The 279114-nt window shown below is 38.3% G+C and overlaps 6 protein-coding genes across 11 annotated transcripts; 2 read left to right on the plus strand and 4 right to left on the minus strand.

Moving 5' to 3' along the window:
- Positions 1-20746: 20746 nt before the first annotated feature.
- On the minus strand, positions 20747-183406 carry apip (APAF1 interacting protein). Of its 2 annotated transcripts, XM_063882349.1 has the most exons (10): positions 183397-183406; positions 29706-29753; positions 26834-26902; positions 25005-25105; positions 23734-23782; positions 23542-23659; positions 22710-22845; positions 21398-21565; positions 21089-21230; positions 20747-21006 (listed from the first exon to the last, which is right to left on the minus strand). In XM_063882349.1, exons 3-9 carry the CDS (start codon positions 26897-26899, stop codon positions 21131-21133), a joined length of 738 nt encoding a protein of 245 aa, XP_063738419.1. In that variant the 5' UTR covers positions 26900-26902; positions 29706-29753; positions 183397-183406; the 3' UTR covers positions 20747-21006; positions 21089-21130. The 2 variants fall into 2 exon arrangements, with proteins under 2 accessions (XP_063738419.1, XP_063738418.1); XM_063882348.1 differs by lacking the exon at positions 183397-183406 and having other exon boundaries at positions 29706-29836.
- On the plus strand, positions 36515-40178 carry LOC134863130 (mucin-5AC-like). Of its 2 annotated transcripts, none has more exons than XM_063881431.1 (5): positions 36515-36685; positions 38320-39108; positions 39214-39264; positions 39357-39435; positions 39529-40178. In XM_063881431.1, the coding sequence occupies exons 1-5, from the start codon at positions 36622-36624 to the stop codon at positions 39698-39700; spliced, it is 1155 nt and encodes a 384-aa protein (XP_063737501.1). In that variant the 5' UTR covers positions 36515-36621; the 3' UTR covers positions 39701-40178. The 2 variants fall into 2 exon arrangements, with proteins under 2 accessions (XP_063737501.1, XP_063737502.1); XM_063881432.1 differs by having other exon boundaries at positions 38320-39012.
- On the minus strand, positions 40293-58897 carry LOC134863129 (excitatory amino acid transporter 2-like). Of its 2 annotated transcripts, none has more exons than XM_063881429.1 (11): positions 58682-58897; positions 50025-50164; positions 48178-48330; positions 47249-47499; positions 47045-47153; positions 46624-46750; positions 46213-46446; positions 45361-45555; positions 44905-45039; positions 43912-44119; positions 40293-42862 (listed from the first exon to the last, which is right to left on the minus strand). In XM_063881429.1, exons 2-11 carry the CDS (start codon positions 50152-50154, stop codon positions 42791-42793), a joined length of 1614 nt encoding a protein of 537 aa, XP_063737499.1. In that variant the 5' UTR covers positions 50155-50164; positions 58682-58897; the 3' UTR covers positions 40293-42790. The 2 variants fall into 2 exon arrangements, with proteins under 2 accessions (XP_063737499.1, XP_063737500.1); XM_063881430.1 differs by lacking the exon at positions 58682-58897 and adding an exon at positions 51949-52186.
- On the minus strand, positions 59292-68488 carry LOC134863481 (inactive serine protease PAMR1-like). The gene is given in 12 exon segments (XM_063882020.1): positions 59292-61132; positions 61786-62126; positions 62330-62586; positions 62848-62914; positions 63295-63489; positions 63606-63797; positions 64641-64858; positions 65542-65656; positions 67062-67136; positions 67139-67186; positions 67280-67441; positions 68151-68488. Coding segments are annotated over 12 exon segments (2340 nt in total). The 5' UTR covers positions 68257-68488; the 3' UTR covers positions 59292-60568.
- Positions 72437-76012, minus strand: slc35c1 (solute carrier family 35 member C1). 3 transcript variants are annotated; one of them, XM_063882157.1, is made up of 3 exons: positions 75926-76012; positions 74560-75071; positions 72437-73979 (listed from the first exon to the last, which is right to left on the minus strand). In XM_063882157.1, exons 2-3 carry the CDS (start codon positions 75038-75040, stop codon positions 73399-73401), a joined length of 1062 nt encoding a protein of 353 aa, XP_063738227.1. In that variant the 5' UTR covers positions 75041-75071; positions 75926-76012; the 3' UTR covers positions 72437-73398. The 3 variants fall into 3 exon arrangements, with proteins under 3 accessions (XP_063738227.1, XP_063738228.1, XP_063738226.1); XM_063882158.1 differs by lacking the exon at positions 75926-76012 and adding an exon at positions 75509-75525; XM_063882156.1 differs by lacking the exon at positions 75926-76012 and having other exon boundaries at positions 74560-75343.
- A 29339-nt stretch (positions 183407-212745) lies between the features above and the next one.
- Positions 212746-217128, plus strand: chst1 (carbohydrate (keratan sulfate Gal-6) sulfotransferase 1). The gene is made up of 2 exons (XM_063880644.1): positions 212746-213077; positions 214639-217128. The coding sequence occupies exon 2, from the start codon at positions 214685-214687 to the stop codon at positions 215957-215959; it is 1275 nt and encodes a 424-aa protein (XP_063736714.1). The 5' UTR covers positions 212746-213077; positions 214639-214684; the 3' UTR covers positions 215960-217128.
- The last annotated feature ends 61986 nt before the right edge of the window (positions 217129-279114 follow it).

Here is a 279114-nt window from a genome sequence, read left to right on the forward strand (position 1 = left end):
CAGGCACAAATTAAATGATTAAGACTAACAGTTAAACCTCAATATTGATGAGAAATTGGATTCATTGAGAATGGTGTTTATCATGTATATCCTGATTTTGTGTCTGCGTCTTTACATTTGCCACGTGATGCCACTTTGCTGAGGCAGCACCTCTATGGAAACAGCAACACTGAGTTAAATTCAGCTGAACATTGGAAAAACAAACATAATTGCAGGAAAGCTCAAAACGTCTCTTTTTCTCTTCTGCTGAAATGCCTTTGGTGGTAAACGGTGCAGTTTTAAAAAAATGATGAATGTATTTTTTGTTGAATCACAATTGTATTCATAGGACTCTGCAAGCATCAATTAACAACTACAAGCACCAGCAGAGAGTATCAAAAAATCATCATGTTCCCAGCCAACCATTTGTAGGACACCTCCGACAGTTATGTTTAACAAGAATTCAAAAGATGCAGTCGGGACACGCAGAAAGGAAAACGGAAACTGTGGGACAGCCACATGCCTATGGGATCTACATCTGACAGTTAAGCTGGGCTAACATATTGCTGTTATGTTGTGCTGTAGAATCGCAGTGAAGCTGTCATCTCGCTCAAACCTTAAAAGTATCAGCCCTGCATGCCTGGACATTCGGGTTATTTTAAAAGCTCTGACTAAAGAAGCAATCACAGACTGCTTTCCAATAACAGTGGGAGATGAGAGTTGTTTTAAATAAACCACACTGCAGCTCTTTTCTATGATTACATGCTCGGATAAACCATTTTTACATTTGACATTCAATACAACAACTAATGTTACAATGTAGGCATCCAATTATTTCACCAGATAAAACAACCTCCATTCCTTAAGTGTCAGATAAACATGGTTCTGCTTTGATAATAAAATATGTGTAAAACAATGCATCATCCTACATCTACTTGGCTAGGAGTTCATTTAATCCAGATGTGGCGGTAACTAGATTAGAAGCAAGTCTGCCAGATCTCCAGTGGATGTATCCAATCATGTTATGTATGAAATACACTGCAGGAATACAAATAACTGTGATAGCAGAGATGTGCGGCGGCAGCAGCTGCATAGGCACTCTGTCTTGTAGATGCCTCTTGCAGCAGGGATGTGTGCCAAGAAGAAACTAAGTCCCTTGCAAATCCATTCACTGGAAATGGTTGTCATCCCTTCAATCCATTCAAATTTGATTTGGCAAAAAGTAGTTTGCATGACAGAACCTTGAGTTTCAATTGGGGGAGGTGATGAGGGGGGCCAGAATGACGCACGTGCCCAGGAGGCTCAATGAGTCGGGAGTAGGATCCCCAGGGCTCCTGTATTACACTTGGTTAATACATCTCATTATATATTCATTTGGAACAAGAGGCTAGGACCTATTTGAATAGATTTACTCTAAAGTGTACAGTAGGACAATGGGGAATGCCGGGATAGGCTGCAGGTTTGAAACCCTCAGCTGTGCAGCTTGAATGTAAGCTTGAGTGGAAAACTTTTGGTTTCTAGTAGTCTATTGGCGTGTCCACCCTGCCTTTCCAGGGTGCAGGGACAGTGTGCTGGATAAATGATAAAAGGTTATTCATAAAACATCCATTTGTTTTTATTGCTGATTATTATATCTGATATTTTTGTATACATTGAAAAAAAGTTAGAATTCAACACGTTCAGGTGATACTTGGAATTGTTGGTTTTGTCCAACTAAAAGTTTTAAATCCAAAGACATATTTAATTAACAGTGATGAGAAAAACAGCTAATTCTATTATTAGACAGTCATTTTCTCGATACATATCTTACATTTCTTTATTATTATTTTAACCTTGGTGCTCTACAATGAAAACAGACTGTGGCATTGTAATCAAAGCTGCTTTATCAGCAAATGGCTTTGCTCAATGCACAACAGCAGATAACTGTAAGAGCAAGATGACAGCATCATTGATTACATACAAACTTTTTTTCTGTGATTATCAATATTTAACTCAGAAGACATTTACCTGCAAGATTCCTCCTCTATTTCCAACATGTATAATCTTACACATCGATTAATGTCATCGTGGTTTGCAACCCAAGTCAAGACAAACCTCTTGTTTTTGTTTTTCCTGGGAACCAACAATTGTATTTAGACCAGGAAGAAATGTAACCTCTTTTTTTTTAAATAATATTTTTATTGATTCACAGTTGCAGTAAACAGTACATCGAAAGAGTCATATTTTCATTTTTCTGCATAACCCAGCACCCATTCCACCCATCCCACCCATCCCAGAGACCCTTATTACATTACAGGTGTACCCAGATGAGCCGGATAACAGTGTGAGAAAAAAACAAAAATGAAACAAAACAAAAAACAAAACAAAAACAAAGACAAGACATAAACATGGTTACCTTCAGTTAAGTAAGTGAATGAAAAAAAAAAATCAAGGGTTGCAACATAACATTTTTGTTTGTTTGCTGCCTGCGTCTCTGCATATTCAGTAGATCAGCCCACTGTTCCTAGAGAGTCAAATCTAAGGGTGGGGGGGGGACGTGGACCGGGCAAGGTATGGGTACAGAATCAGGGGGACATTTCAGTAGCAGGGAGTTTATCAACATAGTCAAGTAGCGGTTTCCAGTGTGAGGAAAACTTCTCGGGACGGCCCCTAAGGCTGAATTTGATTTTCTCCAATTTCAGTAGAAATAATAAATCGTGTAGCCAAGATTTAAAGGAGGGTGGTTGGGAAGATTTCCATAGGAGGAGAATTTTTCTGCGCGCAATCAAGGACGCGAAAGCTATGACATTTTTCTGCAAAGATGTGGTTACGAGTCCATCGGGAGGCACTCCAAAAATAGCTATCTGTGGCGAAGGACTAACAGATATTCCTAGGATGTCAGAAATAGATTTAAAAAATGATTGCCAGTAGTTAGACAGTTTAGAGCATGTCCAGAACATGTGTGTTAGATTGCAGGGCGTCTGAGAGCATCTGTCACAAGCTTCAGTAGTACTGTCTGGATACAATTTGGAGAGTTTGTCTCTGCTATAGTGGAGTCTAAAGAGTACTTTAAATTGGATAACAGACAGTCTGGCGCAGCTAGAGGAGGAGTTAACAGCTTCCAATGCTTTTTTCCATAAAGCATCAGAAATGCTTATCTGGAGTTCGGATTCCCAGTCAGCCCTGCTCTTATTTACAGATGAATCATTTGTTGGTGTTAAGAGATCATAAAGAAATGAGACGTGGCCCTTAGGCAGAGACTTAGCCTGGAGTACTAAGTCTATACCACTGAGGGGTGGGGCTTGGGGGAACTGGGAAGAGTGGGTTCGTGCAAAGTCGCGAAGTTGGAAGAAGCGAAAAAAGTCTGTATTACCCAGTCCAAAGGTCAAGCGTAGTTGGTTGAAACTGGCGAACAGTCCATCAATGTATAAGTCACTCAAGCAACTCAGGCCTTTATTTTCCAGAGCTGCAAAGCGCGAGTCAATCCTGGCTGGTACAAATAAGTGATTATTACAAAGAGGTGTACTTTGAGGTAGGGAGAGCCATCCAAACCGTTTCCTGATTTGAATCCAAATTTTTAATGTATTAGTTACAATGGGGTTAGATGTAAAATCTGCGAGAGAAAGGGGGAGGGTGCCACATACTAGTGCCCGGAGGGATGTGGAGCATGAGTTTGCCCCCAACTGACACCAACTATGTTGAGGTGAGGTGAACCAGAGCAAAATCTTTTGTGCGTTAGCCGCCCAATAGTAGCCAAGGAGATTGGGTAATCCCAGGCCGCCCGATGATCTGCTCCTCTGGAGTAAGGATTTATTTGCACTGGCCCGTTAACCTGCCCAGATGAATGTGGATATGATGCTGTTGATAAGAATAAAAAACGAACAAGGGAGGTAGATTGGTAGGCACTGAAAGAGGTAAAGGTATCTTGGTAAGATATTCATTTTTACTGTTTGCACTCTACCCGCTAGAGACAGTGGTAAACGGTTCCATCTTTGAAGATCTTGTTTAACTGCTGCTGTCAGTACCGAGAAGCTCTGTTCTTTCAGTGTGCGCATAGATCGTGTGACCATTATTCCTACATACTTTATGCCTACCGCAGCTGTTTTGAATGGTATGAGGTGAGTTGGGATTTCTGTGGCCAATTGATTTATTGGGAAACACTCGCTTTTGGTGATGTTCAGTTTATACCCGGAAAATACGCTGAAAGAGTCCAGAATTGAGATAATAGGTGGAAGGCTTGACAGGGGATCGCTTACATATAGGAGTAGGTTATCGGCATACAGCGAAACCCGCTGTTCCTCTCCATGTCTCCTTATTCCTTTGAACCCTCCTTATGATTTCAATGCTATGGACAATGGCTCGATGGCAAGCGCGAACAACAGTGGAGAGAGAGGGCACCCTTGGCGTGTGCCGCGGAAGAGGGGGAAAGGATCAGAGCGCTGTGTATTCGTGCATACTGACGCCTGGGGAGAGGAGTACAATAATTTGATCCAGGAAATAAAGCAGGTGTTAAACCCAAATTGCTGCAAGGAAGAGAAGAGGTAGGGCCATTCCACCCTGTCGAAGGCCTTCTCAGCGTCAAGTGATATAACCACCTCTGGATCAGTAGGGGAGGATGGAGTATGAATGACGCCGAGGAGCCTTCTGACATTGGAAAAGGAGTGTCTCCCACCAATGAACCCCGTCTGGTCGTCCGAGATGATTATAGGCATAATAGGTCCCAAGCGACAAGCTAAAATTTTCGCAAGTATTTTCACATCTACTGGAAGGAGGGAAATTGGCCTATATGATGCACAGTTTAGAGGGTCCTTGTCTTTTTTATGGATGAGGGAAATGGAGGCTTGCGTTAAAGTGGCTGGTAGAGAGCCATGGCTGTATGAATAGTTGAACATCTCCAGAAGTAGAGGGGCCAGCTGGTTAGAAAATCGCTTATAAAACTCAACGGGGTACCCGTCAGGGCCCGGTGATTTGCCACTATTCATTGAGCTTATTGCTTCTTTTATCTCAGGAAGTGTTAACGGAGCGTCCAGCGTCTGATTGTCATCGGCTGAAACTCTTGGTAAGTGTAGTTTTTGAAAGAAAGTGTCCATTTGGGTTTCATCGTCTGGGGATTCAGATTTGTACAATTAACGATTAATAATAACCCTAAATGAATTAGGTATTAATTTTGATTGGGTCGGTCACTACTGTGCCTGATTCATCTCTAATTTGGATAATTTGGTTGGCTGCTTGTCTAGCTTTTAGCTGATGAGCAAGGAGGCGCCCAGCCTTGTCACCGAGTTCATATAGCGATCCATAGGAACGGAGAAGTAGTCGTTCAGCTTCTGCTGAAAGGAGTAAGTCGAGTTCTGTCTTAAGTCTGAGTCTCTCTTTATACAAGTCCGAGGTATTTGTTACTGCTAACGACCTGTCCAAGTCTGCGATTAATTTTCCTAGTTCTTCTTTACGCATTCTGCGTTGTTTATTAGCATAGGATGCGTATGAAATGATCTTGCCTCTGAGAAAAGCCTTCAGGGTATCCCCTAGAAATGACGGGGAGGTCTCTTTATTTTTGTTGGTGTCGCAAAAGACTGTGATTGAGTCAGAAATGTAATTACAAAATGTTCCTTCTTTAAGTAAAAGAGGATCGAGACGCCAAAACCTAAAATGTTTGGGTTTTAGGTCAAAACGAAGATCTAGTACTACAGCTGAGTGATCTGAAACTGTTATGGGTAAATATTGTACAGAAGTGAGGAGATAAGATGTTTATCCACTAGGAAGTAATCAATACGGGAAAAAGAGCGGTGGGCGTGTGAGAAAAAGGAATTTTGACGAGATGGGTACATGAATCTCCAGGGATCAATGTAGCCAAACTGGTCCATGAAGGTGGACAAAGTTTGAGACATCTTTGAGGGCGGAATAATTCGGGAGCTCGATCTGTCGAGAACTGGGTCAATGACACAATTCAAATCCCCACCAAGAATCAGAGTATGGGTGTCCGGATTGGGGATTAGGGACAATACTGAATTGAAGAAGCTGTGGTCATCCCAATTAGGGGCATAGATCGATGCTAAGACTACAGGCTTCTGGTATAATATACCGGAGACAATTGTATAACGTCCTTCTGGATCTGTGATAATTTTACTGGAGGCAAATTGAACGTTTTCTTTTATTAATATGGCTGTACCTCTTGTTTTACAATTAAATTGGGAGTGGAAGATTTGTCCTATCCATGGTCGGCTCAACTTCCCATGCTCAGACCTTAGAAGGTGTGTCTCCTGAAGAAATATCACGTCGGCGTTCAGAGTTTTGATATGAGTCATAATCTTTGTTCGTTTTAATGCGGCATTCAAGCCCCCCGTGTTTAAAGAGGTGAACCTTACCATTTGCCCACCGTTGGTCCCTCCATCTAATGAGCCAGTCATGTTACAGCGGATGGTAGAAGGTTTATCAGGTCGATTCTAAGACGCAGGCAGCAGAAGAAGAGTGAAATCATAACAAATGGTAACAAAAACTTAACAAACCACAAAAAGCAGACAAAAAAGGTCTCTTTACCAACCCATTCCCTAACCCCACCACCCCATCTGTGAGGAGACCTGGACTCCTGCCTCTGTCCCCTTTCATAACCCTCCCAGCCCCTAGAAATGTCATCTAAACTAACTTGCTCATACTTCCCTTTCTGAAGCATCTTACCTCAAGAAGTCATCTCAGAGCCCATAACTCAACAAGTGTCATAATATGTTTTACATAACCCTTTGAACCTTTAACAAAGTACGTCAATGTACCCTTCCAATATAAAGTGGAGTATATAACAATAAAATATTCTGTGTAATATGTGGAATATTACAAAGTTAACTAATAACCCAAGTAAGGTATTAAGCATTTGTTTACCATTACTGTATTGAGTGCAGTGCTCGAATTACGTGGGAGCCAGAGGGAGCCGAGCTCCCATAGAGTGATGACTGGCTCCCATGAAAGCAACAAAGTCAAATTTTTGAGGGGGTCTCTCATATCTGAAGGTGTCTGCCATATATTGCATTGTAATTTAATCGTAAACAACACTCATTATCCATCTCTTTGCGGTCTCCAACCATTAAAGACGTTACATTAAAATAGGCTAATACCGGACGTGCTTATACGCTCAAGAGCGCAGCATACTGCACTTCACCACCACACCACTAGGCTACGTGAGCAAACTGGATAAGATCGATTTGACAGCACTCGCAAGTCCGAAGAAGTCACATAAAAATGTGCTTTTGAGGTAAAGACCAACAACACATCTTAAATTTAAATGTAATTGCCAGTTATGCCGCCGAAAAAAAGGCCACCTGCACCGAATTCATATTCGGCCCTGACCAGTTTCGGTTTTACCACTAAAAAAACAAAAATAGTTGCAGATTTAGAATCAGAAAATGGCCTAGCAACAGCTAGTTCTAGCCAGGCGCCTAACTCTACTGAGCCAGAGGACGTTGTGGCTACAACCAGTCATCATGATGTTTTAGCTGGGACACTTACCAATGACGATGAGGACGTTGAGGAGGAATTGGACGGAGAAGAGGCTGCGGAGACGGGGTCGGGGTCCAGGACCGATATGGAACTGAAGCACCTGCGCCACCTGCCTCAGAACTGGGGGCTCACACAGTGGCGATCGTGGAAGGGGAGAAATCCATGGTTGTGTACAAGTGAGAGTGGCCTTGGGTGCGCTCCCTGCCAGGCAGCAAAAACTCTCTTGCTCCATGAAAAAAAGACTGGGGTGCACCTTTCGGATGCATGGGTTAATGGGACCGTCAGTAGCTCATTGCAAAAGCAATTACGTAAGAAGATTTACCTGCACCGGGACAGCCTTGCTCATAAAAGAGCAGTGGAGATAGCAGAATTAAAACAAAAAGATGTTCTGCCCACCAAAGTTGTAGAGCTGAGTTTGGCTGCCATCGACGTTACATCAAGCTCATTTAGGGCGGCGTACACTATAGCCAAAGAGAGATTGCCATACACCAAAATGACGCCGATCATGACAGTTAATGAGCTTAATGGTGCAACAGTGGGCCCTGCACACCGCTCCGATCACTCCTGTGCTGCTATTGTGAAACATATAGCAGATGAAATTAAAAGAAGACTTGTTTCCCATGTCTTGAAACTCGACTCACGTATCAGCATAACGTTGGATGAAAGCACTGTGCATGGACGCTCCTATATGATTATCTACATGAGGTGCGATGTAACAGGTAATGGAGACGTAGAGAACGTGTTTTTGGACATTGTTGAGTTGGAAAAAGGAGATGCAGGATCTCTTTACAATGCGTTAAAAGACAGTCTTCAAAATGTGGGGATAGAGGCAGAATTTCTTAAGAGGAACTTCATCAGCATAGCCACAGACGGAGCCGCTGTCCTTACCGGTAGGCATACAGGACTCATTGAAAGACTTAAACAAGACTTCCCTCGACTGCAGGATGTACATTGCCTGGCACACCGATTAGAACTAGCTGTTAATGATTCTTTGAAGGCTGTGGCTGGGTGCAACCATTTTGACATTTTTATTTCAAAGCTTCATAGTCTGTATCACCAATCCACCAAAAACGCACGGGAGCTTGAAAATGCTGCTAGGGAACTAAACATGCAGATTTTAAAAATAGGCAAAGTCTTCACAATCAGGTGGGTGGCAAGCAGTTTCCGGACAGTTAAAGCTGTGGTGAAAGATTTTCCTGTTTTGGCACAGCACTTTACAATGGCCAGCGAAGATGCCTCGCGCAACGGTGTGGAGAGGGCGAAGTATGGTGGCCTACTCAAGCATCTGACATCTACTGGCTTCCTCTCCGATTTGGCAGTGATGAAAGATGTGCTTCGTGAACTGCAGGGGCTCTCATTGAGACTACAGAGAAGGGACACGTCTCTGGTGGATGGCAGCAGACAAATCCATCAAACCATCGAGATACTGTCTGCTATGAAAGAAGATGCCGGTAAAACGGAATCCAAGATTCGCGCAGGCATAGCAAGTGGTCGGTTCAAAGGCGTTGTGCTTAGGGAAACGCAGCCTAAGATTAATAAACCCCAGTTTTATCAGTCCATCCTTGATAATCTCAGATCACGTCTTCCTGACAGTGAACTTATTGCCATGCTCAAGCCTCTAGATCAGCACTTTTGGCCTGCAGAGAGGTCAGACCTAATGCTATTTGGAGAGCGCGAAGTGGGGAGATTCGCAAAACTCCTCTGTGAATCTTCTACCGAGGCTATCGAGGAATTCCGAGATTGGAAGCTTCAAGGTTCTCAGGGGAATACTCTTAAGAAACTTATCGTCGCATGCCGCACTATACTCCCGACCTCAGCGGAGTGTGAGAGGGGTTTCTCGGCTTGCAATGACACAGACGATAAAACTAGGAACGGACTGCGTGCAGCGAGCCTCACTGCCCTGCTATTCATTGACTTGAATGGACCTCCTATTGAGAAATTCAACCCCGTGCCGTTTGTCCACTCATGGATTAAGAGTGGCCACCGGACATCAGCATCATGGATTCCTGGGCGCAGGCCCCAGCCAGCTGAGAGCAGGGCAGTTTGGTCTCTTTTGTCTCCGTAAAGCCCAACAAACATGATCAGAGCATCGAACTGAATTGTTACATGATGGGTGAGTTTTGTCTATATATGCGTTCATTGGGTTACATTATTTGACAAGTCCTGAGAATGTCATGTTTGCTGTTGAACTTGTGCTTTCTTCTATGTTGTTTGACAAAGCCATAGGCTACATAATGCATAACAGTTCACAGTCTAGCCTGTCCCTAAACTGAAATTCAAAAGAATATGTTTAATCTATTTCCGTAAAGCCCAACACGGTCAAACATGATCAGAGCATCGAACTGAATTGTTAGGCCTACATGATGCGAGTGTTTTGTCTATATATGCGTTCATTGGGTTACATGATTTGACAAGTGCTGGGAATGTCTGTTGAAGTTGCGCTTTCTTCTATGTTGTTTGACAAAGCCAATATAGGCTACATAATGCATAAGTTCACAGTCTAGCTAAACTGAAATTCAAAAGAATATGTTTAATCTATGTATTTGTATGTATTGCGATATTGGAATGAAATATGGACAATCAATAATATGTTTAAATTAAATGGAACCGATTTCTGTAAAACAAACCCCAAAAAATCTGTCTGTTGTGTTGTGCGTGTGTTACGTGTGTAAGTTGTGTCTACCGTGCGCAAAAGCGCCATTCGCACCTATTCGCGGCTATTTAATTGACATGTTAGGTTATGGGGGGGGGGGGCGGGGAGTCCAACTTGTTTTTATAAAATAGAGAGACCCCCTTGAAGACAAAAACATAATTCGAGCACTGATTGAGTGAAATTTTAGAACAGAACAAGGCAAACCAAGTCTACGCTTGGTTATGCTCGACGTTATCAGCAATGTAAAAAAAAATAAAAAAATAAATAAAAGTTGCAGCTTTAAGGAAATAAACAGAGGATAAAGCAAAATACCCTTGTACATTTAGTTGTTCCGTAAAACCGAAAAATTTAAATTTGCAAATACACTCAGTTTGCTGCAGAAAAGTGACTTTGCTGTAGTGTATGCCTAGCCTAGCTGCTCAAGCTAGTCAGGCCTCGAGCTCTGTTTGTAGCTTGAACCGAACGCCGCGGCCTCTTCTGGGGAGGAGAACCTCCTCTTTGTCCCGCCGTTGAGTGTTACCTGAATGCGAGCCGGGAAGAGTAGTGCGGGCCTGAGAGAGAGGTTGTACAGTTCTGCCATCACCGTCCGGTATTTTGCGCGTTCTTCGGCCACCTCCGGAGCGTAGTCTTCGAAGATCTGGACGAGGTCTCCCTGATATTGTAGCTTTCCTCTCCTTTTGCGGGCCTCTCGTATGATTAGGTCTTTAATCTGGTAACGATGCAGTCGGATAATCACCGGCCGCGGCCTCGCTCCCGGCTGTGGTTTGGCTGTTAGCGCCCTGTGCGCTCGGTCAAGCTCGGGAGGGGACTCTAAGATCTCCTCCCCGAGCAGTTTAACTAACAGTCTCGAGAAAAACATGGTGGGTGTGGGCCCCTCGATTGATTCTGGGAGGCCAATGATTCGGATATTATTTCTGCGGCTCCGGCTTTCCAGGTCCGACGTCTTCGCTAGTAGCTTGCTGTTGCTATCGGCCAACGTTTACCAACCTCGCCTCCAGAGCACGAATACGCTTGATCATCTGACTCGGCACTGGTTTCCAGTGAGATGATACGTTGTCCGTGGTCTGACACCGTGGTCTGCATCTTTTCCAGCCTTGACTTCAGTGCAGCGAGGGAGTTTTTAAGATCCGTCGCTATGCTAGCTCTATGTTTTTCCAGCAGGTCTTCGATGCTAGTTAAGCATATGTTAGCGCAGGCACTCGGGGCTTCATTCTCGCTCTTCTTTGACTGTTTCGTTGCTTTTGACATTGTTCCTGATGACTCGATGTTATACTGAGTTTGTAAAGTACTTGGGTCGTTGAGGGTATTAGAAAAATACGGGTTTTTGCAAAGTTGAGTTACGGGAGACGGAGACTACGTCGCTCTCACATGCTCACCAAACCGGAGGAGGACGCTTTTTCAGAAATGTAACCTCTTGGCCAAAAAATGTTGTATTTGGTCCACTTTGCCATCTGTGAGACAATTATGAACTCACTCTTTACTGACCAGCACCAAAGGGCATACAAACACAATTGGCGACCAGTTGGTGAACCTATAGAAGCTAAAGAGCTAGTAGGCCTACAAGAAAACAGAGTTAAGAACAGAGTCAATATTGCACTTCTATTCATCAAAGAGCAAGAAACATGACTGATTGTGTTACCCTGTGTCTGCTTGTTGTTTAAACTAGCAACAGTGATTTGTTTGGCTAATATTCATCCAAACAAGGACAACGGAAAATGTAAACATCATGATTGTGTTTCTTGCATCTCCCAGATACCCTGCGACTGCAACCCGCATAATTTGATTACACAGTAAGAACATACTGTACCTCACATCCGCACCCACATAACCGTCACACAACCTTAGATGTGCCGAAGCTATCTTGCATTATATTTCAGTCCTGATCATTTCTTACCTTCCAAACCAATGCCAACTAATGAACACCAAACAGCACATTTTCTTATAAGAAAAAAAGGTTGTAAAAGTAACTGACATGACCCTACGTTTGAAATAGAAAGCTTTGATAAGAGCCGACAAGAAGTGGTTGAAGGATGCATAATGGCGTCCTTTACTGTGCTATGCTATGTGTCTTTATCCAGCATGCTTATTAGCACATCAGTGAGACTTCCATTTCCGATGTGGTTTCAGATGTGATTGCAGACAAGAATACAAAGTGTCCTTTAGTTTGCTGTATGCAGTAAAAATATGATAAAAGAACTTGTGGTTTGCAATGGTTACATGGTATATACCACACTGCTACAGTTAATAAATAACACTCTAATAATAATATATCTAATTTATATTTGATTTATGTTACATGTATCATTTTAACTTGCATTTTTGATAAGAATTTCATTATGCTTGTGCTTTTCTTTTTTAATTTTCGTACCTAATTAGCATTGTTGATGAGAGCCGGAGATTTCCCGACTGAAGAGGAGTCCTATCTTCTCTTGTCTCTCATTTTGAAGACATAGTATGAGCTGTTTTATATTGAGCTTCATATGTTATTGTAGGGTCATTGCTGCGCTCAATCATGTTTGTTCTTGAATGGTTGGCCCTGTCTTTGATCTCTCTGATTTATTCTTCATAGTAAATTAATTTCCCTTGGTTGAGAGTATGAAGTGTATATAATATAACCAAAACATAAACTATAAGGCTGTATTTGCAGTTTAGTGTTAGTAATTCAGGTTTTTATACTTATCATATAACTCTTCCGCTGGACTAATAAAATACTCCACATTTTTATGTTTCATATTTTAAATAAATGATATTTAAAATATCATTAGGGCTACTTATAGACATAAAAGCAGACTGCAGACCTGACGACACTTGATTCCGACATCAAGGACGTGAAAGGATGCATTACATAAATTTATGATCATAATTATCCATTTAATCTTTGTCAGGTTAGACATGTTTCTGTGCCTCAACGCTTTCAAGGACAATTCAACATCATAACGTTGCCAATAGGGGCTCTTGATATAGTGATTTACAGTGGATTGACCTGTCATCCTAAAATTTAACACCAACTAATTTAACCCAGGCTTTAATGTAGCTGCATGTAATAACAGAACATAAGTCCCTGTAACGTGGCTGGTAATGATTGCTGTTAGTAAAACATTTTTCTTGTTGAACATTCAGTGAGAGTTATTTGTGTAATTATTTTACTTTTTTGTGTATTTTACTTTTTTTTATGTACAAAAGTGAGCTTGCCAATAGTTCACTTTGTTTAATCTAGAGAAAACGGCATGTGTCATTATACTCAAAAGAGGTTTTTTTGGGAGTCCTAAATGTTCTCAGCGATTTCATGGCAATCTGCCACGCAATCTACAATAATAGGTTTTGAGAAATCATGCATGCAGAGTGTAAAGCACACTGTGATATTTTAACTGGCAAGCCAACCAATTGTAAAATAGATAATGGAGACTTAAAACATTATGCTTTGGTTATATACAATGTATGGATTACTCTAGCATATTAAATATTGTAGAGCAACAGTCAGTGGTACATTATATCGGTTTAAAGGGGCCCTAATATGTTTTTGGGGTCTTCCCTTTCCTGTTATAGAGGTTTTTGTGCATGTCAATGGTCTGCAAAAGCTAAAATCCCAAAGTTCCCTCCAGAAGTGGTTACACAAAATATAACTGTAGGAAATTATTATCAGTTGTACTGTGCAACTGAATGTGAAATACCTGTCAATAACGTAGCATAACAGGGTTGCCTTTAAAAAGTTATACTATACAGATGGCTGGAAAAAAGCTCCATTAAATCTGTTATGTTGATCAATGAGAAACACCTACGTATTCATGAATTCTTTATTAACGTCGACTGCACTCATACAGTAGCATTTCATTTTTGACTTAAGCGGTCTTTGAGGAGATGCCCGCATGTTTGACTTCAAACACGTGGAGTTCATTATAACTTTGGCTTTGAGAACGCAGCTTTGACTCTAGCTTTGCTTTTCCCCCAAGCAGAGGCCTCCCCCCCAAGGGCTCTGAACAGATCCTCAAACGAATGGATTGGGCAAAAAAAGATCATCAATACACATTCTGAATTAATGTTACCTTTTATGTGCAAATGTATGTGTAGATATATCTGCCTTTTATTTTAATCACACGCATGATAGCTCTTCTATTCTATTTAAGATTAAACCTGGAGACAGTGAGCATACTGGAGCGGTAAGGAGAGGGAGGATTTGTGGCACAAATTATGAACCAGACTTATCATTGATTGATAATAATTTCTCTAAATCCTAATTTCCAAGTGAAAACCAGGCCCTGGACGACCTACAGTCATGAATTATGTTGAGACTGCAAAATTCAGAACAGGCAATACATTTCATTCAGGATCTAAGACTGCAAAGAAACCGCTCTAAATAATGATGAAGCAGACACTGCTTTGTAGAATCACATTATAGATGAATATGATCATTAATTGTTAATGTTAGGTTAATTCTCAAACATCATCTATCATTTAATGTACAACAACACATATCAACTAAAAATAAAACAAGTCCTAATGGGACCCTTGCGCTCAGAAGTTTAAGTTAATTATGACTTTGAGATCACAATTAGTCATTATAGTTTGACCCCCAGAGCAGATCTATCTGCAGGATTATGCACCATATTGCAATAAATGTACTGGATTATGCATGTATTGAACATATTATATTTATTTATTAGCCCTGCTTGAGATGTAGCTGTGGTCAGTACAACACTTGGGTCAAAAGAACATATCTTAACAAGTATAGTTCTGTCTAATCCAAAAATGTACGATCTGAATATTCACATGTAGGAATGAGCTTGATTCCAACAGAAATCGGGTAAGTTTGATTGACTGTTTACTTTATTCTGTGTTTACAGAAACACATATTTTCAAAGGTCAAAAACTATTTTTCTCCGTGACTGCTTCATTCTGATTATCAACAGCTATGACGTCAATTTATACCGGAGCTGGTTTAAGTAAATTATATAATAATGATAATAATAACAAAGAAATACAATATTCAAATATACAGCCGCGGAAAAAAACAAGAGACCACTTCAGAATTATCAATTTCTCTTATTTTGTTATACAGTATATAGGTATGTCTTTGAGTTAAATTATTATTATTATTTTTCATTGTATTCTATAAACTGCTGACAATTTTCTCTGAGTTGGAATTCAATTGACACGGGAATGACTGCCATACATGTAGAGATAAAAATTGAAGCATAATTTGGAGTGGTCTCTTAATTTTTCCCGGGGCTCTATATCCGGAGAATATAACTTTAATTGTCCCACAGAGGGGAAATTTACATTCTGCATTTGACCCATCCTGGTGTTAGGAGCAGTGGGCTGCCATAATTGTACGGCGCCCAAGGGAACGGTGCCCTGCTCAGGGACACCTCGGTAGCACCTGGTCCTTCCGGTATCCAGGCCAATTCCCTATGGACTTTGCCACCACCACCGGATCATATATCCTGTATATATAATATATCAGATTCTATACATCTTAACATATGGCTCCTACATATCTGGCCACTAATTGGCTAGGTGGGGAGCCGACCAAATACAAAACTAAGATTTGCATAGAGCCATATAATCTACACCGTCAATTGTTTTTTTAATGTTTTTATTTGCAGTGTTGATTCCTTTTATTGTCTTTGTGTTTGTATAATTTACGGTGTCCTTGAGTGCCGAGAAAGGCGCCTTCAAATAAAATGTATTATTATTATTACTATTATTAAACATGACTAAACACCTTAAGAACAAATACTCATCTTTTCTTTTTTTACTGGAAGTCAGTTTTTCATTTTCTAGGGGGGGAATATTTGGCACACTCACTACTGCAGAGTCCGATTTTCCTTATAAATAAAAACAGAAGGCTGTAGTAGTTCTTTGTTCTGAACACAAATTGTACATCAGAAAGCATGGATTTATGAAGACTTGACTCGACTTTAAGAATAAAATATGCCCTTTAAAGTGTTCTTCAGGAACTATTATGTGATATTCATGCAGTTTAAAAAAGACCAGCATAGGCACTCTGGGTTGTTTTTGACCGCTGACTTGAAACAGCATCGACAGTTTAGACAAAAATATTTGTTTACTGGTTGCAAACAGGGGGTTTCTAAAGAAGTGGATTGACGTTTTTCAACATCTCTATCAGCAAAGTCGGGGCAGGCAAGAAAACAAAGTGCGGCCGGGGTGAAAGGATTAAGGGAAGAAGGGGGCCCAGAGCTAAGTGCTGCTGCCAGTCTGATACGTTTGCTGAGAAGGCTGATACACATTGGAATTTGGAAAACATCTAACCATTACTGCATGCAGAGGGAATAAGCAAAAGTAGACCATTTGTTTTTGTTAAACTGTAACTAAAAATATGTAGCAGCAAACACTGTGTCTAGAACCCTTCTGTTTATAAAGCTACAACACACATCAGCTACAGACTCTTAGATTGAATCATATGGTTGCTGGTTGTGGCATGTTTCTCAATGTTTTAAACATGATAGAGATGACAAGTGTCAGTGACATGGTTATAGTTAAAATGATGGGTTTTGCATGGGTGTGGTGAAAAAGCGGCTTGGCGAATTTCAATTGATTCATCATTTGATTGGCCCGTTGTCACAAGACATTTGAATGGCGTATTGAACGAAGTAAGTGATTTTATTGGCACTTTGTAAGGAATTCTTTTGATTTGCCAATTGGATCGCGTCAAATGCTTGGCCAATCGTAACAGGCTTATTGATTGGCCGATTGTAACATTTAATTTCAACAGCGGATTAGATCAAGCCATTTCATTAGCCAATTGTAACAAGTGTTTTGATTGGCCCATTGATAATATACTACTCAATCCAATGGGCCAATCAAATCAGATTCAAATTGGGTGATGATAACAGATCATGAAGAAGTGACTCGGAAAAAAGTGTTTTTCTTTTCAAAAAGAAGTAAGGTTTCAGCTATTGATTTCACTATTCACCCTTACACTTAAAATAAAGTTAAAAACAATTATGAAGGCAGCTATTTGAAAAAGTGTGTAGGCTTGATTGGCGTGTGTTGGTCAATCCCACATACAGTATGTGGTTGTTCCCCCTCGCTCCCTCATAACAACAAGGCTCACAATTGAAAATACAAAGCTTTATTATTTTTCATACTCAAGGTCCTAATTGTGGAAAATGCAATATTGTTTACTTGGGGAAAAATATCAAAGAATACAGAGCCCAGTCGTAGTGGGGGAAGAAATTGGCAAGTGAAAAAATTGACTTCATAAATGTTGATATCTCAATGGGCTAAGGAACACACATTACTATGCAACTGCTTTGTTTTGCATTTCCAATGCACAGTTTTACCTTGTTGGCTCTTCTCTTTCCATATTTTGACACTGTCTTGTCAAACAAACAAATGGAGTTGAAATGCCAAAAAATAAGCATTTATGAAACTGGTGGTAAAATGCTAAAGTGATCTTTTAAAAGTTGACCCTGAGATACATTAGAGGCCTTTAAGTGTTTTTTTTTTTTTTTTTTGTGTGGATGTGAGACGGCTGCCTTAGTAGCTGACACACATAGGCTTAGAGTACTTGTGTCTGAGCGTCAATAATATTAATTTATCTCACCATTTAGCCTGTCACAAGGCTTTTACTGAAGCTAAAAATCATAAACACATTTACACTTTAATCAATATTATAAAAAATATGGTGCAGCAATGAGTGTTCCTTTTTCTCCTGAGACATGGGTGCCAAACACGTTAATACAACTTGAACATAATTTATGGGTTGAGAGGCGCCACTACAGCACTTGAGCAGTTATACATCCCTCAATTGATTGAAAAGGCCGGGGGAAAATAACATTTTCTGCAATGCTTATTATGAGATGCCCTGCGCAGCGACTGATAATGTGTTGCAGAAAAGACTGCTAATGGCTGTAGTGTTGCACGCGAAGAGGATCAAAAACAGTGATGTGACTTCTTCTCCATCCAGGCAACATACTGTTTAGCATTTCCATTTGTATGACAATGAGATAAGAGTATTTTGAAGAGGTTCAAACAGAAATGCAAACATATGAAGAAGAAAATTCAACAATCACTACAAACAGGAGTGGCTAATATCCGTGCCAGAAATAGAAGTTGATACCAATATGCTTTTCGAGGAAGATGATTATTTAGCTGGTGAATTTGCTAAGCTAATCAGCATATTGAAATTGAATTGTGTTTTGCTCGTTGAATTGTTGTGGACAAGGCCATGGTTACTTGTACTGTGGCAGTGCACATTTATTGTTATCCACCATCATGCATTCTTTGTATGCTTGCGGTCTGACAATCCATTTCTTTGCAATAACATTTGCGGTGCTTTTTTTATTTATTACAGTATAATACATCCACTCAAATACTGTACATTTATACAATTTCTGACCACGATCAAGAATGGGCTGACCTTCAACTAAAACACACAAAGCATGTAAAGAAGAACGGGCCAGCAGTGGCTTAATCTCCTACAGAGACTACAGTACCTTGACGTAGCCTCCATCCTCTGCAGCTTTTCCATGTGCACTAAATAGAGCCACCTTGCCAATTCTTTGTGGCTTGGTATGGGGGATGGGCTCTCAGAGACTAACAAGGCCAAGTTGTGGAGGGTGATCACCCTGGGGCATAGCTATGTGGGGAGCCGTGCTCAACCCTGCAGCATCTCTATGAGCAGAGGATGGTGGAAATCACAAGATAAATCACTGTGGACTCACCTCATAACCTCAGCACCTGCTTACAGACCCTGCCCTCTGGCGATATGATATGCTGCCCCTTTATCAAAACAAACAGCTTCAACCTCTCTGCCATTGGCTACTTAACAATGACACACTGTGCTAACATTCCCCATGCAGGCGCACACAGTATATTGACATAATTATAAGAAGACATGGAGCTAAATGTATTTCCCTTTAGAAACAATAAAGACCAATTATCCAACTACCTTTACCTTTATATCCGATCTTGCAGAGGATATTTGCAAACAATAATAAATGTGACCCACAGTATATTGTTGGGAATTGGCATAACGATCAAATATGTTAGGGACTTCATGTTGTTTAATTTCTGTATTTATTTTAGACCCCAATCATGTCATGTCAATTTTCCTGGAACAGTACCAAAATGCCAACATAACATTACGTTACATTACATTAGGCTGACACTTTTATCCAAAGCGACTTACAATAAGTGGAAATCACAAAGAGAATCAAACTCGGAACAACAAGGAAAGTGCAGATATATTCACTTCAAGCAAGTCCTACCATAGTGAGTGCTGGGGAATTTATTACAAGGACTAAGCTAACTCTTACAATTATTTTTAAGCAATAATTTAATTACCAAGATACAATCGAAACAGATGCGTTTTCAGTTTGCAACGGAAGATATGCAGAGTTTCTGCTGTGTCTATGTCAGTGGGTAGCTCGTTCCACCGTTTAGGAGTCAGGATAGCAATCCGGCGTGTTTTTGAGGGGTACCTGGGTCCCACTCGCAGAGATGCAGTAGCAAACCGATTGGCTGACACTGGATTGTATGGTATTGGAACATAACCCAATGGTTAAACTACACGACAATAGGTGTGATTTAGCCTCAATCTCAAATTGGGTATTTTCTGCAATACAAGTGTATTTTCCTCGCTAAATGCTGCTGATAAACAGTCTGTACTTTTGGTTAAGAAGGATTATTCTTTGTCTTGTTTGGTTTCCCTTTGCATATTAATATATTTATTGCTGAACCTTGCTGGCCGATGCGTAGTACATATTAATATAAATGCATTATGCCATGAATATTGGAATGCACACAGTTGATCAAGCTGTAGCAGGGCTGAGTAATTTAGGAGAAGTTTCAGTATCTCTTAAACACAATAATTTGTCAGCGGTGTTCAAATGATTCCTCAGACAAAAACAGCAATTAAAGAAAAACTAAAATATCACTTTTATATGTTCAAGAGGGAGTACAATGAAATGTGAGCTTTTCATGTTTGTTTTACAGGCTTTCATTAAAGGTTTTACTAGAATTCCTCATTAATCAGAAAGTGGTGAATCTGGGCAGAGTGAGCGCAGTACAGAAAGATATTTTTTTTGTTTTTGGTGTATTTCTTGTTTTGTTTTTTCAATTCAAATAAGCCTGCAGCATATTTCACAGCACCGTGTTTTGAGGGAGTGCAGTGGTGGGAGCAAGAGATGGTGTCAGCAGAGGGAGCTTGTTAACAAAACAACATCTCTGGCTTTCATGAGCAAACCGTATGCGGACTGGGGGCATGCTGGTTTCGGATCTACTGGCATTGTAAGGTCCCTGCAACAAATGCACTCGCTGATGTGCCCACCATGTCCATGTTACACAACACTGGGTTATTTTCGCTGAGGTGATTAACCAGATCACAACATTTTTATGTGTGTGTACATTTTTTATGACAAAATCAATTAAGATTGGAGTTGTTGCTTCAACAAAACAGTAGGTCTTTTTCCTGTTTGCATTGCATTTAAAATAAGAGCATGAGAAATACATAGTTTTTCAAAAATGGAACGTTGGTTAAACTTTTTATTTAATCAGATTGTTTAAAGCTGGAAATAAAATGTCCAGGAGAGCAGGTAGTCTGGACTGCCACTGCGATCCGTATCCAATATGCAGAAGATGGTAGGAAAAAATAATAAAAATAAAAATAATTTAGGCTCACAAATCTACATCCCATTAGTTTTTATTACTTCAAACAAAGGCATTTAATCACCATCATAGATCATTTGAGAGGCACAATACTGTGTATTCTGGCCTGACATGAACCAGGCCCATGATTCCAGTGCAGTCAAACTTGAAAAGGAAATCATTTGAACCTGAAGACCTTTATTTGCCCGCTGCTCATTCAAGAGTTGTCCCATAGTGCTTTTCAGCGTACCTCCGGGTGCTTCTGGATCACAGGCGTTCAATCTCCTTCACTCCTGGATCTGCCATTACAATCAAATTTGAAGCAGGCTGGCGTGAAAGGCAAATGATTACAATAAACTCTCCTGATTGAACGCTACTAACCTTTCTTCAAAAAATGTCTCCTTTAAAAAGTGCCAGTGAATCTCAAATTATTCCCTTTTCTTCTGTCGGGAGGGCACAAGGGTCCAGTCCACACTGCTTCATCTGGACGGCAATGTCGAACAGGTAGTCGTAGCACTCACACCTACGAAATGCAGCAGTATTTGGAGTGTTTGAAGAGAAAAATACAGTGTAAAGAAATTAAATCAGTTTTTCTGTTACACTTGACCTCAAAACAAATACTTTACTACTATATATTCTAAGTCATACACCAGACCAAAGAAGTTAATCGTGGTGGGAGGAAATGCTCACATGGTCTTAGCTTTTTCCCACGACTCGCCCCAGACATAGACGCCGTGTCGGCGGACGAGGACGGCACACGAGTCGGGGTATTCCTCCATTGCCCGGGCCATCCGGTCTTTTAGGTCTTTTTCCTCTGCTGTATTTTCAACAATAGGCACGACCAGGCTGTCATCATACCTGTGTATATGCAGGGTATAAAATGACAAATTACACCCAGGCTGATAACTTTCTGAGGCCATAACTTTTGTTATCAGAGTACTGTCAGTTAGAGCTGCCTGTTCTCATAGACTGACACCGCTGTTGGTCGTACAGCCACTCTTATTTGGGGGCAATCAAATCAAAGTGATACAATAAATCCCGCTCGGTAGTGAAACTGGTTTATCAATAAATCAATTTTATGAGTCACATTACTCGTTGAAGCTACAACTCCAATAAAAAGCAATCCTGTCAGCTCCTTTAATGTGTGTATCATATGCCACACCTCCTCCTTTTTCATGCCAGAGTCGTTTGCTCTGTTGGATCTGGACATAGAAAAAGAGTCACCGGCACGCCAGGATCTAGTCAAGTTTCTGACATCCAGCGGGAGATCATTGTAATTATACAAAAAGGCCATCTTCCTTGTTGCAGTGTACTCGGGCTACTGGTTACTCCACTTTATCAACGAGATTATATATTAAGTTGGCTTTTTCCTGAGAAGGAAGCTTGATTCTTTGGTAGTGGTGTCAGAGAGAGGGTGTCTCCACAAGCTCAGCTCTGTGTATTGAAATGTCCCTCTTTACAGTCTCACCGTGGATGAAATCTCATTAAAGTTTCTGACATCATGGTACTTAACGTGCAAGAGCATGGACCACAGTTATTGAACATTTTGAAATGCCATCCACATTTACCAGTTTTTAGATTTAGTATTGCATATACAGCTTCCACTGCACATTTTTATTAAATCTTTATCTCCACATGTATGGCAGCCATTCCAGAGAAATGTTGTCAGTAGTTTATAGAATATAATAAAAAGTGTTACTTGTTTTGTTGAATGTTACTCAAATAAATAGTAAAACCAGAGAAACTGATAATGATGCAGTGGTCTCCAGAGCTGAACATAGCTTTATGGATGCTTGCGTCAACCTTACAGACATTTGGACTTGCATCCTACCTGTATATCATGTATTTTTACACTCCTTACCGTTGACTGTTTTGACAAGTTTACAGCTATGACTTCCACAAGATACCGTCACAAGGAAGACTTAACAAACCCACTTGACTGAGAAACAGGGATGCTTCGAAACTCTTTGGACTTCAATAATCCTTCTGCTTGATTACATACCGATAGTTGGTGCCTGAGGTGCCCTTACGAATCCCCTTGATCATCTCCTGGTGTGTTATCCTGAACTCTTTGCCGGGATACAGCAGTGTTGCCATGACAGCAGCCTTGGAGTGGGTGTGTATTACTGCCTGTGCCCCTGTATTTTAGCAAAGGAAAAGCTGATTTTTGAATGTTGAGTATTGCATACGGGTATGGCCTTTCTAAAATAACATTTTTTTACAAAGAAAAAGACACATTTTTTCCTCACCCACAGAGGATGATCACAAAAACATGTGCACTATGCTTTGAAATTCCTTTTTTGGTTTTAATTGCGTTTGTAGTTTTAAATATCACACTTTGACCCGGTGTTCCAGTTGAGAGGGGGGGGGGGGGGGGTTTCATGAACATGTTGTCCTGTAACAATGCCTTTATTAAACAACTATGAGATAAAAAATAAGAGATTACTCAAAGATAAATATGTAACCCATGTTAATAAAGTCAAGTGTGTTTTTAGTTAAGAAGAAACAAGATCAGAAGGGAAATATCTGGAGTCTTATGGGTTTTACAATTTTTGTTTCGTGGCTATTTGTAATGACAAAACACTGTACTGGTGTAACTTGAACAGGATCACAACACTCAGAAACATGCATCCATTTGTTGCATATTTATTAAGCGGTCAAGAGGAAACATTGTGATGTGATGTGTCTATGTTTTGTACATGTGCTTTAATACATGATTGGCATGAGTAGATCATTAAATTAATAAAAAAACGAAAGGTGTTATTCAGGTTCTAATGAATTATATCACAGTCGGTTACAGAGGTAAGTATGGTATGAATGTATTATTGACTCACCTCTCATTATATAGGCATTCATAAAAAGCGGTGTACACTGGCTCTTCCTTAAATTCTTCCAGGCAGGTGGACAGCTGATGTCCCTCTCTCCCATGTCACACACAAACATGTCTTCGGGCTGACAGAAAAAATCACCACTCTTATTATTTATATTTGTACTTGGTAAGACATTATTTCCCGCAGTGGTTATACCTGTAGTCTCTCTTTCTGGACGCCTGATGGTGCGACGTAGATCTGCTCTCTGTGGGTTATACAACAATCATTATGTTATGTATAAATAGCAAGCTGAAGGCCAGGAGAATAAAGTAGATATTGAAACTGCTTTAGTTTGTCATAACATAATGGACTTTCATGGCCTTGTGCTGCACACAACTCACTGTAAACTGTGCGTTTAGGAAAATGTTACACAAGGGTCTGAAACTCTTCCGCTAAAACCACACGTTAGCTCCAATGTCAATATTGTTTCAGTAACTATCTGATGAGTCATCCTTTATTACACAATGAGTCATTGTCAGAGAATGTGTCGCTATACAGATTGGATCATAACACATGAGAAGATGTTTTTAAGTTTTTAATCATCTCGAAGTCTTTCATGATTCTATTTTTGCTAAAATATTGATATCCTATGTTTCCCCGTAGAAAGGAGAAGAAAAGCAGCTATGTACTTTTCTTTACCGAGCAACAAACAGTAGATAAAGGAGATGCGTATTGATTCTTTTTTTTGGAGAGGCCGCCTCAGGCTCTGAATCATCAACAGGAACACTAAAACACCTTTCAAAACTAAGAATTTAGACCGGCACTGAGAACATAAAAATGCTCATATTAGAATCTTTGTATGAAATTACACTTCTGTCCATTCAGATTAGTTATTAGAAAAAGTGTATGAGGCGCTCATTTATAAACTTTACAGAAGCGGCCTCATTACTATGCACAACTGACACATTGCAGTGGAGCTTAGAACTACTTTTACATTCTTGAAAAGGTTTAATAAGTAGTTAAATATGAAGGAAAATTCTCCCATGAATCATTTTAGTAACAATATTGAACTACCAGAGCAGATGAGCAGCAGTCAATAAATCTAATTTGTTTTCTTATGGAGTTTCCCTTGTTGTCTTAAATAAATGTCTGCCATTCCCCATGTCAAACAACTACGAGCTGACGAGTTGCGCTTTATGCATAGCTGCCATCCAAAACAACACAGTTCAAAGATGTTTGTAATAACCTGTCAAAGCCTTTAGTTTGAACTCTGTTTCATTATGGCAAAACCCTGGACTGAATTAGTACACAGTGTCAAAACAGATGTATCAGACCTCACATCAGCCACGTTGCACCTTTGTGAGCATGGAAATGTACAAAAGACATCTACTAAACGGGCATGGCAAAATAAGCAAACAGGTTAAATGAAGGTGTGTCATTGTCTGAGCCTTCACAATGTTCTGCAAGAAATTAAACCAGAAACGAACCCTCGTCTCAGGCTGATGCCTCCGCCTGTCCCCGTCACCCATCCCAGCTGGTAGAAGAGTCGGCATAACTCGGGGATGAGAAGACGAGGATGCTCCTTCTCCTGGAACAGACACAACACTGTCAAGTAAGTCTTCCCTGCTTGAGTTGAACAACTTTTAGATGAGTCAGAGTGAGTAAAAGTCAATACTTAAAATGCACATGGTTGAATGTAAAAGCGAAGTGCTTTTGATACATTACATGTTAGGCGTTTTTATCCAAAGGGACTTGCATACATTCAATACTGTGGGCAATCCTCACAGGGGCAATTTGGGGTGAAGTGTCTTGCCCAGGGACACAACGACATGCTGACTGCAGTGGGACTCAAACCTGCTCTCCCCTGACCCGAAGATCAGCGGACTATCGCACTATCAGCGGACTATCCCATAAAAAGATCAGACACACAATCCAGTCAATCGATCCAACTAGAAAGTATTGTCTTTATGGCCAGTGTCGGATAATTTGTCTGTGACACAGAGCTCTATTGGAGTCCCAAAAATATAAAAACATCAATAGCCCCACCGTTGTAGTCTGTGACATGTTCCTAATATAACACGAACACACACTGTATACTAACCCAACATGCTTAAAGACATTTTTGTCTGTTCAGAAGAACAGAACAGTTTACACAGCCCTAAACTGAAAGTGGCCAACATGATAAACAGTGTTTACAGAATGCTCTAACTCTCTCAAAACATTAAACTAAATGGTGAAGTGATGTGCCAAAAAAGGAGCAAGCAAGCACATCACAGCATGAAACTGATTCTTCTCTCTAAGATCACTTGAGGTAGATAACAAAAGCCGCTGCACTCTACACTCCCTGCTGAAATACTACTTTCATTGAGCGGTATTCATGTGTGCAGGTCTAGATTATACTAAATGGGACATTCATTATGGCACAGCTTAAATACTGAGTGCAAAAGCATGTTGAAGGACTGATTGCTGATTTATGAGTTGTGTCATTTCAAACAGGTAGACGCTCCATCAAACCTACATTATGCAAAACAATTGAATTTATTTTCCTTTTGTTCACAGATAATCCTACAGAGTTAGTTTTTACTAAGAGATGTGCAAATTGTTTTGAAAAATGGTGTGAAAAATGTGTGAAAAAGGGTAAACACATTAGCAAGAGAGGGCTTCAGCTGTGCTCAGAAGGTGATAATGAAGATGACTGGATCCCAGTCTCAATAATAAGCATGTTTTAGCAATCAAGAAAAACGGTAATCCACAGTTTAAAATATTCCCTAACTAACACCACTTACTAACAGGCTTCAAACTACAGTATGTGCCTGAAACAGGGAATTGAAGTCAGAAAAATTGAGAGACAGAATAACACATTGCTGATTTTTGTTGGGAAATAACAAACATATACAATAACAGCAGCCATAATTTAAATGTGTCAGTGCACTGTGTTTTGAGACTTTCTCCTCAGATTCTTTTGGATTTCTACAGCCGCACAAACCAAGAGTATCTTCAGTGGCTGCCTCACGGTAAAGTATTGCCCCTGATCTGTCTGGGAGGCGCTACAGGACCCTCCGATGCAGGATCAGCAGGCTCAGGAGCAGCTCCCCTCAGCTGCCACCTTGCTGAACTCTGCACCAATCAAGGTTTTAGCAGTTATTTGGATTTGTACATAAAGTTCATTCTAATCTTACCTTATCCCGTGTTGACGATACATACGTGATTACTGCTACTGGGAACTGAGTTAAAATGTCTAACTGTGTGACGTATGTCATGTAAGTTCATTTGTGTTTGCACAACATCTTTTGATGTGTTTATGTGTTGTGCGTACCTGTTTCTCAGCTAGCTGTTGACCTACATCTTGACAACTGTTGCTGGTGCCACACAAAGACGACATCTCCTGTGAGAAAATATTGACAGCATGATTAATTCCCGGTGGTAATCAAATACAGATGAGATAATACAGGAAGAATAAAAGAAAAGTGATTTACGGCTCTCACTTAATTCTTCTCATTCCTTTACCTCCCACAGCTTAGTTGAATAAGCAGTCATTAGTCTTTCATTTTGTGTATTTTTTTGTAAAAATATATATTGCCCTTTAGCAAGGACATGTAAGGTTGTTTTTCCTTTTATTTTTAAATTGACAGAGATCATGTATTTAAGGAACAGTTAGCCAATTTTCCTGCAATTCTTCTGCATTAAAGTATAAAGTTGGTGGTGTGTCAGTCGGGTATAGTTTGTTACTTAACACAATTTCCCTTTTTTGGTGAGGCAGATTTGATTAGATTTTTGGTGGTTTAATGAACCAGTTGTGCTGCAGACTGCGGTACAAACAAACAAACACCTTAAGGGATCCTCGTGGCTGAGTAACTGCTGACAGCTAATTAATGACAGTTAGATTCTGTTAGCCCAAAGAATCTAACAACACTAACTGGTTTGAAGGAGGAGAAGCCAATGTGATTGTTACTAGATGACTCAAAGCTAGTAATGATAATTATAATAATAATAATAATAATAATAATAATAATAATAATAATAATAATAATAATAATAATAATAATAAAATGTTAAGACCTTAAAATCAATCCTTAAGTAAATGTCAAACTAATGAATGAAGTGATTACACAGTGCATAATGTTACAACTGTTATCAACCCTCACTTTTCTATCTAAAACCACAGCAAAGTGTTAAATAAGAATAAAGCTGTTAGACGAGACCTAATATGTACAAGTATCTTTTTATACCTTCAAGTTATTTAATTATTTGGTATCTAAGGTAAGAACATAATACAAAATATTCTTCTAATTTTGTTTTGTGTTATGATTTGAATTTGATGTGAAATAGAAAATTGATGTCACAAAAGAAACAAGATAAAAACACAAATCATTTATGTTTTTCATTCAATTATTACACAGGAATTTCATCAGGGTTTCCCGCAGCACTTTACAGCTTATGCCGCCTAAGCAACGCACGCCTGCCACCTTAACTTAAGTCTTCAAAAGAAAAAAATAATATGAGCGATATTCGCAGTGTTACTCTGTCCTGTTTTCTCTCATTCCAAACTGTGACCAACGCCAACCTCCCATATTAAGCCTATTTTTTATTTCATTGCATTCATTTGTTTTCTTCAGGAATTTGAAATATTTCATCTGAACGATTTTGAATTGTCAGTTTTGGGTTTTGGGTTATTGAGACTGGCATTTTTTTTTTTACTATTTACTGACATCCTACAGACTGAACTACAAGTTGAGAAAATAATAAGCTGATTCCTTTAGTTAAAATAATAGTTATTCGGCAGCTTGCTCAATTATACAGCAACGTTTGCAATTATTACACAAAATAACATTGAGGGAGCACAGCTTTTACTTCTTGGTAATAACATTTTGAAGATTGTTGTATAATGAGGTCTTTTTTCTGCTTTAAATTCAACTATAGGTTATCTGAAAATATGTCCCCACACAAACTTAGATGAGCAATGCTGAGTCATATGAGCAGAGTATGCCGATTTTGATGCAATAAAAAGACCCTATGTTTTGCTTAGTGGCTCTCGTTTTCACTAGGTTATTTTGGTTAGTCAGAATAAAAAACGTACAACTTAAATCATTTTTATAGATCAAATTTAGAAAACTTGATACAATTTGTCGTTTGTTTATCTTTTCCTTTTACTGATAAATTACCAATTTCTCTTAAGAAAAATATTCAGGAATTCACAACTGAATCACAACTCCTACAGACTGAATTACGCAACTATGCATTGCAACAAACAAATACACAATGGGTAATTTCCTTTTAAACAGGCTTAATGGGCTTATTTTTCAAATTGTTGGTTTAATAAAAAACTTGCATCTTAGATCATATATTCCATTAAGTTCCACAAACAGGCACAATGAGAAAATTCCTTTGTATTATTAAAAATAATAGGGCACAAATGTAAGCGTTAACAACCAGTGAGCATGATGTATTGTAACGTAGGCGTTACCCTGGCAGTGTTTCGTAAAATAAACTAACGCAATTCACTGATAACGTATAGCTTGTGTATTTTACTGAAGGGAAACACAAGGCGAGTATGATGTTTAGGGAACATAGTTACGTTACTCTTGTCACCAAACGTTACTCACTAAGTTCGAAGTCTTTTGCCTCCTCAAAAAGTGTTACATATGGCTTAGCTAAACGCTGTATAGCGCTCATTAACGTTAATTATGTGTCGTTTGTGTAGCATGAAAAGGTTATGTTGTTAACGCATTTAAGATTACACAATACATGGTAAATTATGTGTGCGTTGTTGCATCCTTACAGCTGTGGCTAACCAGGCTGCAGCTTTAGCTAGACTAACTTTCAAGGTTTCAAGGTTTCAAGGTTTTATTTGTCATATGCACAGCAGATACAGCGTATATGTTGGCAATGAAAATCTTATGTCGCGTGCTCCTCCAACAACTCAACATACATGGTGCAAAAGATAAATAAAATAGTGAAAAAGAGAGAAGAATATTTACAATATCAACAATACAGATTTGAGGATGTGAAATATATACATATGTGGAATACATTGAGAGTATTTAAATACTTTACACTGTTGAATGAAAAAAATAACTTTAATACAGGTTCCTTTAGCTTGCAAACTCATTGTGTTGCGGCACAACTACCATAGTTTGACCTCTATTCGAAAGAGTAGTTAAATGTGCATACACAACATAACTTCTTACCTTTCTTATCTTGGAAAATCAGTCTGCGGATCAAATATATGATGCCAAACAGCTAACGTAGCTCCCAGCTAGCACTGCGTCATCAATGTGCGACATACACTGACTCGCCAAATCTTTCTGTTGTCTCAAACGTTTTAGGCTATTATTACTGGCAACAAAATAGAGGGAATTTTAATTATTAAAATCATCACGGAAGATTGTCCATTTTAGTTTTGCTATAGTTATTTTATTATTTGGTAAGCAGCGGGACTAATTAAATGTTGTGATTGAGTTCAGAGGTGAGAAGCAACCGTACATTTACTAGTACAATTTTGAGATAATTGTACTTTACTTAAGTGTTTCCATTTTATGTTACTTTTTTACTCCATTACAATTCAGATGTCAATCGTGTACTTTTACTCCACTACATGTATTTTACACCTTTAGTTACTTTGCAGATTTTGATTAATAATATTAAATAATCAACACTTTAATCAGACTTTAGTTCCACCTGGAGTAAATTCACAGTCTACCCTGCAGTACAAAGTCATTAAAACTAGCTGCACATTTACCAGCTTTGATAAACACATTAATGCATTAACAATTCTAACCACAACCTATAATATTATTCTGAAATGGACCAATCTGCATAATAAGTACTTTTACTTTTGGTACTTTTAGTATATATTGATCATAATACTTTTTAATTTCAACTTGAGTAAACTTTTGAATGCAGTACTTTTACTTGCAACATTATATTCTCTGGTACTTATACTTATAATTAAGTACCAGATCTGAGTCCTTCTCCCACCTATGGTTGAGTTGTACATTTTAATAAGAAATCTAATATTATTCCAGCTATAATTAACAGTTGTATGTAAACATTCAATCCGAAAAGTAACTACAAGGCCAACAACACCTTATAAATCATAAACCTTTTGTAATTACCATGTTTTTCACTTAAATTAGGTGGGTTAGGCTACCATATAGCCTATGTAGGATTACATGATAGATCATCAAGTAGATAGGCTACCTTGACTTTATCTAGTAGCCTAAATTGTAAACAGGTACTTTCCACCATTGCATCCCTTGCTAAATTGTTGACTAGCCTATCAGGCCTACTTTTAAGTGTGTGTATAGTAACGGTTTATTACAAGAGTACCTCACAGGTTTATTGTTTATTCTAGATTTTTTTTTATCATCATTAAATATGCAATTTGCCATTGTTTGTACCAACTTGTTGGATGCTAAACTGCATTTAATCAAAGTGGTTATTACTGTGTGCAGTGACAATAAATCATATCGAGGCCTTTATCTCTTCTCTTCATAAGAAATTACTCAGTACACATCAAAGGGTTTTCTTTGGATCCCCTCCATTGCATATTTATTGTTTAACACTCAACAAGATATGTCCCAGCCTGTGTTATGACTCAAACAACTCCACTGCTCTGTTTTATTGCTTGCTGTTTTAGGATTTTTTCAACTATTTTAAAAAATGACCCCTTGCCAAATGTTTACTGATAATTTAGTTTATTAATAATTATAAATAAGACAAAATCATATTGTTTTTTAAATCTGCCTCATCTCTGTTCACTGACATCATATCATATCTAACTGCAGTGGTGTAATAAGCAAGTCGATTTTTTACTTAATTAAAAGTAGCAATACTACATTTTAAAAGTACTTTGTTACAAGTAAAAGTTCTACATTTAAAATCTTGCTTCAGTAAAAGTACAACATATTAGCATCAAAATATACTTAAAGTACCAAAAGTAAAATGACTCCTTATGCTTAATGGCTATTTCAGAATCATGTATTGAGTTACTCGGTTACTATTATGCTCATTCATGTGTTTTTTTCACTACTTGTAAATGTAGAGCTATTTTGAGTTACTTTTTACTCAATATAGTATAACATAGCATAGACTGAAAATAATAAGGTTAAGTACAAGTACCTCAAAATTGTACTCAAGCATGTTACTTGAGTAAATGTACTTTGTTACTATCCACCACTGTCTAACTGACTTATTAAACCATCTTTCAAACCAACATCACACTGTATTTTGTTCCTTTCAAATCACAAGTTACATAAACATCAATAAAGCAAATAATGGTTGAGTATGGAATACAAGGATATTGATTCAAAGTTTGAGTAGCTCTTAATATATTTATATAAAGTTCAGCAGACATTTGGGGAAATAACATAGATTTACTGTACAGTCAAAAAACATACGTACAGGTTATTTTGTTAGGTGTACTAAATCCACCTTGATGTCGAGCCCATACAGAAATGAAATACATATTCAAGCTATGTGTTGGTGGTCATACAAATATGTACTTCCTCTGCAAAACAAAAACATTTGATAGTTTTCCAAGCAAATAATTTAGAGATGCCAATTTCACGAGCATTCCTGCATCTAGTCTGAACATGCTATCTGTTGGTAAGAAAGATCTCTATCTGGGATGATTTCTACTGCCACTCCTCCTAAAAGCTGGGCTTTGTTTTCAGTTGAAAAGAATCCAAGTCTTTTGCTTATGGGTAACAGTTACCGTGAGAACTCCGTGAAAGTTATAATTTCTGGCCAATCTTTAGGCTAGCAGATGTCAGTAAGGGGCTTTCCCTCATCACAGGACTCCTTAGAGTATGGTTCCAGGGACATTCAATTCTCCAACAGCAATGATGGCAAAAACACAAACAGGGTTGTAGAAAATAAGTTGAAACAAGCCCAAAATCTTTAATACTACTACTATCATTGTGAGGCCTTCGATGAATTGTTCTATATGTATATTTTTTTTCTTCCTTACATTTTTCTAGACAACTGTTGAATTTGGCACAGAAATGTATTAATTATCCGTGGTTATCACGCGACGCTGCCTGGTGTCATGTTTTGCCATGTCAAGTTTTATCAGTGATGTCATGAACTAGTGGGAAATCCAGCAAAGTCTGACAAGGCCAGGAGATAAATGTGTTTAGTTATCTTTCATCACAAAGCAGTCAACACCATGGAGACACAAACATAGAGTGTGTCTAAAACTGATTTAGTTTCTAAGGTAGGGCAAAAAGCTAGCCAAATTGAGATTATACATAAATCCAGGTCCCTAAATTCAAATGATCTACTTTTGTCAAAACTAATGAGTGGCTTAGGAAGCAATGTGCACTGCTGTTCCTTTAATCTAATGTTATACACACTTTAGATTAAAGGTGTACAGTACATATCAAAAACACTAATGTGATTGTTTTTGTTTGTTAATTTTTTCACATAGTTTTTAGCATTTAGTCATTATTTTCTGCATACTTGACATCGCCTTGAAGGTCTTTAATTGCCATGGTCCCAGAATTCATTTTGTTTCTTGAAAAAGGTATGGGGAGAGAATAAGCATCTCTTCCCTATTTGTGTAGTTGATGTGTAACAATGCACACTAATGTTGCAATTACATTTATTATGTTTTTATTGGGGAGTACTTTGTAATTTATAAGCCCTTTGGATCTCCACCTCCCCTGAATATATCAATTAAGCTCTACGATAGTATGTTTCCTACCCTGATGTTTTAATTGTGCCAACAAATAAAGACTAATCACTTCAGTGCCTTGAAATAAAATGATGTATTTAAAGGAGAACAGATTACATTATAATTCATTTAGTTGACGCCTTGATCCGAAGCATTTTAAAATAACCAATGTGATCTTCTTCCCTGAAGGAGGTAATTGAAATCCCTTCGTTTACACACACCATGCTGAATACTTTTGTTACACATCAGTCTATACCGTTACTTAAACCAAAATCAGTGAAATGCAAAATGAGACCTTAATCTAGAGGAAATAAAATTATACTTTTAATTGTCGTGACTGTTTGAACATGTTTTTGAGTCTTTTTTTAGAGTAGAACGGTCTTAGGATGCAAAGTAATTGCTTGCATACAAAATAAAGTAAGCATAATAGTTTATCTTACAGTTTTAATTCAGATCCTATGATGCATGGACATTTCAAACTTCCAATAAATGTAACATTTCCTTTTCAGTTGTAATTTCACATTATCTTATTCCCTATTTAATTGTAAAAATCATTTTCACATTTCACAGATACGGTCTTTGCAAAGACAATACTGTTGTAAAGCGCTGATGAAAGTTCATATTATGTGATTTTTTACGAATCTACTACAGAAATGTGCAAAAGCGGATATTTGTCCATGGTAGAATGGAGTGATAAAGGCTGACTAGTTTCTCTTGCTTATTCATGGTGGTAATAGATTTGAGCGCTGCAGAGAGAGTGAGCTGGGGTTTTGTAGAAAGGAACAATGGTGGCTGCCATGAAACATGAGATAACAGGTGGAGGGTGGGTGGGGGCTTTACAATGGCTGCTAATTGGTCTACACATGCCCAGTGGACTTGCCCTTAAAATACCCTCTGTTCTGCTGCTTTGTTCGCATTTGATTGTATAGGAATACAGAAAAAGATTTGAAAATGTAGATGTGCATGTTTATTTTTTTATCACATTTTCCTCATATATGTGCAGCATTTGGTCAAATGAGCTCATGTTCAGACAATATTTTTTTAAATGTATCTCCACTTTTTCATGAAGATTCAAAAGCACTTTCTGAAGATAAACCTTCCCTCAGAGTGGACAAGTTCACAGATTGAATCAAAGAAAATGCAAAAGGTTTGATCAAAGTGTAATGCTGCTCCGAGTCTACATATCTCCACATTTTAATGAACATTATTTAAAATTTGACTCTATTTTGATTCACTGTTATGTTAATTGAAAAGCCATTGAAGAATGGAACATTATAATAGAATACTCTTTAAAATGCACTTTTGTATTCAAAGGCTCAAGATTCTACAAGGGTTAAATACATCGGGTTTTTTTGGACGCATATTAATTTGCAAAAATAAAATGTTTGCATCAAAAGTTGCATTGAAACACATTTTCCAACCTCATTGGATTAAAAATACTTTCATTTCAAATAACATGCTATGACCTATAGAACCAACACACTCGCAAGAGAAACCACTGTGAGAATAATTGTAATACTCAATCATAATGAGTGTCTTGCCAGTGAAATCTGACTATTGCACGCTGTTAAATGCTAGACTGGTGTTTAAGCCTTGAGGTTATACCTGTTATGAATCATCACTAATATACTGTCCCCTTTCATTATAACAGTAACGGAAATTAACCTTTTGTGCGTATAGAGTGCAAGATTGGACAAGTGTACACCCACATGCTGAGTAATTCCCGACGACTGTTTCAGATTCATGATCGTTCATTACAGAGTGCCCGGGGTTAAAGCCCTGCTGGGACACACCCATTTTCTTTAAACTCCATGTACCTCAAGAGTCATTGTAAACATATGCACTGCCTATAGGGAGATAAAAGTGCTGAATTATATAATTGCGTGTGAGAATGTTGAATCCAGGCCAAAAATTAAGGCTCTTGTTTTGCTTACACTCATCTCTCGTAACCTGGGAATGGTGAAAGATAAATTGATAATTGAAAACTGATAAGAAAATTGTGTGTTGTTGTGTGTCTCCATAACCAAACACAATTTATCATGTCTTTATTCAAGGTCTTCTCCCAACTTTCACCCACTGTTTTCAATACTTCATCAAATGCTGTGGTGTATGTGGTTTCTAAGTTGCCCTTAATCAAACTGTTGGTTAAACTTCATGCACTCGCTCAGCAATGCCCTGATTTCTGATGGCTGCTGCATTTATAGATTTATTTTATATGTAAACCCTGTACAGTATATCCAACAAAGACTATGTTAAGCTTTCTTTAGTTTTTATCCTCAATACCTTTAATTGCACTTTAAGGCCATATTTTAACTACATTTAACTAGTAGAGTGAATATTGACCAAATCAATAAATTGACTAGTGAGAAACTTGTAAATAATTTAGTTTCAAGTGAGAATTCTGCAACTCTGTTTTCATTCCATTCCTTATACATAATGAGGTTTGCATTCTCCTTCAGGGTGTTTTGTTTATTTTCCATTGTTTATCCTTCTGTATGTCTGTTATGTGTCTTGTATGTATGCATTTATGTTTGTTGATATATTTATGTATTTGCATACCACTGACTGTCATATTAGATCTACTGTATCTGTTTATATATGCATAAATACACATAGATTTAACATGACCAATAGAAACATGTCATTGTCATACCGAAACAAAAGCCTTAATTATTTTAGATAGATACAGTATAACCAGTGACATTTCATTTGTATTACTATAAGCTTACATTCAACCTCCTTTTTTTTGTGTGCGTCTTTTTATTTCATTATAGTGTACAATAACCGATGCCATTTGATTTACATTCCAGTATCACAGTACACTCACTTCACTCCCCATCCCTCCCTCCCTCCTCCTGCAATGTAAACAGTTTTTTGCAGTTGGAGTCTGGTTACCTAAAACTGGTAAATTGGAGTCCGGTATCTTAGTAAACTATAAGAAAATCACAAGTAACGTGACTTTTCTGGTGCTGATATGTTTTTGTTTTATCTATAAGGTGCATTAGATTTAGCCTCATCAGTGCTGTTGCCTTTTATTTTGAACTAAAGCAGTAAGTGTGATCATTCAGCCACATTTCTTAAGTAATTGACAACCTTCCTGATATTTATCCTCTTCCAGTAAAAAGTATCTTAAAACAAAATAACTTCCCGAAAAACTGGATATATTTTTTTCCTCAGTGTTTGTTTGTTATGCCAAAGGAAGAGGATAAAAAAAAGCATGAGAATCAAGGTGTGTTCACAGGTGTGCCAGCCCTCCTGCGTGTTTCGTCAGTCATTGTTAAACTGACGTGACACCTACCTGCTGCTGTGTATAAAAAGGAAGCACATGATTCATCTGCTTCATAATCAGTTCAGTGTGCCAAATACCTTTTCGACTCACACAGATTACTCTGTCCATTGCATTTGTCACAGGTTACTTACATTTCAAGATGAATCTTCTTGTTGGGGTTACTCTTGGACTTCTTGCTGTTGTCCACTCAACACCTGTCAACAGTAAGTGAAAGTCTTTTTTATTTTTTATTTTTTATTTTTAAACAAACACTTCCTGTTCTAGTTTAGCATATGTTTGGTTTATTTGGTAATGAAATGTTGCTTTAAGAATTTAAGTTTTCAATGGTAAGATCCTAAACTAGGTACATTTCATTCTGCTTTAATCCTAATATAAGGTATTCAATGGTAGTCAGTACAATTATTTGGAAAAAAAAGACACTCTTCCACCTAAGGACTCATGAGGCTATATTCATGGGTTTTGCAGACACAGTAATTTCTCTATGCTGTACAGACCTCGAAAATTTCAATAATTCCCATTGTGTCCTTTTTATTACCCTGTGAGTCAGCACTCCCCTCCTTTCCCGAGATGCTCTTTATGTTTCAGGTCTTTCTGTAAGAATTCAGGAGTAGTATTTCATTATGGGTGCATAGGTTTCACTGGCACCTCCAGATTACACACAAGGATCTTTGTAAAATGTGCTGAGCCCCTCCAGGAGGTGCATTAAAGCGTGTGTCTGGAGTAAGGTGAAACCAAAGATCAGCAAAGAGCTGTTACACAAGTTTTGGGCATCCGGCAACCTCATAGGGAACACCGGAGCTGAACGTGACAGGGCAGAAATGGAGAATGGAGATGTTTGATTTCAGAATCAGAATCAGAAGTACTTTATTTATCCCAAACTGGGACATTTTCCATTCTCAGGCTTTAGTTGTAAAATATTTCAATTTACTTTTCTGTTTACTTTATTGAGATTTTTCCAATTTTCGTTCAAGTGTTTAAATAAGTGAAAGTGAAGGAATATCAATCTAATTCTTTTGAAGTATCAACAGTTAAACTATTTGCTCTAGAGAAAAATGTTACCTTTAACTATAATATTATATTATATTATATTATATTATATTGCAACTTTAGAATCAATGTATAAGTAGCATGTTAATTATTTAGTCCTTTGGGCCATGAAGAGTAATTGATTTAACACATCTGAGACTTTTTTCAAACAATCGTTTTTAAAACCCTGGTTTAATTGTATTGTATTTAAAACGTTTATTTTACATTTTCAAAAGCACAAAACGTATTATGTTAAGTAAGATGTGGCTCTCAGGGAGTAAAAAGCCAAATACTTCTTATGTAATGTATAAAAGTAGAAGAATAAACTAGCATAAAATGGAAATATTCAATCAAAGTTCAACCTGAAAACAGAACACGCTAAAAACTAACAGATTATGGTTTGAAATATATAAAAATATGCACTAGTAGCGAGCAAAAAACTTGCCTAATTTGTTTTCCTCAAGTTTGTCACAAAACTCGGCTAGGCTTCCTTCCAACACAAACTGGGTGTGTCAAAGTGTGTTTGGCTCTTGTGAAAACTGATGCTTTGATGAGGCTGCCTTTCTTTTGTAAACCTTCTGATAGATGATTAGTCACCCAGGTTAATCATTACTGTCTCTCAGCACACGTCAACAAAGGAAAACATAAAACAAGTTCAAACAAGAATTTAGGGCATATTACGTATAAGCCCTGTGTGAGAATTTTTTTTATGAATCAAAAAGGCTTGGTAACTTTCCTTTCCACTCATGTCAGGACTGGTAGACGAACACTAAAGGTGACCTCTGTATTTTTCTGTCTCTCTTTGTCCTAGCTTTGACCCAGATCCCTGGCATAGCTGAAAATGAAGTTATCAGAGAGGCTTTGACGGATGGATACCTTGTCGAACAGTCTTTACTTCCTACATTGACAACTGAATCGCCCAAAAGAAACACTACTGTTCAGCACATAATTGAAGATATTCAGGAAAGAGTTAAAGGGGAGTCTATTGACAGTTCCATAGACCCCGATCATTTCACCACAACTTCACATGCTGAAATATCTACAGATTCAGATTCAACCACCACCCCAAACCCTCAGCTTAGCTTGACCTCTTCAACAGAGCCAAATGAAGCCAATTCAGGCGTCACCGACAACCACATCCCAGTGTCACAAACTACTGACCCTACAACTGCCTTCAGCCATGCCTTCCTGAGCACCCAGAGTCCTGAATCAGGCTCTGGAGATGGAGAGATGTTTAGCAAGTACGCTACTTCAACCTCCAGTATGACCTCAGGCTCTGGAGATGGAGAGATGTTTACCCAGTACCACACTACAACCTCCAGTATGACCTCAGGCTCTGGAGATGGAGAGATGTTTACCCAGTACCACACTACAACCTCCAGTACGACCTCAGGCTCTGGAGATGGAGAAATGTTTACCCAGTACCTTACTACAATCAGTTCACCATCAACCTCCATGACTGCTCCTATCACACCAGGAATGTTTGCAGAAAGCGAAGCATCAGGTGAGGGATCAGGACCAGGCATTAAGAACATCACTACAGTGCCAAACAATGAGACAGTTGTGGGGCAAGCAAGATTCTATCAAAATAATGAATCTGGTAAATATCCAAAACCTGCCTCAATAGATCTGCCTACAATTATAAGCATTTGCTTTATTGATAGCCAACGGAAGATATAAAGCCTGTTTTTTGTTCTGTTCTTAGGTCAAAAATTGGACGCTCCTGACACATTTCCCAATGGACACCAAACACCAGGTAAGTCTGAACAAATATAACCAGATTTGTTCATGATCAAACTCTGGCATTATTCAGTCCCTGTCTTAATTTCTTCTCTCCCATATCTCCAGACTGGATCATCATCGTTGGTTTTATTGTTGGCCTTGCAGCATTGGTAATGCTATTTGCTGCCATCGCTACCAGACACAAGTAAGGCTTTAAAAATGGGAAAAAGCTATATTTTTTAAACTATAACTTTTTTAACCTTAGAAAATTAATTCTTATTGTTCCTTATTTGTGCAGGTGGAATGGACCAAGCCAGGCATCCCAGGTAGAGACCAAGACTAACTACTCCAACCAGCAGAGGGAAATAGAGATGGAGACGTTCATTCACAAAGACAATCCAAGGGAGAATGGAACAGCAGAGTACACAGTCATCCCCCTGGACGAGCTTCCAGATCATTCCTCACACTGAGGTTCAGACACAGTGTCTCTCGAGGGTTAGGACTCATCACAGAAACACAAGTCAGAGTTTGAAGCAGAATGATTTGATCAGAGCAACAAAAGGGATGGGAAAGGCTGTGGAGCAAAAAGGTTCCTGTGAATTTACCCTCTCTGATCCTTGTCTAAAGCAGAATCATGTGTGTTTATTCATGTCAACTTTCAAAAACTCTCATTATGTACATACTTTTAAACTACAGCAATATTAGCAATATTCATGTTGATGTTTTTATTGCTATTGTATTATCTGAGAAACATACTGTTAGATGTTTTATTGTATGTTTTTTGCAGACACTTTTAGTGGACACAAGACAATGTCTCTGTGAAAATGTTTGTTGTAATATTATTTAGAATCTCTTTGAAATAACACTATTGGTGTTGTGGATTGTAACTTATTTCAACCTGCTGTGTTGGTTCCCCCACCTTTATTAAAAAAAGCTCTGATTCCTGAACAGTGCCCGAACCATTTACTCTTATACCTACATAAAACTTCATCTGTTGTTAATGCATGTTGATATGATGAATTACACTGCATTTTATTTTACAAATAAACACAACCACAGCTCTTCATCAATAAACATTTATTTTTTTCCATTAATATTTACACACAGGTATTAAAACATGTACACACTTTCAGTCCATTTGCCTGACAAATATTGTTTGTGCTCTGTTATAGTTTATTTAGTACGAGTGCATTCAATCCTGCTCATTCCAATTTAAAATACATGTTGCATCCCAATGAATGTCAGACACAAGGGAAATGTTGGATATGTTCTTGGAAAAATGTATGCATCAAATCAAAAAGGAAGATAGAAAATACATGTTTTGTTTTCTAACGATTGAACCTTTTCACATAGAAAACCATGCTACACTAGGCCAGTCAACTAAGGACTTTTAGATCAAGGCCCAGAAACAAATGCAACAGAAGTGATAAATTAATACATAATGTGTTTTTGACATAAATCAGGCTATGATGATAATTTCTGAGGAAGAGCCTTCCATTTGTGAGAAAGGAAGTGCTTGAGCCAAACACAGGATGACCTGCAAAGGTGTCACAGCGGCATGGAGACATACTGTATAGCTGCCAACACAAAACTAAATGAATGTGCTGATGACCATTAAATACTTAAAAGCAATATTCTCTGATTGAAGAGGATAGCAATATTGGGCTTCCGTCCCTTAGAAATCAGTTATATATTTTGGAAACAGATAAATTGAATGCATTGTTTCTAAATAAATAACTCTAAGCTTATAACCTATAGTGACCACTAGTGGCTCGTAAAAGGAAAATTAACATTGTACTTACATTGTTTTAAATAATATTGTTAAAGTCTTTATAGAAATGTTTAGCATAGCAAAAACCATTCTGATGCATGACGTGAAATGTCAAATTCTACACATTTGATTTATACACTTTATCTAAAGATGATATATACACAAAGTGCAAGGAGGCACTTTAAACATGAATATATAAGCTGTCGCTTATCTGAAAAGAGAAATAAATGATCCTGTTTTAAATTTGAACCGAGTTGCTACACCGAGTCAAACTCAAAAACATTTTCAGCCGATACCAATGACCTTGTTGTTACGGCTTCAGATTTCTGCGAGTGCTGGAGGCAGAATTTAGTGTGCATTGCTAAACAGACATGACCACAGCTATTCAACTCTATGCATATTCGCAAGCGTGTTATCTATATATAAATCTGCACTTTTGATCAAAATGTGCAATAACGCACTGACACCTTATGAGGAAATCCAGTGTGTAAGGTGGAAAAACGTAACTTCTTCTACTGAAATGTGTGTCCCAATATTCTTAAGAAATTAATATTAATAAATGTTATCCAAAAATTGTTAGTCATCACACTGACTGCACTCTGCAGTTGACATCGTCAAGGCAAGGTTGTCATAAAGCAAAGAAATAAACAGTTTGAAATGAAACACAGAGCAATGCACTGGCTTGCTGAGAGTTTGAGAGACACCCCCCTACCCGCCCTTTATCCCTTGTTGACCCTCCGACTTCCTCTCCTTCAGAATCTTCCTCTTGCTCTCAGAAACACACACAAACAGAAATTCAAGTACACAGGCATACTTCTTGACTAAAAACAGAAACACAGTGCGTCACCCATAAAGAACATATATACAAAAAGTAATAAATAAATAACTGTGAGGGCACCCTTCACATACATTTCTATTTCTGCTTTACAGCTCTCTGCAACTCATCCTGTGCTGTTTGTTGCCACATTTAGAGGTCAAACCCTCTGCTCTTATGCTTTAAGTCCTAAGCTTTGCTTCTTAGGCTTGGCCATGTGTGTGACATCAAGGAGTAATCCCATAAGTTAAAGAGTCATAGGTAACGCTGTGTTGAACCATTACTTAACTCATAATGCCAGAAGCACTGTTTCATTCAGTTCATGTTCTATTTTCATCAACACAGTTCCCATTATTTTGAACCTTAAGTCCAGATTTGGACATTTCACGAGAAAACAAAATACACATAGAAGTTGATATTGAAAACCATTCAGTAACCAAGTCTCTCAGACTCTGATATGCCGCTCTGGTACATTTGTTCTGAGTCAATAACACCAACATTTGCATTTTACCTTAAGTGGTCCTTGTATTAAAGGTAACAAGGCCATCGTCCACGTTTCATAGCTCTGCCCTTAAAGCTATAAAGAAAATGCTTCAAAACAAATGAAAAATTAGATGTTGCACAAGGTTGAAGAATTCTTTTGTTGACAGAACTGGAGGATTGCAGCAGCACCAATTAATGTGTAGTCAATCGAATGATGTATTCTTCTTTACAAAGTGAATGAAATGCACCAGTTCCTTACAGTTTGTGTCTAATACAAGTTGCTGAGTCATCTGTAGTTTGCTCCAGTAGCTACCCTGATGGGTAACTGAAAGGAAAAGACTGGTCGACAGTAAGTTCTTGTGGTACAGTTGACTCTGCTAACCTTTCCCCCCTTCTTTTCTATGTGATTTTTTTTGTTGATTTTTAAAGTTGTGTCGGCTGAAAGTAAAAGCTGGAACTCAGGGTAAGGCGTGGCAGCATCTGGAATCTGCTTTACTCGCATTTCCATGGTCCCTCCTCAACAAGAGAGAACCCTCCAGTCTTGCCATTTTTGCCCATGCCGACCTGTAAGCAATTATTGAGAAAATCTAACTATTTGGCCAAGGCACTGTTATTTATACCATCAATGGTTGGGAGCAGAGAAGCCATGCGTCTTTACATTCAGGCCAATTTACGTTACATTAATTTACAGGCCATTGACCTTAGGGTGGAATAATTGTGTCGAATCCAACACATTGAAATACATGTGATCTCATACACTGATGCGATGAAGCAGTGATGCTGTTTACATGTCAATGTGGTAACAAGATGATATTAAAACAAGGATAGTTTTCTGAGTTGGCCATGTATTTTATGGATTCTCCGCCCAACCGAATTACAATAATCAAAGAGCAACTTCAGCAACTTAAGCATCAGCATGCAAAAGTTGCATTGCACAAACAATGAAACAGCAACAAAATTGAGTGAAATTCTCCTAAAAATATATTTGATAGGCAGTTCATGAATGTATGCATCACTTTGGATGAGACATGGTGAAACAGCAGTCTTTATGTATACCACTGGCTACAAAAACTCTTCCAAAAAAATTGCCAATGATTGAAAACTGTAATTTGGTCAGGGCTGCCACAAATACATGTCCAATTAGGTAGACCAAAATAAATGAATAACAACAGTTTCTTAATAAAATCAGAACATACCACAACAAAATGCAAGTGAAATTTAATTGTGTACAAGACAACACATTAGGAATGGTTGATGCTTACTGTCATTTGGGTTTCATGAGAATAAAACTGAGTTTTTGTATATTATAAAAAAACAAAAGTGTAGTATACAAAAGAACAAACGTTGCTTTTGTTGAACCTGGTACCACAAAAACTGCTTTTTCATATGAGTTACAGGTGAATAAATAAATATGGAAATATTTATTTAGCTCTTCACCCCATTCAAAAACATTTTCTTCAAAGAAAATGTAACATCTACTATTTACACCGTTACACGGATGTATAAAAAAAAAGAAACACACACACAGAAAGGAAAAGAAAGGGGAACACAGACACAGAGCAGGGAAGGTTTCTCTACATACAAGTCTCTATGTCCGTTAACGTGAAATGTACCTTGCAGTCGTCTATCAAGACTGAGTTGTGGTGTGTGTATACATTCTGGTTGGTGTTATTTTCAAAGAAGGATTGTGTCTTTGACATCTCAAATTCCTCCATCCGGGCCTGTTGGTCGTAAAGGTCGAGCTCGTGCTTGGAAAGGTGGTACACGATGCCCGCTCCATAGGAGTCCCCGACCACATTGACTGAGGTACGGAAACGATCCCTGCATGAAGAGAAAAGTTGTGTTTAAAATATAGGTGAATGATAAATGACAGATAAAGGGACATGGAGCGATAAAAAATGTCTTCTTTTTTCTATGTTTTAGTTATGTTGTTAGTTAGGCTTCTAAATCATCACAGAAATGTATAAAACTTATTAAAGCCAGAGTTTTTTTCATACCAAAATACACATGCAAAATATGCTCAAGGCTAACTCTCTAATGAGTCACCCTAGCAAAAACCTAAATAATTCATTTAAATCTGTGCATCTGTTTTGACTATGGTGCTAAAGCTCGATACTCCATAATTTGTGTGAGTGTGTACATGGAATGAACTTCCCTGAAGATATGCTGAAATCACACAACTGTCTAAAAAAGTGAAAGGATGTTAATAGCTTAAGAAAATTAGAACCCATTTAAATCCTTATGATTGCAAAGCATCCAAAAGCAAGATGCTACCAAAAAAACAGGCAAGCATGAGAAAAGTGAGAATTTATGCTAAGCGACAACTGGACTGTTTGGAAAATTGTATACAATCAGGTAGTTAAAGTTATGCTTTGAAGATGCCATGTGTAACCGTTGTTATTTAGCCCCGAGAGAATGATACCTTTCGAATGTTCTATGTAATCGTTTTGGGTGTAAAGAAAGAAATTGTACAAACATTAGATTACACTTGAATGAGTATAAAATATAAAGCACTTGGGTACTCTTTGTTTTTCAAGCCTGAATGTAAGTGTATGGTGTTTGAATGTTTTTTCTAATTATTGTGTTTGTGTTCATGTTGAACTCACAGCAGCCAGTCGACAGCGACCAGGAGGCTGATGTCCTGAGTGGGCAGCCCCACCGCCGTGAGGATCAGAAGCATGGTCACAAGTCCAGCACTCGGGATACTGGCTGCTCCAACACTGGCCAGGGTGGCTGTCATGCTAATTAGAAAACAAATCCAACTCTCAGCAGGTAGGACAAACCACAGGCTCTAGAGCATCAACATACCACTGCCACTTTAAACATGCAGTTTCTGTATTCCTAAAAAAATTCAAGATCAAGACAATTATCTTTATTACATTTAATGTAATGTTTCCAAAATTCATTTTCTTAAGTGAAAACATTTCGATGTCCACATGTTTCACAAGCATTGATAAAGAACTATCTTGCTAATCAGATTCAAGGAAGTGAAGAATGTGGATGATTTGTTGCCAAAATGTTGCCTTGGTAATGTGCTGTGGTATTTGCAGTCGCATTTTCACCTGACAGTAATAATCTGGCCCCAATCGAGGTTAATCCCGTTCATCTGAGCAATGAAGATGGCAGCCACAGCCTCATAAAGTGCTGTGCCATCCATGTTGATGGTGGCACCAACTGGGAGTACAAATCGAGTTACTCTCTTATCGATGCCTAGGTTCTCCTCTAAGCATCGGAACGTGACAGGCAAGGTCCCAGCACTGAGGAAAATCAAACAGAATGAAATGCTTTGTTGTAATTGTCATCAACATCATGTTATGTGGTTCAGTTAGAACATTTTACACCACAATTCCAATTTAATCTGCTAAAATTCAGTCACACCATTTATATAAACTGAAATAAATCAACTCTGCTTATTTACTCATTGATTAAAATAGACTATTATAGGTCCACCATTTCAATGAATCACACAAATAAATAAGTTATACTAGGTAGATTTAACTTCACATCACATAGAGAAAACTGCAGTTGGGACTCAGCAGTTGTTTTGTATGTTTTTGTCTGATAATTATTAAGTGTTTCCCACAGATGGAGGAGCAGCGAGCAGCATAGAACTTGAGAGAACTGCGCTCACCTCAGGAGGGAAGGGAGTGTGTCATAAATAAAACACAAGTTATCACACATAGAGGCAAAGTTAGAAGCCGTTGCTGGCAAGACTACTTATTGTCATTTGGAATAAAGGTTACTTTTGTTATTTATCATATGGCCCTGAAGGAAAAGAGCTCAATGTGAGTATTGACAGCACAGAAATCATGCAGCACACTAAAGAAGAAACCTGAATTACACACTCTGAGCTCACCAGGGTAAGAAAGTGTGAATCCTAGAGTATATAAATGAAGACAGGAATCCCCTCATACCTGGATGCTGTTCCAAGTGCCGTGACCCAAGCTTGGAATATTCCCATGAAAAATGTCCAGGGGTTTTCTCTTACTATCACAAAATATATCAGCGGGAGGAAGATGCCTCCATGGATGATGAGCCCCACTATCACAGTCACCATGTACATCCCCAACTGCCTCGCAACCACCTCCAAATCAGCAATGGAGATTATCTTTCCACAGATGAGGCAGGCAATACCAAAAGGGGAGTACCTGAAGACAGACACAGGATGTTTGGATTTAGGAATACTATTATATGATTATATTTCTTGAGGAATATTTTTAGTGTTGATATTGAAATGAAGGTTGTTCAATGATGGCACACACTATATTCTTACATTTTTTATGCAAGCAAATACTTTAAAAAAGTGAAATGGTTTGACAACTTACCACATAATGGCACCAACAAGCCTCATCACAATCTCATTCAGGACATTGAAAAAGTCCAACATCAACTTGGCCTTTTCTCCCATTTTTCCCATAATAACTCCAAACGCGACAAAGAATCCGATCAAACCTATAAAAATAGGACAATATTGAATAAGTCTTGAACCACTGTGTCTTGTAGATAATAAGTAGCCAAGAAAGAGGGCTAACCACTCTTCGAAAGTCGTATGGTAATGTAAATTGCTTTGTTTTCAATAATACAAAAAATATAATATAAGGGGAAAAAATGAATTGGAAATGAGTTGTTTTATCTGCCAAGGAGGTTTTGTTTTTAGCTCTGTTTTGGTGAAGGATGTTAACAAACTTTAAATACTGTTTTTATTTACAGTCCTGCAGTAGGTGGTTCTTTAGACTTTTAACCTACCCAAGACGTTCATCCCACTCTTGAACTGAAGCGTCCTTTTAACTGTGAACTGTGGAGGTGCTTTTGTTCTGTTAGTGGGCACTGGCACTTTGCTGATTACTGTTTGGATCTGGACAAGAAGCAAAGAAAGAATACACAGTTGGAGCAACTGACATATGAATCAGACAATATGTGTTGGGCAATTTATTCTTGCCAGACTCCTACCTGCTGAAAGCAGGCCTGCACCAAGTTTTCTGGGAAAAGGTTTCGGATGAGATCAAAGAAGGCGTCCACGCTGGACACCTCGTCGTTCTTCTTTCCCTGCCCGAGACCAGCCCTCATCTTGGGGTTACCTGGGTGGATGAGCAGCACCAGGATCACTCCCAAAACAGCAGCGATCACAGTTGTCGACATGTAGTACACCATGGCTCTAGTGCCTAGGCGACCGCTGGATTTAGCGTCCAAACCAGCAAGTCCTGTAGGCACAGGGAAACAATATAAGTGACTTATATTAAAATATATATATCATGTCTTAAACTGATTTTGTTGAAGTCAATATATTAAAATGATTTCTATACTGTATAATTGATCTGTTTATTTTTAATAAACTCTGATTTAAACATCACAGTTTTTATTGACTAGCTCCACGGACCGGTTGCAGCATTTAAACAGTGAAGCCTCAACCCATTATTCTAAACTAATTTAGAGGAGTGCTGTGATGCTCTGTCCATGAGGACATATTCTCAAAATATATTTGAAAAAAACAATTCTGACCCGACTCAGGATAAGCAGATGACAATGGAGGTGATAGGTGTTGCACATTATGTGAGTCCTATGTTCCAATTGATGATAATGGTATGCTTTAATCTGCATAGATGCGTATTTTAGAGGTTACACGTTTCCCCTAAATAGTATATGTAAGAGAATATGAATTATGTCTATAAAATGTAGATCAAAACAAGAGTCTTTGTTTAATTTTTGTTGCAATAAGTACAGGTATTGTTAATACATAAAATCCATCACATCACCTGCGGACTCTTGTGTTTCTCCTGTTGCAACTGAACTCTCAACAGGTTGTACCATGCAACCTCATTTCAGGACAGTTGTCAGCTAATTGAGCAGAAAATGTGCAGCAGCTACTGTACCTCACCCACCTGTGACCAGACTGGAAACAACAAGAGGCAAAATAAGCATCTTCAGCATTCTCATTAGGATCTCTCCAGGGAAGGCGATGATCATAATGACATCAGGCGGGAGAGGCGATATGTGCCGCAGCAGCATTCCAGAAATGGAGCCCAGAAACACACCTGAGCCGGCGAGAAAACACACATCAAACACAAAGAAAGCAGACTATGAGTCACAACATACTAACTATGAACGCAGAAGGATTTTATCTTTCTCATAAATACAACACCTTGTGCTCTTGAGAGTTTTAAAGTAACAATACAAGGTATGCTGTGACCTTTAATATTTGTGTTATAATACAACTTTTAACCTCATAAGGTCTGTAAAAAAGTGTAAAAATATAACTGATCTAAATGTTTTCCCTTTTACTTCAGTGAATCAAAAAAAGCGATTAAGATAACATCTTTTTCTCTGTACAATTAGCTGATATTCCGGCCACATAATTAGCCCCTGATATTAGTTTTAATAAATTAAATTCCGTACGGTGTAAATTAAATTCAATATAAACCAAACAGGTCCCATGAAACTGCTGTCAAAGTCCCATTTTATTCCAAACATTTAAGTATTTCCTTGTAAAAGACTGAGTTTGGGAAGGAATTGTCAGAGATATCGATTGCTATTTAAAGTAGAAAAATAACACTTATCATGTGTGGTGCTCCAAACAGAGAGACATACATGCAAGAACTAAGCCAAGCCAAGATCCAAAACCATCAACAGTGCTGGCAAAGTTGAGACGCTGATACATCACAATGGTATGCCGTAATAGCGTTTCAATGGAAGCAAGAATACGCCCCCGAGTTCTGAACTTGTCATTCCGGATTTTCTTTTTTTTCCCAGGAAACAAGAAACCAGATTATACTTTAAGCATACCTACGATAATCACTTTTTGTCATGTTGGGCGAGAGACTGGCACGTTTTCATACACACATATGTGATGAATAAAACCCTGCTATTCGCTGGACTTCTTTGAACTTAAAGAAAGACACTGTGATCCATTTATATTAAAAAGTATTTGGTAAAGTGTATGACCTCACGCAGGGGACCAACAGTGGCTCAGTGGTTAGTACTATTGCCTCTAAGCAAGGAAAAGACTGGTGCCTTCCTGAGATTTGTTTGTATGTTTTCCATGTGCGTCTCTGGGTGAATTGTCACTGAGGCTTAATGCCCACTGAATACAGAGTCTGTTTTAGTGTAGTGATGGTCTGATAACCCATCCAGAATGTACATCTGGTATAATACACCGCCCAGCCAAAAAAAAGGTCACAAGCCTGTGGGGGCAGTGCTATGATCTGGGGTTGCTGCAGTTGGTCTGGTCTAGGTTCAGCAACGTTATGTGCCCAAAGAATGAGGTCAGCTGACTACCTGAATATACTGAATGATCAGGTTATTCCATCAATGGATTTTTTCTTCTCTGAGGGCACGGGCATGTTCCAAGATGACAATGCCAGGATCCATCAGGCTCAAATTGTGAGAGTGGTTCAGGGAGACATCATTTTCACACATTGATTGGCCAACACAGAGTCCAGACCTGAACCCGATTGAGAATCTTTGAGATGTGCTGGAGAAGACTTTGCGCAGTGGTCCGAATCTCCTGTCATCAATACAATATTTTGGCGAAAAATTTATGCAAGACAGAAATAAATGTTGTGACATTGCAGAAGCTTGTGAAAACGATGCCACAGCGAATGCGTGCCGTAATCGTAGAGTAGAGTGTGTGACCTTTTTTTTGGCCAGACAGTGTATAATACATCTTGGGAAAGGCTCCATACATAGGATAGATTGTAGATGTAAATAGCTGGACAAGATATATACGTACCCAGGATTGTGAGAGTGAGAACCATGTTCTTCATGATTTTATCACATATAGAGCTACATATACTGTCAGGAGTCTCGACTATGGGCTCCAGGTGGCTTTCACCCATCCTGACCTCCACTTGCTTCTGCATTTTGTTGGCACTGAAAGAAAGAAAAGTGGGTATAAATAAGTACAATAATTACAGCAAACACACTGTGTTGGTGATTCCAATCTGAGGAGAAATGAAAAGATCTCTAATAAAAGGTGCAAAAGTGCACTCAAAATATTGCATGCAAGGTTATTATTTCAAAAGCCTGTTCAATTGTGTCATTAGGTAGTTAATGATGGCTCTTGAACCCGTTATTAAATTCCATTAAAATTTGGATCCTGTGCATGCAACGTTGTAAAAGTTTTGCAGATGGTCTCTCATAATTAGCAACTGGAATCCCAGAATCCAGAATCAATAAATAGCCTGTTTTCATCTGCATATGAAACTAATTATTACAGTTTTACTCAATTTGAATAAACAGAACACCAGCTGTTACTCATATCCTCCCCTTTGCTTCTGTTGCCTCTGCTGGTTGTCTGTGCATAGTCATTTTTGTTAATTTAGGTATTCTGAGTTTTTTTTTTTAAATCCATTTTTGATATGTGTATGTTTTTGTGTAATGTGTTCCTTGATTTGGCTTTATGCTTTCTGTGACTTCATTTCAGAAAAATAATCAAAACCACTCTTTAATCCAGCTCTTTATCTTACTGCTTTATCATCTCAATGAACCACCAAGTATCTCAGGTTTGTTGTGGTCTGCGGTAAAGCCTCTTTGACTTAAAGATCAGCTTTCCCCTGTGCAGCTTTTAAATCCCCTGTAAAGCACAGACTTGCACAGTTACATAACAGTGAATGCTCGTGTCATTTGGATTCTCTCGACCTTCATGACTTTAACACCTGGATTATTAATGCTGGAAGCAACCACAACAACAACAAAAAATACTTAACTTTCTGTGGGCAAAGGAGTTGTACGAAGTGACATGTGACAAGGACTCCCCTTCATGACAATAAACAGTAGAGGGCGGCAATAAAGCCTCAAATATAGGCGCTATGAAAACAAAATGTACTTCCAAGAGCCATATTCATTCAATAGCACATTAGATAGTTCAATAGTTGAATTTAAAAGGCATAATAGGAAATATGGAACATTCTGTCTAAATGTGAGGACAGAACAACTGCCAAGTCAATCACGCCTGTCTGATACACTGTGCTCTAGCATTAATGAGACTTAAGCCTTTTAAAGAGGATAAAAGTAGCACCTCCAGCACACAAGTGATTGAGTTATGCAACAGGAAAGGGGCTTCCCAGGAAAAGTCAAGGTGCCACCAACACCCATCTGACCAATGTTATGCAGGAGATTACATATTTAAATACCAAACTTCAGTTTCCAAGACCATTTTCTCTTTGTTTTTATCAGCTAATTAATTGCCCTAAATCCTTTGACAAGTCTTATAAAACTAAATTAATAAACAATGTTAGTCAGTCACACTTTACAAAAGACAAACATCATATAAGAATCTTATCTATTTTCCAATGCTCGCAATTCGATGCTATTACCATTAAAAGTCACGCAAAAAGAAACACTCAAGGTGAAGAGGCTAAAGCCAAAAGGTCAAAGGGCAGTAAATGACTGAGTATATGCACTGTTTTTGAATATCACTAAGTAAAAGATCATACTTCCTCTATTGAAATACTACCAGAGGAGTTATACAGACAGAAACTGATGGAAGTATACCATTATAGCAACTACTTCTGGACAGAAGGCCACGGATATTATTGCATCATCTTAACCTGAGCTGAAGAACATTATTTTGTTGGCACTTCTTCACTGCCAATGTTTATTGATTATTCACATAAACAACTACCACATCACGATGTGCTACTTATAATGCTTACCAGTTGTTTAGTATGTTGTTCTGGGTTGAAATTGTATTTGTGGAGAGCTACTACACAGCCATCCGCTTCGAGAAAGAAATTAACGAAGGCATGATTCATGCATCAGTAAATCCAGGCAGAACCTCCAAAAAGTATGTTATCCCTACATAAAGGGCTCTTCGCTACTTAAATGGAAATATATTTCCTCAGAGTTGAAAGTACATCCACAACCACAGATACCCGCTCATTTAGCCTCACGGAGGTGCGTAAAGGTAAACTGAATATCCTAGAGGTCTGACAGGAGTCTCGTAGACACGAAGGGTGGAGTCAACCAGCTAAGATTAGCAAGGAGGTGAAAATCCCTGCTGCTGACTTTTGCCTGGTTTATTTGTTTACTTTTCTTCCAGCTAAAGTCAATTACTTTGCTTTGGATATCCAAAGAGTCTCATTCGGTTCTGAATGAGTATAAAAAAGGTTGTTCGTTTGACTGTTCTTAATTCACTAACCAAATTGGTTCTGGGATATTCAAAAACTTTGTGAAATACATTTCAGAATACATTTCCTGTAGTTTTCCCACCCTGGCTTAACATATACTGTACTGTTTTTTCAATGATAACCTTTTTGTTTTCATGTGGCTTTCCTGATTTGGATCAATGTCAGGGAACATGTAACAGCTGATCACATGAGTGCTGTTTATCTGATAATTGAAAATGAATTGGGTGCAGTCCATAAATGCAATGGTCTTAAAAGGATGACTAATCTTCTTGCAAACTAAGCTATGTATTTGTTATGGTGTCATGATCCATTAGTATGTGAGACAGCAAAGATAAATATTGTAGGATTGATGTCAGGTTCTCAATTAATGTCAAGCATGAACTTCCCACCAAACAATGATTTCCAAATTAAGCAACACACGGCTTCAATGGGAAAAAATTTAGCAGAATAAAAGTTGATAATGAGAGCAAAACAGAAGAACTGATTGCAACATTTTCCTTAACACATTTTTTTGTATTTAATCAGAGATCAATTATGGCCTATGTTTGGATACAATTGTGTATTTGCTACCAATTTTAATGGAGTTGTTCAGCATGCATGAGGCTTTTCAGTCTGCTCCTCAGCTTATACGAACATCCAATTGCTTGGGATGACTTGTTTATTTTGGATAAAGGCAAATATAGGTAAACAATGATTATTTGAATACATTTTGTGTTGTAATCCAATAGTATAACTGTGTTTCCTTATACTGCCCGCTCTGCCAGCACACCATCTTGGTTTGATTTGAGGTATAGGTGCAGTGGTGCAGCTGTTAGCTGCTTAGTCATTGAGTGACAGACTCAGTATGATTAAACACTTCCTGAGACCATTTGTTCTTTTAGCTTCACAGTGTGACATTGTACATGATTGTGTTGCCATGGCAGCATTTATTCTTTAATGTGGGGAAGGGACTTCCTCTGGGGACTGATAATAAGGTGTGTGTGGAAATAAGATCCATTATGACTTCAATTCAGACAGCAACTTTTTGTTTAAAGGTCAATCATGATGATGGAAGGCCTCTTACATGGATATTCTTATCGCCGCTATAATTTAGATGTTGAAATGGGGCAACAGTAAAACAACTTATACCATCCACGTTATACTTTATCTCTTGAAGTGGGAATCAAAGAAATGCTTGTTCATAACCAAAAAATGATTGAATGCCAGCTGTCTGATTACAGAGTGATCAACCATTAAAAGCATAAACAGCTGCTGTCTGATATAGGCGCTTCACCTCTTTTTGCTCGGTGAAAGTGAGTTTGTAAGAGATTAAATCTGTGAAGTGTGTGTGAAGATTTCCATTGCTTAGCTATCAGGAAAAAATGATTCAATCTAAAAACATATGGCAAAAATGTTGTCCTTGCAATTCCATATCTTGGTCCTCCATTTCTTTCCTCAGCACCAAGCCGATCTCATGCTGCAACACCTGACAACGCACACGACGCTTAGACAGCAGGTGTCTATAATTAACTAATCTGTTCTGAGCCATCCTAATCCAGCACACATACACACTGAGATGGATCAGACACACTCGGAGAACATGTCCACAACCGTCCACAATGGTGACATATTTAGAGAAGTAACTATATAATGGTCTTATTTGTCTGGTTCTTTGTTTATGTGGTGATATAAGTAGTCGATGTAACCAGTTTTTTCACTTGACGTAAGACCTTTAACTACAGTTTAGGAGCCGGAGCATTTATACCCAAAAATAGATGATGAGAGCGTTCTAACTGATAATTCAAAGGTGTGACTGCAGGTCAAAATAAGCACTTTAGGGACAACCAAGCCTTTTACAAAATATAACACATTTTAGCAACCAAATAAATAAACTGCATTGTCCATTACATTTCAAATAAATAGTAGTTTTCTCCCAGCACGCACGCATCGCACACACACACACACACACACACACACACACACACACACACACACACACACACACACACACACACACACACACACACACACACAAGCATAGAGATCAACAATGCCCTGCAAAATCAAATAAGGTGAAGGTAAGTATTCTCCATTGAGTGCTTTTGAAGTTTTTTAGGGAAAAAATATTGATTTTTGGGGACAGGCTTTGGAAAATGTTGAGCAAAATATCATCCTTCAGATTAAATTAAAGATTTGTTTTTCACTAAGTCATTGTCTTTTTTTTTACTTTCCCCTTCCTCATAAAGTGTCATTGTGTGCCTCCAATAATAAGTTTAAAAAACAAATTTTTTTAAAGACCTAAAAAACAACTCTTGTGACAGTCATCACTAAAGAACCATATCTATAACTAACTCCATAATTATAATAGAAACAGCCTTCACAATGCAGAAATTTGTATTGATTTCTTTATTCATTTTCTACTCTGACTACAGTTGAATGAATGAATAAAACTACACTAATATGAAAGACTGATTTAAATTGTGTAGAATAAATGTCTGCGGTTGATCAGAGCATCGAAGTAACTGTTTCCTCATAAGTGTTCACACCTTCTACACACTGTAAGTAAATGTTGAAAATAATACAACCCTGGCTCTGCCGGATACCTTGGCGCTTAGAGCTGGTGGCCCATACGCAGTGTCCGGCTGCCAAATACATGGGTTCGACTCCCAAACCTGCGGAAAATATCCGGCAATGTCATCTCCTCTATCTCCCCCTTTCACCTCTGTTTCTCCACTAAAGGAACTCTCTGGCCCGAAAAAAACGTAGAAACAAGGAATACAACTCTCATCGTCCACCATCTGCTGTTCTTTAATATGTTTGAATGGTTGATGACAAATGGCTGTCAGTGTGAAAAGTCCATTAACTGCAGTGATTTAGTCTAAAGATACTACAACCCTGGGGTCAGTGAGACGGTAAAATAGTGATAATTCAATGGGCCAGAAACAATAAGGATTAATGGTCTTTTTCTGATGGTGCTAAGACGTCAAACTGTCTTCGCTTTTAGGGATTTCATGCTTTCAGATCAGTTAACTATGATTCACTGCAAGCTTAGGAATATCCATCAAATGTAGAGGGAGAACATCTTTTTATGGATATTATCTCGACCAAACCATAACTGAACTTCGATTACTTTGAAAGTTGCTATTAATAACTAATGAAAAACGTTATTAAGGCCAAATATATGCCTTAATGACATTTTTCATTGGTATTCTGTAATATAAATGTTTTATGGTCTGCGGTTTCCAAAATCAGAAGAATACTTCAGAAATTCAAAGTGGTTTATCTCTTTTAATGAACCACTTAGAAGTAATACACGACAAAAATATTTTTTTATAGAGAGAACAACCAACATGTGTATAGCAATTAAATGTAGTCACTGTGACATCACCAGCTTGTGGACTATGGTTTTGAGCCTGGGTTTGGGATTTGTGGGACCAGGAATGATGTAAGAAGGTTTAGCTAAGCAAAAATGAAAGCTGAACCGTTCTTAGGCCACCAACATGTGTTATTAGCTGAAAACATGCTTCGAAATACTTACAACACTTACAATACAGACAACACAGATAACTCTGTTGTACGACTAGTCAGTCATAACGTAGACATGTAGTAAAGCATAACCTGCTTTCTTTCCTATTCCTCATCCCAAATGGGTCCCTCATTTACAAAATTAACATTGTGCTGTACTAAAAAAAGACTTGAAACAAAGACTACGACACCAATGTTGTGCAATAACACTTGTGTGCAATATGCAAATTGGAGAACAAAATTAATTTTGTTATTATTTCAATATTGTTCTCATGCCCTAATCGTGTTGTTTTGTCTCTATCGTCACTTTTGCTGTAACAATGTAAATGTCCACTCTGTGGGAAGGTTAAAAGGTATTCTGATTCTGATTAACACCATAAACTAATAAGGAACATGTTTTTTAAAGGTAATAAAACAAGTGAGAGGTAGAATTTTTTTCTCATGGACCTCCGAACATTGGGCCTCCTTGTTCCAATCAGTGGAGCGGTACCTTGCTGGATATTATGGACAATGTTAAAATGAGGCACTTCTGCATTAAACACACTTCAGTCCTGTACGTTCCCTCTGGGGTATACTGTAAAAAGTTTTGGGTTTACATGAGCCAGGTTTTGGATCAGACTTTTAGGTCCAACTGTAAATTAAAATGTGAATTGAATAAAAATAATTCTAGCATTTTAGAGTCTCTTAAAAATGTTGTACAATGTATGCAAAAATGCAGAACCTACCTAAAAAAGACGGCATACAGCGAGTGTTGTCACTGGCCTAAGATGCATGATTCACGGCTGATGATCCTGCTACACTGATGATTTTAATTACATCTCTCTCGTAAGATGTGTCGATTGAATTGGAGACTGAGTTCTGCACCAGCTCATGATGATGAGAGTAAACTGCTCTTACTTGAAATGTACAATTAAAACATTTCAGATGGATAAGGAGCTCTTGACTTGCTCTGCCATCAGGCCCTCCACTTGAGAGTGAAGTTGGAAAGGAAATGTCGTTTTAACTCATTTCACAGAGTATCGGTGTCCCTTCTTACACAGAGGGAGGTAAATTCATGCAGCTAGGATAACCCACTCTCATGTGGGAGGATTGATGTATTTCTTTCTTTGTCTATTAGATAAGCTTGTTCCAGAAATTCTTTCGCCATATTTCGCAGGAAGCAGTGGGAACAAGGAACCATTGATCCAAAACATCCATATTTCAACATTTCCCATATTTCAACATTTCCCATATTTCAACATCTCCCACATTCCATCATCTACCAAATCTTGTTTACATGTTGTGTCTTGTTAGTTAGTAGGCTAGGCCCAACTGCATCCAGGTTTACCAAATGGGTTGTTGAGTGTTGATAACCATGTTGGGAAGCTGAGACAGGACCTCTGAGAGAATGAATGTTTTCACTGTAAGTGTGCGCAGTTCAATTGGATTATAGAAAGAAATAACAAAAATAATTGAAAACTAATTAAATAAAAACTGTCCTCTTTGTTTAGAATGTATACAATGTTTTGGGTGCATCTCCGTTAGCAATTTCCAGGTGTTTAAGTACTTTTCATCTGAGGCAATGAGACATAAGGATCCTTAACAAATATTGTATGTTGTAAGCAAGATTTAAATATCATATGATATTTTGAAATGGTTAAAATGGTTTTTCATTATTTATGGGAATCATTCCAGGGAAAATATATAATGAAATGAGTGACATTATTAAGTGAGTTCAGACAGGAAATATCTTCAGGTTACTTATTTTAAAGTCTCAAATTATATGTTATAATAATGCACTTACCTAAAACATTTAAAATATGTTTAATATCACTCGAGTACATTTCTCTTGAAATGTGTAAAAATAGAAAATGCCAAATTATTCCAAGGGAATAAAACAAAACATTAAAAGGGTCCACTGTACATCTTGGAAGGTGTGTTCCTTGAACACGGTTGAATTGTGAATTTTTATTTATTTTAGGTTGTTGTGGTTATGTATGTTGATGAATTCCCCAACAACAAAGCATGAAAAAAAAAAAGAAACTGTCTGTGGCGTGACCCATCTAGTTAATTCAACTTGATTTACAGCGTTACCCTTTGGGCTTTTCTTTTGAAGTTCATCTACTTGCAGTTGTCTCAAGTTCGGGAAGTGTGGTGGGAGTGAATCTCAAAGAGCGTCATATCTCTAATGATGCACACGGGGCCCAGGGCCAGTAGTTTGGCATTGCTTTAAGAGACTGTCGCTTACATAAAATGCAGTTGTTCCTGTTCAGAGATGTAGAGTCCTTCATCTTTAAATTCACTAACACTTTGTGTGCTTCTATCATTTTAGGCATATAGCTTATTTTCAAGACTTTGCACACTGATGATTTTCACTCAAGGCATCTCGCCAGTATCCTGAGTTGACCTACAAACAACCATTCAGTCAGGAGTAGGAGTAAGAATACAAACAAGAGCGGCACCAACCATGACAATCAGGTGTTCACAGAATTAGGTCACAGCACTAGAACAATTGTAACAAATCCTCACTAATACATTAGCTGAATGTTATACAGTTTGTCTAACCAAGCCACCATCTTAAGTACGAGGAGCATCAACATGCTGAATGACGGAGAGAGGATAAAGCATAGGTCACCCTGAGAAAAAATTGCAGGCTATGTTGTTTTCCTTTACATTTTCATTACTGTTAATAACCTGTTTTCTATTAAGTTGCATGTACTAATGTTATTGTAAGGAAGGATTGTCATTAGTGCATCTTTCAATAAAAACTGCTCACCTGTGGAAGTCTTGTCTTCGTCAAAAGTGTGGGCTCTCCGAATTGGAGTAAATGTCCCTCAAGTTTGGGTAAAATTAAAGAAGCATTAAGATTTGAAAAATTTTAGGAGAGAAATATTACAGGTGTTGCAGCAGGTTCGTCCTCTCACATTCTAAGATAAACAAATCCTGTCCACCTCCCCTCAGTGATGTGTTAACACCCTGCACATGCACAGTGTACACACTAATGTACAGCAAACGGTGGGGATTTGAGATGAGAGGTCAGTGCTTGCTCTCAGGTGTGGGTAGGGTGTCCTCTCAGCTAAAGGATAATAGATGAATTCACTTTCCCCCCATTTTTTGTATTTTGACATCAAACACAAAAAATGTAGACCACTGCTATTTAAAGGCCAGAGCCCATAATTCCAATTCAAATGCATAAACTATAAAAGGTTGATAATGTATTACTATTTACAATACATTTTTATAATTTGCATGTGTTCATTCATGTGGCTCTGCAGTATTAGATATTGTTCCGTGTCGAGTCTAATGCATTTTCCGGACTTGGCAACTTTTGTTCACTCATTTAATTCAGTTGAAATAAAATCATCAGTTGGAATCAGTTTGCAAGCATCGAGAAAGAGTACTGAGCTACTCATTGTTTAATTGGCTGGGATTAAAAGGTGTCCTGCACAAAGCCGCGGAGAGCACAGCAGGTGTGTACGTCTCAGGAGTAATGGCTAAGTTTAGCAAATCCTCTCAGTGTGTTTCTGATTGACAGCACATGTTTGACAGTATACAGAGAGACGAATGCATAGCTTCACATGCAAACGCCACAGACGCACAGGTACTGCATACAGTATGTTCTGTGATACAGGCTAGGACATGCTTTCCATATGTGTACTGATGCACACATGCACAACTCGGAAATGCATACAAATTAAGGAAATTATCAGTCATTACATTTGAACTGATTAGGATAGTTGCTTTGTAAATGCATGTTAACTATGTCAATGTCACTTTAATGTTTCAATTTCACATGCAGACTGGATAGAAAACGTCCCTATGTCTAATAACAATTCAGCAGAAGATAATTGCATGCAAGTCTGCACATTGTGTGCCCTACTTGGCAGATAATGACTTATCCTTCTTGGAAAATGATTATCTCCTGGGTACTCAGAGGTCAGGAACCTGGAGCTAGAAGTGATAAGGGATGGAGCATTTTGGGGATATTAAAATGGCTTGAATGTATCAAGTTTTTATTATAGTATATTATTTCATATAATATTGTGTTGTTTTATATTATATGAATAATATATGATAAAAATTGTAAGTGAATTTTAAAAGCAAAATAAGAAATATATCACAAGTAATCCATAGCAAATAAATGCTAAATAAAAAAACAATAAAACCTGACAGCTAATGGTTAACTCACCTTTGGATTAAAGCCTGGAGATAGCTAGACTCAGACAGGGCTTAAAAGATAATCAGGTATTTAAGAACATTTCTTAATTGACAGTGATAATGTAATTAATTTAACTCCATTTTATAATATTCTGGCATCTGCTGGTTTTCTTTAAATTTTTACACCAGTCTTATTACATTTTTATTCTGAAAAATACACAGCACCACATTACATTCACACATCATGAGCATGTGAGTGTTTGTCTTAAGCAACTCCTGATGAGTTGTTTGAAGTGGCCCAAATCCATAACAATCACATGCACACATATACGAGTACAGTTCCACTATTCATGATGTTGACACAGATAGCAGGTACACATGTTGCCAAATGTTGTGCTTTTACTGTCCGCTCCGCCATTTCCACTGTGAGCTTTACCTGGAAATAAATGACCATCTGAGAGGTAGCAGATAAATCAGCTCTACATGAGATATTGAGAGCGCAAACCTACTTCATATTTTTCTCTATCCAGTCTAGAAAACTAGCTATTCTTGTTTGAACCATGTAAGTCTGTTGGTGGCAGTTCTCTTCCTTGTAGCTATAACTCTCTAAACCAAGAAGCTGCCAGCCAGAGCTTGAAGCTCCCTGAGTCTCCTCGTGACCCGGCAAGTCACCACTTGTTGATGTCAACACAGCTGGCATGGTTGTGATGCCTGGAATAATGCTGGCACAGGGCCTTTGAGGACTGGACTTCCTCATGAAACACAGTCTATTGTCACTGAACATTGTGGTGTGGGATCCTCTTTGGGCAAATTGTCTTTCACATTGAGCAACATCAGCCAACTCAACAAGTCTCGTCTGGCTCGAGGGAGTGTTGCCGCTCAGGTGATCGTTTGGTAAAATCCACCTGGAAGTGTAAGCCTCCCTCGTTGTCACCTCTCCACCTTGCACTTTGGGAAGACACACTGGCAACACACTCTCACTGATCTTGGCCTTGTCTCTTAGCTTAAGCACAGCCACTTTGGATTCTGGGGCAGAGGAAAAATCTGGATGGACTAAAATATCTGAAACCTGTTGAAAGAGAGAGAAGAAGGGATTAAACTTGGAGCTAAAATACCTGAGAAAGCCTAAAGTCACTTAGAATTTGCCAACATTTGTTGTTTTTGGAATATTTGTTAAACGCTCCAGGATGCGCAGAGATTTCAAATCCAAATAAATTATAGTTGTATCCCGGTAAAGCTTTAAGTGTACATCTAAATCCCAAAGGATTTCTTCCTTTTCCGTTTATGGTACTGACAAAAACCTATCCAGAAGATTATATTTATTTAATGACCATTCCTTGTTTATTACTTTATCACTGCATCTGCTGTTTGGTAGATTTTGCAGTCATAGAAAACTTCTTTGCATATTATTGGAATAAAAACAACATTATAAGCATGATGTTTTTCATTTAAGAGTTAAGGCTTCTTGGTAAAAGGAAGGATGAATGTTGTTTGATATTTAGACATCAATACATCCAATTGTTTCACCATTTAAAGTGCCATGTCAACTGGCTCTTTACACTATGAAGTATGGCCATTTAAATGATCTTGAGAGAAAATAAATCTTTAAAACCTTTAAACTAATTTAGCCTAATTTTCTGAAACTTGTCCTATAGAAGCAAAATATAAAAGGGTCTAGAAGATTTTCACTCAAACTGCGTTTTCTAACTGACTGCATTTTACCCTGAGGTGGTGCAGGCTTTTCTGACGACCCTTGGATGTCTGGTACTGCAGGCCCATGACAACCTTTACATGTGCTGTGTGAAGGATCTGCTGCTTGTCCTTGTCTACCACACACCGAGCTGCCACCAGGACGCTACGCTGGGTGAGCAGAGCCCCGCTGCAGGCCAGGTGCCAGAATGTGGACTCCTCTGAGGCCCCCTGCTGGAGAGAAGTGGCTGCTCCACGGGGCCTGTGGGTGCTGCCAGTATGATCAGCAGGTGAGCGGATATAGACGGCTGCATGCCATGGCCATGACGTGTCTGTGAGGTTGTGTAGACTTGCAGAGTTGAATTGGCCACAAACTGTGGGAAGGTAACAGTAACAGAGGAGAATTATACATATGTTTTAATGTAATTCAATAGCAAATTGAATGGATGTGCACAATATTGGTTCAGACCTATCATTTGTACTTGAAGTTATGCAAGGTGAAAATCATTTATCTGCCTTTTTTCTCCATGAACAAACTTTTCAAACACCTAAAGGTAGATATTCCTGCTGCTCTCACCTGGTGAGCAGGAAATATGGCGCCCACTCCACCTGCCAGATCTCAGACAGGTGCGTCGGGTGCTACCTGTGGGGCGATATAGCTGGGAGGAACACTTGTACTCAATGCTCGTGTGCACTGGGTGAAAACCCCTAGGAAACTGCAGGAATGAGGTGTCGTCTTTGTGTGTATCCGATTTAAGTGGAATAAAGCCAGCTGACGAAAAATTACGCATGTTGTATCTTGATGAAAAAGGGATGCTTTGGTCTGGATTGTCACTGTGGAAAAGATCAAATCTGTTATCTGTCATTTTTCAAACAGTATGCATTTTTTAAGGTAACCTTTACTCAGCGTACAACATGACAATGATTTAGATTTTTGGTCAAACAAACATTTTTAAGGTTAATAATGACCTCCAAGCATTACTCAACTAAGTTTGTTTTAATCAACAATAAAATGAATCAGAGGACTTTTTTAAAAATTGTAATAATGCTGCTAGAAAGAGTTATGCTAATACAAACAAAACAGGATCTAAGTACCTTGATATCCGATGTGGATTCACAACACTTTGTCGCACAAGTTCTGACACTTTGGGCTCCCGACATACTTTGGGGGCAAATAAAGCAGGTGACTTATTTTGCTGTTATCCCTTTATGAATCTCCATTGCATAAACCATTTGACATGTATGTTGTATGAATACTTGTAAGCAGAGGTTATTTAGAGGATATTGAAACACTTATATGCATAAATGAAAAGGAACGAACATGATGCTGAAAAAATGTAAAACCATTACTTTTAATTCACCACAGTGCTTTCATTAATCCATTTAAATGTTTTCACTTGGGGATATGTCAGATAAACAAAAGACCTCCAGCACGTTGGGAAAATGTCATACAGTCCTCACATAGTAATGATGCGGAAAATAGGCTACTTTGTTTATGTAACATTTTATTCCCAGACCTAATGTGTTTTTGAAAACACCTACCTTTCAAACACTTGGGAGGTCTGCTACTCCATGATCCATTAGGGAGGCAGGTACTCTGGTAGTTTCCAATAAGGATGTAAGAGTTTTTACAGAAAAACCCAATGGCCTCTTCACCTCCAGCTGTGTCAGTAAAAGGTCTGTGGTAGCCATTGAGCAATTCAGGGGCAGGGGGACACCGGACTATGCTTGTTTGGCCTGCATGAGTATGTGTTTTGGACAGAACAAAGACAATGAATTAATTGTGTGGGTTTTATACTGGAAAAACATCAGAAATTAAAACCAACTGCCAGTTTGTGGAAAGTGGATTCTACCTTTTACACACATGGGAACTGTGCCACTCCATGTGCTATTAGGCAGACAGATCCTCTGCTGGGAGCCTATCAGTTTAAAAGGTAGATGGCACCGATAATCTACAGATACAAGCTCCTCCTTTGATCCATATAAAGGCAGCAAATATCCATTCACAGGTTTCTCTGGAAATATACACTCTGGATTCTTGATGGCTGAACCTGTGAAGAGATTCATTTGGTGATAAATGAATGAGAAACTTCCAATGCCATGAAAAACACAATAGAGAGACACCCAAAATATTTACAGTTCACTGAGTTCACAAAAGGTAAAAATCTGATTAATCCTCTTATTGAGATTTTCCCCCCAGAATTGATATGCTAAAATACTTTAACCTTTCTTTGGCTTGTTAAAATAATCTTTACTTTCATTTTGCTAAGAGGGGCACTGAAAGTGTTAACAATTGCAGCCGTAACACTATGATAACGTGCAGGTTATAGCTAGCAAAAGTGTCCCGGAGGGGAAAGACTGGATGGATGGGATGCAAGTTTGATGCATAATTGTATTCAATGGGGGCAAATGGGGAGGGATGAAAGTCATAAATCTGTGCCGCTGACTGTCCGTCTCACATCACTGCATTGTATAGGAGGCTGCGCACACACAGAATATATCTTTTTTTTAAAGGTCCTGGAGCAAATATGGTGCATGCAATCAAAGAGATGTGCTGCATGCATGAAGGGGAGGCAAAGCATTATCTGTATCATGTACTCATGAAGGAAGAATCACTGTAAATACCTGCAGTATATCCTGAATAAATTAAATCAGACTGATATATTCCTAATATTTTTTTTATTCCAGTGATTACAAGTACCTAGTGTGTAAAAAAATAACAGCAACACCACACATTATGATGCAATATATAATTCAACAACACCATCACTGCAAAATCAATGGGGCGATAATGTTCTTGCACTCGTATAAAATTGCATCATACTGATGTGTAATTATTTGAATGTGTCTAATGTGAAAGATGCATTACTAACAACAATTATACCTGCCTGAAATTTTCTGAAATGTGAGAACAAAGCCATCAAAGTTGTTGAAGCCATCTGAAGAGAACAGGATATGCACATTGTTCCCAGAGCTTTTAATTGGAGGAGGCAGCTGATCCCCACAAAATCTTCCAATCACAGGGGAGCTCAAATCGTTGCCATCACGCACCTCAACATAGTCATAACGACAGTTATGGTCTGACTCCAGGCCGAGCAGTGAAAACCTGCAGCATAATCAAACACATATAATGTACTTTTTTACAAAAAATGGAAAGGGCTTAAAGGAAAATGGAAAGGCAAGATGAAATGTGTATACCTGTGACTCACCCCATGTTGAATTCCTTACATTTGTGAAGTAAACTATGTTTTTCCTGCATGTCTCTATGGTGAATTCACCAGTGTTTTAAACAATAAGTGACGGTAAAAAGATGCTGTTTTGGGAAGTACAGAATATACAACTTTGGAGTTTGAAAACTGATCTTTTGATAAAGTTGTACTGTTGTTAAAGACATGCACAGTTCTCTACACAAATTCATGGTATCAAAAGTAATTCATATACAAATGATAATTTTGGGGGTGGAATATTCATTTAATATCAGTGATTTATGTCCAATTATGTAATACAGGGCTATGTCTACACTACCATTGCACCACAATTTTTTTGTGAAAAGCCCAGAATTAGGGGTGCAAACCCTAAACAAGAATTTGCTTCAATCACAGCCAACAGAGTGATACTGACTGGGCATACTGTATGGTTAATTGCAGATTAAGGAAACATAGTATTCAATGGTCAAAACATTTACAATAACTTCAACCGAATACAAAACGTTATACCGGGTTATCCTTATCAAATTGATTCCCATGTATATTCCATGCGCATGAAAAATGTGCTAAAACATTAACCCACCTCAGCTCGATGCTGCTGTCCCTCTCCACTTGCAATCTCCATTCACACCGGGTGTTTGTTGGGTAACTCTCCATTGCTATGTGACCCTGGGCCCGTTGAATGACGCCTCCACATGCTACCAACAAGAAAACTGTAATCACTTGCACTTGGTAAATTCATACTTTCATTCTCAACAAATGTGTTTATCACAGTAGCACTGAATATTTTTTACAGTTGAAAGCAGGATCAGTAATATGGCATGCTGTGTAAGAGGGCAGATCATTTCCAAAAAGATTATTGGGATGACGGGATACAACGAGCCACTTCATAAACCATGATTATAAACATCATGCTGGGAGTCATGCTGGTATGTGTGTTTTTCAGATGAATAAAAAAGCAAAACGAGATATTAAATATTCCACAAATTGAGTTTTCTCAGTCCTTGCTGCTAAAATGACTGGGGTGAGGATTGACATTTGGGTTTAATTTGACATTTACTGGTTAAAGGTTTTAAAATGTTTAAACATTTAACAATTCAAAAACATTTTGCACACACTGCTCCCTCAACAGATAATTACAATTATTTGTATTTTTGGCCACTTTACCTACACAGGCACTAAACTGCTTGCCTAAGACAGCTGAGGTTGATCCTACACTTTCCCTCATTTATTTAAAACTGCTAGTACTTGACAGAATGGCATGAAAGGGCCAACTATGGGCCTTGAAAAGTTGGTATTCTAAAATGTAATGAGCAGCAGGTAAACTTGTTTTCTTTCCAAAATGAATAGCAACATGTTACTAGTACACATCTGATTTGCCTTATCTTGTTAAGGGAGTTGCTGTAGCTCGATGTGTTTTCAATTGTTAACAATATTTAAATGTATCCATTATATCTCCTTTATTTTAAAATTAACATGTATTTATTTTTCACTGGGGCTTGTCAGAAACAAGATCAAAAAAACGTTGTCACCACCTAGTGTTCTAAAGGTGTATTACACATGTGGGTGCAGCTATCTGAAAACTGTGAACCACAGTTTATCATCATTATGTGATGGATCCTTAACTTACAAAAGGCTTATAATTAAAAACATTCCAAGGAATATTTACAAGTGCTGCATAAATAATAACATGTTAAAGACTTACATATAGCAGTTTTAAATGTATCAGATATTGTCTGTCTGCCCCATCATTGAGGAATGAGTACCTTGCATATGAGACTTAAGTAGTCATTTCATATCTTGACTTTATATTTGATACTGCATGTAATGTATTGCATTCTAATCTTAAAATAAAACCATGCATTCAGCCAACGAGTTGTGTAGATGTTATAAAAGAACACACTTAAAGAACGCTCCTGAATTTCCCCACTGGGATTAATGAAGGTCCATCTTACTTTCACTTTTTAACTGCATTTTTATTCAAAACTGCATCAATGTGTATTTCTAAAATATATTTATCGTGTGCACCATTTTTCTCATATCAGCAATTTTATTCGGAATACTTGTCCTAATGCTGCATTCAAGCGACCTACAGTAACTCACTTTTACAGTCCCCTCCGCTCCAGCCTTGGCGACACTCTGTACAATACTTTCCATTGACGAAGAAGTCATCATTGTCTTCCATGTTCCATTGTGGCAAGCTTTACAGTTCTCAAACAGACTGCAGCCTGGCAAGGACAAATGCATTGAGAAAATGTAGTATTTAATGTAGTAGATCATAACAAATAGAATAATATCTCGAAGGGTCAATGAGAGTGTACCTTGGTGAAAGATACAGGGGTCACACTCATCCAGAGCATTGCGGCAGCAGGGGACAGTGTAGCCAACCCTTGACCCTTTTGAGGGACAGCGACACTGGATCAGCTGGTACTCACAACACGGACGACACATGGCACTCCACTGAGAGCTTGGGCAGTTGTCCGCTATAAGACATTTTTGACAAAAGCAGAGAACGGAAGCATTAAACATAAAAAGCACTTAGGACACCTCTGACTTTTGATACTCATGCTTCCCAGTTCTAAGAAGGTGGATGAGAAAAACTACAGACATACACTTAAATATGTTCATCTTTAAAGTGCTTTCTTCTGGTGTGGTTATAGATATGCAGAGAATAGTGTTGAGGTTATAAACATGCCCTTAAGCTGCCATGAAATACTATGAACTATGATCTCCAATGATCCACCATGTTTTTACAGCTTGGGATATGTCCCAAAACCCAACTTCTGTTTGAATAAATATACAACAGAGCTGTGGAAAGTGGACTGAAGCTCACAAAGAGCTACAACTAATTGTCATTATCACAGGGTAATTTTTCCCCCTTAATAGTTATGGATTTCTGTGCTAAATAAAATATAAAAGCCTCCCTGATATCGAACCCTCACTAATGTGTTCAATGTTTTCATTAACTAGCAATATTAAAGGTTTAAATGAGCCTTACCAGGAGAATCTGGAGGAGGTTGTAGCATGAACTGAGACAAGTCTTAGCAGCAGAAGTGACTCATTGTCAAAAAATAGTTCCACAGTTAGTCAGCAATAAAGAGGCTCTGTTGTTTAAAGGTAGCAACATTTTCCCAAAGAAGAGACTCTGAAATACTATTTACAGTAAAGACATGATAAATCCCTTAAACTCACCCGATGGCCAAGCTGTTGCACAAAAACAGACATTTAGGAGTAGGTAGTAGAGTTTGTGGTCCAGAAAAGTTGATGTGGGCAATCTCCTTGTAAGGAAAGAGAGCATGCTGGCTGCCAAGCTTGCAGCAATAAAACTCCAAAAACGTCCCAAAAATAAAGCCCTAGCTCACTGTTACCAGATCTTCCTTTCCTCTCAAAATATGACGTAGCTTTGGATGATTAATTTTTCCCTTTCAGCTAAATGGACAGACATCCTTAACCCTTTCCTTCCATGATGCTTTCATTTGTTTTTGCTTTGAAATTGTTCAGTTCAAATCAGTGCTACGTCTCCAACAAGTTCCTGTTTCTCTCGTTGTGAGTCCAGAATGAGAGCTGCGTGATGAATGGTGACAGGGGGGAAAATACTTGTCGGCAGAGGAAGTGGAAAGTGCATTTGAGGGGACTAAAGACATGCTAATGAGGAAAACAGTGAAGAAGGAAGTCCTGGGAGAAAAAAAAGGATTTATTGTTCAGAGGTTTCAAAGAAAGAGGAAACATAATCTCTGTTTGGCTGCTATTTATATATTTAAAAATATTTGTATTCTTCAAAACCTATGCAGATAAAAAGACATATCAGGTGGATCAAACGGAAAGTCTTGCTGCTTCATTATACACCAGCTGTCATGCCGGACACGACAATTTCACAACATCTGAGTAAACGGATGACAGATGTCTTTTTTATGAAATGTTTATGATGTCAGGCTTCATAGATTTGCCTGAAGCAATGATGCTGACAGGATAGTCACAGCCTATTTCATGCCCAAGGTTGCTTATCCATTACCTAGGCGTTTACCCAGGAGTTTCCATGTTATCATATCGTCTCATCTTTCCCTCTACAGCAGCTTGTAAGCAGACTGATTGAAACTGATAGATACCACTGTTGTTTGCTGTTAATAAGGAGGTTGTCTTTTTAATTGTAAATATGTGATTTGTATGATTATTTGATACAAAAGATGAGCTGTTTTTTTTTTTTAATGTAGGCTACTTTTGTAATAGATAATTGTGACATTCTGGGCTTTTGGCTTCCTCATTACATTAAATATATCCACAGCAAATGTGTTCTGTTCTTTTTTCGGTTAAATCACTGCTGGCATACATAAGAATAATAATTATAATGTAAATGTTACGTCTACATCTGTAATAGGTGGAGATAACAATGAATCTCCAAAACTGGTGTTGTTCTTGAGCTTTAGAATCAAGCACTCCCTTTTTGTCTTAGTATAAAATTGTTTAGTACATCTTAAGAAAAAAATCATACATATTGGTTTGACTGTGAAATCACAAGGCTGAAGACGGGGGTGTTTGTACTTACTCAGGAGAAGTTCATACTTTGGACACCAATTATTACAGTAAAAGAGACGTAAATCTTCATATTTTGTGTTGATGAGCAATAGTCGTTAAAGCAATAACTAACAGTTTAACATTTTGCTTTTAAATCTTCATTTATATATCTTGACCACTAGAGGACATAAGATCTCCAGAGTACACACACATGATTTTGACATATTAGAATCTCATAGGTTGATAAAAGGCAAATAACTGTCTATTAACACATCTAGAATACAGAGAAATAAAAATAATCTGGTCTTTAACTTGCTAGTTTTTATAAACATGTCTGTATCTGTATGCTGGTTGTTGCAAGGCTGCTATGAAAGTCTCCCCAGCTGGACAGATCGTCAAACAGCAGGATAAAAGTAGAAATGATGTGGTAATTACAGATGCTTCAAACTAAAGGAAAGCTGTAATTAATGCCAAAGGTGCAAAGTACACACTTGCAGTATATATCTGGCACATAAATTCAAGCTTTTATGCTGACATTCAAGATACACTACACTTTTTAGCAAACATATAAATGCAAAAAACATCTCACAATTTCAAATCCACTTGAACACACACAACCGGTGCAGATAACAAACTATGATCAAATCACATTGCAGAGTTCAGGCAAAATAATACCCAAATGTGGTCATCATGGCAGTCAGACATAAATCCAAATGAATGCTAATAATACAGTATGTTTGCATGTTAGACATATGAAATTAGTAAGATTATATTAGATCAGGGCACTGTTCATTGCTTTTGCTGTCCTTAAGTAACTAAAAAAGTCAATGGATACATATTTAAGCTCCATTTAATCACAAGAATGTGAAACAATACATAACAGGGGTCTCAAAAAGAATTGCAACTCTCTTCACACATTAATCAAGAATGTGTTACAACACACAGGGAGAACATACGGCAGTTGTCCAATCAACAATTAATCAAATTAAAAAAAGGACAAGGACTTATGTTTGACCGCCACTTAAGAGCCGACACATATAAAGAAATACGAGTGACTTCTCACAATTCTGGCAGCCCTTGAACTGTCAATTTTTTTTAAAGATTTTGCCTCGTCCTTTCACTTTGAAATGACCCAAGAACGGGAGAAAGATGAGTAACGGGGGGGTTTTGTATTCCAAATTATGACACAGTTATACAAGTTGCATATCCCATTTACTGTTGAAATGAGTTCTTGACATCAGAGACCAGTGTTTTTCTGGTAGATGTAGTTGCCCATGCAGCTCTGTCAGCTATTTTTAGCCCCCCCCCCCTGTTGCTCAGACAAGTATTCCCAGACACTCTCATGCAGCAGTGCTCCACTAACCTTGCTCAGCTCCATAGTGTGACACTACCTGAGCTATCAACCGCAACAGTGACACAAATTAGGCACATCGGACTAAAACATACCTTATCATCTCAAATGAAGCCTCAGCATGTAGCAAGGATTATGAACATATATCCTTAGATCTTTTTGAAGAAGCTTCTTGCACTTAACTATGTATGTCTTTGCCGGCAAAAAATAATTAATTTGATCTTTTTGTCATGCTTTATCAAGCTGCTTTAAGACTAAGTAATCTCTTGTCTTACTCCTCTTTGGATGCAGTCTCACATCAAAAAGTGTAAAAATATATTCCATAGTTTTCTTTATTCAAACAGTAGTTTGGTGGTACTGTAGAAAGCCCAAAGTCATACCCATCCTACACAATGCACTAGCTTTGCTCCTCATCCTACTGGTGACTTAAAAAGGGATCATTTAGACACAGTAAATTATAAGTATGTCTATTCCTTTTGTATGCATTCATTTTGTATGTTTTCATTTTAGCCGGTCTGTGGATGAACACCTTTTTTGCATGATGGTGGTCATAAAACATTAACAATGGTTTCACTGAGGACTCATTCCTTTGTTCTTGTGCCTTCATATTAAACATTAACTCCAGTAGGAGGGAGGTGTTAAAATGTTCACTTATCAGAGACCTCTGCATGTGACTCCGTGTGCCAAGCATTAATCACCTTGATAACTGCCAACCAGTGGTCTGTGGTGATGCATACTGATTTTCTGAAGACAACACAGGTGCTTTTAACTTCAAAGGGCCCAAAACCACCACCTTTATCGACTTCTCACACATATCAGGGATGAGCACAGACCTGTGGAAGATGTGATTATTTACACTTTAGACAAATAACAGTATCAACATGTTCTGGTTTTGAATTATGATTAAATTATATGTACTGTGGTTGAGAAATTAGCTGAGAGGATGAGTATGTGTTTGAATACTATTTCATGCTTCTAGGGTATAGAAAGTCCTCTTAAGTGATGTCTTTTTATGAAGGGTGTGTGTTGTACATGAATAAGCAAGAGGTTCTTCTTTCAGTGTCAAGTGAACAACGCTTCCGGGCCGAAAAGGCATGTTTCTTTAGCGTTGTTCTTTTAACATCACACTGAAAATAAAAAGGTTGGTCTGTAGTGAACTACCATCACAGTAAATCTCTTTTGTCTTACCACTGAATATATGGCAGAGATCCCATAATGATCTATGTCTCATTGTGCTTTTCTGTACTGAACAACAAATACAAAAATGAAGGATATTTGGGGAAAAAAATATTTCCAACATATGTCATGCAACACTGAGGGGGAATCTACTGAACTGAGGTTTTTTATAATTCCATTCTATTTTATGGGGGACTGAGACCATTTCAGATTTAGGTAAAACATTGGGTATCTTTACTATATTGTATTCACTGCTGTCAAAAATAGCTATTATGTGAGAAAAAGCACACAATATCAATACAATAAGTTTTAAGACTTTTGAATGGCAGTGAATATAAATATGAGTCTCCTAATTCAAGATGGATAAAAACATGTTTTATATGTGGAAAAAATGATAAAACTGACAAACTTTGTTTAAAAAGAAAACACCTGAAAAGAGTTGAATTGTACATCATCTTTAATGTATTTCTTTCTTTGAATAGGCTCCCTCACTCTTGGAGTTTAGTTGAAATGTCACAGCAATCCAAAGTCATTTGAGAAAAGCTGGGCTTTAAAACAGACAGCTACATTTTCAGGTTGGAAAAAGAGGTGTCTGGTATGTCACATAGAAAGTGCAGAGTGAACAACATTTGAAAAGACTTCTAAAAAGGTGTGTACGTGGCTGCTACCTTTGAGTAATTATTTCGATACGTGTCTCTTTGTCCAGCTTGTTTTGAATTGCAAATATATTTTCATAGACCCAGTGCCATCACCTGCGTAAATAGTTTAAAATTTGAACAGCTCAGAAACATCATATGCGGTGGAAGCCATGACTGCAACAGTTTGAAATGCTGAAGGAGTGTTTTCTCTAGAAAAAGAAAGACCTATTGTTTCAGTCTCTCTCAAACAAGTTTCATGATAACTTAGGTAAGGTTACCGTTACCTTACCGCAGGAGATTATAAATCAATATGTCTTAGCTTCGTTATTATTTAAGAAAGCTGACATGTTCTTAGGCAGATGATACCTTAAAAGCCTTCAAAAAGAAGATAGTGACATATATACGATTATAAAATCAAAATTAAAACAATCAGAAACGTTTTTTGCAATGATGCACACTCAATATCAGTACATACCACCCCTACACATAAAAACATGATTTGTTCCCCCTTAACTTGAAGACTACATAATAAAAGATACATTATTGTATTCATAATAATGTAAAAAAGGCCCCAATTGCATGTGAGCAGCTTTAAATACAATATAAATAAAAAATCCTTCAGGCCTCAAGTCAAACTTTAAAAAAACTACAAACTATTAAACCCAACCACAATTTGAATCCATCAGTCAAGTTCTGAAGCTTACATTACTTCATATTCTCACGCCATATGTATAAAAGTAAAAGATTTCACAACTTAAAATGGTTACACCCCCAGGTTGCCTTTCTCCGCTGGCAGCAGTTTTTCCTTTGCTGAGTCCGGAGGGGGTCTGTTTGGGGTCCTCTTCATTTCTAAACTTTTGACCCAAGTGTAAGCTGAAGAGCCCCCAAGAACCATCATGTTACTGGTCCACCACAGCAGGCTTTTACTGGAGGAGTTGTACACCACTGCAATCACAGTCTGAGCACAGGCCTTTGCTGTACCTGAGACATTATGCGTGAGTGGACTGGTAAACTTGATCTGGAGGCCTGTGACGTAGCCAATGGCAAAACCAAACACTCCTCCGAGCGTCATCATGCCCCAAAACCTGAGGTCAGAGGAGTGGCTGAAGCTGGCCAGACTACCCAGCTCTCCGAACAACAGAATGAGAGGCAGGAAGAGGACGCAGGCGTTAATGTTGTTGTAGTAGGACAGTTTCCAGATGTTTCCATCTACTGCTGGCATCACCTTTTTGGTGTAGATGGCGTTCAGAGAGACACATGCGCTGGCCACCACCCCAAAAAAGACGCCTGACCAGGAGAGGGTCCCCGTCATACCTTCCTGGTCCACACCAAGCCAGAATCCACCTGAGAAGCATGGACACAAGCAGGACTGTGATAACACGATAGACAATAAAGTATTTTAACACTATCAAGCTGCTGAGTTTTATCAAAAATATGGCAATATCTTCTTGCTGGTATTTTAACTTTATTAAATAGTATATTTTTATAATTCATTCCACATTTTATTTAAGCTAGGTTTTGAATAGGTGTGTCGTGTTATTGTAAACAATGTAGTGAGTATGTCAAAAACTAACTAGTATACAAATCTATCCACTTGTTTTTCATTATTTGGGCCTCGTTTACGTTTAGGACAATACTGTGCTTCAAAGTTTGTTGCAAAAGTTAGAAGAAGGCCCTTTATTCTTTTATCAAAACAATGAGAGCACAAAGTCAGAGTTTGGTGTTGAAAACTTCACTGGCTTGAGGATAGTGCACGAAGATACATTGATTTCTGATACCTCTACTAAGAACCTGTTTTATTTAGAGTTATTCATCACATGTGCATAGTTTTGAAATGATTTACCTTACTATTAATCTAGCAAATAGAGATAAAAAGCTGCGACATCATCCACACACCCTACGGGAGGAAAGACCGTAAACGTACCTAGTATGACCCCACAGCACAGTATGGCTTGGAATGATGTGGTTTGCTTCAGGATGATGTACGACAACAGTACGTTGAAAACTGTGCTGAGTGAACGACCGACCGTGTAGAAAGCCACTCCGACATGTTTTAGGCACAGATTGTTGAAGGTGATCATGCTGATGAACACAATGGACAGCGGGAGGACCTCCCGGGACGTTTTCAAGTCAAATTTGACCGACGGGAAGTCGATGAGACCCGGGCACAATTTGGACAGCAGCTGCATGAGCCAGCACAGTCCGACAGTCACCAAACACTGGTAAAACGTGACAAACAACGGTGCGTCCAATTCTCGGTTGTCCAGCAGATAATTATTGAGGAACACCATTGTTATTGAAACAAACCAGTACAGTGCAACCACAGTTCCTATCCGGATAGCCCGGAGTACGAACGTCTCTCCATGGCCGTCCGGGTACATCGTTTCCGAGCCGGATAGAGCCATCCTCAGGATACTGGACCGCTTCAGCTGGGTCCTGTTCATGGTTACAAATAGAGACACCCTGTCTAAAAACTGCAGTATTTATATGAGCTAATATGTAGCTACAAGACCAACAGTGCTAACTACACGATACAAACATGACGACTGTGTTCCGCTAACACCAATAACAAAACAACTTCCGATTTAGATTTTCAGAATAAAAGCTACACGAATCCAAGCTTGAGCCAAACCAAGTTATTCATGAATAAATGACATGTAATTCCAGTTAAAAATCAAATTACAATGTGAGACCAGTTATACAGCTTTGGCAGAACAATTTAAATGAAACCCCTGTTGTGCCTTATCATACAAGCATGCATTCAAAATCAATCTCATTTGCATTTCGAGATGATATGTTTGGTGTTGTCACTGGGACAGTTTATTAGTGGCATGGCAAATATGTTTTCACATGGCCCAGCACAAAATGCGTACCTTGTATGTGGAGCCCATACCTTTGTCTAATCTTTAAATCTTAAACCGAACAGCAAAACAGTTTTTATCTTGAAGATAGACGCCAAGCCGGAACTCTTCTTAAGAACGACTTCCTCGTTTGAACTACCACTTACATTTAAAGAGATAGTCATGGAGAAAGTGTCTTTGAATAAAAATCATAGTAGTGGCGTAGTTTAGTGGCCACATCGTTCCCGATGTATTCAAACTATTTATGAGCTCTTGCTAATCAAAATAGTAATATTTAATATGTTTTACGCTGCACTACCTTGTGAGCTTTAGTCTAGTTGCATTTATCCTTTTATGTAGGAAACATGTTTTTAGTTTTAAATATAACATTACAAAATGTTTTGTCTTGATTATGTAGGCTGTGTTCAATGTTTAACAAGGGTTTCATACCTTCAGTTGATGGAGATGCTGTATATCAGTCCAGCAGCCTATAGTGTCTATCGGGAAGTGTCTTGCCCTTTTTAACGGGCTGTCCTTTGCCTCCAGCTCTAAGGCATCTATACAGGTTGCTTTTATATGACATGCATTTCCTGGTATAAACGACCTGACAGAGGACATGTAAATTAGACAAACAATAACGAATATAACAATAATACAATAGTATGCAATTCAATAAAATAAAGGTCTTGCCCGTTTATCTTTCAGTGTAAAAACATGTTATGTTAAAGGGCTCAGAGTGCACCTTATTTTTATAATAAAGTTAGCGACATGCTGCAACCCTTGCTGTGCCCTTAACTTGGCCCGAAAGTCCAAAAACTAATTTATAAATGTTAGGCAGCCAAAGAAAAGAAAAAGGAAACATGAGTAATGACATGTCTTACAATGAACAGCAGATGTTTGAACAGTAAATAACCAGAAAAGGATTGAACAGTAGGAGTGACAATAAGACTGATGATTTGAAACTTTACAAAGAAGTTTTGTTATGGGGTCAATGGTTGAAGGGAGTGTTGTAATCATGCCAGTTGTAGTTTCAGGTCTAGTAGCTAGTCTTTTTTTTTCACAATGAAAACTCACGTAGCCTTATTTATTACTAAGCTTTATTTGGATCCGTTATTTGGTTTAGGTTTTTAATATTGTCATAAAGGGTTATCGACAGTAACAAATGAACATATAGTCTTTGTATTTAGGTTTAGATTTCCGTTTTATTTATTTATTGATGTTGTAGTAGAATAATTCAAACCCCAACGAGGATGGAGCACAAACATGTACTGTATGTGAATGATTTAAATGTATTATTTTAAGTAGAGGTTTAAAGATACAAAAAATGCAATATTCATAATAAAAGCCATTTAATTTTAAACTCATGGATGTGAAACTTTCATGACATATTTGGTGAGGACCCAAATCTAAGTGTGAACTTAGAGGAAACAACACCACCATATTTCCGTGTTAATGTTTTGTTGTTATTCTTTTTTTCTTAGTATTAAAGTACATTTAATACAGGGTTCACAGGCAGGCAGAGGCATTCACAGGTCACTGTTAACTCTCCTGCACTAAACTCTAGAGACAGTAGGTGGCAGCAGACAATCAAAGTGGATAATGTGCTTTGCTGCAGGATTACTGTAGGGACTAGGGAACTCAAGCAAAGTCATACTATGATTATATAGTTACGATCAGCTTATTTTTTATTTACTTGTTGATTGAAACCATATATAGTGAAACATTTTTTTATTGTAAATAAAATAAAATCTCAAAACGCCTCAACCACAACAAAGATAAACAAAGATACATCTTTGTTTTTTATTGATTCATACACCAACCTTTTTTAATTTAGGTGACTTGATTGCCCTTCAGAAAAAGCAGACCTAACATAAAGCACAGTGAAAATGCTTTTAGTCAAATCCAACCCTTATTCTATAAAATCATTCCTGGTTAATATTTTCAAACTAATGATATGTGCCTTTGCATGGTTGTGTTTATTTGACAGTGACAACAGAGGTTGTTGTGATTGATGCTGTTTTAGACCAGAAATCCCAGAGAACACCCATGTTTAGGTAATATTTTTAGCCCTCACACTACAGAACTAATTTTACCCATCAAGCATCTGTTGACTACGTTATGCACAGGTTAAACAACAAAAAAATAATAATATTAGTTTGTAGTTTTCTTGCTTATTTTTGCTAACTGAATACCTGTGTTACTGCTCGGCATTTCATTTTCTGCTCTGCTATTTTTTTTTTTACACTTTTCATGTTCCTTCAATAACTGCCTACATTTATGATAACAGTGTTTAAAAAAGTGAGTAAACGTAGCCTAAAGAAAGTTAAACTTGGACCTTACTTTTCTGACAAGACCTTGTATCAAACCCTGTCTTGGTGTTTTTGCAGGTTCTGTAAAATTGCTCCGTTTTCTGTTTGTGATATATTTTCTGCTACAGTACACAGCAAGTCACTTCTTTGGTGTACCAGAGTTGGCTGCTGAGTGAGTAAGCAATGCTTGTGGTTTTATATATGCTCTCAGCAAGGATGTTATAAACTCAATCATCTTCCAAGAACACAAAAGCAGTATTTTTGCAGTATGACTCAGACTATGCAACACATCCATCAGGGGGTGTCTGACCCCTCATTGGGCTCCCTTTCGCTCAGACTTTGGAAGGGGAGAAATGTCCCACTGAAGCCAATTTACTATTCACAAGGAGGTCTGCCTCCCGACTCCTGTGAGCTATGTAGATTTACACACTTTATTAACAGGCACAAACATGGAGGGAGGATGCTGCTTGTTGTATCGTGGCTAATATAAGGCCCTTGAGCATCTGCACATAAGCATATACCACCATTTTAGTAAAAAGTTAATGTAGAACAAAAGAATGCCACACACTGTGCTCTTCACTTGCTGTCAGAGATATTTTTTTAACGTTGTCTGGTAATACACACCATCCACAACATATAGGAAACAAGCATTAAGTAGTCTCAAAACTGAAAATTAAGAGGAAAATAATACTAACATGAGTACCACACGGACTACGTTTCTGTGTTGTATAGAGAAATAATACAACTAGTATTTATAACAATACAAACTCGTGTCAAATTTGATCGGTAGGTTATCTATTAACAGCATTAAAATATGCTACCTTAGCTTTGTTAGGAAGACTTCTTGGCACATATCAATCAAAAGATAAAACTGCTTTCACGTGCCACACTTTGCACTAAAGTGATGGTTGTTCAAAATTATTTTTATAGAAGTGTCTCTCTTTGAATTTCTCAAGAGTCAACGAGAAATCCACCATGGTGTGGCACCAACAGCATACACAATCTTGTTGAATCCAACAATGCTTTTGTAAAAACAGCGCTTTATTAACCCGTGGGAGACATTTTGTTTATTGTAGGCATGTCAGCTTACAAAGTTATAACTTGTTGGAAGTGATTATCACAGCACTGTTGTTGTTCTTTGTTTGAATCTTTATCGTTTATTGCACTTGATGCAAGTCGTTCTGGATAAAAGTGTCAGCTGAATACAATGTAATGTAATGATGAGCAACAACTGGAGGCTCATGACCATGCAGAGAAAGGAGTAGTTTCTTAAAAAAAATAAACATGACAACAGAAAAAATGTCAAAACTAATCAACAAACCGCTGTAGTTGAGCTTGCGAACCAAACCAAGACACAGATTCACAGAAAGCTGCCACCGATTTCTCTTTCAACAGTCCTGTGGCATTTGGTCTATCTGACCAAATAGCATTTGGAAGGTTTTTATCTCACACACACAATAAAATAAACATTTATATACAGAGGAATAGATATAATTATAATATAATTATTTTTCTGACATATGAGCACACATGACATCAACTTCAATATCATCTGATGAGTCCACTCTACAGTTAAGTCATTATCGATGACTTAAATGACATGCATCAACATAACATACAGAATTCCAAGTAATTGTGACTTTCTTTACAGATACAGATATTTACAGATAGTTTTATGTTGTTCTACAGACAGGTGTCTGTAGAACAACATAAAACTACAAAAGCTGAAAAAAGCTTTTATGCTATTATTCGACCAGGTCCACTGATACATTATTAATTGGTACAGGGCCCAGTGAAGTCAAGGAAGCCACTTTTTCCCAGACAAAAGACAATGGAGCTCCTTTTTACTAGATCCATTGGTTTTTATTATTTATGACACCACTATCATCAAATTTCAGTCGCACTGCATGCCTAACCAGGGTTGTACTGGTTTATATGTAATGCTGGACATTACATATACAATTACAATGATTCTTCCAGCAAGTGGGGTGAATGGATATAAGGCCAGCGAGGGTACGCTGTATGGTACAATCCGCAGGGCAGCTTAATTTCAAACACATATAATCCTCCTTTGTGGACCAAAGCCATGGTTTCCAGGCTATTCCGCTTTTACTACTTTGATCAACCTCTGCGTTCTCGCTGTCTAAGGAAAAGCAGGAAGTTGTCTTCATGTATGACTTCTTTTTTTTTTTTACAGTTGGGGTGTTATAGTATAGGGCTTAAAGAAAATAAATATGATTGATGATTATACTCAAAGGGAAATTAATGCTTAATCCTATTTTATAATGTATAATTTACAAAAAAACAAAAATCTACAGCCTTGGGGTGGTGGGAACTTTTTGCTTTAACTTTTTGAGCTGTAAAATAAATGCGGGATAAACAGCATGTGTAACTAAACTACATATTTTAATAGTTTTATGGCACTGTTGCTTTCCATATACATCTCTTCAGTGTATCATATTTAGGAGTAATTTAATCAAATTACTAGGTTGACCTACATTAGCAGGATGAATAAAAATGCTAACCAATTTGTTCTATTACACTGGCAAAATACCAATGTTGCAATGTCTTCCCTCTCTCATAAAATCAATAACTTTTTGGAACAATTTCAGAAAAAAATCTCAATTCATGTTTGAGTTGTTTAAGTGTTTATGCTGCTGGAGTCGGCCAGGATTTCTTCTCCACAACTGTTACTTTTCAGTGCTTCTAAAGCCACTCCCGATGGTGAGAATTAAAGTGAAAGGCATTTGATCAAGGGGACACTTCTTTGGCCATCCTGGTACATAAAACATCCTGTCCCCGTAAGACTCTTAGCGCCAAGAAAGAAGGACATCTTCCTAAAGAACTAAGACCATTAAACATGAATAAGCTATGCTCTCAGAATTAAATAGCACCAAAGAGCTATTAAGAATCCCTTTAACTATTCAGTATAAGCTGGCCATCGTCCTCTTAGCTCTGCAACATGAAATACAGCTGCACTATACAGTATATGCTGATGTAATTCTTGTCACTGTTGGACTGACATGTTGGCTTTGTTCAGCTGACTCCAAACCCGTAATAAGAGAACCAGATGTGTGTGATTACTCAACCTTCAGTGACGAGAAGCAATAATATTGTTGAGCAGCGAGATGACAATGGTGCTGCCATTCTGTTCAGATTCTCCCCACATCCATCCAGTGGTGCACTCAGGCTGTGTTGGGGAAAAGGGAAAACAAAAATCATGCATGCTACATGCGATGGGGCATGAGCGTGCAGAGGGTTTTCAAGCAGCTTTTGTGGCATGGACTTTTTTTGTAGCTTTTTCCGATTTGAGAGACACATTTTCACCACTGGAAGGCAATCCACAATAACACACACTCAAAACTCCAAATAAATTCTATCCCAGCTCTGTGTCGGCTGTTGAAGTATGTCTTGTAGCGATGTTTGTGAAGATGATGAAGAAGTCTCCGGAGACACCAGCTTGTATATAATAAGGTTTATTACAAACAGCATAGTATCATACACCAACACGGGCAATACGAGGTTCCCAGAGCCAATTGTGGAAGTCCCCCGAACTCTCTTTTTGCATACAATTTATAGGAGAAATGTGTGTGCGTGTCCAATGTGTGTGTCCCCAAAGGAGGTGATCAATAACAATGTGTGCCCCACTAAAGTGACATGTATATGTTCATGGGGACCACCTGACATATTCCAGATGTTGTTATGCAACATCCTATGGCACCCCATTCTCCCTGAACAACATTTTCTCTGCAATCTCTATGACCTCAGAGAGTAACTAACTGTATATATGAACTGATTTAATACACCACACTGTTAATGTCAATAGTTAACTGAAAAGCTAACAAGTTCATCATATCTACTGAAAGGAGAATATAATATTTAACATTAAGGGGTATTTAGCAGTAGTAGTCAGTAAGTGTTGTGTTTGTAGCTGGATTGTGCTGCCTCCAAGAGGCCGAAAGTATAGATTATTCCATATTTTGTAAGTCACCATATCTTTTAATATTGCTGCAACACATTGAGATAATTTCAAATTGTATATAGCAGTAGAAATATTGACCTTGGGGAAAATATAAGTCCCTAATGTAGGGATAACGAGCAATCTATTTCAATTATGTTTCTTACTTTAAATGGTAATGAACTAAATAAAGCATACAGGTATTGTTAAAGTTGTTGTTCTGATCTTGTGAATCATTTCTAGTGAGTTAAGTTAATTCCTCCTGTAGAATTGAACATGGCATACATGCGCTCATGAGTGCACTACAAAGGTCACCAGCAGACTACCTCACTGAGTGACTCACTGGTTACAACAGTGCTAATGAAGCTAAAGTGGTTGTGTACTGCACGCTTGCGTTTCCACTTCCCTGCACTGCTGCCCAAGGGCTTGGTTAATTATCTCCTTTGTTTAAAATTGTTCTCACACCAGCTTTGAATGTGCTGTTAGCGGGGTGAGTGAGTAGTTTGTGCTTGATCAATAATAGGACTCCTGTGTAGCAGTAAGAAAATCCCACTTTCACTCACTGTTTTTTTCTTGCAGTTAATCTCTTCAGATCATTTCACCTTTAACACTTCCCTGCTTTCCTGTCTGTGATAGGTTGTTCTCCAAACCCATTACTGCAGAATAATTAACAATTACTTTTTGAAATTTGAGGTGATAGCAAGAAACACATTGTTAGTTTTACATACATTGACTATATATTTACATCAGTAGATTTACATTGTTCTAGTGTCTTCTTTTGGCATAGCGCTTTATTTAGCAATGGAAGGACTTTCCCTGTCTCTTCAGCTGTTTCTGGCTTTTGAGGTGAATTACCATATTGGGAGGTTTGTGGTTATTAGTGTTGACCTTTGTAACCACATCTAGGACTTTAGAAGAGAGAACAGGTGGTTGGTATAAAGCAAACCATTTATGTTTAAGGCCTGGTTGTGGTACCATACAAAAAGTATGATGATCCGTTATGGCTAAGATTTGAACATAACTCAGTGCTTCCACTTGAGATTCTTCTATCTGGTTCTGTAGCCAGTAAACAGACCAAATACGACAATAAGACATTTTCTTGATTGACAGGTTACTTGATACACCAAACCACAAAGATCTGAAAATATAACAACAATGTTTAAACATTTCTGATCCACAGCTAGCGAGTGGTTCTGGCTGATTTAAAAAGATTAATTAATCCACAATGAATCCCTCTAAACGAGACGCCACATCTTTGGACCAGAATTCTGATGAGAGCTTGAACAAAACCACAAAACTTTGAAATGTGGTGCTGGAAGGAGGCATTGGCTACTTTAGATTCGACGCGGACCACATTCCTAAAGCAGCCCTGGGATGGACTCCATCTGGAAAGAGAACACATGGAGGCCAAAAACAACATAAAAGAGAAATCCAACTTTGAAACTAAAGTCTAACTTGGTGCGAGGCACAACATGCTACAAGGTAGCACCAGTTGTAAAGAAATAGTCACATCCCTAATGTTGAACAGGCTATGTTTGAAAGGAACACAAAAACACGCTTTTTATTTATTTACCTCATGCAGGTGGTATGTTGAATGACTGAATAACATGAAGTTGTGTGAATGCATGTAAATAGATTGTATTCATACTCCGACACAATTACAAACAACAACAATATCAAAATGATAATTGAACAACTTACTGATCAAACAGAGTAGAAAAGAGAAGCAAGACAATGAATCAGTCAATATTTTGATTGATTACAAAACAACAAGAATTCAATCCTCGAAAAAACTATTATTTTGTAAGCCATGATAATTCAGATTCATAATGTGCGATAGAAATCTTAATGTTCTTCATTTTTGTCTGACACACAAAGGGTGTACATCTGATTTTTCGTGCTCCTCTCCTAAGTTGCATTTGGGATTTAAATACTTTTGATGTTTCATCTCCTGCGTCACCAAATCCCTCAAAATCAGTCCCCAGGGAAAACAACTCATCAGTATGAAAAGACAAATGATTGAATAAATGGGTCGGGCTTTTATGTGTGTGCACTCACATTAATAGTGTGTTTATGGGGGAATATAGTGTGATGTGGCGGTGGTGGCGAGCTGGTTAAAAATAAGCTTTATTTTTCATTATCTCGTGGCCAAGCCACCTTTTCTGCTGACATACTGAAATATTGATGTGGAATAAATTCCCGTCTAATTAGAGTGGCTGAATTAATCGGGAAGCGTTTAATTAGCAGAGTTTTCTTTTTCAGTCGAGGAGAGGTTTTGATCCGAGCCATATGGTTGCTCCCTCTGATGTGCCGTGGTTCACAGGCTTTTAAATATGAATCATTTTTGTGAGAAGTGTCAATTAAAATTAGCTATCTGGTGTCAGGAGGTAAATTGTGACAGACACGGGCACCCTAATGTCATTACCTAAGGTATTTTAAATACTTGAATATATCCTGTTATGTTAACTGGACGAATGCCAAAGGTTGATTTAAGGGACATTTGGATTAAGTTATAAGGGTAAACAGGTCATAGGGATAAGCAAAAAAAAAAGGGGGATCCTTGTCAGGCATACAGTGAGAAAGTCCCCTTCTGTCATGTTTTCTACTGTATGTTTATTTTATAGCTGGTCTTGTACTGTAGTACAGTAAGTAGTAAGTTATCCAAAATAAAAACATAAGAGTACAAAACCATAGGAGCTCAGTGAGATTATATATACACAGAGCATTGCCTGAATGAACAGCAAACATACTTTATTATGCTATCAATAAAAATGTGTTATCAACAAATAATTGCAGGCCAGGGTTGATTAAACTGTCATTAGGTTTACAGATATTAGGTTATTTACCTACTTATAGAACAAGTTCAAATATTAACCTTATGATAGCTCTAGATTGAAATAAGAGACCTAGAACATTCATACAATTCATTGTGAGTGGAACATGAATGTTTGTACCAGCATTTGTATAATCGTATTATTTCATAAGGATATTTACCCTGGGAACCATGAATTTTAAAATGTTTAAATATGCATCAATTATTAAATGAGAACTTTAATAAAAGTCTTAAGATTTCACTTTCTACAAACCATGAAGTCCTTTAACATATTTTATAGCATCCATCCAATAGTCCTCCCATTAAGCACACACTAAATAAAATATATAGTATATTGGTCCTTGACAACTTTGCTGCTGCTTCTTATATAGATGTGTGTCTTGCTCAATGAAATAGCTATACTTTTTAATAAAAGGTATTTCTTCAGCTTGCCAGGTTTTAAGGATACCTCTGACAGAGAACTCAAGACATCCAAAAACTAAGACAGACATAAGAGGCATACTCTCTGAAACTACTGTAGCTTATCAAAGTTTTTCTGCCGGTTTAAAGAAATACTGATGTGTCTGATAGGGCGAAAAAAGTATTTATTGTGCATGTGCAGAGACATAACAAAATAATTTTAAGTTGGAAAATGTCCGTGGCATAATCTTTGGCATTTACACAAAGGAAAAATCAATACTCAAACACAAATTAACAAAGAAGATATAAAAAACAGTTTAGACGAGTTTTGACGATAGGATAGCAAATAAATAATAACTTGGCATTTAAATAAAATCAACTGGTAGGCATGAAATTTAAAATTGCACAATTTGCGAAACACATTGATAAAGTTTCAAGCAATACTCTAAGATAATACAGTTATTGTGAAATATATTGCACATTAACGTTATCCAAGTGTGTGTTTGTCCATTAATGTGCAAACTCACCGTTCCACCAGGTATTTCATTGATGAGACAGTTAAACAACAATCTGCTTTACTGTCACCAGCCCATCAGTGAAAAGTGGGATGAAGAAAATAAAGATGGCAGGGCAGTCATTGGTGCAATTTATGACTTGTATCTTATTGTACTGTATTGCTGGAGTAGTAGATGCATACCGATGACTGTCACATAAACTGTATCAGCAAATGTTTGGACATAGTCTTACTACATGATTACAGAACAACAACTTATCTGGTTGCAAAGAAAAACATAATAATACTTATTCATAATGTATGATTTTTAAGCAGAGCATGTGAAGTTATTGGGATATGTTTCCGTCTTACTTTAACATTTCCATCCAACTCACAAAATAGTCCATATCTTCCACAGTTTATCCAAGTTTATATTACAGTTATCTTAAAGGTCCCCTATGAAACAAAATGCAGTTTTTGATGTCCTTTATACATAAATATGTGTCCCCGGTGTGTAAGGAGACTCACAAAGTGTCAGAAAATACAACCCTCTCTCTTTTCCTCCTTACCCACATCTCTAAAAACGGGGGTACAAACAAGCTGATCCAGATTTGCTGCCGATATGACGTCTATTCAAAATGTGGGCTGGCTTTACAATAAACTCCTGGCAACGTCCCACCCACGTGACACGTCCCAACCTATCGTCCGCAATATACAGTCGCGAGCTGAATCTCCTCCGCAGCACCGCTGTGTGTCTGTGCAGGTTGTATGCAGGAGGGAGTTAGAGTTGTTGTATAAAACATATAATGTTTCTGTTCTAGTGGTAAACACTGAGAAGTGTTTCAGAAATAATGCTTGACGTGGTTATGAGCATAATATGGGGTTTAATCACGGCAGCATTTATTTATTTATTTAGTTGGTAGGGACAGTGCTCGTTGATTAACAGACAAATTGCTGTAAATAAGCCAGAGTTAGCTGCTATGCTAATTTCCATCTGTTGTCCCTAGCCAGATCATAAAAGGCACCCTAAGATATAAAAATACATAAACTGATAACAAATAAAACAATAATTAAAAAGACATAAACACACCCTCAAAAAGACAGACAATACACGCCTCTCACTACACCCTCCACATAAAAATGACAGCATACAGTAGTTTACAGTATGAATAAAGAAAGTATCGTAGTATTTAGCATCGAGTATTGGGTAACTCCTTTAGAAACTATTCTCTTTACAGAGAGAGCTGCATGACCTCTAAAGGGGTGTGACCAGCTTCAGCTCAGCTCAAATTTAAAGCTACAGTCACAGAATCAGCACTTCAGGAATAGGGCTGAAATAGAGGGGATGAGGCATGCTACAATGGGTGATCTGTTTGGTATTTTGAGCAAAACACTCCACAGACATGTTTTGTATAGATATTGCCCTACAATATACTGTTCAAATATAGCATAATAGGAGACCTTTAACACAGTTAATGTTCCTCCAGTTAATTTAGTTTTAGTTTTATGTAATGTTGTTTGTTTACCTTTGTGTAGCCCAATGATGATGAATGTGTACAAGGTCAGCATGGTTAATGAAGATGATACCAGGTGTAATAATGTTTTGAGTAACACGTATTTACTGCCCTTATAGGTTTGCTGTTTGAACACATGCGGTTTATACTGCAAACCACGATCAACAGAGCCAGGGTATCTTTGATAAAGCTGGCTCGACGGCACTCAAATTAATTCCCCAACTTATATCTGTAATAGCTAACATTAGTATACAGGCTTCATAGACTTTTGCATCTGACTTTTGACTTCATTGGAGGGAAAATCAAAGACAAGAACATGTTCACTGCAGGGGGTAAATGTCTCTTAGACGGCTGATATCATATTAGCATCAAGCATACACTTTGGAGTTAAAACTGGTAATGTATGCATGTGCTGTTACCTGTTTAGATAACAAGCTGAGAGAGGAGAATTATCACAGCAGCTCAGCTTGCAGGACAAACATGGCAGTGTTTGTTTGTCATCGGGATCTGTCTGTTTGCAGTGCTAGGTCATTACTTTAGGAGTTTACAAATATGAACGAATGACCCTTTTACAAAGTCTCCACCACTGTGAGTTATTCAAGGCCAAAATCATTTTAGTTATTCATGTTGATTAAAAAAGGCTTTAGGCTCTAATGATCTTGTGCCATTGGCTATGGCAGCTAAAATATACCAAATGTTTATGTTTAATTCCTGTACTGTAGTGCGGTAGATTATTACATAGCCTGTTCTTATTGCTTTTTTAGTATTCAGAAAGCCACAGCTGAGTCAGTATTTATTTAAATCATTTACATTTGAAACGGTGAATAAATATTAGCTTGAATATAAAGGTTGTAAAGCTGGTCAGAGGTCTTCAATCATTATTTAGCTGAACACCGATTAACAGTTAAATTGAGGCTTTAAGTAAATGCTTTTATGAAAAGGGCTAACAATGCAAAGACAGATCACAGAGAAAACAGGGGGTCCTCCTCGTGCCACACGTGAGCTGGATAATGGCTATGTATTATTATAGTGATATATTTACCATAACACTGGCTTTTGCCTTAAAAATGTTGAGACCTTTGGTTTAAGCTGATTTGGATCCATCTTTAGGAACAATTCTGAAACTACCTCAAGGTACAACTGTTAAATAGACTCTGTTTTGCACATCCTTATATGAGAGTCACTGCAGCAGAAGTGTGGATACTGAGACTAGCTTTGATATGGAACATCAAAACACGGTTTGAGTATCCAAACAGTACAATTGTTCTATCCAGGGGCGAAGTGAACAGAGTCTCTGTCTTTCAGCGTCAACCCAAGCACAAAGACGTGCACTACAGATAAATCAAACATGCCACTCAGCCCCCTGTCTCAGACAAAATGGCCAGTTTACTCTGCTCTTTGTTATCATCCATGAGCACAGGGAGCCGAGGTGCTGGCTAAAGTGAACTGCCAGGAATGTCTTTTATAGCCTGGTGATATGTGACACTGATGACTGAGCAGGGAAAGCGATATCACAGTCTCTTCTTTTATCCTGTTTTCCACTACTTTACCATCCGGGAAGTGTCACAGAGACAAGATTAGTGGACGTATCTCCCATCTCGCCATCTTGTCACACTTAAGTGATTGGATTTCTCAGTTCTTTTTTCAGTAATGTGTGCAGATCGGAGGAACAGACCGAGAGAATATTGGTTTTAATCTAAGTGTGTGGAATGCATTTCAAACGTATAGATTCACATTTTGAATATAACATGAATGGTGGATTTATAGATTTGATAAATACTACTACACATAGATTAGTAGTATTAGTGCTACAAATAAATAAATAGATAATAACAAACCTATGTATAACAATGAGAAACACATTTTTAAATATATTTTTGTGACATCATTCGTCTTTATTTGCCCTGCTGTATTATTCTTAAGATATGAATGCCACCCTCTCATTTTGGTTCTTCACATCCGAGTCACATTTTCTGATACATTATTATCAACAAATAACTAAGTGTCAATCAAACCCAGGGGCAATTTCTAATGGTCTCACAGGGGAACATCATTGATCAATAACAGTATCAGCTCCCCACAGCTGCATGTGGTGATTCTGTGCTGTGGGGCAGTAAAACATTTTTTATTTGTTATTTTCCTGTTTAAGTGTTGGTAGAATAAGAACCTATCCATTTTTATGTGTTTTCTCAGGAAATTCTCCCACACTCAATGCTAATGATCGGAAGAGTGACCCAGAAATCAATCCAGGAGCAGATACTTTGTTAAGTAACTTGACTACGGAGGTTATTTCTTGGGCACACAAAAGAGAAATGGTGAGCAGCGATGTAATCAAACAAGGTCAGTGAAGGGCCATATATTTCTGGAACAGAATGGAGTCTGTCACTGGTTTACTAATGGGCTCTTGACTGAGCGCAGAGGGGGTGGGGACTCTGGACTGCAAGAGTAATTTAATTTTAACCAGCAGCCAGCAGCTCTTTGTACATCAGTACAAATCTGAAACCTGTTTTGTCATATAGATTGTATTACATTCTGTATGTTAGGACAACTTGTTCTGGTACCAGTCACAATGCTGTGCATGATACTATTATTAATTGAGTCTGATTGGAGTGTTGGATATGTTACTTAGTCCAGTGAAGTGTCCTTGGTGTAGCATTAAGAAAAGAGACACATTTTATTTGTGCAATCTTTGAGGGGTCTCAAGTGCATAGCTGGGGGACCTTGCATGGTATAATAATAAGTACCTGGTTAATTGTGTTGGGTTCAGCTTTAGATCACATATGTGTGAACACCTGACGTCTTGAAAAGCCATGTGTATATTTGTTTTAAAGACTTGCTGTAAAAAGCAATGACTTGCTTAAAAAGCTAGATGAAATGGTGCATATATGTTTGTCCTACTTACAACTACTACTACTATGTCCCATATTCTTGGTAGGAATTTTAAGGCTTTACACTGACAATTCAATTTGACTAAAGCCAATCTCCCGTCTTCTAAAAGATAAGAAAATGCTTTCAGAGACAGCAATCTTATTATATTTCTCAGAAAGCAGACAGTATGTTATTTATAGTAAATTAGCTAAATAATTTGTGTCATTAAGGGTTATTAATCCAGGTCCAGGTCTATAAGGAATGGAATGGGGATTTGAATGATTGAAATAAGTATAAGCACAGTTGCAGCCAGATGCAGCCAGCTCTACAGAGGGTTTTTCTTTACTATCTGATAGCTTTAATCCCTAAATACCCCAATTTCCCTTAGGTTGAAGGCTAATATACATGAATTAGTTCCTGTTTTACACACACATCATTTGGTTCAGGACTATCAAGGTCTATTGACATTCTTTACAGATATTTTTGTAAATTTTCATATAATGTTTTAAACGCTTCACATTGTGGCTTATTCTTTTTGCTGAATAAAATCATACAGCTATTCAGTGATTTCATTAGCATGATTGCTGAAAAACCAAACTGTGATAGCTGGCTGCAGTGTATGATTTATAATATGACCTGGATAGATCCAGTATAGTATGTTGTCAGTAAGCTATTGTGGGAAACAACGTGGGTTTATTAGCTGGTAAAATCCAACTTGATATCACCCTCGTGTCTTAGCAGTATATATAAAATGCAATATGCAAACAAGCAACACTCATACTTTGCAGATTGTTGTGACACATGCTTGGCAGGCGGAAGCACAGAGCACATCAAAATATGGCCCTGGCCCGATGCAGAGTTCCTGGAGAGATTCCAGCAAAGCCAGAATCTATCTATTGCCAGCTGCAGCTCATCCATGGCCTGGTACTAGGCTCATTCAATAGGATATAGATTGTTTCCTATATATGGACAGTAGAAATATGGGGAAGAAGATGCAGGTGATTCATTGGGTAGTGTACAGTGGACACTTTTTCACATTTGTATTTAGTTATTAGGGAAGTGACAATGCACATCAACTAACAGCCATAAAGGCTCATTTTCATCTGCAGTCCTGGCAGGTTTTATATCTGGAATGTATATAAGAATCTGGTATTATGTAGATGTGTATTTTTCTTTTCTTTTTACCATTCTAAAATGTGTATAGCACTTAAGTGTTTGCAGTTGTTAATAATTTCTGTTACTCAAGTCAAATTCAAATGTCTTTATTTAACTTACGGGGCTTAGTGTGTGCCAATGTTATTCACAAACACAAGGATAAAAACCCTTATCCCATGCCATTAGGTACTAATGTGCTTATATAAAGTAAGCCTTCACAATTAACTTCACCACTTCATTAACTTAGTGATAAACAAATAAAAAACCACCCTGTTGTTGGAAGCGAGCATCAGTATAGCTTCTGATTAGTGTTGAGACTTTTTCATTTGTAACAATAATGCAATTAATTCCTTTTGCTTTTATTATTCTGATGCAGGCATTCATTAGGAAGTATACATTAACAGGATATTTTCTCTTTTACTTTCAACTGACACTTAAAAAGTGAGTTTAGAGAAAAACCTTGCCTCTTCAGAGGGTCACAGAATGAAGTTCTGACCACTGAAGCCCAAAATTAAAGCACATGGTGGAACAGTGTGGGAGCAGCTTATTTCATGGGCTAGCAGCAGACAGTGTCAGGACTTCCTACCGACTAGAGAGCATACTGTATGTGTGTGAGTGTATGTGTGTGTGTGTGTGTGTGTGTGTGTGTGTGTGTGTGTGTGTGTGTGTGTGTGTGTGTGTGTGTGTGTGTGTGTGTGTGTGTGTGTGTGTGTGTGTGTGTGTGTGTGTGTGTGTGTGTGTGTGAGTGAGAAACAGAGAATGTGTGAGTGTGTGGCAGCAAGCTGTTCCAGCCCCTTTTCCCTACATTTCCATCTGTCACACTCTGCTTGTTTACTGAGAAAAAAACAACTAAGAAAAGTTAAATTGTTATCAGGATCACACCTGTCCAACAAAATCATCTTAGTGGAAACTGACCATGGAAATGCAGCAAAGAAAAGCAAAGAATTGCTCTTCAATGCTGTTATACATGTATTGTATGGTGAGCTCATACATTTTGCAATCCTTTTCTTTCAAGCAAAAGGGACAACACTTAATTGACTATGTAAGATTTGGTCCGCTGCATTTATTAGAGAGGTTTTCCACAGGTTGCATAAGCTAACACAACCCCCTCGACTGTATTCCCAGAACTCCTTAACTCACTGAAAGAGGTCTTAAGAATAGTCCGAGAGAAAGCTGATGGCGCGCTATTTCAAATCAATCAGCGATCACTTCACTCAAATTTGTTGACCTTGCAATGCACATGTAACACTCATTTTCTGCCTTTCACTTTCACTTTCCAATTTCCTGTCCAGTTTTCTAGAATTACTTTCCACAGCTTGCCTGTACTCGGGAAGAGAACAAGAGTGAATTTGGTCTTTGTTGTTGAAGGAACTCTTGCGAATGGGAGGTAGCTGCTGAAAACTAATGTGTTATCTGTATTGATGTCATACAGTATGCTTTCATATCTACGGTATGCATCACTCACTGTGTTCTAAAAAAGACAGAGATGGTCTTATCTCAGCAGAAATTAAATATAGACAAAGCAAGGGAAAGATGACTCATCTGCAGTTAAAGAAACAGGCAATAATGAGGATTAAACATTGCACAACAAAATTAAATTAAATGAATGAATGATATGTAAAAGCTTTTGACAAGAGAGACAACATTTCTTTCAGATACTCAGTGTCAATGATTTAAGGAGAACAAACACTGCTGTCGATATTTCAGGTTTCTCTTCTACAGATATGACAAGGCAATTCATCATTCCTGTTTTCACAATCTGGTGTTATTACTATAGCAAAAGGAGAAGAAAAACAGGTGGCAAGTAAGTAGGTTCACTTTTTCTTAGCAGGTAATCATTCTTGGGAGGAGGTTGTGAGGCACTGGGTCGATTGCTGGGCAAACTTCAACTTTCAAAAATCGGGTAAGAAATCCCAGAGAGTTTATCCTTTATAGCCCGGTGGGAAATCACACTGCAGTTTACCTTGCTTCTTCTTTAAACCCACAATTGTAACTTTCTCTGTGTCTATGTAACTGCAGGTTTATGCGGTGGTGAACATTTATGACTGTGAGATGAGAGAAGAGTTTGCTCTGTCCTGCAATTTGACATGTCAACAATGTACAGCAGCTTTAACATGATTTAGAAACAACCCCATTGTTAGAGCATTTAGACTTTTTGAAGATATGCTGTCTGGTTTGATCAGTGGGTGCATAATGCTGTTCATTTTACTTGTAATGTTCAGAAACATTGACCTTCTGTAAATGTCAAACGTGGACTAATCCTCCCTTCTATATCTGAAATATCTGTCTTTTGTTACCATGTCTAAAGCTGCAACATAACATCCACTGAAGGTCATGTTGCTTCCAAAACAATGAGTGTCCTCTCAAAGGGAGCAGTGACACAGTCATCATAGCTTGATTTATAATACAGGGACCATGATTCAATATGATCACAATATATCTGACACAACTATACCAGATATGATATGTTTGCTCCTCCTAAGGCAACATAATCTATGTATGTTGTATTTCTTTTAGATTTCAGTAAACAATGTCATAAACACACTCTTTCAAGGCCAGACTCTTTCTCTTCTTCCTTAACATGTTTTTTTTAATACTACTGAAAACTATAACTTGAACTTAACCTTTTCTCTTTTGTGTCTAAAGATTTGACTTAAATTATGCAAAGTAGCATCAGCATTGCCTCATTTGCATATACATAGTAAACATTGACTAGCAACAAACATAATGTAACAAACGTATCACTTCATGTAAATAACGGGGGAAATGTTATAGTGATTTAAAATATTGAACTGTGTCTTGCAAAATAGGCCTGTGGATATTGTAAAGACAGCTTAAAACATATGTCTCTATTTAATGTTTGGAATACAGAAATGTAGCAAATTAACGAACATCTCATTTGCACATTAACAACATTACCTTTAAGAAAAGGTGTAAGAGTGTCTCCCCTTCCATTAAATAAATCCTTAAACTTTTTCAAAATGGTTATAAACACTGTTAAGTATTCAGCATAAAGACCTTTGGACATTCTTCAAACAACATCCTCACTGTCCAAAGCCATCTGCCATTCAGTTAGAATTCATGCACAAAGTGATGTGTGGAGGAGGCACGAGCGCAAACAAAATCAACGGAAAGATGCCAAGCAGAAGATTTGTTGTAGGCACTGCAATTTGAGATGAAGAGATGTCTGCTTGAGTTGAGAGTGAACATTGAAAGTTGCATGACTTCATAAATGCAGAGAGAGAGACAGGAGCAGAGAAGAAAGGGACTGGAGGAGAACAACGCAAAGTGGAATTTTCCAGAAAGTTTGAAGAGCAATCCGTCTGAAGTGTCACTGAGTTGCTGCTTGTTGTCAGTCAGGCAAACTTCTCTATCGGGTGATAGTGGCCAAAAGACACAAAGTAACAAAAGGCTCCAGCAGCACTGAGCCAAAAATCCACTTCTTTTGTGCTTAAATGTAACTTTTTAGTTGTATTTCAGCACAGCAAACACAAATGATCCAGCTTTGAACTAACAGGCAGTTGATTCAATTCACAGTGAATTTTATCTTTATTTTTGTATATTGAAAAAAGTGTATTTACATATTTTCAGACTCTCTTTTGTTCTTTGACGATCACATCCTATTTACAATCCTGGCTGCTTCCCACCGATAAGCCCTGTCGGCCCGTCAAAAAGCCATCAGCAGGCATCTAATTAGAGTTGCCTCATTTAGACTAAAAATTCCATCTGTTCATCTTTTGGCAACAATATAGCAATGCTGATGTTGATAAAGTAGGACATAATACACACAAACAATCATCCGTAAAATAATTCTGAATAGTCTCGCCAGACTAACTAAAAATGAATCCCTCAGCCCGGAAATAAGTTTTAATTATTGACATGCAAAAATCTTTTCATGCGGTCTAAAAGCTTGGCCTTTCCCTTCTCTTTCAGCTAACAGTTTCCTCCTTTCCATTATGCTGTTATCTCCCCCCACCGAGGTGGCAGGGAAATTAAATTACTTATCTCCAACTTCATTAACTCTCTTATCTTTGCAGAGGCACATCTCAAATAGAATTTCTCTTAAACATCTTCCCCTATTCCCAGCCTTTTTTATGCATAAGATATTACAGCAATGCACAAGAGAACCGAGTGCATTGGATGAAGTCCAATAAGGGAAATACTTACATTTTATTTCATTTGCCTGACGTGTCGAACATGCCCTGCTTTCAAGCCTTCTGGTCTGGGACCAGCTGTGTCTGCACACTGTCTGGGTTTGCACGAAGGAAATGCATCGCAAGCAGCCAACAAATCATAATTCAAGATCAAACTGATATTTAATATAGAAAATCTTACTGTGACTTAAATGTGAATCTAGGAAAATGTTGTCATGGAAATTCAGAAATGCAGATATCTGTCTGTATCTCTACCTCTATGCATCCGTTGTGTGAGGCAGCAAAGAAAACTCACAAGCAGAAGCGGTTTTGCAAAATCCTACATTGCCACTTTTGACACAGAATGAATTCAACTTAATATGAACTTCTCTCTGCGTTACATAAAATGTCCTTAAGCAGTTTACTTTTTCAAGGACAAACCAAACTGGATTAGTCAACGGAGCATATACACATACCGTACAATACCATATTTGGAGGAAATTCCACAGTGGATTTATTGTCTGTATGGTTTTTCATTTATTTCTTATTTTGGTGGGGACGAAATAAGTATTGGGGGCTTACTTTATGTAATTTAGGAAATGTATCAACATTGGATTAGCCTGATAAGAATGTACTGATAGCTCACAGTGGCCAATTTCTGTCTTACAAAAAAGAAGCTGCAGAACCCTAAACTTGATACCTTTTAGTTATAGTGTGCTTAATAAGTATTAAAGAGAAGCAATAGCCATCCATCCCAATTTGAATAAGCACATCTTAGTCGACCAATTGAAAACATGAATGAAAGTCCCTTTGAATCCTTTTTCACATGATAGTGTTTTATGATGACATTGCTTACTGTGACTCTTGCATAGAGTGGAACATTTTTCATTTTAATAGTAACAACTGAGTTTTCCACCCCTATCACACATCCATCTTCAAAAGGCCTACTTAAAGTAAAATTGTTGAGTGTGTTGGTTGTGTATGTTCTGAAATACATATAAGAACTTGAAATATGATAAACTAATTTTAGATGACGGTGAAACAGGATTAGAGAACAACAACGTACCTAAGGTTAAGGTTTTTAGTTTTAATGTGCTTCTGTCTCTTTGTTAAGCTGCTTTTGAAAATCTAAAGTTTGTTTCTGATCAAGTCAATTCTCCTGATCATGTTAGTGTCCAATAACTGTATTAGAGTTACCAGTGACTCATCAATAACTAATAATGTATTCAGTTTGTTAACCTCAGCAGACTCTCTGCAAAACTCCAAGTCCATGACTGACTAGTGGCCTAATCAGACAGAATAAGTGGAAAACACCTGCTGTGAACAACCTTTCCAGAGGAGACACCCAGAGGAATATTTCCTTTCTCGAACAAACTGTATATTTTCATAGACAAAGTCATGTTCAGCCATTTCTGTGTGAGTATTTTCTTTCTAACTTCTTTCCTATGATACGTAGAGGAAGAACCACACACAAGAAACAGTTTTATGTTATCAAGTTTTTAAATTTAGTAGGACATTGTCCATAGAAAGCTAAGCCAGTGTTCAAATCGTATCAGTAACATCAAAAAATAAAATTACAAAAACAAGCCTGATTAAAAGTCCTATTATTAATTCAAAATCCCAATACTAACAAATGCACTGGAGTGAGGAAGAAAGCCAGTACTCTGTCTTCATACAAAGTAAATGATATGATATGCAATGTGTCATTTCAGTATTGCTGTTAGACTAAAAATGAGCTTTGCCAGTGTTTTTTCTTCAAATGAATTTGGCACTTCAAAAGAAAATGACACAAGTTAAAGTAACAGTGAAGGAAGAAGGTTCAGTACAACTGTCTCTATGGAAACTGTCCAACATGCATTATGGTAATGACGATGCTGTTCAAGGGGAAAAAAAACCTTCTCAGTACTCAATGCATATGGCAGATCATTTTAATTGAATAAAACATTCACATGTAACTGAAGGAAGAATATGTAACCAAGGAACCAATTTGTTCTACACAGGTTTTCATTTTTTATTCTGCTGCATTTCTGTTACTGTCCAAAGCGGGATCTGAACATCTCCAGTGTCACGACTTCACTCTCCATGGGGGGAATTGCTTTTTACTATACTACAACTGTTACTGTTAATGTTAGGGTTAGAGTTAGTGTTTGACTAAATGTCATATTTTTTTTGCTCATCTGTCTGCAAAACATTTCTTAAGAGTTGTAGAAAGTCTGCAGTAAAATATCGGCATCGAGGAAACATTTTATCCATAGTCAGAGCACGCACTGCCCCAGGAGTACCATTGCATGCTTCAGGCATACACTTGGGAAATTCTACTCCATCATAACATTATACTGACTTGCTGTATATCCGTTGTAGTCTGTAGTTCAAAATTAAATGTACTGTCATCATGGCAAAGAAGTCGCATTGATTCTAAACTGTGTGATCAGGCTGTCAGCTGTCTGTGCTCTCTAAGCGGCTCAGTGGATGTTTTATTTGCATTCTAATTTGTATGCTAGCCCAATATGGCAATAAAAAGTCCATACAGGCAGTACGAGAGGGGGCTGTTTAAGTCAAATTAACTGTACTTACATATTTGTTGTCTTCTGTTTCCATTTATAGGATGTTGGGTTTGTAGATCATAAACTACCATTACTCACACACATATACACATGAACACACACACTCACACACATACACAAAAAGCTGTACATACATGCGTAAATAAGCTATTTTGAAATAATGATTGTTTTGTCTTGATTTAAAGCCACAAAGCACATTAGGGGAAATTTGCTTTTTAAACCCTGAGCACATCCAACGTGACGATTGATACATTCTTTGTGTGAGCGTGTTTGGACTTGAAAATGTTTGTTTGAATAAAGATTACATATGCATGAATGCATGTATAAACAATGTAGCCATGACATGAGAGTGGGATTTGCAGGATCAGCTTTTTCTTGATAAATAGAGGAAAAATCAACAGGGCCAGTTGATTAATTATTCATGGATTATACATCAGCAATGAAAGAATTAACACATGGTTTGTTCAATATAAATTACAGAAGGAATTATGTAAATTAATATGACTTTATTTCAGACCACCCATCAGTAATTACACTATGTACAGAATATAGCAATAATGAACATTCTTACCATCAGTATAACATCCTCCTTCTTATTACATTTTGTGTGTGGCTTGATGATCCCTGGGTATCTAGCCCTCTGAATAATACGAAAAACAATGGCACAGGCATGACTTAAGAATAAAAAGACTGAAAGAAAGGAAGGACTAACTTTTTATGAAGGTAGTTTAGAAATAACTTTTGACTTAAATGAACCAAATGTAGATTGATCGTTAGAAAAACTAACTAACTCTTGTTGCTATCTGGCCCTTTTTATCTTGCTATGAACTTGAGAATGATTGTTTTCTACTTTAAATTTACAAATTGGCTCTCTGGGCTTTTCATTTTTAGCATTTATTTTTACATGTCCTCATCTTTTAGCCTCTTAACAACAACAATTATTAGCAGTGAGTTGAAGTTATCGTCCAGTATCTGCTAACTTCTTACACTATTTATTGTCCTTTTATCTGCCTTACCCAATCTTCTCTTTTAAAGTGTCACAAGTGTTTATCTTTCCAGCTCTACATTAACCATATATTTGCAGGTTTTCATTTTAACTTTTAGACTGAACTTAGGAATTCTGAGCTGTAGTTTTACCAATATATATATATATATATATATATATTATTTCAAACCCAAACACTCACTTGTGAAAAACCACAAATGTGACCTTTGCAGCAAAATATATCTATATGTTTTACAATTACAGGCATGAAACTAATTTCACCTGTACACCTTTTAACAAAAATACTTCAGTGACATTACGTTTTCAAAAGTAAGATCTATTAATGCTTATCTAATGAGAATTATTTGTATACATACATACCTTTATATAATACCGGAATTGTGATACTGTAAGAAGCACTTACAAAGCTATGGTTGATGAATGACACTAGGACACAAATCATGTCTTTTTTACCCGCAATATTCATGTTTGATAATTCATTATGTTATCCCCCTTTCTGACATTACATTCATATTGTGGAAGCAGCATGCATTTCTGGAACAGTGGAGGAAAGCTGGCCTAATAAAAACTACTGAAATGCAATGCAGATGCTAAGCTAAAACTCAGGTATTGCCAAGTGAACATTTCTGTTTCCAAGTGACCTTCAATTCATTTGATTGTCACTTCATATTTTCAGACAGCAGTGTTATTAAGTGCCTCCTTTCTGATGCGTTGGCTTATGCTAAAATGCTGCTTGAAACTTGATAGATGATTTAAGTCGCCTCCACCGCTCTTCATTTTCTCTGAGCTCAAATTCATTCCCCGATAATAAGATTTATTTAAATCAATTTCATGTTTATTTCTCTTGAGGTTTATTGTTTTGTTTGTCTAATAAATCCACCCCTACAACCTCTTACATGCACTAGCAAGAGAGGATTACTGTTTGAAAGTGGGACTTGTTGAGATTATGAAAGAGAGGGAGATGGTCATAAAATTAGAATAAAAATGTATCTCACTGTTTAAAAAATAAACTATTTCTGACCCACCTACCTATAATACATCACAAAAAGAGGAGCTACCTTGAACAAGATTAAATGATTGGATTCATAAAAGCATAGACAAACTAATGTGTCACATTTTATACCAGTGATTGACCAAAATCACCATATTTCATTACATAACATCTCATTGAGGAGCTGCTGTTATCCAAGGCACCTTAAATAGCACCTCTACTTCATTGGACAGGCCTACAGGACCAATTTGGAGTTCAGTATCTTGCCTAAGGAAAATACAATATGTTGATGGCAGGAGATAAAACCACTGACCCTACAATTGGTATACGACTATGTATCCCCTGAGCAACAGTAAACCATATTTTCCTATTAAAAGTCAAAGAGATTCACCACTGAAAGTAAAATATTTTGAAATAAAACATGTTGTGCACAGAATAGTAAAGACTTAATTGATATCCTGCAGAGAAATGTTGATACAAATCCAACACTAAATATAATATACGGTACATCAAGAGATCTTTGAACAGGAATTTGCAATAGTTTATTTTCCCTGTAAGGACATTTGATTTGGACTCTGACATGAAGTTCGACAAAACATTAACAAAAAAGTATCATACATTTTATATAGTACATGATAAAAGAAGGAACATGTCTAAGTACATATTTTAGAATGGCTTGTCTTTATAAAATATTGTGTTTAAAATCATTGAAATGTAGACAGATGTGTCCAGTTCTACCTTAAAGTCCCCCTACACTTAAAGATAATGTTTATGTCCTCTAAAATGTCTCCGTCTGTTGACTAACATTACTTGTATTTCCGAAGTTTGTGACACAAGTGTTTCAACTTCAGCTAAAAGCATATACAGCTGTCACTTCTATAAAGTCTGAGATTTATTGGTACGTTTGCCAAACTAGATTGCAAGGCTTGGCGACCAAGATTACGCATGCAAATGTGCAAATTGTTGTCTAATAGAAAAATGGTAACACACATCATCAGTGAAACAGTCTTTGACACAACACTGCCAAAGAAACTTAAAAGTCCAACACAGAGCGGATTTGACAAGCAAATCTTCAAACAAAATAACCTTAGGGAACCATGTAAAAATATTAGGACGTCGCTCCGACAAGAACTCAACTTACTGGAAGACAGGACAGGATTAAAACTACTGAACAGCACAGGGTATGTTAAAATGACCTTAGAGAAATAAATTAGTTCCAATTGAGGCTTCAGATGGAAATGTATTTCTCCTGGAGATAACCTTGCTCACTGGGTTCACAGTCATTTCTCCTGTATATTTGAAGAGTTAGGGTATATCTGGTTGGTTTGATCGCACACATACATTCAAAACACATTTCTCAGTAGTTCAAATGTGAAACTTTTGAAGGTTAATTAGTCGAATACTTCCAAGTTGCAGCAGTGTCATCCTTTTCTTTGATGCACTCTGATATGATGTGAACATGGCGTAAGCACACAGAAGATACACTACACTATTACCCACAGGCAGGGTTGTGACTAAGCAGCATGCATTTCCATACAGATTGCATTTGTTTCCGCTCAGCTGCCGCAGAGTAATGAGCACCTCCGGTATGAAGAAGATAACAGGATGGAGCTCATTTCCACGTACCTGAACACAGTCTTGAGCAATCTTACATCTTGTCTCTCTAATAAGAGGCTCATTTGACCACCTAAAAAAGCTATCTGCCGTGTGCTGATGAACAGCTGGCATCACATGTGAAAGTGTGATGTTTCATGAAGACCTGTGTTGAATTGTTCTGCCCAGGTAAGTGTGACAATATGACAATCTTACAATGACTAGTATTTTACTGACTGTGTAATTTACACACAATAGGATCATGCTAAATGTAACAAAACAAGTGTTTCTAGCATGTAAGCAGGTGTATGTTAGCTTAGTTCAAGTCCTGCGACACCAACTTGGCTGCTTTTGTTTCAGTGAATAACTTGACCCTTCTTTCGGACCTTCATTCAGGAAACATTTTTAATGTTAATCTTTTCATAACCTAACAAAGTGCTATTGGGCTTTTGTACCTTACCAAACCATTTCAAAAATGTTAACCACTTTAAATCTGCAATAGAGTTGATCTCCTGCCATTGGGCACTTGGGATGGGAAACATTCCTGTGGGATTTATTAGAGGATAGGAACAGAAGACCTTTGCTTCTGTATGTGTATGACTGGTTATTTACCCACTTAATGGGAACACTACTCATGCAATATTTTGAAGCATTTCATATTGAAAGCTTTGGATTGGATTTCTATTCATTTCAAAAATGTCCTACAACACTCTGAATTCAAATAGACATTTATTCTGTTCAGTCTTTTATATATTGCAAGTAAATAACTGCTTTGTTTGGGTTGTGCTGTCACGGTTCTGCTGTCATGGTAACAATAACACAAATTGTTAAGGTGTGTCATATTTAATAAGAATGTCCTTGAAATCCTTCTCTAACCTGAGGAAACTTAATCTGTCAAAAGGAAAAGCTAATGTGGTGTCTAACAATTCTGCAAACTTGGGACTGAGGAATGTTAAACAATTTGTGGATGACTATATACTACTCTGCCTTTCATGGATGACTCCTCATTGTTATGTCAATTTTTCCTTTTTTTTCATCTCCACTAATCTAGATTCTCCATGCAGCTACCGGTACTCACATTTAGTCAGACCCTGACGTGTTAAAGAAAACTGGATTCATAACAAACATTTATATTTGATTTAATGGTTAATTTCCTTCTCTTCTACACATTAATCCTAACTATGCCCAAGCAATATCCCCTTCTTTTCTATAAGAATATTGAGTGTCAGACTTTCTGTCTGAGTTGCCTACCCATGATTAAACAGGGACATGAGCCAAAATTCCCTACTGCCAGAGAGACAGCCGATATAACAAATGAGTCAAGCAGAGCCAAACATCTGCAAACACAGTGCCAAGTTAGAACTATTATCGACACATTAGTTCACTATTTCACAACATTAAGTGCTCTGGTGTTATCTCACAGTACTCAACATCAGTCTGCGTATGTATTCCTTTTATAATAAAAATAGATAAATGAACGTAAGGCAGCTTACTGTTTAATTTTCCTATATCTTATTGCAAATTTAAATGCAGCATACAGACTTTTTTTTAAACTGTGGATTTGGATCCAGCTAGTGTTATTTCCTGCTCTCGCACCTTGCCAAGCTTTGGTTAAGGGCATTTTGAAAATAGCTTTGACCTGGCCTCGGATGAAGGTTAAATGAGTTCAGACAGTTATTTAGGAAGTGAAGATATCTGGAAAATGTGTTAATTTGACAACATCTGTCCCAATTTAAGTGAAAATAAGCATTTTCTGCATCTGGAGCAAACAGACTTTCAGCTTGAACCCCTAGAGAGGATTTAAGAGCAGAGATTTGTCTTAATAGCTCTGTTTAGTTTTTTTATGAGCCATATGTTGTTTTGATAATTAGTATTACCACCTGATGGCATCCTTTTTGTAATGATACCACGTTTTATAATATTCAACCTGATTTTAGGTTATTTTATTAAAATTGTATAAAGAAAACTAAACAAACCACAAAAGAAGAAAAGGACTCCAAGAAACAAACTACTCAGTGTGAATGATACATCTCAAAGGTGAGGTGAAAAGGTCATTCTCCACAGCATTATGCATAACTCCATATTACCTTAATTATTCTTTTTATCATTCATTCTAGGTTTTTATTATGTATTATTAATATATGTACATTGCAACTACACTTTTGATAAAGTGATGAAAATAAAAACAAACTGAAGGATAATGTGTCAATCTTGTGAATGAAGCTGTCAATTAACACAGCTTTAAACATATATTCAAAGTGTGTGTGGTTCTGCCTTTCAAAAGGGGAGATATTTTGTAGATTTCATGCATACTAAAAGAAAGTCCAGAAAAATATCAATTCGGGACAGTCCTCCCAGACTATTTAACTCTTTTCTGCTTGAAAGTTAATTGAGAGGAGCTGATGTCAGAGGTCAGTATTGAAGCTCCCAGACTCCACCAACTGTTATAATAATGTATGCAGGCGGAGTCTGAAAGGTGTAGCTCACATTATTAAAACAATTAACCACACCATCCATTAACCCTCACGCACTTAGATTATAGATCTTCAGTAAAACATGTGTAGGCCTTTACCAACATAGACAACAAGCAGAAGAATGATTGGAACTCCTTCCTGTGGTATAAAGGGGATTATATGTTTAACTGCATGCCTGACCATATCACATTGTGGCAGCTAAGTAAATTGAGTTTTTCCAACAGGAGTGCTTGTTTTCTGTCCTTGCAAGTTGAACTCTGACCCTAAAAACCCGCAATGGGTGAAATTGAATTGTTACTCTCTGTTCTTCTCAGCACACAATCTCCTGCCTGCAAGTTGTAATTTGGAAAAGCTTTCACTCAACTTCCACTGGAATCAGAAAGTTATTTTCTTCTTAAAGGCATCTGTTTGCCAGATAGCTATTTTAGTGCTAACAAACAATTCCTGCCACCACTCCACATATGAATAGAGCATCTGTTTCACTCACCACTCCAAATTCTACCGTGGACCACAATTCTTCAGTAAATATCTGCAGTGCATTTCAGGGATATTTTCTGCATTTATTATTTGATCCTCCAAAGCCACACTAAATCAAGAGACTGTATTCAAATCATGCACACATTCACAACTCTAGCTCTTCATTGACATTTTCAGGCAATAATTAAAATCCCTGCCGGGTATGTATAATGTCCAAAAAGCTGTCTTTACCCTTTTAAAGAGGTTCAGGCATCAATACATCTACATCGGAATAAATGACACCTTTCTAGTGCACTAATTACAACTCTAAGAAGTGAAAAGCACTCTGGCAATTTAACTGACATTTTCATTTTAACCTCTTGTATTTCAGAGGTGTTGATGAAACCTTTCTGCTAACAGGATCACTCTTCCGGAATAATCTTTCCTGTTAAATTGGTAGATATGTAAACGGCTATACACACATATTTATAGTACAACCTGGAAATGACGCAGTATCCACGTTAAGTAAACATTCACATAAAAAACACAAATAAATGAAATAATATTCATTATAGAGGTTTCATTAGTGTACCAACACCTGAATCCCCCTGTCATTATGTTACTTTAAAATGAGCTCATTGGGATCAGGTCTTCTTTCAGGGAGTAGCACCCCAACATTTCACCATTATCTCAGAATGCATGAATCAAAAATTAGCTCGTGATAGGGTTTTCATGTTTCTGTATTCAGGAATGCCACTGAACATGTCATGGTCCTGAAATATAAAACATTAGTCATTAGCACAATTTTGCACTTGCAAAGGGAGGGTTAAGCAGATGAGTATTCAATAGCTTGCAATCTGCAATGCAAAGCAATATACCACCTCACTCACACACTGTTCTGTTGAAAAATATATTACATTTCATACATTTATTGCAATCATGCATCTTAAGTTTATGCTCTGATTGACTTGCTTCTGATAATGAAAATGCATCAGGAGGTTGCAAACCCACGTCGAAATGATACTCACACAGGCAACAGAAGAGAGAGGGCGGTCTAACACTTTATAGTCGAACTCACTAAGGGCTTGCAATTATTCTATTTAAACACTCAAAAACAAAGGTCCTCAAATGCAGTAATGCTGAACTCATGGTCTCATTTTGTCCAAAGTTTTGTGTAAAATGCGTGGTTGCCTTTGAAGTTTCCATCTAACTTCACTTGAAACTGACTAAAATTCATATTTAACAACATCATTGAAAGAGTGTCACCTATCAACAATATTTTCTATTCGTGAAATCAAAATAATGTTTCAACAGCCACTGTATAATTGATGCTGATGTGAATAACCACTGAAAAAGTAAAGATACGCCACCATCATCATAATTAACTTCCACCAGGATGTGAGGTTAGAATAAAAAGAGTCAACTACTTGTAATGCAGTGTCTAAAAACTTGTGATTATTTATTATGATTTACTAAGTCTTGTTAATATCACAACACAGTGAAAAATAAAACACGTTCCTCTTATCATGTTTCTATAAATTGGCTATTTAAAACTGGTACCCTTGGGAAGCTACTTTCTCCGGTTTCTAAAAGCCTCAACATTAATTCACGTCATGTTTAAGTGGTGCACCGGAATGAACAAACGCCTAGAAAACCACACTTAGAATAATCACCTCATTTAATGGAATACATTGTTTAAAAGTGGTGTTTATATATTCAGAAACGGATAAAAAAAGGTAACATTTAAGAGTGTTGTAAGAATGGTAAACATTTTATAATAATATTGTGCCCTCAAGCTTTCTTTGTAACTGCCGTTAGATTGTTAATTATATATTAAATAATTTGAAAAAAAGTTTGTGTCTCAATCAACTTGGGAGAAAATTAATATTTCCTTCCTGTAGAAAAACCAAGAAAGTAAAACCATGGTCATATGTGATAACCTCCATACCCTTTTAGAAATATACTAAATGCTTTTTCATTAGGAATGCAAGCTTAAGAGTAGTATGAGAAAAGTTTTCCTGTAAGTTTATGGGGAGTATTATGTTGTGCTGACATCCATTTTAACCAGTTGGTGTCAAATGTCTGTCATGGGGCACAACATCAACACCAACTTTTGTTAAAATCACACCGACAATTACATTTATTTTAAGAATAAATGAAATTCATTATGTCATATAACTTGTGGAAGGAGAGTTTGACACTTTTTGGGCATCAACATTTCATGAATGGAGTTTGATGTCATCCTGTTTACATAAATTCGACAGTCTATCCCAGACAGAAGCACACGCATCATGGTCCTATTCAACAGTTGTCAGAGAAAAAGATTGAGTATAGAAAAAAAAAAAAAAGAATTTACTTGAAGTACAGATGAAAAAGTAGAAAGCTCAGGAATAAAACAAAAATATTCAGTTACTGTGTCATTTGAGGGCATGTTTTTGAAAGTCACTACGTGTGAATGTCCAGCTTTGGTAGTACTCCGTGGCACATAGCAGCAGCCCTCCTGGAGACTCGACCTTTGAAGGAACTGCAGAGGCTGCTGATGAACTACGGTCTGCTAATGAGACTTCAGTGCCATAGGCAGTACAGGGCTGCCAAAAGTTAAATAAAATATTCATGTGCTTATTTCAAATATTATTTCCTACGATTCACTTAGTTTCTAAATCACTTTGTTGTTAAAGACTTCTGATGGCGACAAATGTATGAAGAAAGAAGAGCATTTGGCTTGAAAGATGAGCTTTCCACCTGGTGACGCAGGGCTTATTTAGCAGAATAGAAGGAAATCAATAGAGCTGTCAACACAATATATTAATCATGGCAGTAATGGACACCAAAGGATGCATCCACCTGATCAGAGTGAACTGTAAGGGGTTAACTGACACTGAGGCTCATTAGAGAGAGCAGCATAAAAATGCACGCATATTTGTTTTGTTGAGCCTCTTACTAAGTTGTATTATTCACAGAGGTTTAATCTTGCATATTTCTCAGAGTTTATTTACTAATTGATGTGAAGACTACAGTTTTAATCAAGACACCCTGAATCATCCAAGTGACTTGTGAAGTTGTGGATGTTCAAGCTACTTCACAAGTGTTTCTAAAGTATTTTATCTGTGAATTACTTCACTATACTTTTAACTGCTATAGTGTATTTCCAATGAGCCCGAGAGTCTATTAGCACTCAGTTTCAATTACCAGCCCTCTAATGGATGTTGACACTAAATCTACTCCAATTGCAAATCCAGGAAGCTCACTTCTTCAGATGAGCACCGACGTCTCGTCAGCAGCAGCAGATGCTTTGGAGATTCAGTGTGACAGCACCAAACTACATGGCCAGTATAGTCTGACCCACATCTCAGAGCGCACAAAGAAATGGTTGAAGACTTGAAGTTGTGACCGAACTTGCAAAGATACATTCAGATTCAAAGCAAGCATCACAGCAGGATCACCCACAAGACTGACTTTATTGCTTTTCCATTACCTGCCTGTTACTGGAAGTGCGATTGGACATTTAGTCCTTAATTGAGCAAGAGTATCTTCTTAACTTTTCCAATCTTGTAGGAAAAAAAAGCGAGTTCAGAAGGTAGGTAAATGCTTCCTGAATATGTTACAATGCATGTGTGAAAGTGAAGTGAAAATGTTTAAGAAAGCTAGAAAGCATAACGCAAAAAGAAGAACTGTCACATCCTTCATTTACTATTTGGTGTGACTTCAATATTGCGCTAATCATCACAATGTGGTTTGCATTAACAAAGAGCCTTTGGTCTCCAAACACTGCACACAAGAACACATTGAAGGATTTCAGAAGAAGTTGCAAACAACTTCAAATTTGATTAAAAATATGTATTTTAAGAAATTATTTTAACCTTATGTTTTCAAAGCTATGATAAAACTGTTTGCAAAAAGATTAAAAAGAAGCATACAATCATGTCACAGTAATGTTTGTTTTGTATTGTTTAATACCCATTTGATTCACATTATTGATATGCCCTGTACAGTGGGTAACTGCATTAATATTCAGTTTCACAATTTAGTTTATCATTGACAATTAAATAAACATAAAAGTATATCTCCAACTATTCATAGTTTAACACCAGTATGGAGGGTTAAAATAACTATATTTGAGACATCTTTTGTCTAAAATGTTTAATTTCATTACAGTACAGTATACTGTCAGAATGAGCCAAATGAAAAATCTGAAAATCTGATCTAGAGGAAAGGTAATCTCCACAATGCAAACAGGTCTCTGATTTAAATATAGACCTCAGATCTTCCTTGCACCTCATAAACACATATTCTCTGTGCTTTCTATTTTCGACAGACGCTAACACCGTGAGTGATACGGGCAGTAAATCTAACAAGCATTTTAGGGTCAATTCACATGAATCATAGACAGGATGATTTTTATTCACCCAGCAAAATTATTTGTTTAAATAACCACTTCCTGCCAGACCAAGATCTTTCAAAATGGTGTGCAAAAGCAAAATCAGGATAAATGTAATATACTCCATAGCACTAATATTTCTCCAGTATTACTGAAACCTGTCTACACAAATGTGATGTTGTTGGTATTTCCAACATGTCTCGTTATCGGTCACTTCAACAAGCTTAAATATACTCTGCATGTGCACTGCTGCTGAATGTTGAGACTTCAGTCTTGTTACATGTCAGGAGCTGCAGAGTGTTGCAACTCAATCTGAATTTATATCAGTGAGATGAAAACCACTCAGCGGCATCAACACCATGACAATGTAACATCCTCAATTTCACAAGGTCGGGCCTAAGACTTCTCACCCACACACTTATAGTTTGGAGATTAATACTTGAGGAGCGTTAACAAAATGCATTCCCTTACCATAGCCCTTACCTTTGAGTGGCTATATAACAATTTTACACACCAGAGTCAGTTTAGCTTTAATTTATTTAATATATTGTTTGGATCTTGATTATAAAAAGCCTACACCATAAACTAGGGGTGAGGAGTTTGAAAGATGAGGGCTCTAATGAAAGATTGCATCAAGTTGCATTATAGGAAGTGAAAAATTTGACTGTAACCCATATGAATAAAACTCCGCCTGTGCTTCTGCAATTTGTCGTCGTTATTTGTATTACTCAAATTGGTCCACACACACACACACACACACACACACACACACACACACACACACACACACACACACACACACACACACACACACATACACACACACACACACACACACACACACACACACACACACACAGACACACACACACACACCCTCCTTGTCATACACTTCATCACATCGTCACCAATTTTAGCTGTGAGGGAAAAAGGATCAATCAAAAATAAAATGTGGATTTTGGCTGTAATGCCAGGCTGACTGAGAGTGAAGAGATATACTTCACTCAGGCTTTGACATGGTCACACAATTACTAGGAAATAGTCAATTAAAGGACATTTATTGCAAATGAAACATATACTGTAACTTAGCTTTTTCCTGAATTGTATTTGGTTAGAATTGGTCATTTGGAAATGCTATTACATGGTGGATCAAAGAGTAACACACACTTTTAGCCAGGGACTGTAAAAATGTATTCACAGGACAATATTGACACATCAAATATTTGATGTTTAGATTTGCAATTAGCAAAATGAAAGAATTTAATATACCCTTTAGACACATTTCACCTGCACACAGCGCTTACTCATGCAGAAACTACCCAGGGAGGTTTCCTCTCTCTTCTGTTGACACGAGAGCAGGCTTATAGTTTTCATTAGAACGGTTTGGATTTCATAACTATCTTGTTTTAGCTGAATGAACTGCTACACTGACTGTAATCGTGTTGACTGTAGAAAATCTCTGACCCTGATTTGATATTTTTAACCGCACTCATCTTCTACAAATCAACCTTCAACTCCAGGTCAACTCAATCACTATGACTGACACAGTGTCCGCTTCTACAAAATAATCAATACCCCTACTAAATGAGGGATGGTGGGTTGGTGAATGTTAGGGGATCTCACGTACAGTTAGATCTCACAGAATGTCAGCAAAAGTCATGCATATCCGTTCCTCATTCCAATCATTCTGCAGTAGCCTCAGGGTGCTGATGCTTGTCTGGAAACCCGTTTGCATAGCTGTTGTGTTTCCTGTCAGTCAACCAATCACAACTGCATGTATAGACTCACAGTCATATTTTCTCTCATTGTTACTCATTCCTCTCTGGCATGATGGGCTGTGCAATGCAAATTCTGTACATCAGGCAGCTCATATTAACATACTAGCGCTCCTCTTGTAAATATTACAGTGCTGTTCATCATTACCTCATTTCCATATCTAATTTCTTGGCTGCATTTCTCTCACATTCAAATTCTTGATAGCATGCAACATGAGATCATTTCCAAGCAGTGAATCATCCTCTAAGACAGATATTGGTGGCAGGTTCCTCACAGGAAGTCATTGTGAAGGAAATAACACTATCGGATTAGTCATCACTAAAGCCATTCAACGGGCTGTTGAATGATATCTGTTGTTATTGCTGGCTGTTAAGGTCGTTAATTAACCATAGATTTTAAATTAAATAAATACCACATGGTTGGCTAATTGTTATGAGAATAATGAAAGGTGTTTCATGCAAACACATATTCAGTGATGGAAGAAGAAAGGGATACAAAATAATTAGGCAAAAATGGATTCAAAACGTTTGCATTATGAGACAGAAGTAGTTGCATTTCTCTAGGTATTTTAAATGTAAATCTCAATGCCCCATTGAAGCGATGAAAGCAATAACATGGTTCATACTGTAAGCCTTTAAGGGTTGGCTTGTGGAAAGGCATGAGTCTAGGGGGTTACATCATGTTTTATTAAAAAAAAGGATTTTCCTTAATGTATTAGCGGGTCAAAGTTGCTCCTCTTTGCTTTACGAGTTCAAGGCAGGGGAAATAATTGTGTATGGCAGCACAGATTGAGCTCATCTTACTTGAATGCTTTTAATGTTGGATTACAGTAAAGTGTGTTTCTAAATATACCAATAGTGTCATGATGCTGATGCTCTTCTCTCTTATGCTACTTTTTCAAGGTTCACTGGACTTACTGCTGATGCACAGAGATATTGAGTAAATCTTAAAAATGTATCAAGCTTGAGGAAAGTCAAAAATATAGCCTAGAAGAAGTTATTAATGTTTTATATACTCATACATGATGTATGATGGACAGTACATCTTCGACCTGCATTGTATCACATTGTTGATCTGACTGAGTGTTTGCCTCATGTAAAAAATTAATGTAAAAAGTACAAAACATGTCACTCATCCAATCACGCCCCTGCAAAGGACATACAGAGCCCTGAATGCATTTCAGTTCTATATTCCTGAATATGAAATATAGCCGTGACTTAAATTACAGTTCATATATTTTTGATTAAAAAAGTTATCTAAAAGAGCTTTCCCAATTGGAAGACAGAAGATCTGGATTACCTTTTATTACACAGCTTTAGTTTTGACATTTTACAGGATGTTAATAATCGCTGACACACCACTAAAGAGCATAACATGACCATTGCTAAGGAGGATCAAAGGACTAGTGTGCAGTCAAATCAATCAGCAAAAGAAGTCTAGTCATTTCACTATTCAATACTTTTTGTATATAGCATTTTTTTGAAAGTTGCTTTTTCTGATAGAGCATTCAAATTAACCATAGAGAGACAGGAGGCTAAAGAGCAAAAACAATCAGATTTGGCTTTTTTGGGAAGATATTAAAATCACTAGATAAGCTGGCATTATAATTTAAGGTTGGGTTGATTCAGAAAGAGAAAATTACACAAGAAGAAAAGAAAACAAACGCAGCCACTTCAATCAATGGAACGATCTCATTCAAAGGAGCAGACACTGAACATTCATGAATTCTTCACAAGGTGCACAATTCATTATTTTCAATGCAATGCCCAAAAGGAAAATGTGTCGAGAAAAATATGAGTCAGTCCCAATCATGTTTTACTCACTTTATTATAGTTTCAGCAATCTCTGAATTTAAAACCTATTATTCTGAACATTGAATCGAATAACCTTTTCTTAACCTTTAACCTTTATCAAATGCTATTTCTTTTTTAAGTACATGAGTCAGTCAGATTTCTTTACTTAAATACATACTTACATAATACATTCCACCCTTACAGTTTGCTGCAATTCTATAAGCAGCCATGGATGTAAATAACAATAACAACAACAACAAGTAACACCCACCTGTTAAGAGCAGTGGCATTATGCCTTCTATGTTGCTGCTTCCAATTAGTGGTTTGGCTGCAAACATCTGGCTGTGGCATGTTTTTTTTTTCTTCTCTAAATGAACTTTTAGCTTATATTCAGACTAGCAGCTGGAATCAGTGTGGTGTCAAATATTGCTTTTAATATCTCTTGACAAGAAAGACCCAAGGGGAAGATTTTCATCAAATAAGATCTAAGCCACACTCGGAGGTTCTTTCTAATCCAATTCAAATCAGATTTCAAGCACTCAGCCTGGTTGCTCAAATGGATTTTTAATCTTTCAACACCTGCAAAGCAACACGATGTTTAATCAATCAGAGCAGACCCGGCTCTGGTTTCAGACAGAGGGTGGAAATGAGCTGCTGCAACACAGGCAGTATGGGAAAAATAAAGATACTTATGAACATGGAAAGTAAAAAACATGTCTATGTCCTGCAGTTTACGAGTTCATAGAGTTTCTCAAAGGGCTTTTTAAACAAGCCTTCCTTTGCTCTCTGTGACCCACATCAGCTCCCATGGCTAAAATGTTCTGTTGGCTAGTTGTAGCTTTAACGTTCTTATGGGATGTCAATGCTCTTTCAAAGTTGCTGAGCAAGACTTTTGTGTGGTCGCTATAAAAGTTTGAAAGTCCATAAAAAAACTTCTTCCATCAGATTTTCAAAAGTCCTTTATTGTCCTTTGTTCACGCTTCATTTCGGAAAAAAAGAGGTAAACAACATCATCATCACACATTATAAGTTATCTTTACACCTTCTCAAGAAATCCACACAGCATTTTCCTCTCCCTCAGTGACAAAACTAAAAGTGACAAAGAAGATTTTATTTATTTTCAGCATTTGTCTCCAAAAATAGATACATTTAATTAACCCTTGTTGATGTCATGTTATCTATCTTGAGACATAGCAATTAACAACTTAGCAGCAGATAATTGGTTGGACTTTGACCGCAGACACAGCTCCAGAATTGCATGCCTGGCATATGAAAGACAGTACCATTGCATAAGAACATCTGGAAGTGCCGCTGTCAGCTTTGTTGAGTTGTCTGACAGGAGATGTTAGCATCATGCCTGCTGTACAGTACATGAAGGGAGACTGCTAACTGGCAGGAGCTGTCTCTCATAATACACAATCAACCTTTAATCAAGAGCAGCGTGCCCTGGTCCTCAATGGATAAAAGCAAAACTGCCTTTGTTCACATTTTTTTATGCGACAGCAATTCTGCACAATAAAAAGATACTGAATTTTGGATGACTTTTCTGATAATGGCTTTTTACCAGCCAAAAATAAAGATACAAGGTGAGACCCTACAAACATTGATTTTCATTTACTGGTTGATTTTAAGATATATATTTTTTTTTAGGGAGTCTAGATGTTTGATCTACAATAGTTAAATGTGTTACATGTTCTCTAAGCATAGCCAAAACACAGATAGACATTTAAAACAAGGCAATTTATTGTAAAAAATCCCTTAGAAATTATCTGTAGAACAGCTGATCTCTGCTTTAATCCCCCTGCTTGAAACCTAAAAACCTAAAGTGGCAAATAAAATAGTATTCACAGAACAGAAGATAACAACCTCTCAAGCCAGCTGGCTTTAGAGAGTTGCTGTGTGTTGCCAGTAAATCAAAAATAAATAAAGGATGCTCAAAGGTTTCATTATTCTCCCTGGCCAATGAGTGTTCTTGTATCTCGTAATTTGATCTTTTCTTAACGAATTACCTTCACACTACAATAGAAGTGGTAGTCATTATTCAGTTATCCAAAGAAACACAAAACACGTTTCATATATAGATGCTTTTGTACTTCAGACTCTATGTAATTGAGAGGTAAACCAAACTATGCACACATACAGAACACAAAGGTAAGCCATACTGATTACACTTTTAAGGGGACAAACATCTTGCTCACTCAAAGGTTTATTCTTGTCATTTGGATTTTCTAATGTTCAAATCTGTAAAACTGTATTCAATTTTATTAATTTACTCTTGAATGTGTTTCGGGGTATGTAGACTATGTGTTTTGTTGATAAATAGGACACATGCTTATCTTCAGGTACATACTGTGACTTGTTTATATGCTTTCATGTTTAAAAAGGTGTTTTTTCTTATACTGCCTGTGCTGCAGCACCTCTCTTCAGCCTCAGTCTGAAACCAGCGACAGTTCTGCTCTGATTGGTTAGCTGGCCGTCTCTGTCACTTAGAGATGTGTTGAAGATATAACGCCCCTTAACATATCATTGCAATGCTTCGGAGTGCTAACCAATAGAAGCGCAAGTGTCCAATGGAGGTGTTTTATGCTGGGGGGGGAGTGTGTAGGAGAGAAACTCCCTCTTGAAGGAACTTTGGGATGTTAGCCTTTGCAGACCATTTACATGCACAAACACCTATATAACACACTACAGGAAAGGGAAAACCCCCAAAGGCTTAATAAGGCCTCTTTATATTAATTTGTTTCACCTGTTACACCAGGCGAATAGGGTGCACACGTTTACTAATGGATAACATTAGAAAACTTGCCCAGTTGATTACTGGTATTTTCTCCAATTATGTTTGTATTATAAGTTTTTATTAAGGCATTATTTTCTTGAGTGCCAAAATAGCATTTCATTCTACTAGCCTTTTTGAAAGGGCTAACAGCATTTATTTCTGCTTGTTCTTATACCTGATCAGTCTTCACTTCACAATGAGCAACACCCTTCATCCTGCGTTGTTACCGCCCTGTAAACGATTAGGATTTTTTAAACAGTAGCAGTTTAGTTCCAGTTGTGCTCACTTCTAAGAAAATGATCGGCACGTTTGGCAAAAACAACCTTGCTTTAAAAAGACTTCAGGTGTGTTGATTTTCAACAAAAATCAAACAAAGTCCACAAAATGCATTTGATAAAATTGGATAACTTCACCTTATACACTCTAAATTGCAACGGTATTGTGATCTAAATAGTTATCACAAAGATAACTAGCACATTTTAATATTTGGCTTTACAACAATGAGACAAACAATACAATTGTTCAACGAAATGAAAAGCAATCAGAGGGTTTCTCAGCTGCCGTGATCAGTCAACAATGTTTTCCTATTGAATGTAATGTGCAAGAATCCATAGTCAGTAATTGGATTTCAGGGGAGGGGAAATTAATAAAGAACCAATCTAGATGTAAATCTGCGATGCATGTGTATAGTATGAACGTGTGTGTGTGTGTGTGTGTGTGTGTGTGTGTGTGTGTGTGTGTGTGTGTGTGTGTGTGTGTGTGTGTGTGTGTGTGTGTGTGTGTGTGTGTGTGTGTGTGTGTAAATAGACAGAGCACTATGCATGATGAATAATTTTAAAATTACCACTTCACTCTTTTGAAGTGTGATATCTTAAGTGGTGAAAATGAAAAGTCACAAGGAGGTAGTTATATAATAAGCCAATTGGATTTGGAAGTCATTTCGCTGTGTGTATAACTGCAGAATGATCTCATCGGCTGGGCGGTTGAAAATATGTTATTTTGCAGTATCAAATTTAGCAAATCTACTTTGCTCAACCTCACTAAGACTTTAAACCTTAATGAAGTTCTTGTATATACTCCTTCTTCAATCCGATCTTTCTGCAATGTGTTTTAATACAGTAAGCAAAATCTCTAAAGAGCCAGAAAAAAACCTTACTCCTTTTGAAGAAAGGATTAATATCTCTGCAAAACATATTTCTAAATTGGAGTTGTACCTGGTAAAGGTACAAAGCGCAGCGAGCCGGGACTGTCAACTAGCCACATACATCTAAAAACAACTTTTCATTTTTTGAAGATTTCATTCTAAAGCCAAAAACGGTAAGAAGCTGCAATAAAAGCTTCCATTTTTCTGAAAAGGCTTTAGGCAAGATTTTGGAATCTGGCTGCAGGGATTTTCACCCATTCAGCTACAAGAGCATTAGAGAGGTTGGCCACTGGGCGATAAGGCCTGGCTCAGAGTCAGTGTTCCAGTTCATTCCAAAGCTGTTGGATGGGGTCGAGGTCAAGGCTCTTTGCAAGCCAGTCAAGTTCTTCCAAACCACAGTGAGCAAACCATTTCATCAACTTGTCTTTCATTTTTAAAGCCAGAAATTGTTGGGCCTGAATCAATTATAAACAAACAAACACAGAATGGAAGTACAGTGCTTTTATAAATATATATTTAATATATATTTATATTTTGTATATACATTTTGTGGCGTAAGGCAGCACCCTTCTGTTTGCATTGTACTTATCACCAGCCTTACATTTATGTATACATATGTGACAAACAAACTTATCATGAGTAAATTACATGTCCAATAACACGTTGATATTTTGGGTAGTAATTGAAGTTTCAATAAGGACAGAAACATGTGTTTGAGATGGCTCTATTGCATCTTCTAGAATTGAGGATACAGTGCTTGACAGTCAAGTGTACCAAGTAAAATCTCAAAGAGTTCATTTTGTGCAAGCTCTGGTGTTACAGCTACAATTATTTACTCAAAAGAAAAAATACCATGTCTGCCTTACTGAAATTCTTAATTTCTGGAATAGAAAATCAATAATGTAAAAGCCCGAAAATCTGCCCATCTGTTTCTGTCCCAGCTTTTTAAAAACAGATGAAAGACCAGAAGTGATGGAATGACTGACATCATGTACTGATGATGAAGCACATGAAAAAACGTCTTGCAGGCCTGCATTCATTTTCACAGTTGGTCTGAGAAAACTTGATCCGAGGAATCAGGGAAATTTCAGTTCCCATTTCAGTATTTGAATTCAGGTTTATTTTGATCGAACCAGAAATGGTGTTTGTTTTCAACATTGGCAAGACCTATCATTGTACCACGATAACATTTGTTGTCAACGCCGGTACGGGTGAATAGTGTTATTAGTGTTATGCTAAAAACTGAGAATGTGATGTATTTATATTCCACGTATCTCTTTTTCAATAGCTAAATAGTTTTCATTTTTCTACGTTTTTATAGGAATTGTGTCAATGGTTTGAGAAACAAAAACAACAATTCCGTTCAATCGTTGAATTGGGTCGGTTGCAGTCTGTACATAAAACTGTAACTATCTCTCTTAGCTGTTAGAAATAAACCAATTTTTTGTTATTTAAGTCAAGTGAATTGACATCCATCCATTCAGGAACACAATTGGCTGTGGAAGTTTATTCAACGAGCTGAGAGTGATGTATGGCTGTCTACTAATAATAGCCATCACCTCACGGCACTTAACTCATTTTTATGGTTCCTTAACCAAAGCCACTGCCTTCTCCTTCTTATACTTCAGATTTTACTTTTGTGGCCTGAAGCAATTTATTACCCTCAATCTTTGAGGACATAGGTAGTTAATAGGGGCTGCAAATCTACTCCAGCAGATACTGGTTGTATTCTTGCTAGAGGGTGATGCTGTAGCTGCCTTGTAGTTTCTTTCTGATTTTCCCATGAAGCCTTTTGGTATGAAAACTAACAGACTCTTGAATAATGAAGATCAATCACAGGTCACATAAGGCTGGTAGGAGTTTAAATGGCTTTCCAAAAATTATTTCTCTAGCTGCCTTAAAGGTATACCATTATTCTTCTTCATATACACATAGTACATTGCATATTTGATGTATTGCGTCATTTATTTTGGTTTGTTTACTCCCATTTACCGATACAAGGGCCTTCAAATTGGTTTTACACTTAATGAATTAACCTTAGGAAATACCAAGTGTATGTCATGATGGAATATTTCTAGGCATCGCTGACATTGTTGTTTTCATTTTGCATCACACATTATTGGGGTGCTGGCAAGTTGTCATGCATAACTCTAAACGGTTTGATTTGTTTTCCCAGAGTGTAAGACGAACACATTCTCCCAGTTAATTCACTGACCTCTTTTAGCTAATCAGCACATGCCTTATTCCACCAAAAACATTGTTTCCTGCTTTAGCAATTTCCTCTTTCCTAATGAAGTATACATACACTCAAATTATACTTCTAAATTGCTGCTTTGGCAATTTATTCCACATCGCTGTGCACTAAGTGTCTTTACACAGTAGTGATTGTTTTTTCTTCCACTGGAAATATTGCACTGCTAAGATGTATACACCAGAGGCTAAAGGCAAGGTATCAGACTAAACTGTAGAAATTACAATTTACCTTTTATAGGCAAAATGCACCTTTTTATTTACATTCTGGATTGATTCTGTCTTTGTGTGCACATATTTCATCAAATTATCTTCAAAAACTATTGGCCAGTTTGTTCAGGACTTCCTCCATGTGATGGCTTACAACATACAACGTTGTTGATGTGCATGGTTTCATTTCAGTTTTGTGATACTCTAGTAATCCCAAAAGGAGAAAATCTGCTGCAGTACAGTGCCATTGGGATTCCTTTCTTTTTTTCGAGGACGGGTGAATGTTTGCTGACACAGGGATTATTTAGGATTAGACCTTTGCATTGAAGGACAATTGCTCTGCTCATTGCACCGTACTGCTCCACTACTTTTTCTCCTAATGCAATTTAGGTTTCTCACTTCACTGGGCAAGCAGTCTTTTGGGATATTGTCCTGCTATGGTCATAGATGCCTTGATGTAAAGGTAGAGTCTTTTATTCAGAGAACAGAAAACAATGGTTTCAGTAAGTAAATACCAATTTTGACACATTCCTGTCAGTGCTCCTTGCTGAGGGTAGCCTTTTTTCTTACTTAGTAGTTTTTCAACCTTCTACTTCCACACTATATATTTTTCCTCAAACCGAGAAACGGGGCGCAAAGTAACACAATTCTCAGGTCTATCTTTTTATGGAATGTTTATTCTCTCATGGTTTTCTCCAAAATGGACATTAATTGAGTCAATCATACAACATTTATAATGTTGCAGAAAGATCTTGAGATAGCTATCTAGTGCTCTTTTGTACACCCGACTGGGAAAGCTTTTGTGCTTATTTTTTGCAACACTTTCAGGGGAGGGAAAACTCAGGGGAACTCTATTTTCCTTTTTTTAAATGTCCTACAATCCATTATATATTGAGTCTACCATGTGTGCGCTGTCTATCTGTCCCTTCGTTTGTTCCCTCTGAGTGTCTTCTCTCTATCTTCCTCTAGGTCTTATTTTCAGATTAAGATTTGTCAACTAGGTATGATTTTGCTAATTCATTTCAAAAATGACATCGTTGATAACATTTTTGTTGTTGTTTTTTATATCATGGCCCTCCCCTTACCCTTTTTTATCTTTTGAAGACTTCAGTTTCCGCTTTTGAAGTAATCATGATGATGTTGTTTGTCTTTTCAGGCTTACCTTTTTTTCTTGACTGTCTTACCAAATTTTTTCTGCTTACCTTGTTCAAATGTAAACAGCTGCCACCTTAGTGACAGGGACATTTATTGTGCATGCAATGCTCAACCGGTCGTCATGTCTGAATTTGCATTTAAAAGCAGCCAATATCAGTTTGACCTTTTCACAGCACAAGTTTGACCTATCATAGCAGCACAAGGCACAGGCAGCTTTAATAACAGGAAGGACGGCTCCCTTCCACTCCCTTCATTCGCTGTATCAGGACACTAAGTGGATTGCACACATGAGTAATGTTATTAATTCCACCTGTGCCTCTCCTGCTATGACATGTCAAAATGTCTGCTATGAATAAGGTCTATTGTCAGGACTGTAATTGAAATGGCAGCTCGTGCTTCTATTTGCATAATGATGGCTCAGCTGACTGTGCTGTTTGACTTTTCAATTTATTCTCCAAACACAAAGGATCAGATAAGGACAAATTTGTTTGCATCTTCAGTGGAAAGGGTCATTTTTTGGTATCTATAGTAACATGTTCTGTCTTATACTATGAAAGAACATAAGAATAACACTTTGAAGACTGAACACACACAGTAAACATTGTTTGCTCTCTTTGTTGGTTTCTTAGAATCTCAATTATCACCCATCTTAGTATTTAATCCGTCATTTATATATAAAGTATTTTGAATGAACACTAGATGCTGTCTCTGTGCCAATTAATGTTTGTTTTGGGATGCTCCAATCATACAAAGACACATAAAGAAGAATACATGTTTTTATTTTACTTTAAAAGAGCAACAGATAATACTTTTAGAAAAGTATTTTAAAAAAAATGTAATCATACAAAACAGTTTCAATGATAAAAACCAGGTTGCACATCAATAGCTGAAGAACAGCTCACCAACATGATATATTTTGTACCTCTGATTATTCCACAATTAGTAAGTCAGAGCTTGCTTTTTGTGTCTAAAAAAGATCTTCCTTAACTAAATATAAACAATGACCTTGTTTTTTGTCAAATTGGTATAATAGGGCCATCAGACTGGTGTACCCTGATACAGTGCCAAGTCATTAATGATCTATGCCATGCTAAGTAAAAATCTAATTTGTTGCTGCTGTTTTGTGGGTTGGCCCGTATGGAAAGGTTATTGATGGGGCAGAGCAGGGGGGATCCCTGAGGACAACTGAACACAGTAACATTAGCGGTGCACTGCTATAAAAACACTTTTTATAACTTTGTAATTTATATCTTTTATAACTATTGAAGCAACTCTTTAAATGACTACTGTGATCTTTGTCATGGTTTTTCAGTGTTTTCTTCAGTAATGTAATGAGAGTTGGACAAAGTAAGAATGGCATCCATAACCCCGCAATGTCTTAAATTAAAACATCTCTAGGAGAGATTGGATGGTCTCAAAGGATAATTCTGGTTATTTTCACTGAAGGCATCATTTTTTCATCTTTTTCCCCATCACAAGAAATTACTGCTTCAGTAGTTGTCTCTCCAGTGTAGTGCTTTTTGTGCCTGCAGTGTGCCAGAAGCACTGATGCTCTCATATACAGCACACTACCCACCACCCTAAGATCTAAGGCAAGCTCCCACAGTGAAACCTTAAAAGCACTCAAGACAATAACACTCACTCTGCAGTTCTCCCGTGTCCTTAAATAGCTGTGGTTAAACAATTATCATGCCATGTCTGTTCAAGTTTTTTTTTCGATTGAAAGCAATCAATAACTTTGACTTAGCTGCAGAAGAGCTCACCCAACCATATACTGTCCTCCCACCATCACAGACACTTTTCTTTATCCGTTCATGTGGGTCATAGAGGAACTTGCTACCCATGTTTTGGTATGACAGCCAGGGAGTATGTAGGCAGAACTAATTACAGAACCAAAGGCAGGCAGCTATAGATAACAAAAATCAAGCTGTACTAAACATAAAGCTGATTACAGAATACAGGTGAACACAAAACTGAGGGAGCAGGCTAAGCTAATTCAAACACAAAGAAAAGCAGGACAAATTAACCTAGTCTTGGCACTAGGAACACAGGCAGAAAATCCAAAAAGAAACACAATGAGTTACGAAAGGAAAAACACTAAAAAATGACCACACAAGAAAACACTGAGGGGGAGCTGATATGGAAAACACAAATGTATATATACACATAACTTATCACATCAACAAGACACAGCTGGAGCAAGTAGGCTACAGTACAGGGCAGCAGAGTGATTGCACTACAGTGGACCAAATCAGGGCGAAGCAACACTCACACAAAAGTGGGAAAACAAAGACAGGAAGTGAAACCAGACATGATTGTGTCATGTGAGAGTATTTTCACAAAATAAACAGGAAATAGATAAAACATAATCGAAGATCATGACAAAGGGTTAAGGGATTTCGTAGAATTAAAAAGTCTTAAGTCAAGTTTTATTGTCATCTGCAACCATCAAAGCTTCAATACGCCATTACATGCTTGTTCATTCTAGATAGAAATAGGTATTGGTGTTTTACGGACAAGAGTATTTATTGCAGATTTTGTATTAACTGTACACTCTGAATTATATGTTTGAGAGAAAGGGTTGCAGTTGTGTTTCAAGATTCTTCAGTATGGTGAAAGAGTTAAATGAATGTTAAATACATGCATACACTGGCTTAACACCCACATCTTCAGCCAACTAAAGTTATTGGGACTAGGCTAGTGTGCTGCATGAAACAACTGGGCCTAAAATAAACCCTGAACCAACCCTGTGAGGAAATGAGTCTCCTCATGTGTCAATGTCACCGGCTTACACAGTAAAAGAGGCTGCCCTACATACTCAATCTCCATAAAGGACTGCTCACTTAGTGTGTGTATGTAGTTATTTTAGTCTGCATGTATGTGTATGAGTGTTTACTTGCATGCATGTCTGCACATTTAGAGTGACAATGTGGTAATGAGGGAGGACATCGGAGAAGAGGATGGCACTGATGGCTGTCACTGTGGATATCCTCTATTTCCGATTAGCATCCTCAGTCTCATGTCACTTCAGGTCAAGTGCCCAGACATACAAAGACAAAAGCACAACAACGTGTCACACAAACAAGGTTATTTACTTACCTGTGCTAAGGAGAAGTCAAACAAAGGTCAAAGATCTATCCTTCTTGGGGTGTCCTATACAGTAATTCAAATTCAGTTCAGCAGAAGAATCACAAATTACATGGAGCAACGTACAAAAGCCATCAAAGTAACATGGGGAGGAGGAGAGCTGAGTTAATATTTCCCTCCTCTTTTGCCTCTGTCCCTCCTTGTCCCTCTGTGTCAATTTACATTTGCACATTTTAATTGTCATTTTATGCAAACACTACAAGATTAGGGATTAGCTATTCTCAAAAATACATAATAGAGTGGATTTTTCATAAATAACACAATTATAAGCACATTAACTCTCCTCACGTGGTACTAGAGTTTGTTTCCTGTTTTTCATACCAACTTTGTACAGGTGAACTCAAATATTGGTCCACAAAGTTTTCAAAAATTGTTGATGTTGTCACATTTTGAGAAAAAAAGCCTTTGAGTGCGCTCGACTTTGTCATGCTTATGCATCTTCACCTGCCCTTACATTGGTCTCCAATGTTCCTGCTTAAAGACAAATGAGTGGCAATTCTAATTTCCCTGCAAAGGTCCCACTTATTTAAGATAGGATCCACAGTGAGTACTGTATTCATGAAAGCTGACCAATAAGGCAAAATATGAAAATACACTATACAAAAGGTAAACATGCAATTCTTATTAACAGAAAATTGAGGGAATGTCATTTAAGAAGCTTGCAAGCCACAGAAACATTTAATTGTGCAAGTATGGCCAAATAATGTCAATGTTATTGATTAAATCAATATGCAGAACATCTGTTGTAAAACCTCTGGCAAGAATCACATAAGTTCCTAGTTGACTGATGATGTGGGAAGCTATTAGCTTTATTTGAACTTGACTCAGAAAATGTGGGCTTAGGAAATCACACCTGATATCCTGAGCTAAATTCTGTCAGGCAGTCCAGGGAAAGAAATCTTAATTGAGACAAATTCATAGTTAGGCTGTTGACATCTGCTCTAAACAACAGGGACTGACTGTTTTAGCACAATTCTTTCCTTTGATTTGACTCTGCTGTGCCAGGCAGCTCAGGGGCTCTCTTACTGTCATTAAGCATACTTGTTATTGGGGGTTTGTGCCCTCTGGTCCATCTTTCATGTAATACTTTGGAGCCCTTTGATGGAGGATAGATAGAGTGCATCATCCAGCACTGCTACATCACCTTGCAATGAGATAAAACAATTTGTTCAGCTCGTCCGAGCAGTAGCAAAACAAAACAAAGTCAAATGAGTCAACAAACCAAATCTCCTGGGAACAATCAGACGGCAAGCGTGACGCCGGCCAGCTTCTATGGTACAGCTCCAGCCAACCTTTCTCTCTCTCAGTTGAAGGTCAACTCATTGCAATTTCACGTAATTCATTGACTATATCAACAAATATTCTATCCCGTTGCATCCCACGTTTTAACAACTTCATGGTACAGCTATATTTTTCTCTGACCTGCATGGTGTGTAGAAAGAGAAGATGTTCATTCAGCCTCAGAAACACCAAAATGTCCATCTTGAAGTCCTGTGGCTGTATTCTTTGTTGCGCAGAAGGTTTTCCTTATTTATTTGTTTTCTTTGCTGGCTTTTATTTTAAAAGCCATAGCACTCACTGGAGAAAACGTAGCAATTGAAATAGCTTCTCAGTCCAATTTGCTCATGTTGAAAACCCATCAAACAAGAACATTATTTTGCTTGGACAAAAAACAGGAGGTGTGGTGGTAGAAAATTACATTTAACAGAGAAAGACAACAAATCTTTTGCATTAAATTATAGTTTACACATACTGTGAAAAAAAGATTTAGACGGTGAGAAACGATTATGGAATGGCTTGAATTGATATGGTTTGCAGGAACCTCAAAATTGATAGCTTCATCTGTAACATTGGGAATTACTTTTCTCGTAAGTTTACCTATTTCACATAGATAAAAGATAGGCTATAAGCTAACTTGCTAGCTTACAAGCTAATGCTTCCACTGTTTATTTGTATGTTTTCTTCTACACATAGTCATGTCTGCTTTCTTTACACCATAGCATTATGATCCAAGTTTTAGTTACAAAAATAAAATCAATACTGAGGGACAGATAAGGAAATTGAATTTTGGGATAAATAGATACCGACTTTTTCCTGGTCTTATACTTTGGTAGGATGCCACAACTGAGTCTTAGCTGTCTGAAGTCACCTCAGTAAAAAAATGTTGGTAGCCAGTAAAAAAGCTATAAAAGAAAAATGCTTAGGTCAAGTACCACAGGGTATAGTACAGTGGTTTTATGAGGCAGGGGTTGAGTGACTCCAGCCCCTTGGTGGCGAAATGTTCAAGAACATTTGATCGAATAAAAAAACAAACAAAACGTGATGCTGTGCCACATGCTAAAGCTTTCTGCGGATTGGTGGCACAATGCATGATGCCCTTTTTGCTGCCTCTGACAAGCCTGAGTTCACCACTGATGTACTGCATGACACTTTTTTAAAGGAAAAATGTACTTTTGCTTTGTAATCCTGTGTTTCTCTTCTACACAAAGAACATTTTATTGTTGTCTGTATTTTTGTTGGATTTTTCAAAACAAAGGTGTACAATGTATGAGGCTTTGTACATGTTGACAATACCGTCAAATAAACAGAAAAATATCAAATTAGCGGCATGCATCATTACCACAATGGTCCATTAATGTCGTTCCATTTCTGGTTCAGCTCCTTTTATTGCTGCAGTCTTAGCTTGTTCAGAGTTAGATTGTTTTCTCATTATGTGGCAATAAATCCTCCCGCTACACAACCAGAAACCTTATCTTATTTTGCAGAAAAAGTCTTTCATTGAGAATATGTTCTTGATTATCCATTAAGAATTACAAATATTACAGAACATGGGGTATAATAGGGCATTGAGTGCATCTTTTTTAACAAGTTAAGAAATTGACTGGTACGGTTACTCCATGAGGATTGATAAGGTAAAGTATCATCATAGTAAAGTTTCTCATCAATTAAATTACAAAAACAATGACATTCATTCTCTGTTTTGATATCTGCACAGACATGAACACCTCAAAGTATAATCGCTAGGGAAAAGCTGCAGTCAGGGAAAGGAAACATAATACTCTGTGTGCTTCTGAAGCCGAACAAGAAAACAAATTGCTGTCTGAACTGTTTCCAGGCCCTCGGAGATGTACTAACTGCAATTTGAGAGTGGCAAAGGGAATTAATACTGTTAATGAGGCAGGTTAGAGGGAAAGTCCTTTATAGTTATCCTCCCCAGAGTTGAAGGTGACCTCTCTAATCTAACCCAACACTGCAGTACTCAGAGGATCGCTGGCTGCAGCCTCCAGAATTATATAGAAAAGCCACACTCAGAAGAGCCTTAGATCCACATATCAAACCAACCAAGGCACCTTCTGGCAACAAATGGACTCTGAGATCTGCAGGTAAAACAGATATGCTTAAGAAATGCATAACCTTGAAGTTTTAATGTTCATATTGTTCAAGGCTTGCAAATGCATTTAAAACAACACAGCCAATGTGTTGCTACTTTGATCTTGAAAAAAGTTTGTTAATGCTTACAGAAAAACTAATTTTCCAACTTTTCAATTTTAGAGGTTATCGCTCCTTCAAGGACCAATATTGGCTGTAGAGTTTGTGTAACCATTCTGTTGTGGGAGATGACAGATGGCAAGATATTTTCCAGTACCATGCCGTACAGCTTACAGCGTAACATTTGCATTTAACAAATAGAGTGTATAAAGATAGCATAGCAAGTCAGAGAAAGAGCAAGTTTTGAGTGAACGCTCAATAAAACTTACCTCCTGATGTCTGCTGCAATAAAAACAGACACCTTCAGAACATTTTGGATAAATGCATTGTTTATTGATTACTGACACTAAACTACTGACTGTGTGCTTGTACATAAGATGAAAAATGATTCCACACACTACTCATTTATCTATTAAATGGCATACTCTGTTCCCAGATAGAAAAGGGAGTTGCATTGCTGCTGCTGTTTTGTGTTTATTGATTTGTCTCTGGCACTTGATACGGTGGAATACTCTCTTTTTTGAGATTGCTGCAGATCAGATGCTTGTGAGGCAAATGCCTGTCATTGGATTCATGGCCATTGTATCTCACTAAGTGAAAGGTTTAATACTTCTACTGTAATATAACAAGCTTCAAATTCAAAACAGTGTCGATGGCATGTAATGTGTCTTGTAATATCATGATTATGAAAAAAAGGTATTAGTCATTTCGGGTTGTATTACTTTCAATATATTCTTGCCTTTACATGTTTTTATGTAATTCGACACAAAAATATAGTGAAATAAAAATGATATTATTTAAGCAGTTGGTTGCAAAATGTAAAATCCAGGCCCTGCCATGTTGTTTTGTGATCTGTATGATGTTATTGATTTATTATACAATACTTTATTGCCTCTGCAGGGAACCTTATTGTTTGTTTGCAGCACCATTGATCTTCTATGATTACAACACACAAGTCAGTCAATAGTGTAACCCATCAATTAGAAAAGAAGAACAGAATATTAGCAATATATATATAATACAAAATAAATGAACAAACAAGATTAAAGTCAGAAAGAATATTCTAAACATTCTCTTAAAATGATTAAATACAAAGGTCTGTGTATACCACTCATCCTCACAAGTGTGAACGCATCAATACTCAGATTAAACATCTTTCACTATTCCCAGGCATTACTGAGTTATCTCAGATCATAATTGACTTTACATTTCTGAGAATAAGCAATTACAACCACCTCCTTCACCCTCAGCAGAGTTCAGACACGTTGGTACACATTAAAGACGTACTACAAAGCTACAGCCACATGTAGGTGCATTGAGGTCATAGTTTCATTTATTATTAATTTATTAAAACCAAAATCCATTCAGAATTCCCCCCAAAGCACATGTGGCCTATTTCTCTTCACAGTGTGAAACTTTCACATGAAACTCCTAAAGGAAGGTAATGTGCACATAAATGCAGTGTGTGATTTAGCACTTCCATCTGTTCAACCTGCTTTGCATGCATGGTTGTATTTAATACATTAAAATAACACTCACCCATAGCTGTAGTGTATTTTAAATACAAAGAGTGTGTGTTAGACACAGATAATATGTAGAAAGAGCTTAAAGCACATGACAGCGAACATATTCCAGGATGGATATACAGTACATGACCTTTGCAGAAGTGTGCAATCTTATGAGATGCTATCCAAGTCCTGGCAGCAAGGGAATCATGTAATTGTACACAGAGGGAAAAGAGAGCAAGGAGCTACATAGTATTAAAGTAACAGCTGTAGAATATAGGACAATGACTTAACAGAGCGTATGCACATTTTTGCTTTGTCGTTGATGGCATGGCAATTATACTTAAAGTCAAGTTTCTGATGGAGTGATGTAAGTGTATTTAACTCCTCACGTTCTTAAGTTCAAAGGATGGATTTATGCTTTACAATTATATCCAACAGGAAACATGGTTAAAATCTTTTGTTCGTTTGCTGACGATTGAAAGAAATGCAGTCTCGAAGGGGCATCACAGTCATTGGTTGTTGTGTCTTGCTTGATTTCCCCTCCTTGGTTGTCCCTCCCCTTGACCTGCTTAACTGCCCCGCCCTTATTGTTTACACCTGTGTTCACTTTGTGTATTTAAGCTGTGTTTGTCTCTGTGCCCAGGGCCAGATCGTTTTGAGTTGCCACCACGCTAGTGAGCGTATGCTTAGAATTTTGTGACTATGGAATATTACCTCTAGTAAAAAAACTTTCTTTGGAAACTCTTTTTGTGTCGAGTCGTGCATTTGTGTTTTATCGTTTTATTGTGCCCCAGACGTAACATTACAATCTGGCCAGAAATGAACCCAGCCAACTCAGAAAGCTTGAGAGCAGCGCTCTGCTCTCAAGGGACACGCCTGCGGCCGCATGAGGAGGATATGACGGCCATACACCAGGGAGTGAAAGCCTTGACTGAAAGCCAGAGGGAGCTCCGGGAAGCTTTTTCGTCACAGATCAACCTCCTTGCCGAACGGGTCCAACGTGTGCTCGCACGTTTGGAGAGTGTGCCCTCCTCTCTGCCCAGTGTCGCTCCAGCCCCTGCTGTCCTGTCGGCGGCCCGGCCGACTCCGGCCTGGCCTGTCCGGCCTCTCCGGCCATGCCGACACCAGCCTCGCCTTTCCTCTTGACTCCGGTCTCACCTGTCCAGTTGACTCAAGTTTCGCCTGTTCCTGTTCTGATGGGGATCCCGCCGTCACCTGTTCTGATGGGGGTCCCGCCAACACCTGCTCCGTTGGGGGTCCTGCCGTCACCTGTTCCGATGGGGGTCCCGCCAACACCTGATCCTGCGCTGTTTACGGTCCCGCCGTCACCTGTTCTGATGGGGGTCCCGCCAACTCCTGCACCTGCCTCTTTCGGGGTCCCGCTGACACCATTACCGCCCGGGTTCCCGCCAAAGCCATGTCCTGCCTCTTCGAGGGTCCCGCTGATGCCAGTACCAACATATATATATATATTTCCAACACGATTGTTTAAGGCTTCTGTACATTTCTTTGGCTGAACATACAATTAACACACAAAAAGCAAATGTACTACAAAGGGTTCAACATAAAACTTTACTCACACTTTAAATATAACTTATAGCTTAATGTGAGAAATGATTTACATTAAGCCTCTCTGTATTTTTATGTAATTGTTTTTTGTACATTACAAGAGGACACAATTGTCCAGACTTCAGCTGCAGGTTGATGACAATATGCCATTAAAATGTCACTCATCATTCAACACCTATATACCCAAGGGAAACTTTTAGTTGTTTTTTTTAAGCGTCACCTTGTCAGTTAACTTGAGATGATGGACAGCTGTATTGACAGCCCTGTTAAATTCTGCCCTGTCGAATAGACAAGAGGACATTTAAAGCTCTACTGTAGAATCCTAAGAAGTAGGACGACAAGAAAATTACACTACTTGGTCAAGCCTGCCTTCGGTGATTTGTCCCCCTGGGCTTGTCCTTCAAAATGTCTCTGTTGGTTATGCAGTGATATAAAAGTCCTGTTTCTGCGTCTCACTAGAGAAGGTCTCCATTAGTTGTTTGACAATTACCTAAGATGGCTAGAGATGGCTGGCTGGAATTTCATTTGTGTGAGTAGAGGGAAGGGTATCTGCACCTATGCATTATACTTTACAAGCAGAAGATTCACATGAGCAACTTCCCAATTTCCAACTGTTGCATTTTATGACTATTGATTTTGAGAATTGAATCTCTGTTCAGCATAGACTTTACCTACTTGTGTTTTGTGATATTGTAAAAAAAAAATCCTATATTTTAACGACGATTTCTGGTGTGAGCAATACAAACACTACCTATCCGTCCTCCCCCTCTTCTGAGAAGAACAGCACTGACAAAGATGAATCACTGAGGTTTTCTCAGAGGGAATACTTATAACCATATGTGCTGGTGCTAAGTATACAGTAAAGGACCCTGCTGAATTTCCTTGCCAGATAAATTAGGCATCCTTTCAATCCTGATATAACTCTAGCTGGCATACCTAACATCGGTGTTATGTCTCCGGCATAGACCATAATAGCACTAATGCTTGTTTGGAGGAACATTTGGTTAGGAACAGAAAATTGTCTTGTAAAAAAGGGAGACTAATGATAATAATAATAATAATAATAATAATAATAATAATAATAATAATAATAATAATAATAATAATAATTCATGTTTTTTCCAGGTGCTCAAAGCGCTTTATATTATATATTACATATATGAGACATGTATTACATCAATACTGTGGACAATATCTAAAGGAACTATTTACCCAAAAGTCCATGTATAACAGTACTGTATGTTAAATAAAAATGATTATTTTATTTCTCTTACATTCAAGTGGTCTACAGCTTACCTTGTAAAAAGAGAAAAAAAGAACAACTTAGATTTAAAAATGAACAAGGGTTTAGTATCCAATCATTTCAGCCCACTAAGCTAAGCTGAAAGATTTGCAAATATCAAATAAAGTTGTCTGATGCTCTTGGATAAACAACCTACATTTTTAACCTTATAACTCCGACCCACCTCCACTTCAATTTCCAGTCGGCTTTCATCTGTCAAAGAGGATCCCCTCCCTATCCCTTCTCCAACCTTACGAGACAATGTAGCTGTAACCCCTCGGTCTCTCAACAGGGCTTGTGCCGCTGTCATTGACTCTAAATGCCTTTCAAAGGTAGAGAGGGGGCTCGCTGAGATCCAAGTGCTGCCTGGATCATTAAGGGACCCTGTGGCTGAAGCTTCTGTCAGCGATCATTTCCAATTAGTCTCCATTTTGCACCACGCGTTCCTCAGCACCCGTTGGGGACAGTGGTTCATACTGCAAAATTACTCAGGTGGGGAGAGAGACATTAGGATGAGTGTTCATATGGTAACCTCGTCGCCTTTAGAGAAATGGAACACGTTCCTAAGGTAATGAACTCAAATTGACTAATTAAAATTAGCTTTTGGCATTGGGACTTGTGTTGATTTTGTAAGCTGGAACATCGCAGTGTGAGGCCAAATGACTCATCAAGTCATAATCGCCTCTTCAGGTGAATCCATTTTTAACATCTATTCAAATAATCTGAAGTTAGAGTGTACTCAAAACTGATGCGCTTCAGGGAAATGGTTAGTGAGTGAGATAAATGGCTGAGAAATCAATAGTATGTAGGTGTACTGTGTAAGTACACTGTCATAGCAAGTGCTGGGGAATTGATTGCAATTACTTTTCCATGGCTTTAGAGCCCATGTGGTTAACTAAATCACCATTCCTTTCCATGGTGCATAAAGCATTTAAATTCTGTTTATATTATGTAATTGTACTGTAGACAATAGTGATTCATCTAGATGGCATTGACAATCTATTTATTTCCAAGTGGAGACATCTGTGCTTTTTCACTCCAAGGATGCAGTGGGAAACGTGTTTTTTCTGTTTATGCATTATATTCAGCACTGACTAGATTAACATGAAGTCTACGTCGATATGTCTTAATCAAACTGTTTTGATCACACCTTATGGTTTGTTCCATATAAAGTAAATAAGAATTATAAGATAAGTCGGATACTGCTTTGTAAAACTGATTGAAAAAATGTGAAAACCAATAACTTTACCTATTGTATTCTAATGCTTGGCAATTGTGAGAATAGAGGTATAAAATGTACAGAGGGTCCCAGTACTGGAGTTAAATGTGCGATTTTGGTGGGTTTGCATGACAGTTTTGTTTTAAACGCACTTGCGAGTCCTAAAAGGAGAATTCAGCACAGGTGGACCAACAGTGCATATAGATTACTAACACGCTTGACTGAAGCGAACACTGTGCAGCAACAGGGCTTCCTTCCGAGAAAGCAACTTAAGGGAAATCTCACTGGGTGCATATGGTTTATGGGAGAACTCCCCACAGAAATATCCCACTGGGTAGCAGATGGGGAAACAGTTTGCTTCTGAATGCACACTCCCTGCAGGAACTGTTTCATAAAAGAGGGTGACTGAACACGGACCTCTCACAAAATCAGCATGATGTACATATCGTGATGGAAATAGTGAAATGTGACAGGCTCTCAGTGTTGCCTTACATGCAGATATTGATTGAAATTGTACAATCTTGATTGTTTTCGCAACAGAAACTAAACCAAAAAAATACCTCACTTAAATGCAATTCATAAAAAATAATAGCAACCAGCCGATTGCAATGCCCAACAATCTGGGGTCTTTTAAGAAAGTTACATTTTCAGGATGTTTTAATGCTCAACTTCTAGTGTCGTTCATCCTTTGGAAGGAGCCAAACTAAGGATTCAAACTGTGTGGTGATGTGGGCCAAAATCCTTCAGTTGTCTGGCGGCACCAACACATACCTGCCACTCTGCAGTAGAACCAAATGTTGGAAGACCTCTGGCACTGCATTCATCCCCAGAAGGTTGATGTGGCGTGACTCCTCCGGAGCCAGCTTTCCACCCACTGCTGTCATCATGCAAGTCCTTTCACATCCCAGCTGGAATACGAACATACATAAGTCACAGGGGGAAACCAACCCATGCCCAATGGGACTTTATGACACAAATATATATATATATATATTTACAGCACATGCAGTTCCCTTAAAACCACAAACCAAACTCATTCTATCTTAAAATTGCACAACATCTACACCATAGAGCTACTCCACCTGCTCAACTATGGATAATAGATAATAGGCAATACTGATACTTTCTTATTGTTTGCAGAGTGAGGAGAAAATAATGACAATGCTATTGAATTGCAATTATACATTTGAAAAGATTAAACCTCACATTAGTGGTTTAAAGATTCTTCCATGATAATGCTAAGTACATTTATATAAAACAGGCGTGATTTAAGATAATAAAATGGATGAGAGTAAGAAAAAGAAGAAATAGATCGCACACCAAATAGCTCCCTTTTTTAAGGATTGTAATGCTGATGTATAGCTTTGAGCACCAGGTGCGTATTCCTTTTGATTCTAGCAAAACCAATCTCTGTGCAAGACCTCAGGTCATACTGCTATTACGTTACAAACGGGGCTTGGGTTGCAACAATTGATAGGATCGACACACTGTACGCAACAATTAAAAAAGCCAATTCATTTATTGAAGGTTCAAAAGAAAAGGAGGGGGAAAACATGTTGGTGTTTTAAAGCAAGCCTAGATGAATGATTGTATGAATGTGAGTGTTTTGAGAGAATTAAGCCCACTGAGGAACAGGTAAATTACATGAAAGTCTACCCAGCAAAAAGAAGCAGAACAGCTGGCCTTTTTCCCAAAATGCTTTAGGCCTTTGCTCAGATGACCCACCCAGTCCACACCCATGTCAAACTAAATTGTAATTATACTTTTTCTGTTTACAAGAGAAGGTGGGTTGACAATTCAATACAAAGAGGGATGTGTTTTTGTTCAGTGAGGTCATGATATATAATATAGATTTGTATTTACATATTGCATGACATGGTGGATCAAACTAAAATACTTCAACGAGAATGTTTAATAAACAAACTCCTGAATTTGCACAACTATATTCATTAAAGAAATAGCACTGAAATAAAACAGAGGTGTGTCCCCCTTGTCCAGTGTCACTCAAGGAATGTACAGCACTAAATAAAATCCCAATTTCTATACACCTATTTTTTCAACTGACTATAATACACTAAAAGGGAGTGTGTCTTAATTGGAATTATTGTGTCTTATTCTTACATGGAATCACTAGGTCACATGACATCAAAGCTATTGAAAAATGAAGAATTTTTCAATGAAAAACAGCGCCATTTTTATAATGATACTCATATAAAACAAAACATCCAGTTAAAAGAGGTCTGTCCTGCTCGTCCATTGTATCGATTGTTATAATATTCTTCTTTGCTTCGGAGTCATTAAGTCACCTGTAATGGAAGCTACTGATAGGATTGAATAGCTTCCATGTCAGGTGACCTAAAAACAAACAACTGTTGTTTTTTCACAACAATTATCTACTAAAATTCATACTAATGTTCTGTGGCTGCTTTTCTTTTAAAGCAGCCAATATTTCTACAATACGAGATTTTGATTTTTGGAATAGATAAATCGTTCATCAATGTTGTACTTTCTGCCCTCTGGCTATATGGCTGAGATCCGAATCCTTTTGTGTCGTTGTATGTTTACAGGATTAGTGGGTATATATTCTCTTGAGGATTGTTGGTTTACTTTGGTTTCATTTTGATAGAATTGCACCCAGTTTCACGTGGCATCTTGATACTGTATGTCTGTTTTCATTGTATGTCTAAATGCAGCTAGTAAAGCAGTAAAAACATGCTGTAAACGACCAAATAAGGACACTAATTGAAAGGAAAAATGTATTGATTAAAACAATTGATGTAAACTGTTAATGACCAAACTTGTATAACTGTCACTGCCCTTTTCGGGCCCATGCCAGTACTTTCATTTTAGTTTAACATCATATGTAGCCAAATGGGGATTTAAACATAGCAATTAAAATGAATCACTAAGGTAATCTCCTGCCATGAGTACTCTCTGAGATTAGAGTGGATTATATTGGATTATGTCCATTGACCTGATTTACTGACCGACTGCCTCCTCTTATCAAAACTGGTAAATCTGACCTTCAGTGGTTGGATTTAGAGCTGCAGAGAAAATGTTACAAGCAAGTGATGCAATCACCTGTCAGTTCTTAGCTCAGTGCATGAATGGAAGAAGGTTGCATCGTGAAACAGATGCATTCATTTCTGGTTGCCCTTTGAAATAATGACATAAATAATTGGAAAAAAACTCATCATATCATCGTTAGAAACACACTTCTATTGCCACTTCTGCACACTGAGATTAATCAATGTATATCTTCTAAGATCTGGGTCACAGTGAGTACAGCCAAAAACAAGAGCCCAGAATCCTCCTGATGTTTGGTGACATAGAAAAGCTGGCGTGTGAATATAAATAGCCAACATATGTTTATACTTTGACAGTAAGTTTAGAATTCTCTACCCAAATTATAGATACATTGTTTTTCTATTATTTTACTCATGTTTTAAAGGAATACATAACATAAAATATAACTTTGGAGTATAAACCAGGGAGAATATAAAACATTTATCTAGTCTCAGGTACTTGACAGATAATTGTCCGTAGAGAAAAATTGTCGGTTTCTCCAAGCGTTGCCATTTTGGTTAAATAGGTACTTGTGTTTTGGTTAAAATTACTACTTCATTAGGATGACCCTTGTTATGATTACAAGAATAAACACTTTGTTAGGGCTAGGGAATGATCAAGGTCCTGGTCAAAACAAATGTATGCAGACTTTAGGAAACTTTAAGCTAATGTGGGTCACCTATCTGACTTTGCTCTACTGACCTAGAGAGATCAATCAAGATATGTTTATTATACAGTGATAAAATACAAGTCAATTCATACTTAAAGACATGTGACAGCAGCCGAAATAAGAACAGTGTTAAAGTCAGACAGCAACAATAGCAATAATAATTGAAGATGTGGTGAAATGTGGTTGGTTCAAATTAGAATGAACACCAAGCAGAATGAGTCAGCTGTTTCAGTATGAGCAGGGTGAGAGAGAGACAGGAGATTTTTGAATAAATGAGAATGTAAGGTCTTCATGATTGAATATCTGCTAAGCTTCACTAAGTAGTGCTTTTCCTTCAATGCAAAAGTAGCAAGATTATAGTTGGTTCCGGTTTGGACCTGATAAATCCACCATCTTCCCCCCACTAAGGGCAGACTGCAGTTTTATTCTCTGTTGTAGCTCGAGGGCCTCTAACCCACCTCATTTTAATTGCTCAGCAGCTTTATCATAATATTTAGAGGTTACAGTTTACAAGATGGCCAATTAATCCAGAATACTAATTAGTCACAGAGACAGCAATAACTGCTGGCTGATCCACAAACAATGACACGGCAGTAAAACTGACATTGGCCTAAATTAGCCCCCGGATTTAAATATGTTAGAGGCGACATTGTAGGAAATAATCCCAGGATCAGAATAATGTCAAGGAGGTTTTTATCAGTCAACATCCAGTTCACCTCTTGACATTTCTTTTGGAGATAATTAATTTCCTCTGCTGCAATGAGATACAGCAGCATCTTTTTAGGTGATTTCATCTCATACAACCCTTTTGAGGTGGCAAATCTGAAATGAACTAAATAGTTCCATTGTTCATGAATAATGCCAATAACAGCTCATTTTTAAACATTGATCAGAGTTCATGATTTACCCAAAAAGTTATAATACTCAACAATAATATGTTAAAATAATTATTGCTTATTTGTCGCATGAAAACTCATTAGGCTGTGACATATTAAAAGAAATGTAAAACCTGGACAAAGAAATCATATTGGTCAGTCTTTGTCTCTCTTGGAGTGTTTAGCGGATGTGTGGTGTTATTTTTGTTGATCAAATTTGGATACAGAATCAAGCCATTCACCTGTCTTTCTTGTATTTTATTTATTGCAAGAATGTTTAGGCAGTCAGAGAGCAAACTGTCTGCACAGTGAAAGACGTGGAATATACTTTGTGTTGAATTATTTAAACACAGAGAGAGGAGAGATTGGGGTCAAGCTTTCCGATAATAAAAAGGAGCATTCTGGCAGTAAGGGAGGCTTTATCAAGGAGTTTTCAGTTCAACAGAAGTTGAGGTCAAACTGTTGGTGTGTCAGTGTCAAAACATTGTAACAAATCTGCTGAATAAAAACATTTCCCAAGCTTAGCAAATATGTGAGAGGCAGTAAATAGAGATTAGCAAGTAAGAATCACACAGTGATATTTTAAAAGTAATTGATCGAGTAAAATTATTTTCTGAACCAGACGAAATATCTTTTGACACTGATGGCTTTTAGGCAAAGCTCAATACTATTCAAATCTAAAAGAAGCAGCAATGATCTTAAAAAATATAATACAATGGGAATCAATATGAGACTGGTCAGCAACTTGTCTTTTTCTTCTCAATAATGACTGGTATGACTCGTTGATCCTCTACTCATCAATCAACTTAAATACTTTCTTTGTAAAACCTGTTATGTTGACTTTGTGTTAAGAGCATGCGGAAATCACTTCAGATATTTTATTATTTTACCCCTTTTCTACCTAATACACAAGGTCCAATTCCTAATTTACTGTCTTGGTGTTGGCTTGAAGAGAACTGCAGAGGGACATGTTGTGTGTCCTCTGATACACATGTTGTTGTCAGCTGTGTCACTTCATCTGCCAGCAAGGAGCTTCAGCAGCTTCACAATCGAAAAGTACAAAAACGATGGGCATCCCCTGCCAGTTTCCCACCCACAAACATCTGTATCGATTGGAATGCATGGTTCATAAACCTAACAGGAACTTTGTAGGGGAATATTGAGTGTGTGTGTGTGTGTGTGTGTGTGTGTGTGTGTGTGTGTGTGTGTGTTTGTGTGTGTGTGTGGGATATATCACACACATGAGAGGCTCCTCTAAAGCTCATCTGTTAATAACTAATGCAACCGTACGTCTCTTCTGCTCCCCTGTATTTTCATGGGATTAAATGTCTTGAATAATTTGAATTGTTTTATTTTGCTCGCATTCTGGTCCAATTTTGGTCTTTGAGGACAGCGATAACTGGTATCATAATAACGGCAGCTGGCATTAATTGTGGAATACAAGCTTGCCAACATTGTTTGTCACGCACTCCATATGTATTTGGTATTTATATATTTGCAAATGTATACCTCGACAACTAGACGTAGTTCCATGGCATGTGCAGTAGAGCACATGTAGCTTGTTACGTCTCTTTCAGCATATTTATTTGCAGAACTAATCTCTATTTCAAAAGAGACATATACACATTTTATATCAAGTCCGATGGTAAAAATAAAATGATCCTTGTCTGCATCTGTGTTAAAACAAAGAATTACAATCCATTTGAGCAATGGTGGCGATGTCCATAGGGTCTTGGCTTGGTCTCATGAAGATCACCGGTTCAAGTCCCCGAAAGACCGAGGTGTCCCTGAGCAAGGCCCAATTCCTTACACTGCTCCCCGGGCGCCGTATATATGGCAGCCCACGGCTCCTAACATTAGGACGGGTTAAATGCCCCCCTTTGGGACGATTAAGGGTTCCTTCTTTTCTTCTTCTATTCATTCAGAGTCATTCAGATTAAAGTACCTTTGACGAGAAAAGGAACTGAATGTTTTTTATTTTCATTATTTCTAACCTGCAAATGAAATATCAAATTTCAAATTATTGGCCATCCTGTGAATACCTGCAATAAAATACAACCCATTTTCTATTTTCTACTGAAGCTTCCAAACACTAAATGTAGGGGATGTTGAATACTTTCTGAAAGGTACTGTGTGACATTTAAAAATGGAAGGGTGACTTTTTGAATCATGGAACAGAGCACAATTTTATCTAGCTTGTAATTGGTGTGCAAATTTTATCCTGAGAGCTCAGCATGAAATCAAAAAGGCTGTGATTCTTTTCAGTGAGACCAAGGCTGAATTATAATATTGCAGAATGTTCCTTATGCAACACAATGCTTGGGAACATTTTTTGTTCTACTCTACCACTAATTTCCACATTTGTTACAAAACGGATGGCACTACACTCTCGCCATTTAAAGAAAGTAATTAAAGTCATTAGTTTTAATGGCAGAAAGTCTGGCGCTCATCCATTTTGACTGTCTGGGTTACATGAGCGACTTAACCTCACTGCTGTTGTTGGAGCTTGATTTCTTTTCCTGTGCAGCATTTGCTGGAGGGATAGAGAGATAGGGCGTAGTTTTTGGAAAAGGGAGAAGAGATGCATTATTCATACAAATTAGATGCTGCTACTCGGGTGTAAATGAGTATCCTGTAGGAAATGGAGAAAGACAGGAGATGGAAAGTGCAATGTCCACTCCTCCCACCTGGCCACAGCATCTGTCTCTGCACAGCCCACTGTCAGATTACCAAACATGAAGCATGTGTGAAGCCTTATCTGTTTGCCTCTGATGGGCTGCCAAAATGCAGGGCTAAGGGGACAGCCAGGCAGCCATGCATTGCCTCTCTCCCTCATCCAGCACTCACCAAAGCTACTGGTCCACCACTGATATGAGCAACAATTTCCTTTGTGGATGCTGTCTCACAGAAAGCACACATATGCAGTAAAAAAAAAACAGGGTGCACACACATTCACAATGGCTAGTATGCATAAAACATGGGCTTCCACATTTGCACTTTTTTTTCTTCCTATCTCCTAAGGCCTTGATGGTAGCTTGCTTGGCCAGCAGCAATCTCTTACAGAAGGATTTTCCAAAGCTGAGCCACGTTCTACCAGCTCTACTGGATTACCATGCAAACACAGCTTCCTCCCCTTGATAATCTATTCCTTTTTCCACATGCCCCAGACTCCCTCTTTTTTCTATCAGTAAAAATTTACCCTGTAATTCCCTGCTGCCCTCTTTCACTCCCAGCACTGTCACTATCATCCCCTGGTCAAATTCAAACATGCCAGACAGGGATGTGATTGGAAACGGTGTGGACGACAGTTGAGGCCATGTGAAGATTGTGGGTGTTCACATGCTGCACGTTTGGAAGACAGAGGCCTCGCCTGAACTCGCCAGTGGCTCTTTAGGCTGTCAGTCAATACTTTGTATAGTTTCCTGCTGTTCATTGCCCCTGTACATACGAAGTCATGGGCAGTGTGTGTTTATTTGTGTGTGTCTCAAACTTGTGCTGTAGTGAACTGCTCGAGAAGTCAGATATATTCCAAGGTTTCTTAGTGCCAAAATTGTTTCAGCTCACCTGCAGTTCAGCTTCGTCGAAGATTGCTCTGCCCTGCAAAAAAAAACAGTTAGCTGCATTGTTATCAGGTCTTGCTAGATTAGAGACAGTCTTGCTACAATGTTACTTCACTGTCACTTGAGATGAAATTATGCCAAGTACAAGAGACCAAATTAATGTATTGTATATGCACAGCTACAAGCAGTATGTACAAGATTTTAACATTATTTGTTTTGAACAAAAGCCTTATCTTACTCCAGATGGTAATATTGATATCTGGAGATGCTCATATACATTTTTAACCGGCAGGGGGTCGATGAAAAAAGAGCACTTCAGTATATACGTATCTGAATAGATCGGACAGCACAATATGTTTCCACTCAATAACAGAATATTTGACTCTACAATATGTACATGTTATAAGGGCATAGTATCTCAAAACGCACATGAATTTGAACTAAATGATGCTCAGCGCAAGTTAGATCAGGAAGGCTGTCTTTATATCCAGTCATTCACATATGTCCATTTTATTATGCTCACCCCTCCCAATCAGCGATCGGGGCGTTCACTCCCCAGCAAAACCTATCACTTTCGTCTCTATTCCCACAAGCCAATCACAGCATATCGTTAAAGCTTTAAATCTTCTCTCTCCCCTCCTGACAGCCATCATCAGTGCATCATTATTTTTCAATTGAAGGGCTGACCCAACTATCATTAGCACCTGAGTGTCCTCAGTACAACATCACCAATTGTCTCTTAGGCATGAGGCTGCACTCACTTTACTAAAACACATTCAACAATTAGCTTATCATATATATTTCATTTTATGCAATAAATATATTTGAGAAAGAGTGCATGGAACAATAATGAATAAAGGACTTTTACTGCTGCCTCCACAGAAATTCATGACGGATAAAGGGTTAAAGAAAACCCATAAAGTACAAATAGAGGCCCCGTGCAAAGCTCCTCGCCGCTTGCAAAGTAAATCACCAACCTTATGATAAAGTATATCCTATATTGTGATATTGCACACATAAAAAGGTGTCAAGGGTATTTAGATCTTATTAAAGTAGGTAATGTACACTGAAAATAGTGTTTGATTTGGTCTTTAATGTAATTTATATAATATAATAAATGTATTTTCTTTTTTTCGTTTTTATTTGGTGTTTATTGTTTTTATTTTATTCTGTTTGTAACTTATCCAGCTTTTAAATATTTTATTGCCTGAACCCTCGTTGCTGGAACAAAATAATTTTCCCATTTGGGATCAATAAAGTATCTATCTATCTATCTATCTATCTATCTATCTATCTATCTATCTATCTATCTATCTATCTATCTAAAAACTCTTTTATTTCTTTGGTCTAGACTTCAAAAAACCAATGCATTTGGAAGTAGGCTAAGTTGCTACAAACACTGTCAGCTTGTAGCTGTTGTTATTGTACTGATGTCATGTAACATCAGTACCATGCACAACCGCTGCATCATTAGGCAGGTCATTGACTCTTTAGTGTCCCAATAGATTTGATTCTCTGAAACGGTACAGTGTTCAGTTGGAATAAATGCTCAGTGCACGTAGGGTAGAAGTAACGATGGTGGACAAACTGTTGAGGACATGGAAGTGCAGTGAGGCAAAATATGAAGCAGACTAGGTGACACAGATTTAGCCTGATTCCTGTCGAACAGCGAGGTCCTGGTTAGCTAAATTAGAAGTTCAAAATGGTATACCATTGTCTTTTCAAAGTTAGAGATGCGATAACGGATTTTATTAATGATCTGCTTACATTACTTTTCATTTCACTTTGATAAATGCTACATAAACAGTAAAGGTGGTAAGAATGAATGTCATTTCATGCAAACCGATAGATGTAAAGGTGCTGTTTGCTTCAAAGAACTTGGAAAAAACTTCAAAAGTTATCAGTCAGATTTCAAATGTAACTTTTTAAAATTTAATATAATGAAAACTGAAAAGTGCAATCCATTCTTAAAATGTTGCCAAACCCTGTGTTTGCTAAGCTACACATGAAGATACACCTAATGGTTTTCTGTATGGGGTTATTCATATTTAAATAAACCTCTCTAGCCACACAGTATTTGTTTCAGTGATATTACAATGCTTTTCAATGTGCCTCTGCCCATCAGAGATGAGTTTTATCAGTGTGGATTTAATAGCAATCTTGGAGTCCAAACACCCAAGGCAATCTGTTATCCAAATCTGTAGCAGTGAGCGCTCACAGTGCAGTCAGAATAACAACTCAACTTGTTAAAGCATCAGATAGAGATGTAAAATGACAGTGTATACACAGCGGTGTGCCTATTGTATACACCAGGCTGTAGCAAATAAATGTCCAGAAACACAGACACAGACACACACACACACACACACACACACACACACACACACACACACACACACACACACACACACACACACACACACACACACACACACACACACACACACACACACACACACACACACACACACACACACTGGAGAACAAATGAGCAGAAAGTGTATCTATCACACCCACACAGATATTCACAAATCATACCAGCTACTCCTTGCTGGTAGATGTGGATGTCAGTTTTTATGAGTTTCACCGGCATGCTGCAGAGTTTGGTGTATCTGGCGCTCAGCCTACATGTGTGTATTTCATTACCTGTTATCCCAGAGAGCGTGCCAATCCATCTGTGGCTCTGCACTGCTGCTACATTTGAGGTTTTTTTTTTTTTTAGATCTCTCATGGGAAAGGGAAAGCTCCTTTCACACTGGAAAGCTTACATAGTCTCTGTTTTTAGAACCTTGTCCTTGCCTCTTAAAGTCGTGCTCCTGATTGAATGTTGTAGTTTCCCAGAGAGGATAAGGTAGCAGCCTGCCTGTAAAATTGAATAAGCCTAGCCAACTCAACTTATCACCTATCTTTGAGAGACATTTACATCTCCCATTTGGTCAAGCATTAATGGATAATCCATATTCATAAAGGCTCCATTACAGTGCATCTAAGTGTTATATTTATGGCATTAAAAAACAGTAACCAGTCGGACGCATGTATACATTATTGCTGCAGTGTGGCAAGGACTAATCAATTCTAAAAATGAACAGCACTTACCCAAAGACTGAAACCAGGGAAAGCAATCACTTACAATACTTATTTAACTCAACTAGAAGCAAAATCTAGGGTTGAGAAGTAGCACCTACCAGACATGTGGACTTGAGTCACATGACTTGGACTCCAGCCATGATTTTAATGACTACAGACTTGACTTGATCAAATTCGGCATGACTTGCGACTCGACTTGGAATTGAATACTGTTAACTCAAGACTTGACTCGGACTTTGCCTCTTTTACTTGTAATGACTTGACATGTCTCGAGTCAAAAACTAAATGTCCTGATCATGGACATCCTTCCCTGCAATGCGAACTTGCGAAGCCCCGAAGACCGTAAAGTGCGAGAGCCGGCAGGCAAGCGCGAGCGATGCAATCATGTGGAGGATTTTGGCCTTTTGGATTGGATCAGGGACTAAACCAACGTGATTGGATAATCGCCGGTTTTCCCGTCATTAATATTTACGATTTTCCCGGTTTTCACCTACGGTCTGCGTCTCTCTCTCTCTCTCTCTCTCTCTCTCTCTCTCTCTCTCTCTCTCTCTCTCTCTCTCTCTGAGTGGATCGGTGAGTGGATCGGTGAGTATAGCGGAGAGTGGTGATCAGTGGCGGTGCGTCAATAGTGGGCGCTTGGGCGCCGCCCACACTGACTTTTTGAGTTAAAAAACGTTATATATACAACATAATTGAAATAAGAAATGTACCGTGTTTATGGGTTAAATGTGTATGGGAGACAGGGGCGCAGATAGGTTTTTGAAACTGTGGGGGACAAAGCTGTCAGCAACGCCCCCCCTCCCCCCAACCCTGTGTTGTGCGAAGAATATACTCTGATGCCCTCAGGGCGGCGCTATTACTCAGCCATGACATAACCCATCAAACTTATTTGCCCATCATTGCAAGAAATAAAGCATATTGGTACTGCTTCCAATCACTCACCAAGCATGCCACATGCAGTATGCAAAAACTGTTTTATTTAAACATTAACTGACTTTAAGCACACTGATTCACACCAAAAGAGCAGGCTGTAAAAAAACAAAAATGTAATTAAAACACTTCTTACTGTGCCTTACAAACACAAACAGCAAAGCCTACATATATACAAAAATAAGTTTGTAAAAAAGTACTCTACATGAGTTTTCAATAAGTGGCCTCAAATGCAAAAACAGATTAAGTGAAAGATCCAAAAATCTCTCTCCTCCGATCCTTGCCCTGAATATACTGTTGGGCAATGTCTTTGCTATTAAGTTTGTCCAGCCTCTCTTGGTGGATATGGCACACTGCCATTCCATTCACCCTTTTTTGGGTGGTGGTAGACCGCAACCATGTTTTAAGCCTGCGCAAGCCACTGAAACTCCTCTCTGCCTCAGCAGACGATGCAGGCACAACCATTAACAATCGGACCACTGTCTCAACTTGCGCAAAAAGGGCACGAACTTCAACAGGCATTGCTTTTAGGAGCTGTGCAGCATCTGCAGTGGTTTTGTAATTGTACTTGTTCTTAAACATAGCTAATTGGATTTTCAAATCTTCCCACTGGAGCTCAGGGTATTTCTCTGCATTTCTCTGGGCATCTCTCTCTACATTGCTTGCAGTGGGGGTCAGCAGCAAGGCCTCCAATTCCTTAAGTGCATCTATTCCAGGCTGCATAAACCTGTCGGTAAGTTGTGTGTCTACTTTGTCCAGGACTCGGTAGAACTCCACTCTGTGGAACTCCACAACAGATGCAGGCCTGTGTGCAGGTGCTGGCCCAGAATACCTCTTAGGGGGCCTTTGTGTGCGAGGTAGAGCAATGGGCTCTAGAGACAGCTTCTCAACCATGTCCTCTGCTTCCTTAAAGACTGCCTCAAAGTGGTCTGACTTTCTTTTGGATCTTAAACTCTCTTGGACAACAGAGACTGCAGAGACCATGCCCTCCACTGTCTGGGTTCTTTTCTGGAGAGATGTATTCAGCAATTCCAGTTCCCTAATCACATCTAAGGCCAGCATGAGCCCCAGTACAACATTGCCTTGTTGCAGCCTAACATGTAGGCCCTCTGCCCGACTTGCAGATTCCGAATTGCTTGCAGACATCTGATCGAGTGATTGCAGCACTGTGCCATATTGCCCGAGAACAGCACGGATAGCAGGTGTGCGTACTGTCCACCTTGTGGGACATAAAGGCCTGATAGACTGCACTGGCCCTTCTCCTTCAGATGCGGCAATGGCTTTGAATTTGTCTTTCAGTTTGCCAGACTGACCACAAAATGTGCCAAGGTCATGGATCCAGTCAAGGGCATTTCTGATGAAAGGGGAGGTTGTGCAAGCTTGCTGTGTGACTAAATTTACACAGTGTGCACCACAATGGATATATGGTGCTAATGGCTGGCTTCTTTGGATGACTGCTTGGGCGCCTGCATATTTGCCAGACATATTTGAAGCACCATCGTATGCCTGACCTCTAAGGCTCGATATTGGCAGATTTAATCTCAACAGCACATCCAAAATGATTTTGGCAAGATTTTCGCCTGTTGTTGAAGTTGTCTCATACAACCCAATGAACTCTTCATGCACCATCAAATCTTTGTCAACATAACGTAGACACAGGGCCTCCTGCTCCACGCCTGAGATATCCCTTGTCCCATCCATTATGATGGCATACTGTAAAACTGGGAGGGACTGTATCTCATGTGCAATTTCCCTGATGATTGATGTACTCATCAAATCTAACATCTCATTTTGGCAATCCCAAGATGTGTGCACTCCCCTCTTTCCAGACAACCATCTTGTAAAAGCTGGATCCCCCTCAGCTTTGTATTTCAGGAGCTGGTTAAAGTTGCCTTCATGATGTTCATGCCCCCTAAAGGCCATCCCCTGCCTTGCCAGGTGCATAACACCCCCTATTATTTTTAACAGGCTTTCTCTGCTTTCTGCCTGTTGCGCACTGACTGCACTGCTCAATTGTGTGGTTATAGGTTTACTTTCATATGCAGCTGTTGTGACAGCCACTTTGTGACCAGCTGATTTTTCGTGGATCGAGAATCTTTCCAGGGCTTTTCTCCAGTTTCTAAAGCCGGAGTTTACAAAAGCTGGGTCTATGCTCTTGGCTTGAGCTGGTTTTGCACTTCTGTAATATTTAGAGCACTGAAAACACAGAACACCATCGATGCCAGGATTGACATGCAGCCAGGGATGCTTTTCATACCATGCTTTCTGGAATGACAGAGTACGGTCCTTCATCACTTGTTTTTTCACAAATTTAGGGTCAGGTTGATTTGGTTTCGTATATGTACTAATCATGTCAACCTCCTCTCCCTTTCCTACATCTGCCTCTGGCCTTGCCATCTCGTCTCCTGTCCATCCTTCTTCTGACCCTCCTCCTCTCTCTCCTTCTTCTGTCCCTCCCTCTTCTCCCTCTCTTCCTTCTGCCTCTTCCAGCTGTAGGCCTAATGCACTACTACTGCTGCTACCCTCCAGTGGTGGATCACTTTCAGTTTCACCTCTCTCACTGCCATCTTCAGGAACTACCTGCAGGCCAGGACCATGATAACATTTTAATATACTATAAACATTATAACTGCTTTAAGGCATTAGCACCATTAACAGTAACTTAACGTGGACATACAAGCTACCACAGAGGCTACCGGTCCCAGACGGCATATCTCTACAAGAGATTGTAAGATTCTATAAGTATGCCAACATAATGTGTTGCTATGGGAGGCAAACTTCCTGTCTGTATAAATGAGTGTGTCAACCAGCATCATAGTAGCCTACAAGCATTTTATTTTCATAAGCTTCAAAATAATAAAATATATGTAATTTTGTGTAGTGCACTTTTGTCTATAATGGTTAGTAATGCCTACAAAGTTCGATTCTGGACAAAAAATAATGTACTGTGTCTGGTAAGATAGCAAGCTAACAGGCTCAGTCATTCAAGTTCAATGGAGGTTCAATGGGGATCTGCTAAACGCCAACACTGATTCACCTTAAATTGAACACATTGCGTCAGTCTAAATGATTGAATATTACCATGTCCATTTCAGTTAATATCTGTCATGATATCTGACTGAGTGTTAGTAATTAAAATTACTGTTTATAGTTTAAAATGATCACGTTAGCGCCACTACAGTGGCATTTGTCTAGCTCTAAAGTTCGTTTTTCTCATGATTCAACCTGTAACAACTTAGGCTAAGCCTACACCATTAGATACACCATCACAGATTCAAGTACACATTTCCAAAAGACCCCCAACAACTCCAGAAAGTTGCAATGGCCGATTAAACTGATAATAAATAAATAAATAAATGCATAAAGGTTGATTCCCTCCCCTTGTGAAATTGGCACTTCTCTTCCTCTACGTTCTCACTGTCTGTCTCTAGGCCTACTCCATACAGTTTTTCTTAAACGGCGACATTACTCCGAACAGACAACCAAAAAAATGCAAGGTGATATGATACCGTAATGCACAGTTTACTTACAGTTGATGCTTTTAAAAAAAACGATGCAATAGTTTTCTGCTTCTTAGGTTTGGCTGGCCTCATCCTGCATGTGTTATGGGGTCCTGAATTAGGAGGTGTCTCACTGATGCCTGTCATACTCGTTCTGGGTAACCATGGAAACCAGGCGTGAGACAACGCCAGAAAGATAACTTTTAGAATCTCTGAAAACGAAGATCCGTCTTTGATCTGACTGTTTTATGTGAGTTGTTGCAAAGCAGTAAATTAGTCTTTTGATTGTCTGAGAGGTTCGCCTTATGCAAAGACAGAAAGCTGATTTTTTTTTCCAAATAAAAGTGAGGGGGACGGATTGAAGGTCGTTCGAATCTGTGTACGTCAGAACCCCCACGACGTACACGCTATCTGCGCCCCTGATGGGAGACCACTGTCAAGAACCGCTAAAATGTGTCCGGACATAATATATTGCCATTCGCCTTTTCTGAGAATAGGCAGGTTGGCTACCGTCCGTGGGCGCCGATAACATGGGAGTCTATACACCGATTCGGTGAGCGATTTGTGTATGTCGCCATCTAGCGACGGGGCCATTGCTGCGGTGTGCGTGCTCAATCATTACACTCATTATCCATTCAACAGTCATTGATGCTATCAATAATAGCAAGATAACCATAACCCCAAATGAATAAAGTTACTTGGTTGGACGATGTCAGACAGTGGCCTCCAGTTACTGATGAAGGTATCTGAAATTACTGATATTAATTCATGAATTAATATAATTAAATATTAGTAAACGGAAAGTAGAAGGAGATGTAAACACAGCTAGCTTCCGTTGAATTGACTTACTGACCTTAGCATGCTAACTAGCATTTAATCTTTAAGGACAGCCCACGTGATTAAAAAATAATGTAATTATTAATGTTGGAATTAAATACTTGTTTCAGCAATAAGTATGACATTTTAAAATAGGATACAGCAAGAAAATAGACTGTCAACACACATCGCTATGTGTTGACGTTTGTTGTAGCTAACATGCTAACGCAAGCTTACATGACATTTCATTAACATGATATGGCTGCGACGTGATCAAAAACAAAAACACTTTTATGCTTCGTTTTAGATATTCAGGAGTATTTTATTCTTCGGCTGGCCAGTGATGACCAACACAACAAAAACTACAGGTCACTGATAGAAGGTCAAAACTACCTGAGCTCTGGATGGGTCGGGCAAATACTACATTGCTTTTTGGACGACCATGTCATACTGAAAGGATCGGTGAGGTTTTCCCAGGCCATCCACAGCCACCACACTGTGGAAGTTACAGTGAGAGATGGGGGGCATGTTGAGAATGTGAAGTGTGACTGCATGGCTGGCAGAGGAAGCTGCTGCAGCCACGCTGCAGCACTACTGTATAAAGTCAAGGAGGCAGTCAAACATGGTTTGACTGGAATGTCTTGTACAGACCAGATCTGTGCATGGAATAAGTCTACCTTGCAAAATGTCTTACCTGACTCAATAGAAAACCTACAGGGTCCATGTGAAGGGCCTGGTCAGAGTTTGAAAATCACATCAAAAACACATCACATCGGCTGCTTCAATAACAGCTTTTGGCTGTTATTGAAGCAGCCGATGACGGCACACGCCCTTCCAGACTGTCTGGGCATAATTATTGCTTTTCACAAATCTCGTTCACAAATCCAGCGAAATATCCCTTTTACTGTCTATGGAAATACCGCGAAATACACACCGCACGCACACCGCATCAATGGCGGCCGCTCTACTTCCGGTCACTTCGCCGAATCGGTGTTTAGGAGAGTTTATACTTTTCCCAGTCATTTTAGCAAGGATAGCTTTTCATTGGGGGATGAAACTTAGATCAAATCTTTGCGCCCACAGCCAATGGCATTGTTTCTTAGTTCAATGTGACATTCTTAGATACGCGATTGGACTATTTCGGCGAATCAGCATCGTTATCATTCCCTAACCACAAGTGTAAAGAGCAGCACCGTAGCTAGCTGAAACTTAGATTGAGTGAATATGGCGACATCGATGGCTGAGAACTCCGTGCAAGCTCTACTTAAAACACCGTTTCATCGACTATCAGATGTCGAAAAGAAGAAATTGAAAGACTTGGGACCCGAGCGTCCGGATTTAAACATTCAACAGACGACCACTGATCGCGGGAGAACCTACACTCGGACTTTCTCCTCAAACTTGTATGCTAAGCGGAATTGGTTAGCTGGTTGTACAGTGAGCAATGCCTTTTTTTGTTTCCCTTGTCTGTTATTTCAAAGTCCTGGGACTGAAACACTTTGGACTACAACCGGGATGAAGGATCTAAAGCACTTCACACAAAAATGTAAGAAGCACGAATGTGGCCGCAGCCACCTAACCAACTGTCTTAAGCTAAACCTCTAAAAAAGTGCTATTTAAACCGTGCCGCCCAACTGCGCCCCCCCCCCCAAAAAAATGTTCACCAGCCGCCACTGGTGGTGATTATCCGCTTTGTAAGTTTTCAAACCCTTTTAAACATGTGTTTCTTTCACTGGGTGATTGTGTATAACTTTGTGCATCACGTCACCGAATTTTGGTGGGTTTGTTTGGTGGCACTGGTGATTTGTCTGCCAGGCGGCTGCTACTGCAGCCTCTCGGAGCGGCATGGCGTCTCGTGGCAGCAGCTCGGGGTTGGAGAAGCTGACTCGCCAGCACGCCGTCAAGCTCTCTCCACCTGGCGGTGTTTCGGTAGAGGAGTGTAGTTTGGCTGTGGGTGCTGTGGTGGGATATGGCAGGGTGAAATCTGCCTCACGGATGAACAGTGCTGTGGTTATTTTCTTAGACAGCACTGAGAAAGCTAATCAGCTGGTGGAGAGCGGGATAGTGGTTAAAGGGACGCTGCTACCCGTGCTACCTTGCCACTCCCGCGAAAAAAGTGGTAATATCGAATGTACCCCCGTTTCTGCGGAACGAGTTGTTGGAGAAAGAGTTGGCTCAGCACGGGCAGCTTGTGTCTCCAATAAAAATGATCCCGCTCGGCTGCAAGTCACCGCACCTTAAGCACGTGGTTTCTTTCAGGAGACAGGTGCTTATGATCCTAAAGAAGGATGAGGGGGAACTCAACTTGGTTCTTAGTTTTCGTATTGACGATTTCGCCTACACTGTTCATGTCACGTCTGATACGCTGAGATGTTTTGGATGTGGAGCTCAGGGACATCTGATCCGCGGGTGCCCTGGGGGAGCGGGTGGCGGTCCGGCTGCGGGTCCGGCTGCCGCTGCTCCGGCGGCAGGCCCGTGTCCGGCTGCCACTGCTCCGGCGGCGGGTCCGGCTGCCCTGTTCCGGCGGAGGGTCCGCCTGCTGCTGCTCCGGCGGCGGGTCCGGCTGCCGCTTCTCCGGCGGCGGGTCCGCCTGCGGTTGGGTCGGTGGCGGGTTCGCCTGTCGTTGGGGCGGTGGCGGTGCCGCATGTTGTAGGAGCGGTAGCGGTGCCGCCTGTCGTTGTGGCGGTGGCGGTGGCACCTGTCGCTGCTCCCGTCGCTGTGGTGGGGGCTGGGAACGCTGCGGAGGGGGCGGGGCCGGCTGTCGCTTCACTCAGTAACTCACTCGGGGACAGTGGGCACACCGCAGCCAGGGTGGCTGAATCTGTTTTGGAGGAAGTCATCATGGATGAGGAGTTGCTCAAATTACCAATAAAAGAAAAAGTGCAGAGGTGTGCGAAAACAACATGACCCAAACAAAAAAGGTGTTGAAGACAGAGTCGCTGTGTTCCTCTCAGCCAGAGGGACTCTCAGATGACTCAGAGGACAGTGACAGTGACAGGGAGGCTTTCAGTGAAAGTATGCAGGTAGACAGGGGTGAGGAGTATTCCTTCCAGAGGATCAGAGGCTTCCTGAAGGATACTAAAGGGAGGAAGGTGGTAAGGGTGCAGGATTTTTTTGTTGATCAGCTGATGTTTCATGACTCTGCTAGGGCTCTCATGCGGCGCACAGGAGGCCTTGGGCAGCTTACTTTTAGCGAACAGGAGATCTACAGGCTGAGGAAATTACTGTTGAAGATACGAGAAGAAACTGCTGAAAGTCATGATTAAGTACATCTTGTTTGTCTTTTCTCTCCTTTCCTTTTCTTCAGTTATCGTTTTGACTTGGTTAGGAGGCAGCTATACTTTCATTACAGGTGACATAAAGCTTGGCTCTCTGAATATTAACGGTGCTCGAGGGGATGCCAAGAGAGCATCTTTGTTTTCTTTAATAGAGAGTAAGAATCTGAATGTGACGTTTCTCCAGGAGACTCACAGCTCTGCTGACAATGAGAGTGACTGGAGGAGGGCATGGAGTGTGGAGGGCTTCTTCAGCCATAAATGCAGCAATAGTGGAGGGGTTGCTATTCTCTTTGCCAGAGGTTTCACACCCTTTTCCTGCACTGTTGAGGACGTCATTCCAGGTCACTTGTTGAAATGAAATGCTGTTTTCGAGAAGGTTAAAATATGTTTTATTAATATTTATGCTCCCAGTGTGGGCTCTGAAAGGCTTTTATTTTTTGAGCAGTTGAAGCATGCCCTTAGCACCTGCAGTAGTGAGGAGTATCTGTTCCTGGGGGGTGACTTTAACTGCACAGAAAACCCTGTGCTGGACAGGAACCACTGGGAACCGCATGCTGCCTCTAGGAGTGCTTTAATGAGGATCACAGAGTCTTTCGAGCTGTGTGACATTTGGAGGCATCTTTACCCGGGCCAGCGGCAGTACACCTTGGTGCACTGTAGGGACAATCTGTTGTCTCTAGCCAGACTGGACCGAGTGTACTGTTTTAACCACCACATGAATACAAGCAGGAGCTGCTCCATCAGTCCTGTTGGGTTCTCTGACCATTCCCTTGTTCAGGTTTCAGTTTTTATTAATTATGTGAAGTGCAATAGTGCGTATTGGCACTTCAATGTTTCTCTGTTGGCTGATAATCATTTTAAAACAGTCTTCACATTTTTTTGGCAAAACTACCGTAATTGTAAGAGTGAGTACAGTAGTCTTCAGCAGTGGTGGGATGTGGGGAAAGTCCAAATCAGACAGCTTTGCCTGCAGTACACTCTCAATGTCACCAAGGACATGGCTAAATCTCTGAGGGCTCTGGAGAGGGAAGTGGTGGAGCTGCAGGGATTGGCAGACTCCACAGGAGAGCGAGAATATGTTGAGGTTTTCAAAAGTAGAAATGCAGCTCTGTCCGACCTGCTGGGGTTTTCTGCTCAGGGTGCTCTGGTCAGATCCCGGTTTCAGAACATCGTGAAAATGGATGCTCCCTCTCACTTTTTCTTCGGTCTCGAGCGCAGGAACAGTCAAAGGAGGCTGATGCACTCCCTGCGGTCAGACACTGGGCAGCTGCTTCAGGAGTCGGCCGACATTCAGCAGTGTGCTGTCAAGTTTTATAAAGAGCTCTACAGGTCAGATTACCAGGCAGAACCAGAGGCGGCGCTGTCTTTCTTTAAGGGCCTTCCTAAGGTCCCTGAGGGGGACAGCACAGACCTGGAAGCTGAGCTCTCTGCCCAGGAGCTGCAGGAGGCCCTGCAGAGCATGCAGAGTGGAAAGGCTCCTGGCATAGACGGCCTGCCTGCAGACTTATATAAGGTTTTCTGGCCTGTTATGGGTGATGACCTGCTGAATGTCCTCAGGGACAGTCTCAGTAAGGGGAGGTTGCCTCTGAGCTGCAGGAGGGCGGTGCTCACTCTCCTCCCCAAGAAAGGAGACCTGCAGGAGCTTGGGAACTGGCGTCCTGTATCCCTTCTCTGTACCGACTACAAACTGCTCTCCAAAGTGTTGGCGACGAGGCTGAGGAAAGTGATGGAGCATGTCATTCATGTAGACCAGACATACTGTGTACCCAGCAGGTTGATAACTGACAACCTTACTCTGATTCGAGATGTTTTGGACCTCTCCGGTTCATTGGGCTGTGAGCTTGGTCTGATTTCTCTGGACCAAGAAAAGGCTTTTGACCGAGTTGAGCACCAGTACTTGTGGCAGACGCTGGAGGCTTTTGGGTTCAGCTCTGGTCTGATAGCCAAGATCCAGGTCTTGTACAGGGACATTGAGAGTGTACTGAAGATTAACAGTAGTTTGTGTGCTCCTTTTAAAGCCGAGAGAGGAGTCAGACAGGGCTGCTCTTTGTCTGGGATGCTGTACTCCCTGGCCATAGAGCCTCTCCTACACAACCTAAGGTCCAAACTACATGTTTTTTCTTTTCCTGGCTGCGATCACGTTCTTAAATTGTCTGCGTGTGCGGACGATGTAATGGTGATTGTAGAAACTCAACAGGATATCAATGCTTTAACAGATACTGTAGGTGTGTTTAGCAAGTTGTCTTCTGCTAGGGTAAACTGGGGGAAGAGTGAGGCCTTAGCAGTAGGGGCAGGCCACTTTAATGGTCTAGTTTTACCTGGGGGCCTTGTTTGGAAGAGGGGAGGGTTGAAGTACCTGGGTTTTATCTCGGTGACGAGACCTTTTGTTTACAAAACTGGGACGGGCTCGTGGAAAAGGTGGAAGGCCGATTAAAGAAGTGGAAGTGGATCCTTCCAAAACTTTCTTTTAAGGGGCGTATTTTGATTTTGAATAACCTTGTTTCCTCCATGCTGGCTCACCGGTTGGCATGTTCAGACCCGCCTGTAAACCTGCTGTCCAGGGTGCAGGCGCTAATGGTGGATTTCTTCTGGGACCGCATGCATTGGGTCCCGCAGAGCGTCCTTTTCCTGCCAAAGGAAGAAGGGGGACATGGACTGGTTCACCTGGCAAGCAGAGGGGCTGCGTTCAGGCTCCGTTTCGTCCAGAGGTTCCTGACTGGACCTGCTGACCTGGTATGGAGACCCGTGGCTCGTGCTGTACTGGAGCGCTGTGGAGGGCTGGGCCTGGCTGAGTCGCTGCTCCTAATGGACATTTAAGGAGTACACTTGGACAACCTCTCATGCTTCTACAAGGGACTTTTCAAGGTGTGGGGGCTTTTCCGGAAAGAGAGAACGGAGAACTGTGCCTCTTTATTTTGGCTCCTCAAAGAGCCGGTGGTTCACAGGACTCGTTTTCTGTGTTGATAAGGGCCTTCTCTACAGCAGAGACTCTATGAAAAGAAGATCCTCTCACTGGGACATGTGCTGGAGGTGTGTGGCCCTCGCCTGGACAATGCTGCGGGCCTGGCGGCAGGTTTGGGCATCAGGTCAGTCCGAGTGACCGGCCTCCTGCTGAGTGGTTGGAAACAGCAGCTCAGCGACCCAGAGCTGGCACTGGCTGTTGCTTTCTGTAACGGACTTACTGAACCAAACGAAAATGACTCTTTTCCAGAGATACTTTGTGTTCCTGACGTCACATGTGATAGTTTTCTGTTAAGGTTAAATAATGTCACTGATTTTAAGTTTAGCACCATGTCCAACAAAAGGATGTATTATTTAATGACAAAAGTGCTAAACCAGAGCAGACTGCAGGGCAGAGTGGACACCCGTTGGAGAGCCCACCTGGCCCTGACTGAGACTCAGAGGCCTGAGTGGAGAGCATTTTACAAGCCCCCGCTGACAAAGAGGCTGGGGGATCTACAGTGGAGGATTCTGCACGGCGCGGTTGCTGTCAATGCCTTTGTTTCAGTGATCATCCCAGCTGTTTCTGACACCTGTCTGTTATGTGACCAAAGGGAAACCATCTTTCACTGTTTCTCAGGATGTGATCGACTCCTTTGTCTCTTTCAGTTACTGACCCAGATGTTTGTTTTGTTTGGTGAGGTTTTTTCCCCCCAAGTGTTCATCCTCGGTTACAGGTACACCCAGAGACAAAAGGTGAAATGTCAGCTCCTGAATTTTTTGTTGGGCCAGGCCAAAATGGCCATCTACCTCAGCAGGAGAAATAAAGTTGGGGACTCGATGGCCTGTGATGCTGTGCTGATCTTCAAATGCATGGTGAGAGCGAGGGTAAAAACTGATTTCAGTTATTTTCATCTGACAGAAAATGTGGGTGAGTTTCAAAACATGTGGTGCTTTAAAAATGCTTTGGTTTCAGTGGAGAATGATGAGCTGGTTTTCAATCAATTCCTGAATTGAAATAGTTTTGAATTGTTTTTTGTTCTAATGTGGTGTGTTTAATTTATTTGTGAATAAAAGTGAAAACTCTCTCTCTCTCTCTCACTCTCACTCACTCACTCACTCACTCACTCACACACACACTTACATTTTGGAGGCAACATCTGAAAAAAAAATGGTTCACTTTTTATTGTCCCGATGTGAACCGTAAAATAACTGCCCCTACTTTTCTCTCTCTGCTGTTTTTGTAATGTCGTTTTTTAATACAGATTAAACATTGTTTAATGAAATATTACGTCTTATTGTAATTAAAGGAAATTGTTTACGTACTGTAACTGGCATGCTCAAGCACTTCTTTCAGACATCCACTCAGCTCATATGCCTCACTGGTTGAGGCGCTTTACTAACTTTATGGTCGCACTTTATGGTGCCTTCCGTGCTAAAACAATTCAAACCCAATATTCACTCTCACTTCTTTTCTAAGATACTTTGAAGGTCTTAGGGCGCATGTGTATATCGTAAAAGATTTCAATACAGAAACATTGAACATATTCAATCTGTATTTATAAAATTAGACTGTAGATTAGATTGATATGTTCAAATTATGATCGATAGTCTAATAATTGCAATATTAAGTGAAGAGTACATGATGACTTGTTCAGGACTTGAAAAAGATCGGGATTTGGACTCGACTTGGCTTTGATGTGACTCGGACTTGGACTCAACTTGCCCTTCTCTGTCTTTACTATGGACTTGACTGCTAAGACTTGCGACTGACTTGTGACTTGCCAAACAGTGACTTGGTCCGACCTACATACAATTTTGTACAAAAAATATTCAGTAAGATTGTTTTTTACTATTCTTTCTATAGCTTGGAAACATTTTACACATTCTTTTAAGCACATTTTTTATCCTTATTATCTTTAGTTTAATTTCCCAGTTTAGCAGTTGTACTGTATGTCCCACACAAGTATATGTTAACATCCAAAGGGCGTTTACATATTTGTGTGTTGAACTTCTGCATTAAGGGGGCAACAATATAAAAATACCTCTCTTTCAGTGCCTGTGCACATTTCGGTATCTGCCATTCATACCAACACAGACATTTAAAAAAAAGGCAACCAAGTCATTTTTTGCAGGCTGCTTCGGTAAAATAAAATATGTGGTTCATCTAGCCATCTAGATGTGGCTCCCACTCTTATGTCAAATGCAGGTCTATTAGAATATGACACCCCTAAACTTAGTATCTCCACCCACAGCTTGAAACTGTCAGGTTTTTTAACGGAGTAGGGGGGCTTAAAGACAAATGACAACATGTACATACAGACAGACAGTAATTGATTTTTAAATATTATTTTATGTAAACATGTTCTACAAGAAACCCAAAATTCAAGTATGATCCTAAAGGAGCGTTTTGACACCAGATAAATTTAACATTATTGTTATCAATATCTGTACCTGGTTTACCTGTCGACTAAAGCCATGTTGTATTCACCCTAACATGTTTTGACACCTCCCAGCAACCACCCACCATTAATGGCCCCCATACATTTTAATTGTTTACCCACTTTTCAGCTCAGTCTTGCAATACAAATTTATAAAGCTGTTTGGGAAATCAGTCACTAAAGTGTGTTTTTAACTGGGAACCTATCGAACATTATGAATTCCATTTGGCTTCTTATGTGTCACTCAACATTAAATGAGCAAGCCGTGTCAAAGTCCCAGATGGTTGAAATTGTCAAGGTAGCTTTAAGCTCCGATAACCAGCAAGCTGTTATTTCCAGAAGGTATCTGAAGCGTTACGTGTAGTTTTATAAACATCTCTTGTGCAAGGCTGATGAGGTCTCCTTGGCATCCATCCACCTCAGTGAACTGTCTGTCAACATAATTACTATTCAGATTTGTGGTTGAAAAAGATAGCAGCTGCAACTTTGGCACAAAATGCAGAAATAACTGGTATTATTTTTTAAGTAATCCAACAAGTTCTGCCAAACAAACTGGCGCTATATTAAGTGTCTGAAATAACTGTTACACCCAAACATCCATCCTGTCCATGACTTTTACCAAATATCCACGTTGTCCAGACATAGTTATTAATTTAGCATATGGAGCATTGTACATATGGGTATCACCAAAACATGGAGGGGTGCAATACACAGTGTGAGGCCAATAAAATAAGAAAATACACTTTGGCAAAATGCAGGCCTGTGTGGCTCATCTGACATGGTTACAGTGGAGAGGGTCACAGTCTGTGTGTGTGTGTGTGTGTAGCTGTCAGAGGTGATAATAACACCTCTAACAGGATTACCCTCCTCGCTTTCCTGGGGCGGGGGGGGGGGGGGCCTGAGGCTGACCCTGACCATGACGGCCGTCTTTGATAAAACTCTGCCACAGCAGTTACAGCTCAGGTGGGAATACCAGTAGCTCGCAGTAAACACCACGCACTCACACACACTCACACACTCACACACACACTCACACACACTCACACACACTCACACACTCACACACACACACACACACACACACACACACACACACACACACACACACACACACACACACCCTATCCTAACCCTAACCTGTACCGTTCCAAACCCAAAAATTATAATTTTAGACTTAAGGACTATCCAACCTTTTTCATTGTTTTAACTACTTTTGGAAAAGAAGAACATAATCTTTTTAAGTCCTTTATGACATTTATCACAACATATTTGAGGAATTTAAAGCAACAGGAGTTTCCTCCTCCTTCCTTCTGAAAACACAAGAATTTATGGGGTTTTTTTTTGGGTTGTTTACATATCGGACTGTCTGTATCCATTTTTTTTGCAATTTTATTTCATGGTCTGCGTTTATGATGTAAACATTCACACATGCATTATACTTAAGTTAGAATAACTAATGCATGTTTGGAAGTTGTTTAGCAAAACACGTGCTTAAAACATGCCCAAACATGCCCAAAATGCACAATGGAAAACTTGTTTTTTAGTGTGTTGAATATTGGCCAATATTTTTGTGGGCATCTTACTATTTCACATTAACAGCACCTCAAGGTACACACTGCATGCAAAAAAAAGCTTTAGGGCTTTGCGAAAGGAAATTTGGACTACAAGCACTTGCAGGGTATCAAGGTCTGCCTGCTACATTGTTTGTTTTCCTCCTGACTCTCATTATCATGCTAATGTGGCGGGATGCATTGTTGAATAAAAGGGGAAATTGCCAAAAAGCTGCCTCTTTGTCGGAGAGTTGCGCTAGCATTCCAAGCTTGCTGTTTCTCTTTCTCAAGGACAACTCAAAACCGTTATCAGCATACGATCCATATTTAAGGAGATTAACTGCTTACCTCAGCAGTCTCCATGGCGATACAGTAAAAATAAAGGTTATACTGTGTGAGGCCCGTTATGTGGCTTCAGTTAAACCAGTGAACCAGGCTTGGAATGTCACATTCAAAAGGCCTCATCTTCTTCTTCTCCTTTTAATAGCACACCTTTTCCTTTTTTATGCTAATCACCAGGAATAAATCACACACCACTGTTGCTTTCAGCTGCAATGAATTATGGGCAGGTCATTTTGATTTGAAATGGCTGCAAAACAAAGATGGTGGGGAACGCTGGACAATCTGAATGACAACATCAATGCGGGGGAGCATGTCAGATCCATCTACTTCCTCACAGTGGAAATATAAGACACACTGGAAAAATACTATGGCAAGGCTATTGGTGTGGGATAAGGGGAAGTATCTTACCAAACTATACTCAAGAGGTGAAGGGTTTCTGCTTGCAGCTATTTAAAGTGAACAACGGTCAGCCTTGCCTCTGCAGTCAAACAACTCCCCACACCAGACGATGGAAACACCTACTGCTTAGTGTGCTGCAAAACTAACGCTTATCCTAGTCTGTAATTTACAGTATGTCAAATCTACAGAAACAAATCAATTTACCATGCCACAGTCATACACAAGAAATAAAAGAGAAAGATAACTTGCTTGCAGGATATATTGATGCTCCATTTTGAGAGCATTAGAGGGGTAAAGGAAAACAAATTTCCCACAGCTTCAATGGAATTGTGTACCAAAAGCTCACTTGCACTTTGTCTCTATTAAGAGACTAAAAGATTTATGAAAGGAATATTGGTTTGTGTGCAGACTACCAGTTCTGCTGGCCATTTTATATGTGCCACATAAAAAAGGGAGGGGAGCAGTTTGTCTTCAGTATTTGTGAGTCTATGCTTACAAGAATAAGATGAAAGAGCCCACACATGCATTGTACACAAAAGCATAATCATGTTTTTTCCATCTCCCAGAGGACACTTGAACATGTTTATGCAGTGTTTAGGATGCTAATTGTTCAGGCTTTTGGAGTTCAAAGACGTCAGATACAAATCATCCATTTTGATGAGGAGTTGTTGTCATAGACTGGAGGTACTGTCTTTTCAGAAGATTAAGTGTTATTGTGCTAAAGAACAAAGAGTTTAGCTAAAACGTCATTAGGGAACATTTTTAATGAGAGCTACAGGTGCTTTTATGATTGGTGGATTCATGCTTGGATAAACTACTGGCTAATTTCCTTCTTGTTTTAATGTAGAACCATTATGGCCAATTAGTACCAACATGAGTACAGCAAACATTAAGCAAAGACTAGCTTTCCATCTGAGTAAACCAAAGAGCAAGAGCTGATTGATTGCCTTAATGAACATTACTCAATGGCAATAAGATATTTTTCTGTTGGACTCAATCGTTTAACCTCTGGGTGTGAATGATAGCATGAATATTTTGTCTGTGTGTTGATTGGGAAATTTCAATTATCATTGGCTCAAGTCACAATTTATACACTTAACCACAATCACTCAAACATATTAAAGTGAACCTAAAACCTTTAATCAGATAGCAAGTAGTCTGCAATGGCTTCATTAGTATGGTAACCTTTTCCACTCACACACACACACACACACACACACACACACACACACACACACACACACACACACACACACACACACACACACACACACACACACACACACACACACACACACACACACACACACACACACACACACACTCAGACCGTGTTGCTCAGAGATGAACACTATGTCCCTAAGGTTCAACTATAAGTCTGTTTTTAGGACATCCTAGCAAAATATTAAACAGAGTATGAGATATGTCTCAGTTGCTTAAGTACATTCCATTATGGCCCTCCTGACAGAATTAATAACGTAATGTGAGATAGATTTAAGTTTTTGTGAGTTTCTCCATCCTACTTTTCAAAGCATTTCCCCAGGAGTTTTTCTCTATTGTTATCTGAAAATCTTTCAGAAGGTGGCTTATGATTAAAGACTTCAAGTTGGTGTTCAAGAACTAACGTTCAAATGCATTACATTTCACCAATTCTAATGTTATAAAAAAACTCATTTTTGTTCTTGAGTAAATGGTGTACAATAGTTTATGTACTAAAAGAAACAGTCAGAGGGGGACACTTAACACGATAACTTAGTAGGGCAGGAAGTATAATTGGTAAACCTGTATTAGTAAGAACCACATTTAGAAAAACACAGTAGATATTGAAATTATAAGAATTCTTTCAATAGGACCTCTACAATTATATAAACAACAATGCACTCTATGCAAGAGTAGCTATCTTGCTATTGTGTAAGACACACTTGAGACAATCTTGTAATCAACATTGAATTTAATATGGATGCCCTTTATGCCTGGTTGAAGATGGTACTTGATTCATCAGGTTTTAATCAGAATTGTTTGGGGGACAATCGCTTCAGGGGCTCAATCACAACCCCTCTCACCCACCCCATTCACAGCCTGCTGTCCTTACTCTCCTTCTCTCTACACCACCACATTAACAATGACCACATTGTGTGTCTCTTTGTATCAAATAACAGTGCAAGGTAATGTGGGCAGATTGAACAAGAGTACGATTTCTCCCTCAGAAGAAGCTATTTGTCTTCTTTCTTAATCTTTCTCCGTGAGTCGTGCCCCAGTCTACTTGGTTTACTTCATTAATGATGCAGACGTACGGTGGAGGAGAATGGTGGAGTCTCTCATTGACTTTCCCTGCAGTCAAACTCTCAGCGGTCGTATGTATGTAAGCAACTGATAGAACCTGCTGGAGTCCTGTTAACTCTGCAGCGTTGATATCCTGTCTATCGATGAAGTTTCAGGAAACTCGCTCATGGCAAACAACTCTACAAGACACCCCACATGGGAATGTCCTTTGCTCAAAACGTGTGTTGTGTTACTATCGACACTTTCAAAGATTAAATCAACTTCTCCTCAGAAAGGTATTTCTTCTTTTCTTACAGTGCCAGGAAAGTTAAAGCTACTTGAGGGCAAGAACCCTCCAACATATGCTTTTCTCCGACACCAAAAGGCCTTTTATTTCACTTAAACTGAGCCACCTTTCAGTGAACATAAACCCTAAACTCACCTAACCTAGCATAGAAACACATTTAGGCCTGGCAATGCTGTAACACCCTGCAAAACCCTTTGGTCATAGAAACAATGCTTACTTTTATGCCTTGGCATTGACTAGGTTTCCTGTTCTTGAGTTCAAAGTCTCAATGCTTCAAACGTCCTTTGATTTGGGTAAAAAAGGCTCAGATGTATCTCTTACAGCTTTTGGTGTTGCATTTTGATAAGTAGTCCTGTTACAACTCCAAACATCCCATTGTATGGACAAAACAGTGAATACAGGTAGTTGTATTCACCCTTGTGTATGTTCAAATGAGTGTACACGCCAACTTGAGTGGTTAGAGCCCAGGACTGACAGGAGTGACATTTTCAGTCCTGTTGCAACCGGTCATTCTCTCTGTGAAGAGGGCACAAAAGGTCAAACTGCCACTACCAATAGATTCAAAGTGTCACTATGACGGCAAAAAACCTGTTACATGCTGAGTACCACTGGTAAAAAGCAATATATAGGAGCTGCTTTATGTTAGAAATCAGGGCTTTGTACTTGTCCCTAGGAGAGGAGTTAACTTTGTGATCCAGATGATCAGCTTTTCTGCATCCTAGGAAACGCAACGCCTGAACCCAGATTAGACCTTGAAAAAGGACAGCGTGAAGTCAGTCAAGGCAGACCAGTAGGCTTTTCCTATCAGCAGCATTATCCTCAAATAAAGCATCAAGCAACCTTTAGTACTGTTTGTTGTGCCAACAACAGTATGCTTTTATTAGATGACCTTTTTGGTGTTAGGTCACTCAGTGGCCCTGAGTATCTGGAAAAGGAACAGCAATATCCCAGTTGGCAATGTTGTAGCGTACTCACTCGCGGAGCAGTGTCCCGGGTATCCTGCTTCCCCTGGACATTACACTGCAGTGAAAAATGTTAAGGTTATTTAAGGAAGTGAAGGAGTACTGTATGTGATCACAGAAAAGGTTAACTGAAAATGTCAACGCATGGTAAACATTTTCGGAAACCTCAGAAAGGATTCAACATTGTTAGTGAAGTGACACTACTTCTTAGTGACCATTAGCTTATGATTTCTGTTCAAAGACATAAAACTTGGCTGTAATGTTTACACAAAAATATCTCAAGAATTGAGAGGATGTAACCCTAACAGAGTGATTTTCTTGGCATAACCTCACATTTGATCGTTCAAAAGACATCTCCCAGGCAGCACAGAGATCACATTTTTAAGACATTTACTGTATTGTTTCTCCACTATTGGAGATAACAAGTGCATTAAGACTATAATAGTATGGACACTTTAATGACAAAATGAATATGCAATAGAATGTATTGTTATCAGCAAGGTCAGAAACTATTCAGCAATTCTTAAACAAAGAAAACATAATACGCAGCTTACAGAATAAGGTACTGTAGAACAGCGTTGTTGTTTTTGTTGTTATACACACTACACACAGGGCCACTTTGAAGTCCTGGGATGACATTTTGTTTCTACCTTCTACTAGCACCTGTCTGGGATGGTCTATGTAAGCTACTTCTTTCCACATAAAATTATGCAGATGAACTCCACGAGACCCTGGTTAGAGAATGATCTTGTGGCATTATTTCTACTCTCTTGTGCTTGCACAGAACAGTTTGTGACACCTTCTGCTCTGTGGGACACGTCAGTCTGGGTCAAATTGCACTGCCAGCTTGTTACTGTAGTGTTACTCTCCATAAATTACCTTGCTATTTCATTTCCCAAGTGTCAAGTTTCATATTTTTACGGTTTTAAAATAAATCAGCCTTGCAAAACCTCTTTTCAAAGACTTGAACATTTGCTGGCAAAGTCTAATGCTCTATTTGTTTGCCTTTTAACACTGGTTACATCTCAACACCAATCGACAGGGGACTGTTTATAGTCTGGAAATATGTCACCCTATTACAAATGAAATAATTAACTGAACAGGACATTTATAAGCTCCCAGTAACAAAATAACTCCCAACCCAGTGATTTATTTGTGTTGAGTTAGGCATTTAGGGTGGAATACCAAGTTTGTTTGCATTGTATTTTTCAAGGCCCGTTGTATGTGTAAGATCTTTGGACGCCATACTGAATGTTTCAGAGCTGCATGAAAAACTAAAACCCCATCAACCCTATATTTCAACAGAAGAGATAGTGGCAAAATCAAAATAAAACAATTGGATTAGAAAATTCACCATTTAAGGAATACTTTGGCACAATTTGGAAAATGATTTGCTTTATTAAAGTGACCTATAGGGAAATCAAAACCATATTCATATCACGCCAAACATATATGCATAATTTAAATATTTGCAAACAGCATAGGTTCACCTAATGCTCTTTGCTTGGCAACGCAGTTAGGGGTGCTATTCACTTTCTGTGGCTTATTTGAGGATTACACAGGTATTTTTTGCCTGATTAAGGTTAAACATTTGCAAAAGCTGAGCAACCCTTTTGGTAATTCGCCCCTCATTGTATCAACTAAAAATAACAAAGGCATAGTAAAAAAATCGATTCACCCACACTGATTACCAAGGTAAATCATGGTGCATGTTTATGGCCAAATAATATCTGTTTGGGTTTTAACTCATTTAAATTTGCACATTACTACAAGTAGGATTTAGCGACGGGCTTTGAGTGAACCCACTGAATATGGCTGTTCATATTCAATGATCTTCCTAGTCAAGCACAATCAAGGACACAGCTGCAGCTATTCTTTTTCTATGCTCAATAGAAAAAAAGGATCTTTTATTATTCAATTTTATATTCACTATGGGTCTTGATGATGGCAGGCATAACAATAATAGGCCATTGTCTAGGCTGAGATTGATAAATGATGCATGCTATTAAAACACATGCTTGCTAGGGGAAAATCTCTCTCGTGGATGAATACTAAAATTGTTCATAACTCAGAGTAAATGACAATAAATGTTGAAAGTATTGTCTTATCAAATAAAAATCAGTCATCGGAACTCAAAGGGTACATGTGGGCAGGGATTTGGTGTGTGATGGCTAATGACAGCTTCCCAGATACAGTCTTCACCAATAGTTAACTTATGGCTGAAGGGGAGGTAGGAGTTGAGAGCTGTCATGTCCACTGTTGCATGCCGTTTGTTATAAAACTGTCCTATTTTGGGAGTCTCTCTCTTCTCTTTGTTCTGTGTGTACCTTTCATATGAACTGTTGAGGAAGAGAATCTGAATACAAATCATCAATCAATCTTAATTCATAAAACAGAGTGAATTTGCTGTTTCAATTCAGGCATTACTAAAATACAATTTACAATTTTACATTTTAAAAATGCATTCGTTTTTTTCGGAGGAAGCGTATACAAAAAGTATAGCTTTTAATGCTACTACAGTTGGATAATGCAATAGATAGGTATGTGCTACTTCAAATAGGACTGGTTTCATAAATGTATATTCAGCATGACTAAGATTGCATTATTATCATTATCATTATCATTGGAGCACAACTACTGTATGAAATATAACGTAAAACACATACTGGTGATTCGTTTTGATGAATGTGCCCTGTGGACAAAGTTGAGATTACATTTGTTAAGTGTTAGGGATGTATTTTCACTTGTATTTAAAATCTCCAATTGTAAGCAGGCCAGAGGCCACTCATTGTGTTAAGGACATCAAGCATAAAGAAGCAAATGCTGGAAGTGGCAAGGTATCAGTTGTTAGATGAAAATGAAAAGCAAATGAAAATCCTTTAATTAAAAAGGTTTCTAAACATATTAATTCACCAAATCATGCTGTGCTTGACCGGAGCTATAACTGCACAAAGTCCCGCTCACTTACCTGAACATTAAGTTTAGATCGCTTCCTAGTAAGACAAGAACAGATAATTAATTTAGATAATGTAAGAAAACTGAAAGCTGAACTTATTATGACACATATCTTTGCAGCTCGTAACTTTGAAACAAAAATATTTGGTACTATTTAGAGGATTCAAGAAACAAGAGGGAGTTATAGCGGAGATAGAATGGCAAATCAAAAGTAAATCAGCCAGAGGTCTCTTTCAATATGTAATACGTTCAGTGACCAAATCACTGAACATTCTCTCTTCCCTCGCAATGCTTGACCGGAACTCGTTTCAGAAAGTATACACCAATGAGCTGAGAAATTATTGGCTGAAGATACCATTTGCGAATGCATGACTTGAATAACCAATTGTTTCAGCTCTAATTGCAACTCAACCCATGTTATGAGAAAGCTTTACAAATAATTAGTTTGGAAATATTCAAACATCTGGTAATACATTGCCAATCATCCACATTTGAGGTGTGTGATGGCCCAGTCACACAGGGTAAAACAATTACATTGCATTCTCACCTTCAGTAGATTCACTTCAGTTCAGCTGCAGTATAACATGCCAATTCACAACACACATTTGATTTGAATGGTAAACTCTTTATTTTGATTGTAATCGGACATTACTTAGTTTATTGTCAAACATTTTAGTAGTGATGTTACGTACTGCGTCGAGGGTTCGGAACGTGAGTCGAGTAATGCATTACGTTTTTTGTGAAGCGCGTATCGAGGCTTGTATATCGTTTGAGGCCAGTGACGTCGTCGATGACAAACAAAGCCTCGCTGCCCGTCCATTCCACGTGAATGCTTTAGATAGTGCCTCTGATCGGTTGAACCACTGACACTTGACAGTTGTATAACACTCATATTCCCCCTCCTGTACCCGGCCCCAGTACGCCGATGGGATTAGGAGGACTCAAACCCTCACTTAAACCTCTCTGAGGATTGTTTGTTTCACTTATTGATGTAGGCTACTGTGTCGGGCTGGGGGTGTGTGTGCAGTTACGGAGCTGAAGCGAAGCGCAGCGAACTAGTCACAACACATAACTTAGTTTGATTTCCTAACCTGCTTATCTTTCCTGGTTTTGAATAAAGGTTTTGCACCAAATGACACATCCCTATTGAAGACCTCTACAGATGGGATACGACGAGTGTGACATAGAAAATGCAGGAACGTGTTGATTGGCTGAGAATCAACAAAGTATATTAACTGGAATTAACAGAATCTTCAGAATATTTCAACATGTAGGCTGTGGCTCAGCTGGAAAGCAACTGACTATCAACTGTAGGGTCGTAGGATCAACCACCGGATGACACATTTATTTGTTTATAAAAGCGTAAGTTTAATGTCATAATGTAGTTAATGCATGTATTTTTTGATGTTGTTTACCTTATCTGAGGCTATAACATGGATAAGTTTACGAATACTATTTAGGAATAAAAATCTCTCTTTGCAATGCTTTCCAGGCTTTTCAGTGACAACCATTCAACAGGAATATATACTATATTGATACGAATTGATTACATGAAAATATGATTTCATGATAATTTTTAACGGTTATTGTTAAAGCTTCCCTCATTGTGAACTCTGTATAATGAGATCATACTGTGGAGATGTCATATCTGCCTGTTTTACCAACTTTGACCAACAGGGGGGTTTGTCTGCAAATGAAGCCTCATGAGATGAACCCTTTTGCGAACCAATTGGCTGGAAAGCTTCAAAGATTCATAAGGCTTCATTCGCCATCACTACGTTTTAGCAGTTAACATAAGTATTTGATTGTATTAATTACTTTCTTTGTCTTGGAGATACCGTGTTCATTGGGGAGGTTACTTCTTGGTTCAGCAAAATGCGTGGCTGAGCACTGAGGACTCATAAATACTGCAAGCAGCCAATAGGGATGGATTGAGACAAACCAACGGTTTCCATGTCAAAGGGGGATTTGGGTGTTGTCAGTGTCCTTTGTGTATGCTGGTAATCTTAATTACCCCTTGGTTTCTGCTTGGTTTGGCCGAGCCACTATATAGATTCCTTGGTTCTTTGGATATTTGGGTAAACACACACCCCCAGTTTCTTTATTCAACTCCTGGGTCCTGTTGCTTTACTGCTTTGGTCCCTGATAGAGATAAATGTTGAAGAAATATTCAATAGCAATTCAATGGATCAATGAGGAACTGGTAAAGGAAGTATAATCTTTACAGATGATTCTTTACAAGCAAAATGATAGATTTGGGAGCAAAGAGTTACTTTTTATGGTTTTGATTTCCCTTACAGTAGTCTATGAATACAGCTGCTCAACAAAACTGTTTACTTTGTGCTTTTGAAACATTAAAAAAAAAAAGTAAAATAGCTCAGAGTCAGAGATGAGCTTTGCCTAATAGATTGTCCCAGACCAACTGCATCGTCTACTCGGGGCAGAAAAAATGTCTCCCCAGTGATGACGGGTTTCCACTTTGGGCTCATGCCCTCATGTGATGAGGTTGACCTTGAAGTGGGAAGTCAGGCACTCTCTGCTCTTCCACTGCTGCCCTGTTCTTTTTGCTGGAAGAACTCTATGGTTATCATTAGACAGTGGATGATGTCACTGGTCTCTGGGGACGTGCACAGCATTTCTATGGACCACGAACAAAAATTAACAAATTGGTTCATGGTAAGAGTGACAGTGAGGGCAACCAATTTGGTATCATATTGGGACAACCACATGGATGTGTCTCATTCGTCGAGACATATTCTCATTAAAGGGCACTCAAACTAAACATTGGCCTGCTTAATTAAAGAACGTATATCATTCGCTTCCTTTTTCTAAACAACCTTTGTACATTATGGCACTTTTTAAAACACGAAGAGACGCTTAATGTACTGTAATGTTACATCATTTATCATTTTGGATTTGTTTTGAACTCAAAGTAAAAATATCCTTTGTTTTATCCTTTTCATGATTAGTGTTCCTGGTTATTTAAAAGGTATCATGAGATCAGTCAATTATTCCATGTATTGTTTTTTTTTGCCAACCACTCGGGATGGGGTCTGACGGGCGATTTCACAAAGATAAGAACCAGACAAAATATTAGCTTTCAACAACAAATGTTTATGGTCAATGACAAAACTTACTATAGCTATGGCTCTTGTTCGTTGAAAGCAAAGGTAAAGGTCATGTTTTAGAGCCAAGTTTGTGAAGGGAGAAGGTTAGAGGGATGGATGGGTCAACATAATGTCAGACTTTAACAAGGGAGATCGCTGTTTGCTTATTGATTTATTTCGACAGTAAACAATTTTTCTTTCCTAGTCTTAACGAAGAATACCAACAAAGATCCCCTGAATCAGGATGTTTTCCTTTTTGTTCGGGCCTAAACCTAACTGATCCTTAAGCTCTGTGAAGCCTTATTAGAAATACTTTTATTTTTCTCTCAGTGATTTGTTGAGACATTTTGGATGGCATTGACAAATCATAGTAGAAGCAGCCAAAGATAGTTCAACCAGATCAGAAATTCTGTATTTGACATTGTAGGGGGCAATGACATATAACACATAGCCTACAGCTGAAGACCTATTGGTCCAGTTACTTGCACATTACCTGAACAGTAGCCCAATGTTTTCGGCAAAACTTCAAATGGGAATAAATAGATGGTTATGTATTGTGTTTGTGCCTGTAAGGCCCGAGGCCATACTTTATAGAGGCATTGTTTTCAATGACGCTTTGATATGATTGCCTAAGGGTTTCCGTACTATAAAGGCAGGCAAATAAAGGCAAAATAAAGGGGTACAAGTTGGACCATTCAACACTAATAGTCCGGTTTTTAACTAGAAAATCTTCCAAAGGCGTTTTGCATAAAAGAAAGCATTGATATCCAGTATTTTATCTTATCAATGACAATGGTTTGGTCGAGCACAAATCTCTCTAGAGGCTGTATGACTGCTTATAACTAAGCATTTAAATGTGGTTATTGGAACTTTGCACATCAGGTTTTTAACTTTTAGCCATCTGTATGTGAAGTGCTATTTATAGTGTTACTTGGCTAAACAGGAGGTCTTAAAATTGTTGTTTCTACAAAGTCTACAGCAATAAACTTAAATCTGCATGTAAAGTGATTAACCGCAAAAGACCTGCACAATGATCCTTACAGTTTTAACAGCTCAGATTTTATTTTTATTAAATAAGTTGTAAATGGTTTTTCAATCTCTCTTTATATAAGTGTTTGCAATAGACTTCACAGTGCATGTGAAGGCCAGTCACAACCAAGGGGTACTTTACAGGAGGCCAAACTTTTATCAACGCTTGTCTCATAGATCAGCTTGCTGGAGTTAATAGGGTCACAGAGTCAACTTGGCTCATTAATGAATGAAAAGGAGAAAAGTATAGAGTTCTGGATGGAAGGAACTGAGAGGAAGTGTTCTGATGGATTGCATGAAGCCATGATTCGTCTTACACTCAGATAAGGAAATGAAAGCAGAAAAAGGAGTTAATATGAGGAGAGAAATGAGACACTGAAAGAGAGAGAAATGTAAATGGTGACGGAGTGATTGAAGCCTAAAGGGAATGAATGCCTTTAATAAGGAATGAAAGGCAAGGTGGCACAGTTGAAAGGGTTTTGCTGAATCAGTAATAAAAGAGAGAAGGAAATTAAAAGAGAAACATTTAACATTTTATGCAGAGGCAGGATAACCCTTCAAGTGAATATCTTTGACTTTAGACCAATTTATTGTACATATTTGTATCACTGTTTGTCATGTTGTTATCTTTTAACACTATGTTTTCGCCAGTTTCATGTTTGTCTTTGAAGTTGTTTTAATACTTCCTGTACATAGTTTAGTTTCCATGGATAAACCAAATGTTGATACATACATGCAGTGCAACACTGCAAAGTGTAGTAAGACCAATGAGAAACACATTAGACTGAAATGATGAAGAGAAACATATACCAAAAAAAGAAAGTAAACAACCTAAAACAAATCCACAGTTTGGTGGAGGTCTGTGTATTATTCATGGAGATGAGAACCCGATTGGAGTTCTCAGGCGATTGAGGTAATTGCCTCATTCTGACTTTGGCAGAGCTAATTTGCCAGATAATTTCGAAGAGGGCAGAATTAATTGCACATACTCTTTCGGGTCAACAGTTCACTGGGTTAATGATTGTGATGATTGTGACCTTGTGAGGATAACAGAGCGAACAGGAGATAAAATCCAGGGGGAAAAGAGAGTGAGTGCACAAATGATTATTAGTTACTATAAACATGGTTAGTAACACATAGATTACGATAGTTACACCTTTTGTCAGTTTTGTTATGTATACTATCTATTGGTTAGGAGGCTTTGTGAGTTTATTTGTGCGTTAACAAAATCAATTTGAATGCAGCAATACATTTTTTATCAGCTAACATAAGAAAATGGAGGTGAATCATAGGTGCCCTTATTTCTAAGAGGACCTAATGCTAATTTTCAGGTTCATATTTGTATTTTGTCCTCATGCTGTGACATGTTTACAAAATACCAATAATGTGCCTATATGTATAAGTCTGTAATTTAAATCTGATCCAAGGACAACGTTATATGGGTTGAAAGTCTATCTATACCAAACAATTTTCTGAGTTTGCACTGACTCCCAAAAAGACAACATTTTAGGGCACGGCCACATGAGATGACTGTATGTGCCACAGCTAATTTTACATTTTACATATAATGAAGAGCACATTAGATTGTATTTACCTCGAATAGCAGGTGTTACATGCAGTCTGTGAATGACCTTGTATTGGGTCTCATGGAATTTGTTAGACATATTATCTTCTTTGAATTCAGATTTTTTCTTTGCCACATCTCATCATCCAGATTGGACCCAAAGTCTTCCCTCCAAGCCGTTTTAAAATAGGGCCTCTTTAACAACATAAGATTTGCCTAAATGGAATTTTAGTGTAGTGCACGGAACCAGTGGTCAAAGTCTGATGATCTCTCCCCACACAGGAAGTGATTAACTATAGTTGAAGATGTACATATACTCCTGTGGCTTTGCTATTGCTCTATCACTCTCCTCCACTGCTCTTGCTCCTGCTCTCTCTGTAACTAGCTGTAACAGTAAACTGTGTTATAATTAATGCCTGAAATTTGCATATTATAGCCAATTACCATGTTGATTATTTAAATTTGACCTGGATGAAAAACCCAGACAGTTTCAATTGTGCTGTATTGGCTGTGTATATCACAATGAACACTTACTACAACATAGTGACATTAAGCTAAATATAACATATTGTTTAGAATAAAATATAGCCATTGTAAATTCTTTACTCTTTGACACATATGCACTTTGTCATTTTGAATAAGATAAAAACTAAATCTCTATGGCCTCTCTGAGTTACAGAATGACCTCAACTCTTTTCAGAACGCAACAGCCTGAATTTCCCACAGGGAACTAATTTATCTTTATGCATTAGCCAAAGCTTCCGAGGATTCCTACGAAACAGGATTAAATGTTAAATATTGATGAACCCTTTTAAGTCCAGCACAGCACCTTACTAGGTATGTAATCTTTAAACTCCCTTTGTTCCAGGTGGCCGCTCAGGATTCTGGGAATTGGGTATCTTAGGGTCAGCTTCAGTTCAGGACGGAGGCTGGACTGTCGAAGTGCCCAACCTTGCTTGTTTCCTGCAATATATTTTAGAATGTCAACAAATGGAAACTGGAGGTTGACTAATGGGACACTTAGAAAAAACTGAAATGTCACTGATGATGTCATTAGAGTATTTCACATTTCTTATGGAATGGAGTTGTTCTCCAATGAATGTAGAATTTGACCTAATTATAATGTCCATATGTTTGGACCTTGACCTAAAAGTCAGGATTTATTGCACTCCACCATCTGATTGTAGCCACTAATATTAAAAAATAACATTCATTTTTGTGATACAACATTTTCTCTAAACACCAATTGTCATTGCTGCAAGATTGCATTCTCTAATACACAAATGGATCCCAAAAATTGCTTATTATTTAGCTACATTTATTTAAAGGAAATGTTTGAATAACTTGAAATGCATTTCAGGGAAGAAATACTGTAATATTAACGTTGAATAGATTAATTATTAATATCAATATGGTTTTTGTTGTTGCAGAATTTACATTTTTCACAGATATATTCAATATATCTGCCATTGCTTTACAAAAGCCACTTGTTATAGTTGACAATATACTTAGAGCAATGCTGTGTTTCTGGGATTTAAAAGCGTAAGAACAAGTACGTTTCTCATGGTATTTTTTTGGTATAACCATAAAGGAAGTAGGAGTTGACTGAAAACATGTTATCCAAATTGTATGAAATGTAAAGTCTGACTGCACATTTGGGAAAGTTACGTAAATGAATGGTAGGTTGTGTATAACGCAGCCTAATAAAACAAATCTTCCTTTAGACACTTTCCTTTCAGACTGCAATTTCATCACAGAATGTATCTACTAGAAAATCCATTACAGTTTAATAAATGACCTATTGTAACCTTGAGCAACTATGCAATGAAAATATGTAGAATTGAAATAAAAGGCACTCTGGTCTCATTTGAGCGAGCCAGCTTAGACTTCCAGTAAGGGTGTATATATTTAAATTAAAATCTGCTGGTGTGGGAGATTGGGTCACAATGCATATTCAGATGCTAATTCTAGGCATTTGTCTGTGAAGCAGTGGGCCATATAATTTGACTTTGTGTGGGACTGTCCTGAGTGCCAGCTCTGTCTGGAGAGGCGGAAATTAAATGTTTATGAGATAATGTGAGAGAAATACAGAAAGCAAATTCATTCAAAAAAGGAAATAAGAAATATTAAGGAAATATTGCTCAGTTTTTACAAGCAGCAGTGAGACAGTACTGAAGAATACAAATACTTTGCTGTTATGTAATGTACTGTCTAAGAGTACGTCTGCAGTCTGTTGAGGCGGCAAGTAATAATTTCATCACCAGTTCCCCAGTACCAACTATTTTTTTACCATCTCTCGTAACCAGGCACTACAGGACAAGCCTCTAATCGCCTTGAATAAGTGGTTGTCTACATTCTAAAGTAGGCTATGGTAAGCTTGACAAATATATGTAATGTACGCAAACAACAACACCTTTCCTATTATCCTGTGTATATATTTGAATTAGTATAATCTACATTATTTTTCTGGCTGTGTCTTTCTAACACAAGCTGATTCACAGAACAACATCATCATTCAGAAACATGCATGGTTGCAGTTTCCCAGTATTACAAACTGGATTGATAATTAAACATTCTCAGATGTTCATAAATACTTGCCACTCAGCACCAGATAATCTACACCTTTCTTCAAATTGAATAAGCTCCAAAATAACTGGCTTCAGTGTGAATGTGTTAATACTCATGTCAACTCCAAACACCAGTGAATAATAGCATGTGTAATATGGTAATTGCACATGAAGTATACACATTGTAACATTAGTTTGTGTGCTGTTCTGAGCACGTTCAGGTGCAACTATGTGTGTCTTTCTGCGCCAGCGGTGTCACCGCCTGATAAATAGGCCTCCAGATGTGTGTGAAGCCTATCTCTGGCAGTGAGGAATATCTGCTCTCTCTGCTACTTCATCATGGAGAGGCAGCTCTGACAGGAACCCTGACACAGAAACCTCTCCTAGCAGGAAAGTGGGGACAGCTTGGGCATAATTAGAATTAATGCAGAGATGTAGAATAAGGAAATGAGCCATACAGATCAGCTCTTCATTTCAATTTTATGCTTCACTGGTTGAATTTCATGGCTAATAATGGATAGGCAAGGCTGCCGATCACTGTTGCTTGTAATGACAGATGTGTATGCATTGTTCTCCCTGTCGAGAGAACAATAAGGAGAGAAGGATATAAAAGGTAAATAGATGTGCAGAAGCTGGATGAACACGTATGTAGAGCATTCAGTCCGTAGAGCATGGACTGAATGTTAATTACAATTTAACCTCTGGATGCAAAAATAATTATTTACACAGGGAAAAATGCGCAGAAAATGCAGTGTTTACAATAATATTCTTCTGTGTTCAAAAGTCAAAGTTGATGGACAGTATTCCCCTGATTTAGAATTTTTCCCGGTAAAGCTGTCAGCCATTTTAACTGCTCTTGTTTTGCATTATTGGACAAAGCTACAACTGCATGTAGTTGTGCTACCCTGTGTTGCATAATGTCAATAAATTATCCTTTAGTGGGATTGTCCACAATAAGGACACATTCCCTTGGCGAATAAGAAGCAAAAGGGTTGATTATTGCACGTCATTCCCTATCCGGTCTCTTTCCCTTCTTTTCATCTTTTGACTTTGACTTGAATGGTTCTCAATGAAAATGTACTATTGTTGCAGATGGGACATGCGTGTATTGGTTCTTCAGTGCACTGAATAATGTTGAGTTTTTCCTCTCCATCACAAGGTTTGATGTTCTCTTTCTCATCATGGTCAATATCGAACAAAAGATTAAGTGTCTGGTCTTCATTATGTCATTGATCACAGTGCTGCTACAGAATGTCATGGGAGCGAGATAAAGAATGTAGCTCAGGAGCAAGGTTGGAGGTTGGATCCCTGCTGTTTTTGTGGCTGAACCTTGGGTTATTCTCTCTGGTCAGCCGTGTGAGTGTGTAAGTGTATGAGAGTCACATAAATGAAGAATTGATCAGCAGTGCATGATCCCTACAAAAAAAACGATCCACTTTCTTAAACACTGACAGCTAGGAATAGATTAATGTAATGCCACAGAGGGGACACATTTAAATCTGATATCATTTCTCATTAAATGTCATTTCATGCTCCCTGGTGCCCACGCAAAACATTCACCAGCCTCCCCAATGCAAACTAAAGTAGTATGTATAATATAGCCTTCGCACTTAATAATGTAAAGCCCATCTGAGACCAGCACAGTCCAGCATATGCTCCTTAACATAGTATTTTTAAAAGGGGTTTGTAAAAGGTGCAGTACACACACATTATTTGAAATAATTTGATAGGGTTAGTCCCTGTTGTGTACTTTCCTCTCTGCTGACAGTGATTGTGGGTTTTGACAACCACAGTTCATTAGTGGGTATTAGGAAGAAGCTCACACAAGAGACCGCATTGTGAAAGAAGCGTAATATGTTTCTCATTACGGTATGTATCAAATGAACTCACACACCATAGGTCTTCATTTCATGCAGCCCTTGTTAAGCTCTCTGGGGTGAGAGCTTTAATGAATGCATATGTATAGTGCACCTGACATCCACAGTGCAGAAGTGTTCTCTGAAGCTTTGAAACATACGATGAGGCTGACTTTAATGGGAGCAGAGGCAATTATTAAAGCTTAGCCCTTCCCATCATGGAAACAGATGCAGATTATATCTCTGCATTTGTAAATGATAATCAATTAAAGATAAATGACTCAAAATGTGACATTAGTGTACTCTGAGCATGGAAACCTCACTTATATGTTTAATGTGTATTTAAAATGAACAGTTAAACATTGACTGATCAAAATCTGTAATTTGACTGGTAAATCACTTTAACATGAATTATTATGCATTCAATAAAATTGATGCATTGAACAACACTGTGTACAGAATATGACACTAGTGATGGATTTAAGCTAATGAGCCATAAGACTAGCGATTAACGTGATTTGTATTTGTCATATTTAATTTTTATTCAGAAAAATGTGTTTTCTAAATTCCTCTAGTAGGCTACTTCCTTGATTAAACAAAAAAGGGAGGTGAACGTGCAGCCGGAAGATGGATTTATGCTTTGTGATGATACATCTGTTTTATGTTTAAGAATGATTTGTGCATCGTTTTATTTCATTCCATGTCTCACAATTGTCACATTAACTTCTCAATTATTTTGAGTAAATCAGTTTGAGAGTCGGGTGAGACAGGCGAGGGAGACAGAGAGGGTTGAGATGGAGACATATCTAGGAGCTCTGACTATCCAAGATAACAAAATCATTTAATTTTTTCTTCTGCAGCACAGTGAATATTATTCATCTGAATGGAGTGAGCCGTGTTCCACAGTCAGGGAGAAAAAATGAATGGTTTTCAGAATACTGAAAGAATTTCTCAATAAAGTCTTTGTCTGCAAAGTAGAGCAAAGTATTGCGACCACATATTGTATGAGGTACAGTTGCTTAATAACTAGTGTAGCTTTCCACCCCCTGCAAGCTATCAGGCTATGTTTAAGGTTGTTAACATATGATTTTAAGATTTCTTTGGTAGGAGAAAGACTTAGAATATGTATTCCATAAATGTTATATACAAATATTGCCCTTACAAATGTTTAAACACGTTCTTGTGAAAAGCCTGCAAAGCCAAGCTCTAGTCGGCCTAGTTTGCTCTCCTCAGCCATTCACATATGCTCCCACAACCGGAAAACATAACACATGAATGCCTTATTCTCCTATTACTGTTACACTGCAGTGTACAGTCCAAATCCTCAGCATCCATCTTCCACATGGAAAGTCTATTGGCTTTCAACTCTGCTGGTCTGCCTCTGTTCAGAGACTCGGGTCAGGAACGATTTTTCATTGACATGCTTCATCTACCATGTCACAGTGTGAGCTACAAAATGATTTTCTGTGCCTCTGACCATGAGTTCATCTTCAATATATGCTTTCATAGTTATTAAAAAGTTGTTTCCTGCTGCATTGTATAATGCTTTATCCGTGCTTCTCTAGGGAATGGGATCATGTACGCTGCTGAAAGACAAGGCCATGTAAGTAACTTTTAAGTAACTGTTCAGAAATTGTACTTTCACCCAACAGCAGTCAAGAGAGGTGACTGTGAAGCATCAGACATTTCAAACTGATCCCTGGTACCTGCCCTTCCAGGGTTAGGTAGGCTGTGGAAATTAAACCCCCCACTCTGGATGTGACCTCTTCACAAACCCTTAATGGAGGCCATCCAACAATTAATCCTAAAGTGAAATCCTCACGTCAAAACCGAGCAAAAGGGATTTATAGTAGATCTGGTTGAAGCCCAGGACAGTCCTCTTTTGGTTCTGCTGCACAAATATAAACTGCCTGCAGTAAACAAAAAAACAGTTCTAATTTTAATACCAAAAGACAAAGGGATGGAATTTTGGCAGGTAGGTCTTTCTGCGAATACAAAACAACCTAACATGCAACACATTAATATTGCAGTGTGTTGTAAATACAATCCTGAATAAAACCATCATTCACACAAGTGGTATTTATTGTCGGAGTTCAAATGTGGCTATATGTACTGTATATGCAGTGTGAAAAAAGCTCAACTAAGATTAGCAGAGGATGTTAAATGTGTTTTCAAAAATTAATAAAAATCCTACATTTTGAAAGAATGTAGCCTTAAGAAAAAAACTACAGTAAAACAATCATAATAGATTTTTTTGATGTCTTTCGAATTTGCGTCTCTGTTTGTTGTGCGTTATCCTAGAAAACAGAGGAACCCCTGCTGTTGTCTGAAACAATGCCCATTGTCATTAGGGATTACTATAACAACGGGCAAAATGAAACCCATAGATTACACCAAGGAGTTACTTCATAACATTATCTACTGTTGACCTGTATTGTTGAGATTTAGTGTGGGAAGAAAAGAAACCGGATTATGCACCATCAATTGAACAGGGCAAGGTTAAAAGATAAGACCGTACAAGGGATGCTGCTCAGAATACGTTTTTTTTGGGGGTAATTTGTAACGGTTTTCCAAAGACACTGTTTAATTTTATCTTGATCAGATCAGAAAACACTAATAGATATTTCGTATTTTGTTGTGTCCTTTGGATGATGATTTGCTTTTGCCTCACTGCATCAACATTTAGATTGTTCCTGCTTTGGCATAAAATGTTGGTATTGGACATACCAATGTATATCGCAGCATTATAAGATATGAACATAAGACACTAGGATGAACAAAAAGCAGGATAAATTCTAAGGGCATTCAAAGCTCTTAAAGGACACTTCATTACCAGGCTTCAATCAATTTGTCTAGTTAATAAAGTGTTGCACTTTAAAATCCTGAAGTAAATGATCTTTGTTAAATCAAATCAATCAATATGTTTGTGTAATACAGCTAACCAGACTGCTAAACCACCTATAACTGTCTGTTATACACGGCAGGTTTATGTACAATTTCTACTCCAGTCGACTTATTTGCTTGTTTGCTAGTAGCAGATCTTTCAGTATTTCAAACATGTGGGTGGTGACTGGTCTTATTAACAATGAAGCCCACAGGGCTTACGCTAGCAGGATTCTTCCACAAGTCCTTTATCACCTGTTGAGAAATACAATGCGTGGGTGCTGAGAAATAAGCAGAAATGTATGCCTACCTGCTGTTAGGCCCCGGAGGCCATCATCTCACTGACAGAATAAGACATCACAGCAGCCTCCTGGGAACAGAGCAGAGGAGGGGGGTAGGACCTTCAGAAACAACCAAAAACCATGTGATTTTCTAAGCCAGATACAGTGTTTTTACATACACTGTATTATCACTGGTCTGTCTTTACAGCTGTACAGATCATTCTATCTGTTTTTAGATGATAAAATAAGGTCATCAGAGATCTTGGCACAACTCACTTACAGAACAATGACATTTTTATAAGATTGTCTGCTATATCCAAGACATGCGATAACAGTGTGCATAAAATAACTCAACATAAAAGCATGGCTTTATTTCATATATGTATGAAGGCCTTAAGACAAAACAATGCTACTTCCTACGTGGTGCTCCTCCAGCACCCTATGTCCGACAGTTCATTCTTGCAATACTATTGACACTAACATAAGGTTGAACAGTTACATGTCTTACACCGCATATGACGTATATTATTTTTCTAGTTGTTCCACAGCATGATTGTGCGTGGTAAGAACTAAATGTCATATAATAAAGAACCAGCTTTCAAAAATAGCAAAAGAACAGCTAAATACAATAGAAAAAGAGTGAAGAACTTCTTAATTGAGCCGTTTTTTGCTGACATAGGAAGTTTGAATATCTGCAGTAATTACGAACAAAGGACTGCCAGAAGCCTGCCTCTTCAACAGACGACTTCTCACTTTACTGAATGTGCAGTTTACTAAAGGTGGACTGTGCTGCAAACTGTACGTCATAGCGGGTGACCATATCATCTTCAGTCACAGTAGGAAATGTGTTATTAGACATCTTCTATCTACAGTTTAACTATATTCAGTATCAACTGATTAAACGCCAGTGTAAGTGGAAACAGTGGTGAAACACAAGTGATTGCTGTGATGGAAGGTGACACTAAAAAAAGAATGCTTGTTTTTTTCTCCGTGTATTTATTGTATCCAAATGCTCTAAGCCCTACATATTTGAATATAATATATACTAGCCTAAATGTGATGTGAAGTGCACAAGGAGAAGAAGAAAGTAACACTTGGTATGCAAGGCTTCGACTTTGATACGATTAAGACCTGACACAGATATGTTTATAGCTGTAGTCATCATGGCTCAGACTGCTGTTGGGTTTCTACTCTGCCAGACAATCTTCACTCTGTGTTTGTGAGCTGGGGCTGATTTTGACCTGAGATGGCAGGTGAATGCAATTAACCACCTGATGTGTAAAACCAGCAGTGTTCTAGACCCTGAGGACTGGATATCAGGGGCTATGCTCTACACCGTATGCACTCAACTTGTTTTGAACAAGGCAGAAATTTGGGTCATGGAGACAGTGAAAAGTAGATGAACCACAGTCACTACTTGTCTCAAATGTGTGTGAATGATGATGTATGATTCGTTGTATAGTAAATAGTTAACAATATTTTTAAATCCATCACATGTGGAATTTTGTTTGAAACTTACTAGCTACGTAAGCTTAATAAATTAAAGCAGACACTTTAGATATATTTGTCAAATACATTAAAATAAAATGTGTTAATGTCAAAATGAGAAAGAAGGTTTCTGTGTATGTGCTTTGTACTGGTTGAAAAAATAAATTCACACACAAAACCTCAAATACATTATTTGTTGGTGATGTCACTTCGAGAATACAGTTTTACAAAATAATATATCTGAGTTAAGCAGTTATAAGTAAGTTATTTCACTAGACTTCTGTAGCCCGCTCCTCACCTGTAGCTGAGGCTAGCATCTCAGGCTACATTACATGCTACTAGCATAACATACCCAAAAATTAAACGGAACTGATGACGGTCAAGTTGAATTTGGGGCAGGCACCAGGATCATACGCAAAAGAAAAATACAATGATTATATTTCTGACTTCCGTTATAATAATGCAACACCAAATTAGTGTATAAGGTATTATGAAATGTCTTCAATGAAATAACAAACATCATTTTCCATATGTTAGCATTATGTTTAGAATTTTGAAAGTGGGACTTGCCCTTTAGTTTTCTTAAGCCTACAGTTTTATCATTTTTCAAAGCTGACTGTTCTCATAATTCAGGTGTGGTATCTGCTGAAAACACAACTACATAACAGTGTTTTGACCCATCGTAGTTAGCAACTTCACCAATAATAAATGTCATTAGAGAGCATTATGTCAATTATATCCAGATTGGCATCTGGAAATGAAGGCATCAAACGTACAGCAGTATGTATCTGCTGTAAGGCTGTACCTTAAAATCATGAAATGACACTGTGTGTGAACTGTCCATTGCAAACACTATGAAGCTGAGTCTAAGTGAAAGTGTTAATGGATAGTTCAATGGCACACTTTAAGCAAGACATTTGGCCCACTAATCTGACATTCACAGACTGGCTAACCAGACATCTTGGCTGCTTGTAGCCACATTTCTTTTTAGTGCCAATACCAATGGCACTAATTAGCCAACCTTAGAGTGTCCTGATCCAAAATAATGAACTTCACTGTCAATTAGTTTGCAGTTGTTGCCCAGCTTGTGTTGGAGCAAATTGGTTGGAATAATGATATTTCAATGGATAGTCTCACTTTTTTTTTAGATCAAGACTAATATTGCTTTTCAATTTAGTTTCTTGTCAAACTAAATACTATATAGCTAATATAATATGTCCACCTTGCTAGCTTGTCATAATAAAAATAAACAGGAAAAATTGTTAATTTCATTAATTTTTACAACATCTGTATTCTTTCACAGTCGGTTGACACCAAAACACATTTTGGAGGAACTCCATTAAACTGCCTCTCGTTAATTACCATTTCACTGGAGTGAGTTCATGAGTTCAGTTCACTTCTGCTTAAGAGGATTTTGAAGTACACTGTAATTAAAATGCACTCTGCCTCATTCTTTATAAATGGTTCCAATGTTGCATACAAAGTGGCCAGATGTGTGGCATACTATATCGTTGTATAAAATGTGAACAAATAACCTTAAGTATGTATCTCATTGGTATACATCGTCCAACCGTTACCCAGCTAATTAAATCTTGTCTCTTAACTGAATTTAAAATCATGGCAGAATATGAATTACTATATAGTATAGTAAGTACTGTGTGTAAGAGAGCAAGACATTGGAAAATACATATGACTGCATTTTGATGGAATGGAAATGTTTGCAATAATTCAACATACTATAAACTCAAAGAAACGGATGGGAATTGTATTACTGCCCCGACTGAAATTGGCTTTGAAGAGCGAGATGGATATAAAAAGCTAATGTACAGTGAACCAATCATGAAAGTAAGCTATTTCCCAGCAGGTTACATCAACACTAGATGATTTGAAGTTGAATTATTTTATAAGCAAGCTCACATTTTTGATAGGTGGTGTGTTGTAAATAATATAATTGCAAAACATTAATGCACTGCCTTAAAAGGAAGTATATTCTATTGCAGATTGTTCTGCTTACTCTGCTTAGTGTGACACAGAAACACAATAAACAAATGCTGATAATTACACATTGCTACATAAACAACTATGTTTCTTTAATTGACAATTCATATACATCTATGCAAGTTGTATTTGCAATTGTAGCAACTTCCAGTGAAGCATGAGGGCTTCTACTTAGTCACAGGAATAAAAAGTACCTATTCAAGGTGGATACAAATTAAATGCATAATGCGTTTCATTCTGGGGTCTTTCTTTTGACTTGTTGCCTTAGCTCAAAATGAGTGATCACTGGGGAATTTGAAAGAGACAGATCAGGTTGGATTCAGGTATGTTTTTGTATGGGTGTGAATGGGGAAACAGGACTGTGTTGTGCAGGGTCAGCCACTGAAAGGTACAAAAAGTGTAATAGCTTGATTGTACCTAGTGGGCATTTAATGGCAGCTATACACAAAGACCCCAATTTGCTGTATGTCTGGAGGTTAGGCCCCTCTGTGACCTCTTTCAGTCTGTCTTCGTGGGTCACAGCAAACACAGGCCATTAGCAGCAAACCAAAACATGAAACAGGGTTGTGTCAAACACAGCAGCAGGGTGGCACAGTATGGAAGAAAAAAGAAAATGACAGATAGTAGGTCTCCTATTTATGTCCGAGTTGTGATTTTAACCTGTTAAAACTACTCCCTATAATCTTAGTGTTAGAGTCTAAAATCTAAGGGGCTATTGGATAATGGCAACATTAGCTTGTTGACTCTTGTGGTATTCGTATAGCCCAGCAGCTAACCCTTGCAGTGAAAGGATTTTATAAAAAAAAAACATACACTTATAAAAAGCACATTCCAATTAACCTTTGGTCCGTGGTGCTTTTAAGGTAAATATATACAAAATAACAACAATAATGCAATAATCAGTAGGTCAGCTAACAACATTTGCGCACTCAAGCTTCATAGAAACACTGCCACTAATGATTCATTCAGAAAAACATAGGACCTTACTGTACACATCATTCACAGCTTTAGCCACTAATACTATTTAATTATAGATCCTAAAATATTTAACCTGTTAATTAACTAATCAGATATGGTGACATTCATTCAAGTTCAGGGAGCTATTCTCTCCACAGCTTTTAAAGGTCCCCAATTATGCTATATTTGAACAATACATTGCAGAGTCATATACAAAACATGTCTGTGAAGTGTTTTGCTCAAAATATCAAACAGATCATCCATTGTAGCGATGCATCATACCCCTCTATTTCAGCCCTGTTCCTGAAGTGCTGATTATGTGACTGTAGCTTAGAAGAAGAGAATTTTCTCCCGGGAGATACTGATACACATCGCGCATTGTTTCTGATACAGCATATAGCTTGACATGTCCTTTCTTCAGTGTTTACCGCTAGGTAAACGCTATTATATACAACAACTGTAAGTCCCTCCTGCAGACATCCTGCTGAATACACAGACACACAGAAATACTGCGGGAGGGATCCAGCTCGCCGACTTTATATGGGGGACGATAGTTTGGGACGTGCCACGCGGGTGGGACGTTCAAAGTAAAGCCAGCCCACATGTTCCTTATTACGTCATCACGTCAAGGAAAGCAAATCTGGATCAGCTCGTTTGTACCCCTGTTTTTAGGGATGTGGGTAAGGAGGAAGAGAGAGAGTTGTAATATCTGACACTTTGTGAGTCTCCTTACACACCGGAGACACATATTTATGTATAAAAGAGATTAAAAAGTGCATTTTGCACAAGTGGGGACCTTTAACCTTCATCAGGTTGACTTTGAAGTTGTGCTTGTATATTATATATGTATTAACTACACTTAGAGATTCCCTCACACGTATTAGTCAAAGCACAATTGTTTAAGTAGGCCACCTTATTGATGCAGTTTTTTGCATTCACTCTGCAGTTATCCTGCTCCCAGGCATCTCCTGTCAGTTCAGGCTGTTCATTGACTGCTGGCCCAGGAGAAGCCTCATTGAAATCCAGCACATCACACATGCCTTGAAGGTATTTCTTCACCTCCTCCAAGAGCTGGTCCTTTTGCTGATAGGGAAGTCCCCAACCTACACCTGGCAAAGACAGGAAAAAGATGAACTTCTATACAGTATATTTTCTTCATTGTTTACAGGGGGATCAAACATATGACAAATATAGAAATGCATTTCTTCATTTTTGAAAACTTTGTTGCTATTCCCATCACTCACAATCCTTCTTCCATATGTAATTTTAACTTTCTACTTCTACTTTTGAAAAACAACAAATTTCTATTCAGTGTAAACTAAAATATGAAACACATATTTTCAATACATACTGCATGTCGTCACAGCAACATACCAAAAGACTGAGACTTTCACGTAACGTTATTTGTGATTAAAGCATTAGTTTTATCTTAAGTTCAAACTTTTACAAAAACATAACGTGCCTTTTCCAAGTGTTTTTTTGCAGCGTGGTGCTGCTAAGTTTAATCAAAATCAGTTTGTAATTGAAACTTTCATACAGCTATGTACTGTACAGTAGTTAACATGTTTTAGCATCTCAATCGGAGCAGCACGCTTTAATACACAGGCTTTGATATTTCAAAGCTTTCATTTTTCTCATCATCAGCAGAAGCCTCTAAATCAGCACATCCCATGTGCATCTGTTGTTTACCAGTTCCTACAGTTTATTTTTGCCATTGTTCACCAAATACAATACAGTACAACACTATTTTTCAGACAACTTCATCACGCGTGGCATTTTATCCACTGAAATGTACATCTGGAGCCATTTAGGATTCGTAGCATTAAGCCTAGACAACTTTGAAATGAAAATGTCTGAGCTAGGAGATTGGGGGATCGAATCAGCCTGAGATCAATGGCTGACAGTCTGAGAACTGAGCACCACATTCTAATAGTGGCCTCATTTACAAAGTGTGAAAGAGAAACCGTCCAAAACAACCAATTAACTAACAGCCAGCACAAAGGACACCATTTTATCCGTCTACATCAACAGACCATACCAGGACACAAGACATATGATGCAATTTCTATTCATTTACTCAGAGGAGTGCTTTAAAAGTTTATTTGAAACTGAATAATAACTAAATCTCCCTTTGGCTGCATTTCTCGCTGCACTCAGTTTTAGAACTCGAAAAAGATGTATCCGTGTTGAATATATTTTGTACCAATTTGAGGAAAGATTGATTCAATTCATCAATAAATCTCCATCTCTGTCGATCATGATGTAGATGAACAACCTGCCCACAGCCTTTAGCCCATAAATACAGTTCATTACAAACTACCATTGTGCTTTCTCAATTCTGTAGTTTATATTTCTTTTTTAAAACTGTTGTTGGTTATATTTCTGTTTACAAGAATAGTTGCATGTGGGGATTGGCAGGTAACTTGACCGGAGGATGGCTTATCTAGCAGATAAAAGCAGCTCTCCTGAGAGACCATCTGCTGAGAAGCAAGGACACTTACTTTTGATACAGAAAACGTATGTACTGGAAGTGATGCAAATTTAATAAGAACACTTCGGCAGCATGCATGTAGAGTACCTACACCACAAGAATAAACAAGGGCCAGGGGGGAAACCTATACATATTGAATGTGGGACACAAATATTCCATTTCTTTCCATCATTCCTACAGATACATTAATGATACATTTCTGATAGCCTGAAACCTTCCTGCATGATGACATTAACATTTAAATTAAACAAGCATTAGAAAAAAATTGAAATCTGACATCAGGCAACACTTTTTGTTGAAATATCACTTTTGATTGATTCATTATTCATTACATGAGGTTATTATGTATCTGTTTTATAACATGGTTGCCATAGTATCACACACTGAAGTAGCGTTCTGACAAGTTAATATTCTCAGCAAGGTCAAGACTGAATTAAAAAATGGTTTGCCATCATTTAAAAAATAAATGAATAACATTTTCAATACCAACCCTTTGACTTCGAAAAAAAAACACTAATTTTTAGATTTGTAGGTAATCGCACCAGCTTAACAGTTTTAGCTAACTAATACAGTTGAGCCTTTTTAGGCATTGAGTAAAACTATTCCCAGTGCAATTATGCTACAACTGACAAACAGGCGGAGTAATTGCTCTGCTCTGAAGGGCCTCATGAAAATTCAATGTCAATGTATTTTCAGTCCCATCATTGTATTCCTCTAGAGCATCTGTCAAAAATTGCTTTGCAGCACTGGCACTGCAACTCAATATCAACTCAAATCTCCACTGAGTCCCTCTTAATCCATTGCCATTACCACTTTGCACCTCCCTAAATCCCCCTTGGATTGATTCACTTTCTAAAAACCTGCATTACCTGTTGTGAATGGATGTTCGAGGAGACTGGCAGGAGACAGATGCCACATTGCAGTTACAGTGCTCAGCGTAAATGAGTACACCCCCTTTGAAAAGTAACATTTTAAACAATATCTCAAGGAACACAAAAACTATTTCCAAAATGTCGACAAGACCAAGTTTAATATAACATCTGTTTGACTTATAACTTGAAAGTAAGGTTAATAATATAACTTCGATTACAAATTTTCAGTTTTACTCAAATAAGGGCGATGCAAAAATGAGTAAGCCCCACAACAAAAACTACTACATCTAGTACCTTGTATGGCCTCCATTATTTTTAATGACAGCACCAAGTCTTCTAGGCATGGAATGAACAAGTTGGAAACACCAATCTTTTTCCATTCTTCAAGAATGACCTCTTTTAGAGACCGGATGCTGGATGGACAGTGATGCTCAACTTGTGTCTTCAGAATTCCCTATATGTCTTCAATTTGGTTCAGATCAGGAGAGATACTTGGCCACTGAATCACTTTCACCCTGTTCTTCTTCAGAAATCCAACAGTGGCCTTAGATGTTGGAAAAGTACATGACAACCAAGGGCACGGAGTGATGGTAGCATCTTCTCTTTCAGTATAGAGCAACACATCTGTGAATTCATGATGCCATCAATGAAACGCAGCTCCCCGACACCAGCAGTACTCATGCAACCCCACATAAGGACACTGCCATCCCCATGTTTCACTGTAGGCACCATGCATTTTTCTTTGTATTCCTCACCTTTGCGACGCCATACAGTTTTGAAGCCATCAGTTCCAAAAATATTTATCTTGGTCTCATCACTCCAGAGTACAGAGTCCCAGTAGTCTTCATCTTTGTCATCATGGGCCCTGCCAAACTCTAGGCAGGCTTTTTTGTGCCTGGGCTTTAGGAGAGGCTTCCTTCGTGGACGGCACCCATGCATGCCATTCCTCTGCAGTGTACGCCGTATTGTGTCATGGGAAATAATCACCCCAGTTTGGCTTTGTACTTCTTTAGATAACTGCAGTGAACTTGTATGCCGATTTTCTTCGACCCTTCTCATCTGAAGTTGAGGTGTTAGCTTCCGTGGACGACCTGGACGTCTCTGTGAGATGGTTGCAGTTCCATCCTTTTTAAGTGTTTGTACCACTTTTGCTACAGCATTCTGACTGAAAAGTAAAGCTTTGCTGATCTTCTTGCAGCCTTCACCTTTGCGGTGTAAAGAAATTATTTTCTTTAACAACATCAAATGGGAAGGGGTTTTCTTTAAGTAACACCCTTTTATAGTCAACTGTCTCCTGGACACCTGTGTACGGAATAATTAGACTCACCTGTGGTTGATTATTGTTAAATTAGACATTTGTAGTCTAAAATTTAGCTTTGCTCCAGAGACTTTCAGTGTGGTGTACTCATTTTTGCATCGCCCTTATTTGAGTAAAACTGAAACATCTGTAATCTAAGTTATATTGTTAACCTTACATGTTATAAGTTAAACAGATGTTATATAAAACGTAGTCTTGTCAACATTTTGAAAATTGCTTTTGTCTTCATTGAGAAATTGTTTAAAATGTTACTTTTCGAAGGGGGTGTACTCATTTACGCTGAGCACTGAATACAGTATATATATATATATATATATATATATATATATATATATATATATATATATATATATATATATATATATCTATAATGAAGTTGAAACCTGCTTATAACTATCATTAAATCCTAATTATTTACAAACTATGTTCTATATAATTCCTTGTTTGATTGGTGCATTTGGAGTAAAGTGTGGCTATTGAAGGTTTCTTATATATAACAGGACATGAAATTGATTCCTTGGCTCACAGCTTTGATAGTCACGGTCAAATGTAGCTTGTTCTCAAACTATGTTCCATATAGTTATTGATGATATGGCCTTCACCAAGGGCTAGACACAAATGTTTTTTAATGAAACGCCTCAGCGGTTGCTTGTCCAGCTACAAAGACACAAGCTCTTGCCAGGTTTCCTATCACAAACACTGCCAACTGTGTTAAATGGAGTGCCAAACAAAGCTAGTGCTGCTGCCCAACAAAGCCTGTGCTGCTGCCAGGGATTTAGTACTTAAATTCCACCCGCTCAGGTGTTTTCACTTATTTTGGCTGATTAGACCTCCTGTCAGAACAGTGTGGGCATTGCCTGATTGACATTTCCCTCACCCAATAGCATATAATACTAGCGTTGTTTTTTTTGTTTGTTTTTTTCATATACACTAAAATAAACCTTAGTATAGACATTATAATTTAACGTATTTTTCAAATATATTTTGCTGTACAGCTCATACACTTAAATTAAATAATTGGAGGGATTTAAGTGATTAATGCAGCAAAGAAATATGCAGTGTGAAAGGGATCTGGGAGTCCAGGTGTGAAAGCCTCTCTCATAACTGAAATGCCTTGATCCCCATGTTCAGGGGAGGACCACAATTTCAAATCTAAAGACTACGCCTAGTCACATGTCTCCTCAAGCGTGTGAAAACATCATTCTTATAGGTTCAGTGAATGTCATACTGTGCAAAATGGCTCTAATAATCTATTGGTCGCAATCTGTGTCAGACTGACCAATATCAATTTTGCGGCATGTCAGATGTGTGATGAATATCTGGGGAATCAATGTCATGAATAAATCATGAACAGCATCCATCTGCACTGCTGTCATAGTTTGAAAATATGGCCAAAAACACACTTAGGATTGATACAGTTCTAAAAAAGTGTTTCTTTTCATAGATAAATCTGACAATGCCAATCTTGTTGTATCAGTGGTCAAATAGAGAAAAGTTCAATATAATGAGATGTGTACATGTGGTGCTCTGTTGTTGTTTAACTGTACTAATACGATGTAAGCCTAAACACTTTTACTGTCACTAACACTGCTGTGCTGCAGTAATCACAATAGGTGAACCAGTCGACATGGCTGTTGTTTAAACAAAGCTTTAAAAGTGTTGTCACTGATGGTATATATAATGGAAAGTAGTACCCAGAAAGTTACAACAACAAAATCACTTATCATTCAACATTATTGGCCTTATACAAATGAAAAAAATATGGAAATTAAGGCTTTGTCGATTTTCTTTCCAGCATGAGTTACCCCATCAACTTGATTTGATTGCATCCGTTGTCATTTCACTTGATTGGATATGATTTAAGACAAAGAAGAGAATAGAAAAGAGGAACAGCTGGTCTCACATGCGTTTCTCTGTGTGACTTGAAACATGACTTGAAACATGCCAAATTACAGCTTGAGTCAAAGAGTTTATAACTGAAAACAAGATTAACAAACTAACTAAGGTAACTGTAACTCTGCAGAAAGTTTCAACAAATCAAATTAAATACCTAACCGAAGAAAGAACATTGGAAGTTTGTCAGTAAATGCGAATCACATGAGAGTCTTACAGTACACACAGTGGGAACAACAAACATCTGCATTTTGTCAGCTGTGCTCCTGCACTGTAATGTTGATTTGGTTTTGTGTTGCAGAGCAGGTGGTCAGCTTTCTGGTGCTAAAATTGGACTGAATTATAAATGCAAAACAAACTGCTGCCATATTGCAACTACTATTACTCCCTGTAAACCCACACCTCTAAAAGGCAGCAATATGTGTTGTTGAGAGCACACCCTCTCTTTAGCACATCCTCGCAAAGTGTTTACCTCTTCATAGTTAAGCAAACCTCCTACAAAATAACATCCCCATACATTTAAACTCTCAATTGTGTTTTGAGGAAAACATATTTCCTTGCGTATTTCTATTGCAGTTTAAAAGACATGGTTAATATTTCTAAAAACAAAAAGGTTACTTAAAGGTTACGTCTTGGCAACAAAACTATTTGGTAAAGTTAGGTAAAACGTCATGATTTAGCTTTAAATGTGAATATTGTGATATAAATAAATACTATATACACCTCTGCAAAAAAATGTAAGACTACTCCAAATGTCTTAAATCTTAATCTACATGTATGGCAGTCATTCCAAATTAGTGTCGGTGGAATTCCAACACAGAGAAATGTTGTCAGTAGTTAATACAATACAATTATTACACATGACTATAAATAATTTATTTTTTCCAGAGCTGTATAAATGGACACCAACAACAACCAATTAAATGACCTTTGATATTTGGAAACACACATCACACAATTATCTGTCTCCTGGGTGACCAGTGTTCAGTGTTAGTTTGATCCGCTCCTCCACCCCGATATCATAGCTATAGTGACTTCTGCAGACTTCATTCAAAAATGTTGCTGAATAATCCATAACAAATGGGAGAAAATGTACTTCCCGATACTGATTATGTATGTATCCTCCAATATTTGGAGACAATGCTGTTTTTAAGGTATAGAAATACCTGTTTTTACCAGCCATATGAGGTTGTTGTTCAACACTGTTCTGTAAATGTGCCCCAGAGTGCTCAATAGGGTGTCACTTAGCTGTGATCCAAGTTGGGAAATAGGATGCCTACATAACGCACAAAAGAAAACCTGAATAAATTTGCTTTTAATGCAAGATGATTATAATGACTCATTTGAGTATTCCCTGTGCTGCATGCTACACAATGTCTGTGGTCATATATATGGCAGCTGAAACCATGGAGGACTATATCAGGCTTTTTCAGTGTACAACATTGCAGCAGCCTTTAACATCATGCATTCACTGTCCATCAGGAATATTGAATATCAGCCTTGGTTTTTTCCCTGCAACATAATTAATTAATAATGTGGACGAAAGGATGATTATAACCTCAGCAGCCTCATTAACAGATCACAGTAAGAACTATTGAAAGGCTCTAGCTTTTAGACACATAAGACAATGTATCACCCTTTAACCCACACGCTGCGTTGTGTAATGGGAGACTCATTCACGACAGTCTACCGTTGTGTTTCTCACTGACATATGCTTCAAACAAAACAGATATAGGCAAAATGTGTGCTAACACATCAAAGGTATATGTTCGCAGCAAAATGTGTGCTTTGCCAACTCTAAAAATGAGAACATGAATCTACAACGCAATATCAGCCTAGACTGTGAATGCCACAATCAAGATGATATAAGGTTGCTCCAATGTGGGAAACATTGACATTACAAAGTCTCATGGAATACTAAAAAAGAAACAAATATGCACGTTTTTTTAAAAGATTAGTAAAAAGGCTACAAAAACGATACATTAAGACCAAATAATTAGCATACTATCATTCCAAATCTGAAAAGCAAAAATTCAATATTCTTGTATTTTATCTATAATTTTGAAGACTTGAAGAACAAGGCAAAATGCCCACGTGTGGCACGTCTAGGCTGAAACGTCTTTGAGACTTTGATTCTTGATGTCTAAGTTTTAGCCTGAATTAAAGAGCAGCTTGGTGGGACCCCAGCAGTCATTTCATGAGAGGGCTGTCATTTCATCTCCTCATAGCTCACTAATATATAATAATCCTGACTGCAAACTGGACTGGTCACTACAGCATTTATATCAGACAAAGTCAAATAGGGTTACAGGTTTAATTAAAGTTGTTTTTGATCCCAGCCCCCGGTATTGCATGCTGTCTAACTGGCATGTTCATGCACAATGAAGCAGAGCCATAATTAGTGTTAGTTCCACCTGTGCTTTCCCTGCAATGACACGTAAAAAAAAGAAAAGCTTTTGTGTTCTGGACAGATTAAATCACGCTCATTTACAAATTCAGATTCTCAATGTAGAAACATCCATCTTGCCAACAGAAATGAAACCTACTTATTAACTTTAAGGTGGGACTGCTGAATATTTTATGCAAACCATTGTAAGCGTGTCAAGGGTCGAATTGGTTTATGATCCTCATCATCATCCCGGTATGCAGTGGTGAAAACAACATTACCACTGTGATCAAAGGATCTTAGCACAATTTTGGACCTCTGTTTAATCAGGATTATCTGAAATGCCTCTGATCCGTTCGGAACATCTCAGTGATATAACACCGGATACAAGCATGAGGTTTGCTGATCTGAATTCATGCGGGCTCAATCTCAGCTCCCTTTGACTCACCTCAGTAATTGGTTTCACTGTGATCTACAGTGGCTGTTAAGCTATTCATAAAGGAGAGCCGACATCGCCGCAGGGAGACCTGACTGAGCAGCACACCGCAGTGTACAGCCTGGCAGTATGATGCACTCACTTAGAAATAATAAAGCTGGGGAACTCTGCTGCTTTAATTGCTGCTCATGATTAAACTGGAAAATATGTAATTCAATGGACACAGCCCTAACCATTATCAGAGACAGAGGTATTCCCAAATAACCTGATCTCAGCACAAGCCAGTCAATTGAGCACAGAACCATTAGTGTCTAAGTTAGGGAGGAAATGCATCAGCCTTATTCATAGCTCCACAGCATTATCATTTCACATGACGCCAAAGGTAGAATAATTTCCTTCATATTAAATACACTAAACAATCCTCTAACTAAGAGTATGCGGAAAATACTGCAAGCATCAGCTGGAATTGTTATTCATGTGGTAGGGGTTGTGGGGCTCATCGCTACCGTTTTTTTTTTCTGATCCTTTTAGGGTTTTATTTTTTTTTAATCATGACAGAAACATGATTCACAATGTCATTACAGAAAGTGTTTCTTTTTTCAATGAAATCGAGTTAATCACTTTATGGCAGTTGACTGATGTTTTCATTAGTGGTTGATTTTCTTAATCTTTTTTTTTTTTTTTGTAATTTGCAGTTTGTCAATGCAAACCTCTCACGCCTTAATCCAATCAGTGCTATGTGGAAGAAGGATGTTCCCTGCTGCAGCTCATTATCCACACCTGTGGTTAATCACATGAACTCAATTCATGAGGACAATTGTTTGGTGTTGGTGTGCTTTTCTGAGTTACTAGTATTTCACTGTGAAGCCAGTGTAAAGAATATCATGAGTGATTGCAGTTGTTTGCTGTATTTCTATCTGAAATATGTTTATTAAAAGCACAAATATTTATTTCATCAGAAATCATGGTGCAGTGTGTCCATGCAGGTTCTCCCCTCAATGCGTATGTGTCTATCCGAGCACTAAGAATGTAAAAGCGTAAAATAGTGCAGAATAAATAAATGAATTATTAATCAATTTTAACAATAAAGTAAAATCAATTTCCTGGCTCAAGCCTGACTGTTGTGTATGTGATTCTTCTACATCAGTTGTTCATTGAAAGTACTTGGGTTGTGTTGTTGTGGGGACAAAATAAGCATTACAAGATGTCCCATTTGACTTGTGATGGCCATTTTTCACAACTTTTTTTTGCATTGGCAGATTAGTATCAATAGATTGAAGATAGCTTTGCTTTCTATACATCTTTTTCAAATATAACTTAACATTTATGCAAAACATTGGCTGATGATTTATTCATGTACTACATGTCATAAGTGACAAGTCATCAATCAAAGCAAATAAAGCATGATTTACCTCTTCATAATAAGGTTGTGTCTTTGTTAACATTGGAAATATCAATGGTGATTTGCACACAAGGCTGATCATGCTCACCTTTATGTTATTTAACCGCACCTGCATTTCCCCAACCTTATTTATAGTGTTTTAGTAACCTTGATCTAACCACCATATGATTAAGGATGCAAACGCCAAACACCCACCGACACAAAATGCACCCTTTCAACTTCTCTGTGGTACAAACAGACAAAAAGATCAAAAAGATGCTAGTGAATTTACTCCAAGCCATCAATGGAAACACAAATAACAATATCAGATAGGGTTTTAATATTGTGACAGTGTCCTGGATTAGTATTCATTCTATGAAACCATTGGGTTTCTTTTAACAATAGCATTAGATGCATGCATCCCTCAGCAAATCATACGAAGGTCTCAACATGATTTCAAGTCTGTTATCATTTGCTTCATTTGGATGGCTTATGCTCAGATTATAACAGTTGCACGGAACATCTCAAAGGAGCATTTTATGCATTATGAATTTATAATAATCTGTAGCTCAATTATCATTGACAACTCAGCCTATACTTCTTAGAAAATTAGCTTCCTGGAAAACATTGCTGCCTTTAGGCAATAATTTCATCATAGGATGAAAGTCATCTCCAACTCGTCATGAAAAAATAACAAACAAACTCATGAGAACTTTTTACTGTGTTTTTTTTTTTTCAATCTTTTTGTTCATACACTGAATTTCTCTGTCTTTGGAGGCTTTTGATTTTTCAGGGCTCATGGGTTGTCACATCATCCCCTTCAAGACAGTGACTTGGACAAAACACAATGAATGAACAGTCACAGAGTTGCAGTGCAGTAATGAGAGCAGGATGTCAGAAGAGAGAGAGAGGCAAGTGGTGATGTGCTGTCACAGAGGATATTCTCAAGGATCAGATCAGCCTCCTCTGCAGGCTACACGCTCGTACAAAATCACAAAGGCATGCACACACACACACACACACACACACCAAGATTCAAACCAAAAAACGTGCATGAGGCACACTGGGTTGTGTGCAAAACAAGGGCACGCACACCATTTCTGAATATGTAGCAACTTGACTTGAGCTGTGAGGATCCTGAGGGCCTCACATGTCAGAGCAGTCCATCATTCTCTGCTGCTGCTGCTGACAAGGTCACAGACTTCAAAGAATCTTCCTAGCTTGTGCCCAATACACTGCTCTGCAAAGAAGGAACTGTCTCCTCTAATTAACCCTTTGTAACAGTTTGTGATCGACACCCAGAAACGGTAAACATGGCTAAGCTGTCATTTTTCTTTATCAACAATGTGTCAAAATCTAACTATGAGCACTAATGTGGTATCTCCCGAGAAGCTCCTTTGGGATTTGACAGAAAATGGAAGTTAAGAAGTCGGGGTAATGGTAAAGATTATGTTATGTACTTGTTTTAAACATTATTAGTGCAGTTTGAAGAAACTGTATTGACTGTATTCTGTGTGTTCAGTTCAAACTCAGGGGCCAACCATATAGCTGTAACAAGACTGCCTGTAATGGTACAGATGGGGCACCAACCTACCTCTATTGCAGTCTGTTTTGGTGTGTATGGGTTTCAACACTAGATAACAACTATTAGTTCCATGTGCTGGACATGGGACCAAAGAAACAATCCTCATACGCGATCTATGTATGCACATACATTTGCTGGTATTTTCCCTGGTATCTCAGAATGTAAAAAGGAGTTAAATACATGTATCTCAGTAGTTCCTTTTCGTCAAGCAAGCAAAGATTGTAATAATCTCATTGCTATGAGACAAGTTTCCTTGGAATTGTGCTGCTTCTACCTTTTTGACATCATCAAAGATGCAGTAAAAATGCAACATGACTTGCTGTCGGCCACCTCAGTATGATTCTGATTCCTGGGTCCACACAGGATGATGAGACAAGGTTAATAATGCACAGCTGCACATTTACTCCAACCAACTAAAGATTATTAATGACAATGTTTGGATCCTTCTTTGATCTTTGTCTTAGTCATTGATAAACGTTTGTGGCCTGTAGTAAGTGTGCAGGCAATACTTTTTACTTATCAAAATAGCTTTTCTGAAAGTCTTGTTCTGGTTCTTCAAGATGTCACAGGATGTTATTGAACACCCAATAAAAAGTACATTGTATTACTCCATGTTTACTGCTCTTTGTAAAAAAAACTGTGTGTACAAGAAACCATCCACAATTGCAAAAATACAGCATTGTTTTTTAAAGGTAGTCCAAACAAAGTGAACAAAATGTGCGACAACAACCAACATACTAGCGCTCACCACAAAATCATAATAAATAACTGCAAGCAGGGGCAGAGAGGTTTATTTGCTTCAAAAACGTTTTTTGTTTTTTTATAGTTTTTAAAACTTGGTCAAACTTTTATAATATATTCAGATCTGATAATGCTGACAACTGGGGTACTTATTATTCAACAAACACGTTGCATCTCACTTCTCCATGCACACATAACTTGACAGTTAAAATCCCTTTTCTGATTTGTTCTCTGCCTTGTTGGATGTGCAAAAGAAAATCGAATGCAGCTTTTTCTCTGGGTTAAGGTCTTGTTCAAATCATATGTGGCCAAATGTATTGGTGACCACTTTCATAGTAAAGCCGCAGGTTCCCCATTTCTCCTCTCATTAAGTCGAGTCCTTGTTTGTGGAATTACTTAATAACCATTATGTTTAATTCCCACCCATCCATTATGTCAACTGCTTATCCTATTAGGACCATGGGGACAATTTAAATGGACATTTCTGCTCATCTAATTTCACCTCTAAAGCCCCTTTCCCACTGGATGAAAAACCCACTTACACCCACTAACATCTGGCTTTTGTCTTCAGTGAGAAAGGAAAGGGTACATTTGGCATTAATTCCCAGGAGAAAGGACTCTGCAGTAGTCACAGGTATTTAACACCTCAAGCTGTGCTGGGGAGTGTTGATTACACACTAATGTATGCCACTTTTGTGTTACTAGGCTGTGATGAAAATTAAAACTGGCACATTGACTTTAAATGTATATTGTCACCAAATTTCACATAACTGTATTAGGTTAGATCAAAGTATTAATATTAAGTTTAAAATATATATTTATATATTGGGTTCAACTTAATATTATTGCTTCTAACTAACCTAATACAGTCATGGGAAATGTGTTGACATAATACATTTAATTAAAGTCAACGTTTCAGTTTTTTTTTTTTTTTTTTTTTTTAAACTTGCATACATACATACACAACAATCCACAAGACAATGTAATTAGTAAAATCATTGACATTTGTGCAGCAAACACCGTGCTGTACACAAGCAGCTGCCATATTCTCAAGTCAAATCGGGTGACCCAAGAACCTTTTTCTGCAGATGAGAAAAAAAGAAAAAAAAAAGTCTTATACTATTCCTTATCACAGAAAGCCAGAAATGGAGAGAGAAGACCTTATTCTCAGCTGAAGATCGATATCAACAGGTTTGCCCAGTAGGAATGATATGGCCAGCTGCTTTTTCAAGGCTCTCTGTATTCCTACAGTGAAAATGCCCCGAAGCTTTCAATGACCCCTGAGTCTATATCTGACAGAACAGCTTTCACAGATGCCTGATGGTAGCCATGATGAAGAGTAGGAGGCAGAGAGGGCATCTGTGAGGAGTTTGCAACAAATGTAAGTATTTCCTTCCACAGGAAGTGATATCAACTCCCACACACTCCTCTCACTCCCAGGACTTGAGATCACGTAAGGCTATGGTGTATATTTACTGTGTGTTTAAAAAATAAAGCTGAGTGATTTAAATGCTTTTGCGCTGAATGTGTATAAACAATTATAAGCAGATCACAGTAAAGGCACACAATGCAATCATGAAACCTGGAAAATGAGCATAATAGTGTCCCTTTAAAGTTAAACAAACACAGGACTTTTACCAGAGTCCAATGTCATACAAAAGGTCTGACATTATCTTTGCTTATTCAAAATATATTGTTTTAACTTGACAGAGCTTTCTGATGGAAGTCAACTTTTTCCAAGCTCAACAATGATTTTTGATTTAAATTTACCAGTCATGTTAAAACTGCTACTGTAATTTGAGAAAATAATTGTCCTTGACATGTATTTGTATGTGAAATACAGAATTGTTACAGTGGATACTTCTGTTATGTAGCTAGTTATATTCCAGGTAAGAACTTCTGTAAACAGTTGTACAAAATTTACAGTTGAAAATAAAATAATGTAATTGCATAAAACAAAAATAATACAATGAACGGTGAATATTTTGCAGAAAATGTTTTAAGTTCTGTAACCTCTCTTTCAGTGTGATGATTTGACAGCACAACTCAAAGATTTCCTGCAGCTTATGGTGGGGATAAGAAGTATTCTGAACCGCATTAAATAATGTGTTCCCATTGGCTTAAAGGACATAACACTGTAGCCTGTGTATTGACAATTATTAACTTTGAACCAGCGTAAAAATGATTGACACATGTGGCATCTCAAGCACCGAGGCAGTTAGAAAAACTTCACATGAACTCAAATCCTTTTCCTTTCAGTCCCCTTTACTGTCCTATGGCAGGAAACCCAGAAAGAAAAACTGCTCTCAGATTTTTTTTGAAGCTATTTTTATCATGTTCATTTTACTAGGATGCTGCTCCAGCTGTTGAAAGGAACATCAATTCAGGAGTGAGTGATGAGCTAGAAGATATAATGAAGGGAGGAAAAGGGAGGACAAAGACAGGAATGGAAGGTCAACCAAAACAGAGCAACACCGAGTGACCCTGGAGAGCGAGAGGAATGCATTCTTTGATGCTTTTCTTTGACAACAATCTCTGCTAAATCTCATCTTCATTGGATCAATGCTTACTGGAAATTCTACTATAACTTTCTCATGTGTCGTGGTGAATGAAGAACCATAAAAAAAATCTCTTTTGCTCTACAATCACTGTGTCTCTCCATCATATTGAGGGGGAAAAAAGCTCTCAACTACTATGGTGGACATTGATAAAAGATGCATCTTCTCCATTTTTCACTTCATGATGATATATTTATGTACGTCGTCAACCTCTAAATTCTTGACTTAAGAGCTTTGGTTTTGCTTTGTGACATTCAGCAACAACACAAAAGCAACTCACTGACAATGCCGTAATGACTGTTGTTATTTACAGTACAACACTTCATTGCCAATGCTAAAAAGCCAAGATATCCAACCACCAGAATCAACACAGCAGGTTTTTCTGTTGCGTGGTTGTTAGAGAAACATAAAGTCCCAAAGCTTTGTTGGTTCAGGTTATATTTGCTAATTTCATAACGTTTACCACCAGCAGCAGCATATTATTTACAAGTGGATGCCACTTTAAAATCATCTGGTTGTGAATGTTTGATGTTAACTGGCCCTGAAGGTACACTGCAAAGTAACAGGAAATGAAAGCTGGTAGAACAAAAATGTTAGTGACACTGTGTGTGCGTGCGTGCGTGCGTGCGTGTGTGTGTCCGTGCGTGCGTGACTTGATAAGGCTTCAGCAGCACAGTGGAGAGATTCCAAAGTTGCTTGAAAAAACAAGCTGAGGCAGGATTTTAACCTTTCAAGGCTAGCAGACATATTCTAATGATTAGGTGTTACTCTTTAAAAAGAAGGAAGAAGATAACAAAATAACCAAGTAGGCGCTCATTAAGACAGACGTGTTGGTCATCACTCTGTGTTCACGTTTACGTATGTTTTTCAGTTCTGCTAAGAGAAGTCCACATACACATTTTTCACCCAAAGCAAAAAGGCATCACTGACAGATGTTGCATTTCAACCCCTGAGCATATCTAGACTGGTACATGCATAACAATATTGTAAAGTATCCTGCCCGCACATAGAAAATGCCAGGCAAGTAAGTAGTGCCATCGGGAAAACAGCAACTCATATGTGCTAAAAAGTCATGAAAAAGAAAAAAAAATGAAAGTGTATATTTAAAAAGCTCCCATGCAGCTGTATGTTACAGTGGGTGGTTTTTTCACATGCACTCTTCACCCATTTACCAGCAAAAAATACGGCCACTTGGTTAGTCAACAGACAGGATAATGGCTGATCATGCAGTCATCAGCACTTCCTCCACTGAAAAGAAACTTGACATACTTCCATATTTCTACTGCATTTAAAATCTGTGTTCGCTCTAGAGACTTGATAATTGTAGTAATAAAAGCTGGAGATCATTTCAATTACATAATGTATTTTTAAGATGCCACTCAAGAAAACAACTATTAAAGGGGCCCTATTAAGCTTTTTGGAGCTTTTCTTTTCCTGTAGTGTGTTATATAGTTTTTTTGTGATTGTAAATGGTCTGCAAAGGCTACAATCCCAAACTTCCCTTCAGAGGGAGTTTCTCTCTGACACATCACAACCATTGCACCCTTAAGGTATAAGCACCCTGTAATAAAACACATTTAGATAAGCAATGTGTTTCCTACTCAGCATTAAAGCACTGTGGAACTTTGTGCCAAGTTGTACGATAAAGATGCTAACATGCTAACTATGACAATGTTGATTCATTTTCCAGTTAATGCTTCAAATCTTCACCGTCTAACCTGTTACTCGTTGGATGTTTGCATCCAAACATTTGGAATAAACCTTAAGTAAAAAAAAAAAACGCTAAGATGAGGCTAATGAGATTGCCATTATCCTGCAGAAGTTGATTTATAAAAAATGTGTATTTGTCCAATGTTTACAAATACATGTTTTTACAAGGTAATTATGTCAGTTTTCAAAAATCATTTTGCCAACATGTTGACAGACTTGGTCTAAAAGTGACATTTATTTATAAAGCGCTTTTCACAGACAAAGTCAAAAAAGTGCTTGACAAAGCATTTAAAACATCTTACGACTAAAGACGGGCTAAAAACACAACACACTGTGAAAAACACAATACACAATAAAAACAGAACAAACAATAAAGCACAATATAAACATACAAAGACTTGGTCTAAAGCTCATTTAATGACAAAATTAAGTATCTGTGGAAATGTGTTTAATGTAAAAGAGCTAACATTAGCTGAGTATAGGGGGTTAAACCTGCATTTTTGCATGTACAGCAACGGTATTCCAACCAGGGATTACAGATCAAAAGTAGCTATGTGTCCATAGCAACAAACGAAAACATAACATCAGACAATGGCAAGTGGTGGTATATGTGAAAATTATATAGTTTGCAAAAGAACCAACCCTTGGTAAGCATTTAGTATTAAGGCTAAAATAAAGCATTGTTTATCTGACTGAAAAGGATCTATAGGCAACATATGTAGAAGTAGGCCTAAAATGCAGAGGACAGATGAGTAACTGTATGTGTGCTCAACCATGCCATCAGTTTGGCTTCCTAGGCAAGACCTGCTGATGTGTCTTTATCAATTTTTCCACCCATAGTGTAAAACAGATATTAAAACAAATAAATAACCCTACTGTAAAGAGAATCGGTGTGGTATTCTATCTTGATTTGCCACTCCAACTGTTATCTGGTTCGTTTCCAACCTTGTGTCTGTATGTAATAGATAATAATATAACAAAATGAAAACTCAGAATGTATCCAACGACATGTAAGCTAAGTTGGGTTCCAAGTAGTAAGTGATCTGCAAGCATGTGTTGTATTCCACTACCCTACTGCTTTATGGGGCAGCCTCTCAAACACACCCTCCCTTTAATACTGACTTCTCTAAACACACATGGATTATTCATTTAAAGAGATGCCCAAGGATCTTTTTTCAGTGAAACCGAGTTTGAAATGCATCCTTTCAGTCAGAACAAGGCTCCAATGAGGCATGAAAGATGGCAGAGTCACACTAAAACTCTGACATTGAACCTGAAAAGGAAACATGAGGGCCCTATAGGCTGCATCTTGTGGATGAGCGCTCCCTACACATGTAAATGATATACTTTGAATGGCCACCGCAGCACATCCTAGTATTCATGCTGCGGCTGTTGAGCTGAATGGATTCCCGAGAGGAAAGTGGGGGTTAAAGACAGCAAATGGGGTTGGCAAAGGAGGGAGGGCTGGAAGCTTTACAGAAAGAGGTTGTTGGGTGAAAGGGGACCATGCTTTAGGCGAGGATTGGGGAAAAAGACGTCTGCGTCTTGGGTTTATGTCTCTCCCTCACCCCTCTTAACCCCCCCTTGCTCGACCTCATTCCTTTTCACCCTGGTTCAAGCTTTTCAATAAATGGGGTTTCGGGGAGGGTGGGCTGTCACATATGTGTGTGAAACAAAGAGGAACACAAAACTGATGGCAGGTATCTGACCCCTTAACCCTGGTTGTAGCTGATACCATCACCTGTTGGCTCTGCCCATCCTCTGTTCGAGCTCTTATTCATCCCAGCCTTCAAAAAACTGGCAGCCAATCCAGTCCAGGGATGGAAATCAGCTTTCGTTTGCTTTTGCAGTTTAAGATTTCAAAACAAATAAGTCATGTGGTGTGTAGATTGTTTTGCTTTACAGTTTGTGTGAAGAGTAAAAGCTAAATCATTTCACGGTTCAAAACGTTAAATGATTCCTCTGATTTATGCTTTTATTTATTCACACTAAGCCATCTTGAAACTGACAGTTGAGGCTGACAGTAAAATTGACTGGCTCAAAATTGCTGTATGATTCATGAAGTTACATTTTTCTTCTCCCTGAAGCATCAGAGATAATGGTTTTCAGGGACTAGTACAAAAGTAATACTAGATTTACAAATAAATAAAGGATCTGTAAAAAATGTCATATATTTCACACACTTTTGAAATGCATAAAACATATAAATAAATACAAGCCATTTTCCTTATATCAGGATGAGATGATTCAAAATAAGTCTGTGTTGTGTCCTTTGTTTTTCACTATGATCAACATTTTTAAAAGCCATGTAAAACCTTTAATTAAAGTTGTTATGTTTTGAGTTCAAGTTGTCCAATCTAGTTAATGTCCATGAACTTGTAAACGAATGTCTCGTGGCATATCTGGGTCAGGCAATAGCCAGCACAAGACATTCTTCGCTGGCAGCATGACAATCATTTAAAGTAGAACGAGTGGTATGATCTTCTGTAAATCTTTTTGAAAAAAGGTCATGTCTGAGTGTTTATTCTGCAATGCACAAGGACTTAAGATTCGAAATAAAATTATAAATGAAAGGGTGAAGCAGGACAGCCATCCCTCTGAAATTCAATCAAAGTGACGGACGCTAGACGGTCACTTAAAGAATGAGACTAAACACTTTAAAGGCAGTCTCGGCTGCTCTTTCATCCATCCAGGGAAATGTGTGACAAGGACACAATCAATAAGTGGATCTATTGTAGCTGAGACAAATATAAAGGAGTTTGTAAATGACTTACTTACATCTAGGGTTCTAACAAAGATACATTATGTACGCACAAAAGGACTGAGACATGACCACAATACAGAACTCATTCTTTAATTATGTTTATTTTCCAAAACAATCTTATTTTGAACCAGAATGGATTCTGTAGTAGCCACGTTTGGGAAGATTCTCCAAAAGATGTTATTTTCTTTTAACACAAGCTGGTAATACTGATTAGGTCTGACTGAAGTTGGTCAATAACATTACTTTATTCAACACAGCAAAGTCCTTAAAGAGACAAAAAGAGAAGTATTCAGACCTTTCTTTCCAACAACCGTAGACTACATTCCTTTAGGTAGAATTTAGAAAGAAATCCAAAGAAGCTGATATCATTTTGAAGTCTGACCTTATGGCCACTGCCATCAAATGCATCTAGAGAAAGAAAATCAAACGTTAGAAAATAGCTATCTGTGAGTCAGAAAATGAGCATAGCTTTAGCTCAGGGAGAGTAACTAAAGGCTAGTTGGCATCAGCTGTTTTCAGTTTGCTTTACAATGAAAGACTTATGGACAACTGTGTGGCAAGGAACATCCAATGATACTTATTCAGGTGTCACCAGGTTTTTCTGAATAGTTGAAAAGTGTTTTTTCTGTCATCTCTCCATTCACTAGATTGCATCCAAAGTCAGCACATAGCTCAGTTACTTGTCCATTTCAGCAGAGATTGCAATATAAATTAGCAAGGCAGGTGCTATATTGCCCTCCCTCCTTTCCTGAGGAGCCCAGTAAGAAAATTCAAATCACTGATTTTTGGCGTTGATTGCCATGGCAACAAACACAAATGTGGGTCAGCCCTGACAAAATAAGAAGAAGTTCCTACTGACAATTGCTTTTGAAAAAAAATGGGCCTTCAGCATTATTTTGGCATAGGCTGTGTATGTGGTATACAGAGATGTAAAATATACACTGAGTATGAGTTATTCTATCTGTGCTCCCCTGCCTTTATATGAACAGTAGCAAAGTATGCATAATAAATGACTTCACTCTGCATCTCTGGAGTGCCTTATTGTACGTATGTTCTGTATAATAAAATATCCTCCATAACAGAATATAAGGGCTGGAGAAATTGCTGACAAACTTAAATAAACACTATACTTGCACTTTATCAAGAACATTACACAAACAATAATCATAGAGCTCTTACCATTCATTTTTGTTACAAAGCACTTATTTCCCCTTAAATGGACAGTCAAAGTAGGGAAATGGAGTCTAACAACAGATACTATTTTTGAAGAAAAACCAACAGTTTAAAAAAAATACACAAAATATCTTACATCACTGCTATCCGGGCTTTCATGCACTTTCATGTTCTAGATGAGGTGTGTTGCCTGTTTATCATTTCATTTGCAGAGTCAAGCCAGTGCCAGATGAAGAACAGGATGCTGATTTAGCACATCTCTCATAATATGTCCCGATAATGCACATCTGCCACTCGCAAACAGGCTTTCAGGGACCCAGATTCCAGTCCACTGCAATAGGCAGGTCAATAAGAACAGAGGCCTTTAATTTCTCTTATCTCCATAATTACACATAATCTCCTAGTCTGTCAGTGTGTACGATAAAAAATAACATCGGTATCCTGCAGGGACAGAATTATTTAACTGGAAGGCTTTTCATTCCATTTGAGTTATTTTAGATAAGACACGGTTCTCTAATCTAGCATTTAGGATGTCTGTCACACGTAATGAGTCATTCCACAAGCATATTACATGCCAGTCAGAGGACCGCAGCGATTCATAGACGTATGGTGGATACATGAAACGTGATAACTTAATAAAGCTGATACTTTCAGAGACAGACATTTAAACACTCTAAACTTATTCCAGAAAACTCTTAAATGTTGTTATTTGTTTTATGAGGACTACAAACTTTATTTGACACAACTGGGTAGTGTTGAAGTGTCTTTGAGCAATCCAAAATGTGGAAATGTATGATTTGACGCACAGTTATGACATACTATACCTAAGTATATTTACCATCTGAATTATCGAATAATGGTAAACTTAAAAAAGTGTGTTACAAATACATGTATTCATTCAGAGAGCAGAAACCTCCACTAAGGCAAATAGTGCATTAGGGTGATGATCTTTTTTTCAATTGGGTCTTGAATATCATTTTCATTAAGTTTGTTACTTCCAGTAAGCATTTTGTTATATTAAATTGGATCACAAAAAGAAAGTTAGGCCAGCAGATAAAGAAACCAACATACAAACGTTCAGACAATCAGAGACAGAAACATGCTGTCATTGGTCGAGGTAACTTATGTAAGTAGAGATGAGTCAATGAACAGACTCAAAAAGAACAGTTCAACAACAATACACAGTATCTAGAGCTTCCAAACAATAGCTTACATCACTTATTGCCAAGCAAGGTTATTGTGGAAAAACTGGATTGTCACAGGAGCATTACATGCTCCATTCCTAATATGAGTGAATATTTTTTGTCATTATGGTCATGCCATTAAAGCTTTTGAATTTGTAAAAACAGTTATATTTCACTAATACCAGAAACATGGGTGCTTCTGAGGATCATCAGCGCACACATTTCAAAAAGTTGCTGTCTAGATCTCCACACTCAACTAGAAGAAGAGCCTCTTCATCAACAAGAGTCAGCCAAATGAAATGAAATATAACAAAACCATAACATTAAAGGTCCCCTATTACACACTTTTTCAACAATATTAAAGATGTCAGATATATACAAAACATGTCTCTGAAGTGTTTTCCTCCAAATACCAAACAGATCATGCATTGTATGCTTTATTTATTTGATAAAACAGTATACTGTAGATTAGCCCACGTCAGTACTTCTTCTGAAGGGTTTAGTAATAGCCCAGTTTACTGTGTGCTCCAACAGCAATCAACTATTCATCCAGCCAACAGCTGTAGTCCAGCGGCCAGCCAACTATCTAATGTTCAGCACAGCAAATGATTAAGGGCACGGGATAAGGATAAAGATGTGCCAGATTCATCTGAAGCTCCCGTTAATCTGCTGTTGGCAGTGCAGTGTGTATTGCATTAGCATTATTACAGTGTATATCAGCTGATGGAGGTATCGCATGTGTAGCAGTGGTGCTGCTGGTAAATGATGGAGTGGGGCGTACAGAGATTTAGCTTTAGTAATTCCAATTTTTGGAGTGGCAAGAACATCAAGCAGCATAGGACTGTAAAGGGTTTTTAAAATGATGTAACTGAGTTGTAATAAAAATTTGCAGGATTTCTGACTTCCATAATGAAGATCAAGGGCAAATGGAGAGGATGTTGCTTTAAATAAAGTCATATGGAATGAAAGATATTAAAGTTTAATAGAATGAAATGTCTACTGGACTTTCATTGATAAATCACTGGTTTCTACATTTATGGTACATGGACTTTTTGTCCCGTTTCTTTGATCCCATCTCTCTATGTCTAGAAAACGTAATTTAGGTGCATTACTTTTTAATACGGAGATATGTTGGATATGATAAATCTCTTAAGGCCAGATGTCCTGATGATTCTCCCAGATGTTTTAGCTGATGCAAGGGAATCATGGGAGGCTATTATAACCTAACAATTGCTGTCATCTTTATGAGTGCAACATCCATGCAACATTGTACAAATATACCTTTAAGAGGGACGGTGGTATAAATATTTCCAGTGCTTTTAGTGTGATTAGATGTGTTCCCTTGATGTATGATTATACACACCAAGTACCCTCTTAAATACACACAAAAAAAACAATTCTTAAAGCTATTTTGGTATGATTTTAGAGGAGTTCATTTATTTGATCATTGGACAAAAATGGATTATGTTCTTCATGACCTTATGTAATGGGAAGGGGATTAATGCTGCTTGCAACAACATCAGTTATGCATCACATAAAACATTAAGCACAATTAGCTGAATCGCACTGTTACATTTTAACTAGACTTTGTCTTGCTTTAACCGTACTTTGCAAACACAACTGCCATGAAAGTAGATTGGTGTACTCTTTTATTGTACAATTTCTTATGGCTGCTGTGTTTTAAATAACCACCTGAAATATAAGCTGACTTTTAAATCTGCTCGAGTGACAAATTGGTTTAATATTTTTACAGCTATTAGATGTGGTCTATGTGTGGTTCTCCTTACCACTGTGTGAATGTTTCAAATATTGTGTTATTTTGCCGTAGCTATGATGTCGTTTATCAAAGGCCCACATACATATGGATGCATGAAGAGACAGGATATACAGTATGGTGGTATTTGATTTAGAGGGCCTTTGACAAAGGAGCTGGTACAGCAGAAGGACAGCCGGAGCTCTGTGGGTTTACACTGCATAAAGCTCATCCTCAGGGACCTACATCTAGTTAGAATTTAAAGCAGTCTGGAGTGCGTACAGCAGTGCCATTGCTACTGGAGATGTGAGCCTTTTCAGGTCACTTACATATTCACTGCTGGGGATGGAGATTGGGCGGTTCTTGTTTTTGTTGAATATCAAACGTTAGCCAAAAACCTTTTCTCTTCAATTGAGCAGAATAAAGAAAGCTCTGGACGCTGGCATGGTGATGTGCTGAATATAACAAAAAAGACAATTTACCAAGCCTATTGTTTTTTGGCAATCAGATGTTATTGCAAAGTAGTCCTTGGAGCTGTCATTACAATTGATTGAAACCATCCCAAAACATATCCTTTTACTTACACACGCATTAATTACAACACTTTGTCCTGGTTTCCAAAACATACAGTAATTGCATCATCTGAATCACAAAACAGCCATGCAATTTGCTGAAAGTGGAATTTGAATCCACAATTCTAAACATAGGGAATAAAACTTTAATTAACCAAGCAGGATTGGATAAAATGACTAAAATGATCAGTCAAGCAGCCTTCTTCTTCTGCAGAGGCCATTAGTGTAAAGTCCTAACGATAACCCTTTTAAAACAAATCCCGATCCTCCTTGGAATTAAATACATGTCATTACTTCATCATTTGATCAGCTGTAATTATATGGCACCATCTTAGTTTTGGGTTGCTGACTACAGATTAAGAGTCTTAAATCACAAAAAATCCCCAAAAAGATAATAAGGTAATAAAGGTTTTTTTAAAGCTTGGTATGAAATCGCATTGAACTCTTTTTTTACCATTATATAGTTGCAATTATAAAACGTAAGATATTAGAAGACATGTTTGTAGGCTGTGAGATTCACATATCAATTGATGCAGTTTACTGTAAAAGAAGAGACAACATTAGATGATTTTACTTTTAGATTCAGCTTCCACCACATTAGCCAATCAAGATCATTTCCACTGATTATTTGCAGCTCAATTAAAATTTAAGCCCACTTGTTAGTGGCTGTCTCAAAAGATACTTATTGTGAAAACCATATACCTCCATAATTAAGAATGTTAACAGCATGCTTTCTTCCTTTACTGCATATTGATGAATAGCACTCTGTGGTGGTAGACTATTTTTATTAAGTAGAAGAATATGGGAACGAATATGTGAAAAACACACTTTTTTACATTATGTGTGGCTAGAATTATATTCTTTATGTTCAAAATGCCATCTCAATGCATTTAGAAGTTAATATACTAACTATAGTAACAGCAAAACACTATAAGCAATGCTATGTTGAATAAAACCTGTTTGTCAGCCGCTATACCAATCACGGCAACACTATTCCAGATGCTCTGTGTTCTGCCCTCTCCTGTTTTGGAAACAAGAACAAGACAATCCCTTGAAACATTTGCTTGCACAGAGAATTTCTGTCACCATGTGCATACAGGCATAAGGGTGACAGAGAGAAGAACAAAGCCAGAACCCCCCCCCCCCCCCAACACACACATTATTTAGCCTGGCGCGTTATGAATCTATTACAAATCCTTTTATAGCATGCTCAAGAAGAATAGCCTTACGTGATAATGCACTGAAAGGCTATCACGCTGCAGCAGATGCCAAGCGTCAGTGTGGCAGTGCGTCCCTTGACAAGACTTCCACAAGCTGTGCTTACTGACATAAACGTTCAGGGGCCAGCCATGGAATCAGAGCTGTATGGCTGCGTCATCGCTGGCCTCCCTGCGGCATTGCTATGAACACATCCAGGGGGCTTTCATTGGCAAGGTTAAGACAATACCAAAGCAACTTCACAGAACATCCCGGAAAATAAAATAAATAGTGCATGTGGCAGAACATTTCCTTTGAGAGTGCATGTGATCAGTATGAATGTATGTTATCCAGGGTATAATGTGTGACACCATCACAAAAAACAAGGCACTCACCTCTAAATACATGTATTCAAGTATTAAATGTTTGAGTTTTAAATTATAATTAGCTTTTCTCATGTTGTGTTACTTTCTACTTCGCTTTATTTAGGAGAGAAATAACAATATATTTACTTATATGTACTGCGTAACATTTATTTCTAGGTTTTGTCGTTACCATGTATATATTTATATAGATTGAAATTTAACATTACATTTTCTCCACTTATCTTCACTGAATCATTGAGATCTACTATAATAATTAATTACTATGATAAACAATTTGGAAAGGAGCAGTACACAGTACTGTCTTCAGAAATAATTTCATTTTCATTTGATAAAATGTCTTTAAGATGGCCTATTTAGCTTAGGAAATGTCAGCGTTTTGTTGAAACATTTTGAATTTTGAAGATACTTGAACGCATTTTGCTAATATCTCTATATTTGAAAGATTTTGCAATTTGATCAAAGTAAATGATAAAAGTATTACACCACTTGAATGTATTCACTTAAACTAAAGTCATATGTTTTACATTACGTTGAGTATATCTCGACTGCCACCATATCAGTGCTTCCAAGTACCATTTTAAAACGGCCACAGCTCTTTTCATTAGACATTGCACGGTTACATTGCATTTTATATCTTCAACAACTAGTTGTACAGAGGGCGCAAGAGTCAAGTGATCATTTCTAAACCACTCACCGCAGTTTATTGATTGGCCCGAGCGTGCTGTAGCTGGGGTCAGTCAGTTCTTCTGGAATCTTGCTGTGAAAACCGAATCTTCTAAAATTCAGGTATCGACTTCACAAGGCTACTTGACATTTGTGTGAAAAGGAAATGGTGACGTTTCCACGACAGCTCGTCAACATCTAGGGCCTTCAGCAACTCTGTACATCTTCGTCTCTCTGGCACACTGCCACTTCAGAGCTTTTTAACTTTCTCACTGACCTCTGGCAGTAAAGTAAGGAACCAATTCCCGTCAGTCGTCCATCATGACAGTCTGTCTGTCAGCTGGATTCACAAGTTCCTCAAAATGTACAGTTCCTCTATTTTCCAAAGGCAATCTATATATTTTACTCCCTTTTTTGTATGGTTAGGGAGATAACATTCTCCAAAACAACCACTTGAGAAACATTTCAGTGACAATGAGAAACTATGCTGTAAATAAAAATGTATAAATGTGAGTAGAAAACAAGTATGATGTAGCATGGTGTGGATCCATTAGCTTTGTCATTTGTATTATCTGTAAGTAATACTATTTCTCACTTTATATTAATCTGACAGGATAAGTTAGTTTCTCATCTGTCACTATGACCTTCAATAGTAATTGTTTAACAACATGTCCTCATGGCTTTATTTCTGAGTGTTAAAACGTCTTTAATAGATGAATTTGTATCCAGGTCCTCTTAACAATTATCTGGAAGTTGCTTGGCCAAATGGTCCACTGGAGTGGTTTACTTGATGATTTATTGAACTAAAAGACAAAGCAAGTCTCTTTGTGAAGGTGGACACTCGCCAGATAGTTTTTAACAACCTGGCAAAACGAAATGTGTAACTATTGGCTTATAATATATATATATATATATATATATATCAAACGTTACTTCAATCATTTACTAGGTGTTAATAAAATAAATTGCAACTTATTGGTCATTTATAACCGGTGCCTCATTGGAAAGGGGTAACAAATCATTTCCCAGTAAGAAAGTGTAGAAATCCTTTATACAAGTCAAAGAAAAAACAACACACACAAAAACCTGATTGTCTTCACATGTGTTCCATAAGACGTGGTACTACGGTTTTGTAGCCTCAAGTTTGTATTTTGGCCATTGAAACTAGCGATAAAGACCCAAACACTCATAGACCTCTATACAATTAGACATCTTCCTGCAACCAGTGGAGTTCCCCCTACTGGCTATAACATAGAATGCAGGTTTCAGGCACTTCCGCCTTAACAACAGTTTGCACACCCACTTAGTCCCTTAGTCCGCACGAATGTAAACATTAGCATTCTGGGTCTTGCTTTTCAGTCCTGCCACCTTCAGAGATATAATGTACTTTCTGCACTCAAATGTTTTTTATCAGCCCACCTTATAATAACTGTTTGTAACTGAGATTCTCCAGAGGAAGGGCTTTGCAGAATAACATAACCTGAACCGTAATGCTGATTAGACATGTGAAAGTCATAAAATCCCATGAGAGAATCTTTCTAGCTATTTCATTTCGCACACACACACACACACACACACACACACACACACACACACACACACACACACACACACACACACACACACACACACACACACACACACACACACACACACCAATCAGAAAGTGGAGATAACATTAAAAAGTGAGGTACTGTGCAGTATCCATCCCACCAATGAAGGAGAATGAATCTTGTTTCTACATGAATACAAATGGATGGGTGAATAGAGCTGATTTGCTTGCGTGTTGGGGGGGTGGGGGGATGTGGCCGGCAAGAGACTACGGATGACGATTTGTATTTGTATTTGTGTGTGTGTGTGTGTGTGTGTGTGTGTGTGTGTGTGTGTGTGTGTGTGTGTGTGTGTGTGTGTGTGTGTGTGTGTGTGTGTGTGTGACAAAGAAAGAGAGAGACAGTGAGAGAGAGGGAGAGAGAGAGAGAGAGAGAGAGAGAGAGAGAGAGAGAGAGAGAGAGAGAGCGAGAATGAGAGAGAGTGAGAGAGAGAGGGAGAGGCAGGTGGAAAGGGGGAGGGGTCTGGGATGGTCCAGACAGTCGGTCCTTGTGTACCTCACACACTCGCAGCCTCTGCGCATCATTTAAGGGGAGCTCGGCTGTCGCTTTTTCTCACCGCCTGGCTGACTCATATTAACAGCACCGCTTCAACGATACCATTATACCACTTTCGTTTTCTCCCACTGCCTCTGAAGCCAACCGTTCAACTTAAACCGGCTCACACCACCGTTATATGGAAAATACGGGTCGGCCAGGCGCATTTATTCTCTCCTACCCGAGAGGAAGCGCACGGAGGAAAACGTATGAGGACTGACGGAAAACAGCCGTGATTCATGGATGTACCGCGCATCATAAGAGTGCTACAACTACCAACAAGGTATAGCCTACCGGAGTAACTGTAAATATACTCAATAATTTGACTGTGCTTCATAGAATTGGATTATTAATACGCGCATTTTATCTTGTGATTGTTTCTCTTTTGAACACTTGCGGTTGGGTGGGATGCGTTCATTTGTGCTAGGTTGTCTTGCAGCAGCGATAGAGGATGCCTGCATCGCGGAAAATATGTCAGGAATTCTGATCCCGCTGCAGTATAGTGTGCTTTTTCTTTCAATATGTCTGTGAGAAGAAAGTAGCCTCTCTATAAGCATAATAGTTGTTATTGGTGGTCATTAAAGTCACAATTTCAGTATAATGCAAACCATCAACATTGTCAGCAGCCTCGCACTAAGAGAGTGGGAGGAAAATACATTTGATCTGCTTTATTGAAAGAAAAAAAATGTTTTCTACTGAGATATTATTTTTAGAGTATCCTTCCTGAATACAATGCTTTGAATCTAGAAAACACCCCCTGATGCACCATCTCTTTTTTGAACACTTACAAGTCTTATGCGTGGCTTCTGAAGTGATGACGTTCAGCCATTATTTTACTTACACCATCAAAGCTCCCTGCATCAAGGCCCTAGTATGTGATGCTACAATATTATTATAGACAAAATCTAATTTTGAATGGGACAGATTTGTGTCAGTGATCATTTGCAGGCTGATCTCCCCTTGACATGACATTGGCAGTTAGGATTTAAACTATTGTTTACCTTTCTGGGCTGGCCTTTTGTCCCCTGATGAACAAGTGGAACACAGTACAATGCTTAGACCCTTCAATCAGGCCAAATTAGGTCCTTGATTAAATGCAGACATGTTGGAGGAGACAGAGAGCCAGGATGAATGTATCAGTGGTAGTGCATTGTACATAATGAAGTACTCTGTGTCCCTAATAATAATGATAATGAGGCAGACCAGAATAGATTTTTAAAATATTTTGTTAAAGTTATTTGTCACAAAAGTGTCTAGACATTTTTATACATGGCCTTTTTGTCATTGCATTCCAATTTAGTGTAGGCACTCAGACAGCTGTACATCCTTTTAGCAGACTGTGAGTTGATTGGATAGGAACCAAAAATAAGGGACTCAAAACACTCCTCTTTGTCTATTTTAATTTCTAGATATAAGGATTCAGCACTGGAAGGAGAGCAGGAGAGCAGAAAGAGTCTGTCTCATTGGTACAGCAATATTTACTAAGGACCTCTGGCATCCTTTTCTAAATCTTCTAATCTGCCTTCAACGTATCAAAGTAATTAAAATCCAGCCTTTTGTCCTAAGTATCATAAATAAATAATGGCCTGTATGTTCAACCCACTGATGACTCGCGCTCAAATCTAAAAGTCAGTCCAACACAACTGTCAAATGTTGTATTCAAAGTATATATTTCATTGTGATGTACTCCACTGTCGTGTCTAATTGTATTATAGCACTGGTAATTTCAAATGTCATTTTAGGGGTTATCTAGTGTGGGCATAGACATTTAATAAACTGTGAAACCAAAATAACAAACGCAATAATTGTTAAGAATAAAAACACCAACAATTGTATGTTCACAGGGAGGAACTGGCATGGACCGCTGCATCTAAATGAAGTGGTTCAGCCATGCAATGTTCCTGGAAGGCAGTGATTCTACTGGCCTTGGCCTCCATTGCCATCCAGTACACGGCCATCCGGACCCTCACCTCCAAGCCTTTCCAGTTGTGCCCATTGCCCAGCCCCCAGAACTGTGGTCTGGGGGGCCAGGAGACAGAACCTCCCTTTGAGCGAGTTGCAGGGTGCGAGGACTACCCTTACTTTCCCATCAATGCCACACGTAAAACCCACATCCTGGTCCTGGCCACCACCCGTAGCGGATCCTCCTTTGTAGGCCAGCTGCTCAACCAGCACCAAGAGGTATTCTACCTGTTTGAGCCTCTTTATCATGTTCAGACCACACTGATTCCACGTTTGTCACACAGCCGCAATTCCGCAGACCGGCGTGTGATGCTGGGCGCCAGTCGAGATCTCCTGCGTAGCCTGTACGGTTGTGACCTCTATTTCCTGGAGAGCTATATCAAACCAACGCCCACAAACCACACCACAGACAAACTGTTCCGTCGAGGTGCAAGCCGTGCGCTGTGCCAGCAACCTGTCTGTGATGCCTTTGGTCCTGCTGATGTGAATGTGGAAGAAGGGGACTGTGTTAAGAAATGCGCTGCTCTAAACATGACTTTAGCAACAGACTCATGCCGTGAAAAGCGGCACGTGGCAATTAAAATTGTTCGGGTGCCAGAAATTGGAGATTTAAGAGCTTTGGTAGAGGACCCAAGGCTGAATATAAAAGTGATTCAACTGGTCAGAGACCCGCGTGGTATCCTGTCATCACGGATTGAGACATTCAGGGATACATATCGGCTTTGGCGTATTTGGAGGGCCACGGGGCGACGGCCATATAATCTAGACTTGAGCCAGCTTACAGTTGTCTGTGAAGACTTTCTCAGTTCAGTTTCAACCGGTCTCAGTCATCCCTATTGGCTCAAAGGGAAATACATGTTGGTTCGCTATGAGGATTTGGCCAGAAACCCACTTCTCAAGACAAAGGAGATCTATGACTATCTGGGGCTGCCTATGGATAAAAATGTGGAAGACTGGATACATGCAAACACCCGTGGCAGCAACGAGCCCTCAGCGAAACATAAGTTTGGTACAGTGAGGGACTCAGCTGCTAATGCAGAGAGCTGGCGGTTGAAACTGTCTTATGACATGGTAGAATACACACAGACTGTGTGTCAGAAAGTGCTTCACCAGCTGGGATACAAGGCTGTCAGATCAGTACAAGAACTGAAAAACATGTCACTCTCACTGGTACAGGACAAAACTTTTGTAACTTTTTTGTAACAAAGATAGTTCTCTACGACTATTTTTGATATATTTATAATTGTTGCCTTATCATTTCTTTAGTTTGTTGGTGTTGTTTCTGTAATTTTGTCTTATCAAATTTGCACTAAACTTTAAAGATTATGAATGCACCGAGGGGAACTACGGATGATTCCCCGATGCTTCAGAACAGCACACACTTTCTACTCGAACAAATCAGACAAGCTAGTTCACAAATGTGTCATAATTAGTTTTAGCTCATGAATAGAACCAAGATAAGGCACTGTATTTGTTATTTCCTGTATGCAAGATGTTGATTCAATGAAAGTAAAATGTTGCCCTTCAAAAACACGAGATTGGAGTTTTGACGGGTTGTGGTAAAGCAGAGTTGTTTTTTTGTTTTTTTCAAAATACTGTACAAGCCCTAGTGTGCAATAAATAGTGAATGTCGCAGTCAACCTTTACCACTATGGCTTTTCTATCCATGTTGGAAGAGAGGGCACTTCTGACAGATTACGTTTGCAATGCCTTATTGCAGACCATTTACAGGCTCTTAACTTAAAGGGACAAGGGAAAAATGATTCATTTCCTTAGAGAATACTTTACATTTGTCAAGATATTTACAACACGGATGTAGTTGTAATTTTGGTCTTAATTCAAGTAGTGTTTGTCAGTTTTATTTATTACTTTATTTATATTTTAACTTGCCAGTCCATTTATTCTTCATCGATCACAGTGTGAAATCTACGTGGCCTTTTCTGTCTTTAATTAAAAATGTTTATGCTACTGTCGTCCATTGATGGTGAGACATTCACTTATCAGTTAAACGCTAAAGGATTTCCTTGGTTTTATGTCACCTTGATCAAAAGGAAAGGTATAAAAAGTGGAAACATCTCAGATTAAAAATAGTGTATGCCTTCGCTCTTAAGTTAAAAATCATATCCCTTTTAAAAAATCATGTTGGGTCTATGTTTATCCCCATGAAAGATTCATAACTGAGTAAGATACTCTTTGTAGAACAGGTTACAGTGCAGATTCTCATGTGTTACCCGAGGACGAGTGGATAGTTTACACTGTACCACACTATCACATTCACACTACAGTTATAGATTACATATAAAAGAGCATTACAATTATCCCTGTCTATAACCTAGAACAAGTCCTCTGATTATTAACAGCTATTTTAACTAAGCAGTGTTAAAGAGTAGAAGGTTGTGGCTAATATGCAGTACAACAAAAGACATGTGAAGTAATTTGTTTTTTTAAAACTAAATTATGAACACTTTAACATAATCATTTTTAAATTCTGAATACAAACAGGTTTTTTCTTTTGCTGTCAAATTAACATTATGCTAAGCCATTTGATACTGACGGACTCTAGGGACATTATTGTTGCAAAAGTAAATGCAGATCTGAGACACCCAGCTGGTACAAACAGCAATGTTCCGATTAACATCTCTGCAGTGGGTTTATATTTGGGCATATTTAGCAGTTTATGCGGTGGTTAGTCTGCAAACTGTCTTCCCAGTTAGTGTGCAGCAAATGTGATCGTTTCACGCGGTGCAGTCTATTTTTAATTCACCTTCTGTTACTGTAGCAGCTTAAATTGAGTGTCGGTTTGCATTATGTAGAACAGAAACAAGGATGTGTGCACAAAACACAGCTGCCCTTATAAAATTCAAATGAAACACCTTGAACAAGTGATATTGGTAAACACACAGCATTTAGTGTGATGACCATATCGGCTGAAATGCTCCAACAAAAACTGACCACCAGTGATAGCAGAGGCAAAACAAATTGCAGTTTTATGCAAACAAACGTGTCAGTTTCAAAGTATAAATTAATATATCATTATAAGGGACAGGCATTGTTTAAAAATCACAAACATAGTACCAATTCCTTTCCAAACGTTTTAATACAAATTAATCGCATGCATTGTGTAACTGGAAAGTTTCTATGCAGATTCAGCGTTTTTGATTGATACGCTTATAGTATGAGGTACCATAAGCCTGGATAAATAGGCAATACAATTATTCTGTTTTTCAGATCCATCATTATATCAAATGACAGTGCTTAAATTGCATTTAGCGAGGAATGTGATAAGATCTGGTGAGTGTACCCTGAGCATAGAGCAGAGTTATGTGTGTCCTGAACCCTGATGATTTTTCTTTTTTCTCTTTTGGTTTTTGCCAGTTTAGCTTTGAATTCTTGATTTCTACAAACGGCTTTGCAGCATATATCTGTGCAGTCAAAAAAAACTTGAGGCAAAAAAGTCCATTGACTTCCATGCAATGGCCTCTTGTTTACCCATAAGATATAAACCCTGTGAATAGAGCATCACACGCCCGGGCTCATCAGTATTGGTGACCGGATGTCCATTGAGATGCAGAGCACAAACCTTTGATCCTCCTCTGTGCCGAGGCTGGAGGCAAACTCTCTCTCCCTCTGCCTGTGCTTTCTCCATCATCCACCTCTTTCTTTCCTACTGAGATCTCGGGGGATTGTTCCTCTGCTTCAGTGCTCACTCTCGGTTTTTCCCTTCACCTCTGAAGCTTTGAGATGCGCTTGGCATACTTTTAAAATAAAAAATGCTGCAAAGCTTTGCATGTGTACATGCATATGACATTTTGGGGCACACGCTTACTTGTTATCTGAAATCACTTTCATGCCTGTATATTAAATATGGAGCTACTATCAGCTGGTTAGCTTAGCTCAGCACAAAACCTGGAACCGGTTAAAAAGCTAGTCTGACTCTTTCCTGAAGGAAGAAAAAAACACCTACCAACACTTCCAAAGCTCACTAATCAACCCATTACATCTCATCTGTATACAAAAAATGAAACATAAAATCATTAGGTCCTCATTTGATGTGGGGGTTTATGTGCCAAACTATTTATTATCCAGTCTTCGTGCTATACCTGTAAGCTAATTGGCTGCGGGCTGTAGCCTCATATTTACAGTACAGACATAAGTAGTATCAATCTTCTCTTCTAACTTTCCACAAGTAAGAAAATAAAAAGTTGTCTCCAAATGTCAAGTTATTGGTAATAAAATGCATGTTCCAAACCTTGCAACATTTTCCAGTTTTATAATAAAAGAAAAGCCAAGAAAAAAAAAAATCAAAAATGCTTTTGGATGAGACTCTTTCAGTTTGTTTTTTTTACCAGCAGCCGCTCCAGCCTCTGAAAGCATAACTGGCAAGTGTTTTTGCTGTCAGTTACATCTCTCTTTTTTTTTTTTATAATAATAATGAGGACTAACATTTTTGACGGTTCATCACTGGTCCCGCATTTGAGCGATGCTTTAGCTGAATATCCACACTTTTTTAACTAAAGCCCTCAATTCAACTCAACTTGTTTTTTTTAAAATTATTGTTGGACTGTGACAGTTTGCCAGTAATGTTGCATTTCCTTCCTCCACACGCCTGACCCCGGCACACAGTGTGCAGCCTGCTTCCACGTGTCTGTGTCGAAGCGTCTCTGTGGTCTCGCTGAGGCCCTCATGTTGTTTGTTGTGTCCCAGGGCTGAACACATGGTTCACAAGCCCCTGGAAGAAAGTACATCAAATCTCTCTCCCTCCATGACTCCCCTATGCCTTTTCATTCTCATCCCCTCATAATATGACCTCAATAATCCGACCCTGTATGACTGCATGACAGAGCAGAAAGATATTTGCTTCTGTTTAGCTCAATGTTAAGTGAACTGAGCTAACAGAACATGTCCTGGTAGCTAAGGCTACTCATTAGCGAACAAAAGCTGCGGAAAGTGAATATTACTGAAGAGCGTGCAGTAATACAATCATTCTAAAAAAGTATGCAATGAACATTGACTGTTTTTTTGTCTTTGTGTGTGTGCAACCATTTCTGCTGCTCACTGGGAGATATAGTTATGAGCTCACTGAACTGGTCAAATCATGTGATTTATGCCATGTAAATATGTAAGCTATTGTTGAGATGCAGAGCGGATATGCAATGCAATAATCGCCATTGTCCATATCCTCAGATCGTATTTGACGTCAACATAACAACTATGTGCTTGCATACGAGCAACCCAGATGATTAAATCAGTGGCTGCTGGGGAGACCTGCTGATGTCCTTTCCAGCAAAGAGCTGTGAATGAGAGTCAAGCAGTGCAATCAAAGCAATTCATGTGAAAATCATGAGATCGTTTTGTTCAACTTTTCTGAATGTCCGAGTTGGTATTTGATTGCTGGGCAAATGGCAGCAGGGGGTTGGGTGAGCTGGACGAGCTGGGCTTGGCTAGAAGCGATGTGAACAGCTTAATTGAAGCTGTCAGCAGGTCAGCGTAAGAGAGCCATAGCAACCAGGTCATTACTTTGTTAGAAATTGTGAGCACCGTGATTTAATGTGCATTGCAGCTTTGAAATTAGATTTTTTAAATTAGAATATTCTGGTTATTACTCACACTGGAGCAGATATCATGCACGGGACTGGAATGTTGTGGTTGGATTTAATTCAAATCTCAACTTTGAGTCATATTTGTAAAATGAGCTCATTCCGAGATTACTTGGCCTCGATGACTTCCTTTTAGCTGGATACATTTAATGTTGCACAAAGCATGCTTCTGAAACATTTCCGAGCTTGAAATAGAGATGAAACATCAGAATTTGTTATATGATCATTTAATAAATTACTTTTTATATTGACCTATTTCTTCATAGTTGACATTTTAATACATGATAGCATGAACTCTTCCAGCGGGTATGAGTTATTTCTAAATGAAAAGGGGGGAAAATGACACTCAGTCCCTTAAATGCTCCGAGCTACAGCTGCAACTGGCAAGCATAGGTTACTCTGTCTCTCTGGCTCCCCCGCACACACACACACACACACACACACACACACACACACACACACACACACACACACACACACACTCACACTGAGGGGCCATTGATGCTTAATCCCCCCGTGGAAATGTGGGTATAGGTGTGTGAGAGTATGTGTGTGCGAGTGTGTATATGTGCGCACAGTGTCGGTCCGGCCGGTCAGCGCTGCTTACGTCACTGTGGTCAGCTGTGGCTCTCTCGATGTTTAAATTCTCCCTAAGGCTGGCCTGAAAAACTGGAATGAGATTAACACACAGGCAAACAAGTATGAGCAGTCCTGAGCTAAAAAATGAAGCTCAGAGATGTCTGGGAATAGAGGAAACATGGAAATATCCCCATTTTGAAACTGAATATGTTTGATTCACAGATATAAGACCTGCAACGATGTGCTGAGTAGACTGTGTGCAATACTCCCAGAAAAAGCATGACAGAGGCTGAACCTGGGCGGTGTGGTCAAGGGCATAAATCATGATCAAACTCTCAATTGACCAAGCACATTTGTTTTCTCAGACACCAAGGCTGTAAATCAGAGGGTGCATAGATGGAGTGGTGAATGAACACAGTGATGCATTTCTGGATAATGCCATTTTATGCACAACCTTAGTTATGTAATGAAACACTCTTGTTTATAATCACATTTTCATCATACTGTATGTTTTTTTTTTTTCTCATCTACATATTGGTTGACTTAGTATTTCTCATAAATCTGAGCTCAGATAAGCACCCATGCGGGGATTTATCTGCAAACCCACGCAGCATTGCCTGTTCATTTTTAGCCTCGATTTTCCATCCAAGCTTTCAGGCATGACAGTTTCTCTCCAAAAGAGGACGTCACCTGACTTGCCACTCTTGTGTACTGTATTCATTTTGGAGGAAATGCTGCAAGAAGAGTCCCTTATGTGTGTTTTATTTGCACTCAATATCTACTATAAATCGTTTTCTCAAAGGCAAGCTCTCAGGTCTTGAAGCTTTTCCAAATCAAAGCACTTGATTAACATGACAGACCATCCTCCATCTACTAAATATATGCCATAACATTTAATAATTTGTGGAATTAGCACTATTTATCTCTATTGTAAAGGTTAGAGAAAAAAACTTCTGTTTAGAGGATCTGGCTAAAAGAACTGGCCTATACAGATACATAAGTAATATTTCCCCATTGCTATAACATTTGAGTCTGAAAAATACATTTACATAATTTATTTTTAACCTTTTTTTTTTTTGTCTTTTGCAAATATCTATACCGGTCCCTTCTCAATCTGTTGATGAGAAATAAGAACATTGAGACATTCGCTCATTTGATAAAGAGGCTGTTTTCTTTAACTCTGTTTAATACCCGAGGTCTCTGCAAACCACAGTGGAGTAAAAGATTAATATTTCTGAAAAGATAACACCATTTTGAAGAGAATGGAATTATATTTTCTTCCCACAACCTGAGTTCACACTCTCGGGAGAGCTCGTAAACACACTTTTGTGTCCGTTAATTGTAGCACTACCCATTAATCTGTACTCATGGTGAAATCAGCATAGTTGGAATGTCTGTTAAAGAGCTAAAGGGAAATCAAGGATCTCACAGTGGTTATTATTTTTGTGAAGACCTTGGTAGGCCTTTTTTTTCCTCATGGCTTACTAGATTCCCTTAAGTTATAAAATGAAGTGCAAACTCAAGGCATTGGTTACATTGAATTATATTTGAAAGTGCTGATGCTTCTCTTTGAGAAAGCCAGAAGTGTCAAAATGTCAACATCCAGAAACCAAAAAGACATAATGTGTTGTATGTCAGTGCAATCTAAAATAATTGTTAAGTTCCAGAGGTACTAGAAGTACTCAGATCTTGTACCAAAGTACCAAAGTGTTGGAATACTCTGTCACAAGTTAAAGTACTGCATTCAAAGTTTACTCAAGTAAAAGTACAAAAGTATTGGGATCAAAATATACTTAAAAGTAGCAAAAGTAAAAGTACTCATTATGCAAATTGGTCAATTTCAGAATAATATACATGATTATAATTATTGATCATTAAAGTGTTCTCAGAGCTGGTAAAGGTGCAGCTAGTTTAAATGACTTTGTATACCGCAGGGTAGCTGCTGAATTTACTCCAGGGGGAACTAAAGTCTGATTTAAGGGTTGAATATTTTTCATATCATTAATCCAAATCTGTAAAGTAACTAAAGAAATAAAACAAATGTAGTGGAGTTAAAGTACACACTTGACATCTGAACTTCAAGATCCAAGGGTTTCATTATCATATGCACAGCAGCTACAGTGTACTTATGGAAATTAATATCTTAGGTCCAAGTAGTGCATATGAAGAACTATATACATATAGCAGAAAAATAAATAAATACAATAAGCCAAATTATGCAGAGAATGTATAAAGTGGCCAAATAAATGTGGTGGAGTAGAAGTACGAAGTAGATTAACATCTAAATACTCAAGTCAAGTACAAGTACCTCAAATTGTACTGAAGTACAGTACTTGGCCCCCGGTAGACCCCCACACATACAACAACACTGACTATAACAGCCCCTTGTTGTGTTAATAACTGTGGAATATTTACCTGGATGCTAGACCTCAGAACAGTTTCTGAGGTCTATGTTTGTGTATTTTGTAAATTGTGTGATTTTTGTATATATTTTTGTATCTTGGGTGTGATATTAAGCTGTCTTTGGCTCTTTGTGCTGTACAAAAGAAAATGTCCCCTCTGTGGGACGAATAAAGGTATTCTGATTCTGATACTTGAGTACATGTACTCACCTCTGCTAATATATGGGAATATTGAGAGATAGCTAGATTAAAGTCCAACATTTCACAATAGGAGCAGATAATCAGACAGATTGAAAACCATCTTGAGTTAAAGTAAATCAGGACGTTTCTATGTTGACCAACAGTAAGCATTTAACACTTCACCTTTACCAGACCTGTTTCATGGTTAAGAAAAGCCTGCTCTCAGAATGAAATCAACCCATTCTGACTCCCAACAAGAAATCCATGTCACTGACTGAGCGCAATATTATGTACACCTCTTCCATAGACAAATGCAGACTCTCCCCTAGTTCAATAAAATAAAGAGCAGACACTATCCTAATTTGATTGTAACTCATCAAAAGACCATAACGTGTAGAGGGACATCGATATCCTAATTGTATTACTCAGAAACATCCCACCGCAGAAGTAAAGCTGTGAACTGAGTAATCTTGCTGTGGGAATATAACATGTAGCTGAAATTGCGCGGGTCGATGCAGTCATTATTCCGGCTAGAAAACATCTTCTACTCTAATTACACCACCAACAGCTTGCCCTGTTGGCACCAGGTATAACAGATTCATGGTAGGTGCAGTGAAGTGAAGCACTTTCCACAACAAGGATGCAATACAAAGATACAAGGGTCCTTTATTGTTGCCCAACAAAATGCAGTATAGCCTAGTCCATTAAAGCGTCGGAAGACAAACACAAGCAAAAAGACATCACATTCCCATTGTGCCTTGCATCATGAGGAAGCTTTTGGGCAGATAATATGGCTAGCATTGTGAAAATTCCACGATGCCAAAATGTTCCCCACAAACTTTAACTTCAGAGCATCAGGTATCATTGATGAAAACACAGAGGCTTCAGTTATCCCATTTTGATGATCATAAAGCTACTGTTTAATGTTTTTGATAGTTGCTCCCACTTACCCTCAAAAGCAGCATGCTCCTATCCAAGAGGAAACTGATGCCCGTGTGCGATATGTGAAGATTTGCCATGTGTGAAATTGAATATACTGTATGCCCCCTCATATATCCAAAGGTTGTAAATGATGTTAAAGCTGGTGAGGAAGTAACACATCTGTGTGACGTATGCTGCATTGGTTCTGGGCAAAAGGGCAATGTACAGAAAGAAATGGTTTGGTAGTACAAGACAATGAGTGAAATGCTCATTTATGGCCATTTATCCTGAACAATAATAAATGACACCAAAGTAATTTACATAGTGCATAATAGTCTTGATGAATTACATCCCATTCTTACATAAACATCAGTAACAAAGGTAAAAACATTGACTTGAGCCCAAAACATTATTAAGTGAAGCAAAGTTTTAAAAATTAAATATCAAAAATGTTATATTTGTTTCATCATTCTCATGGGGATTAATCCTCAATGTGATAACCCCAGTGGCATTTTCTGCGAATACAAATATAAAAAAAACCAAGATATATAAAAATATATAAACATAGGAAGTTAATTGATAGCATATTGACTTGCTCTCCGAGGGAGGCACTAAACAGGTGTTGGTAGTTGTAACAAGCACTGTTGCTTCTTTAATTCGGGTCTGATTTCTGCAATACTATTTTTTTAGAGTGCTGGGATAAACACAAAAGAAAAAAATACTTGTCAGCAAACATCTGCTGTTTTCAACCCTTTTGTATTACTACTTGATAAACTTAAGTCCAATGTTCATTCTCTTTCAGCTCTGTTTTTCTTCTTTCCCCATGGGAAATATCTTGCTCTTTAGGTGCTAAATACACTAGCTAACTGGTCTGTTGATTGGTGCTCGACAGGAAGCGAACAGCTGGTTTTTGGGGCCGTTTCCCTGAAAATAGCTGCCTGCGGTATCCATGATTTATGAGAGTAGCAAGACTGAAAGAACATATTAAAACATTGAAAACAGTTACAATAATAAGCTGGAAGAAGAAAAATACTGCAGTGCTGCAGGGAATCATAGATTTGATAGATATTCTTCAGTGAGTTCATTTTTTGACCAATACCTTTATCAAACAAATAGTAGTCGAAATTTAAAAGTGTGAATTATAGCCGCTTAAAATTGAAAAAAAAAAATTAGTTTGGTGTTCGTCAGCTTGGATTCAGTATCCAAAGCCTCTGTGTCAATCACCAGTTCTTTGTAACATTAAGGGTCCCAACCTGGAAGACGGATTTAAAGCAATATTTTCTCTACCCTCTTTGCATTATTTAGCACCCAGAAATACACCTCTCTTTCCTCTCCCTGTCCTGGATATATCTTGTTAGAGTGGAGCTGTGACTCAATGCTGCCTGGGTAGCAAAACACAGGTGTCGAGTCCTTGAAATGCAGGGATTGTGTATGCCCGCTGGCAGTGTGTGCAGGAGCTGTATGCACAACCGCAGCAAGTGTGTAGTAACACTTTACTGTAACACACATTTACGTTCTTGCACGTTCACATACTTTGACACACACATAGAAATATGGCTCAGGGCACTGTGTATGAGACTTGTTTGCAGCCAGAGCTTGATTGCGTCATTCATAGTGAATTTCCATACCAGATGATGATTTATTTTGTGCAGGATGTATTAAATAGATTGTGTCCATCCCTTCCGTGACACACTGTATGTATTAAAAAGTACTTGCCATCCAAAAACTTCCAACACCTGCATGATTATACATTTACAAAAAGATCCAGCTTGATCTCATTCTTGGTTAAATAATGAATGCCTGTGTCAGAATTAGTCAGACGGGGAAAAACGCATTGTTCCTGTGTTTAAAGGGAATAACCCTGTACTTTTGAATTATTGAGTTGTGCAGTCACTTGTACCTTACACAATATGAGGATCCTACAAAAGGAATATAAAGCACTTTTTTCCCCGACATGGACAAAATGCCACGAATAATCTGCTCTGGAATTACTGTTCACATACTTAAATGTCACAGGGCAGCAGATGAACTGAGGTTGAATTTCAGAGATATTCTCCTTTAATACCTCAGCCACACATGCCGTCATCCAGGGTTTTTCATTCTCAGATCAATTTGTCGTGGTTGCTTTATTGGCAAACACAGAGACGGATTTGGCAGGGAAAGCCTGTTACATATAAACCACGTGTAAAACCTCTCTTTTGGGCTGTTTTCAGGTCATTCTTGACAGCAACAGCTGTAGAGGGTGATATATTTAGAAATGTGAGACGAGAGGAAAGGACGGCTCCTCTACTGACGTTGGTTGCTGTAAATAGTGAAAAAAACACTATTAAAATGTTGGATGGAAATTAGTGGGCTTTGTGAATTTCTAATGTTATTGAATCAACAATTTAATACATAATAATATTGTGATCTGTAAACCACAGATTCATAATTCACTAATCCTGATAACGCTAAACTCAGGAGCTTTGATGTGAACATAATACATTAAATCATGTCCTGTTCTTAAATGCCAGTACTTGCATTTTAAAATCTTTTCCTTTCCACTGTGTTTTTTGGGAATCTTGTGAAAATCACAAGTTGATTTGCAGATAAGGATTTTAAACAACTGTTCCATCAAATTTTAAGCAACTTTCCAGAACATTGCTGCACATAATGCATCAACAATTTGCATCACAATTACTATTGATATTATAATCCTTATTCATATATTTTTTTATTTAATTATAGTAAAGCATCCTTAGTTTTAATGGGTAAATAAGCAAGTAGAAGAGCGAGAGAAGGAACCCTTAATCGCCCCACAGAGGGGAAATTTGCTCAGGGACACCTCGATAGCCCTGAATAGAGTAGATCAAGTAGATCTTGATTTGAAATTCTTGTCAAACTACTTTTTCAGATATGAACAAAATGAATGATATTCCTGATGGCCTTTATAACCTCCATGGGTTCTCAATCACCCATTTTCTTCAACGGTGGGACAGATAAGAGACCATGATCAATAGTCTGACAGGATAGGGATAATGGGTAAGGACATTTCAGAGATATAAGAAGATGAAGCAAGACTGTGATCTAGATTTGCAAAGCACACTGTAAGGATTTGTCATTTCTATAATTGTAACAGAAACAGAGCCAGATACACCATTATGTGGCCCATTTATTGCATTCAGTAAAATTCCTGGCTGCATTCTGGGAAATCTGGATTGGAGCAGAAAAGCATGACTAATACCATAACACAGTGGCATGCAGTAATCTAGAAATAGTGTGGTTTAATGCTGACGTTTATTCTGATCCTTGGTGTGATGTTGACTTAGAGAAAAGGCTTTTTTAAATCTAGTTCTTACATCTTCAGACATCATATATACATGTTAACACAATACACACTCCTTTTAATAAGTCAGATACATCTAAGGGCTCAAAATAGTAATCCCTGAAGCAATTGTAGGTTCCGTTTTTGGCTGAAATGCAATTAAAGAAGGATGGACAATGTCTTTTTTTAGGCTCATACCCTCCACAGTTGTTTCCGCTCTTCTGTTTCCCCAAGAAGATTCTTGGTCTATTTTATACAGAATATAGATTCAAACACCCCGACTATCAGCAGACGAAAGCACTTTCCAGGGAGAAAATGTTATTAATCCACTGGTTAACAACCAAGAAGGCATTACTGTCTTGGGATGAAGCTATGGAGCGCTGGGCCTCTGGCTGTGTGTAGCTGAACAGAACATCTTACTTCATGCCATTTTTCTATAAAATAATTGAAATTCCATATCTATAATTACATACCGTAGAATAGTGCACTCAACATTTTTTAACAGAAAAAATACTATACTGAAGAGTCAGACTACCAGAGCACTCAGACGAGTAATTTCGGAATGCACCCTACTCGGTCTTTTAGATAAATGGAGTTATTTTTTTTATTTTTTTTTCCTTCTTAAAAGCACTTTCAACGTTACAGCAACATCTGTTCACAACTTATGCTCGTTGTCTCAATAGCTTGCTCATAATGAGTCCTTTGCAGTTTCAATTCCAAGCATCTGGCATTGCTGAGACCTTGTCAGCCATCTTTGATCTGAGTTGCATCTGTCATGTACCTTCCAACGGATTTCATAGTTTCAGCTTCGTTTTTCACTCTGACAGAACATAAGTGCTATTTTTAACAGTAAAGCCGTCTACCCTGGAAATATAACTGCCCAATATGCCTACTCTGTGTTATACAGTAAGCTACAGTGATTCTGTGTTAGGCCTTGAGTCCTGATCACATTAAAAGGTAGCATTTAAGTTGCGATACTGTCCACTACATGATGGTAAATCTGATAATCACAATTTATTTAGTGCTCTATCAATTCAGAAAGAAATATCTGACCCCCTAGCTGCTAGATGTTCTTCTTTCTTACAAGAAAGTCGTGAATTGTTCAGTAGGTAATCGGTAATAGGGTGTTTTTGTTGCTTAAATCACCTTACTTCTTGAAAATGACATGATGTTAAACCAAATCAGTGATCTGAAAGAACCTGCTAAAATGGAATATATATATATATATATATACCTGTGATGAGCAATAATTATTGTGATTAAAGTTAGAGTTGGGTTAAAAGGTAATGGATGCACTAGCATAAACCCAGCATAGATTCTACTATATCATCATCATTATGATATGCCCCGAGCAGTTGCAGTAAATAACACACAAATCAACAGTTTTATTTATTTTTTGTTGTAACAAAATGCATCAAGGAGACACATTTTGAAACTAAAATTCAAGGTGAACACTAATTTTGCCGGCATTTTTAGTTTCTGGTAACGTAACAAACTGACTAACTGAAAATATCCGGAACGTCTTTTATGTCTTTTACAGTTGGGTAGATTTGCGCTCCCCTGGAGTGAAAAAGGGTTGCTTTAGAAATCTGAGAGTGACTATCTGGAACCACTGCCAGAATTCTGCAAAGCAAAATTAAAAAAACGATGTAAAAACCTTTTTACTGCCAGAGGTTTTCAGATGTTTGTCTGCAATAGACCGCAGTGATGTCACGGTGACAGGGGGAACATGAATGATGCATCACATGACCTTCATGATTCAGTGACCCTAGCAACAGTTGTTTCTCAGCTTGAAAAGGACTACTTGCAGCAGTCATCAGGGTATGGGGGTGACATCTGTGGTTTACATCATGGAGAGGGCACATAGAGAAATATTTTGTGAGTGTGTGTGTGTGTGTGTGTGTGTGTGTGTGTGTGTGTGTGTGTGTGTGTGTGTGTGTGTGTGTGTGTGTGTGTGTGTGTGTGTGTGTGTGTGTGTGTGTGTGTGTGTGTGTGTTTATGGGTGGAAGAGGAGTGTGCCTAGTGGTGCCAATTGCCAATACTCTGCATGCAAACCTCTCTTCCCACAGCCACCTTCTGCTCTCTAATTGCAGACAGAATCTGACTGCATTTTCGGTTGGATTAAGGTGTCTTTTCTTTCACATTTCTTCACTCAAAATCACTATCTAATCCAAAATGTTCTTTCTAAATGGTGCTTAAACTTTCAGCAGACAGATGGACCTTGTCTGATTGTCACTTTGGTCTGCACTGTGTTTGCCTCTAGATATCACAGTGTATGTATTCATGTGTGTATATCTTCTCTTCTGATCTCCCCTGGCACAAACCTGCCACATTGACTTAAGGGATCAATCCACACCTTGCAGGTGCACCAGATGGGTATCACTTCGACTTTAAAAATGTAGGGCTGTCTCTGCCAAAGTTGTTTGTGTGTGATGGGCCAAAAAAGAAAGCAATAAATAAATTGATTTTTTTTTTAAAGTAAATAAGGCAACCTTGCTACACTATCCACCAATTTAGAAATAATATTAATAATGAGAATAATAACAATAATAGTAATAGACATTTTTAGGAGACATTTTATGTTGTTTTCGTCTGATTTTATATATATAAGTCTTATATTGAAAGGCCAATGCATGAGTTGAAGATCTTTTTGAATACACATCCTGCTTTATTTCACTGAGCTTGTATAAATTACAGTATATATGTAATACAATACCAAGGTAGGGCATTATAGCAAAGTGACCTAAATTCATCAGACAGTGATACACTCTTTTATGTCTCATACTATTTACAATTAATGAATCAGCCATGGAAGGCAACACTAATGCTCTGTATTAGTAAGTTCTACAGTGATTGCATTTGCTAAGTCAAGTTAAGTGGTATCAACATTAACACAGGCAAAATTGTCATCTTCATGGAAAAAGAAAACAGGATCTATTAAATCTGAAGGGATTATTTTTGATGAATTGAATCATGTTCTTTCAAACAGATAAAGGTTTATATTGGAGGATAGTTTCATTCAATTAAATTAAGTTAAATGGTTCTTTCAAACACCATAAAAACTGGATCAATATTCAGAGGTCTTGTTGCAGCAGATATTAGGATTGTTTTACCAACTGTTGAATAAATAAAGACAACATTCAAATTGTCAGGTATGAATCAAATAACTGTTTTTGAAATGTAATGCTTTTTCTGAGATGTCCTTGTACTCAATACCATGTTCATAATGGACAAAGAGACATGGATGATGTGTTTCTTTGGGTGAAAATGTGTTTGTATTCGGTCTTGAACCCACAATGTCACACTGCAGAAAATTGCTTTGGCTTCTCAGCCTTCAAAAACGAATTCAGAAACATGATGGGGGGCAGTTTTTAACAACTTTTTTGAGAGTACATGAACTGAGTTCTTCTTTACGTCACTGTCTTGGGAGGCTGAACATGGAGAGTGAGTCGCAATCTCTTCAGATGATATTCCAGGCACATCTCGCCACTGACAAACAGGGAATTGGATGTCCCGAAAGAGCCAGGGGCTGCATGTGCTTGACTGCGTCCTTCTGACACCACCCATCACTCTTTTGTTGCTTGAGACTTCCTCTGCCCATCTGATCCTGCTCACCAACATTTATGCCAGAGTTTTGAAAGATAAGGTCTTCCCCCGGGGGCAGCTCACCCTGCTGGGCAGAAATGCCTCTGCGTGAGACTGAGAATAACTTCTGGTTCAGTCTCATCCAAACCTTTTCTCATTTGGCCAGGAGAAGTGGAGCAGCAACACAGATTGCCACACGCTTAAACAGATTGGATTGAAGAGTATAATAGAAAACTGCAGGAAAATGGAAAGCTAATTTGATTGGTTCTAATTTGTTCTTGGTTTCTCATTTCTCACTTGTCATTCGTTACACTCCAGTAACAGTGTCAACCCTTTCTTTAATATGTTCTTTTTCTAAGTTCCTCCTGACATCCCATCACATGACTTTTAATCATAACTGTCCCTCTCCCTCTTTGTCTAACTCTCTTTCAATTTCTGTGTTAATAATTCATATTTTTTACGCTTTTGAGACTGGGGATTGAAAAGCTCATGCTGTGCTGAACAGCAGTGCAATTTGGGGGGAAATAAAAATAGCTTAGCATGTCAGCAGGGGTTTATGATGGCCTCTTTTTCCTCAGAGAACTCGTACCCACATCTTATACAATAGACTAATTGAGCCAAGCCTGCAAAGTGAGTTTGGTATGACAACTTAGGTCACAGCCACTAAAGGTCTTAAAAAAGGATATTTCTCTGTGTGTGACAATAGCACCCAGCTCAGCAACGTATTGTGTATCTTTTTTAGCCAGATCAGGCTCCTACTTATTTATTTTTCTAACTATATGCAAATAATCGTAATCCCCAGTCCAGACTAGACAGTTGTTGTAATGCACCAGAGGCAGTTTGGTAACTACAAAAATCATCAAAGGAAGGACAGTAATAATGTGCGATCTTTAGCAGTGTATTCGCAAGAGTCTCTTATGAGGCCACATTTTTCCTATTGCTTAGGATCCCTTTGAAGGATTGATCTGATTTAAGTGTTCAAAGTAACGTTTACTGCAGTTTTCAAGGGACCGTTGACAAGGAATCCTGTGACTGTCTGCAGCGTGGTTATGGTCTCATTTACATTGGGAAGGAGAAGAGAAAGGAATCATAAATAGTAACGTAAATCAAATGGCAACAATGTATTTAGTTGGTCAGTCAAAAACGTGTCTCTCTGTCAAGACTGTAGGAACTGTATATTTCCATGTCTCGAAGCGTTGCTTGGTTTGCCATATTCTTATTTTGAGATGTCTTTCTCGTTCCACCAACATATCCCCTGCCACCGAAATACATGTGCATGTGAATTGCATTTTATAGAACTGCAATTAAATGTTAATTAAATGTCAAAATATTAAAAAAAAGGTTTATAACAGTATTCCATACTGCAAATGATAGTGTTGTAGGTGGATAGACCTTTTATTCCAAACATAATTCTTTAGATTTTATTTCCTTTATCATTCTAGTCATTTCCACTAGTTTGAAACTATTTGTGAAAGAAATTTAAGCCTTGATTAGAGTATATACCTACATTTAAACTCTGTATACATCACATTTTTCTCAATGTTGTGGTTTTGGAGAAGGGTTGATTCAAAGACTATTATTCTTTTGATGAAAAGAGTGGGTTTTAATATTATTGCTCATTGCGGTTGACACCTCTCCCACACACCTGGGGATGATGCTCATTCTCTCTGAAAGGAGTAGGAGATCACTTGTGTGGTTCTTTGATGAAAGCTTTTCTAAAACACATCAGTTTAAAAGGAAAATAGAACCCTAACCCAAGGCTCTAGTATTGAGATTACTTTGTGTCTTTTTGAAGGGCTACAATCTCACTTCATGAGTTGTTGTCACTTTAGTAGAGCATTAAATTCAGTGGGAGTGCACCTGCCTCACATTGGATGTTATCGCCAAATTTATTGTTGCTCTAAACAGCAAGCGAGAATATAATAAAATGCCATTTAATTGAACACAATTCAGTGAGTTTGATTGTTCAAGAGGCACCAGACTTGTTCTACTTTCATTATGAAAAGTTGTGATCAGATCTTGTATTGATTGCCCATGTTAATAAGAATGTCAGCAAACCTTGAAGGCAATGACTTGCCCCCTCATTCTTGGTTTAGCTCACCTCTGTGTGGCTGACAGTGACAAAGTGAGTGGTGCTCCACATCATCCTCTGCCTGTCCACACGTATCAATCATGTAATTATGTGCTGAAACAGGACAGACAGGCTTCTGAGTGGTGACTCATTTCAAGAGAGGAACAATAAAGAAAAGACAAGAAGCCATTCAGTTAAGTGTCTAGTGTGTAAGTAATCACCACAACTAGCAAACATGAGCAAACCACAGAGGAACTCTGAAGGTGAAGAGCACTGCCAAGTCCAAAGCTGGTCAGGTGGACCCATTTCAAGAGATCATAGATGCTATAAAAGAACATCACAATGACAAAGTATCTGTTTCCAATTAGTTTTTCAGACTTAAGGAGGCGAAAGCAGCATAAATACCATGTCTCTCAATGTAAGCACGTAATTTGTATATCTGCCCTGTCATTCAGAAACACTTCAAAATGTAATGGTTTCATTCTTGGCCCATGCGACACCCTACCACACTGTTTTATGAAAATAAGACAGTGTTCTCATAATCCTGCTGACAGACAAACAACATGTGTTTTTTTGACAGTGCAATTGATTGTATGCCAAATCGTATTAAAAATTATTGCCCAATTGTATCAGGGCTCAGCAGGATACCTGTCCAATTCAACCTACATTACTAACTTTTATTTAAAGGGGATTAAAATATTGTCATATTTTGACATTTTTGATTTTGTTTACTATAGCACAATGAATTTGAAATCAAACAACTGAGATTTGTTTTGGCAAAAAAAAGAATATTTAATTATATGACAGGGCAATACTAACCTTACTTACTATAGGCAAACAGAAAATTAAATAACTCTAAATAACAAGCAACCAGGATCTGCCGAAAATATATAACTTTTAGTTATTTACTGATTTGGCACGTTGGGCAATACCTAATCACAATTTGTATGTCGTGATGTCCCAGGAAAACCACAGATTTTCACTGTGGTTAATGCAAATAAGGGTCTGCTGTATTTGAGAGGATGATCACCATAATTATGTTACTGAACTGATCACAGCTGGTATGGTGCATCTTTTGCGTGATCATGTGTTGACAGACAATATTGCTGCTTGTTATGGTGACTGTTCCTTAATGGGAGATTGATTTTACCTTATATTTTCGTGAAAATAGAAGGAAAGTTTTACAAAAGAAAGTCCCCATTCAAAATCTTATCAGTCACAAAGTGCAATTTAGAAATAGACTTGTATATGTTCTGTACACTTTTTTGTGTAAATGATCCACTGAATCCATTACCTTAACTCTAGGATTAAAGCTGTTACAGTCCAGCTACACTTTCACACATGCAGTCCAACCCCAGCAGATCCTCACTAACAAATAGCAGCAGCTAATACTCCCTCGGCCTGCTAACGAGCACCCCTATCACTCCTACCGTGTAAACCCCTGAAGCCCCCACCCATTAGTGGTGACCTTGCCGACAGAGCACCCAGTGTTTTGAAGGGCAGGAGGCAGAGACCAGAGTCTCCCAGACCAAAGCCTGGATTAGTTACTAATCCTTAGAGGTATTTCTCTCTCCCCTGCCACCCCTGCTTTTCAGGGATCTGCTTGCTGCAGGACTTAAATAATAGAGGAAAGGGAGAAGTTCACAGAGATGTGGGAGTCTGCAGAGGAACGAATGGGAGTCAGAACCGGTTAATGAAAATATTGATGAATCACAGAGGAAACCTTTGGTGTAGCATCTGACTAATTTTACAGAACTCCTCTGAAGGCCAACTAATTCACTGTCATGACATTTTAATTGTAGCATTAGGAGGACTTGCCTTTATATAACAGTAAGCGAAAAAAGGTTCTATTTTAAAAGTGTGAAATAGAAAAAATGTGCTTAACTCAATTCTTCAAATCAAATCAATCTATATAGCCAAGTGTCACATATTAACTGTTTGGAGAATTAAAAACCTCCCGAGCAACCCCAAAATTAAGAGTATCCAAAAGAGCATCAAATGGGGATCATTCTCCCAGGATGGACAGATGTGCAATAGGTGTGTATGGACTAAAAGGGCCCTATTACGGTCATTTTCAGGTTTCATAATTGTATTTTGTGTCTCCACTGGGATATGTCTACATGCTTTAATGTTCAAAAAGCTCCTTATTTTTCTATAAGGTTAGAGCTGCACATCTCTATTCACCCTCTGTCCGAAACCAGAGCCTAGTCTGCTCTGATTGGTTAACTGGCTGGCTCTGTTGTGATTGGTAAACCGCTTAGAGATGTCCCGCCTCTTCGCCTATCACATACAATGTGTTGGAGCGCTATTCAATAGAATATTGAGTGTTACAGAGCAGTGTAACTGTTACGAGAGTAAATAAAGGAGTACAATAGAGTCATTTCAGGCACCCCTCTGGCGTGAACTTCAGGATTTGAGCCTTTGCAGACCATTTACATGCACAAAAATGTATATAAATCACTTCAGGAAAGGGAACAGCCCAAAAGCCTAACAGGGCCCCTTAGAAAACAGAAACTACATTTGCAGGATGGACAATCCAAATAAAGGAACATGCGAACCTATATAAATTAAACAAATGACTTGCCTTAAATAAACATGTAACATGTTTAACAAAAAGTGAACATTCTGAGCGCTTGGTTGTTGTAGTGGTCCTGAATAACTGTGGTGCCTGTGGATCAGGATTTTTATATTTAATAGTCCACTTTGCTCTGACTATGATAAACCTTTGCACTAGACTCATACAGTGCCTAAATAATTGCATTCCAGTCATTAGCTGCATATATCTCATGGCTCCTTGTGAACATGGTCAAAGCATGTAAAAATAATCACATTCCTTTGATGCACCTTTTGGGTTGCAGACATATTCTCTGGTGAATTTAACCCCATTATACTAGCATATCAGTGCTTTATATACACAGGCAAGTTCTCACTCTTTCCTTTTTTATAACCTTCACACAAGCTGTGATTGACAGCCTCTGATGAGGGCACAATAATGACAATCATCATCACATAACCATTGCACTAATTACCGTGTCATAATCACTGCCATCAAGGAATTTAAAGCTGAGTCCTCATTTGCAGAGGGTGAAATATTCATGCTCTTTTGGTGGAAGTTGAGCAGCCTGAATTTCAAAATGATTACGCTATAAAATCTCAGCAGGGACGTGCAAAAGGGGCGAATGCAGTTCCAACTGTAATTCTGTTGTTGTTTTATCTAAGTATAGAGTCTGTTAAAAATGGGGCACAGACTATTTGCAAGTAGACCATGTAATGGCACATTGCTCATGCTCGCATATAGGTTTGGTCAAAATAAATCAAAGGGAATATGCGTCAGAAGGACATCTCAATTGTTCTGTTGTCAGAAAGACTATAGCTGTTTATTTGTTTGTGGGGCCTCTCCTCTCTTGCCAGTTCCTCTGTTTCCCCAGTAGAGCAGATTGGATTATACTGAGCAGAGGCAGCAGAATTAGTGTTGGATCGCTGCGTCGCATACGCTCCCCAAGGAGGGATGGTCTTAAAGAAAGAGTGTGTGAGTGAGAGGAAGAGGGAAAGAGAGTGCAGATGGCTGTTACTCAATGTTTGAACATCCCTGGATAGTAGCGTGGGGGGGATCATTGTTGACTTGTTGACTTGTAATAACTGCATTCACATTTCATAAAGCCACATTTCATGCTTTGGTGGGTGGATGATTTGCAATAACTCTGCGTGTAACTTCATATTGGCAATGATAGTGAAGATCCAGGAGAGGATGATCTAAATGTCATGCTATGGAAGGACGATTTCCCAAATTGCTTTTTTTCAAAGAACCCAAGGCTGTGCAAGGGACTCTCACGCAATGTAAAAGGGCAGCAAGGCAGCAGTTTATTGCAGCTAATATTGTTAACTACAATAAGTACAATTTAGGCCTCGGCCAGACATATATGGGTATATTTGTAAACATAGCTTTAACCTTTGCCTTAAGAACATAACCAAACAGTGTTTTAAGTCAATGAAAAGTGCACACTTCTAAGATTTCCAGAAAATCTGCTTTTTATTGTACAAATGTGGACTGGGAAAACTGCATTTATTCTGCCAGTAGCATTGGAATGTTCGCCTTTTGTGAGGCGTTACTAATGAGGTGACATGTTGTGCAACAGCGGTGTAAATACATCCGTGAACGGTGAACTTGGCCAATTAACCTTCCTGTACGGGTCACTGATACATCCAACTAACCCACAACACAGGAGGCCATCTGTCTGTGTGTGCGTGTGTGTGTGTGTGTGCACGTGTGTGCATACGTATACACCAATTGACCCACTGGCTTTGACAGCACTTCTATTGTGTTTTTACTTTTTCTGCTGGACAAAATTGTATTTTTAAATTGTGCTAGTATGGACGTCATTCTTTTCAATTACAAATGAGAAACACTGTTGTACGTTTGGCCTACACATATGGGGTTAACATCTGGGTATCCACATACCTGCGAGCCATACAAGTTGCATTTCCCTTCTTGTGCCTGAAGCTACCAGCCCTTTCTCAGCTTACAGCCCTCACGACATCTGATTAATTCCTGCCCACTTTGCCCTCTCCTCTTCCTCCATGTGCTCTTTGCTTCCACTGCTGTTATTAATAGTGGGGGCATACAGGAGCCTTGTTGTGGCAAAGAGATTAGGCGGCTTGCAATGGCCCACCTGCTGACCCAAGGTGCCCTACCACTGACTATCTAGAAAGTGTTCCTATTGCATCGTTTATACAAAACAGGATAAAGCAGACGCACAATGACCAAGACGTGACCTCTTGATTATTTTGTCTGATTTCTATGCCCTCCCAAAGCCTGTTTAAGTTTAACTGTAACAAAAGTATGCAAAGTATTTTGGATTTATCAAGATCGACTTAATTCTTACATGAAAGGTCAACAAAACTGCTAATCCTTCCAAAGAATTAGAGAAGAGTTGGCTTCTACCAGTTTACAACTCAGCTGGTAAACAGAGTCATAAATCTACAACTTGGAGTAATTATCATAACAACAGCTGGCCCTTGCACACACATGGCAGACTGATGAGTTTAGCAATGCATGGCAGCACCGCCCCCAGATATAATTGCTGTAAGGAACAAGGTGGCCAGACAAGAATTGTGTGGTGATTAACTGTGATGCATAGTGTAAGAATCAAGAAAATGCAATTGTTTTTGAACAGCAGGCATAATAACTTTTACATTGTGTTTTCAATGCCTTCAAAAAGATCAGGAAAGTAAGTGTTGTATAGCCTTAGATTGATAATCCAAAATTAGATTTTAGTTAAATGTGTATTAAAAATGTTTATGTTTGAATATGTTGTTTCTTTTCTTATTGTCTACGTCAGAGGGTGAATTCTAACATCTTTCAGACAGCTTTCCTGGACATGCAGTTGGGTTTAATGTGTAGGTGGAGACAGCGGCAGAGGCAGAGATAGAAATGGTGAGTTTCTTTTGGAGAAAAAAGTGATTCACACCTGTGCTGAAAACATGTCTTGTGGCAGCTGCAATGCAGTTGGGTCTATTGAGGTTACTGTCAGTGAAAGAACTGGCATCCCTGCCTCTTCAAAAGTGGATTTCTGCCTTTATGATTGTTCAACGTGGGTGCGAAGTAGCTTTTCTTGAGAGCGGCACAAGGTCTGTGGAACTGGCACAGTAGCCTGACATCTATTTGATATACCGCATTACATGTCTAAAATGGTACTTCTTTGACAAAACTTAACCAGAGTGAGAAAACATATGCTGCCATAGCAAATTGCACCCAGGGGCTACAGAAATGGGGTTTTAGAGTGACATTTTATTTGAAAATAAAATGAGCACAATTTTAAAACCTTTTTTTTGTGATTGGCTGACAAAATAATGGGCCCTCATACTGCCACTAAAATCCTGTAAAGAAGGAAAAGGTTCATCTATTGATACAAAGTGTTAGGACTGCTAGTTCATAGTAACAAGTAATTCTTTGTTACTGTTTTGTTTAGGCAGGTGGGCACACTCATATTTATGTTCAAGTGTCCTGTAGAACAGTTTGTCAGGAATTATAAAATAATACTGACAGCAAAAATTGGCTTAGAACCATGTAATGTGCACCACAAGACTATTGTTGACAGCAGTGACTTGTCCTTTGGAAACAGCCAAATAAGGACAAAAGTCATAAAAGCTGTTAAAGAACATACAATACTGTATACTTGATTCTCAAAATTGCAGATAATGCACCTTATAAAGTACACTTAGAATGCAATCATCTTTATGAGGGCTATCCCAGTAATGAACATGTTCAGCATATGATATACGACAACAACGACAATATGCGTAGTATTCTGGTTACTGCATTCTATTTGCACAGGCGTTGATTGTTTCCGAACAGTGGTTGCTTCAAAGAAAAACAAATTTCAAATTCCATCCAGGTACTCAGATCAGAGACACTCTCCTTCATGTCTTTTGATTTGAGGTAAATAACCCTTAGAGGGTAAAAAAATTGCCAAATTACATTTCCATAATTTGTAATAGACTGTACGAGATTCCACTCTACCGTATGATGAAGAAGCTGGACCAGCAAAATATTCACCATTTCTTATAAAACGTTAGTTCCAGTTATTTTAACAATGTTAACAAATGCTCATTAAGTATCACTTTTGATTTAGATTTAAATTATATTAATTACACAAATTTAAATGTAAAAATAAGTTAAATAAATCATCACAATTATTATTATACCAATTCCCAAGCGTCGCCCATAAACAAACCAATAAAATAAAAAAATTGAAATAAATGAAGTTTTGATTTACCATAAAGCATATGTATCGTGGTTTGGTGCAGACTGGCCTCCTAAATCATATCAGAAGTCTATAAAGTTTCTGCTCTGAACACACAGAACAAAAAAATCCTATTTCTGGTATTCAAGGATTCAAGAATAATTTATTGTCAATATTTCACAAGATGAACGTGAAAAAACACAAATAAATATGAACTGAAATGTAATAACTCCTTAAAATCATTATCGCTTACAGCATGTGTTACAGTCATTAGATCAATATGATATAAATAATGCATTACTGCATTAGGATTAGACATATTTGGTCATGTTATGAATGAGGACTTGTTGTGCAATTGTTTGTGAATGTTGCAGTTTGCCTGTTGTTGTATGCAAGCATGCATATATCCCCTGTGTATTGTGTTGCCACACGCACACACAGCCGATATTAAACTCATTGCCTGGCCTTACGGCTGTTATGTTGCGATGGGACTTCTCCAATGCTGGTGATTCTGATTTAGTTATCTGCAGAATTCATCACTCTCTTACTCTCATTGAATATCCCTAACCACAACTCAGATCCAACCTTCAGTCTCCCTGGAGCATTTTGTGTTTAGATTTGCCCTACCTCCTGGGCAGCCTCGCAGGCATAGTCCTGCAGCTTCCATCCAGCTTCAACAGTAAAGATAGACAGCACTGCATTTTCATTTTCTCTATTTTTAAGTCAGTAAAGACCCAATCTCCCAGTCTTCTTGGTAGTTTTTGCAACATTTCTTATGCAGTTGTGTGTTTAAATGAGATGTCTGGTTATAACGGCAGCTTTTTTGTTGTAACATGGTATAGTATCTTGTTGTTGACAAGAAAATGTATCATGCTGTATAGACATTTTTATGTGTGATTTCCTGACATTTGTGAATGTCAAGTAAACAATCTGACAAATATGAAAGGCATAATATAGATGTACTTCTTTTTTAAGACTTTAGAGGCAGAATTCTTATCCTTGCAATGTTTTGAAATGACACAAGGTAGAGTCTTATAAAGATGAAAAGAAAATATATTCATGGGAATAAAAATGAGACAACAAGCTCATCTCAGTTTCCAATCTCTTTGTTTCGTCTGCAGAAATGCAGAAATGTCAGGGCACAACAAATCATTAATGTGTTTGATGTGGCCTTATAGAAGTGTGCAAATAAAAGAGACCCAATGACCCAGCCTTGCATAACACCACTTTTTAAAATGAGTAGATTTGAGAAGCATCAAGGCACCGATCAATTTACTAGTAGTTTAAAAAAAGCAATGCAGTCGTACCGTCACACATTATCTGTCTTTTTCATATGCAAAAAAAAACATATATATATATATCTCTTCACATTTCTACTGACCTTTAATGTTTCTGATTGTGTGTTGCTACATACCTTTTATTTGTGCATACTGTTCGCAACTGTTGGAGTAGCTGTCCATTTAAATATAAGCATTAAAATATTAGTCTGTGAGGAGAGGGCAACATCACCCCCTGTGTTTACAAACCAAAGACAGGACATTTAACTCTCGGGAGTTACAATATAGAAACACTTTTAAAATAGCTGCTTAGAGCAATGCTTGTTTCTTAACGCAGGCAATTTCATTTGCTGGCACAATGAAAGCCAAAAGAACTTTGCTTTACTTTTGATTTTGCTAGAGAGAACACTAGAAGGCTGCAGTCTTAGGACATATACCACAGAAAGAGTTAGGGTTGTTTAATGTTAATGCATACCTCCCTTGGCTCTACTATAAGGCCTCATGTTTTCAACATGTTCACCAATGAATTAAAGATTCCCACTTTCTTGTAAAGGTGAAAAGCTACTGTGTTTTTCCTCAACATCAATGTTAAATAGTCTGTGTGTGAGGTGAACGCTTTAAGTTATCTTGGTTTTAGATTACACTCATGTAATTGAGATCGCTTTGGTTAATATCATGCCACATTTAGGTTTTACATATGCAGGCCCTTTTGAAGTGACTCCATCAGAATACCTAAAACTCAAGAACACAGACAAAGAGAGGAAAATAATTGTATGCAGAGGTTAGAAAAAGTAGGAGGAATGTGTTCCGAAAAGTTTGGGCGGAATCACGATGAAGTAAGTTAGACAGGCAGACAAGTGTGAGTAAAGGGCCATGTGCCAGTATAGCCAGGAGAGTGAGTACAGGAGCCAGGCCAACATAAAGACACAGACAGGAGAGAGCTGACCACATGGGGGTGTTAAATTCTGCTCAATTAAAAGTACGGTTGTAAAAAAGGACTCATTCTGTTTGGATATTACTAAGATAATTTCAACTACAGATTGTCTTCCTCAGGTAAAAGTAAACGGAGCCATACAAGTATATTTTTGGTCATGTTGAATATTTCCAAATGTAATAGAGGAAAGGTCTTGAAATTAATCTACGCAACTAAAATTAAATATGATGCTGCATTAAAACTAGTCCAACTGGTACATTTCACCTAAAAAGCTTACTAGAGCTCATGTTACACAGTAAGCATAACTCTTGCCAAACTTTATTTTTCTTAAAATTACTACCAGACATGATTCGATGATGATAGAAGCTGTATATTAAAAGCTAAAACCTTGATGATGTCATGTGTGCGATATAAAATGCCCCTGTGCTAAATAGGGAGTTTGTTCTCTGCTAATCGATTCAGTACTGCATTATATGTGGCTAGTTGGAATGAATCTTAGGACATCCACACGTCTACCTTGTTAATTCATTCAACCCGTTTGACCTGAACAGGAAGTGCCAGATGCTTGCAACACAACCCCCTATTGTTGCCAATGTCTCAAGCAAGCTTGGAGCAATAAGGGGCAAATCAAACTGCTTTTCCAACAATGACAATCTCCCAGCTTTATTAAGTTAGTTACTTAATTAAAGAGGAGGAAGACAACATTTACATTTTGAAATGTACTAAATGTGCTAGTTGTATATATTTGTAGCTGTGGGACCAGCAGCTCTATATTTCTGGTTGTTACAAAAAACAGTTAACGCTCTTTGAAGGCCACAGTTTATGCCCTAGAGGCCTGAAATTTAGCATGAAGGTCAAGAGTTTTGGTGGTTGAGCTAAAGCATGAACATGTGGATTCATGAAAGCATGAAAGCATGAAAGCATGGATGCACGTACAGGTACTGCTATGCAAATTATGCTTGTTTATCCAAGGATGGCATAGACATAAGGTATATAATTGCCTGGGCTTCCTTCTAGACTCACAATTTCACACTGATATTGAACAGTAAAACAGTTCCATGTCCATCATATAAATATATTAAAGAGGTGTTACTCTTTCCCCTTTTAAATAGCCTACTTCTGTTTTCAAATACTTAAGGGTAATGCTGTCAAACATTTCATCATATACCAATACGACTTGAATGCATGTTGAACCTACGAACAACACATGCATTTAAGACTATGTTTTCGATCTGATTAGAAGGGATCTCATACTATGTTAACTATGTATTTTTTCATCAGAACTAATGTCTATTCAGTGAATTGTATCAAATAACTGACTAATGACTCATAGAGCAGAAAGCCACAGACTGAAAGTCAGACTGAAATACATTGCAAATATCTGCGACTGTACTTTTCTCCAGGGAAACTGATAATGTAATATATATCAATGCAAATAGTGTCCTTATGACAGTCGTAGATGCTATTAATACATTGTCAGATACCGATTTGGATTCTTTGTTGCTTGTTTTTTTACCCTGCTTGACCTAATTGCATATTTTACGTGACATGTTTCCTTTTCACTCACACTCACTACTTGTTTGTTTTTCACATTAAATAATTTACATAGAAGGCATTTCATCTTTCATTGGGTATTGGCTTTGATGTTTTCGTTTTCATTAATACATAAACCAAATCATTCTGTATACATATACACTCCCTCCCTCAGCTTCATATTGTACCTTCTTTCAACATCATTCATGAGAAATGTGAAGACAGACATAAAGGAGAAGACCGACATAAAGGTCTATAGCTGGCATTATAAGGCTGCTAGGTGTGTGTGTGTGTGTGTGTGTGTGTGTGTGTGTGTGTGTGTGTGTGTGTGTGTGTGTGTGTGTGTGTGTGTGTGTGTGTGTGTGTGTGTGTGTGTGTGTGTGTGTGTGTGTGTGTGTGTGTGTGTGTGTGTCTCAGATTCGTAGGCTAAGAGTTCAGACACAGTGTATTTATGCCCGAGAAAAGACTGTATTAAAGATAGAAAACGAAAAAGGCTCCTCTGTAAGTGCATCCAAGCTTCACTGTGTCTGACTGGGCTGCTTATTCATACACATAACTGGCCTAACCTCCTCATATGAACCTTGAAATAAATTGCTCCTCCAAGTGCAACCAATGCACTCTCAACTTTCAGGATGGTTATGAATGTTCTGAAAATGGGAACAGCAAGAGAGTTGTACCTTACTCGTCTGCACAGGCTACTTTAAAATAAGAGCATAAAAGGCAATGCTCTCAAAGGATTATGAAGCCATATATACAGTTGGCATGCTCCTCAAAGTAGGTAACTGACCTTGTACACCATGCTCTGCTGCGTTCAACAATTGCACAGCTTCAGAGTGGCTTGAGGTCCTCAAAACTTCTTACCTACTGAGACTATAAGGCCTTTTTATAGTACCCTTGACCACCAGTTATGAATTATATTCCTTTCTTTGAGCTTAACCCTTATTATAATTGGTAGTGCTTATATTATAATATATTACCATCTACTTACAGTATCACTGCTGATACATTTCCTACATTTGAATAGTTTTCTTCCACCGCAAAGACCATTTCACAGTTTGATAAACCAACACCTGCTTTTGGGAAGTGCTCTGATCTATGATTTTTAATAGAAAACTGAAGTCAGGATTACGTTTTAAGGTGTCTAAAAAAAGAGAGAGTTCTGTTTTTGAAGGGATAAACTGCAGGGGATCAGCTATCATTTGCATTTAGTTATTCTGACATTTTTTTACAGAAGACCAGGAGCCACATTAGTGTACTAGGGTTAAGAAACAGGAAAAACACAGAAATAATTAAAGGGCGGGCAAAGAAATTGTCTAACTTGATGTTTTTTTGGGGGGAAAAGTAAGCGGAGGATAGCTGCAGGAGGTAAAGTAAGAGCGGTCGTCCAACAATGCAACGGTTGGTTAGACGCATATGGTTAGAAAGTGGATGAAAGACGGAATAGCCAACGGTGTGCGAGTTTGTAGGTAAATGCGTGAATGCTGCATTGTGTTGTAAGTGCTTTATCAATGCAGTCCCTTTGCCATGTGTGAATGCAGTCCATTTGTACAAGTTTCTTCTTTAATAGCCCGTTCTTTGTTCTATGGTTGTCCTAAAGTGACCGTTCTCTCAACTACATGCTAATGACTCATCAATAAATGTGACACAACTCCCAGATGGAAGCAGGATTTATATTTGGCGATTTAGGACTGTGATTGAAAGGCATTAAATCTAAACAATAGCAGTAAGAGATGGTTTTCTCAGTCACAGGTTGTTACTGATTGGTTGCCAAAACTGAAGATGGCGTAAATTCCTTAGACCCAAGAAAAAAGTATTTACTATTGCAAATTTGAAGATAAAATATTTGAACCTTGATATCCTCATAGACGTACTTTGACTTCTGTCATAATCTCATTGTGATAAAGGTCTCTTTGCTGGTTATCGGATAGGCAAGGAAGGGGTGTGGGTCAAAAAAAGAGAATATTTTAGACGGTATAGAAAGACTTTAAAACATGTGTTATGAGCCTTGGAATAGTTGTTAAGGACATAACAAAAAAGTATTTGGTTGAACAAAAGAGGGTTCATTATTTTTCTCTTCATCATTACCACATTTTATGAATCTCCTACAGTAACAGAGGCAGGCATTTTTAGGATCTGACTATGTATCTTGCAATAACAAATAAATATTGTCAAATGATGTTCACATATGTCATCACAGTGTAATCCATGGTTTTGCCACAAAATAAAATATTGTATTTTTCTGTTGACTGGTTGTCATCTGTCATACCCACTAGAATCCTTCTGCTACTTTGTACTTTCAAGCTGCATTGTTGTTAGATTAATTGGTACAATGATGGATGGAGTAATGGTGGAAAAACAATCTTGATGGTTGGGTATACAGGCTCTCCAGATGACATGCAGAAAACAGAGCTCATTATCTGGGCAATCATGTTTATGTTTCTGCAACAGCACCTTCCCATCAGCAAAAAACTCACTGTGAACACTTCACAAAATGAAGGGGGGACAATGCCCCCTTGTCGTCTTCTGACATGATTCAATGTACTTTAAATCTGAAGAACGCATCTCTCCTCGATTTTTACCTTTGGGAAAGGTTTTGCTTGTTTCACTTCTTTCGACTTATAACATACTGTATAAACAATGATTTGCCAGTTTGTTTGTGATTCCTTTATACAGAGCTCCGAGCAAGTGAGTTGATTAAGTGCAGGTCCAGAAATGCATCGTGGAGAAACCCATGTAAGTTTAATGGGATGATCAGACATCTGGTATATGTTTCTAGCTGACATGACTTAGATATCTGCAAACATTAATGATATTACTGATATTGTTGTATAGTTATTCACAATATGTGTACACTCTCAAAGAACAAGGACTAAGAAATCCCCTGTTTATTCCAGTATTTAATATGTCATGATACAGATATGAGGAATATTGGGTGAGTCATTTGTGCTGAAATGTCATGTTTCTGCCCCAATGGATCACAGAGGCTCTGGTCATATCTGCAAATACTTCCATGCTCAGCAACTATTTCTAGCAGAAACCTTACTGTTGAACACATGTTTCCTTTCTTCTACAAATCTCTTTACTGCCACTCTTTTAAAGCAACATTTTTGCTCCTCTTTATTCTTTGTCTTTCTGCGCTTTGTTCATATCCTTGTGATCACTCACTTTTTCTTCTGATCAGCCCTTGCCTCATTCTTTCTCTGTTCCCTAAGCTTTTAGAAGGAGGGGGCGAGAAACCCCAAATCATGAATCATTAAAAGATGTGAAGAGAAAAATAGATCACTGCAGATGCACCTGCAAACATAACAGCATGCGATGGAGAAAGAGGGATGGAGACAGAGGAAGAGGGGGAGGGTAGCGTTTGTCTTCCCTTCTCATGAGATGAAGAATCTGCCCTGTGCTTTTATTCTTTACACTGTAGTGATTCTGTCGTACTACAAATAGTGTGCTTTATCAGGCGATTCACAAGATCATATCTTTAGCCACAGCTTTTTGTGGGTTTTTCTGATATTACGCTTATCCTGTTTGTTTTAAACATGAATTAATATGTTTGCAACAGTATGCAAAGGATGAGTTCAAACAGAAGCTGACAAAGACTAACACAAAAGGTGGAGCAATAACAAAATATCTACTTTCCTGAAAGAAACAGTAGGAGATGCATTTGGCACTTTTCCATCTTTAGTTGAGCTAGAGCAATTGCTTTGTGTTAACAGCTGGACCGCTTGGCAAATATTTCTATCATGACACCTTTTACCAGTCTGAATTGTGTCTTCTGTCATTACCCAATGAAAACATCTTGGCCCCAATCATTTGCACTTCCTCACCTTCGTATGTTATTATGATATAAAAACAATAATTATGTTTCACGCCATCAATCATACAACCCTAAAAGTCTCACTTATTTTTACCCCCATAGGATTGAGTGACTCAGTATGCTCTTAATGAACCCAATTAGCTGCACCTGTCGCACCTTGCTAATAATGCCTGCATCTAACTACCAATCACTAGCAGTAATAAAACTGTGTGGGAGTATATTTGGAAACAAAGGACACCAAAATACATTAGTATGTGTTGCCGAGCTTACTTTCACATTTCGTTTTTAGTAACTCCGATACTGAATGTAACATCACTAAAGCAACAGAAATAGCAGTGTGAAATAAAAACACACCCACACATGAGAGGACCATTTCATCTTCAACAAAATGCTCCATCTGCTGATCACTACACAGTGCAGAGATGGCTAAATATATTTGTTGTTATCAGGTTTTTAGCCACACTATTTCAGTCAGAACACCCCCTCACATGGTCCAAAATTAAGTATTTCAACAATGGATTGTGCTTGATTTTTATTAAGATACTCATGTTGCCCAGAAGATGGATCCTATGGTCTTCTGTGATCTACATTTTTTCGGTTGTGTTGCCATGAGTAAAATTACTCATCAGATATTGGATGGATTGCTTTTGAGCTTCATAAAAATATCCAGCTCTGCTTGAGCATCAATTTTAAAAAACATGTTGCTATCCAAAGTGTTCCTCCACAGCCACTATGAAGACAGAAGCGGAATGTACAATAGTTTGATTTATGAAAAAATGATTACTAAACTATTGATACAATAGTCTGATGTAATTTCAGTTCAGATCTATCAAAACACTGTAGAAAGCGTAACGACTCAACTAAGACTGTGACAACAATAAACATTGTACCTGAAAACCATGTACAATTACCTTACTGAAAGAGTTCCTTGTGTGGTTGCAGACTCTTACCAACCTAAATATAAAGCATATTTAGAAGCATCTTTGGCGTTCATCCGTCACTCTTGTCTCAGGGAACGCTTCCAGTTTAGATGTGGTACGAATCAATCTAGCCCACCACCCACTCCCCTCAACACACTTCCAATATGTGTGTTTTGATCTTATTAATTAGAACTAAATTGATAGAACACGAGTTGTTGAAAATGTATCAGTGATTTAATAGTTGGGTTAAATGCAGAGGACTAATTTCACTGTGTGTGCTCTGCTGTGTGCATGTATGTGACTAATAAAGAGGGTTTCATCCTCCGATTCTATCTAACTATCTATAATAATGTGCAATAATCAGGCTTTTGTGCCAGTTCCAGAACAAAATTGACTCATTGTTAATTGATTTTTTGTTCTTGCTGCATTTGATCATGAGAGAAGTAACAAAAGGGAAAAATGTGCACAGCCCCAAAACATCACAGTATTCTGATTTCTTTCAGCATTGCTTTTGCTCTCTCTACCTACACATGGCACCTACTCAATTGCATTGAATGCTTGTGTTTTTGATCCTTTACGAATAGTGGTTTTGAGGAACATCTGCGCATAGGTGTTCTTTTATAGTGTTTAAGATTTCATCTTTAAGGTAGAGATAGGTTAAATTACCTGTCATTAGACCACCTTTACTTCCGACTGGCCATTTTCCCAAAGCCATTATCTTTTTAATGTTATATTTCGTTGTTGACTACACTCCCAAAACCCATTTGTTCTGTATTCAATAGCTTTAAGCTCAAATTCCTACATATGTGTATCCAATTTAGCTGGTTGTTGTATCTGATGTTATTTTTAAATGACATTGTTATTTCAAACCTATTCCTTGATGCTGATAGAAAAAAAAACATTGATATGTTGGAAACACTATATTAGGCAATTTTAATTCCCCCACACCCCTGAAAGATTAACATGGGATTCTTTGTCACTGCTACTCTGGCACACTTATATAAGAAAACAACCTGATTAGGGAAGAGATCTGCAGTAAACTAAGAAAGCAAAGTGATGTGACACTTTTGCATATACTAGTCATTACTCCTTTCAGATGGCCATTTCTAACAGTGTACAGCCACCGGCTGATAGCACAGCTGTTGCTGATCTGCTTTATTGTGGCGGTTGAAGCTGTGGATGTTGTTTCGCTCGGGCTACAGCTGCATGTGTGGTTAATCAGAATCAGAATCAGCTAGTGTGCTGAATTTGGCTACCATAACTAGTCTTCAATGTTCATTAACATAAGCCAAGAAAGCACTCTGAAGCTTTACAGTTTTTAACCAGCTGTGCTTATACCAGATGTGAAAGACATGTTACCAATACACTGCAGGAGTTCAGGAATAAAGCATCATAAAGAATCTCCAATTCAGCAATGCCACAATTAATTCATTGCATACTTTACATTTACCCCCTGCATGTGCATTAGCTATAGGCACACCCATCATAAATGTATGTGTTATATTGGTAATCATAACAAACAAACAAATGACAAAAACTTCCCTCTGTAAAGTGGCTTCAATGCAACTGAAAGGAGTAAAAGCCTTGGATTTGTCCAAAAAGGTGTTCTAAAATGTGAACATCTAAAGCAGAAGTAAGGTCAATCCCCCTCATAGTACTGATTTTTGATACTCGACTGACTTTTGTACCAGTTCAGAATGTAGATAGTACTCACTGTGTGCAGACAGGCTGATCAGTTGTTGACCGTACCAATGTGGTTGAAATTGCCGCATTGACCAGAGACTCGCTGGGACCTTTCTTCGGCAACCAAACCGGAGGAGCGTCTGCTTCTTCCACTGAAAGGGGGGGCTCTCCAGCGTAGTTCTGTCAACTTCCATTTTTTCTTGAAATCTGTTTTTACTGAAACAAAAATTGCTATCACTATTTACTGAAGTTTGCTATTTAAAAATGTGAGTATTGTTTCAAGTAATAAACCGGCGAAGATGCTTTCTGATCTCCAGGGATTTAAGATTTCCCTTAAGTATTGGATCATATCATTTGGAGGTTGTTTAAATAATAGTACCAGGTACCTGGTACTATCCAATCTTTTCTAATAGAAAACAAAAATAGAGCAATTAGAGTCATTTCACGTAGAGCCATAGCAAGCAGTCATAACTTGATGAAAAAATTCAAGCATATTTATCAAAGTGTACCATTTTTTATGACATGGCTTTTAACCCAAATATATATTGTGATCAATGGATGAAGAATCCTATATGTATTATGGATGGACATAGCATTTCATTTCATCATTAGCATGTGCTGTAGAGGCATCCTTGGCTTTACAGATATTGCCTACCCAACATAGTACAAATGCAATCATCCTTATGTAGACCCAACAAACACTCCATAGTACACATTGGTGTTTTATTCTATGTCATTTGAGAAGCCATCCCTCCCTAACACAGCTGGTCCTTGTTTATTCAAGAATCCACTGCCCCTGCAGCTTGAGGCAGAATGAAAAGGGCTGCATCTATCTCCTCAGTATTAAAGCTGCATTACAGCAATTGGCCTTCTGCATCTCTTAAAAACCAAAGGAAAGAGGGCATGGATCGAGATTAAAACCCTTGGCACAAAGTAATAACAATTAGGGAAGTTTGCATTCGAGCCAGCTGTCTGTTTGAAGTTCGGTAACTCAAAGGAACTAAGCAGCAAGAAACGCCTTAGCTGATAAAGATCATCGCCATAATTGAAAAGGGATTTTGAATCATGACTATGCAATCAGTAGCCTGGACTCCCTGCAGTAAAAGTCAGTGACACAAGTATTTAAGTTCTCATAAACTTCAGAAGGGTTATGTCCTGCATATTCTTCACTATTTCCTCTGTGTTTCATCAGATAAATCTTCAGGTTTCTTTTTATTAAGTACATGGCATGCTGTTATCACTGCATACTGTACTGTGTCAGCATCTTTTCAGATGGTTTTCAGATGTTTCTCCTTTGAACCAGGCGGAAAACCCACTCATCATATTTGGCTTTGGAGGGCTACAAAACACTGCTGGCTGGCAGGCTGGCTGTGTTACTGCCATTGCATCACTTTGACTTCCCCACTTTAGACTACTTAATTGCTGCTCGTGCCTCGACTATGAATAAATGGGCTGGGCATCTATCACTGCAGAACCATTTTACTCTCTATTACCACTCACCATTATGATCGTGCATGACTGTAAGAAGGAGATAAGGACTTTGATGTCAGAGATCTTTCAGTGAAGTATTTCATTGTATAATATACAATTGTGTGTAAGCTTAACCAATCAATCAATCAATCAAATGACATAGCATAGCCCAATATTACAAATTACACATTTGTCTCAGGGGTTTACAATGTGTAGAGCATACAAAACTCTCATTCCTTTGACCATTGTAGCATACAAGGAAAAACTAACTATGAAATGGAAGAAACCGCAAGATGGCAAAAGAAAAGGGATCCATTTTCTACAGTAGGACAGACAGTGATGCAATAGATATAATGTGTCATCTGAACACATTTAAAACGTATACAATCAAAATAACAAAAATGAAAATGTGAACGTATATGTTTTTAAAAAGATGGATTAAGGTGCCGCTAAAAAGTAATAAAACAAGCTTCTTGCACACCACAGACCATTGCTCTTACTCAACTGTTTAACCCTTTGGGCTGGTAAGTGGTGTTATAACGTATCCCAATCCAAAGTTGAGTGAGTGTTGTCATTTATGTTGTCTCCCCTGTCTCCCTTTTAGTACTTGTGTTCCTGTCGCGAGTGGGCCGTAGAGTTATCGATTCTAATGTAATGGCCTTTGACTAGAAGGTGGCACTGAACCAGCAGTGTATACCTCTACTCTGTATTGATTGCAATTCCTGCACTACAGAACCTTTCCATGCTTGTTTATTTAAAGCCTCTGGTGTGTTGACAGAGCAAAGCAATAACTGGCCCAGCACACGGGACAATCATGTCAAACCAGGTGGAGAGAGCCCAGAGATCCCATGAGTGATTAAATGTGATTCATTCACTGCTGTGTGTTATTGATTGATGACAAGTATGGGGAGAAAACATTCATATTTTAAACACATAGCTTTAAGCTAAACTTATATGAGTTCAATAGAAATCAAAAACAAGAGTAAAGGCAAGTGAAAAAACCATCATTAGCATTAACTCACGTTTGGGCTGACAATTCAATATAGGCCGATTGTTAAAAACGTTCTTTTCTTTGCTAAATCACCACTGATTAAATCACAATTAGGGAAATTAGGCATGCAAATGATATCAGATTTGTATAATTTAGTCTGTCAGCCAAATGGTGTTTTCTTGCTCAAGAGGGGAGTATCAGAATTTCAGCATCGATGAGCTTTACACAAGTCACATAGCTCATGTCAAGTCTTCACTCATTAGCTTCACTTTTAACCATACTACTAGGCATTTCAGTTCCAGTCAATCCTCGGCACAATCAATTAAACTGTAATGTTAATAATGGTCCTTTCTCTGCAGCATAGACTTTGTCCTTCACATTTGATAAATGATGGATGTTCCATTATTCATCCTGCCCTCATTATGAGGTCATGGTATGAACATTGCCAACAATTGGTTCAATGTAATTTTGAAGTAGGTTTTATTCACTGCATGGTTTAATTTGCCATTACTGCTATGATAGAAAAAGGGTTACATCCACATATTGGACATGGGGTTTACCTCCTAACACCACACAACCTGACAAGGACAGAGTGATTCACTCTGAACAATCTCTGTGCTCTTCTCAGAAATCCTCATTTCAAAACGTGTCTTACCACCAGGTGCTTTTCCAAGTTGTCACAAGGGGTGTCAGCTATTGTGACATTCAATTACTCTTTCAGTGCCTGCCATTACAAAAGTGCCTCAACTGGGGCATAGGAGGTCACACCACCCCTCTTCTGATTGGATGACTTGGTCTGGTCAAGAGAGCAAGTTTTGCGGCCTGAAACGAGACACTGAGCACCTCTGACAGGGTTCACGGGAGTGGTGCAATGGGAAAATGCTCTTTGTACACGTGTCCTAGCAGCTGTGTGAGTGTTGTACTGAGTGTTCACAGTCCCTCAAGGTTCTCTAAAAACTAGGGTTGGTCAGTGGTGTGGAAGCAAACAACTCTACTACGCAAACCTGTATGTATCTACATCTGAAGTTTCTGTCAGCTGCATGATTTTCGTGTTGAAAAATTGTTCAGTTTTTCTTGACCTTCTTTTCTGAAGACCTTTTTGTTTCTTAGATTAAGGCAAGGTCTTACTGTACAGCCAGACCTACATTGTAATATATCCTTACACTTAATATACTATAGCTTCCCCTTTGCTCATGTTTTGAATTCTCAAACTCTTTAGGTTCCAATATTCTCTTTTTTTTTGTTAATACTAGAACTTGATCCAGCCTGAACTAGGATGTTGAAAACAAACACACCCACACACCTTACTAATCTGTTTAAAGTGTAATTTATATATAAAATAGCAAGATTTGAGGCCAGTTTAATCTGTCAGGAATAACAATGTGACAGCTGAAAGAATGTTTTATGAATGTTTGTCACCATAGTGTAAGATAACTTTCACTAACGAGTCAGGACAATCATTGCTACTCATGCTTAAATCCAGCTGCAGCAATGCCAATTTGTGTTGTTATCGAACCCCATCTCGACTTGCCATTGTGACACATCTGATCCAATCCCACAACACAAATGTATTAGAACCCTAGCTGTGACTTGATGTGTGAGCTAAGGTATTTCACAATCTACCCACATCTAGAGTTTCAGCTCTCACATCTGTTTTCAGACACCTGTCATTCAAAAGGGACATCAGCTTTCTGATGAGTTAGCGTTTAAAGCTGCTTTATGTCACCTCAAGCATGCAGTTGTCACATAGTGTTTCCTTCTTACTAATTTCAGTTCTTCTATATCAAAACAACTTGTCCATCTATGTCAATTCAGGCTTGGATAAAGTCAATTGAATTTCAGCTCATAGAGTGTTTTTAACTACCAACGTTTTGCTATTTTAGTCAATTATTTTCCATCTGTCAGAAATAACAGGAACTGAAAAACTGAAAAAGGGCATTGACTTTCTATTTGCCTGGAACCAGCTGCAAAATGAGGTGAAACTTAGGGAGCTGGTCTTTATAAACTGTATTACAATGCTTGTTACTGACTGAGAAGCAGATAACTCGCTTTTTGTTCAATTACTGTGCTGTTGCCTATCTTTGCCATGACTCTCAATCAAAATATACTAAAAAAAATTAGAACATTTAAAGTAATTCACATTTCATGCAACCATACCACAACTGAATGAATTATGTTAACCTTGGAAATGGTTCCCCTTTTTGTTTGTGCCAATTACAGAGGCATCACACTGATCAGCCTCCCGGGAAAGTTTACTCTAAGGTGCTGGAAAGGAGGGTCCCGCCGATTGTCGAACCTCAGATTGAGGAGGAACAATGCGGATCTCGTCCTGGTCAAGGAACAACGGATCAGCCTTTTTACTCTCGCAAGGATCCTGGAGTGGGTCTGGGAGTACAGTTATCCGGTCTATATGTGTTTTGTTGAATTGGAGAAGGCGTGTGACACGTGTGAGTGATACTGCAGTGGCTTTACCGCACCGTTGTGATGAAAAGAGAGCTGAGCCTGAAGGCAAAGCTCGCCATCTTCGTTCCAACCCTCACCTATGGTCATGAAGGATGGGTCATGACCGAAAGAACGAGATCGCGGATACAAGCGGCCAAATGGGATTTCTCCGCAGGGTGGCTGGCATCTCCCTTAGGATAAGGTAAGAAGTTCAGTCATCCGGGATGGACTCGGAGTAGAACCGCTGCTCCTTCGCGTTGAAAGGAGCCAGTTGAGGTTGTTTGGGCACCTAGTAAGGATGCCACCTGGGCGCTTCTCTAGGGAGGTGTTCCAGGCACGTTCAGCTGGGAAGAGACCGAGGGGTAGACCTAGGACCAGGCGGAGGGATTATATCTCTTCGCTGGCCTCGGAGCGCCTTGGAATCCCCCAGTCAGAGCTGGTTGATGTGGCCAGGGAAAGAGTTGTTTGGGGCTCTCTGCTGGAGCTGTTACCTCCATGACCCTGACGGATAAGCAGGAGAAGATGGATGGACACACTTCCACAGTCTGCTGTTTCTCATAAACCAAGAGACTCAAGAGTAAGCAAATGAAATACTTGTATTGCAAATATTTGCAATAAATGTCTCTTGATAAGTTTCTAATAAGTCATTTTAAAGCTGTTGTGTCTATAATACCAAACCCTCCTATCCAAGCACAATTTAATTGACAGAGCACATTTGGATACTAAGACAGTCTTATTTATAAAGGTTTGTTTAAAGCTTATCTTAGTTTTGTTTATAGCTCTACAATTTCCGATTATTTGTCTCAGTAAAATTGTTCTTTAAGTTTGGCAGCTTATTAGTTGAAGATAGCTAAAATTCACTCACACAACATTTTGTTATGGTCCTAATTGATAGCAGCAGCAGTTAACTCATTATTGTAAAAAATAATGATGTTGGTGGTTTCGTTCAAGATAGGATGAATCATAATTGGCTTGCTGTGTTTAACTGTGGAGCAGCTGAGGACTGCTGTTAAATATCCACAGAAACACCTGGATAGGCTAAGCTAGGTCTAGAAGACCTGTGTGAAATCTGCAGTCAATACATGTACACAATGTCACCCAGTCATATTTGTTTTTCAAAGTTAATGAGAATTTTGTAACCCTTGGGGTTCCAGTGACTTCCGTTGATGATGTAAGTAATGCGCTAAAGTAAGGGATTTTGTACATCTCCTCTTGTCAGGAAAGCACAAGCTCTATATAAGGATGATTTAATCGGTAGTGGAAGTATCGGATTCCTTAACCAATAAGCCAGTTTTCATGTATTTCAGCTATGGTTGACCTGGGATTTCCCCCCTGACCTTTTAAGTATCTACCAATAAGCTCTTGCTGACTATCAGTTTACTTGCCTTAAGTTGAAGCAAAGGATCAATCAGTTTAAGTATGCAATACTGCCAATGTGAATACATCCATGCTTCTCTACGGTTCAATGTAGTTTGGCAGCCATCACTAACCATGTCTTATTATACACAGCTTGACTCCATTTTTAATAAAATGTGAGAACTAAAACAGAAGCATAGGTAGCAATGCTTAGCTGACTTCAGCTGATTTAAGATACATTCAAATGTATTGTGTGAATCATGCAAATGAGATAATTTAGACATTGGAGGAGAAGGGGATTTTGCTGCAGTAGTTTCAGTGAAACTACTGTGAGGACTTTTCTAACTACTGAAAACTAAAGCTTAACATCTGTGCAGCGTCAACTAAGAACATTTTACAGCCGCCTTTTAAGGTATACTCAAGAGCACACTGTAGCATGACCTCAAAGGTTTGTATTGGTATAATGAACAGTAGTTATATAGTTTTTCACCGTTACATCTGACATCAGCATGTTTCTGCACTGTTACTTTAACACTGGGTTCGCTTTCAGTAAAAGAACCAAAAGAAATATGGTTTGATTTCATCCAAGATAGACTGAAGTTGGCACAGGCAATACGATTTGCAGGTGTAAGTCAGATATGAACGTATTTAGCGAGTTGTAAATAGAAATTCATGAAAAATATGTTGTCGGGATTGTAAATGAGGAAAAAGAAACGCCAGGTGACATTCATTTATTCGGACCAAACTATCAATAGTGGAAACGCAGCTGCATAAACTGCCACCTCAGCATTCTGCCGTATCGTTGTTATCTCTGACAAATGCTTCCTCTGTTTAAAAAAGTAGGACAGGAAACCTGGATCTGTAATTGACTGGGCTGAATATTATAAGAGATATCCAAAAACGGTAAGCTGATGGCATATACATTTCACATACTGCTTATTTGAGTATGGAATGAATTGAAATTGATCAGTAATTAATACTTTTGAAAATATGACTTTACAAAAAAAGTGGCTAAATGGTACTAGCCGCATCTGAAATGTTGCCAGTTCGGTAAAAAAAAAATGTCCTCTAATAGAGGACATTTTGTATAGTATACTCAACCTGTTTACACACAATTTTACATTGAATCACAACCATTTCACATTCCAAAGATTTGATTAATGTATTCAATTATCTTGTTTAGCTTTGCCGTTTCCTCTTCTGCCTAACAGCTGTCCACATTGTGCCCCAGCCTTTACCAATCTTAAGATCCTCCACCGGCCCTTCATTTCCCCATTTATTTGCAGTATATTTATTTGACCAGCAGAATACGTTGTTTGTCTGTTGTTCTCTGATGCCTTAATGGTTCAGCTCGTTTTTTCCTTTTTTTTTTTAATTGCTTCCATTTCCAAGTGATGACCTTTTGGTGTGGCTGTCTGCTGTTTCCCTTTTAGTATGACTTGGCTCTGTTGACCTACTGTTTACCAAACTGTGTTTTTTCTAGAGACAAATGAGTTTGCTCTGACTGCTCCCACTTATCTGATGCAGTACATATACACAATATCAATTGTCATAATGATTTTAATATTGATTTTTAAAATGATTTAAGTGTTTTAAGTTGTGACACCTTGGAGAAACACATGCACATATTCTCCATATGCATATCTATTTTATTTAGATGATTTGACCCTCAGGCCTTCATCATGACCTACTTTTGTCTTTTTGGAAGGGCCAAACCAAACCAAAGAAAGGTGTATTTTCACAAAGTATTTAGATTAAACCTGCCTCATTCATTAATGCATTCCCTGAGCTTCTGAAATCACAGCCCAGCTTGCCTATACACACTTTTAAGACTAAATGTTTGTGTGTGCAATCAAATAGTAATTGGGAGACTCTGGTGAAAATAAATAATATCTGCATCAATTTCCATATTTCTCTCCCTAATGCTATGGTCCACCCTTCACACACATATACATGCATACACATTACTGCAACATGGATGTTGATTTCAAAAAGGGATTTGTATGTACTTGAAGATCAAAGGAACAAATTGCAGCCCTGTGATGTATGTTTTTTTTTATTCTAGAAACCCAGACACGCAGAAAAAATTGTTGCACAATAAGGTTGTGACGTATGCAATATATCTGCCTCTGACACAAACTAATTAATACCAAAGAGGATTATTTCTTCACCCAAAACATTGTTCTGTTAATGATCTCATTAACACCTTTACGGATCCACGTCCCAGAATCACTCGGGGAGAACACAGAGTACAGATAAGATAAAGACTATATTTATGAAGCCATAATGTGAATTTACTGCACCCAAGAACAGTAACTGTGGCTTTTTGTAACAGCCACCTAGTTGTATACACATACAATTATTTTTCAACCTTATGTCGCACAGTTAAGACTACATGTGCCTTGTTTTAAATTCTAATGTATTTTCTACCTTCTCTAGTCACAAGTTTATATTTGAAAGAGTCTTGGAGATCAGCGAAACTATATTTTATCATAGCCAAGTCAAATAACAAATGGTAATCAATATAGGCAGAGCAAAGTGACTGAACAAAATAAATACTTGGAGAGATCAAATTACAAATACAAATGTGAAATCAAATGGCATTTCTTACTGCAGTCCTGATGTCGTAAACAATATCTAATATAAATCTCCATGTAGTTCCAGTGCATCACTTTTCCCAAAAAGCTAGAGCACATTGACAAATGCCGACACACTTTCCATTCCCTCATTGTTTCAAATCCTGAAGTCTGGATTTGAAAAAGGGAAAATGTGTTATGGAGTGTGGCATGGCTGCGCTGAGCAGGAAGTAGATGTTTAGAGAGATGATATTGCAGGTTGAAATCAAAACCAATTACAGCTTTGGGGTATTGGTTTTAGGGTTTTTTACAGGTGGCATCAGCGTGTGGGGATAAGATGGCAGAAAAGGAGACGAGATGGAGAGAGCGAGTGATGATGTAGATGGGAGAGTAGGGAGTGAGCTCCTCGAAGCGCCTGTGAAAATCAGTGGCCCCCTGGGAGACCAGCTGAGCTCAATTACCAGGAGAATACAGTTGCAAAAGGGAAGCCGAAAGGATACAGCATCGATCTGTCACACAATGGCAGCGGGGAAGAGAGTACTGGCAGAAAGGGAGGGGTGGGCGGCAGACTCAAAAGGGTGAGAAAAAGAGATTAAATTGGATAAGGGAGCGAGACAGAATAAATAGTGAAGAAGAAGAAGGTAGGCGTAAGTGAGAAAAACATACTGCTGGCAGATTGTGCTATCTAAAGCAAATACATGTATTACATTTTTAATAAAAAGTAATGAAGTTTATACGTCGCAGCAGTTAAAAAAAACCATCATTATATCAGACTTCAGTCCATTTTAATATCTATTAATAAACAATACTCATATCATTTGTTGAGTAAAATAATTATACCACACCCATAGGGGCTATTTTGAATGAATTTCATTATTGACTTATTCATGGCACATATGGAAGCAAAGTGCAACCTTAAGCTAACCTATTAAACCACAAGATTGACAGGAAATCTTTTAAAACAATATATGAACCTCTACTACTTTTAGTTTGTAGTCTCATTTGAATGATTTACTTTCAACTTTCTTTAGAAGTGCTTCAAAGTTGAAGCTAATCATCATTATCACTGTTTGTTTTTTTTAAAGTATACTTTAATACAGAATATTAATTAAAGCAAATAAAACTGTCCTACAGCACAGCAATAACATACTTCACAGCAGAAAGCTCATGGTACTACCCCCTGCATATTTTACTGTCATTATTTATTAAAGCCTAACACTGGTAATTATGAAATGTACAGCCTATTTTTCAATGTATCCATTTCATACAAATTGAATTGTACCACCTCATTAACTCCTCCTGCTTTAGCATGATAGTCCTCTTTGGAAGATAACCCAGTTGCTATGTACAAATGAAAGGCTCATTTTATTTACTTAAATATTCAATTTCTGCTAATAGTTCCCTCTCAATCGTATACCAATGTTGTACTAAACATGTCTTCACGTAAAAATACTTTAATTTCAGAAGTGTCGAAGAGTCTATACATGATAGCATCCGTGAGGCCAACTCACAAAACGTTAAAGCTAAAATGCTCACAATCACAATAGTAACATCCTAATGTTTGGCAAGTGTTATGTTTAGAATTTTAAGCCTGCTAATACTTGCTAAGTAACACCAAACAAAGTATTGTTAGGAGCTGATTACAATATCAGTGGTGGTGCAAATGTAATATTTGGTTATAAATCAAAAGTATTTCACACATTTAAATTTGGCCTGATGATGGGCATAGAGGAAAAGCCAGGTGATCATCAAAAGCATTGCAAATTATCTTCAAACAGCCAGTAGCAAAGAGAATGGAAATTGTCAACCACACTGTGTTGTCGGGGGTGATTAAAGTCATAAAGATACATGGTCTGGGAACCAAAAATATACTGTTTGTGTCAAAATTATATAACAATTCATCCAATGTTAGTCTAGATGTTTCACTAACAGCCAAATCAGCAAAGTCAGTGAGCACTTTCCAATTGCAATGTTTACCAAATTGCATTGCGGTGCAGATAAACAGAGGCTTTGAGATATTTTATACATTGACACAACAGATACATGACTCACAATACTTGCAATTATGCTGCTAGCAAGATACCAAACATTCACTAGCTCTGAAAAGTGTTTATTCTCATCCACCTTGGATATTTTATACCAAAGTATCCAGTATTGGGAATAAATCAGGCTCTTTTATGCAGATATAATAGAAACAACATTATCTCTATTCAGCCTGCACTGCATAAACAGGACTCTTACAGATGAATCAGTAATAAGTTTGCTTTGAACCCCAAGGCAGGGGGACGGCTACTCGCCAAGGATGATCTTCAGCTGACTGAATCATTCCACATATGTGTCTGCTTATTGGCCTTCAAGATATGTGGGATACTGAGGCATACAACTTGTTTCCCGCATTCACCGAAGCATGAATAATCTTTTAAAGAAAGCCTTGATTTCGGTCGAAAAGGATTCCTTCTAATAAAACCTGTCTAGGGCACTTACATATTTATGTTACCAAAAATAAGGACCCAGAGACATCTCCCAACTAGTTCAGCTGTTTTTTTAATGAGCATAGAGACACCATAGAAATTGTACAATGCGCAGAAGAAATTAATTTAGCTAATTTAAAATGAATGTGGGTATCAAAGCTGCAGGTGCTTGCTCAGGCCCATTTTCAGATGCAATTATTAGATTGGATCAGGAGGGTACGTGAGTAATCATTGGTGAAAAATCAGTTTTTATTGGGTTGTGTTGGCACTCAGTGTCTCAGAGGCTAAAGCAGCAGATATTAAATGTTGACTTGTGTTTTTGAGTAGGAGAGAGTCACACTTGATTGGTGACAGATCGCCTAGAGCATGTTTTTTCTGACTCTAATGATGTTGTCTTATGCAAGAAAATGTCAAACCACCTCTCAAGGTTTTAAAGTACAGTGATACAAATGTTGGCCTTCAGCAAAGGATCAGTTCTTTAATATCATTTTAAAAACAACTGCTACCGCAAACAGTCTTTGAATCAGCTGTTGAGAAATAAAATACTTCAAATTATTGGTGGTTATACTTTGACAACAGGTTTTGTGAAGCCTCAAAAAGAGGATTTCCTGCTCACTAGAAGCAATTGTTGGGTCCTTTTAGCATTTGGGTCCTATCCCCTGCCAACAGGCAATGTTGGTTTATTTTAACCATGACTTCAACATTGTGTTAACCAAAGTCTTAATTTAACCTAACCTACTAGCCTCAGTGGCAAGCATATGATCAGTTCCTAAAGTTGTCATCCCTGAGAGCGATGTTAAAGACTTGTTTCAGAATTTGGTGAGCACTACTGCATTGTGAAACTACCTTATAAAGACTTCAGTGTCTCCAGAAGTAGCAGTTTAAATGCTGATGAATTCAAGCAACATCACCTAAGGCAATGTTGGTTGTGGAAAGAGAAAAGAAAAGTGCTCAAAAGACCTCTGCAGCCAGCTCCTTATCTCTGCTTTAGGCTAGCTTCAAGGCTACATTTGCCACTACTAGCACACCGCATTCAAACTGTCAGTGGTCTTCTTGCAATGTTGGTAATGCAGGCACCCGTTTTTGACCCCAAAAAAGGTGATGTTTCTGGTTTAGGAGCATTGGTTTCTGTAATTTTCTTTTCAAAACTGTCCATGCAGTGGGCCACTCTATAACTATGAACTTAATACTACAGATTTGTTCAGAAACGCAACGAAAGAACGACCCTTGTGTCCTAGCCAAAAAACTCTGTAAGTACTGTAAAGACAAATAGGTAACTATACAGCTACAACTACTAGTGTATTTCACTGCTACTACAACTCAGATATTACATTTAGGTTTATAGAGCAGGGAGCACCTTGTCCATAGACCACTGTTGACTGTAATCATAAGAACAACTACTTCAGTAAAACTGAAAAATGCTGCTGTTTAATTTTCGTTGTTTTAATATTATACCAAAGACTAAATTATATTCCCTTCCATTATATTTCTGGGACAGGATATCTAAATTTAACTATCTTTAAGTACCAGATACCACTAAGCGGAAGGATCATGTTGTTATTTTATTTTATTGAATGTATTCATGCATTTAAAGTTATTGATGTCAAATAAATGGGTGCCAAAATGTAATAATAAATCCCCATATAATGTATACAGACATACTTGTGGCAGATATTTTCTTTGTATTACTTGTTTGTATTTAATTTAATATTGCAGTTCTGCCATTTGCTTGGCCTCAATTATTGTTGCTTACAGATTTATCAAGAACTGCACATCCAAACATCTTCACACTGCTGTCCTGTGGTTCTTAAGATTTACACCCCCTAAGAGTAAAGTCAATCAGATTAACAGTTGTCAAATCTTAGACACACTAACGGTACACAGAATTCATATCCGACAGTATATTAAGTCTATCTGTTGCCTTATTGTTTATTTACTGAATAATTAACTATGCCCCAGGCTCTATCACTGTGTATATAAATGTGTTGGCTCCTGTTGTGTGTGTTTTATTCAGATATCCCCGCTCTTTGCATCGTGCAGTGAGTCAGATTACCTGGGCCTCAGGGAAGTGATATGGACATTCAGTGTCACCATGGAGAGCCTTTAGCTCCATTGGTCATTCAATGAATCACATTGAAGGCATGTAGAATTTGTGGACTTCAGTTTAATTATTTGTTTGTTACTTTGTAGGGCCAGATGAGTTGATTTGCACAGCTGATACTTGTTTGACCGATTACATTCATTCTCCTTTAAATGCATTATCATGCTGGAGTACACACAATGGACAGACGGCCATGTTGGCCAGTAAGATATTGTTTAGAAATTGTGAAAGTTGTGTATTTATGTAAATGGTGTGATCTTTAGTCCAAATAAATAATAATGTCTGGGAGTCATGTCTTTTTTATTCTGCTGGGGAAACTCACAGTGTCATGGACAGCTGCTACAACAGGTAGGCTTATTCTTCAATGGGAGCAAAAAGTAGTCAAAAAAAATTGTCAATGACAAAAAATGTTCCCCACAGACAGCAGCAGCTGGGCGCTAATTAAGGGGGCTAATGGGGCTTTTAACTACATTGCTAATCTCGTAGTGCATATTAAAATTGCATTGTAGTTGTAAAACCTTTCTGTACAAAGATAGTCCAAATGCTGGAGACTGACAATCATTAATACACAGCGACACACGAGACAATAGATCTCCCCTCGCAATCACGCTCAATATACCTCGTTTTCATCCACAAATTACAGGGAATTTGGCCTTCAAGTTTTTGATCCAACATCCCTAAACCAGAGAGCTTGAATGGCTCTGACAAGCTAAATGTAGGAAAAACATAACTACCAGTGACAATCCAGTCTGCCTTTCATTACAGTGTCCTAGGGACAGAAGTGATTATGTGTGGAAGTAATATGACATCTTCAAAAAGGCTTTAAGACTTTGAATGGGATGTATTCATGCATGAATAGAACAAATTAACTTTAAATACAACAATAAAACCTAAGCAATTGCTTATGACAAAGCTAGAAGTAAACGGGGGAGGTTCATTTGTGCTTTGTATTATTGGAAAAGGAGCTTATCCAAGTTTATGCAAACCAAATGTGTCATTAATAGTCACAGTAATCCTGAGAACCGCAGGAATTGGAAAGCAACCGAAATCTCTCCAGGAATGTTTCCCAAGTCTGCCTGTTCACTGCAAGTGGGATATTTTCATGTGTGTAATCCTGAGTTACTGAATGTGTCTGTCACATTGCAGAGGGACCCAAAGACGACAGGTGATGTCTTGGGTTTATAGAGTGCTAGAATATAGGATGGGTTGCAGGACATCTGCATATCACATATACAGTAGGGGGGAAATAGGTTCATCCCTGAACTGAAACACTTTTATTTGGATAACGTATCTCAAAAACTAATATTATTCAGCCGCTATTCTGTGTGTGCAAGTGGACACCATTCTGAAAAGTGAAGCCAATCTGGTAGTGCCTTATTCTTGCATTGCCGGAACGGTGTCCTGATGTATAGAAGTCTATGAGTAAAAGTCCATCCTTTTAATTTGTTTATGGTCTCACTTCCTAGATCAATTCTTCAATGAAGCATGATGTCGATATCATAAATAATGGTACAGGCAGCGTATACTTCAAAGAACAACTGCCTTTGACAAGACGCTACCACATGGTGTTGACAGATTTGGGTGGCCCCTGTGTTCTCGTCTTAAAACTTTAAACATTTAACAGTGATTGTTCAGGATATTGAGGTTAATTCAACATTGTGGGTTGGCTAGAAAGGTCTGGTTAAGTGTTTTACTTTACTATACCTTCTTGTGTTATTTGTGGTTGCAAGAAAATAAAATGTTAATGGCGAAAATGAAAAACTTAAGGCTTAAAACCCAAGACAACAAACCAATGGGCGACTTTGTCTTAAACAGTCTTTGGTGTTGGGCTAATTAGCATTTTTGTTTTCATGTAAGTGTACTGACGTTGGGATTCTTAGTCATAAGTAAGCTTCCCAGAGCCATTGACGTGATTGTAGACTATGTTGCTCTTACAGAAATGATATAAATGAGTTGCAGAAAGACTTTCCCATTTTGTGTTTCACTTCTTATCTCCCTCAGGCTCTGGTAAACAGAGCCAAAGGAAAGGAAACCCCCACCCCCCAAAAAAAGATCTGTATCAGATATTGTATATAATTATGTATTTCAAAGACAAAAGTTGATGCAATAAAAGAGCCATTTTCATCTCTATTTGTGTTAATACAAGCCCTCTGGCCTCTTTGCTCTCTTTTATATTTTTATCCTCCCCTTTTTTGATCCTTTAGGACCAATTTCACATGGCAGTTATTACAAAAACAGAACACATTTAGAGACTGTTAGCTTCTGGACAGAAGCAGATAAGAGAAGAAATCTGTATTGCATAATGCCAGGATTAACCTACCATAAACCCTGAGTTATTCCCAAAAGCAAGGCAGACGACAGGGAGAGAAACACTCCAAATGATGTCCCAGAAATCCCTGTGTTTATGTTCAATTTTGCTTAATGACCTAAAATGACACTAACTCATATTCATGGAAATGTAGTCTGCCTAGCCATTAGAATCCAGTTCATGAAAAGTAAAATGCATTTGGCAAAAAAACAAAGTCAATGGGGATGATTATTGAATCACACCACACCACATCAGTCAATCAATAATGTTTTTTGTTCAAGGTGGTTGGCACAGCTGTTACTGAGTACATTGCACAGAGTTCATGAAAGACAACGTATTAGTAAAATATCGCAAAACAAGTAAGTAAACTATCAGAAAATGAGCAATATTTCTCAAAAACATATCAGTAAAATATGAAAAAAAAACAGAGAAAATCTGACTCAGTGGAAACCATTGTGGAAATCTCTGAATCTCCCTCTTAAGTTGAATGGTCAGTACTTGCAAGAAAAGTAAAGCAGGACTGTCTGTGGCCTTGATCGTTGACCCAAACACTGTTTCTAGAGACAAAAGGACAGGATTTACAGATAACCGCCATGGGCCCCTAAGCACACACACACACATGCACACACTACTGCCCTCTCTGTCTGCTTAGCCATGTGGTCGATATTCACTGCTGCATGTCATTGTGTCTGGGGAAGGGAGACAAAGGTTAATGATGGGGTATAGGGCAAATACTCCCTCCCCCTGAGTGCAGTTTGTAAGCACTTTGACTGGAGAAGCAAACAGGCAACACACCACAGAGGAATAAACATGTACAATCATTTATGTATTTCCCCTGTCTGTGATAAACTGTAGCCTGAAGATAATAGTTTCTCTTTAGGCTATCTGGGTTTTTTGACTTCAATGTCTTCTGTGCTCCCTGTGTTAAACTCAGGTTACATTGTGGAAATAAAATTCCAGTTTGGCTGCAATTCTTCATTTGTAGATCCCAGAGTTAACCAAGAAAACTCCTGATGAGACATATTTAAAGTTCATAAGTGTGTTGTTTTTTATTACATTAGTTATTTTGATGCACCAAAGGTAAAAGTCATGTACGAGAACTTATCATTATGAACTGAATGTTTATTACACATGATTGTAATTGATGTAGATTAATGAAACATTTGGTGTCGAGATAAGCCTTACTTTCAATACAAATCTGTCTGCCTTTGGGTTGCAATTTTTCTGTTCTTACCAACTTTCAACTTTACCCAACATTTTATGGGTGACATCGCTATTAAGCATTCACACATTTTTCAAGGTAAGGTAATGTTTCTTATCAATTTGTAAATGCTATTACTGGATAAATATGTATAAAGAAACACCTAGGTGTGGGATATCTCTGTTCTGTGTTAACGACTACAGGGCCACAGTGAAAACAGACTCCTGTTAGAAGCCCTGCTGGCTCTAATCCTCCTTAACGGCCCCCTGCTTCTCTCACCAAAGAGAAAAGCTAGCTGCAGAGCTGTGGAGAAGAACAAAAATAATTTCTGTTCTCCACAGCCCATCAACAAAGGCCTACATTTTGCTCATGGCTATGCACACATTACTCATGGAGAGAGTGCAAGATAGAAAAAGGACAGAGAGAGACAACACTATCAACAGCTGGGCAAATAAAACAGGAGGCCATGGTCACACTTAAGGTCATTGTGATGTTTTAATTCAAACAAAGAAACAGTCTCACATAACAAAACTGTTGTTCTGCTTAATTTTACTCATTTAGTAATTTGCTGAACTTTGCCCTAGACTGGATGTCGAATGGTGAACATTTTAGTCATGGTTTTATTATTTCTCAAAAGACCAACTGACAGATCTAAACTAATGCCTGAAAAAGGAAATTCATCTGACCCTTCCTGACTTTGACTTTTGAATATAACTGTTGTTCCTTGAATCCACATTTTACACGTTTGGTCTTTCTCTATGAATGTGAGGTGAGGTGAAGAATAGAATTATGCCTTTAATACATTCTGAATCTGATTTAATTTAGGCATTTGTAACTATTTTTGAACAATATTTTTTGACTGCACCACTTTTGGTACAAAGGTTAGCAGTATTTGGCAGTATACTGTGGCCTAGTGTACCAGCCAACCTTGGCTTTAAATGGTGGGATTAGTTCTGATTTGGTGCAGTGGTGATGTGCTTATACAAAATGAGAAAAATAAGATTCACTTCATACCCAAAATATCAAGTGAGTGTTAAAATTACTTGCTTGAAATGGTTGGCTTGCACCATTCGGGAACTGCATTAAAGGTGTCTCACTCTCAAAGTCCCTGGCTAAATTTCCTTTAGTAATGTTCCTGTTGAATGTGTTAAAAAGCCTGATGATCAGATATTGTCCTGTGAGAAGAGAAAGACTTTAAAACCTTTATATTATTTGATTGATTTTTATAGTTTGAGTAAGTTTATCAGACAGGCCAAAAAGCAAGTGCCTAACACTAAAGGAATGATTGTTGGCAGCTTAGATTCCAAACAATGTACAATCACACAGCTGGCCTGTGAGCTGCAAGCTGAATCCGGATCCAGTTATATTAACATACTGTAGTACCAGCCCGTTAAGGTTAGAATATTGCTAGAACAGTTTTAATGAAGCGTAGAGGAGGTTTGGAGAAGGCATTTTTACAGTCTTTACAACGTGAACACACAGGCACACATATACAGTATATACATAGAATCCTTGTCTTCTTCTTTATTGAAGTAAACCTTATGCCTATAAGCATTTAAGTATTGTGTAAAACAGATTTTACTGACAGCTACAGGCTTTTACGCTACTTGTAGAGAGTGATGGGGACTATATTAATGTGCTAAAAGTCAACAATATTCATGCAACTTTAGGTAACCAACCTAGATAAATCAATGATTGAGGCATTTCTGGACCAATTCACTCAAATCTGAAAGATACAAATGTTTGTTTTTTTTAAGTTGATAACAGTGTGATAGGATATTGTTCAGCACCAGCCAATGTTTTTGTTCCTGTGCTTTTTAGTTTGATGTCTCTCTTTAGCCTCCTTCACATACCTTTGGGTGTTTTTCGTACTTCAACTCAGCAGTATACTGCTGGGATCAGACTGTATAAATGATTCAGAATTTCCGATAGCTCTCAACCCAAACCCTGCCTCCTATCCATACAACATCCCTTGCACAAAAAAACAGCTTCATAAACACACTTTCAGGCACTCAGGAACACAAACCACCAACAAAATAACAGTCTAGATAGTGAATGCACAACATGTATTCAGTATTTAGAAGGTATTAAAGGTTCTTGCACTTTCCTATGATGGAAATGGATTTAAAACAAGCATGTGAAGAACATGTTACAATATATTTTGGTTGCTGTTGTTAGATATCAATGTCAGAAGTTGTATAAACATGGCATACATCAAGTTACTGTATAATATTTTTTTTGTTGATACACTGGAGTGCATTATAATTACATCTTTCTATTGTTTTGTTCCATTGAACAATTAAATCATTAAATAAACAAATATATTATGACCGGTTTTTCAACACTCTATGGTGTTCAAGAAATGTGCTGGTAATATTATAGAGAAAAATAAAATTCAATTTTTGTGATGCTATAACCTCTCCTCTTCCCCCAAGGACAACTTTTTATTGAACATATTTGTCCTGATGCATTACTCATAAAGACACACACCTTTACTGTATGTGCCCATTGTCCCTTCAGAAAGAATCCATTGATTTTCCAAACATCATGACCTGTTTTCCACCCTTAGGCTATAATTTGAATGCTTTTGTACTATTATTATTATTAGTAGTATTACTATTATTATTATTATTATTATTATTATTATTATTATTATTTTGGATGTATTTGATAGTCAATGCTGGCCAACTGGGAGATAATATTTCTTGATAAAAGCCTACACACACACACACGTAAACTGTATGAGCATGTCCTTTCTACATTCAAATATATAAAAAAATATCTTGATGAGGTTAGAAACGTGATATTAAGGTGATACATTACCCAAGCTATCTTGGTAGGGGATTTAATAAAGCCTGAAGTTTATTAAGTATATTATTCCATGTCACCCATTCTGACTGCTGGTCATTGCACAAAATAAATGGTGATGTGACAGAATGGGGAAAGGACAAAAGGACCTCATCTGCCTTGATGCGTTTGTCTGTGTGTCACTTAGAGCAGAATAAGGGAGCATTAGGAACATATGTTGACAGAACCTTGTGCAGAGAGAAATTTAAAATCAATATGTCGTTCTATCATCTGTGCTATTCTTTCCTTTTCATCACAAGCTGTGGCGACCATTGACCTTTACAGACTGTTCATCATGAGAACCTAGGAGACAAAATAAAAGAACAATTTGTCGACCTTGATTTTGTTTTATGAAATGATGGATGAAACTGGCGATATACTGAGAAATTGAATTAATCTCTATTGAAATCAAACCATAAACATAATTAGCAGTCTCCCTTTCAAGTTTGAACAAGGGAGATTTAAACACCTGTTCTTTCAAAAATGTCTGATGTCAGTTTCAAGGACGATTATGATAAAGGGGTCTCAAATTATTCTCTCTAAAGTTATCAAGATGATTTAAATGGTCTGCCTCACAGTGAATTATTTCTTAATTCTGTTGAAAAAGGCCAATTCCAAACCAGCCAATAAATACAGTGTATAGCTTTTCAACTGAAACAATACCTTTAAGAGACACCGCATCACAATTCATTGGAAAAGTTGACCACAATAATGATGCATAGATGTACACCTTGCAGTTTGACTGCCTGAAAATAAATGTGAGAAGATGATTAAGATCATCAACATCGCATTCTATGACGTGGGTAACAGAAATGCCTTTACATTCGGGCCACCAATAGTGTGCCATCAAATGTAGGAGCTTGTTTGCCTGTGGAGCCATTCTGAACACATATATTCATTCATATCATTTATTTGTGTCAATTTAAATGCCATTTTTTAGGCAGTTTCTCTGTTTGGATGCTGCATACAGTATCTTGATATCAATGGATTTAGTAATTACATGGCTCTTGGAAATACAGGATTCGGGACTCTCCTTGTTTGGAGTATATTTCAAAAGGCTGCTATGATTCAGTGAATGCACTCTTAGACAATATGAAAAACTGAGTTTTATTGAAAAGCCAATGGAAATCTGCAAATAAACTTCTTTAAACACAAGGTACCCTGACCATTTCCCAACCTTTCTGCCGTGCTCTTTAAAAAGGATAAATAAATAATTGTCTTTTTCTAAGTAGGGCAAGATCTGTCTTAACCGAAGTAACGGTGAAATATTTACAAATTAAGCCAAATTTATGTCAAATATACATACAAGCATTACCTGTGAATTGCTCTAAAGAACAAACGTTTTTGCTGTGTATAAAAAATGTGCAGCCTGCTATTTGTCATCTGAACTATGGAAGAAAAAAAGAGCATCCCTTACAGTTTATTGACAGATGGAGGAAATAACACAAGCACGCACAGAAAGCTCTATAAGATACGAGTAAAAGATGAAAAGGGTATAATGAATGGAACATTGGTGCTGCCATTGATGTGATCTGTGGTCATAATCTGGAATTCAACAGGGTTGGCAAAAAGCCTTAAACAGAGTCTTAGGGTGACTGCAAACTCATAAATCACTGCATGATTTCAGCTTTAAGTCATTACATTTATTTGATACAGCAACAACTTCTTAAAGAGGCCCCATTATGCTTTTTGGCATCTTCCCTTTCCTGTAGTGCCAAAGTTCCCTCCATTGGGAATTTCTCTTCCACACACTCCCCTCCTGCCTGTAACGCATTGTATTCTAATTGTAGTCCTTTGATTAATTTGGTAACAAAGCGAGATCAATTCGTAAGACTAATGGTGCGTTCACACCGGACGCGAGACGAATATTCGCATCGCTCCAATCATTCGAGTTTCACCGTGGCTGTCAGTTGGGTTTACTCGCGTCATTCAAATACTATAGTAGATACCATCAGTGGCGGCTGCTGGAGTTTTCTCCAGGGGGGGCTATAACTCCAAAATGTATAAAAAAAAAAAAAAAGCATGCATACATGTACTAAGGTATCAAACGAGTGTATTTACATAAATGAAAACAACAAAAACAACATTATAGATAGATAGATAGAAGTGCAAAGAGAAACAAGTGCGATATATAGAGTATGTACAGTATATGCAGTTAAGAGTGATTATGTAAAGATAAGGGCAGTACAAAGAGGTGGGAATAATTGGCATAGTATAAACAGATGTAGTATGAACAAATATACAGATGTGCTATATTACTATACAGATGGCCAATATACATATATAATACATATCACTATATCTATCTATCTCTAGATATATCTCTATATCTATATATTTAAATAATATATATTAGTGATGCGCGGGCTGGCCCAAAACCCGTGGGTCCCGCGGCCGGGTTGTTTTTTCCGTGGAAAATGCGGGTAGCGGGCGGGTCGGGTAAAAATCGCAATTATTCCAGCTATTATAGTTATATGTATCCGTTCATATGCTTGTCTTTTGTGTAAGGATAAAATTGGGTTTTCTCCCTCTCTTCCCGCTCCGTCTCATGCACCGCACACAGGCAGCACGTCAGAAGGCAGCAGCAAGCTGCGAGCTATGCCTCCTGTCAATCATTTGTTTAGCGAAAATAATAGCCTGCCGTGCATCTCCTCATAATTGTGAGCAAAACCCCTCGTTAATAGGCCTACCGTTTGGCAAATCACGACGTAAACTCATTGGTATCTTTTTTTTTTTTTTTCTCCCATTTTCGCGGGTTGGGTCGGGTTGGGTTAAAAAATCAGAGCGTAATTTTGCGGGTCGGGCGGTGCGGATTGGCTGTCACGATGGGTTGGGTTGGTGCGGGGGTTAAAAATCCTTAACCCGCGCATCACTAATATATATCATATATAACATGGACAATACACATACTTTATGACAGAAGGCTGTGACGTCAGCCCCGCCACCAAATCCAGCTGCATTCAGCTCGGGGCGCAGGAGAGGTGCGCCCCAACATCGTCCTATCTCTTGTATTGAAGAGGAGCTACTGCGCATGTACAACTTTTAACGAGAGTCTATGAGCAAAGATTCCTGCGCCCCAGGGCGGAAATACGTCACCAATCAGACAATGTCAACGAACGAAACAACTTTACTCATCATTAACTATGAAATATTTATCTTGCACATCTAAAAAAGTATATACATATATTTCGAAATATTTTTATTTGATTTTTTGTATGTCTTATTCAAGGAAATGTGGTGAGAGGTGAGTGGTGGGGCAGCGCCCTAGCGCCCTCTATTGGCCAGCCGCCACTGGATACCATCAACAACAAAATGAACATGTTTTACCGTGCTTTAATTGTAGCTACTGCACGTTTAACAATAAGGCCGAACTAACAAAACACTGATACCAGTTTGTAAAAACCACGAATTAATGCTCTTACGTGTCTCATCACAAGACGGCCGACGAAAAACCCTTAAAAATGTGTGTTTTCTGAAAGGAGATCGGATCAATCATGCTAAAGGTTTCAAGGTTTTATTGGTCATATGCACAGCAGATACAGCGTATATGTTGGCAATGAAAATCTTATGTCGCGTGCTCCTCCAACAACTCAACATGCATGGTGCAAAAGATAAATAAAATAGTGCAAAAAGAGAGAAGAATATTTACAATATTAACAATAAAGATTTGAGGATGTGAAATATATACATATGTGGAATATATTGAAAGTATTTAAATACTTTACACTGTTGAATGAGGAGGTATGGACAGATGCATATATTATGTATAGCAGATGTATATGGCAGATATGTACAATATATAGATGTGTGTACTATAAACAGATATGTATGGCAGATGTGTATAATATATATATATATATATATATATGTATGTGTGTACTATAAACAGATGTGAGTAGACATTCACACAGCTCAGGAGTTCAGTAGTCTTATAGCCTGTGGTATAAAACTGTCTCTGAGTCTGGTGGTCTTGGTCCGGATGCTGCGGTACCGTCTGCCAGACGGCAGCAGACAGAACAGATTGTTGCTCGGGTGATGGGGGTCCTTTAATATCCTACCGGCCTTCTTCCTACACCGCTGGGTGTAGAGGTCCTCCATGGATGGCAGCTCCGTCCTGGTGATGTGCTGAGCAGTTTTCACCACCCTCTGTAGAGTCTTACGGTTGAGGGCGGTGCAACTGCCATACCAGGCGGTGATGCAGCCAGTCAGGATACTCTCGATGGTGCACCTGTAGAAGTTGCAGAGTATCCTGGAGTCCATGTTGAACTTCCGCAGCCTGCGGAGGAAGAAGAGCCGCTGTCGAGCCGTCTTGGATATGACCCTGGTGTGATGTGTCCATGTCAGGTCCTCACTGATGTTTACCCCGAGGAACCTGAAGCTGCTGACTCTCTCCACAGGAGTCCCGTCGATGGTGATGGGTGTGTGTGCCTCTCTCTGCCTCTTCCTGTAGTCCACAATCAGCTCCTTTGTTTTGCTGACGTTGAGATGGAGGTTGTTGTCCTGGCACCAAGATGTCAGGGCTCTGACCTCCTCTCTGTACGCCGTCTCGTCGCCGTCTGTGATCAGGCCGATGACGGTCGTGTCGTCAGCAAACTTGATGATGGTGTTGGAGCTGTGTGTGGCCACGCAGTCGTGCGTGAACAGGGAGTAGAGGAGAGGGCTGAGCACACAACCCTGAGGGGCTCCGGTGTTGAGGGTCAAGGTGGAGGATGTGATGTTCCCCATCCGCACTGCCTGGGATCTGCCCGTCAGGAAGCTCATGATCCAGTCACAGAGGGCGCTGTTGAGCCCAAGGTCCCTGAGCTTAATGATGAGCTTGGAGGGCACAATGGTGTTGAATGCTGAACTGTAGTCAATGAACAGCATTCTCACATAAGTGTTCCTCTGGTCCAGGTGGGAGAGGGCAGTGTGGAGGGTGAGGGAGATGGCATCATCCGTGGACCTGTTTGCTCTGTAGGCAAACTGCAGGGGGTCCAGTGAGTCAGGGAGGGAGGAGGTGATAAAAGTTTTGACTAACCGCTCAAAGCACTTCATGATGATGGAGGTGAGTGCAACTGGGCGGTAGTCATTGAGGCAGATGGGTTTTTCCTTTTTGGGACAGGGACAATGATGGACTCTTTAAAACATGTGGGGACTACAGACTGGAGCAGTGACCTATTGAAAATGTCTGTGAACACATCTGCCAGCTGAACTGCACACACCTTGAGAGCACGGCCAGGGATGCCATCAGGTCCTGGAGCCCTGTGTGTGTTGATCCTTTTCAGAGATCTACACACATCTGCACTGGTTAAAACCAGTGAGCAGGGATCCTGGGCCTTTTGTGCCTCCACAGCCGGGGGCTTCTCAAAGCGTGCATAAAATGTGTTCAGTTCATCTGGGAGAGATGCAGACACTTCCTCAGCACCACTCGTTGTCCTTTTGTAGTCTGTTATTGTTTTTAGTCCAGACCACATATTTCTGGTGTTGGAGCCCTTGTAGTTCGACTCCACCTTGTCCCTGTATTGTCTTTTCGCACTGCTAATAGCTCTCCGGAGTGCATACCTGGAATTCCTGTACTCATCCAAATCACCGCCGCTGTGCGCGATGGCCCGTGCTTTAAGTTTAGCTCGGACCTCGCCGTTTATCCAGGGCTTCTCATTTGGGAATGTCCGTACAGTAATCCGCGGCACGACGTCATCGATGCATTTGCCGATGTAGCAAATCACCGCGTCAGTGTGTGTGTTTATATCGTCCTCCTCAAACACACACCACTCCGTGATGCCAAAGCAGTGGCGGAGAGCAGAGTCAGACTGCTCGGACCAACGCTGCACTGTCCTTGTCACAGGTCGGTCCCTCTTCAGTCTCTGCCGGTAAACGGGGAGCAGAAGAAGAGATATGTGGTCTGACTTGCCGAAGGGGGGGCGGGGGAGGGCTTTATATCCATGCCGGAAAGGAGTGTAAACATGGTCCAGTGTATTTCCACCGCGCGTGGGGCAGCTGACGTGCTGATAGTATTTCGGCAGGACTTTCTTCATGTTGGCTCTGTTAAAATCCCCGGCCACAATAAATGCGGCCTCTGGCCGAGAAGTCTCTGTCCTGTCGATAATCCCATACAGCTCCTCCAGCGCTGTGTTGTTGTCAGCGTGCGGCGGAACATACACTGCTGTTAGAACTACAAACTAACGTTGTAGCTGCTCTGTCCACAATTACAACAACATCATGCAGACATAAATAAAGCAGCGACTGTATTCACCATGCCACAGATAGTCTGTGGTTTCTGAACAGATATGAGGAGCTGTGGGCTCTGTGCGCTAACGGCAAACTGCTGATGTTTTGGTTTTCTGATTCAAGGTCAGTGAAGGCAGACACTCGGAATTGACGCGGCCCCCTTCAATCACTTCAATCGAGTAATGCCCGCCGATTCGTTTGCGCGCCGCCGGAGCAAATTCGCTTCTCTCCGCATTTTTACATTCACTTTACATGTAATCGCGACGCGCCCAAAAATCTCATTTTGTCGGGTGTGAACGTACCATCATGCTTCTATTGGCTAGAGCTCCAACACATTGTTCATGATAGATTAAGGGGCTGGACATCTCTAGGCGGTTGACCAATCATAACAGCCGGTCAGCTTACCAATCAGAGCAGATTGGGCTCTGGTTTCAGACAGAGGGTGAAAAGAGGCAGCATGAGGAAAATAAGGACCTTTTCGAACATCAAAGCAGGAAAACATGATATAGTAGAGGTACAAATTATTAACCGTGAAATTAGCATAATAGGGCCCCTTTATTTGTTGTGTATCAAATATCCCTGTTAACACAAGTCAAATATCCATAATTATGCCAATTAATGGCAACTGCGACATCCTCATCTACTGAGTAAGCCTGTAAGAGGGGGTTAAAAGCTTCAGTAAAGCTAGAGAGTGGACATTGAGGAACAGTTTTTTAGCTGTTTTTGTAAGATTATTTTTGTTTAAGTTAAAATAGGGGAAGAGGGCGAGAAAGTGATTTGACATGCAACTTAGGTCCTTGGGCCCGAATCGAAACACTGGATTCGGGGTCATATGTGAGTGTTGTTTAATTACCAAGGTCGTAGAATTAGCATGCAGAATATTTGAAGTGGATTTGAAATGCAAAAAGTGGGCTTTGGAATTAATGCAACTCTAGGGTATACCGTGTTCATTTAATATGCTGTGTGATACACATCTTACAGCATTGTGTTTGAATTTGTACACAAGTCATATTTGAGTGAGTGGAAGGAGGACATGGAAAAGTAAAACATCTTTGGTAAAAGGGCAAATGTTTTTTTTTCATCATCTTCAATAATTCAAGCAATGCAGTGAGACAATGACACTGCAGAATGTATCAATAGTATGGCAATACCGTACTGCAAAGTAATAGCATGTGTAATAAACAATAGAGAAAAAAGACAACATGCTCCATATTATTCAATGACATGTTGATCAAGGCATTGGAAAGTAATATGTATATCACTTCAGTTGATTTATGAGAAAGACTTAATAAATATATTTGTATCATGTGCTTTTGATGCTGGCAGGTATATGACAGCAACAAATTGTGACATTACAATTCATTTTTACTGTACATTCGGAATTAAAAATGTCAACTTTTAACTTTATGACTATAGTTTTTATGTTTTAATTTCTGGATTAAAACAGCCTCCCAATAACCTCAAACATGAACATCCTAGAACTAAACTAAAATCAGTAGTAAACCAATGTCACCATCTAGTGGACTTTATCTGACATGGTAATTATGCAGTATTTTGTGCTTTAAACCATTACCACAAGTTTATCATTATTCCCCTTAAACAAAACCCCCTGTCTCTCTTTGTGGAAACTTTTTTTTAAATAAGCAGCATTAATAATAAAGAAAAAGGTAATGATCATAAAAAGAGAACATCTCAAACAGGGCTTTAAATGACATACACACTAGTCAGTCAGTCAGTCAGTCACTTGTCTTAAACACAAATATAGGGTACTGTTACTGAATTTGAAGGGATAAAATAAGACTTATCATAATATTCTTGACATATTCCCCTTCTCAAAACACTTTTGAAAACAGTTTTTGCTTTTAACAAAAATACAAAGCATATCAGACACATTTTTAGAAGTTAATCTGCTTTGAATGGACACCTGCTTTTTGCCTCCAGCAGGAGGTAGAAGTAATTTAATATATTTATTGGTGTTTAACTTATCTAGAAAAGGAATAATAAATTAGATTCAACTTTACTTTGTGATAAAAACGTTACATTGTGTCTGAGTGCTTATAAAGAAGGGTCATATGAGTTCAGATGCGGAAGTGAGAGTCAGACCCCGGTAAGGAAAATCCCTCATCTGAAAGGCTAATCCTGTTAGTTTGACTAAGTCTTCCTTATGTTTAGACTAAACATAATTGACAGTGCCAACAAATCATGAACCCAGACCCCAACTTAAATCAACACCTAATAAGTGTGACCAGAAAGAGTTTAAGATCTATTAAATAATTATATTGGGGAAATATGTCAGCTCCATGAAAAGTTACATGTTAACCCATACATGTAACAACCAAATACAAAAGGCCCATGTAGGAACCACCATTGCGAACAAGTTGAGGCTTCATGCTGTGGTGTGATACAATGGTTGATGCTATGATCTTGTCACTATAACACACAATAAATAATGTCCACTACAAAATTTAACTATATGAAGAGGGTGGAATGCATTAATAACACATCATTTTGCAGTCCAAAAGCAATCTTGCTTTCTTCCTTCTTGTTTTAATTTTTTCCCCTGGCAACTTCAACAAATGAGTGGAAGAACCTGATGGCTTTCATTAAATCCTCTTAGCGGCATGCTAAGTAAAAACCGTGTCTAAACTTTGGCATGACAGAGCTGCTTATTTAAGATCTACCCTAAAGGTCTTGTATCTATCTAAGACCACAGGTGGTTTGACATGCTATCGCTGAATTCATGTGCATTGTATTCATAAAATAATAATAACAAAAAAAAACACTTTCCACTCAAATTACAAAAACTCAGTCTTGACAGGACAAGACCTTTACAGTAATTGGAGTG

The sequence above is a fragment of the Eleginops maclovinus genome, chromosome 4 (assembly GCF_036324505.1).
Source record: "Eleginops maclovinus isolate JMC-PN-2008 ecotype Puerto Natales chromosome 4, JC_Emac_rtc_rv5, whole genome shotgun sequence".
NCBI lineage: Eukaryota > Metazoa > Chordata > Actinopteri > Perciformes > Eleginopidae > Eleginops > Eleginops maclovinus.

Bases quoted from the DNA above. Each gene is read 5' to 3' on its own strand.
- LOC134863130 (XM_063881431.1), top strand. From the start codon at position 36,622: ATGAATCTTCTTGTTGGGGTTACTCTTGGACTTCTTGCTGTTGTCCAC. The intron at 36,686-38,319 runs GTAAGTGAAAGT...TCTTTGTCCTAG, and splicing joins CCACTCAACACCTGTCAACA to CTTTGACCCAGATCCCTGGC. The intron at 39,109-39,213 runs GTAAATATCCAA...TTCTGTTCTTAG, and splicing joins CTATCAAAATAATGAATCTG to GTCAAAAATTGGACGCTCCT.
- slc35c1 (XM_063882156.1), bottom strand. From the start codon at position 75,079: ATGAACAGGACCCAGCTGAAGCGGTCCAGTATCCTGAGGATGGCTCTA. The intron at 73,980-74,559 runs GTACGTTTACGG...CATGCTTCTCAG, and splicing joins GTGCTGTGGGGTCATACTAG to GTGGATTCTGGCTTGGTGTG.
- LOC134863129 (XM_063881429.1), bottom strand. From the start codon at position 50,154: ATGCAGAAGCAAGTGGAGGTCAGGATGGGTGAAAGCCACCTGGAGCCC. The intron at 48,331-50,024 runs GTACGTATATAT...TCGCCGGCTCAG, and splicing joins TCTCACTCTCACAATCCTGG to GTGTGTTTCTGGGCTCCATT. The intron at 47,154-47,248 runs GTAGGAGTCTGG...CTTCTTGTCCAG, and splicing joins TGCAGGCCTGCTTTCAGCAG to ATCCAAACAGTAATCAGCAA.
- chst1 (XM_063880644.1), top strand. From the start codon at position 214,685: ATGCAATGTTCCTGGAAGGCAGTGATTCTACTGGCCTTGGCCTCCATT.
- apip (XM_063882349.1), bottom strand. From the start codon at position 26,899: ATGTCGTCTTTGTGTGGCACCAGCAACAGTTGTCAAGATGTAGGTCAA. The intron at 23,783-25,004 runs GTTCGTTTCTGG...TATAACCCACAG, and splicing joins GGCATCAGCCTGAGACGAGG to AGAGCAGATCTACGTCGCAC. The intron at 22,846-23,541 runs GTGAGTCAATAA...GCTAAAATACAG, and splicing joins GAATGCCTATATAATGAGAG to GGGCACAGGCAGTAATACAC.